The sequence below is a fragment of the Schistocerca serialis genome, chromosome 10, assembly GCF_023864345.2.
Source record: "Schistocerca serialis cubense isolate TAMUIC-IGC-003099 chromosome 10, iqSchSeri2.2, whole genome shotgun sequence".
Classification (NCBI taxonomy): domain Eukaryota; kingdom Metazoa; phylum Arthropoda; class Insecta; order Orthoptera; family Acrididae; genus Schistocerca; species Schistocerca serialis.
In genome coordinates this window covers 42,531,719-42,812,799 of record NC_064647.1, presented here as the reverse complement: position 1 = coordinate 42,812,799, position 281,081 = coordinate 42,531,719, and the positions used below count along the sequence as shown (strand labels likewise).

General features: G+C 46.4%; 2 long non-coding RNA genes, 64 other non-coding genes and 8 pseudogenes across 66 annotated transcripts; all 74 read left to right on the top strand.

The window, feature by feature from the left end:
• Positions 1 to 15,394: 15,394 nt before the first annotated feature.
• On the top strand, positions 15,395 to 15,534 carry LOC126425518 (U4 spliceosomal RNA). Its single transcript, XR_007576368.1, has one exon. It is a non-coding gene; the product is annotated as a U4 spliceosomal RNA (small nuclear RNA).
• A 22,652-nt stretch (positions 15,535 to 38,186) lies between these two features.
• On the top strand, positions 38,187 to 38,310 carry LOC126425530 (U4 spliceosomal RNA; annotated as a pseudogene).
• Positions 38,311 to 40,604: 2,294 nt separating this feature from the next.
• LOC126425517 (U4 spliceosomal RNA) lies at positions 40,605 to 40,744 on the top strand. Its single transcript, XR_007576367.1, has one exon. It is a non-coding gene; the product is annotated as a U4 spliceosomal RNA (small nuclear RNA).
• Positions 40,745 to 60,654: 19,910 nt separating this feature from the next.
• Positions 60,655 to 60,794, top strand: LOC126425511 (U4 spliceosomal RNA). Its single transcript, XR_007576362.1, has one exon. It is a non-coding gene; the product is annotated as a U4 spliceosomal RNA (small nuclear RNA).
• Positions 60,795 to 74,638: 13,844 nt separating this feature from the next.
• On the top strand, positions 74,639 to 74,769 carry LOC126425526 (U4 spliceosomal RNA; annotated as a pseudogene).
• A 2,310-nt stretch (positions 74,770 to 77,079) lies between these two features.
• Positions 77,080 to 77,219, top strand: LOC126425471 (U4 spliceosomal RNA). The gene has a single exon (XR_007576330.1). It is a non-coding gene; the product is annotated as a U4 spliceosomal RNA (small nuclear RNA).
• Positions 77,220 to 79,533: 2,314 nt separating this feature from the next.
• LOC126425508 (U4 spliceosomal RNA) lies at positions 79,534 to 79,673 on the top strand. The gene has a single exon (XR_007576360.1). It is a non-coding gene; the product is annotated as a U4 spliceosomal RNA (small nuclear RNA).
• Positions 79,674 to 81,971: 2,298 nt separating this feature from the next.
• LOC126425470 (U4 spliceosomal RNA) lies at positions 81,972 to 82,111 on the top strand. The gene has a single exon (XR_007576329.1). It is a non-coding gene; the product is annotated as a U4 spliceosomal RNA (small nuclear RNA).
• Positions 82,112 to 84,439: 2,328 nt separating this feature from the next.
• Positions 84,440 to 84,579, top strand: LOC126425469 (U4 spliceosomal RNA). The gene has a single exon (XR_007576328.1). It is a non-coding gene; the product is annotated as a U4 spliceosomal RNA (small nuclear RNA).
• Positions 84,580 to 86,894: 2,315 nt separating this feature from the next.
• On the top strand, positions 86,895 to 87,034 carry LOC126425507 (U4 spliceosomal RNA). The gene has a single exon (XR_007576359.1). It is a non-coding gene; the product is annotated as a U4 spliceosomal RNA (small nuclear RNA).
• Positions 87,035 to 94,743: 7,709 nt separating this feature from the next.
• LOC126425531 (U4 spliceosomal RNA) lies at positions 94,744 to 94,874 on the top strand (annotated as a pseudogene).
• A 3,540-nt stretch (positions 94,875 to 98,414) lies between these two features.
• LOC126425468 (U4 spliceosomal RNA) lies at positions 98,415 to 98,554 on the top strand. The gene has a single exon (XR_007576327.1). It is a non-coding gene; the product is annotated as a U4 spliceosomal RNA (small nuclear RNA).
• A 2,309-nt stretch (positions 98,555 to 100,863) lies between these two features.
• On the top strand, positions 100,864 to 101,003 carry LOC126425467 (U4 spliceosomal RNA). Its single transcript, XR_007576326.1, has one exon. It is a non-coding gene; the product is annotated as a U4 spliceosomal RNA (small nuclear RNA).
• A 2,333-nt stretch (positions 101,004 to 103,336) lies between these two features.
• On the top strand, positions 103,337 to 103,476 carry LOC126425466 (U4 spliceosomal RNA). The gene has a single exon (XR_007576325.1). It is a non-coding gene; the product is annotated as a U4 spliceosomal RNA (small nuclear RNA).
• Positions 103,477 to 107,020: 3,544 nt separating this feature from the next.
• Positions 107,021 to 107,160, top strand: LOC126425504 (U4 spliceosomal RNA). The gene has a single exon (XR_007576357.1). It is a non-coding gene; the product is annotated as a U4 spliceosomal RNA (small nuclear RNA).
• A 3,543-nt stretch (positions 107,161 to 110,703) lies between these two features.
• On the top strand, positions 110,704 to 110,843 carry LOC126425465 (U4 spliceosomal RNA). The gene has a single exon (XR_007576324.1). It is a non-coding gene; the product is annotated as a U4 spliceosomal RNA (small nuclear RNA).
• A 2,324-nt stretch (positions 110,844 to 113,167) lies between these two features.
• On the top strand, positions 113,168 to 113,307 carry LOC126425464 (U4 spliceosomal RNA). Its single transcript, XR_007576323.1, has one exon. It is a non-coding gene; the product is annotated as a U4 spliceosomal RNA (small nuclear RNA).
• Positions 113,308 to 118,299: 4,992 nt separating this feature from the next.
• LOC126425463 (U4 spliceosomal RNA) lies at positions 118,300 to 118,439 on the top strand. Its single transcript, XR_007576322.1, has one exon. It is a non-coding gene; the product is annotated as a U4 spliceosomal RNA (small nuclear RNA).
• A 7,765-nt stretch (positions 118,440 to 126,204) lies between these two features.
• Positions 126,205 to 126,344, top strand: LOC126425519 (U4 spliceosomal RNA). The gene has a single exon (XR_007576369.1). It is a non-coding gene; the product is annotated as a U4 spliceosomal RNA (small nuclear RNA).
• Positions 126,345 to 128,686: 2,342 nt separating this feature from the next.
• Positions 128,687 to 128,826, top strand: LOC126425478 (U4 spliceosomal RNA). Its single transcript, XR_007576335.1, has one exon. It is a non-coding gene; the product is annotated as a U4 spliceosomal RNA (small nuclear RNA).
• A 2,345-nt stretch (positions 128,827 to 131,171) lies between these two features.
• LOC126425462 (U4 spliceosomal RNA) lies at positions 131,172 to 131,311 on the top strand. The gene has a single exon (XR_007576321.1). It is a non-coding gene; the product is annotated as a U4 spliceosomal RNA (small nuclear RNA).
• A 2,309-nt stretch (positions 131,312 to 133,620) lies between these two features.
• On the top strand, positions 133,621 to 133,751 carry LOC126425523 (U4 spliceosomal RNA; annotated as a pseudogene).
• On the top strand, positions 133,703 to 134,570 carry LOC126425117 (uncharacterized). The gene is made up of 3 exons (XR_007576263.1): positions 133,703 to 134,061; positions 134,220 to 134,326; positions 134,491 to 134,570. It is a non-coding gene; the product is annotated as an uncharacterized LOC126425117 (long non-coding RNA).
• Positions 134,571 to 136,762: 2,192 nt separating this feature from the next.
• LOC126425533 (U4 spliceosomal RNA) lies at positions 136,763 to 136,845 on the top strand (annotated as a pseudogene).
• A 2,307-nt stretch (positions 136,846 to 139,152) lies between these two features.
• Positions 139,153 to 139,292, top strand: LOC126425480 (U4 spliceosomal RNA). The gene has a single exon (XR_007576337.1). It is a non-coding gene; the product is annotated as a U4 spliceosomal RNA (small nuclear RNA).
• Positions 139,293 to 141,599: 2,307 nt separating this feature from the next.
• LOC126425477 (U4 spliceosomal RNA) lies at positions 141,600 to 141,739 on the top strand. The gene has a single exon (XR_007576334.1). It is a non-coding gene; the product is annotated as a U4 spliceosomal RNA (small nuclear RNA).
• Positions 141,740 to 144,049: 2,310 nt separating this feature from the next.
• Positions 144,050 to 144,180, top strand: LOC126425522 (U4 spliceosomal RNA; annotated as a pseudogene).
• LOC126425116 (uncharacterized) lies at positions 144,132 to 145,042 on the top strand. Its single transcript, XR_007576262.1, has 3 exons — positions 144,132 to 144,472; positions 144,631 to 144,737; positions 144,902 to 145,042. It is a non-coding gene; the product is annotated as an uncharacterized LOC126425116 (long non-coding RNA).
• A 2,124-nt stretch (positions 145,043 to 147,166) lies between these two features.
• On the top strand, positions 147,167 to 147,249 carry LOC126425532 (U4 spliceosomal RNA; annotated as a pseudogene).
• A 2,305-nt stretch (positions 147,250 to 149,554) lies between these two features.
• Positions 149,555 to 149,694, top strand: LOC126425476 (U4 spliceosomal RNA). The gene has a single exon (XR_007576333.1). It is a non-coding gene; the product is annotated as a U4 spliceosomal RNA (small nuclear RNA).
• Positions 149,695 to 152,003: 2,309 nt separating this feature from the next.
• Positions 152,004 to 152,145, top strand: LOC126425512 (U4 spliceosomal RNA). The gene has a single exon (XR_007576363.1). It is a non-coding gene; the product is annotated as a U4 spliceosomal RNA (small nuclear RNA).
• A 2,307-nt stretch (positions 152,146 to 154,452) lies between these two features.
• LOC126425479 (U4 spliceosomal RNA) lies at positions 154,453 to 154,592 on the top strand. The gene has a single exon (XR_007576336.1). It is a non-coding gene; the product is annotated as a U4 spliceosomal RNA (small nuclear RNA).
• Positions 154,593 to 156,897: 2,305 nt separating this feature from the next.
• On the top strand, positions 156,898 to 157,037 carry LOC126425475 (U4 spliceosomal RNA). Its single transcript, XR_007576332.1, has one exon. It is a non-coding gene; the product is annotated as a U4 spliceosomal RNA (small nuclear RNA).
• A 2,317-nt stretch (positions 157,038 to 159,354) lies between these two features.
• LOC126425459 (U4 spliceosomal RNA) lies at positions 159,355 to 159,494 on the top strand. The gene has a single exon (XR_007576320.1). It is a non-coding gene; the product is annotated as a U4 spliceosomal RNA (small nuclear RNA).
• Positions 159,495 to 161,794: 2,300 nt separating this feature from the next.
• LOC126425458 (U4 spliceosomal RNA) lies at positions 161,795 to 161,934 on the top strand. The gene has a single exon (XR_007576319.1). It is a non-coding gene; the product is annotated as a U4 spliceosomal RNA (small nuclear RNA).
• Positions 161,935 to 164,246: 2,312 nt separating this feature from the next.
• Positions 164,247 to 164,386, top strand: LOC126425457 (U4 spliceosomal RNA). Its single transcript, XR_007576318.1, has one exon. It is a non-coding gene; the product is annotated as a U4 spliceosomal RNA (small nuclear RNA).
• Positions 164,387 to 166,699: 2,313 nt separating this feature from the next.
• LOC126425456 (U4 spliceosomal RNA) lies at positions 166,700 to 166,839 on the top strand. The gene has a single exon (XR_007576317.1). It is a non-coding gene; the product is annotated as a U4 spliceosomal RNA (small nuclear RNA).
• A 2,313-nt stretch (positions 166,840 to 169,152) lies between these two features.
• LOC126425455 (U4 spliceosomal RNA) lies at positions 169,153 to 169,292 on the top strand. The gene has a single exon (XR_007576316.1). It is a non-coding gene; the product is annotated as a U4 spliceosomal RNA (small nuclear RNA).
• A 2,315-nt stretch (positions 169,293 to 171,607) lies between these two features.
• Positions 171,608 to 171,747, top strand: LOC126425454 (U4 spliceosomal RNA). The gene has a single exon (XR_007576315.1). It is a non-coding gene; the product is annotated as a U4 spliceosomal RNA (small nuclear RNA).
• A 2,320-nt stretch (positions 171,748 to 174,067) lies between these two features.
• LOC126425453 (U4 spliceosomal RNA) lies at positions 174,068 to 174,207 on the top strand. The gene has a single exon (XR_007576314.1). It is a non-coding gene; the product is annotated as a U4 spliceosomal RNA (small nuclear RNA).
• Positions 174,208 to 176,523: 2,316 nt separating this feature from the next.
• On the top strand, positions 176,524 to 176,663 carry LOC126425452 (U4 spliceosomal RNA). Its single transcript, XR_007576313.1, has one exon. It is a non-coding gene; the product is annotated as a U4 spliceosomal RNA (small nuclear RNA).
• A 2,313-nt stretch (positions 176,664 to 178,976) lies between these two features.
• LOC126425506 (U4 spliceosomal RNA) lies at positions 178,977 to 179,115 on the top strand. Its single transcript, XR_007576358.1, has one exon. It is a non-coding gene; the product is annotated as a U4 spliceosomal RNA (small nuclear RNA).
• A 2,315-nt stretch (positions 179,116 to 181,430) lies between these two features.
• On the top strand, positions 181,431 to 181,570 carry LOC126425451 (U4 spliceosomal RNA). Its single transcript, XR_007576312.1, has one exon. It is a non-coding gene; the product is annotated as a U4 spliceosomal RNA (small nuclear RNA).
• Positions 181,571 to 183,882: 2,312 nt separating this feature from the next.
• LOC126425482 (U4 spliceosomal RNA) lies at positions 183,883 to 184,022 on the top strand. The gene has a single exon (XR_007576339.1). It is a non-coding gene; the product is annotated as a U4 spliceosomal RNA (small nuclear RNA).
• A 2,320-nt stretch (positions 184,023 to 186,342) lies between these two features.
• On the top strand, positions 186,343 to 186,482 carry LOC126425449 (U4 spliceosomal RNA). The gene has a single exon (XR_007576311.1). It is a non-coding gene; the product is annotated as a U4 spliceosomal RNA (small nuclear RNA).
• Positions 186,483 to 188,796: 2,314 nt separating this feature from the next.
• Positions 188,797 to 188,936, top strand: LOC126425447 (U4 spliceosomal RNA). Its single transcript, XR_007576310.1, has one exon. It is a non-coding gene; the product is annotated as a U4 spliceosomal RNA (small nuclear RNA).
• Positions 188,937 to 196,794: 7,858 nt separating this feature from the next.
• LOC126425446 (U4 spliceosomal RNA) lies at positions 196,795 to 196,934 on the top strand. The gene has a single exon (XR_007576309.1). It is a non-coding gene; the product is annotated as a U4 spliceosomal RNA (small nuclear RNA).
• A 2,316-nt stretch (positions 196,935 to 199,250) lies between these two features.
• LOC126425445 (U4 spliceosomal RNA) lies at positions 199,251 to 199,390 on the top strand. The gene has a single exon (XR_007576308.1). It is a non-coding gene; the product is annotated as a U4 spliceosomal RNA (small nuclear RNA).
• A 2,313-nt stretch (positions 199,391 to 201,703) lies between these two features.
• On the top strand, positions 201,704 to 201,843 carry LOC126425444 (U4 spliceosomal RNA). Its single transcript, XR_007576307.1, has one exon. It is a non-coding gene; the product is annotated as a U4 spliceosomal RNA (small nuclear RNA).
• A 2,315-nt stretch (positions 201,844 to 204,158) lies between these two features.
• Positions 204,159 to 204,298, top strand: LOC126425443 (U4 spliceosomal RNA). The gene has a single exon (XR_007576306.1). It is a non-coding gene; the product is annotated as a U4 spliceosomal RNA (small nuclear RNA).
• Positions 204,299 to 206,618: 2,320 nt separating this feature from the next.
• Positions 206,619 to 206,758, top strand: LOC126425502 (U4 spliceosomal RNA). The gene has a single exon (XR_007576355.1). It is a non-coding gene; the product is annotated as a U4 spliceosomal RNA (small nuclear RNA).
• A 2,315-nt stretch (positions 206,759 to 209,073) lies between these two features.
• On the top strand, positions 209,074 to 209,213 carry LOC126425442 (U4 spliceosomal RNA). Its single transcript, XR_007576305.1, has one exon. It is a non-coding gene; the product is annotated as a U4 spliceosomal RNA (small nuclear RNA).
• A 2,312-nt stretch (positions 209,214 to 211,525) lies between these two features.
• LOC126425441 (U4 spliceosomal RNA) lies at positions 211,526 to 211,665 on the top strand. Its single transcript, XR_007576304.1, has one exon. It is a non-coding gene; the product is annotated as a U4 spliceosomal RNA (small nuclear RNA).
• A 2,318-nt stretch (positions 211,666 to 213,983) lies between these two features.
• Positions 213,984 to 214,123, top strand: LOC126425440 (U4 spliceosomal RNA). The gene has a single exon (XR_007576303.1). It is a non-coding gene; the product is annotated as a U4 spliceosomal RNA (small nuclear RNA).
• A 2,313-nt stretch (positions 214,124 to 216,436) lies between these two features.
• LOC126425438 (U4 spliceosomal RNA) lies at positions 216,437 to 216,576 on the top strand. Its single transcript, XR_007576302.1, has one exon. It is a non-coding gene; the product is annotated as a U4 spliceosomal RNA (small nuclear RNA).
• Positions 216,577 to 218,892: 2,316 nt separating this feature from the next.
• On the top strand, positions 218,893 to 219,032 carry LOC126425437 (U4 spliceosomal RNA). The gene has a single exon (XR_007576301.1). It is a non-coding gene; the product is annotated as a U4 spliceosomal RNA (small nuclear RNA).
• Positions 219,033 to 221,355: 2,323 nt separating this feature from the next.
• Positions 221,356 to 221,494, top strand: LOC126425513 (U4 spliceosomal RNA). Its single transcript, XR_007576364.1, has one exon. It is a non-coding gene; the product is annotated as a U4 spliceosomal RNA (small nuclear RNA).
• A 2,315-nt stretch (positions 221,495 to 223,809) lies between these two features.
• On the top strand, positions 223,810 to 223,949 carry LOC126425435 (U4 spliceosomal RNA). The gene has a single exon (XR_007576300.1). It is a non-coding gene; the product is annotated as a U4 spliceosomal RNA (small nuclear RNA).
• A 2,312-nt stretch (positions 223,950 to 226,261) lies between these two features.
• Positions 226,262 to 226,401, top strand: LOC126425434 (U4 spliceosomal RNA). Its single transcript, XR_007576299.1, has one exon. It is a non-coding gene; the product is annotated as a U4 spliceosomal RNA (small nuclear RNA).
• A 2,314-nt stretch (positions 226,402 to 228,715) lies between these two features.
• LOC126425501 (U4 spliceosomal RNA) lies at positions 228,716 to 228,855 on the top strand. The gene has a single exon (XR_007576354.1). It is a non-coding gene; the product is annotated as a U4 spliceosomal RNA (small nuclear RNA).
• Positions 228,856 to 236,617: 7,762 nt separating this feature from the next.
• On the top strand, positions 236,618 to 236,741 carry LOC126425529 (U4 spliceosomal RNA; annotated as a pseudogene).
• Positions 236,742 to 239,054: 2,313 nt separating this feature from the next.
• LOC126425514 (U4 spliceosomal RNA) lies at positions 239,055 to 239,194 on the top strand. Its single transcript, XR_007576365.1, has one exon. It is a non-coding gene; the product is annotated as a U4 spliceosomal RNA (small nuclear RNA).
• Positions 239,195 to 247,013: 7,819 nt separating this feature from the next.
• Positions 247,014 to 247,153, top strand: LOC126425500 (U4 spliceosomal RNA). The gene has a single exon (XR_007576353.1). It is a non-coding gene; the product is annotated as a U4 spliceosomal RNA (small nuclear RNA).
• Positions 247,154 to 249,464: 2,311 nt separating this feature from the next.
• LOC126425499 (U4 spliceosomal RNA) lies at positions 249,465 to 249,604 on the top strand. The gene has a single exon (XR_007576352.1). It is a non-coding gene; the product is annotated as a U4 spliceosomal RNA (small nuclear RNA).
• Positions 249,605 to 251,921: 2,317 nt separating this feature from the next.
• LOC126425498 (U4 spliceosomal RNA) lies at positions 251,922 to 252,061 on the top strand. Its single transcript, XR_007576351.1, has one exon. It is a non-coding gene; the product is annotated as a U4 spliceosomal RNA (small nuclear RNA).
• A 2,314-nt stretch (positions 252,062 to 254,375) lies between these two features.
• Positions 254,376 to 254,515, top strand: LOC126425496 (U4 spliceosomal RNA). Its single transcript, XR_007576350.1, has one exon. It is a non-coding gene; the product is annotated as a U4 spliceosomal RNA (small nuclear RNA).
• A 2,314-nt stretch (positions 254,516 to 256,829) lies between these two features.
• LOC126425495 (U4 spliceosomal RNA) lies at positions 256,830 to 256,969 on the top strand. Its single transcript, XR_007576349.1, has one exon. It is a non-coding gene; the product is annotated as a U4 spliceosomal RNA (small nuclear RNA).
• A 2,314-nt stretch (positions 256,970 to 259,283) lies between these two features.
• LOC126425493 (U4 spliceosomal RNA) lies at positions 259,284 to 259,423 on the top strand. The gene has a single exon (XR_007576348.1). It is a non-coding gene; the product is annotated as a U4 spliceosomal RNA (small nuclear RNA).
• A 7,872-nt stretch (positions 259,424 to 267,295) lies between these two features.
• LOC126425492 (U4 spliceosomal RNA) lies at positions 267,296 to 267,435 on the top strand. The gene has a single exon (XR_007576347.1). It is a non-coding gene; the product is annotated as a U4 spliceosomal RNA (small nuclear RNA).
• A 2,315-nt stretch (positions 267,436 to 269,750) lies between these two features.
• On the top strand, positions 269,751 to 269,890 carry LOC126425515 (U4 spliceosomal RNA). The gene has a single exon (XR_007576366.1). It is a non-coding gene; the product is annotated as a U4 spliceosomal RNA (small nuclear RNA).
• Positions 269,891 to 272,203: 2,313 nt separating this feature from the next.
• On the top strand, positions 272,204 to 272,343 carry LOC126425491 (U4 spliceosomal RNA). The gene has a single exon (XR_007576346.1). It is a non-coding gene; the product is annotated as a U4 spliceosomal RNA (small nuclear RNA).
• A 2,314-nt stretch (positions 272,344 to 274,657) lies between these two features.
• On the top strand, positions 274,658 to 274,797 carry LOC126425490 (U4 spliceosomal RNA). The gene has a single exon (XR_007576345.1). It is a non-coding gene; the product is annotated as a U4 spliceosomal RNA (small nuclear RNA).
• A 2,315-nt stretch (positions 274,798 to 277,112) lies between these two features.
• Positions 277,113 to 277,252, top strand: LOC126425489 (U4 spliceosomal RNA). Its single transcript, XR_007576344.1, has one exon. It is a non-coding gene; the product is annotated as a U4 spliceosomal RNA (small nuclear RNA).
• Positions 277,253 to 279,568: 2,316 nt separating this feature from the next.
• LOC126425488 (U4 spliceosomal RNA) lies at positions 279,569 to 279,708 on the top strand. The gene has a single exon (XR_007576343.1). It is a non-coding gene; the product is annotated as a U4 spliceosomal RNA (small nuclear RNA).
• The last annotated feature ends 1,373 nt before the right edge of the window (positions 279,709 to 281,081 follow it).

Here is a 281,081-nt window from a genome sequence, read left to right as displayed (position 1 = left end):
TTCTACAGTCTGCTGATGTGGATGTCATTCTCTCTGACGTCTCTCTCGACTCCTCTTCTGAGGCGATGGAGGTAGATGTCAGACTGGGGCAATCGTCTCGCCCCAAAACTGAGCCTCCACCTGTTGTGGGCTCTCCTCCCCGACAGAAAGTGCGACTGAAGGTACTCCCGCCCTTATAGATGGCTCCCATTATTCAGTGGAACATGAATGGATTCCGGGCACATGTGGAGGAACTGCACCTCCTAGCACAGCAACGCCCCCTGTGCTTGTGTTTACAGGAAACACATCTCAAACAATCAGATGCTCCTGTACTCAGGGGCTATAGGTTGTATCGCAAAGATGACCTGACTGGAGACAGGGCCAAAGGCGGAGTCGCCGTGTTTGTCGATAATGACCACCACTCCTCTGCTCTCCCCCTGGATACTGACCTGCAAGCAGTTGCAGTTGCAATTTATTCCGGTCGGAGGCTTACCGTTTGCTCCCTTTATTTACCCCCTCTGGATGCAGTGAACTTAGAGGCTCTCACAAACCTTATCGACCAACTCCCCTGCCCATTTCTCCTCCTGGGAGACTTCAATGCCCATCATGTCCTGTGGGGCTCCACTTCTCTTTGCGCTCGAGGTCGAATTTTGGAGGGCCTCCTAACATCTCAATTGTTGTGCATCCTCAACACAGGTACTCCGACTCATTTCTCTAGTGCTACGGGGTCATTCTCAGCCATTGACCTATCTTTCTGCTCTCCAACCCTCACTGACTCCGTTCACTGGGAGGTCATTGACGACCTACATTCCAGCGATCACTTCCCTATCCGCATTCATCTCCTGGATGGTGTATTGCTGGAGCAGCGGCCACCATCGTGGATGATTGGCCGGGCTAACTGGCCACTGTTCACTCGGTTGTCTGTCTTTGACCGCCACACCAGCGTACAGGAATGGGTGGATCACATCACGCTTGTGATCCACCATGCTGCTGACCTGTCCATACCACAGTCTTCTGGCACTCTTAAGCGGCGCCTTGTGCCTTGGTGGACAGAAGAGTGCCGTTCAGCCATCCGTGACAGGCGTGCGGCTCTTCGCCGATTTAAATGCCGCCCAACAACGGTCAATCTTACCGCCTTTCGTATCGCGAGAGCCAGGGCACGCCGTGTCATTAAAGAGAGCAAGAAAAGGTCATGGCAGGAGTTTCTGGACTCCATCAACCGTTCCACTTGTTCCACAAAGGTATGGGAAGCCATCCGGAGGATTTCCGGTAAACGCAGCCGTTTACCAATAGCTGCAGTCCTGAACCAGGGATGCCTCCAAACGACACCCAGCGCCATAGCTCAGTCGCTGGCAGAGCATTTTGCACAAAGTACTGCCACTGCAACCCAGGATCCAGCGTTTCGTCGCTACCGTGCGACTGTCGAAAGAGCGAATTTGAACTTTCGGTCGAACGGTTCTGAGGCCTACAACTCCCCTTTCTCCATGTGGGAACTTGAGTCGGCTCTTACTGAGACTTCTGACACTGCACCAGGTTACGACCGCATCCGGTACTCCATGCTTAGACATCTTCCAGCGGCGTCAAAGGAAATCCTCCTTGAATGTTTTAATCTCATATGGCACACGGGAGTGTTCCCAACCTCGTGGAGGGAGGCTATCCTCATCCCTCTCCTCAAACCAGGAAAGGACCGCACATGTCCCAGTAGTTATCGTAGTATCGCCTTGACAAGCTGTGTCGGAAAGACCCTGGAACGGATGGTTAACCGTCGTCTGGTCTGGCTGCTAGAGACCAGACAGCTCCTTAGCCGCTTTCAGTGTGGATTCCGAAAATTTCGATCCACAGTCGACAACCTGACCCTCCTCGAGGCGGCTATTCAGCAGGCTTTCCTCCGTCAGCATCACTGTATCGGTATCTTCTTTGATATCAGTAAGGCATATGATACTACTTGGAGACACTGTATTCTTGCACAACTGCATCAATGGGGCTTTCGTGGCCGCCTCCCTATTTTCATTCGGTCTTTCCTGTCTCAGCGGTTTTTTCGGACCCGCGTTGGTAACACACTGTCTGATCGCTTTGAGCAAGAGAACGGTGTCCCCCAGGGCAGTGTTTTAAGCGTTACCCTCTTTGCCATAGCAATCAACAGTATAACGTCTACAGTGCGGAGTCCAGTACAGTGCTCCTTGTTTGTGGACGACTTTGCTGTTTTCTGTTCCTCCTCTAGTGTTGCATCCGCGAGCCGTCAATTGCAACTAACGGTGCGGCGGTTAGAGGAGTGGGCTGCAAAGACGGGTTTTAGGTTTTCTGCCGATAAGTGTGTTTGTGTTCATTTTAATCGTTCTCGTCGTCTTTTTACGTTGCCTGCCTTGCATATGGGGGATACTGTCCTACAGTTTGGAGACACGGTGCGGTTTCTAGGCCTAATTTTTGACTCCAGGTTGTCATGGTTGCCACACCTACGTGACTTGAAAGCCAGAACGCTGAAGGCACTGAACATCCTCAAGTGCCTCAGCCGCAGGTCTTGGGGAGCGGACAGGGCGCGTCTCCTTCAGTTTTATCGAGCTTTCGTGCGCTCACGGCTGGACTATGGCTGCACAGTATATGGGTCAGCGAGGCCGTCTTATTTGCGGATCCTTGACGCTGTTCACCATGCTGGGATTCGACTGGCTACGGGTGCTTATCGGACCAGTCCCGTACCCAGCCTCTGTGCTGAGGCTGGCGAACCGCCACTTACCATCCGGCGGCAGCTCCTGCTGGTGCGCCAAGCTTGTAAGTTTCTTGCAGCTCCCAGCTCGCCTGCTCACCATCTTGTTGTCCATCCACCTCTGGATCGCCTTTTTTCCCGCCGTCCCCGGGCTACGTTGCCGTTTGGGATCAGAGTGCACCGTGTGCTTGAGTCCCTCGGTGTGGAGTCTGTACAACCCCAAATCCTGGGTTTTAACCGCCTGCCACCCTGGTTACTGAAGAGGCCACGTGTGATTTTAGATTTATTGCAGTACAAGAGAGATTGCACTCCTGCCCCCGTTTTTAATGCAGCGTTTTCTGCTATTTTATCTGAGCACCACGACTATGTAGCTGTTTTTACGGATGGGTCGAAACAAGGGGATTCCGTGGGTTGCTCAGTTGTTTTTCCGGATCGTGTCCTCAAGGTCCGCCTGCCTCAGACTTTTACTGTCTTTGATGCAGAATTGTCTGCGATCTTGCGGGCACTGGAGCCGATGAGACTTTCTTCCTCTCTTAAATTTCTTGTCTGTTCCGATTCACTCAGTGCCCTTCAATCCTTGCACCGTTTGTATCCGGCGGATAAAGTAGTCCAGACCATCCAGGATGCCCTCCTCCGACTACAGCGACTAGGGAAGGTTGTAGCTTTCTGCTGGGTTCCGGGGCATGTCGGCATTGCTGGGAATGAACGGGCAGATCTCGCAGCCAAGGAGGCGTGTCTTGATCCACACGTATCTCAGTGTGCTATCCCGTTGCACGCACTCACCTCGCTGTTGAGCTCCAGAGTCATGTGTCGGTGGGAGGATGAGTGGCTGGAAGTGACTGACAATAAGCTCCGTCTAGTCAAGCCCACAACGCGTGTGTGGTGTACTTCCTTTCAGCCCCATCGACGGGACGAGGTTCTCCTCACTCGGCTTCGAATAGGCCACAGCCCTATGACGCATGGCTTCCTGCTCCGGCGGGAAGACCCTCCATTGTGTGGTGCTTGCGGCGTCCAGGTCACTGTGAGCCACATTTTACTGGATTGTGTTTTATTTTCTGACCAGCGGGCCTCGGCTGATTTGCCAGCGGACCTGCCAACTCTTTTAGGCAACACTCGGACGAATGTGGTTAAAGTTTTAAAGTTCTGTGCCTTGTCCAATGTTTTTACAAAGCTTTTAGGGAGCGGATTTTAATTTTCTCACTGTGTGACAAGCTCGCCCATCTTTTCTGTAAGTGGCCAGCCAATGACACATTCCTGTGTCATTCTTGTTGCTCTGTTTTCCCTTCCCTTCGGTTATACTTTCTTATGTAGTAATTTCCCTCTTTTCCTGTTTTCTTTGCATGTGTTTTTCAGTTTTATTAGGTCTGTCCACATTCGTTCCTTTTAATGTGTGTCAGGGCGCTGATGACCTCGATGTTGAGCGCCCATAAACCCCAACACACACACACACACACACACACACACAGTTATGCACTTCTGCAGGCGTCGGACGGTCCACCCCCATCCTGAACTTTACCTCGACGGCCACCTACTTGAAGTGGTGGACACTTGGCACTTCTTAGGTCTCATGTTTGATGCCCGGCTCACATGGGTTCCTCATATTACTCAGCTGAAGCAAAAGTGCTGTTGGCACCTCAACGCCCTCCGCTGCCTCACCCACACTTCTTGGGGTGCGGATCGCTGCACGCTGTTGCGATTGTACAGAGCCCTTGTGCAGTCCAGGCTTCATTATGGGAGCCTGGCCTATGGGTCTGCATCACCCTCAGTGTTGAAGTTGTTAGACCCCATCCATCACTGTGGGGTTCGGCTTGCAACTGGCGCATTTCGTATGAGCCCCATGGATAGTCTACTGGTGGAGGCTGGGGTTCCCCCGCAGCGGATTCGCCGCCGTCGACTGCTCGCCGACTATGCTGTCCACGTTCATTGCTCGCCAGGCCATCCGAATCGTCGCCTGCTTTTCCCTGTCATGGTCCTCCATCTGCCCGAACTGCGACCTCGGTCTGGGCTTTCCATAGCTCTCCGCGTCCAGTCCCTGCTGTCGGAACTGGGGTCATTCCCTCTTCTGCCTCCCTTCCGGGTCCGTACACCTACGCCTCCCTGGTGTTTGTCCCGGCCATCCGTCCGTCTGGATTTGGCACAGGGACCTAAGGACTCGGTTCCGCCTGTGGCCCTCCGTCGCCGTTTTCTTGCGCTCTTCGAATCATTTCCGGGCTGTGAGCCTGTCTACACGGATGGTTCCCTGGTTGATGGTCGCACTGCCTACGCTTTTGCTCACGCTGCCCATGTTGAGCAACGCTCCTTGCCGGCTGGCTGCAGTATTTTTACTGCAGAGCTGGTGGCAATCATGCGCGCTCTTGAGCATCTGCGTTTCTGCTCAGGTGGGTCCATCGTCATCTGCAGTGACTCCCTGAGCAGCCTTCAGGCCATCGACCGCTGCTATCCCTCCTCTCCTCTGGTGTCCTCCATTCAGGAGTCTGTTTCCGCCATTGCCCGTTCTGGTCGTTCGGTGGTCTTGGTTTGGACGCCCGGTCATGTTGGCATCCAGGGAACGAACGTGTAGACAGGCTGGCCAAAGGGGCGATCGACGCCCCGGCTTTGGAGGTCGGCCTTACGGCTCGCGACCAGCAGATGGTGTTGCGCCGTAAGCTGATTGGGATGTGGGCTGCTGAGTGGCGTGGCATGACAGCCCCGAATAAACTGCGGGCTGTCAAGGAGGCGACCGCTGTGTGGCGTTCCTCCCTGCGGGCTTCTCGCAGGGACTCGGTGGTCCTGTGTCAGCTGCGCATCGGCCATACGTACCTGACGCACGGCCATCTCATGCGTCAGGAGGATCCCCCCCTGTGTCAGTGTGGGTCCTGGCTGACGGTCGGCCACATTTTGCTGGAGTGTCCTCGACTGCGCACACTCCGGCAATCTTTTAATCTCCCGGGCACTTTGGCTTTGGTTTTATCTGATGATGCCTCCATGGCTAATGACGTTTTAAATTTTATCCGTGGTAGCCCGTTTTATGGTTCGATTTAGGGAGGTCCTGCACCTTTCCCTTTCTGTGTCTTTTGTCCTTGTGTCTGTTGCTGTTCTGGTGTGCCGTGAGATGGTTGACTCTTTCCCTTTTTTGTTGTCGTGGTCAGTCAACCAGTCTCCGGCCATCTTCTTCTCTTCTATTTCTTTCTGTCTGGTGTTCGTCCGTACTCTTCTTTTCTGTAGTGTTCGTTGCCTCATTTGTGTTCTTTAGCACCTGGGGGGGGGGGGGCAGTCTCCTTCCCCTTGGGGTTTTATCTGCTCTGCGACTTTGTCTCGCTTGTTTTTGGAATGGGGGACTGATGACCTTCGCTGTTTAGTCCCCCTTAAACATCCCAACAACCACCACCACCACCTACGCCTCCCTGGTGTTTGCCCCGGCCGGCCGTCCGTCCGTCTGGACTTGGCACAGGGACCCACGGACTAGGTTCCGCCTGTGGCCCTCCGTCGCCGTTTTCTTGCGCTCCTCGCCTCATTTCCGGGCTGTGAGCCTGTCTACACTGATGGTTCCCTGGTTGATGGTCGCACTGCCTACGCTATTGCTCATGCTGCCCATGTTGAACAGCGCTCCTTGCCAGCTGGCTGTAGTGTTTTTACTGCAGAGCTGGTGGCCATCTTGCGCGCTCTTGAGCATATGTGTTCCTGCTCAGGTGCATCCATCGTCATTTGCAGTGACTCTCTGAGCAGCCTCCAGGCCATCGACCGCTGCTGGTGTCCTCTATTCGGGAGTCTGTTTCCACCATTACCCACTCTGGTTGTTCGGTGGTTTTTGTTTGGACGCCAGGTCACGTTGGCATCCCGGGGAACGAACGTGTTGACAGGCTGGCCAAAGGGGCGATAGACGCCCCGTCTTTGGAGATCGGCCTTACGGCTCGCGACCAGCAGCTGGTGTTGCGCCGTAAGCTGATTGGGATGTGGGCTGCTGAGTGGCGTGGCATAACAGCCCCGAATAAACTACGGGCTGTCAAGGGGACGACCGATGTGTGGCGTTCCTCCCTGCGAGCTTCTCGCAGGGACTCGGTAGTCCTGTGTCGGCTGCGCATCAGCCATACATACCTGACGCACGGCCATCTGTTTCGTCAGGAGGATCCCCCCTTGTGTCAGTGTGGGTCCCGGCTGACGGTCGGCCACATTTTGCTGGAGTGTCCTCGACTGCGCACACTCCGGCAATTTTTTAATCTCCCGGGCACTTTGGCTTTGGTTTTATCCGACGATGCCTCCATGCCTGATGACGTTTTAAATTTTATCCGTGGTAGTCCGTTTTATGGTTCGATTTAGGGAGGTCCTGCGCCTTTCCCTTTCTGTGTCTTTTGTCCTTGTGTCTGTTGCTGTTCTGGTGTGCCGTGAGATGGTTGACTCTTTCCCATTTTTGTTCTCGTAGTCAGTCAACCAGTCTCCGGCCATCTTCCTTTCTTCTGTTTCTTTCTGTCTGGTGTTCCTCTGTCCTGTTCTTGTCTGTAGTGTTTGTTGCTGCATTTGTGTTCTTTTAGCGCCTGGGGGGACGTCTCCTCCCCCTTTGGTTTTTACCTGCTCCGTCGATTTTCGGCTCGCCTGATTTTGGAATGGGGGCCTGATGACCTTCGCTGTTTAGTCCCCCTTAAACATCCCAACAACCACCACCACCACCAACCACCACCACCACCAATGCTTCAAGCTGTGTTTATCTGTGTACTCATTCTGTACTTGTGGAAGTGTTTAGCTGATAGTTGTTAGGGACCATGTACACAGACTAGGCTGTGTTCACTGGTGATTTGTGTACATGTCTTAGGGAGCTGGTGAGAAACATTCTCCTCAGTGAAAGATGTTGTGCAACTGCTATGTGTGAATAAAGATGCCAATGTGGACAATTTAAATGTGGTTCTGTCTAGTGGCAATTCTTGCTCCATAGCATACTTGTGGTACACACATGCAGTGATTACTGATAAATGTCGGATTTGACTAAACTTCTGTCAGAATTTAGTGGAGGAGACTAGGGCAGTACAGTGAAAGTTGGTGAGTGTGTGGGATGCAGGTGTTGTACTTCATTCATTTTCACAGCAATGCCAGTGTTGTAATTTGTGTTTGTGTCCTGATCATTAGATGCATGTTTGATTCTTTTTGGACACTGCTGTGTGTACACCTTGATAATTAGAACTTATGACCATGGAACTGCTGTTTGATAATATTGGGCAATGAGTCTGTTGACTTGAGATGATTGATGTGTTAGGCTGCACAGTGCCTAGTAAGGGCACTCACATTGAGGACAGTGTCCTATCTGGTGGTTGTTACACGAAGCAGGAAGAACTGTAATGCTGTGCAAGGCTTTGCCTCATTTTGAGAATACATACATGTGCTGTAGTGTGCAGAGCAGAGGGATTGAAAGAAAGGTAAGGGCTAGTAGCTATTTGGGTGGTAGCTAGTGCAGTCCCTGATGTTGAGGTTTTGTTGAACCTTTATGTAGCTTACATGTTTCATCTAAAGGCTGCTGGTGGAAAATCTCCTTCATGCAGTAATAACAGTGATTGTGCAGTAGAATTTGGTGGGCTGCAGCCATGGCATTTCCATTTTGAACAGTGTGATTAGTGCATTTCTTGGTGTATTCCTTGAACTGTGGATTTACTGTGCAAATGTGACACATAATACAGTGTGGTAGTTTAAATGGGATGGTGAGCTTAATGATGGTCCAGTGTGCTATGAGAATGTATTACATGTGGAATACTGAAGAGAGGGAACCAGTGCTTGTGGGGTAAATTTTGTGACTGTATCTGTGAATATAAATCATAGAATGCAATGAAAAATACAATGGTAGAGCAATTGTAGGTGAGAATTGTAGCAGGAGTCGTGATTTTTTTTTTTTTTTTTTTTTTTTTTTTTTTGAGAGCAGAACTAGTTGGCCTGTCATGGCTCATTCTTTCTGTCTCTCTTCATTTGAGAATATGACTCTTCCTATATGCAAGGTGAGCAAAATTTGCTGCCTACTATAGCACAAATGGATCCATAGAAAATGTCTTATTGTTTGGATCTGTTATGAATGCTTGGCACTCGAGATACTATTTAGCGCACATTCAGATATTTTCATTTTTGTCAGGCAATATATTAGCTGGGGCCAATGAGACAGCAGGCAGGTTTGGATACTGTTAGCTTTCTATGATTCTTCTTGGACAAGAACATAAACAGTAGAAGAGTCCAAAATATATATTTTTGTGCAGGTTGTTTGGCGCAACGTGGAATAAACGTGTATCTTGTATATTTAAGACTGCAGCACGTGTTCCCAGCGCTATGAAGCAATTTACTGACTGATTTCTAGTTGTACTTTCCTGCATGATAAACTCATTTCAACAACTTAACCCAGCTACATGAGAGGATTTTTTTTTCCTTTATTGTAATTTTCATCACCTCATACAAGGCGGGCTGGCAGCAGCTTAATACGCTGCTCTTCAGCCTTATGGGGTACAATAATATGATATAGGTGACACAGACAATACAAAAAATGGCGGGCAAAGAGAGTAGTTACAGAAAACAAGAAACAAGAAGCCGTTCACGTTGGACGATAAAAACACTAACACTCGTTGACACGGCGACGGCACATTTGAACAGTTGAGTTGTAACTGCACGAAACACAAAACGAAGCACACACACTAGACACTGATGGCGATGATCTCCGGCGCCCGAATGTTCACTATGGGTGTGCGAGTCCGGGGACCTGCCAAGAGAGGAGGAGGAGGAAGGGGAGTGGGAGAGGGGAAAGCAGAGATGCCACGGGCAGGGGAGAAAGTGGGAAGGGAGGAAGGGGGAGGGGAAGCCTGGGGGGAAGAGGGGTGGAGGGAGGGGAGGGGGAAAAGGAAAGAGAAGGGGAGGGAAGGGAAGAGAAGGGAGGGAGGGAGGGTGGGTGCCTAAAGGAAAGGACACCGGAAGTGGGGGGGGCAGTGTCAAAGTTGATAGGAGGGGTAGATGGAGGGGAGGAGGACATCATCAGGGAGGGGGAGCTGGCGGAAGCCACCTTGGGAGAGAGTAAGGAGTGTGGAGAGATGGAGACCGGGCGGGACGTGGGAATACAGGCGCGGCAGCGGGCGGGGATGGGAGAGGATCGGGGATACGAGTGGGTGAGGAGAATCAAGTTTACGGGAGGTGTACAGGATCCGTATCCTTTCAAGGAAAAGGAGGAGGTGGGGGAAGGGGATGAGATCATACAGGATCCGCGTGGGGGAGGGGAGACGGATGCGATAGGCAAGGCGGAGAGCATGGCGTTCAAGGATTTGGAGGGATATATAAAAGGTAGGGGGGGTGGTGATCCAGGCTGGATGGGCATAACAAAGGATTGGGCGGATGAGGGAGTTATAGGTGTGGAGGATTGTGGAAGGGTACAGACCCCACGTACGGCCGGAAAGGAGCTTGAGGAGACGGAGTCGGATCCGTGCCTTGGCTTGGATTGTACGGAGATGGGGAGTCCAGGAGAGGCGACGGTCGAGGGTGACGCCAAGGTACTTCAGGGTGGGAGTGAGGGCGATGGGACGGCCATAGGTGGTGAGATAGAAATAAAGGAGGCGGAAGGAAGGGGTGGTTTTGCCTACAATGATCGCCTGGGTTTTCGAAGGATTGACCTTGAGCAACCACTGGTTACACCAAGTGGTGAATCGGTCAAGATGGGATTGGAGAAGGCGTTGGGAGCGTTGCAGGGTGGGGGCAAGGGCAAGGAAGGCGGTGCCATCGGCAAACTGGAGAAGGTGGACGGGGGGTGACGGCGGCGGCATGTCCGCCGTGTACAAAAGATACAGTAGGGGGGAGAGGACGGAGCCTTGGGGCACACTGGCGGAGGGGAAAAAGGTGTAGGAATCTGTGTTATGGATGGTGACATAGGAAGGACGGCGGGAGAGAAAGGAGCCGATCAGACGGACGTAGTTAATGGGAAGGGCGAAGGTTTGGAGCTTGAAGAGGAGACCGGAATGCCATACGCAGTCATATGCACGTTCGAGGTCCAGGGAGAGGAAGATGGCGGAGCGACTGGAATTAAGCTGTTCAGAAAGGAGATGAGTGAGATGAAGGAGAAGATCGTCGGAAGAGAAGGACGGCCGAAACCCACACTTGGTAACGGGAAGGAGGCGGTGCTGGCGGAGATGCTGGTGGATGCGTCGGGTGAGGATAGATTCCAGGACCTTGCTGAAGACCGAGGTAAGGCAGGTGGGACGGTAGGAGGAGACGGCGGACGGCGGTTTGCCAGGTTTAAGGAACTTGAGGATACGGGAGGTTTTCCACAGGTCGGGGTAGTAACCGGTGGACAGGACTACATTGTAGAGCCTGGCCAGGATGAAGAGGAAAGAGACAGGAGCTTCACGAAGGTGACGGTAGGTGACACGATCGTGACCAGGAGCGGTGTTGCGTTTTGTGCGGAGTGTAGCAATGAGATCCTGTGTAGTGATAGGCCATTGAGTTCCGTATGTGCAATGTTGTCCAAGTACTGGAAACCCGGGGCGAGGGGAGGGATGGAGGTGTCAGTTCGATCGCGGACATCCGGGAAGAGGGAGTAATCGAACTGGGGATCATCGGGAATGGAAAAGACATCGGAGAGGTAGGAGGCAAAGTGATTGGCCTTACTAAGGGTGTCAGGGAAAGGGTGATCATCATGGAGAAGAGGATAATAGGGGGAGGGTTTAGTTCCGGTAAGGCGACGGAGGGCTGACCAGAACTTGGATGAGTTGATTGGCAGGGTAGCATTTAACGGGTGCATGACTGTCGCCAGTCCCGGCGTTTCTTAGCCGCGAGCAAATTACGAATGTGTCGCTAGAGTTGCCGGTGGCGTCGTAGTGTGTCCGGGTCACGCGTGCACAGGAAGGCACGGGATTCACGGAGGAGGAGAACAGCCTGTGGGGGTAAGGTAGGACGGTGGGGGTGGATAGCGACAGTAGGGACGTGGGCCTCCACGGCCTCAGACAAGGGCTGCTGGAGAAAGGAGGCGGCATGGGTGACATCGTCAGGGTGGTGGTAGGGGAAGGGGTGGCTATCGACCTGGGTGGAAAGGGTATCCTGGTAGGCATTCCAGTCGGCACGGGAATAGTGATGGACAAACTTAGGGGGAGGGTCAGTACGAGGGTCGGGGCGAGGGCGACGACCGTCTGAAACGGGGAGGAGGACAGGGAGATGGTCGCTACCAATAGGCTCCAGGACATCCACCGTTATGCGGCCAAGGAGGTTGGGGGAGGAGAGGATAACATCAGGAGTGGAGTTGGATTCGGGACGGGTATGCTGGGGGATGGGGACGAGGTCGCCTTGAAGGGAGGAGAGGAACCGATGCCACTGCTGTAACTGGGCAGCGGAACGACTATGGATGTTGAGGTCGGCGGCGATCACGTAGGAGGAGAAGGTACGGTCGATGTGGGAGAGGAAGTCGAAGGGAAGAGGAGCGGTGGGGCGGACATAGATGTTGGCGCAGGTAACAGTAAGGCCGGGGAAGAAGAGACTAAGGATCAGGTGTTCGGTGGGGTCGGGAAGGAGAGGTTGGAGCCGAACGGGGATCTGGCGGCGGTGACCAATAGCAACTCCGCCACGCGCATTTGGGAGGGGATTATCAGAGCAGTGGAGGAGATAGGGCGAAGCGTGGATGGTGTGGTGGGGTTGGAGGAAGGTTTCATTGAGGAGGAAGGCATCCACACGGTGGGTGGCAAGGGTGTGCAGGAAGAGTTTCTTGTTGGCAGTAAGGGAGCAGTTGTTTTTGAAAAGGATACATTGTTGTCGCGCCATGACAGGGATTTAGACGAGGGTGTCAAGGCGGGAGAAGGTGAAATGGGCCTGGTTGTTGGAGTAGGTGGCGTACATCTTGAGTTGGAATATGGAATGGGCGGCGAGGGAGATCTGCTGGAGGGTGTGGGGGCGCTGAAAGGGATGAACATTTTGAAGGACGATTGTGAGGAACCTGATGATGTCCTCAGCGGTGGGGGGGGGGGGGACGAAGGGAATTGCCAGGAGGAGTGGGGGCGTCCAGAGGGCGGACAGGTACGGTGAGTTCAGGAGTGGTTGGAGGGGTCCGGCTTTACACCTTTGGGAGTAGGTGGGATGGGGGAGATTGCAGGTATTACAGGAGGGAGGGGACTGGAAGTGCGCATGCCGACAATGCGGGCAGGTGGGGGCCTCGCGGCACTCAGCTGTTGGGTGTGGATTATAGCGCAGACACCTCTGGCAGCGCAGGGATTGAGGAGGGGAACGGGAGGGGTCGACCTTTTACCGCTGGTGGAAGAGGAGGGCACCCTCCTTCAGGAGACGATCAATGGAGGGGGCTTCCTCAGAGAAAACCCGAATAAGGCAGGTGGGGCCAGCCGAGTTGAAAATGCGGCGGACCGCCCGCACCTCCAGTGTTGGATGGGCCTTGAGCTCCGCCAACACCTCCTCCTCCGTGATCGACGTACTGAGGCGTGTGATCACGGCGGTGAGGGTCGGTGGGCGACGCGGGGGTTGGGGTTGGTGGGTAGGAGATGGAGAAGGAGCAGGGGTAAGGGAGGCGTTTGGACCAAAACGGGTGATGGGGAGGCGGGAGAGGATGTCAGTATGGAGAGTTGGGCTGGGGGAGGAGATGAGAACAGAATCGCGTCTGGGAGTAAGGAGAGAGATGAGGGCACCAGGGAAATGTTGGCGGAGGAGGAGGGAGAGATTCCGGGCCTCGAGAAAGGAAGGATCGGGATGGGACAGGAGATATTTGTATAAACAGGGGGGGGGAGGAGGAGGAGGAGGAGGAGGAGGAGGAGGAGGAGGAGGAGGAGGAGGAGGAGGAGGAGGAGGATGAGGATGAGGAGGGAGCAGGGCCAGGCGGGGAGACATCCATGGCACCGTAGGGGGGGGGGACGGAGGTCGGGGCGGGGCCTTTTTGGGAGCGGAGGAGGTGGGGGTGCCACTAGGGCGTTTGACGGCGGCAGAAGGGCAGGTGGTGAGAGGAGGGACGGGAGCAATGTGGAGGTGGTGTGAAGGGACAGGTCCTGGTGTGGACGCAGCAGTCGGCGCCGGAGAAGGTGACGGTGACAGCAAAGGCGAAGGCGACGGCGACGATGATGACGGTTGTGGCGGTGGCGGCGATGGCGATGGCGATGGCGATGGGGAGAGCTGGGCGTGGACAGTGGCCCGACGGGCCACCACCCGAGCCGGAGCTGCAGTGGCAGGCTGGGGGAGTGGGGGGAAAGGATCAGAACGAGAGGAGCGAGAGGAAGAAGCGGGAGAGGGGGCGACAAAGATAGAGGGTGAAGGGAGAGTGAGGAGAGGTGGGATGGAAGGAGGCGGGTGTGACTGGGCACACCAAGTGATAGTGGTGGAGGCGGCGGAAGGGCATGTATAGACGATGGCGGTGGTGGTAGTGGTGGCGGTGGTGGTGGGGGCGGACATGACGACAGGGAGGAAAAACGCACAGCACGAAAAGGAAAGGACACAAACTGGGAAAAGACGAAGACGCAGACGGACGAAGACCAGGGTCGGACGACCTGGGTCGGACTGCGACGGCGACGGCGGCGGCGGCGGCGGCGACCAGGCGGTGGTGGCGAGATCCGGCCCGCGACGGCGGCGGCGAGAACCGGCCGGCGGCGGCGGCGGCGGCGGCGGCGAGAACCGGACGGTGACGGCGGCGGCGGTGGCGGCGACCAGGCGGCGAACAGACGGACGGACAGCAGGTAGCAGCGGTAGCGGCGCAGATGGACAGCGAGCAGGCAGACGGATAGACGGATGGACTAACGAACAGCTACAGCTGGCAGCGGCGGGCAGACGGACAGACAGACAGACAGACAGACAGACAGACACAAACTTCGAAAGCGGAGATTCCAGCCTGAGAGTAGCCCAGGCTTTGCAATCAGGCGCCTTCGAATGAGGGGATCCAACCCTCTGATGCCAATGAGACAGCAAGCAGGTTTGGATACTGTTAGCTTTCTATGATTCTTCTTGGACAAGAACATAAACAGTAGAGGAGTCCAAAATATATATTTTTGTGCAGGTTGTTTGGCGCAATGTGGAATAAGCGTGTATCTTGTATATTTAAGACTGCAGCACGTGTTCCCAGCGCTATGAAGCAATTTACTGACTGATTTCTAGTTGTACTTTTCTGCAAGGTAAACTCATTTCAACAACTTAACCCAGCTACATGAGAGGATTTGTAAATCTCATTTCATTGTGTTTCCAGGGTGCCTAATCTGTTACACAAATATTTCACCCATCGACATTAATCAATTTCACGGCATGATTCGAGTAAAACTAACATTTTACTGCTCAGTACGTCAAACGGCTTTTGCTGAGAAGTGTATGGTTTGTTAAGTTAATGTAAATGCAGTTGGCAGTTTTCTTGGTGTCTAGTGCTAACCAGCGGCCACAAAATAACAAAATCTAACGATGAGTCTTAATGGGTGTGCTGGTATTTGCTAAATGAGGTTGTGCTACTTTCGTCTGTGTGGGGCTAGGCGAGTGAGCAGTAGCGCGCCTGACGGTCAAGGGGAGAACTACTGTGGAGTTTTGAGCGTTTAAGATGGCGGTGAGTGGGCGTGTAAGCAAATATTAGACACAAGGAGCAAAGAACAGAAAATCTGCCTCTAATAAAATGTATTTTACTGTTCTTTTTCTGTATATTTCTGTATTTGTTTTCCACAATGGAACTTGAGTAGTGTAAGGTAATACTGATAGGTATCAATGATGCAAGTACTTGTAGGTGTTTGGAACGAACGTCAGGTATAAATAGCATTGCCAGGCGCTAGGTAGTTAATCTTTGCACAGTGGCATTATCGTAACCAGTGAAGTATAACTGAGGTGCGATTATTGCTAGTTGAAAACTTTTACCAATACCCCGCCAGAGAGACGTGAAATACCGTCTCTGTGGCAATCTTTGGCAACCCCTGAGGGGATGTAAGTGTCATAGAAACAGTGCTTCAAACTGTGTTTATCTGTGTACTCATTCTGCACTTGTGGAAGTGTTTAGCTGATGGTTGTTAGGGACCATGTACACAGACTAGTCTGTGTTCACTGATGAATTGTGTACATGTCTTAGGGAGCTGGTGAGAAACATACTCCTCAGTGTAAGATGTTGTGCAACTGCTATGTGTGAATAAAGATGCCAATGTGGACAGTTGAAATGTGGTTCTGTCTAGCGGCAATTCTTGCTCCATAGCATACTTGTGGTACACACATGCAGTGATTACTGATAAATGTAGGATTTGACAAAACTTCTGTCAGAATTTAGTGGGGGGCACTAGGGCAGTACAGTGAGAGTTGGTGAGTGTGTGGGAGGCAGGTGTTGTACTTAATTCATTTTCACAGCACTGCCAGTGTTATAATTTGTGTTTGTGTCCTGATCATTAGATGCATGTTTGATCCTTTTTGGACACTGCTGCCCCCAGGAGCTCAGCATTCATTTGCTGGGTACGGGCTTTTCAACCCGTGGTTCCTGAGCTGGGAACTGGTAAGCGCCGCCAGTCCCCTGTCACCGTACCCCCCTGCGGGTTCGGGGGTTAGAATAGGCCCGCGGTATTCCTGCCTGTCGTAAGAGGCGACTAAAAGGAGTCTCCAACGTTTCGGCCTTATGTGATGGTCCCCTCTCGGGTTTGACCTCCATCTATCTAAATTATTCCGAAGAGCGAGCCAATTGGGGAAGGGCACCTTACGTGGTCCACTGTTTCCTTCGTGCAATTAGACCTATAGCCGTCTTTCTCGTCGTTGCAATGGTGTCCCGCTCGTTTTCGATCTCTTGGGCGATTACCACGCTGCACTCTGCAGTGTTTCTTTTAACTGTGACGACGACCTTGGCCATTTTTGCACCTAAGATCCAGCACGGTAGCCAGTCCGTTGTGGTGGGGTCGCCATGTACCCTCTTGGTTGTAGCCCCCTGACAACACAGGGATCGCTCTACTGATGCCTGCGCCGTTCACTCCCCACGTATGCCAAGGAGTAGATGCCCATCTCCCTGGGGCATCAGGACTCCCGGCAATGGCCATCCTGCCAGGTGGCCTTTGCTGTGGCTGGGTGGCGCCCGTGGGGAGGGCCCTTGGTCGGAGTAGGTGGCATCAGGGCGGATGACCCGCAATGAAGCGTGGTACATCATCTATCGCTGGTGGGCCTCCACCAGCAGTCTCTAAGCGATCGAGGTCTAACCTCAACGTGAAGAAATTGGATCAGAGATCGTTTCCCTCCCTAGCTACTCCATGGGAGGAACGACTTGCTAAAGAAGGCGGTGGAGAATATTCACCCCGGTACCTCGTGTGTACGCGGGTTGATGGAGAATCTTTCATGTCGACCAAGCCCCAGTTTTTTGTGGAGCATTTAGAGGACAAGTTCGGGGAGGTGGAGGGCCTGTCCAAGATGCGCTCTGGTTCTGTGCTCATCAAAACGGCATCCTCTGCCCAGTCACGGAGGTTGCTCAATTGTGACAAGTTGGGGGATGTTTCCGTTAGCATCACGCCGCATAAGAGTCTCAACATGGTCCAGGGTATTATATTCCACAGGGATCTTCTTCTGCAGTCCGACGATGAATTACGCGCCAACCTCGAACGACGAGGTGTTCACTTCGTCCGGCGCGTCCATCGGGGTCCGAGGGATAATCAGGTAGCCACCGGTGCCTTCATCTTCGCCTTTGAGGGTGATGTCTTACCCGAAAAGGTTAAGGTGATGGTTTACCGTTGTGATGTGAAACTATATATCCCTCCTCCGATGCGGTGTTTTAAATGCTGGAAGTTCGGGCACATGTCATCTCGCTGTACTTCCAGCATCACGTGTCGGGATTGCGGACGCCCTTCGCATCCTGATACTCCATGTGCTCCGCCTCCCATTTGTGTTAACTGTGGAGAACACCATTCCCCCTGCTCACCGGACTGTCGGATCTTCCAGAAGGAAAGGAAGATAATGGAATATAAGACCCTGGACCGCCTGACCTACACCGAGGCTAGGCGGAAATATGAGCGGCTACATCCCGTGCCCATGACATCCACCTATGCCGCTGCTGCACAAGCAGTCCGATCCTCTCCCGTGTCGTCACGTACTGCTGCCTCTCAGCTATGTCTCAATGCACCGGCCCCCTTGGTTGTGGGGGGCACTTCGCCCACTGTTGCTCCATCTACTCCAGGAGCAACACCACCCCAACCATCGGGGACAATCGTCCCCGCCTCCCAGCCGGAGAAGCGTCGGGCTTCTTCGGCCACTCCAGCCAGGAAGGGGTCCCTTGGGGCCCTCCCTTCCCAGGCTTTGCCCAGTGTCAAAGCGGACCCACGAAAAGTTTTGAAACAACAACCGGTCGCTGGTCATAGGGCTTCACGGTCGTCGTCCGTCCCTGAGACTGACCCAGTGGGGCCCTCCCAGCCAGACCCTCCCAAGGCACAGCGTGCGAAGCCGTTGAAGAAAAAGGCTCCCAAGCAACCTGACATTGCGGTGGCACCTGTCCCACCGCCACCCTCAAACTCTGCGTCTGAGGACGAGGTGGAGATCCTGGCGTCCGCTGAGGACCTCGATCTCGCCAGTACCTCCGGTGCCATGGAAAGCACTGGCGCAGGTGCTCACTTGGAGGCAGCAGGTGACCCAGCGGCGTAATTTGCCTTCCCAGTCCCGTCACGCCTTTCCCAGCCATGGACAACACCATTCTCCAGTGGAACTACAGCGGTTTCTTCCACCATCTAGCTGAGCTCCACCACCTTATCAGCCTTCACCCTTTTTTCTGCATTGCTCTCCAGGAAACTTGGTTTCCAGCAATGTGAACCCCCGCCCTCCGTGGCTATCGGGGTTATTATAAGAACCGAGCAGCTTATGAAAGGGTGTCTGGTGGCGTCTGCATATATGTCCTTCACACTCTGCACAGCGAGTCTGTCCCTCTCCAGACGCCTTTAGAGGCTGTCGCTGTACGCGTGTGGACGCCACAGGCTGTTACCGTCTGCAGTCTTTACATTCCACCGGATGGTGATGTCTCGCAGCATGTCCTGGCTGCACTGGTCGCCCAATTGCCGCCACCTTTCTTGCTATTGGGCGACTTCAACGCTCATAACCCTTTGTGGGGTGGGTCAGTGGCAACAGGTCGAGGCGCCATCGTTGAGCATTTATTGTCTCAGCTCGATCTCTCGCTGTTAACTGATGGTGCCTTCACACACTTCAGTGTGGCGCATGGCAGCTACTCCACCATTGACCTTTCAATCTGTAGCCATAGCCTCTTACCGTCTGTCCAATGGAGTGTGCATGACGACCTGTGTGGTAGTGACCATTTTCCGATCATTTTGTCCCTACCACAGCGCCACTCTTCTGGGCGCCCTAGCAGATGGGCTATGAATAAGGCTGACTGGGACTTGTTCTCCTCCACTGCCGCTTTTGAGCCTCTCTCTACCGATGACATTGATGCGGTGGTTCAATCGGTCACCACCGGCATCGTTACTGCCGCCGCATCTGCCATTCCCCATTCCTGTGGGTCCCCTCGGCGGAAGGCTGTGCCTTGGTGGTCGCCTGAGATCGCTGAAGCGATTAAAGATCGCCGGCGGGCGCTCCAGCGTCACAAGCGCCACCCCTCCCTCGACCACCTTATCGCCTTCAAACGGCTGCGTGCGCGGGCCCGCCTCCTTATCCGCCAAGGCAAGAAGGAGTGCTGGGAGCGGTATGTGTCCACAATTGGCCTCCATGTCACTCCATCGCAGGTCTGGGCCAAGATTCGACGCGTCTACGGCTATCGGCCACCTGTCAGCGTCTCTGCGCTCTCGCTGAATGGAGCAGTTTGTACTGACTCCGACGTCATTGCAAATCGCTTAGCAGAGCATTTTGCTTTGAGTTCCGCTTCTGCGAATTACCCCCAGGCCTTCCGCTCCATTAAAGAGCGGATGGAACGTCGGAGCCTTTCGTTTCGCACCAACCACCCAGACTCTTACAATGCTCCATTCAGTGAGTGGGAATTTCGCAGTGCCCTCGCTGCTTGCCCTGATACCGCTCCTGGGCCAGATGGCATCCACTGTCAGATGCTGAAACACCTTTCAGTGGACTGCCAGCGGCGCCTTCTCGATCTTTACAACCGTCTTTGGGTCGAGGGGGAGTTTCCGTCGCAATGGCGGGAAGGCATTGTCATCCCCGTTTTGAAACCTGGAAAGAACCCTCTGGATGTGGACAGCTACCGTCCCATTAGCCTCACCAACGTTCTTTGCAAGTTGCTTGAACGGATGGTAAGCCGGCGCTTGCATTGGGTGCTGGAGTCTCGGGGCCTTCTGGCTCCATCTCAGGGTGGGTTCCGTAAAGGCCGCTCCGCCGCCGACAATCTGGTGAGCCTGGAGTCGGCCATCCGTACTGCCTTTTCCCGCCGTCAGCACCTGGTCGCTGTCTTTTTCGACATGCGGAAGGCGTACGATACGACGTGGCGTCATCACATTCTTTCTACGCTTCATGGATGGGGTCTTCGGGGTCCTCTGCCGATTTTTCTCCGCAATTTTCTGTCGTGTCGTACCTTCCGCGTGCAAGTCGCGGCCTCGTATAGTTCCTCCCACGTCCAGGAGAACGGTGTGCCACAGGGTTCCGTTTTAAGTGTCTGTCTGTTTTTAATAGCCATTAACGGTCTTGCTGCGGCCGTGGGAAACTCAGTCTCCACTTCCCTGTATGCTGACGACTTCTGCCTTTATTACAGCTCTCCCGGCATTGCAGCTGTTGAACGTCAGCTACAGGGCGCTATCCGTAGGGCGCAGTCTTGGGCTGTAGCGCATGGGTTTCAGTTTTCGGCAGCCAAGACCTGCGTTATGCATTTCTGCCGGCGACGTACTGTCCACCCGGAGCCGCAGCTTTCTCTTAACGGCGAACTTGTTTCGGTGGTGGAATCGCACAGGTTTTTGGGGGTGGTTTTCGATGCCCGGTTAACTTGGCTGCCTCATATCCGGCAGCTCAAACAGACGTGTTGGCGGCATCTCAATGCACTGCGATGTTCGAGCCACACCCGCTGGGGAGCCGACCGCTCTACCCTGTTACGGCTCTACCAGGCGTTAATCCAGTCCCGTCTGGATTATGGGTGCCTGGCATATGGCTCAGCATCCCCGTCTGCGTTGCGGGTGCTGGACCCAATTCTCCACAGCGGGATACGCCTTGCCACTGGTGCTTTCCGCACCAGCCCTGTGGACAGCTTACTCGTGGAGGCAGGTGTCCCTCCACTGCGGTTCCGACGCCAACGTTTGCTAGCCGCTTATGCTGCCCATGTTCTAAGCTCGCCCGGGCATCCTAACTATCGTCTCCTGTTCCCGCCGTCAGTCGTCCATCTGCCGGAACGTCGGCCCCGGTCGGGTTATCCGATCGCCATACGCGTCAAGGAGCTTCTCTGCGGGCTTGGGTTTTTCCCTGTTCCGCCTCCTTTCCAGGCGCCTCTGCGTACACCCCCGTGGTGTGTTCCTCGCCCTTGCCTTCGGCTCGACTTGGCACAGGGCTCGAAGGACTCGGTCCCTCCAGAGGCCTTCCGCCGCCGCTTTTATTCGATCCTGGCCACGTATCAGGGCTCTGGCATTGTTTACACCGACGGCTCGATGGTTGCTGGTCGAGTCGGTTATGCGCTCACTCTAGGGGACCATTCCGAACAACGTTCCTTGCCGGCTCTCTGCAGCGTTTTCACTGCTGAGCTGGTCGCCATCTTTCGAGCCCTAGAGTATATCCGCTCCTGCTCAGGTGAGTCCTTCGTTATCTGTAGCGATTCCCTGAGCGGTTTACGAGCACTCGACCAGTGTTTTCCTCGTTCCCGTCTGGTGATGGCTATCCATGAGTCCCTGCATACTCTTGCGCGTTGCGGCCGCTCTGCGGTCTTCGTGTGGACCCCAGGCCATGTTGGGATCCCCGGCAACGAGAATGTTGACCGGCTGGCGAAAGAGGCGACTAGTGCACCATCTCTGGACGTTGGCCTCCCGGAGACAGATTTGCGAGCGTTCCTACGCCGCAAAATTCTGGACCTTTGGGACACTGAATGGCGCGCCGTGCCTTCACGCAACAAACTTCGGGCCACTAAGGGGGCTACCGGTGTGTGGCGCTCCTCCTTGCTGGTCTCTCGCAAGGAGTCTGTTGTCCTCTGCCGGCTGCGTATTGGGCACACTCGGTTTACGCACGGCCACTTATTGCGCCGTGAGGACGCGCCTCTATGTCGCTGCGGCTCCGTTTTATCCGTGGTTCATGTTTTATTGGAGTGTCCGTTTTTAGCCACGCTCAGGCAGTCGTTCGCACTGCCTGACTCGCTCCCTGCCCTTTTAACAGATGACTCGGCTATGGCTGACTTAGTTTTACGTTTTATTCGGGCAGGGGGTTTTTATTCTTTAATCTAAGTGTTTCTGTTTTTATCTTATTGTTTTGTGTTGACTCTGGCCTTTGGCCTCCGGTTTTAAACTGATTTTTTAATGTGTTTCTCAGTGGTTGGCTTTTCCTTTTTTATTTCTATGGTCGGCCAACCACCGTCACACTCTGTGTGGTTTTAGTTCGTTTTGTCTTGTCCTTGTCTCAGTTTCTCTCGTTCTGTATCGTCTGTGATCTCTTCTGTTCCTCGTTTTTATTCTCTGTGGGTGTTCTTTGTCTTTGGAAAAAGGGACCGATGACCATGGCAGTCTGGTCCCTTTAATCCCCCAAACCAACCAACCAACCTGTCACCGTAAGCTCTGAGCATACATCAGCGACCACCGTGCGGCGCGGCGGTGGAACGTTGTGTGTCTCAGTGAATGGGGATCTTGGCCCGACCGCCCGGGTCGCGAGGATGGAATACACCTCTATAAAAAACCCCTCAATCTCAAGGTATGCTGCGCGCCGATGAGATGCATGGCTGTTGAGGTGGAACAGTCGTTAGCGGGCGACCTCTGGGGAAACTGCCGCACCTCAGTTGTATAAGGCTTACCTAGGCACGCGGGGCTCTGTCTAGGTGGACTCCTAGTTCCCTAGCTGCTCGTGGGACCGAGATGGAACCCTCGAACTTTTCTTTTTCTCCCCCCAGCGGAAAGGGTGGGCCGCTGGTAGGTTCTAACACCCAATCCCACAAGAGGGCTCGTGTAGCCAGTCCTCCTGATTCAGGTTGTAGTAACAGAATGCATGCTGCTTCGCAGATTGTGTTTCTTATAATTAAAAGAAAAGATGGGAATTTCGAAAAAGTTTCGCCATTTTACATCCAGAAAGGCTTAGAAGGTATTGCTAGTACATTAAAATCTGTAAAGCGCTTGCGAAATGGCACATTGTTGGTTGAAACATCTAGCTTCCAGCAAGTCCAGAACCTTCAGAAGGCACAATTTCTTGGGGAGTTTGCGATTGAGACTGAATTTCACAACACCTTGAACTACAGCAAGGGTGTTGTGACTTGCCGAGATCTCGTTGATATTCCCCTAGACGAACTGAAGGCTGAATGGTCCCGGGAAGGAATTGTCGACGTGCAACACGTTATGAAATGGGTGGATGGTGCTCTCCTGAAATCTGACTCGTTCATCCTTACGTTTAACAGCACCAAATTGCCCGAGCATGTGAAGGCAGGTTTCCTACGTCTCAGTGTACGGCCTTATTACCCCAATCCCATGCGGTGTTTTAAATGCCAACTCTTTGGACACACTACTCTCGGCTGTAAAGGGGAAGCCACTTGCGGGAACTGTGGTAAAGCCGCCCATGAGGGAGTTGGTTGCTCCTCTCCTTCCAAGTGAGTCAACTGCTCTGGGGATCACCCTGTGTGGAGTAGGGAATGTAGAGTTTTCCTTGAGGAACGGAAGATCCAGGAACTTAAAACCACCAAACGCATCCCGTACGGTGAGGCAAAGAAAATTTACAAGTCCCTGCAGCCGCCCACAATCGCTGCTTCCTTTTCTTCCGTTCTGAAACAGCCAGTCTTGAAAACTGATGCCACTACACAAACGGAGGTTGCTACTGTCAGCACTAGCACCTGCGTTTGTCAATGTACGTGTGCTGCTGCTGTTCCTGTGAAGCCTGCTGCTCCCCCCTGGCCTTCTGACCAGGCCGTCGTAGCTGACGTCATGGAACTTCCTGCCCCTTCCCAGGTCCAGTCTTGTGCACTGCCCAGCGCTGCTACACCCCCTACTGCTTCTGAGGTTTTGGCTCCAATGCAACCTCAGGCCAGAAAATCGAAGCCAAAGCCAAAGGTGAAGACTCGCCCGCTAAAGAAGACTGAAGTTCTACAGTCTGCTGCTGTTGATGTCATTCTCTCTGACGTCTCTCTCGACTCCTCTTTCAGAGGCGATGGAGGTTGATGTCAGACTGGGGCAATCATCTCGCCCCAAAACTGAGCCTCCACCTGTTGTGGGCTCTCCTCCCCGACAGAAAGTGAGACTGAAGGTCCTCCCACCCTGATCGATGGCTCCCATTATACAGTGGAACATGAGTGGATTCCGGGCACATGTGGAGGAACTGCACTTCCTAGCACGGCAACGCCCCCTGTGCTTGTGTTTACAGGAAACACATCTAAAACCATCTGATGCTCCTGTACTCAGGGGCTATACGTTGTATCGTAAAGATGACCTGACTGGAGACAGGGCCAAAGGCAGAGTCGCCGTGTTTGTCAATAATGACCACCACTCCTCTGCTCTCCCCCTGGATACTGACCTGCAAGCAGTTGCAGTTGCAATTCATTCCCGTCGAAGGCTTACTGTTTGCTCCCTTTATTTACCCCCTCTGGATGCAATGACCTTAGACGCTCTCACAGATCTTATCGACCAGCTCCCCCGCCCCTTTCTCCTCCTGGGAGACTTCAATGCCCATCATGTCCTGTGGGGCTCCACTTCTCTTTGCACTCGAGGTCGAATTTTGGAGAGCCTCCTAACATCTCAAGTGTTGTGCAGCCTCAACACAGGTACTCCAACTCATTTCTCTGCCGCTACTGGGTCATTCTCAGCCATTGACCTATCTTTCTGCTCTCCCGCCCTCACCGACTCTGTTCACTGGGAGGTCATTGACGACCTTCATTCCAGCGATCACTTCCCCATCCGCATTCATCTCCTGGATGGTGTATTGCTGGAGCAGAGGCCGCCATCGTGGATGATTGGCAGGGCCAACTGGCCTCTGTTCACTCGGTTGGCTGTCTTTGAACGCCACAACAGCGTACAGGAATGGGTGGATCACATCACACTTGTGATCCATCATGCTGCTGACCTGTCCATACCACAGTCTTCTGGCCCTCCTAAGCGGCGCCTTGTGCCTTGGTGGACGGATGAGTGCCGTTCAGCCATCCGGGACAGGCGTGCGGCTCTTTGCCGCTTTAAATGCCGCCCAACAGCGGTCAATCTTACCGCCTTTCGCATCGCGAGAGCCAGGGCACGCCGTGTCATTAAAGAGAGCAAGAAAAGGTCATGGCAGGAGTTCCTGGACTCCATCAACCTTTCCACTTGTTCCACAAAAGTATGGGAAGCCATTCGGAGGATTTCCGGTAAACGCAGCCGTCTACCAATAGCTGCAGTCCTGAACCAGGGAAGCCTCCAACCAACACCCAGAGCCATTGCTCAGACGCTGGCAGAGCATTTTGCACAAAGTACTGCCACTGCAACCCAGGATCCAGCATTTCGTCGCTACCGTGCGACTGTCGAACGAACGAAGTTGGACTTTCGGTCGAACAATTCTGAGGTCTACAACTCCCCTTTCTCCATGTGGGAACTTGAATCGGCACTTACTGCGACTTCTGACACCGCACCAGGTTACGACCGCATCTGGTACTCCATGCTTCGCCATCTGCCAGCGGCGTCAAAGGAAATCCTCCTCGAATGTTTTAATCTCATATGGCGGACAGGAGTGTTCCCCACCTGGTGGAGGGAGGCAATCGTCATCCCTCTCCTCAAACCAGGAAAGTACCGCACATGTCCCAGTAGTTATCGTAGTATTGCCTTGACAAGCTGTGTCGGAAAGACCCTGGAACGGATGGTTAACCGTCGTCTGGTCTGGCTGCTAGAGACCAGGCAGCTCCTTAGCCGCTTTCAGTGTGGCTTCCGAAAATTTCGGTCCACAGTCGACAACCTGACACTCCTCGAGGCGGCTATTCAGCAGGCTTTCCTCCGTCAGCATCACTGTATCGGTATCTTCTTTGATATCAGTAAGGCATATGATACTACTTGGAGACACTGTATTCTTGCACAACTGCATCAATGGGGCTTTCGTAGCCGCCTCCCCATTTTCATTCGGTCTTTCCTGTCTCAGCGGTTTTTTCGGACCCGCGTTGGTAACACACTGTCTGATCGCTTTGAGCAGGAGAACGGTGTCCCCCAGGGCAGTGTTTTAAGCGTTACCCTCTTTGCCATAGCCATCAACAGTATAACGTCTACAGTGAGGAGTCCAGTACAGTGCTCCTTGTTTGTGGACGACTTTGCTGTTTTCTGTTCCTCCCCCAGTGTTGCAACCGTGAGCCGTCAGTTGCAGCTCACAGTGCGGTGGTTAGAGGAGTGGGCTGCAAAGACAGGTTTTCGGTTTTCTGCCGATAAGTGTGTTTGTGTTCATTTTAATCGTTCTCGTCGTCTTTTTACTGTGCCTGCCCTGCATATGGGGGATGCTGTCCTACATTTTAGAGACACAGTGCGGTTTCTGGGACTAATTTTTGACTCCAGGTTGTCATGGCTGCCACACCTACGTGACTTGAAAGCCAGATCCTTGCAAGCACTGAACATCCTCAAGTGCCTCAGCCACAGGTCTTGGGGAGCGGACAGGGCGCGTCTCCTTCAGTTTTATCGGGCTTTTGTGCGTTCGCGGCTGGACTATGGGTGCACAGTATATGGGTCAGCGAGGCAGTCTTATTTGCGGATCCTTGACGCTGTCCACCATGCTGGGATTCAACTGGCCACGGGTGCTTATCGAACCAGTCCCATACCCAGTCTCTGTGCTGAGGCTGGCGAACCGCCACTTACCATCCGGCGGCAGCTCCTTCTGGTGCGCCAGGCTTGTAAGTTTCTTGCGGCTCCCGGCTCTCCTGCTCACCGCCTTGTTGCCCATCCACCTCTGGACCGCCTTTTTTCCCACCGTCCCCAGGCTACGTTGCCATTTGGGATCCGTGTGCAACGTGTTCTAGAGTCGCTCGGTGTAGAGTCTGTACAACCCGAAATCCAGGGTTTTAACCGCCTGCCACCCTGGTTACTGAAGAGGCCCAGAGTGATTTTAGATTTATTGCAGTACAAGAGAGGTTGCACTCCTGCCACGGTTTTTCATGCAGCATTTTCTGCTGTTTTATCTGAGCACCACGACTATGTAGCGGTTTTTACGGATGGGTCGAAACAAGGGGATTCCGTTGGTTGCTCAGTTGTTTTCCCGGATCATGTCCTTAAGGTCCGACTGCCTCAGACTTTTACGGTCTTTGATGCAGAATTGTCTGCAATCTTGCGGGCGCTGGAGCATATGAGACATTCTTCCTCTCCTAAATTTCTTGTCTGTTCCCATTCCCTCAGTGCCCTTCAATCATTGCACCATTTGTATCCGGCAGTTAAAGTAGTCCAGACCATTCAGGATGCCCTCCTCCGACTACAGCGACTGGGGAAGGTTGTAGCTTTCTGCTGGGTTCCGGGGCATGTTGGCATTGCTGAGAATGAAAGGGCAGATCTCGCAGCCAAGGAGGCGTGTCTTGATCCACACGTATCTCAGTGTGCTATCCCCGTGCACGCACTCACCTCGCTGTTGAGCTCCCGAGTCATGTGTCGGTGGGAGGACGAGTGGCTGGAAGTGACTGACAATAAGCTCCGTCTAGTCAAGCCCACAACGCCTGTGTGGTGTACTTCCTTTCAGCCCCATCGACGGGACGAGGTTCTCCTCACTCGGCTTCGAATAGGCCACAGTCCTATGACGCATGGCTTCCTGCTCCGGCGAGAGGACCCTCCAATGTGTGGTGCTTGCGGCGTCCAGGTCACTGTGCGCCACGTTTTATTGGATTGCATTTTATTTTATGACCAGCGGGCCGTGGCTGACTTGCAAGCCGACCTGCCAACTCTTTTAGGCAACACTCGGACGAATGTGGTTAAAGTATTAAAGTTCTGTGCCCTGTCAAATGTTTTTACAAAGATTTTAGGGAGGGGATTTTAACTTGTTTCCTGTGTGACAAGCTCGCCCATATTTTATGTAAGTGGCCAGCCAGTGACGATTTCCTGTGTCATTCTTGTTGCTATGTTATCCCTTACCTTAGGTTTTACTTTCTTAGGTCGTATTTTCCCCCGGTCAAGATGGGATTGGAGAAGGCGTTGAGAGCGTTGCAGGGTGGGGGCAAGGGCAAGGAAGGCGGTGTCATCGGCAAACTGGAGAAGGTGGACGGGGGGTGACGGCGGCGGCATATCCGCCGTGTTCAAAAGGTACAGAAGGGGGGAGAGGACGGAGCCTTGGGGCACACCGGCGGAGGGGAAAAAGGTGTAGGAATCGGTATTATGGATGGTGACATGGGAAGGACGGCGGGAGAGAAAGGAACCGATCAGACGAACGTAGTTAATGGGAAGGGCGAAGGTTTGGAGCTTGAAGAGGAGACCGGAATGCCATACGCGGTCATATACGCGTTCGAGGTCAAGAGAGAGGAAGATTGCGGAGCGACGGGAATTGAGCTGTTCGGAAAGGAGATGAGTGAGGTGAAGGAGAAGATCGTCGGAAGAGAAGGACGGCCGAAAGCCACACTGGGTAACGGGGAGGAGGCGGTGCTGGCGGAGATGCTGGTGAATGCGGCGGGTGAGGATAGATTCCAGGACCTTGCTGAAGACCGAGGTAAGGCTGATGGGACGGTAGGAGGAGACGACGGACGGCGGTTTGCCAGGTTTGAGGAACATGAGGATACGGGAGCTTTTCCACAGGTCGGGGTAGTAACCGGTGGACAGGACTACATTGTAGAGCCTGGCCAGGGTGGAGAGAAAAGAGACAGGAGCTTCACGAAGGTGACGGTAGGTAACACGATCGTGACCAGGAGCGGTGTTGCGTTTGGTGCGGAGTGTATTGATGAGATCCTGTGTGGTGATGGGGGCATTAAGGTCCGTGTGTGGAATGTTGTCCAAGTACTGGAAACCAGGAGCGAGGGGAGGGACAGAGGTGTCAGTTCGATCGCGGATATCTGGGAAGAGGGAGTAATCGAACTGGGGATCATCAGGGATGGAAAACACATCGGACAGGTAGGAGGCAAAGTGATTGGCCTTACTAAGGGCGTCAGGGAAGGGGTGATCATCGTGGAGAAGAGGATAGTAGGGGGAGGGTTTAGTTCCGGTAAGGCGATGGAAGGCGGTCCAGAACTTGGACGAGTTTATAGGGAGGGTAGCATTTAAACGGGTGCATGTCTGTCGCCAGTCCCGGCGTTTCTTGGCCGCGAGGAAATTTCGAATGTGTCGCTGTAGTTGCCGGTGGCGTCGTAGGGTGTCCGGGTCACGCGTGCGGAGGAAGGCACGGTAGAGACGACGGGATTCACGGAGGAGGAGGACGGCCTGTGGTGGTAAGGTAGGACGGTGGGGGTGGATGGCAACAGTAGGGACGTGGGCCTCCACGGCCTCAGACAAGGTCTGCTGGAGAAAGGAGGCGGCATGGGTGACATCATCGGGACGGCGGTAGGCGAGAGGGTGGCTATCGACCTGAGTGGAGAGGGTATCCCGGTAGGCATTCCAGTTGGCACGGGAATAGTCATGGATGTACTTAGGGGGAGGGTCATGACGAGGGTCGGGGAGGGGGCGACGGCCGTCTGAAACGGTGAGGAGGACAGGGAGATGGTCGCTACCAATAGGCTCCAGGACATCCACCGTAATGCGACCAAGGAGGTTGGGGGAGGAGAGGATAACATCGGGAGTGGAGTTGGATTCGGGACGGGTGTGCTGGAGGATGGGGATGAGGTCGCCCTGAAGGGAGGAGAGGAACCGATGCCACCGCCGTAACTGGGCAGCGGAGCGACTATGGATGTTGAGGTCGGCAGCGATCACATAGGAGGAGAAGGTACGGTCGATGTGGGAGAGGAAGTCGAAAGGAAGAGGGGCGTTGGGGCGGACATAGATGGTGGCACAGGTAATGGTAAGGCCGGGGAAGAAGAGACTAAGGATCAGGTGTTCGGTGGGGTCGGGAAGGAGAGGCTGGAGCCGAACGGGGATCTGGCGGTGGTGGCCAATGGCAACTCCGCCACGCGCAACTGGGAGCGGATTATCGGAGCGGTGGAGGAGATAGGGGGAGGTGTGGATGGAGTGGTGGGGTTGGAGGAAGGTTTCATTGAGGAGGAAGGCATCCACACGGTGGGTAGCAAGGGTGTGCAGGAAGAGGTTCTTGTTGGCGGGAAGGGAGCGGATATTGTTGAAAAGGATACGATGCTGTCGCGCCATGATAAGGACTTATACGAGGGTGTCAAGGCGGGAGAAGGTGAAATGGGCCTGGTTATTGGAAAAGGTGGCGTACATTTTAAGGTGGAATATGGAACGGGCGGCGAGGGAGATCTGTTGTAAGGTGTGGGGGCGCTGAAAGGGATGGACGTTTTGGAGGACAATGGTGAGGAACCTGATGATGTCCTCAGCAGTGGGGGGGGGGACGAAGGAATTGCCAGGAGGGGTGGGGGCGTCCAGGGGACGGACAGGTATGGTGAGTTCAGGAGTGGTGGGAGGGGGTCGGGCTTTACACTTTTGGAGTAGGTGGGGTGGGGGAGGCTGCAGGTATTAGAGGAGGGAGGGGATTGGAGGTTGGGGCACTGCCGGAGGAAGTGCGCTTGCCGACAATGCGGGCAGGTGGGGGCCTCGTGGCACTCTGCTGTTGGATGTGCATTGTAGCGCAGACATCTCTGGCAGTGCAGGGATTGAGGGGGGGAACGGGAGGGGTCGACCTTGAACCGCTGATTGAAGAGGAGGGCACCCTCCTTCAGGAGACGGTCAATGGAGGGGGCGTCCTCAGAGAAAACCCGCATAAGGCGGGTGGGGCCGGTTGCGTTGAAAATGCGGCGGACTGCCCGCACCTCCAGGGTGGGATGGGCCTTCAGCTCGCCAGCACCTCCTCCTCCGTGATCGACGGGCTAAGCCGTGATCACGGCGGTGAGGGTCGGCGGGCGACGCGGGGGTTGGGGTTGGCGGGTAGGAGATGGGGAGGGAGCAGGGGTGAGGACGGCGTGAGGACCAAAACGGGTGATGGGAGAGGATGTCAGTATGGAGGGTTGGGCTGGGGGAGGAGATAAGAACAGAATCCCGTCTGGGAGTAAGGAGAGAGATGGGGGCACCAGGGAAATGTTGGCGGAGGAGGAGGGAGAGATTCCGGGCCTCGAGGAAGGAAGGATCGGGACGGGACAGGAGATATTTGTAGAGACCGGGTGGGGAGGAGGAGGAGGAGGAGGAGGAGGGAGCGGGGCCTGGTGGGGAGACGTCCATGGCATTTTCGGGTTGGGATGGGGGGCGGGGTGGAGCCTTTTTAGGAGAAGAGGAAGTGGAGGCGCCACTAGGGCGTTTGACAGCGGCAGATGGGCGGGTGGTGACATAAGGGACGGGAACGATGGGGAGGTGGCGGGAAGGGACAGGTCCCGGCACGGACGCAGCAGTCGGCGCCGGAGATAGTGACTGTGATGGTGCAGGCGAATGTGGCAGTGATGGTGATGGTGACGATGATGACGGTGGTGGCGGTGATGGCGATGGCGATGGCGACGGGGAGAGCTGGGCGTGGGCAGTGGCCCGACGGGCCACCACCCTAGCCGGAGCTGCAGTGACAGGCTGGGGGAGTGGGGGGAAAGGATCAGAACGAGAGGAAGAGGCGGGAGAGGGGGCGACAAAGAGCGAGGGCGAAGGGATAGAGAGGAGGGGAGGGATGGAAGGAGGGGGGTGGGACTGGGCAGACCAAGTGATAGTGGTGGAGGCGGCGGAAGGGGACGTATACACGATGGCGGTGGTGGTAGTAGTGACGGTGGTGGTGGCGGCGGACATGACGACAAGAAGAAGAAAGAAAAACACAGCACTAAAAGGACAGGACACACACTGGGAGACGACGGACGGCGGCGGCGGCGGCGGCGGCGGCGGCGGCTGCTGCTGCTGCTGGCTGGACTGCTGCTGGCTGGACTGCTGCTGGCTGGACTGCTGCTGGCTGGACTGCTGCTGGCTGGACTGCTGGCTGGCTTGGCTGGGCTTGGCTGGGCTGGGCTGGGCTGGGGCTGGGGCTGGGGCTGGGGCTGGGGCTGGGGCTGGGGCTGGGGCTGGGGCTGGGGCTGGGGCTGGGGCTGGGGCTGGGGCTGGGGCTGGGGCTGGGGCTGGGGCTGGGGCTGGGGCTGGGGCTGGGGCTGGGGCTGGGGCTGGGGCTGGGGCTGGGGCTGGGGCTGGGGCTGGGGCTGGGGCTGGGGCTGGGGCCGGGGCCGGGGCCGGGAACTGCTACTGCTGGCTGGCCGGCTGGCACCTGTAACCCCTAGCACTTCGATTAGCGCGAAAATGGCACTATCGAAGGGCGGTAACCTTGCGGTGTACCGCCGGAGATGTAGAGGAGTCCAAAATATATATTTTTGTGCAGGTTGTTTGGCGCAATGTGGAATAAGCGTGTATCTAGTATATTTAAGACTGCAGCACGTGTTCCCAGCGCTATGAAGCAATTTACTGACTGATTTCTAGTTGTACTTTTCTGCAAGGTAAACTCATTTCAACAACTTAACCCAGCTACATGAGAGGATTTGTAAATCTCATTTCATTGTGTTTCCAGGGTGCCTAATCTGTTACACAAATATTTCACCCATCGACATTAATCAATTTCACGGCATGATTCGAGTAAAACTAACATTTTACTGCTCAGTAGGTCAAACAGCTTTTGCTGAGAAGTGTATGGTTTGTTAAGTTAATGTAAATGCAGTTGGCAGTTTTCTTGGTGTCTAGTACTAACCAGCGGCCACAAAATAACAAAATCTAACGATGAGTCTTAATGGGTGCGCCGGTATTTGCTAAATGAGGTTGTGCTACTTTCGTCTGTGTGGGGCTAGGCGAGTGAGCAGTAGCACGCCTGACGGTCAAGGGGAGAACTACTGTGGAGTTTTGAGCGTTTAAGATGGCGGTGAGTGGGCGTGTAAGCAAAAATTAGACACAAGGAGCAAAGAACAGAAAATCTGCCTCTAATAAAATGTATTTTACTGTTCTTTTTCTGTATATTTCTGTATTTGTTTCCCCCAATGGAACTTGAGTAGTGTAAGGTAATACTGATAGGTATCAATGATGCAAGTACTTGTATGTGTTTGGAACGAACGTCAGGTATAAATAGCAGTGCCAGGCGCTAGGTAGTTAATCTTTGCGCAGTGGCATTATCGTTATCGCTTCTCGGCCTTTTGGCTAAGAAGCACCCCGCGGTCGGAGCGGTCCGTTGTGCTCTGTAGCGGGTCGCGAGTCGCGTTTCGTGGTCGTTTCGTTTGTTCTTGGTTTTTCCAGCGTTGATATTTTTGCGGTGAATATGTCGAACCGGTCGAACAGCATTCAATGCGTATTCGACAGAGCAGCGAGACGGCCTACGGCCTTTGTAATACAGGAATGGATATTTGGTGATTTGAAAGTACCGGAAAATGACGTCGACACCTTTCAACTGGATTTTGTCTTATTCTCGTTATTCGTGAAATTTCTCGACCAGGAGAAATACGAAAAGTATGGCCTGGCACTCGCGGGCGAACATCCGTTCCGCTACTTCGATGGAACTGTCGGAACAGTGCATATAGTGCCATCTGGCTTTGGGATACGGACTGTGCGGGTATTTAACGTACCCCCTGAGTGTCCCAATGACGTAATCGGCCGTGTCCTGTAGCGGTATGGCACGGTACTCAGCATCACGAATGAGAGGTGGGGCAGTGCCTACCGTTTCCAGGGCAACAGCGGCGTTCGTAGTGTCCGCATGGACCTGCGCCAGCACATCCCGTCGTATATAAATGTTGCGAGTACCAGGGCCCAGATCACCTATATTGGGCAACCGCAGACTTGCTCCCTTTGTCAACCGACGGAGCATCTCCGCGTGGACTGCCCGCGACGGCGTCCTGTGCAACTACCGCGGGAACGCACTGCTGGTACCGACCTTGTGCCTCTCCTCAGCGAGGTAGTGGCGGGCGCTGCCCACCGTTACGCTGAGCGAACTGACGTGTCGCCCCCGCCAGAAGCAGTGCAACCAGCACCCAGTGCACTGGTTGACGGACCCGTCCCGGACCGGACGCCCATTGTGGCGGTACCGCCGGCTGCGTCTGATGTGCCTGCTATGGCGAGTGATGTGGTCGCTGTAGAACAGATGGAGGTCGTTCTTCCTACCCCGCCCATCCCGGCAGATGACGCTAAGTCCCCCCGCCGTCGTCATCGGCGCAAGAAGGCGAACCCGGACCAGCCGGCGGAGGAGGCGGACGGTTTACGTCCCCCTGAGAGCGGCAGTGAGGCTGACTCTCAGGCCTCCTCAGTTTCCCGCTCTGTTTCCGCTGACCGCTCGGGCGGTATGCGGCAAACTGCTCGGCAACTAGAGGCTCTTATCAGTTCATCGCGAGATCGGGGAGCGATCCCTGCAAAACGGAAACATGATCAGGGTAGCGACCAGCCAATGCAGCGTACTCGTACCCTTTCACATCCTACTGTGTCCGACCCGTCTGCGCCGCTTGGCTCAGACTATCCTGCCGATGGGGGAGGCCTGAACTGGGCTGACGACGAGGGCGATGACATGCGTGATTAAGTGGGCCTTTCCCCACATGAGCTGCTTGGTATTTGTTTCTTACATCCGGGGTGATATCGCTGGGTTCCGGTGTGGATGTTCCCACATCTGCTTCCCTACGGCCGTGACCCTATCTGCCGTTGTCTCCTCTGTGTTGCTCTCCCATGCCTGCGTTTGACCGTCCGCCGGGAGCCCTCTCCCTTTTAACGGTCAATATCAACTCCATCTCCAACCCGGTCAAACTTCGATCTCTGAAGGACTTTCTCCGCCTTGGTGCGTTTGATGTGGTCTTTCTCCAGGAAGTTTGTGCCCCCTTTCTATCTGACCTTGCTGGTTATGAGGCACTGTATAACATCGACCCTGACGCCCGGCGGGGTACTGCTTTGCTCTACCGATCAGAGTTTACTCATCCCACGTTACCACGCTACCCAACGGTCGCGTTCTTGCATGTATCCTTCTAGCTGTCCTTTTTCTCAATGTCTATGCTCCTTCAGGTGCTAACCACAGGCATGACAGAACAACACTTTCTCAGTCTGATCTCCCCCCTTTCTTAGCAGCTCGTCGCCCTATCGTCTTTGGCGGAGATTTCAACTGTGTGGTAGCCAGTTGACCAAGTCCCGACGCCTATGCGGTGTGAAGCGCTCGCTTCACTCCTTCGGTCGGCTGACCTTACTGACACGTGGCGCCACTTTCATCCCGCCTACACGCAATTTACCCACATCAATCCCACTGGAGCCAGCCGTATTGATCGTGTTTATGTCTCGGCTGATTTGACTCCCGCCCTTTGTGCCGTCCAAGTCATACCCGTGGCCTTTAGTGACCACTGTGCGTACTCGTGTTCCTTGCGTATCGCGGGTCCTGCCCCGGTTCCTCGTGGCACCTCTTGGAAGATGAATACCCTTCATCTGTCCCTGCCCGAACTTCGTGCTCTTGTCACGACAACGTGGCAGGATTGTCTCGTGGACACTTCCCGGTACCCTACCACGGTGGTTTGGTGGCTCCGCTGTGCGAAGCCCCGGCTGCGACGTGTTATCCGGCAATACAGTCGCGACGTCGCCCACTGGAAACGCAGCACGTTGGCCTTCTATCAGCAGTGTCTCACTGACGCCCTGACTCTTCCTGCTGACCGGTATGATCAGCTCCGCATGCGCCTCAACAAAATTAAGGCGCAAATCCTTCGCTTCTCTCGGGAGAAAGCCGACGGTATGGTGGTGCGGTGTCGTTCTGCATCCCTGATTGAAGGCGAGGAGCCATCCCTTTATCACCTTGCCTCTGAACGAACTCGTGCCAAGAAGAACACCATTTTGCGCCTTAAGACAGACGATGGTGCGCGTATCACAGACAACCGAGACGTCCTCCAACACCTGACGGACCATTTCACACACCTCTTCCAGGATGTTGAGGTCGATGTTGCCGCCCAACGTGCACTTGTCAGTGGGGTGCCAACTTCTTTGGATCGTCATGACCGCGGCTCCTTAACCGAGCCCCTGACACTCGCTGACCTCACATCTGTCCTCCGTGCCTGTCCGGGACGCAAGTCACCTGGCCCCGACGGTCTCCCTTATGAGTTCTACCAACAATTTTGGGACCTGCTCGGCGACCGTTTCTGCAAAATGTGCGAGGAGATTTTTGCTGGATGCGACTTACCCGCCGACTTTTTATCTGGACGTATTGCCCTTATTCCAAAGGTGACTGGTCACTGCCGAGCTCAAGACCTGCGTCCTATCACTGTCCTTAACACTGACTATAAGTTGGTGGCACGATGCGTGGCCTCTCGTCTCAAACAGGCGATGACTAAGGTACTTTGCCCCACTCAATCCTGTGGCGTTTCGCGTCGGAACATCTTCACCGCCGCTTCCCTGTACCGCGATGTTGTCTTCCTCACCGCTGACACTCGCACCCCGGCTGCCATTCTTTCCTTGGACTTCGCCGGTGCCTTTGACAGGGTCTCGCACCCTTACCTGCTGGGCGTTATGTCGCGGATGGGTTTTGGGGAGCGCTTCATACGCATCATCCGGCACTTCTTGGATGGGGCGAATTCCACTATCGTGGTGAACGGTTGCCGGTCGCGCCCCATTCCCATCAGACGGTCAGTTCGACAGGGGTGTCCCTTGTCGATGTATTTGTTTGCCTTAGCGCTGGACCCCATGCTGCGTGACATTGGCCGGTTGGTCGACGGTGTCGCTCTCCCAGGCGTCACCTTCCGCTGTGCGGCCTACGCCGATGACGTTGGTGTGTTCGTTGCTAACGCCAGGGACATCGATTCCGTTCGCCGCATTCTCGATGTTTATGAACGGGCCTCCGGTGCTCAGTTAAATCCCAACAAGACTGTGTTACTTCCGCTAGGGCCACGATCTTTGACCGTCGAACGCCCCTGGTACCGAGTTGTGGGGGAACAGCGTATCTTGGGTCTTGAGGTGACTGCCTGTCCGCAGCATATGTTAACCCTCACGTGGCGGCGGCTTCTCACACGCATCAGGGGCCTTTGCGTGAGCCACGCTGATCGACGGCTCGACCTCCATCAACGCATCCAGCTTATTAATGGTTATCTCCTCTCACGAGCATGGTATGTCGCCCAACTCCTTACGCTGCCGAAGCAGATCGGCCGAGCCATCTCCCAAGCAGTATATTGGCTCTTGTGGCGGCATGCGCTGTTCAAGGTTGATGCGCTGACCTGTACGCTGCCGAAGGTCGATGGCGGCCTTGGCCTCATTGACTTTTCCCGGAAATGTGCGGCCCTTCTGATTCACCGTGTCGCCGCTTTGCGCGACGCCGACCCCGGTGGGACTACAGCGGTCCTCTTCGACCGTTATCGTCCACACTCGGCGCGTGCACCGGTCTGTTTGATGCATATTCCGTTCCGGCTGACGACGGTCAGAGACTATTACTTCCACCGCAGTTATGTCCTCACAGTGGCCACTGACAAGGCACGCACGTCGAAGAGCCTTTACCAGGCACTCCGAGGCCAGCCCAAGCCCCATAAATTAGAGGACAGACGACCGTCGGTCATCTGGCGCCAAGTTTGGGCTAATATTAACAACTCAGCCCTTCCCACGGCAGTTTCGGCGCTATGGTACCGTGTCGTCAACAATTTAATCCCCACTAACCATCGCCTGGCGGCCATCCGCCTACGGCCCTCGGCTGCTTGCGGCCGCTGTGGTGACGTTGACACCAGGGAGCATCGCCTCCTCTGCCCCCACGTCACAGAAGTGTGGACCCTTGCACGTGTACTCATAGCGCTGATCGGTGGGACGACGCCAGCAATTGTGTCCCCCGACTGGTTCCTTACACCTGATCTTCAAACACAACCCCGACCAAGGCGTAACGCAATGGTGTAGCTCTTGGGCCACACCATTTTCACGATCTACGACCTTTCCCTCGCCGATGCTGTCTCTTACATGGACTACCTGTGGAGCCAGCATCGCGTGGCGGAATCTGCTCACAACTATACGACCACTTTTGCCCGGTATTTGAAAGTTGCAATGATCCATGGATATCAAACGGTGTTCCAGGTTGCCTAGGGCGCCTTGTCCAGGCATTGCCTGGACTTGCCCCTGGTTCTTTGCACCAATCTTTGACTTGACTCACCCCAGATTCGCAATTGGAACAATTATTGCAAAAACTTTATTGGAAAAATAGGAATCACGCAATCAATCTTGGAAGCTTATTCCTTAGTTAATTCTCTGGGCGATGGGACTATCTCGCCAGTTTCATTTTCACTTACGTGTGCTGCCGTCCCTCTTTTTAATTTCCTTTCATTTCTATGTTTCTTCTTTCTTCCTTTTTGGTTCTCAACTCACTATTTCTTCACACCTTCACAGCGAGGTGTCTTTCTGAGTCAAGTGTCGTCGCCCTTTGCGGCATAGCAGAGTATGCCCCTCGCCTTTAATTTCGTTCCTGGCAACAAGTCTTGCTACTCAATGCACCCTGTGCGTGCTGCGTCGACACTCTAGGATGGCGGCATTTTTGGAGAGGACAAGGTAGGGCTGTAGGGGAGGAAGGAGGCCCAAAAAAAAAAAAAAAAAAAAAAAAAAAAAGTGAAGTATAACTGAGGTGCGATTATTGCTAGTTGAAAACTTTTACCAATACCCCGCCAGAGAGACGTGAAATACCGTCTCTGTGGCAATTTTTGGCAACCCCTGAGGGGGTGTAAGTGTCATAGAAACAATGCTTCAAACTGTGTTTATCTGTGTACTCATTCTGCACTTGTGGAAGTGTTTAGCTGATGGTTGTTAGGGACCATGTACACAGACTAGTCTGTGTTCACTGATGAATTGTGTACATGTCTTAGGGAGCTGGTGAGAAACATACTCCTCAGTGTAAGATGTTGTGCAACTGCTATGTGTGAATAAAGATGCCAATGTGGACAGTTGAAATGTGGTTCTGTCTAGTGGCAATTCTTGCTCCATAGCATACTTGTGGTACACACATGCAGTGATTACTGATAAATGTAGGATTTGACAAAACTTCTGTCAGAATTTAGAGGAGGAGACTAGGGCAGTGCAGTGAGAGTTGGTGAGTGTGTGGGAGGCAGGTGTTGTACTTAATTCATTTTCACACCACTGCCAGTGTTATAATTTGTGTTTGTGTCCTGATCATTAGATGCATGTTTGATCCTTTTTGGACACTGCTGTGTGTACACCTTGATAATTAGAACTTATGACCATGGAACTGCTGTTTGATAATATTGGGCAATGAGTCTGTTGGCTTGAGATGATTGATGTGTTAGGCTGCACAGTGCCTAGTAAGGGCACTCACATTGAGGACAGTGTCCTATCTGGTGGGTGTTACATGAAGCAGGAAGAACTGTAATGTTGTGCAAGGCTTTGCCTCAATTTGACAATACATACATGTGCTGTAGTGTACAGAGCAGAGGGATTGAAAGAAAGGTAAGGGCTAGTAGCTATTTGGGTGGTAGCTAATGCAGTCCCTGATGTTGAGGTTTTGTTGAACCTTTATGTAGCTTACATGTTTCATCTAAAGGCTGCTGGTGGAAAATCTCCTTCATGCAGTAATAACAGTGATTGTGCAGTAGAATTTGGTGGGCTGCAGCCATGGCATTTCCATTTTGAACAGTGTGATTAGTGCATTTCTTGGTGTATTCCTTGAACTGTGGATTTACTGTGCAAATGTGACACATAATACAGTGTGATAGTTTAAATGGGATGGTGAGCTTAATGATGGTCCAGTGTGCTATGAGAATGTATTGCATGTGGAATACTGAAGAGAGGGAACCAGTGCTTGTGGGGTAAATTTTGTGACTGTGTCTGTGAATATAAATCATAGAATGCAATGAAAAATACAGTGGTAGAGGAAGTGTAGGTGAGAATTGTAGCCGGAGCTTTGCTTTTTTTTTTTTTTTTTTTTTTTTTAGAGCAGAACTAGTTGGCTTGCCATGGCTCATTCTTTCTGTCTCTCTTCATTTGAGAATATGACTCTTCCTATATGCAAGGTGAGCAAAATTTGCTGCCCACTATAGCACAAATGGATCCATAGAAAATGTCTTATTGTTTGGATCTGTTATGAATGCTTGGCACTCGAGATACTATTTAGCACACATTCAGATATTTTCATTTTTGTCAGGCAATATATTAGCTGGGGCCAATGAGACAGCAGGCAGGTTTGGATACTGTTAGCTTTCTATGATTCTTCTTGGACAAGAACATAAACAGTAGAGGAGTCCAAAATATATATTTTTGTGCAGGTTGTTTGGCGCAATGTGGAATAAGCGTGTATCTTGTATATTTAAGACTGCAGCACGTGTTCCCAGCGCTATGAAGCAATTTACTGACTGATTTCTAGTTGTACTTTTCTGCAAGGTAAACTCATTTCAACAACTTAACCCAGCTACATGAGAGGATTTGTAAATCTCATTTCATTGTGTTTCCAGGGTGCCTAATCTGTTACACAAATATTTCACCCATCGACATTAATCAATTTCACGGCATGATTCGAGTAAAACTAACATTTTACTGCTCAGTAGGTCAAACAGCTTTTGCTGAGAAGTGTATGGTTTGTTAAGTTAATGTAAATGCAGTTGGCAGTTTTCTTGGTGTCTAGTACTAACCAGCGGCCACAAAATAACAAAATCTAACGATGAGTCTTAATGGGTGTGCCGGTATTTGCTAAATGAGGTTGTGCTACTTTCGTCTGTGTGGGGCTAGGCGAGTGAGCAGTAGCGCGCCTGACGGTCAAGGGGAGAACTACTGTGGAGTTTTGAGCGTTTAAGATGGCGGTGAGTGGGCGTGTAAGCAAAAATTAGACACAAGGAGCAAAGAACAGGAAATCTGCCTCTAATAAAATGTATTTTACTGTTCTTTTTCTGTATATTTCTGTATTTGTTTCCCCCAATGGAACTTGAGTAGTGTAAGGTAATACTGATAGGTATCAATGATGCAAGTACTTGTATGTGTTTGGAACGAACGTCAGGTATAAATAGCAGTGCCAGGCGCAGTGGCATTATCGTAACCAGTGAAGTATAACTGAGGTGCGATTATTGCTAGTTGAAAATTTTTACCAATACCCCGCCAGAGAGACGTGAAATACCGTCTCTGTGGCAATTTTTGGCAACCCCTGAGGGGGTGTAAGTGTCATAGAAACAATGCTTCAAACTGTGTTTATCTGTGTACTCATTCTGCACTTGTGGAAGTGTTTAGCTGATGGTTGTTAGGGACCATGTACACAGACTAGTCTGTGTTCACTGATGAATTGTGTACATGTCTTAGGGAGCTGGTGAGAAACATACTCCTCAGTGTAAGATGTTGTGCAACTGCTATGTGTGAATAAAGATGCCAATGTGGACAGTTGAAATGTGGTTCTGTCTAGTGGCAATTCTTGCTCCATAGCATACTTGTGGTACACACATGCAGTGATTACTGATAAATGTAGGATTTGACAAAACTTCTGTCAGAATTTAGAGGAGGAGACTAGGGCAGTACAGTGAGAGTTGGTGAGTGTGTGGGAGGCAGGTGTTGTACTTAATTCATTTTCACAGCACTGCCAGTGTTATAATTTGTGTTTGTGTCCTGATCATTAGATGCATGTTTGATCCTTTTTGGACACTGCTGTGTGTACACCTTGATAATTAGAACTTATGACCATGGAACTGCTGTTTGATAATATTGGGCAATGAGTCTGTTGGCTTGCCCCCTGCGGGTTCGGGGGTTAGAATAGGCCCGCGGTATTCCTGCCTGTCGTAAGAGGCGACTAAAAGGAGTCTCAAACGTTTCGGCCTTATGTGATGGTCCCCTCTCGGGTTTGACCTCCATCTATCTAAATTATTCCGAAGAGCGAGCCAATTGGGGAAGGGCACCTTACATGGTGCACTGTATCCTTCGCGCAATTAGACCTATAGCCGTCTTTCTCGTCGTTGCCATGGTGTCCCGCTCGTTTTCGATCTCTTGGGCGGTTACCACGCTGCACTCTGCAGTGTTTCTTTTAACTGTGACGACGACCTTGGCCATTTTTGCACCTAAGATCCAGCACGGTAGCCAGTCCGTTGTGGTGGGGTCGCCATGTACCCTCTTGGTTGTAGCCCCCTGACAACACAGGGATCGCTCTACTGATGCCTGCGCCGTTCACTCCCCACGTATGCCAAGGAGTAGATGCCCATCTCCCTGGGGCATCAGGACTCCCGGCAATGGCCATCCTGCCAGGTGGCCTTTGCTGTGGCTGGGTGGCGCCCGTGGGGAGGGCCCTTGGTCGGAGTAGGTGGCATCAGGGCGGATGACCCGCAATGAAGCGTGGTACATCATCTCTCGCTGGCGGCCAGCCGCCAGCAGTCTCTAAGCGTTCTCGGGCTCAATTTAATGCTGAAAAGTACAATCCGAAAACGTTCCCCTCTCTGGCCACGCCGTGGGAGGAACGTAAATCTCAGGATGGCAGTAGCACTTATTCGCCCCGATTCTTAGTTTGTACGAGAGCTGATGGGGAGTCTTTTCTCTCAATAAAGCCTCAGTTCTTCGTCGAGCATTTAGAGGACAAGTTTGGGGAGGTGGAGGGCTTGTCAAAAATGCGCTCTGGATCGGTCCTGATCCAAACGGCATCCTCTGCCCAGTCACGACGGTTACTTGCTTGTGACAAGTTGGGGGATGTTGCTGTTACGATCACACCGCATAAGAGTTTAAATATGGTCCAGGGAGTTATTTACCATAAGGACCTTCTTTTGCAGTCTGATGACGAGCTGCGCGCCAACTTAGAGCGCAGAGGTGTACATTTCGTCCGGCGCGTTCATCGGGGTCCGAAGGAAAATCAGATAGCTACCGGTGCCTTCATCTTGGCCTTCGAGGGTGATACGTTACCGGAAAAGGTCAAGGTGATGGTCTACCGATGTGACGTCAGGCCCTATATTCCTCCCCCGATGCGGTGCTTCAAGTGCTGGAAGTTTGGCCATATGTCTTCCCGCTGCACTTCCAGCCTCACATGTCGAGATTGCGGACGCCCGTCTCATCCCGATACTCCATGTGCCCCGCCTCCCATCTGTGTCAACTGCGGGGAGCACCATTCACCTTGCTCGCCAGACTGCAGCATCTTCCAGAAAGAACGCAAAATCATGGAATATAAGACCCTGGACCGACCGACTTATACTGAGGCCAAGCGCAAATACGCCCGATTACATCCCGTGCGAATGACGTCATCCTACGCCGCCGCTACAACACCTGTGCTCGCCCCATCAGTTTCACGACTTCCAGCCAGCTCGATAACCAGTAAGACTCCTCCTGCCCCCTTGCCAGTGGGGGGCTCTACCCACCGGGTTGCTCCTGCGCCACCTACCTCAGGGGCAACACCATCCCCCCCATCAGGGACGTCCGTCCCTGCTTCTAAGCCGGAGAAGTGTCCAACTTCTTCGGCTTCTCACGCTCGCAAGGGGTCCCTCGGGTCCCTCCCTTCCCAGGTTTCCACCAGTGGGAAGGCTGACGACCGCCAGTGGCGTAAGTGCCCGCAATCAGCTGGTCGACGGGCTTCACGATCCTCCTCAGTCCCGGAGACTGAATCGGTGAAGCCCTCCCAGCCAGTTAAACCCAAGGAGCAGTGTGAGAAATCAAAGAAGAAGAGCTCTAAGCCCAAGGAACTCGCGGTGGCAGCCACCCCACCGCCACCTTACCGCTCTGCTTCTGAGGACGAGGTGGAGATCCTGGCGTCCGCTGAGGACCTAGAACTCGCCGGTCCCTCAGACGCCATGGATAACACTAGCACGGGTGCTCAATCGGAGGCAGCAGGTGACCCAGCGGCGTAATCTGCCTTCCCCGTCCCGACACGCCTTTCTCAGCCATGGACACTACCATCCTCCAGTGGAACTGCAGCGGTTTCTTCCACCATCTTGCTGAGCTCCGCCAACTTATCAGCCTTCGCCCTTTCTTCTGCATTGCTCTCCAGGAAACTTGGTTTCCAGCGATGCGAACCCCCGCCCTCCGTGGCTATCGGGGCTATTACAAGAACCGGGCAGCTTATGAAAGGGTGTCTGGTGGCGTCTGCATATATGTCCTTCACACTCTGCACAGCGAGTCTGTCCCTCTCCAGACGCCTTTAGAGGCTGTCGCTGTACGCGTATGGACGCCACAGGCTGTTACCGTCTGCAGTCTTTACATTCCACCGGATGGTGATGTCTCGCAGCATGTCCTGGCTGCACTGGTCGCCCAATTGCCGCCACCTTTCTTGCTATTGGGCGACTTCAACGCTCATAACCCTCTGTGGGGTGGGTCAGTGGCAACAGGTCGAGGCGCCATCGTTGAGCATTTATTGTCGCAGCTCGATCTCTCGCTGTTAAATGATGATGCCTTCACACACTTCAGTGTGGCGCATGGCACCTACTCCGCCATTGACCTTTCCATCTGTAGCCATAGCCTCTTACCGTCTGTCCAATGGAGTGTGCATGACGACCTGTGTGGTAGTGACCATTTTCCGATCTTTTTGTCACTACCACAGCGCCGCTCTTCTGGGCGCCCTAGCAGATGGGCTATGAATAAGGCTGACTGGGACTTGTTCTCCTCCACTGCCGCTTTTGAGCCTCTCTCTACCGATGACATTGATGCGGTGGTTCAATCGGTCACCACCGGCATCGTTACTGCCGCCGTATCTGCCATTCCCCATTCCTGTGGGTCCCCTCGGCGGAAGGCTGTGCCTTGGTGGTCGCCTGAGATCGCTGAAGCGATTAAAGATCGCCGGCGGGCGCTCCAGCGTCACAAGCGACACCCCTCCCTCGACCACCTTATCGCCTTCAAACGGCTGCGTGCGCGGGCCCGCCTCCTTATCCGCCAAGGCAAGAAGGAGTGCTGGGAGCGGTATGTGTCCACCATTGGCCTCTATGTCACTCCCTCGCAGGTCTGGGCCAAGATTCGACGCGTCTCCGGCTATCGGCCACCTGCCAGCGTCCCTGCGCTCTCACTGAATGGAGCAGTTTGTACTGCCTCCGACGTCATTGCCAATCGCTTAGCAGAGCATTTTGCTATGAGTTCCGCTTCTGCAAATTACCCCCAGGCCTTCCGCTCCATTAAAGAGCGGATGGAACGTCGGAGCCTTTCGTTTCGCACCAACCACCCAGAATCTTACAATGCTCCATTTAGTGAGTGGGAATTTCGCAGTGCCCTCGCTGCTTGCCCTGATACCGCTCCTGGGCCAGATGGCATCCACTGTCAGATGCTGAAACACCTTTCAGTGGACTGCCAGCGGCGCCTTCTCGATCTTTACAACCGTCTTTGGGTCGAGGGGGAGTTTCCATCGCAATGGCGGGAAGGCATTGTCATCCCCGTTTTGAAACCTGGAAAGAACCCTCTGGAGGTGGACAGCTACCGTCCCATTAGCCTCACCAACGTTCTTTGCAAGTTGCTTGAACGGATGGTGAGCCGGCGCTTGCATTGGGTACTGGAGTCTCGGGGCCTTCTGGCTCCGTCTCAGGGTGGGTTCCGTAAAGGCCGCTCCGCCGCCGACAATCTGGTGAGCCTGGAGTCGGCCATCCGTACTGCCTTTTCCCGCCGTCAGCACCTGGTCGCTGTCTTTTTCGACATGCGGAAGGCGTACGATACGACGTGGCGTCATCACATTCTTTCTACGCTCCATGGATGGGGTCTTCGGGGTCCTCTGCCGATTTTTATCCGCAATTTTCTGTCGTGTCGTACCTTCCGCGTGCAAGTCGCGGCCTCGTATAGTTCCTCCCACGTCCAGGAGAATGGTGTGCCACAGGGCTCTGTTTTAAGTGTGTGTCTGTTTTTAATAGCCATTAACGGGCTTGCTGCGGCCGTGGGAAATTCTGTCTCCGCTTCCCTGTATGCTGACGACTTCTGCCTTTATTACAGCTCTACTGGCATTGCAGCTGTTGAACGTCAGCTACAGGGCGCTATCTGTAAGGCGCAGTCTTGGGCTGTAGCGCATGGATTTCAGTTTTCGGCAGCCAAGACCTGCGTTATGCATTTCTGCCGGCGCCGAACAGTCCATCCTGAGCCGCGGCTTTATCTTGCCGACGAACTCCTTGCTGTGGTGGAGACCCACAGGTTTTTGGGGGTGGTTTTCGATGCCCGGTTGACTTGGGTGCCTCATATCCGGCAGCTGAAACAGACGTGTTGGCGGCATCTAAACGCTCTGAAATGCTTGAGCAACACCCACTGGGGCGCCGACCGCTCTACACTGTTGCGGCTCTACCAGGCGTTAATCCAGTCCCGTCTGGATTATGGGTGCCTGGCATATGGCTCAGCCTCCCCGTCTGCGTTGCGGGTGCTAGACCCACTTCTCCACAGCGGGATACGCCTTGCCACTGGTGCTTTCCGCACCAGCCCTGTGGACAGCTTACTCGTGGAGGCAGGTGTCCCTCCCCTGCGGTTCCAACGCCAACGTTTGCTGGCCGCTTATGCTGCCCATGTTCTCAGCTCGCCCGGGCATCCAAATTATCGTCTCCTGTTCCCGCGATCGGTCGTCCATCTGCCAGATCGTCGGCCCCGGTCTGGTTGTACCATAGCGGTCCGCGTCAAAGAGCTTCTCTCTGGGCTTCAGGTTTTCACTGTTCCACCTACTTTCCAGGCTACTTTGCATACACCCCCATGGTGTGTTCGTCGCCCTTGCCTTCGGCTGGACCTGGCACAGGGCCCGAAGGACTCAGTCCCTCCAGAGGCCTTCCGCCGCCGCTTTTATTCTATCCTGGCCACGTATCAGGGCTCTGGTGTAGTCTACACTGACGGTTCGATGGTAGCTGGTCGTGTCGGGTATGCGCTCACTCTAGGGGACCGTTCCGAACAACGTTCCTTGCAGGATGGCTGCAGCGTTTACACTGCTGAATTGGTCGCCATCTTTCGTGCCCTAGAGTATATCCGCTCCTGCTCAGGTGAGTCCTTCGTTATCTGTAGCGATTCCCTGAGCGGTTTACGAGCTCTCGACCAGTGTTTCCCTCGTTCTCGTCTGGTGATGGCTATCCACGAGTCTCTGCATACTCTTGCCTGTTGCGGCCGCTCTGTGGTCTTTGTGTGGACCCCCGGTCATGTCGGTATCCCGGGTAACGAACATGTTGACCGCCTGGCGAAAGAGGCCACCAGCAAGCCATCTCTGGACCTTGGCCTCCCAGAAACTGATTTGCGGGCAGTCTTCCGCCGCAAAATCTTGGCGCTATGGGACGATGAATGGCGCGAACTGACAATGTGCAATAAACTCCGTGCTGTCAAGGAGACGACGGCTGTGTGGCGGTCATCCATGCGAGCCAACCGCAGGGACTCCGTCGTCCTTTGTCGGCTCCGCATTGGCCACTCCCGGCTAACACACGGTTATTTACTGCGCCGGGAGGACCCTCCTCTATGTCGCTGTGGGGCAGCTTTGACAGTGGCCCACATTTTGCTGGCCTGCCCCCTTTTAGCTGTGGTCAGGCAGACATTTGCGCTGCCTGCTACGCTCCCTGCCCTTTTAACAGACGACTCCACTATGGCTGACTTGGTTTTACGTTTTATTCGGGCAGGGGGATTTTATCATTTACTCTGAGTGTTTATGTTTTATTTTATTGTTATGTATTGATTCTGGCCTTTGGCCTATGGTTTTACACTGATTTTTTAATGTGTTTCTACGTGGTTGGCCTTTCCTTTTTTCTGTCTATGGTCGGCCAACCACCGTCACACTCTGTGTGGTTTTAGTTTGTTTTGTCTTGTCTTGTCTTTGTCTCAGTATCTCTTGTTCTGTCTCGTCTGTGATCTCTTCTGTTCCTTGTTTTTATTCTCTGTGGGTGTTCTTTGTCTTTGGAAAAAGGGACCGATGACCATGGCAGTCTGGTCCCTTTAATCCCCCAAACCAACCAACCAACCATTCTGTTGGCTTGAGATGATTGATGTGTTAGGCTGCACAGTGCCTAGTAAGGGCACTCACATTGAGGACAGTGTCCTATCTGGTGGGTGTTACATGAAGCAGGAAGAACTGTAATGTTGTGCAAGGCTTTGCCTCAATTTGACAATACATACATGTGCTGTAGTGTGCAGAGCAGAGGGATTGAAAGAAAGGTAAGGGCTAGTAGCTATTTGGGTGGTAGCTAATGCAGTCCCTGATGTTGAGGTTTTGTTGAACCTTTATGTAGCTTACATGTTTCATCTAAAGGCTGCTGGTGGAAAATCTCCTTCATGCAGTAATAACAGTGATTGTGCAGTAGAATTTGGTGGGCTGCAGCCATGGCATTTCCATTTTGAACAGTGTGATTAGTGCATTTCTTGGTGTATTCCTTGAACTGTGGATTTACTGTGCAAATGTGACACATAATACAGTGTGATAGTTTAAATGGGATGGTGAGCTTAATGATGGTCCAGTGTGCTATGAGAATGTATTGCATGTGGAATACTGAAGAGAGGGAACCAGTGCTTGTGGGGTAAATTTTGTGACTGTGTCTGTGAATATAAATCATAGAATGCAATGAAAAATACAGTGGTAGAGGAAGTGTAGGTGAGAATTGTAGCAGGAGTTTTGCCTTTTTTTTTTTTGAGAGCAGAACTAGTTGGCTTGCCATGGCTCATTCTTTCTGTCTCTCTTCATTTGAGAATATGACTCTTCCTATATGCAAGGTGAGCAAAATTTGCTGCCCACTATAGCACAAATGGATCCATAGAAAATGTCTTATTGTTTGGATCTGTTATGAATGCTTGGCACTCGAGATACTATTTAGCACACATTCAGATATTTTCATTTTTGTCAGGCAATATATTAGCTGGGGCCAATGAGACAGCAGGCAGGTTTGGATACTGTTAGCTTTCTATGATTCTTCTTGGACAAGAACATAAACAGTAGAGGAGTCCAAAATATATATTTTTGTGCATGTTGTTTGGCGCAATGTGGAATAAGCGTGTATCTTGTATATTTAAGACTGCAGCACGTGTTCCCAGCGCTATGAAGCAATTTACTGACTGATTTCTAGTTGTACTTTTCTGCAAGGTAAACTCATTTCAACAACTTAACCCAGCTACATGAGAGGATTTGTAAATCTCATTTCATTGTGTTTCCAGGGTGCCTAATCTGTTACACAAATATTTCACCCATCGACATTAATCAATTTCACGGCATGATTCGAGTAAAACTAACATTTTACTGCTCAGTAGGTCAAACAGCTTTTGCTGAGAAGTGTATGGTTTGTTAAGTTAATGTAAATGCAGTTGGCAGTTTTCTTGGTGTCTAGTACTAACCAGCGGCCACAAAATAACAAAATCTGACGATGAGTCTTAATGGGTGTGCCGGTATTTGCTAAATGAGGTTGTGCTACTTTCGTCTGTGTGGGGCTAGGTGAGTGAGCAGTAGCGCGCCTGACGGTCAAGGGGAGAACTACTGTGGAGTTTTGAGCGTTTAAGATGGCGGTGAGTGGGCGTGTAAGCAAAAATTAGACACAAGGAGCAAAGAACAGAAAATCTGCCTCTAATAAAATGTATTTTACTGTTCTTTTTCTGTATATTTCTGTATTTGTTTCCCCCAATGGAACTTGAGTAGTGTAAGGTAATACTGATAGGTATCAATGATGCAAGTACTTGTATGTGTTTGGAACGAACGTCAGGTATAAATAGCAGTGCCAGGCGCTAGGTAGTTCATTCGAGGGTTGGATTCCCTCACTTCCTCATCGAGGACTCGCACTGCCTGGGCTATTCTCAGGGTGTATCTTCGACGTGGAAGAGCCCCCAACGTGCCTGTCGTATTGCTGCCCGTCTGCCCGCCGCCGCCGCCGCCCGCCGCCGGCGCCGCCGCTTGGTCGCCGTCCGTCGGTGCTCGCCGCTTCCTCTTCTGCCGCCGCCGCCGCCGCCGCCGCCGCCGCCGCCGCCTCTTCAGCCGCCGCCGCCGCCGCCGCCGCTGCCGCCGTCTCTCGGTGTTCGCTTCCGCCTGCGATCATGGACGCCCCAACTACCACCATCATCTACACCTCTCCTTCACTTGCCCCCACTGTCACGTCATGGAGTGCTTCCTCTGGGATTCACCCGTCTCATGCACCTTCCCTCCTCACAGTCTCCTCCCCATCTATCTCCTCTCCATCGCTGTATCCCCACCTGTACGTCACTCCTGCTACTGCCCCTGCTGCTTCTCCCACTCCTGCCTCTGTCCCTGCTCCCAACCCCCCTACCCCTCCTGTCGCCCGCCGAGACCCCCCTGCGGGTTCGGGGGTTAGAATAGGCCCGCGGTATTCCTGCCTGTCGTAAGAGGCGACTAAAAGGAGTCTCCAACGTTTCGGCCTTATGTGATGGTCCCCTCTCGGGTTTGACCTCCATCTATCTAAATTATTCCGAAGAGCGAGCCAATTGGGGAAGGGCACCTTACATGGTGCACTGTATCCTTCGTGCATTTAGACCTATAGCCGTCTTTCTCGTCGTTGCAATGGTGTCCCGCTCGTTTTCGATCTCTTGGGCGATTGCCACGCTGCACTCTGCAGTGTTTCTTTTAACTGTGACGACGACCTTGGCCATTTTTGCACCTAAGATCCAGCACGGTAGCCAGTCCGTTGTGGTGGGGTCGCCATGTACCCTCTTGGTTGTAGCCCCCTGACAACACAGGGATCGCTCTACTGATGCCTGCGCCGTTCACTCCCCACGTATGCCAAGGAGTAGATGCCCATCTCCCTGGGGCATCAGGACTCCCGGCAATGGCCATCCTGCCAGGTGGCCTTTGCTGTGGCTGGGTGGCGCCCGTGGGGAGGGCCCTTGGTCGGAGTAGGTGGCATCAGGGCGGATGACCCGCAATGAAGCGTGGTACATCATCTGTCGCTGGCGGCCAGCCGCCAGCAGTCTCTAAGCGTTCTCGGGCTCAATTTAATGCTGAAAAGTACAATCCGAAAACGTTCCCCTCTCTGGCCACGCCGTGGGAGGAACGTAAATCTCAGGATGGCAGTAGCACTTATTCGCCCCGATTCTTAGTTTGTACGAGAGCTGATGGGGAGTCTTTTCTCTCAACAAAGCCTCAGTTCTTCGTCGAGCATTTAGAGGACAAGTTTGGGGAGGTGGAGGGCTTGTTAAAAATGCGCTCTGGATCGGTCCTGATCCAAACGGCATCCTCTGCCTAGTCACGACGGTTACTTGCTTGTGATAAGTTGGGGGATGTTGCTGTTACGATCACACCGCATAAGAGTTTAAATATGGTCCAGGGAGTTATTTACCATAAGGACCTTCTTTTGCAGTCTGATGACGAGCTGCGCGCCAACTTAGAGCGCAGAGGTGTACATTTCGTCCGGCGCGTTCATCGGGGTCCGAAGGAAAATCAGATAGCTACCGGTGCCTTCATCTTGGCCTTCGAGGGTGATACGTTACCGGAAAAGGTCAAGGTGATGGTCTACCGATGTGACGTCAGGCCCTATATTCCTCCCCCGATGCGGTGCTTCAAGTGCTGGAAGTTTGGCCATATGTCTTCCCGCTGCACTTCCAGCCTCACATGTCGAGATTGCGGACGCCCGTCTCATCCCGATACTCCATGTGCCCCGCCTCCCATCTGTGTCAACTGCGGGGAGCACCATTCACCTTGCTCGCCAGACTGCAGAATCTTCCAGAAAGAACGCAAAATCATGGAATATAAGACCCTGGACCGACTGACTTATACTGAAGCCAAGCGGAAATACGACCGATTACATCCCGTGCGAATGACGTCATCCTACGCCGCCGCTACGACACCTGTGCCCGCCCCATCAGTTTCACGACTTCCAGCCAGCTCGATAACCGGTAAGACTCCTCCTGCCCCCTTGCCAGTGGGGGGCTCTACCCACCGGGTTGCTCCTGCGCCACCTACCTCAGGGGCAACACCATCCCCCCCATCAGGGACGTCCGTCCCTGCTTCTAAGCCGGAGAAGTGTCCAACTTCTTCGGCTTCTCACGCTCGCAAGGGGTCCCTCGGGTCCCTCCCTTCCCAGGTTTCCACCAGTGGGAAGGCTGACGACCGCCAGTGGCGTCAGTGCCCGCAATCAGCAGGTCGACGGGCTTCACGATCCTCCTCAGTCCCGGAGACTGAATCGGTGAAGCCCTCCCAGCCAGTTAAACCCAAGGAGCAGCGTGAGAAATCAAAGAAGAAGAGCTCTAAGCCCAAGGAACTCGCGGTGGCAGCCACCCCACCGCCACCTTACAGCTCTGCGTCTGAGGACGAGGTGGAGATCCTGGCGTCCGCTGAGGACCTAGAACTCGCCGGTCCCTCAGACGCCATGGATAACACTAGCACGGGTGCTCAATCGGAGGCAGCAGGTGACCCAGCGGCGTAATCTGCCTTCCCCGTCCTGTCACGCCTTTCTCAGCCATGGACAATACCATCCTCCAGTGGAACTGCAGCGGTTTCTTCCACCATTTAGCTGAGCTCCGCCAACTTCTCAGCCTTCGCCCTTTCTTCTGCATTGCTCTCCAGGAAACTTGGTTTCCGGCGATGCGAACCCCCGCCCTCCGTGGCTATCGGGGTTATTACAAGAACCGAGCAGCTTATGAAAGGGTGTCTGGTGGCGTCTGCATTTATGTCCTTCACACTCTGCACAGCGAATCTGTCCCTCTCCAGACGCCTTTAGAGGCTGTCGCTGTACGCGTGTGGACGCCACAGGCTGTTACCGTCTGCAGTCTTTACATTCCACCGGATGGTGATGTCTCGCAGCATGTCCTGGCTGCACTGGTCGCCCAATTGCCGCCACCTTTCTTGCTATTGGGCGACTTTAACGCTCATAACCCTCTGTGGGGTGGGTCAGTGGCAACAGGTCGAGGCGCCATCATTGAGCATTTATTGTCGCAGCTCGATCTCTCGCTGTTAAATGATGGTGCCTTCACACACTTTAGTGTGGCGCATGGCACCTACTCCGCCATTGACCTTTCAATCTGTAGCCATAGCCTCTTACCGTCTGTCCAATGGAGTGTGCATGACGACCTGTGTGGTAGTGACCATTTTCCGATCTTTTTGTCACTACCACAGCGCCACTCTTCTGGGCGCCCTAGCAGATGGGCTATGAATAAGGCTGACTGGGACTTGTTCTCCTCCACTGCCGCTTTTGAGCCTCTCTCTACCGATGACATTGATGCGGTGGTTCAATCGGTCACCACCGGCATCGTTACTGCCGCCGAATCTGCCATTCCCCATTCCTGTGGGTCCCCTCGGCGGAAGGCTGTGCCTTGGTGGTCGCCTGAGATCGCTGAAGCGATTAAAGATCGCCGGCGGGCGCTCCAGCGTCACAAGCGACACCCCTCCCTCGACCACCTTATCGCCTTCAAACGGCTGCGTGCGCGGGCCCGCCTCCTTATCCGCCAAGGCAAGAAGGAGTGCTGGGAGCGGTATGTGTCCACCATTGGCCTCCATGTCACTCCCTCGCAGGTCTGGGCCAAGATTCGACGCGTCTACGGCTATCGGCCACCTGCCAGCGTCCCTGCGCTCTCACTGAATGGAGCAGTTTGTACTGACTCCGACGTCATTGCCAATCGCTTAGCAGAGCATTTTGGTATGAGTTCCGCTTCTGCGAATTACCCCCAGGCCTTCCGCTCCATTAAAGAGCGGATGGAACGTCGGAGCCTTTCGTTTCGCACCAACCATCCAGAATCTTACAATGCTCCATTTAGTGAGTGGGAATTTCGCAGTGCCCTCGCTGCTTGCCCTGATACCGCTCCTGGGCCAGATGGCATCCACTGTCAGATGCTGAACCACCTTTCAGTGGACTGCCAGCGGCGCCTTCTCGATCTTTACAACCGTCTTTGGGTCGAGGGGGAGTTACCGTCGCAGTGGCGGGAAGGCATTGTCATCCCCGTTTTGAAGCCTGGAAAGAACCCTCTGGAGGTGGACAGCTACCGTCCCATTAGCCTCACCAACGTTCTTTGCAAGTTGCTTGAACGGATGGTGAGCCGGCGCTTGCATTGGGTACTGGAGTCTCGGGGCCTTCTGGCTCCATCTCAGGGTGGGTTCCGTAAAGGCCGCTCCGCCGCCGACAATCTGGTGAGCCTGGAGTCGGCCATCCGTACTGCCTTTTCCCGCCGTCAGCACCTGGTCGCTGTCTTTTTCGACATGCGGAAGGCGTACGATACGACATGGCGTCATCACATTCTTTCTACGCTTCATGGATGGGGTCTTCGGGGTCCTCTGCCGATTTTTATCCGCAATTTTCTGTCGTGTCGTACCTTCCGCGTGCAAGTCGCGGCCTCGTATAGTTCCTCCCACGCCCAGGAGAACGGTGTGCCACAGGGCTCTGTTTTAAGTGTCTGTCTGTTTTTAATAGCCATTAACGGGCTTGCTGCGGCCGTGGGACATTCTGTCTCCGCTTCCCTGTATGCTGACGACTTCTGCCTTTATTACAGCTCTACTGGCATTGCAGCTGTTGAACGTCAGCTACAGGGCGCTATCCGTAAGGCGCAGTCTTGGGCTGTAGCGCATGGGTTTCAGTTTTCGGCAGCCAAGACCTGCGTTATGCATTTCTGCCGGCGCCGAACAGTCCATCCTGAGCCGCGGCTTTATCTTGCCGACGAACTCCTTGCTGTGGTGGAGACCCACAGGTTTTTGGGGGTGGTTTTCGATGCCCGGTTGACTTGGCTGCCTCATATCCGGCAGCTTAAACAGACGTGTTGGCGGCATCTAAACGCTCTGAGATGCTTGAGCAACACCTGCTGGGGCGCCGACCGCTCTACACTGTTGCGGCTCTACCAGGCGTTAATCCAGTCCCGTCTGGATTATGGGAGCCTGGCTTATGGCTCAGCATCCCCATCTGCGTTACGGGTGCTGGACCCGATTCTCCACAGCGGGATACGCCTTGCCACTGGTGCTTTCCGCACCAGCCCTGTGGACAGCGTACTAGTGGAGGCAGGTGTACCTCCACTGCGGTTCCGACGCCAACGTTTGCTGGCCGCTTATGCTGCCCATGTACTAAGCTCGCCCGGGCATCCAAACTATCGCCTCCTGTTCCCGCGGTCGGTCGTCCGTATGCCAGAACGTCGGCCGCGGTCTGGTTGTACAATAGCGGTCCGCGTCAAAGAGCTTCTCTCTGGGCTCCAGGGTTTCACTGTTCCACCTCCTTTCCGGGCTACTTTGCATACACCCCCATGGTGTGTTCGTCGCCCTAGCCTTCGGCTCGACTTGGCACAGGGCCCTAAGGACCCAGTCCCTCCTGAGGCCTTCCGCCGCCGCTTTTATTCCATCCTGGCCACGTATCAGGGCTCTGGTGTTGTTTACACTGACGGTTCGATGGTTGCTGGTCGTGTCGGATATGCGCTCACTCTAGGGGACCATTCCGAACAACGTTCCTTGCCGGATGGCTGCAGCGTTTACACTGCTGAACTGGTCGCCATCCTTCGTGCCCTAGAGTATATCCGCTCCTGCTCAGGTGAGTCCTTCGTTATCTGTAGCGATTCCCTGAGCGGTTTACGAGCTCTCGACCAGTGTTTCCCTCGTTCTCGTCTGGTGATGGCTATCCACGAGTCTCTGCATACTCTCGCCTGTTGCGGCCGCTCTGTGGTCTTTGTGTGGACCCCCGGTCATGTCGGTATCCCGGGTAACGAACATGTTGACCGCCTGGCGAAAGAGGCCACCAGCAAGCCCTCTCTGGACGTTGGCCTCCCAGAGACTGATTTGCGGGCAGTCTTCCGCCGCAAAATCTTGGCGCTATGGGACGCTGAATGGCGGGAACTGACAATGCGCAATAAACTCCGTGCTGTCAAGGAGACGACGGCTGTGTGGCGGTCATCCCTGCGAGCCACTCGCAGGGACTCAGTAGTTCTTTGCCGGCTCCGCATTGGCCACTCCCGGCTGACACACAGTTATCTACTGCACCGGGAGGACCCTCCTCTATGTCGCTGTGGGGCAGCTTTGACAGTGGCCCACATTTTGCTGGCCTGCCCCCTTTTAGCTGTGGTCAGGCAGACATTTGCGCTGCCTGCTACGCTCCCTGCCCTTTTAACAGACGACTCCACTATGGCTGACTCAGTTTTACGTTTTATTCGGGCAGGGGGATTTTATCATTTACTCTGAGTGTTTCTGTTTTCTTTTAATGATTTGTGTTGGTTCTGGCCTTTGGCCTATGGTTTTACACTGATTTTTTAATGTGTTTCTCAGTGGTTGGCCTTTCCTTTTTATGTCTATGGTCGGCCAACCACCGTCACACTCTGTGTGGTTTTAGTTTGTTTTGTCTTGTCTTTGTCTCAGTATCTCTTGTTCTGTGTCGTCTGTGATCTCTTCTGTTCCTTGTTTTTATTCTCTGTGGGTGTTCTTTGTCTTTGGAAAAAGGGACCGATGACCATGGCAGTCTGGTCCCTTTAATCCCCCAAACCAACCAACCAACCCCTGCCAGAGTCTCCGCCCGCCGGGCCACAGTCGCCGCCACAGAGCGCCCTACCCTCTCATCCGGTGCTACTGCCTCACAGGAGGGCCCTGCCTCCCACCACCTCCCCATCCATCCCGTCCCTCATCCCTCCTCCCAGGCAACGCCCGCCCAAAAATCTTCCAAACGGCCCAGTGGCGACCTCTCCTCTACTCCTTCCTCCAAAAAGCCACTGCCCGCCCCACCTCCCACTGACCCCGCTATGGATACCACCCCACCTCCCTCCTCTCCAGCCCCCTCCCTGTATACCTTTGTCCTAGCCAACCCTGATCCGAAATTCCTGGATGCCCGCACCCTCACCCTTGAAATCCGGAAGTACATCCCCAGTGCACCCATCATCCAACTTATCCCTCGCAGAGACTCTGTCCCCATCAAGTCTCCCTCTCCGTCCTTCCATACTGATCTCCTCCGGCGCCTTCCCCGCATCACCTTTGGGCCCCACGCATCCCTCACCCCATTCCTTACATCCTCCTCTCCTCGTCAACCCCAACCACCTCGTCGTCCGCCGACCCTCACTGCCGTCATCACAAAACTCAGCCCTGTGGTCACGGAGGCTGAGGTGTTGGCGGAACTGAATGCCCACCCCTCCCTGGAAGTCCGCTCTGCCCGCCGTATTTACAACTCCTCTGGCCCTACTTTCCTCATGCGTATCTTTACAGAGTCCGCTTCCTCCATCGACCACCTCCTCACGCAGGGTGCCCTGATTTTCAACCGCCGCCACCCTGTTGACCCATCCCGTTCCCCTCCTCAATCCTACCACTGCCAGCGTTGTCTTCTGTACAATGACCACCTCACCCAACACTGCAAGAACCCACCCACCTGCCCCCATTGTAAAGCCTCCCACTTCCTCAAACAGTGTCCCAACCTCGCCTCCCCCCCATCCTGCAACACCTGCAATGAACCTCACCCCACCTATTCCTCCAAATGCAAAGCCAAGCCCCCTCCCACCAACCCTGAACTCACTGTCCCCGTTCGCCCCATTGACCCACCTATCCACCCTAACAATTCCCTCTGCCCTCCTCCTACAGCAGAAGACATCATCCGGTTCCTCACCGTCGTCCTGCAGAACATCCACCCCTTCCAGCGCCCCCACACTCTCCAGCAGATTTCCCTCGCTGCCCGCTCTATTTTCCACTTAAACACCTACGCCACATACTCCCACAACCAGGCCCACTTTACCTTCACCCGCCTAGACACCCTCGTTTAAGCCCCTGTCTCCCCTTCCCACACCCTTCCCCCACCCAACGCCATGGCTCGTCAACAGTATCGTCTCCTCTACCTCAACATTCGCTCCCTCCCTGCAAACAAATACCTCTTCATGCATACCCTCTCCCAGCACCAGGTTGACTCCTTCATCCTTAATGAAACCTTCCTCCAACCCCACCATGTAGTCCGCATCTCCCCTTATCTCCTTCACCGCACCAACAATCTCCTTCCCCTAGCTCGAGGCGGGGTCGCTATCGGCCTCCTCCGGCATCTCCCTGTCCGGCCACAACCCCTCCTCAATGACCCAACCGAACACCTCCTCCTCAGCCTCTTTTTTCCCTCCCTCACCGTCACCTGTGCCACTATCTATGTTCGCCCTGCAGCTCCTCTCCCCTTTGACTTCATTTCCCATGTTGACCGTACCTTCTCCACCTATGTGATCGCCGCTGACCTCAACATCCACAGCCGTGACCCTGCCACTCTTCGGCGGTGGCATCAGTTCCTTGCCACCCTCCATGGTGACCTTGTTCCTCTCCCGCAGCACACCCGTCCTGAAAGTAACTCTACCCCCGATGTTATCCTCGCTTCCCCCAACCTCCTTTGTCGCATTGCCGTTGATGTCCTCGATCCTGTCGGTAGTGACCATCTCCCTGTCCTTCTCACCATCTCCTCTACCCGTCCTGCCACTGCAGCCACCCGCCCACCTGCCCCTCCAAAATCTGTCCATGACTACCACCGTGCCAATTGGGATGCCTACCGGGAATCCATTGCCTTACAGGTTGAAAGCCACCCCCTCACTTTCCACCACCCTGATGACATCACCCATGCCTCTTCCTTCCTTCAGAAGACCATCACTGACGCTGTGGAGGCTCACGTCCCTACCAAACTCATCCACCCTCACCGCCCTACGCTTCCTCCACAGGCCGTCCTTCTTCTCCGTGAATCCCGCCGGCTCTACCGCTCCTTCCTCCGCACTCGTGACCGGGATACTCTCACCCGCCACCGGCAATTACAGCGACATATCCGGAACCTCCTTACAGCAAAGAAACGCCGGGACTGGCGACAGACATGCACACGCCTCAACTCCACCCTCCCTGTCAACTCCTCCAAGTACTGGTCAGCCTTCCACCGCCTTACTGGTAGCCATCCCACCCCGCATTACCCCATCCTCCATGACGATCGACCCTTTCCTGACAACCTCAGTAAGGCTAACCATTTTGCTTCTCACCTGTCCGAGGTCTTCTCCATTCCTGACGATCCCCATTTTGATTACTCCCTCTTCCCCACTGTCCTTGACCGCACTGACACCTCTGTCCCCCCGCTCGCCCCTAGCTTCCAGTACTTGGATCGGCTACCCCCCTCTGACATCAACGCTCCCATCACCATGCAAGACATCACACTCGTCCTCCGCTCCAAACGCAACACCGCCCCTGGTCATGATGGCGTCACCTACCGTCACCTCAAGGAATCCCCTCCATCCTTCCTGTCTGTCCTTGCCACGCTGTACAATGTCCTCCTCTCCACTGGATTTTACCCTGACCTGTGGAAGACTTCCCGTGTCCTGCTGTTCCCTAAGCCTAACAAACCCCCCTCTGCTACCTCTTCCTATCGTCCCATCTGCCTCACCTCCGTGTTCAGTAAGGTCTTTGAGGCCATCCTCTCTCGCCGTATCCACCGCCACCTTCACCAGCACCACCTCCTTCCTCTTACCCAATGTGGCTTCCGGCCTTCCTTCTCTGCTGACGACCAGCTCCTTAACCTTACCCATCTTCTTTCCCTCCAACTTAACTCCCGTCGCTCTGCTATCTTTGTTTCCCTTGATCTCCAGAACGCCTATGACCGTGTCTGGCATCCCGGGCTCCTTTTCAAACTCCAGACCTATGCTCTCCCCATCAACTTCGTCCGTCTCGTTGCTTCCTTCCTCTCCCATCGTCCCACCTATGTGACTATCCACAATTCCAACTCCCGTACTTTCTACCCCTCTGCCGGCGTGCCCCAATGTTCTGTCCTTTCCCCTCTCCTCTATCTCCTGTACACTGCTGATATGCCCAAACCTCCCCCTCCTGTTCATCTTCTCCAGTTCGGTGATGACACCGCCTTCCTAGCCCTTTATCCTACCCTTCAACGGTCCCAACGTACCCTCCAAACCCACCTTGACCAATTCACCGCTTGGTGCAACCAGTGGTTCCTCCGTGTTAATCCCTCCAAGACCCAGGCGATCATCATAGGCCGCACCACCCGCTCCTTCCGCCTCCATGATTTCTACCTCACCATTTATGGCCGTTCTATCCACCTCACTCCTACCCTCAAATACCTTGGCCTCACACTCGACCGCCACCTCACCTGGACTCCCCATCTCCTTACCATCCAAAACAAAGCTCACAACCGCCTCCGCCTCCTGAAACTCCTGTCCGGCCGGACGTGGGGTCTGCATCCTTCCACCATCCTTCACACCTACAAATCCATGATCCGCCCCATCCTTTGTTATGCCAGCATCGCTTGGATTTCCGCCCCTCCCCGGTTCTATAAAGCCCTCCAAATCCTCGAACGCCATGCACTCCGCCTCGCCTTCCGCATCTGCCTTCCGTCCCCCACGCGCATCCTCTATGACCTCATCCCCTTCCCCCACCTTCTCCTTTTCCTTGAACACATCCGCACACTATATATTGTCCGCCGCCTTGATCCCCCTCACCCCCTGGTGTCTCCCTTCCTCTCCACTCCCAACCAGTTGCCGCGCATTTACCGTTGTGTCCCTCCCTCTCTCCATCTCCACACCCTCCATCTCCTTTCCCAACACAACTTCCACCATCTACCACTCCCGGATGATGAGCTTCGCCCTGACATCTACCCTTCCTACCAACTCTAGCCCCCTCTTCCTGCCTCCTCCTCAGGGCTCCCTCTCCTCCCCCTCCCTCCTTCTGAGCGGATTTCCCCTCCTACTCCCCGTCCATCTCTTGTGCCTTCTTTCAGTGTCTCTGCGCTCCCTCCTGCCCTGTCTTCCCTTTCCCTCTCCCGCCCCATGTTTCTCCTGCCTCTTCGTGCACCCACGGTTGCCCCTCCTCTCTTCATCCCGCCGCTTCCTCAGCTGCCCCATGCTCTCCCCTCCTTTTCCATCCTCTCTGCCCTCTCCCTCGGCAGGTCCCGCCTGGTAGTTTTCCTCTTCGTCGTGTGTGCTCCGAGTGGGTTTTAAGTATGTTGTTTTCGGAGTGTTTTTAATACTGTGGCCAACTTTTAAACTGTGCATGCGCATCCAGTGTCTACTCTGTGTTTTAAGAATCGCAGACTGTTTTCTTAAACTTTCTGTTGACTATTTTAACTGTCCCCCATGAACTTCTACATGTCAGTGATTTTTACCTCCATTTTCTCCCCTTACTCTGTTTTATGTTCCCCTTTTTTTACCTCCTTATGTATGTATTATTTTATTCTTGTTTTAGTTGCCATGTCACTCGGCTGAAGAGCGGCGGATTGTGCTGCTGACAGCCCTCCCCTGCCCATATGGGGCAGGGGCATGAAATCACAATAAAGAAAAAAAAAAAAAAAAAAAGCTAGGTAGTTAATCTTTGCGCAGTGGCATTATCGTAACCAGTGAAGTATAACTGAGGTGCGATTATTGCTAGTTGAAAACTTTTACCAATACCCCGCCAGAAAGACGTGAAATACCGTCTCTGTGGCAATTTTTTGCAACCCCTGAGGGGGTGTAAGTGTCATAGAAACAATGCTTCAAACTGTGTTTATCTGTGTACTCATTCTGCACTTGTGGAAGTGTTTAGCTGATGGTTGTTAGGGACCATGTACACAGACTAGTCTGTGTTCACTGATGAATTGTGTACATGTCTTAGGGAGCTGGTGAGAAACATACTCCTCAGTGTAAGATGTTGTGCAACTGCTATGTGTGAATAAAGATGCCAATGTGGACAGTTGAAATGTGGTTCTGTCTAGTGGCAATTCTTGCTCCATAGCATACTTGTGGTACACACATGCAGTGATTACTGATAAATGTAGGATTTGACAAAACTTCTGTCAGAATTTAGAGGAGGAGACTAGGGCAGTACAGTGAGAGTTGGTGAGTGTGTGGGAGGCAGGTGTTGTACTTAATTCATTTTCACAGCACTGCCAGTGTTATAATTTGTGTTTGTGTCCTGATCATTAGATGCATGTTTGATCCTTTTTGGACACTGCTGTGTGTACACCTTGATAATTAGAACTTATGACCATGGAACTGCTGTTTGATAATATTGGGCAATGAGTCTGTTGGCTTGAGATGATTGATGTGTTAGGCTGCACAGTGCCTAGTAAGGGCACTCACATTGAGGACAGTGTCCTATCTGGTGGGTGTTACATGAAGCAGGAAGAACTGTAATGTTGTGCAAGGCTTTGCCTCAATTTGACAATACATACATGTGCTGTAGTGTGCAGGGCAGAGGGATTGAAAGAAAGGTAAGGGCTAGTAGCTATTTGGGTGGTAGCTAATGCAGTCCCTGATGTTGAGGTTTTGTTGAACCTTTATGTAGCTTACATGTTTCATCTAAAGGCTGCTGGTGGAAAATCTCCTTCATGCAGTAATAACAGTGATTGTGCAGTAGAATTTGGTGGGCTGCAGCCATGGCATTTCCATTTTGAACAGTGTGATTAGTGCATTTCTTGGTGTATTCCTTGAACTGTGGATTTACTGTGCAAATGTGACACATAATACAGTGTGATAGTTTAAATGGGATGGTGAGCTTAATGATGGTCCAGTGTGCTATGAGAATGTATTGCATGTGGAATACTGAAGAGAGGGAACCAGTGCTTGTGGGGTAAATTTTGTGACTGTGTCTGTGAATATAAATCATAGAATGCAATGAAAAATACAGTGGTAGAGGAAGTGTAGGTGAGAATTGTAGCAGGAGTTTTGCTTTTTTTTTTTTTTCTTTTTTTTTTCGAGAGCAGAACTAGTTGGCTTGCCATGGCTCATTCTTTCTGTCTCTCTTCATTTGAGAATGACTCTTCCTATATGCAAGGTGAGCAAAATTTGCTGCCTACTATAGCACAAATGGAACCATAGAAAATGTCTTATTGTTTGGATCTGTTATGAATGCTTGGCACTCGAGATACTATTTAGCACACATTCAGATATTTTCATTTTTGTCAGGCAATATATTTGCTGGGGCCAATGAGACAGCAGGCAGGTTTGGATACTGTTAGCTTTCTATGATTCTTCTTGGACAAGAACATAAACAGTAGAGGAGTCCAAAATATATATTTTTGTGCAGGTTGTTTGGCGCAATGTGGAATAAGCGTGTATCTTGTGTATTTAAGACTGCAGCACGTGTTCCCAGCGCTATGAAGCAATTTACTGACTGATTTCTAGTTGTACTTTTCTGCAAGGTAAACTCATTTCAACAACTTAACCCAGCTACATGAGAGGATTTGTAAATCTCATTTCATTGTGTTTCCAGGGTGCCTAATCTGTTACACAAATATTTCACCCATCGACATTAATCAATTTCACGGCATGATTCGAGTAAAACTAACATTTTACTGCTCAGTAGGTCAAACAGCTTTTGCTGAGAAGTGTATGGTTTGTTAAGTTAATGTAAATGCAGTTGGCAGTTTTCTTGGTGTCTAGTACTAACCAGCGGCCACAAAATAACAAAATCTAACGATGAGTCTTAATGGGTGTGCCGGTATTTGCTAAATGAGGTTGTGCTACTTTCGTCTGTGTGGGGCTAGGCGAGTGAGAAGTAGCGCGCCTGACGGTCAAGGGGAGAACTACTGTGGAGTTTTGAGCGTTTAAGATGGCGGTGAGTGGGCGTGTAAGCAAAAATTAGACACAAGGAGCAAAGAACAGAAAATCTGCCTCTAATAAAATGTATTTTACTGTTCTTTTTCTGTATATTTCTGTATTTGTTTCCCCCAATGGAACTTGAGTAGTGTAAGGTAATACTGATAGGTATCAATGATGCAAGTACTTGTATGTGTTTGGAACGAACGTCAGGTATAAATAGCAGTGCCAGGCGCTAGGTAGTTAATCTTTGCGCAGTGGCATTATCGTTATCGCTTCTCGGCCTTTTGGCTAAGAAGCACCCCGCGGTCGGAGCGGTCCGTTGTGCTCTGTAGCGGGTCGCGAGTCGCGTTTCGTGGTCGTTTCGTTTGTTCTTGGTTTTTCCAGCGTTGATATTTTTGCGGTGAATATGTCGAACCGGTCGAACAGTATTCAATGCGTATTCGACAGAGCAGCGAGACGGCCTACGGCCTTTGAAATACAGGAATGGCTATTTGGTGATCTGAAAGTACCGGAAAATGACGTCGACACCTTTCAACTGGATTTTGTCTTATTCTCGTTATTCGTGAAATTTCTCGACCAGGAGATACGAAAAGTATGGCCTGGCACTCGCGGGCGAACATCCGTTCCGCTACTTCGATGGAACTGTCGGAACAGTGCATATAGTGCCATCTGGCTTTGGGATACGGACTGTGCGGGTATTTAACGTACCCCCTGAGTGTCCCAATGACGTAATCGGCCGTGTCCTGTCGCGGTATGGCACGGTGCTCAGCATCACGAATGAGAAGTGGGGAAGTGCCTACCGTTTCCAGGGCAACAGCGGCGTTCGTAGTGTCCGCATGGACCTCCGCCAGCACATCCCGTCGTATATAAATGTTGCGAGCACCAGGGCCCAGGTCACCTATATTGGGCAACCGCAAACTTGCTCCCTTTGTCAATCGACGGAGCATCTCCGCGTGGACTGCCCGCGCCGGCGTCCTGTGCAACTGCCGCGGGAACGCACTGCTGGTGCCGACCTTGTGCCTCTCCTCAGCGAGGTAGTGGCGGGCGCTGCCCACCGTCCCGCTGAGCGAACTGACGTGTCGCCCCCGCCAGAAGCAGTGCAACCGGCACCCAGTGCACCGGTTGACGGACCCGTCCCGGATCAGACGCCCGTTGTGGCGGTACCGCCGGCGGCGTCTGATGTGCCTGCTATGGCGAGTGATGTGGTCGCTGTCGAACAGATGGAGGTCGTTCTTCCTACCCCGCCCATCCCGGCAGATGACGCTAAGTCCCCCCGCCGTCGTCATCGGCGCAAGAAGGCGAACCCGGACCAGCCGACGGAGGAAGCGGACGGTTTACGTCCCCCTGAGAGCGGCAGTGAAGCTGACTCTCAGGCCTCCTCAGTTTCCCGCTCTGTTTCCGCTGACCGCTCGGGCGGTATGCGGCAAACTGCACGGCAACTAGAGGCTCTTATCAGTTCCTCGCGAGATCGGGGAGCGATCCCTGCAAAACGAAAACATGACCAGGGTAGCGACCAGCCAATGCAGCGTACTCGTACCCTTTCACATCCTACTGTGTCCGACGCGTCTGCGCCGCCTGGCTTAGACTATCCTGCCGATGGGGGAGGCCTGAACTGGGCTGATGACGAGGGCGATGACATGCGTGATTGAGTGGGCCTTTCCCCACATGAGCTGCTTGGTATTTGTTTCTCACATCCGGGGTGATATCGCTGGGTTCTGGTGTGGATGTTTCCACACCTGCTTCCCTACGGCCATGACCCTATCTGCCGTTGTCTCCTCTGTGTTGCTCTCCCATGCCTGCCTTTGACCGTCCGCCGGGAGCCCTCTCCCTTTTAACGATCAATATCAACTCCATCTCCAACCCGGTCAAACTTCGATCTCTGAAGGACTTTCTCCGCCTTGGTGCGTTTGATGTGGTCTTTCTCCAGGAAGTTTGTGCCCCCTTTCTATCTGACCTGGCTGGTTATGAGGCACTGTATAACATCGACCCTGACGCCCGGCGGGGTACTGCTTTGCTCTACCGATCAGAGTTTACTCATCCCACGTTACCACGCTACCCAACGGTCGCGTTCTTGCATGTATCCTTCTAGCTGTCCTTTTTCTAAATATCTATGCTCCTTCCGGTGCTAACCACAGGCATGACAGAACAACACTTTTTCAGTCTGATCTCCCCCCTTTCTTAGCAGCTCGTCGCCCTATCGTCTTTGGCGGAGACTTCAACTGTGTGGTAGCCGAAGTTGACCAGGTCCCGACGCCTATGCGGTGTGAAGCGCTCGCTTCACTCCTTCGGGCGGCTGAACTTACTGACACGTGGCGCCACTTCCATCCCGCCTACACGCAATTTACCCACATCTATCCCACTGGAGCCAGCCGTATTGATCGTGTTTATGTCTCGGCTGATTTGACTCCCGCCCTTTGTGCCGTCCAAGTCATACCCGTGGCCTTTAGTGACCACTGTGCGTACTCGTGTTCCTTGCGTATCGCGGGTCCTGCCCCGGTTCCTCGTGGCACCTCTTGGAAGATGAATACCCTTCATCTGTCCCTGCCCGAACTTCGTGCTCTTGTCACGAAAACGTGGCAGGATTGTCTCGTGGACGCTTCCCGGTACCCTACCACGGTGGTTTGGTGGCTCCGCTGTGCGAAGCCCCGGCTGCGACGTGTTATCCGGCAATACAGTCGCGACGTCGCCCACTGGAAACGTAGCACGTTGGCCTTCTATCAGCAGTGTCTCACTGACGCCCTGACTCTTCCTGCTGACCGGTATGATCAGCTCCGCATGCGCCTCAACAAAATTAAGGCGCAAATCCTTCGCTTCTCTCGGGAGAAAGCCGACGGTATGGTGGTGCGGTGTCGTTCTGCATCCCTGATTGAAGGCGAGGAGCCATCCCTTTATCACCTTGCCTCTGAACGAACTCGTGCCAAGAAGAACACCATTTTGCGCCTTAAGACAGACGATGGTGCGCGTATCACAGACAACTGAGACGTCCTCCAACACCTGACGGACCATTTCACACACCTCTTCCAGGATGTTGAGGTCGACGTTGCCGCCCAACGTGCACTTGTCAGTGGGGTGCCAACTTCTTTGGATCGTCATGACCGCGGCTCCTTAACCGAGCCCCTGACACTCGCTGACCTCACATCTGTCCTCCGTGCCTGTCCGGGACGCAAGTCACCTGGCCCCGACGGTCTCCCTTATGAGTTCTACCAACAATTTTGGGACCTGCTCGGCGACCGTTTCTGCAAAATGTGCGAGGAGATTTTTGCTGGATGCGACTTACCCGCCGACTTTTTATCTGGACGTATTGCCCTTATTCCAAAGGTGACTGGTCACTGCCGAGCTCAAGACCTGCGTCCCATCACTGTCCTTAACACTGACTATAAGTTGGTGGCACGATGCGTGGCCTCTCGTCTCAAACAGGCGATGACTAAGGTACTTTGCCCCACTCAATCCTGTGGCGTTTCGCGTAGGAACATCTTCACCGCCGCTTCCCTGTACCGCGATATTGTCTTCCTCACCGCTGACACTCGCACCCCGGCTGCCATTCTTTCCTTGGACTTCGCCGGTGCCTTTGACAGGGTCTCGCACCCTTACCTGCTGGGCGTTATGTCGCGGATGGGTTTTGGGGAGCGCTTCATACGCATCATCCGGCACTTCTTGGATGGGGCGAATTCCACTATCGTGGTGAACGGTTGCCGGTCGCGCCCCATTCCCATCAGACGGTCAGTTCGACAGGGGTGTCCCTTGTCGATGTATTTGTTTGCCTTAGCGCTGGACCCCATGCTGCGTGACATTGGCCGGTTCGTCGACGGTGTCGCTCTCCCAGGCGTCACCTTCCGCTGTGCGGCCTACGCCGATGACGTTGGTGTGTTCGTTGCTAACGCCAGGGACATCGATTCCGTTCGCCGCATTCTCGATGTTTATGAACGGGCCTCCGGTGCTCAGTTAAATCCCAACAAGACTGTGTTACTTCCGCTAGGGCCACGATCTTTGACCGTCGAACGCCCCTGGTACCGAGTTGTGGGGGAACAGCGTATCTTGGGTCTTGAGGTGACTGCCTGTCCGCAGCGTATGTTAACCCTCACGTGGCGGCGGCTTCTCTCACGCATCAGGGGCCTTTGCGTGAGCCACGCTGATCGACGGCTCGACCTCCATCAACGCATCCAGCTTATTAATGGTTATCTCCTATCACGAGCATGGTATGTCGCCCAACTCCTTACGCTGCCGAAGCAGATCGGCCGAGCCATCTCCCAAGCAGTATATTGGCTCTTGTGGCGGCATGCGCTGTTCAAGGTTGATGCGCTGACTTGTACGCTGCCGAAGGTCGATGGCGGCCTTGGCCTCATTGACTTTTCCCGGAAATGTGCGGCCCTTCTGATTCACCGTGTCGCCGCTTTGCGCGACGCCGACCCCGGTGGGACTACAGCGGTCCTCTTCGACCGTTATCGTCCACACTCGGCGCGTGCACCGGTCTGTTTGATGCATATTCCGTTCCGGCTGACGACGGTCAGAGACTATTACTTCCACCGCAGTTATGTCCTCACAGTGGCCACTGACAAGGCACGCACGTCGAAGCGCCTTTACCAGGCACTCCGAGGCCAGCCCAAGCCCCATAAATTAGAGGACAGACGACCGTCGGTCATCTGGCGCCAAGTTTGGGCTAATATTAACAACTCAGCCCTTCCCACGGCAGTTTCAGCGCTATGGTACCGTGTCGTCAACAATTTAATCCCCACTAACCATCGCCTGGCGGCCATCCGCCTACGGCCCTCGGCTGCTTGCGGCCGCTGTGGTGACGTTGACACCAGGGAGCATCACCCCCTGCGGGTTCGGGGGTAAGAATAGGCCCGCGGTATTCCTGCCTGTCGTAAGAGGCGACTAAAAGGAGTCTCCAACGTTTCGGCCTTATGTGATGGTCCCCTCTCGGGTTTGACCTCCATCTATCTAAATTATTCCGAAGAGCGAGCCAATTGGGGAAGGGCACCTTACATGGTGCACTGTATCCTTCGTGCAATTAGACCTATAGCCGTCTTTCTCGTCGTTGCCATGGTGTCCCGCTCGTTTTCAATCTCTTGGGCGATTACCACGCTGCACTCTGCAGTGTTTCTTTTAACTGTGACGACGACCTTGGCAATTTTTGCACCTAAGATCCAGCACGGTAGCCAGTCCGTTGTGGTGGGGTCGCCATGTACCCTCTTGGTTGTAGCCCCCTGACAACACAGGGATCGCTCTACTGATGCCTGCGCCGTTCACTCCCCACGTATGCCAAGGAGTAGATGCCCATCTCCCTGGGGCATCGGGACTCCCGGCAATGGCCATCCTGCCAGGTGGCCTTTGCTGCGGCTGGGTGGCGCCCGTGGGGAGGGCCCTTGGTCGGAGTAGGTGGCATCAGGGCGGATGACCCGCAATGAAGCGTGGTACATCATCTGTCGCTGGCGGCCAGCCGTCAGCAGTCTCTAAGCGTTCGAGAGCCCATTTTAAAGGTAACGTTTATGACCCCAAATCGTTCCCCTCCCTCGCCACACCATGGGAGGAACGACAGGCATTGCGTGACACTGAGACGTATTCGCCCAGATATCTTGTCTGTACCAGAGCTGATGGGGAATCTTTTCTATCCGTGAAGCCTCAGTTCTTTGTCGAACATTTAGAGGACAAGTTCGGTGAGGTGGAGGGCTTGTCTAAGATGCGGTCTGGATCGGTGTTGATAAAAACGGCATCCTCTGCCCAGTCACGGAGGTTGCTCAATTGTGACAAGTTGGGGGATGTTTCCGTTAGCATCACGCCGCATAAGAGTCTGAACATGGTCCAGGGTATTATATTCCACCGGGATCTTCTTCTGCAGTCCGACGATGAATTACGCGCCAACCTCGAACGACGAGGTGTTCACTTCGTCCGGCGCGTCCATCGGGGTCCGAGGGATAATCAGGTCGCCACCGGTGCCTTCATCTTGGCCTTTGAGGGTGATGTCTTACCCGAAAAGGTTAAGGTGATGGTTTACCGTTGTGATGTGAAACCATATATCCCTCCTCCGATGCGGTGTTTTAAATGCTGGAAGTTCGGGCACATGTCATCGCGCTGTACTTCCAGCATGACGTGTCGGGATTGCGGACGTCCTTCGCATCCCGATACTCCATGTGCCCCGCCTCCTATCTGTGTTAACTGCGGAGAACACCATTCCCCCTGCTCGCCGGACTGTAGGATATTGCAGAAAGAACGGAAGATAATGGAATATAAGACCTTGGACCGGCTGACCTACCCCGAGGCTAGACGGAAATATGAGAGGCTCCATCCTGTGGCAATGCCGTCGACCTACGCCGCTGCTGCAACGACGGTTCTCCCGTCATCACGAATCGGCTCTAAGATCGGTCAGCATCCACCGGCCCCCTTGCTTGTGGGGGGCACTTCACACCCTGTTGCTCCTGCTCCATCTTCTTCAGGAGCAACACCCTCCCAACCTTCGGGGACATCAGCTCCCCCTTCCCAGCCGGAGAAGCGTAAGACTTCTTCGGCTGCTCTCGCCAGGAAGGGATCCCTTGGGGACCTCCCTTCGCAAGTTCCGACCAGTGGCAAAGCGGACGCCCGCAAGTGGTTGAAACAACCGCCAGTCCCTGGTCGTCGGGCCTCGCGGTCGTCGTCTGTCCCTGAGACTGACCCAGTGAAGCCCATGCAGCCTGAAGAGCCGAAGGCACAGCGCGATAAGCAGAAAAGGAAGAAAGTCCCCAAGACCAACGGTAATACGGTGGCACCGATCCCGCCGCTCCCTACAAGCTCTGCCTCTGAGGACGAGGTGGAGATTCTGGCGTCCGCTGAGGACCTCGCTCTTGCCGGTCCCGCGGACGCAATGGATGGCATTTGCACGGATGCTCCATCGGAGGCAGCAGGTGCCCCAGTGGCGTAATCTGCCTTCCCAGTCCCGTCACGCCTTTCTCAGCCATGGACAATACCATCCTCCAGTGGAACTGCAGCGGTTTCTTCCACCATTTAGCTGAGCTCCGCCAACTTCTCAGCCTTCGCCCTTTCTTCTGCATTGCTCTCCAGGAAACTTGGTTTCCGGCGATGCGAACCCCCGCCCTCCGTGGCTATCGGGGTTATTACAAGAACCGAGCAGCTTATGAAAGGGTGTCTGGTGGCGTCTGCATTTATGTCCTTCACACTCTGCACAGCGAATCTGTCCCTCTCCAGACGCCTTTAGAGGCTGTCGCTGTACGCGTGTGGACGCCACAGGCTGTTACCGTCTGCAGTCTTTACATTCCACCGGATGGTGATGTCTCGCAGCATGTCCTGGCTGCGCTGGTCGCCCAATTGCCGCCACCTTTCTTGCTATTGGGCGACTTCAACGCTCATAACCCTCTGTGGGGTGGGTCAGTGGCAACAGGTCGAGGCGCCATCATTGAGCATTTATTGTCGCAGCTCGATCTCTCGCTGTTAAATGATGGTGCCTTCACGCACTTCAGTGTGGCGCATGGCACCTACTCCGCCATTGACCTTTCAATCTGTAGCCATAGCCTCTTACCGACTGTCCAATGGAGTGTGCATGACGACCTGTGTGGTAGTGACCATTTTCCGATCTTTTTGTCACTACCACAGCGCCACTCTTCTGGGCGCCCTAGCAGATGGGCTATGAATAAGGCTGACTGGGACTTGTTCTCCTCCACTGCCGCTTTTGAGCCTCTCTCTACCGATGACGTTGATGCGGTGGTTCAATCGGTCACCACCGGCATCGTTACTGCCGCCGAATCTGCCATTCCCCATTCCTGTGGGTCCCCTCGGCGGAAGGCTGTGCCTTGGTGGTCGCCTGAGATCGCTGAAGCGATTAAAGATCGCCGGCGGGCGCTCCAGCGTCACAAGCGACACCCCTCCCTCGACCACCTTATCGCCTTCAAACGGCTGCGTGCGCGGGCCCGCCTCCTTATCCGCCAAGGCAAGAAGGAGTGCTGGGAGCGGTATGTGTCCACCATTGGCCTCCATGTCACTCCCTCGCAGGTCTGGGCCAAGATTCGACGCGTCTACGGCTATCGGCCACCTGCCAGCGTCCCTGCGCTCTCACTGAATGGAGCAGTTTGTACTGACTCCGACGTCATTGCCAATCGCTTAGCAGAGCATTTTGCTATGAGTTCCGCTTCTGCGAATTACCCCCAGGCCTTCCGCTCCATTAAAGAGCGGATGGAACGTCGGAGCCTTTCGTTTCGCACCAACCACCCAGAATCTTACAATGCTCCATTTAGTGAGTGGGAATTTCGCAGTGCCCTCGCTGCTTGCCCTGATACCGCTCCTGGGCCAGATGGCATCCACTGTCAGATGCTGAAACACCTTTCAGTGGACTGCCAGCAGCGCCTTCTTGATCTTTACAACCGTCTTTGGGTCGAGGGGGAGTTTCCGTCGCAATGGCGGGAAGGCATTGTCATCCCCGTTTTGAAACCTGGAAAGACCCCTCTGGAGGTGGACAGCTACCGTCCCATTAGCCTCACCAACGTTCTTTGCAAGTTGCTTGAACGGATGGTGAGCCGGCGCTTGCATTGGGTACTGGAATCTCGGGGCCTTCTGGCTCCATCTCAGGGTGGGTTCCGTAAAGGCCGCTCCGCCGCCGACAATCTGGTGAGCCTGGAGTCGGCCATCCGTACTGCCTTTTCCCGCCGTCAGCACCTGGTCGCTGTCTTTTTCGACATGCGGAAGGCGTACGATACGACGTGGCGTCATCACATTCTTTCTACGCTCCATGGATGGGGTCTTCGGGGTCCTCTGCCGATTTTTATCCGCAATTTTCTGTCGTGTCGTACCTTCCGCGTGCAAGTCGCGGCCTCGTATAGTTCCTCCCACGTCCAGGAGAACGGTGTGCCACAGGGTTCCGTTTTAAGTGTCTGTCTGTTTTTAATAGCCATTAACGGTCTTGCTGCGGCCGTGGGAAACTCTGTCTCCGCTTCCCTGTATGCTGACGACTTCTGCCTTTATTACAGCTCTCCCAGCATTGCAGCTGTTGAACGTCAGCTACAGGGCGCTATCCGTAAGGCGCAGTCTTGGGCTGTAGCCCATGGGTTTCAGTTTTCGGCAGCCAAGACCTGCGTTATGCATTTCTGCCGGCGACGTACTGTCCACCCGGAGCCGCAGCTTTCTCTTAACGGCGAACTTCTTTCGGTGGTGGAATCACACAGGTTTTTGGGGGTTGTTTTCGATGCCCGGTTGACTTGGCTGCCTCATATCCGGCAGCTCAAACAGACGTGTTGGCGGCATCTCAATGCACTGCGATGTTTGAGCCACACCCGCTGGGGAGCCGACCGCTCTACCCTGTTACGGCTCTACCAGGCGTTAATCCAGTCCCGTCTGGATTATGGGTGCCTGGCATATGGCTCAGCATCCCCGTCTGCGTTGCGGGTGCTGGACCCAATCCTCCACAGCGGGATACGCCTTGCCACTGGTGCTTTCCGCACCAGCCCTGTGGACAGCTTACTCGTGGAGGCAGGTGTCCCTCCACTGCGGTTCCGGCGCCAACGTTTGCTGGCCGCTTATGCTGCCCATGTTCTAAGCTCGCCCGGACATCCTAACTATCGTCTCCTGTTCCCGCAGTCAGTCGTCCGTCTGCCGGAACGTCGGCCCCGGGCGGGTTGTCCGATCGCCATACGCGTCAAGGAGCTTCTCTCCGGGCTTGGGCTTCTCCCTGTTCCACCTCCTTTCCGGGCACCTCTGCGTACACCCCCGTGGTGCGTTCCTCGCCCTTGCCTTCGGCTAGACTTGGCACAGGGCTCGAAGGACTCAGTCCCTCCAGAGGCCTTCCGCCGCCGCTTTTATTCCATCTTGGCCACGTATCAGGGCTCTGGCATTGTTTACACCGACGGCTCGATGGTTGCTGGTCGAGTCGGGTATGCGCTCACTCTAGGGGACCATTCCGAACAACGTTCCTTGCCGGCTGGCTGCAGCGTTTACACTGCTGAGCTGGTCGCCATCTTTCGAGCCCTAGAGTATATCCGCTCCTGCTCAGGTGAGTCCTTCGTTATCTGTAGCGATTCCCTGAGCAGTTTACGAGCACTCGACCAGTGTTTTCCTCGTTCCCGTCTGGTGATGGCTATCCATGAGTCCCTGCATACTCTTGCGCGTTGCGGCCGCTCTGCGGTCTTCGTGTGGACCCCAGGCCATGTTGGGATCCCCGGCAACGAGTATGTTGACCGGCTGGCGAAAGAGGCGACTAGTGCACCATCTCTGGACGTTGGCCTCCCGGAGACAGATTTGCGGGCGTTCCTACGCCGCAAAATTCTGGACCTTTGGGACACTGAATGGCGCGCCCTGCCTTCATGCAACAAACTTCGGGCCATCAAGGGGGCTACCGGTGTGTGGCGCTCCTCCTTGCGGGTTTCTCGCAAGGAGTCTGTTGTCCTCTGCCGGCTGCGCATTGGGCACACTCGGCTTACCCACGGCCACTTATTGCGCCGTGAGGATGCGCCTCTATGTCGCTGCGGCTCCGTTTTATCCGTGGTTCATGTTTTATTGGAGTGTCCGTTTTTAGCTGCGCTCAGGCAGTCGTTCGCACTGCCTGACTCGCTCCCTGCCCTTTTAACAGATGACCCGGCTATGGCTGACTTAGTTTTACGTTTTATTCGGGCAGGGGGTTTTTATTCTTTACTCTGAGTGTTTCTGTTTTTATCTTATTGTTTTGTGTTGATTCTGGCCTTTGGCCTCCGGTTTTAAACTGATTTTTTTTTAATGTGTTTCCAGTGGTTGGCTTTTCCTTTTTTATTTTTCTGGTCGGCCAACCACCGTCACCCTCTGTGTGTTTTTAGTTCGTTTTGTCTTGTCTTTGTCTCAGTTTCTCTTGTCCTGTATCGTCTGTGATCTCTTTTGTTCCTCGTTTTTATTCTCTGTGGGTGTTCTTTGTCTTTGGAAAAAGGGACCGATGACCATAGCAGTCTGGTCCCTTTAATCCCCCAAACCAACCAACCAACCAGGGAGCATCGCCTCCTCTGCCCCCACGTCACAGAAGTGTGGGCCCTTGCACGTGTGCTCATAGCGTTGATCGGTGGGACGACGCCAGCAAATGTGTCCACCGACTGGTTCCTTACACCTGATCTTCAAACGCAACCCCGACCAAGACGTAACGCAATGGTGTGGCTCTTGGGCCACACCATTTTCACGATCTACGACCTTTCCCTCGCCGATGCTGTCTCTTTCATGGACTACCTGTGGAGCCAGCATCGCGTGGCGGAATCTGCTCGAAACTATACGACCACTTTTGCCCGGTATTTGAAGGTTGCAATGATCCATGGATATCAAACGGTGTTCCAGGTTGCCTAGGGCGCCTTGTCCAGGCATTGCCTGGGCTTGCCCCTGGTTCTTTGCACCAATCTTTGACTTGACTCACCCCAGATTCGCAATTGGAACAATTATTGCACAAACTTTATTGGAAAAATAGGAATCACGCAATCAATCTTAGAAGCTTATTCCTTAGTAAATTCTCTGGGCGATGGGATTATCTCGCCAGTTTCATTTTCACTTGTGTGTGCTGCCGCCCCTGTTTTTAATTTCCTTTCATTTCTATCTTTCTTTCTTTCTTCCCTTTTGGTTCTCAACTCACTATTTCTTCACACCTGCAGAGCGAGGTGTCTTTCTGAATCAAGTGTCGTCTTCCATTGCGGCATAGCAGAGTATGCCCCTCGCTTTTAATTTCGTTCCTGGCAACAAGTCTTGCTACTCAATGCACCATGTTGTGCGTGCTGCGTCGACACTCTAGGATGGCGGCATATTTGGAGAGGACAAGGTAGGGCTGTAGGGGAGGAAGGAGGCCCATTAAAAAAAAAAACAAAAAAAAAAGTGAAGTATAACTGAGGTGCGATTATTGCTAGTTGAAAACTTTTACCAATACCCCGCCAGAGAGACGTGAAATACCGTCTCTGTGGCAATTTTTGGCAACCCCTGAGGGGGTGTAAGTGTCATAGAAACAATGCTTCAAACTGTGTTTATCTGTGTACTCATTCTGCACTTGTGGAAGTGTTTAGCTGATGGTTGTTAGGGACCATGTACACAGACTAGTCTGTGTTCACTGATGAATTGTGTACATGTCTTAGGGAGCTGGTGAGAAACATACTCCTCAGTGTAAGATGTTGTGCAACTGCTATGTGTGAATAAAGATGCCAATGTGGACAGTTGAAATGTGGTTCTGTCTAGTGGCAATTCTTGCTCCATAGCATACTTGTGGTACACACATGCAGTGATTACTGATAAATGTAGGATTTGACAAAACTTGTGTCAGAATTTAGAGGAGGAGACTAGGGCAGTACAGTGAGAGTTGGTGAGTGTGTGGGAGGCAGGTGTTGTACTTAATTCATTTTCACAGCACTGCCAGTGTTATAATTTGTGTTTGTGTCCTGATCATTAGATGCATGTTTGATCCTTTTTGGACACTGCTGTGTGTACACCTTGATAATTAGAACTGATGATCATGGAACTGCTGTTTGATAATATTGGGCAATGAGTCTGTTGGCTTGAGATGATTGATGTGTTAGGCTGCACAGTGCCTAGTAAGGGCACTCACATTGAGGACAGTGTCCTATCTGGTGGGTGTTACATGAAGCAGGAAGAACTGTAATGTTGTGCAAGGCTTTGCCTCAATTTGACAATACATACATGTGCTGTAGTGTGCAGAGCAGAGGGATTGAAAGAAAGGTAAGGGCTAGTAGCTATTTGGGTGGTAGCTAATGCAGTCCCTGATGTTGAGGTTTTGTTGAACCTTTATGTAGCTTACATGTTTCATCTAAAGGCTGCTGGTGGAAAATCTCCTTCATGCAGTAATAACAGTGATTGTGCAGTAGAATTTGGTGGGCTGCAGCCATGGCATTTCCATTTTGAACAGTGTGATTAGTGCATTTCTTGGTGTATTCCTTGAACTGTGGATTTACTGTGCAAATGTGACACATAATACAGTGTGATAGTTTAAATGGGATGGTGAGCTTAATGATGGTCCAGTGTGCTATGAGAATGTATTGCATGTGGAATACTGAAGAGAGGGAACCAGTGCTTGTGGGGTAAATTTTGTGACTGTGTCTGTCAATATAAATCATAGAATGCAATGAAAAATACAGTGGTAGAGGAAGTGTAGGTGAGAATTGTAGCAGGAGTTTTGCTTTTTTTTTTTTTTTTTTTTTTGAGAGCAGAACTAGTTGGCTTGCCATGGCTCATTCTTTCTGTCTCTCTTCATTTGAGAATGACTCTTCCTATATGCAAGGTGAGCAAAATTTGCTGCCTACTATAGCACAAATGGATCCATAGAAAATGTCTTATTGTTTGGATCTGTTATGAATGCTTGGCACTCGAGATACTATTTAGCACACATTCAGATATTTTCATTTTTGTCAGGCAATATATTAGCTGGGGCCAATGAGACAGCAGGCAGGTTTGGATACTGTTAGCTTTCTATGATTCTTCTTGGACAAGAACATAAACAGTAGAGGAGTCCAAAATATATATTTTTGTGCATGTTGTTTGGCGCAATGTGGAATAAGCGTGTATCTTGTATATTTAAGACTGCAGCACGTGTTCCCAGCGCTATGAAGCAATTTACTGACTGATTTCTAGTTGTACTTTTCTGCAAGGTAAACTCATTTCAACAACTTAACCCAGCTACATGAGAGGATTTGTAAATCTCATTTCATTGTGTTTCCAGGGTGCCTAATCTGTTACACAAATATTTCACCCATCGACATTAATCAATTTCACGGCATGATTCGAGTAAAACTAACATTTTACTGCTCAGTAGGTCAAACAGCTTTTGCTGAGAAGTGTATGGTTTGTTAAGTTGATGTAAATGCAGTTGGCAGTTTTCTTGGTGTCTAGTACTAACCAGCGGCCACAAAATAACAAAATCTAACGATGAGTCTTAATGGGTGTGCCGGTATTTGCTAAATGAGGTTGTGCTACTTTCGTCTGTGTGGGGCTAGGCGAGTGAGCAGTAGCGCGCCTGACGGTCAAGGGGAGAACTACTGTGGAGTTTTGAGCGTTTAAGATGGCGGTGAGTGGGCGTGTAAGCAAAAATTAGACACAAGGAGCAAAGAACAGAAAATCTGCCTCTAATAAAATGTATTTTACTGTTCTTTTTCTGTATATTTCTGTATTTGTTTCCCCCAATGGAACTTGAGTAGTGTAAGGTAATACTGATAGGTATCAATGATGCAAGTACTTGTATGTGTTTGGAACGAACGTCAGGTATAAATAGCAGTGCCAGGCGCTAGGTAGTTAATCTTTGCGCAGTGGCATTATCGTAACCAGTGAAGTATAACTGAGGTGCGATTATTGCTAGTTGAAAACTTTTACCAATACCCCGCCAGAGAGACGTGAAATACCGTCTCTGTGGCAATTTTTGGCAACCCCTGAGGGGGTGTAAGTGTCATAGAAACAATGCTTCAAACTGTGTTTATCTGTGTACTCATTCTGCACTTGTGGAAGTGTTTAGCTGATGGTTGTTAGGGACCATGTACACAGACTAGTCTGTGTTCACTGATGAATTGTGTACATGTCTTAGGGAGCTGGTGAGAAACATACTCCTCAGTGTAAGATGTTGTGCAACTGCTATGTGTGAATAAAGATGCCAATGTGGACAGTTGAAATGTGGTTCTGTCTAGTGGCAATTCTTGCTCCATAGCATACTTGTGGTACACACATGCAGTGATTACTGATAAATGTAGGATTTGACAAAACTTGTGTCAGAATTTAGAGGAGGAGACTAGGGCAGTACAGTGAGAGTTGGTGAGTGTGTGGGAGGCAGGTGTTGTACTTAATTCATTTTCACAGCACTGCCAGTGTTATAATTTGTGTTTGTGTCCTGATCATTAGATGCATGTTTGATCCTTTTTGGACACTGCTGTGTGTACACCTTGATAATTAGAACTTATGACCATGGAACTGCTGTTTGATAATATTGGGCAATGAGTCTGTTGGCTTGAGATGATTGATGTGTTAGGCTGCACAGTGCCTAGTAAGGGCACTCACATTGAGGACAGTGTCCTATCTGGTGGGTGTTACATGAAGCAGGAAGAACTGTAATGTTGTGCAAGGCTTTGCCTCAATTTGACAATACATACATGTGCTGTAGTGTGCAGAGCAGAGGGATTGAAAGAAAGGTAAGGGCTAGTAGCTATTTGGGTGGTAGCTAATGCAGTCCCTGATGTTGAGGTTTTGTTGAACCTTTATGTAGCTTACATGTTTCATCTAAAGGCTGCTGGTGGAAAATCTCCTTCATGCAGTAATAACAGTGATTGTGCAGTAGAATTTGGTGGGCTGCAGCCATGGCATTTCCATTTTGAACAGTGTGATTAGTGCATTTCTTGGTGTATTCCTTGAACTGTGGATTTACTGTGCAAATGTGACACACAATACAGTGTGATAGTTTAAATGGGATGGTGAGCTTAATGATGGTCCAGTGTGCTATGAGAATGTATTGCATGTGGAATACTGAAGAGAGGGAACCAGTGCTTGTGGGGTAAATTTTGTGACTGTGTCTGTGAATATAAATCATAGAATGCAATGAAAAATACAGTGGTAGAGGAAGTGTAGGTGAGAATTGTAGCAGGAGTTTTGCTTTTTTTTTTTTTTCTTTTTTTTTTCGAGAGCAGAACTAGTTGGCTTGCCATGGCTCATTCTTTCTGTCTCTCTTCATTTGAGAATGACTCTTCCTATATGCAAGGTGAGCAAAATTTGCTGCCTACTATAGCACAAATGGATCCATAGAAAATGTCTTATTGTTTGGATCTGTTATGAATGCTTGGCACTCGAGATACTATTTAGCACACATTCAGATATTTTCATTTTTGTCAGGCAATATATTAGCTGGGGCCAATGAGACAGCAGGCAGGTTTGGATACTGTTAGCTTTCTATGATTCTTCTTGGACAAGAACATAAACAGTAGAGGAGTCCAAAATATATATTTTTGTGCAGGTTGTTTGGCGCAATGTGGAATAAGCGTGTATCTTGTATATTTAAGACTGCAGCACGTGTTCCCAGCGCTATGAAGCAATTTACTGACTGATTTCTAGTTGTACTTTTCTGCAAGGTAAACTTATTTCAACAACTTAACCCAGCTACATGAGAGGATTTGTAAATCTCATTTCATTGTGTTTCCAGGGTGCCTAATCTGTTACACAAATATTTCACCCATCGACATTAATCAATTTCACGGCATGATTCGAGTAAAACTAACATTTTACTGCTCAGTAGGTCAAACAGCTTTTGCTGAGAAGTGTATGGTTTGTTAAGTTAATGTAAATGCAGTTGGCAGTTTTCTTGGTGTCTAGTACTAACCAGCGGCCACAAAATAACAAAATCTAACGATGAGTCTTAATGGGTGTGCCGGTATTTGCTAAATGAGGTTGTGCTACTTTCGTCTGTGTGGGGCTAGGCGAGTGAGCAGTAGCGCGCCTGACGGTCAAGGGGAGAACTACTGTGGAGTTTTGAGCGTTTAAGATGGCGGTGAGTGGGCGTGTAAGCAAAAATTAGACACAAGGAGCAAAGAACAGAAAATCTGCCTCTAATAAAATGTATTTTACTGTTCTTTTTCTGTATATTTCTGTATTTGTTTCCCCCAATGGAACTTGAGTAGTGTAAGGTAATACTGATAGGTATCAATGATGCAAGTACTTGTATGTGTTTGGAACGAACGTCAGGTATAAATAGCAGTGCCAGGCGCTAGGTAGTTAATCTTTGCGCAGTGGCATTATCATAACCAGTGAAGTATAACTGAGGTGCGATTATTGCTAGTTGAAAACTTTTACCAATACCCCGCCAGAGAGACGTGAAATACCGTCTCTGTGGCAATTTTTGGCAACCCCTGAGGGGGTGTAAGTGTCATAGAAACAATGCTTCAAACTGTGTTTATCTGTGTACTCATTCTGCACTTGTGGAAGTGTTTAGCTGATGGTTGTTAGGGACCATGTACACAGACTAGTCTGTGTTCACTGATGAATTGTGTACATGTCTTAGGGAGCTGGTGAGAAACATACTCCTCAGTGTAAGATGTTGTGCAACTGCTATGTGTGAATAAAGATGCCAATGTGGACAGTTGAAATGTGGTTCTGTCTAGTGGCAATTCTTGCTCCATAGCATACTTGTGGTACACACATGCAGTGATTACTGATAAATGTAGGATTTGACAAAACTTGTGTCAGAATTTAGAGGAGGAGACTAGGGCAGTACAGTGAGAGTTGGTGAGTGTGTGGGAGGCAGGTGTTGTACTTAATTCATTTTCACAGCACTGCCAGTGTTATAATTTGTGTTTGTGTCCTGATCATTAGATGCATGTTTGATCCTTTTTGGACACTGCTGTGTGTACACCTTGATAATTAGAACTTATGACCATGGAACTGCTGTTTGATAATATTGGGCAATGAGTCTGTTGGCTTGAGATGATTGATGTGTTAGGCTGCACAGTGCCTAGTAAGGGCACTCACATTGAGGACAGTGTCCTATCTGGTGGGTGTTACATGAAGCAGGAAGAACTGTAATGTTGTGCAAGGCTTTGCCTCAATTTGACAATACATACATGTGCTGTAGTGTGCAGAGCAGAGGGATTGAAAGAAAGGTAAGGGCTAGTAGCTATTTGGGTGGTAGCTAATGCAGTCCCTGATGTTGAGGTTTTGTTGAACCTTTATGTAGCTTACATGTTTCATCTAAAGGCTGCTGGTGGAAAATCTCCTTCATGCAGTAATAACAGTGATTGTGCAGTAGAATTTGGTGGGCTGCAGCCATGGCATTTCCATTTTGAACAGTGTGATTAGTGCATTTCTTGGTGTATTCCTTGAACTGTGGATTTACTGTGCAAATGTGACACATAATACAGTGTGATAGTTTAAATGGGATGGTGAGCTTAATGATGGTCCAGTGTGCTATGAGAATGTATTGCATGTGGAATACTGAAGAGAGGGAACCAGTGCTTGTGGGGTAAATTTTGTGACTGTGTCTGTGAATATAAATCATAGAATGCAATGAAAAATACAGTGGTAGAGGAAGTGTAGGTGAGAATTGTAGCAGGAGTTTTGCTTTTTTTTTTGAGAGCAGAACTAGTTGGCTTGCCATGGCTCATTCTTTCTGTCTCTCTTCATTTGAGAATGACTCTTCCTATATGCAAGGTGAGCAAAATTTGCTGCCTACTATAGCACAAATGGATCCATAGAAAATGTCTTATTGTTTGGATCTGTTATGAATGCTTGGCACTCGAGATACTATTTAGCACACATTCAGATATTTTCATTTTTGTCAGGCAATATATTAGCTGGGGCCAATGAGACAGCAGGCAGGTTTGGATACTGTTAGCTTTCTATGATTCTTCTTGGACAAGAACATAAACAGTAGAGGAGTCCAAAATATATATTTTTGTGCAGGTTGTTTGGCGCAATGTGGAATAAGCGTGTATCTTGTATATTTAAGACTGCAGCACGTGTTCCCAGCGCTATGAAGCAATTTACTGACTGATTTCTAGTTGTACTTTTCTGCAAGGTAAACTTATTTCAACAACTTAACCCAGCTACATGAGAGGATTTGTAAATCTCATTTCATTGTGTTTCCAGGGTGCCTAATCTGTTACACAAATATTTCACCCATCGACATTAATCAATTTCACGGCATGATTCGAGTAAAACTAACATTTTACTGCTCAGTAGGTCAAACAGCTTTTGCTGAGAAGTGTATGGTTTGTTAAGTTAATGTAAATGCAGTTGGCAGTTTTCTTGGTGTCTAGTACTAACCAGCGGCCACAAAATAACAAAATCTAACGATGAGTCTTAATGGGTGTGCCGGTATTTGCTAAATGAGGTTGTGCTACTTTCGTCTGTGTGGGGCTAGGCGAGTGAGCAGTAGCGCGCCTGACGGTCAAGGGGAGAACTACTGTGGAGTTTTGAGCGTTTAAGATGGCGGTGAGTGGGCGTGTAAGCAAAAATTAGACACAAGGAGCAAAGAACAGAAAATCTGCCTCTAATAAAATGTATTTTACTGTTCTTTTTCTGTATATTTCTGTATTTGTTTCCCCCAATGGAACTTGAGTAGTGTAAGGTAATACTGATAGGTATCAATGATGCAAGTACTTGTATGTGTTTGGAACGAACGTCAGGTATAAATAGCAGTGCCAGGCGCTAGGTAGTTAATCTTTGCGCAGTGGCATTATCGTAACCAGTGAAGTATAACTGAGGTGCGATTATTGCTAGTTGAAAACTTTTACCAATACCCCGCCAGAGAGACGTGAAATACCGTCTCTGTGGCAATTTTTGGCAACCCCTGAGGGGGTGTAAGTGTCATAGAAACAATGCTTCAAATTGTGTTTATCTGTGTACTCATTCTGCACTTGTGGAAGTGTTTAGCTGATGGTTGTTAGGGACCATGTACACAGACTAGTCTGTGTTCACTGATGAATTGTGTACATGTCTTAGGGAGCTGGTGAGAAACATACTCCTCAGTGTAAGATGTTGTGCAACTGCTATGTGTGAATAAAGATGCCAATGTGGACAGTTGAAATGTGGTTCTGTCTAGTGGCAATTCTTGCTCCATAGCATACTTGTGGTACACACATGCAGTGATTACTGATAAATGTAGGATTTGACAAAACTTGTGTCAGAATTTAGAGGAGGAGACTAGGGCAGTACAGTGAGAGTTGGTGAGTGTGTGGGAGGCAGGTGTTGTACTTAATTCATTTTCACAGCACTGCCAGTGTTATAATTTGTGTTTGTGTCCTGATCATTAGATGCATGTTTGATCCTTTTTGGACACTGCTGTGTGTACACCTTGATAATTAGAACTTATGACCATGGAACTGCTGTTTGATAATATTGGGCAATGAGTCTGTTGGCTTGAGATGATTGATGTGTTAGGCTGCACAGTGCCTAGTAAGGGCACTCACATTGAGGACAGTGTCCTATCTGGTGGGTGTTACATGAAGCAGGAAGAACTGTAATGTTGTGCAAGGCTTTGCCTCAATTTGACAATACATACATGTGCTGTAGTGTGCAGAGCAGAGGGATTGAAAGAAAGGTAAGGGCTAGTAGCTATTTGGGTGGTAGCTAATGCAGTCCCTGATGTTGAGGTTTTGTTGAACCTTTATGTAGCTTACATGTTTCATCTAAAGGCTGCTGGTGGAAAATCTCCTTCATGCAGTAATAACAGTGATTGTGCAGTAGAATTTGGTGGGCTGCAGCCATGGCATTTCCATTTTGAACAGTGTGATTAGTGCATTTCTTGGTGTATTCCTTGAACTGTGGATTTACTGTGCAAATGTGACACATAATACAGTGTGATAGTTTAAATGGGATGGTGAGCTTAATGATGGTCCAGTGTGCTATGAGAATGTATTGCATGTGGAATACTGAAGAGAGGGAACCAGTGCTTGTGGGGTAAATTTTGTGACTGTGTCTGTGAATATAAATCATAGAATGCAATGAAAAATACAGTGGTAGAGGAAGTGTAGGTGAGAATTGTAGCAGGAGTTTTGCTTTTTTTTTTTTTTTTTTTTTTTTTTTTTTTTTTTTTTTTGAGAGCAGAACTAGTTGGCTTGCCATGGCTCATTCTTTCTGTCTCTCTTCATTTGAGAATGACTCTTCCTATATGCAAGGTGAGCAAAATTTGCTGCCTACTATAGCACAAATGGATCCATAGAAAATGTCTTATTGTTTGGATCTGTTGTGAATGCTTGGCACTCGAGATACTATTTAGCACACATTCAGATATTTTCATTTTTGTCAGGCAATATATTAGCTGGGGCCAATGAGACAGCAGGCAGGTTTGGATACTGTTAGCTTTCTATGATTCTTCTTGGACAAGAACATAAACAGTAGAGGAGTCCAAAATATATATTTTTGTGCAGGTTGTTTGGCGCAATGTGGAATAAGCGTGTATCTTGTATATTTAAGACTGCAGCACGTGTTCCCAGCGCTATGAAGCAATTTACTGACTGATTTCTAGTTGTACTTTTCTGCAAGGTAAACTTATTTCAACAACTTAACCCAGCTACATGAGAGGATTTGTAAATCTCATTTCATTGTGTTTCCAGGGTGCCTAATCTGTTACACAAATATTTCACCCATCGACATTAATCAATTTCACGGCATGATTCGAGTAAAACTAACATTTTACTGCTCAGTAGGTCAAACAGCTTTTGCTGAGAAGTGTATGGTTTGTTAAGTTAATGTAAATGCAGTTGGCAGTTTTCTTGGTGTCTAGTACTAACCAGCGGCCACAAAATAACAAAATCTAACGATGAGTCTTAATGGGTGTGCCGGTATTTGCTAAATGAGGTTGTGCTACTTTCGTCTGTGTGGGGCTAGGCGAGTGAGCAGTAGCGCGCCTGACGGTCAAGGGGAGAACTACTGTGGAGTTTTGAGCGTTTAAGATGGCGGTGAGTGGGCGTGTAAGTAAAAATTAGACACAAGGAGCAAAGAACAGAAAATCTGCCTCTAATAAAATGTATTTTACTGTTCTTTTTCTGTATATTTCTGTATTTGTTTCCCCCAATGGAACTTGAGTAGTGTAAGGTAATACTGATAGGTATCAATGATGCAAGTACTTGTATGTGTTTGGAACGAACGTCAGGTATAAATAGCAGTGCCAGGCGCTAGGTAGTTAATCTTTGCGCAGTGGCATTATCGTAACCAGTGAAGTATAACTGAGGTGCGATTATTGCTAGTTGAAAACTTTTACCAATACCCCGCCAGAGAGACGTGAAATACCGTCTCTGTGGCAATTTTTGGCAACCCCTGAGGGGGTGTAAGTGTCATAGAAACAATGCTTCAAACTGTGTTTATCTGTGTACTCATTCTGCACTTGTGGAAGTGTTTAGCTGATGGTTGTTAGGGACCATGTACACAGACTAGTCTGTGTTCACTGATGAATTGTGTACATGTCTTAGGGAGCTGGTGAGAAACATACTCCTCAGTGTAAGATGTTGTGCAACTGCTATGTGTGAATAAAGATGCCAATGTGGACAGTTGAAATGTGGTTCTGTCTAGTGGCAATTCTTGCTCCATAGCATACTTGTGGTACACACATGCAGTGATTACTGATAAATGTAGGATTTGACAAAACTTGTGTCAGAATTTAGAGGAGGAGACTAGGGCAGTACAGTGAGAGTTGGTGAGTGTGTGGGAGGCAGGTGTTGTACTTAATTCATTTTCACAGCACTGCCAGTGTTATAATTTGTGTTTGTGTCCTGATCATTAGATGCATGTTTGATCCTTTTTGGACACTGCTGTGTGTACACCTTGATAATTAGAACTTATGACCATGGAACTGCTGTTTGATAATATTGGGCAATGAGTCTGTTGGCTTGAGATGATTGATGTGTTAGGCTGCACAGTGCCTAGTAAGGGCACTCACATTGAGGACAGTGTCCTATCTGGTGGGTGTTACATGAAGCAGGAAGAACTGTAATGTTGTGCAAGGCTTTGCCTCAATTTGACAATACATACATGTGCTGTAGTGTGCAGAGCAGAGGGATTGAAAGAAAGGTAAGGGCTAGTAGCTATTTGGGTGGTAGCTAATGCAGTCCCTGATGTTGAGGTTTTGTTGAACCTTTATGTAGCTTACATGTTTCATCTAAAGGCTGCTGGTGGAAAATCTCCTTCATGCAGTAATAACAGTGATTGTGCAGTAGAATTTGGTGGGCTGCAGCCATGGCATTTCCATTTTGAACAGTGTGATTAGTGCATTTCTTGGTGTATTCCTTGAACTGTGGATTTACTGTGCAAATGTGACACATAATACAGTGTGATAGTTTAAATGGGATGGTGAGCTTAATGATGGTCCAGTGTGCTATGAGAATGTATTGCATGTGGAATACTGAAGAGAGGGAACCAGTGCTTGTGGGGTAAATTTTGTGACTGTGTCTGTGAATATAAATCATAGAATGCAATGAAAAATACAGTGGTAGAGGAAGTGTAGGTGAGAATTGTAGCAGGAGTTTTGCTTTTTTTTTTTTTTTTTTTTTTTTTTTGAGAGCAGAACTAGTTGGCTTGCCATGGCTCATTCTTTCTGTCTCTCTTCATTTGAGAATGACTCTTCCTATATGCAAGGTGAGCAAAATTTGCTGCCTACTATAGCACAAATGGATCCATAGAAAATGTCTTATTGTTTGGATCTGTTGTGAATGCTTGGCACTCGAGATACTATTTAGCACACATTCAGATATTTTCATTTTTGTCAGGCAATATATTAGCTGGGGCCAATGAGACAGCAGGCAGGTTTGGATACTGTTAGCTTTCTATGATTCTTCTTGGACAAGAACATAAACAGTAGAGGAGTCCAAAATATATATTTTTGTGCAGGTTGTTTGGCGCAATGTGGAATAAGCGTGTATCTTGTATATTTAAGACTGCAGCACGTGTTCCCAGCGCTATGAAGCAATTTACTGACTGATTTCTAGTTGTACTTTTCTGCAAGGTAAACTTATTTCAACAACTTAACCCAGCTACATGAGAGGATTTGTAAATCTCATTTCATTGTGTTTCCAGGGTGCCTAATCTGTTACACAAATATTTCACCCATCGACATTAATCAATTTCACGGCATGATTCGAGTAAAACTAACATTTTACTGCTCAGTAGGTCAAACAGCTTTTGCTGAGAAGTGTATGGTTTGTTAAGTTAATGTAAATGCAGTTGGCAGTTTTCTTGGTGTCTAGTACTAACCAGCGGCCACAAAATAACAAAATCTAACGATGAGTCTTAATGGGTGTGCCGGTATTTGCTAAATGAGGTTGTGCTACTTTCGTCTGTGTGGGGCTAGGCGAGTGAGCAGTAGCGCGCCTGACGGTCAAGGGGAGAACTACTGTGGAGTTTTGAGCGTTTAAGATGGCGGTGAGTGGGCGTGTAAGTAAAAATTAGACACAAGGAGCAAAGAACAGAAAATCTGCCTCTAATAAAATGTATTTTACTGTTCTTTTTCTGTATATTTCTGTATTTGTTTCCCCCAATGGAACTTGAGTAGTGTAAGGTAATACTGATAGGTATCAATGATGCAAGTACTTGTATGTGTTTGGAACGAACGTCAGGTATAAATAGCAGTGCCAGGCGCTAGGTAGTTAATCTTTGCGCAGTGGCATTATCGTAACCAGTGAAGTATAACTGAGGTGCGATTATTGCTAGTTGAAAACTTTTACCAATACCCCGCCAGAGAGACGTGAAATACCGTCTCTGTGGCAATTTTTCGCAACCCCTGAGGGGGTGTAAGTGTCATAGAAACAATGCTTCAAACTGTGTTTATCTGTGTACTCATTCTGCACTTGTGGAAGTGTTTAGCTGATGGTTGTTAGGGACCATGTACACAGACTAGTCTGTGTTCACTGATGAATTGTGTACATGTCTTAGGGAGCTGGTGAGAAACATACTCCTCAGTGTAAGATGTTGTGCAACTGCTATGTGTGAATAAAGATGCCAATGTGGACAGTTGAAATGTGGTTCTGTCTAGTGGCAATTCTTGCTCCATAGCATACTTGTGGTACACACATGCAGTGATTACTGATAAATGTAGGATTTGACAAAACTTGTGTCAGAATTTAGAGGAGGAGACTAGGGCAGTACAGTGAGAGTTGGTGAGTGTGTGGGAGGCAGGTGTTGTACTTAATTCATTTTCACAGCACTGCCAGTGTTATAATTTGTGTTTGTGTCCTGATCATTAGATGCATGTTTGATCCTTTTTGGACACTGCTGTGTGTACACCTTGATAATTAGAACTTATGACCATGGAACTGCTGTTTGATAATATTGGGCAATGAGTCTGTTGGCTTGAGATGATTGATGTGTTAGGCTGCACAGTGCCTAGTAAGGGCACTCACATTGAGGACAGTGTCCTATCTGGTGGGTGTTACATGAAGCAGGAAGAACTGTAATGTTGTGCAAGGCTTTGCCTCAATTTGACAATACATACATGTGCTGTAGTGTGCAGAGCAGAGGGATTGAAAGAAAGGTAAGGGCTAGTAGCTATTTGGGTGGTAGCTAATGCAGTCCCTGATGTTGAGGTTTTGTTGAACCTTTATGTAGCTTACATGTTTCATCTAAAGGCTGCTGGTGGAAAATCTCCTTCATGCAGTAATAACAGTGATTGTGCAGTAGAATTTGGTGGGCTGCAGCCATGGCATTTCCATTTTGAACAGTGTGATTAGTGCATTTCTTGGTGTATTCCTTGAACTGTGGATTTACTGTGCAAATGTGACACATAATACAGTGTGATAGTTTAAATGGGATGGTGAGCTTAATGATGGTCCAGTGTGCTATGAGAATGTATTGCATGTGGAATACTGAAGAGAGGGAACCAGTGCTTGTGGGGTAAATTTTGTGACTGTGTCTGTGAATATAAATCATAGAATGCAATGAAAAATACAGTGGTAGAGGAAGTGTAGGTGAGAATTGTAGCAGGAGTTTTGCTTTTTTTTTTTTTTTTTTTTTTTTTTGAGAGCAGAACTAGTTGGCTTGCCATGGCTCATTCTTTCTGTCTCTCTTCATTTGAGAATGACTCTTCCTATATGCAAGGTGAGCAAAATTTGCTGCCTACTATAGCACAAATGGATCCATAGAAAATGTCTTATTGTTTGGATCTGTTATGAATGCTTGGCACTCGAGATACTATTTAGCACACATTCAGATATTTTCATTTTTGTCAGGCAATATATTAGCTGGGGCCAATGAGACAGCAGGCAGGTTTGGATACTGTTAGCTTTCTATGATTCTTCTTGGACAAGAACATAAACAGTAGAGGAGTCCAAAATATATATTTTTGTGCAGGTTGTTTGGCGCAATGTGGAATAAGCGTGTATCTTGTATATTTAAGACTGCAGCACGTGTTCCCAGCGCTATGAAGCAATTTACTGACTGATTTCTAGTTGTACTTTTCTGCAAGGTAAACTTATTTCAACAACTTAACCCAGCTACATGAGAGGATTTGTAAATCTCATTTCATTGTGTTTCCAGGGTGCCTAATCTGTTACACAAATATTTCACCCATCGACATTAATCAATTTCACGGCATGATTCGAGTAAAACTAACATTTTACTGCTCAGTAGGTCAAACAGCTTTTGCTGAGAAGTGTATGGTTTGTTAAGTTAATGTAAATGCAGTTGGCAGTTTTCTTGGTGTCTAGTACTAACCAGCGGCCACAAAATAACAAAATCTAACGATGAGTCTTAATGGGTGTGCCGGTATTTGCTAAATGAGGTTGTGCTACTTTCGTCTGTGTGGGGCTAGGCGAGTGAGCAGTAGCGCGCCTGACGGTCAAGGGGAGAACTACTGTGGAGTTTTGAGCGTTTAAGATGGCGGTGAGTGGGCGTGTAAACAAAAATTAGACACAAGGAGCAAAGAACAGAAAATCTGCCTCTAATAAAATGTATTTTACTGTTCTTTTTCTGTATATTTCTGTATTTGTTTCCCCCAATGGAACTTGAGTAGTGTAAGGTAATACTGATAGGTATCAATGATGCAAGTACTTGTATGTGTTTGGAACGAACGTCAGGTATAAATAGCAGTGCCAGGCGCTAGGTAGTTAATCTTTGCGCAGTGGCAGTATCGTTATCGCTTCTCGGCCTTTTGGCTAAGAAGCACCCCGCGGTCGGAGCGGTCCGTTGTGCTCTGTAGCGGGTCGCGAGTCGCGTTTCGTGGTCGCTTCGTTTGTTCTTGGTTTTTCCAGCGTTGATATTTTTGCGGTGAATATGTCGAACCGGTCGAACAGTATTCAATGCGTATTCGACAGAGCAGCGAGACGGCCTACGGCCTTTGAAATACAGGAATGGATATTTGGTGATCTGAAAGTACCGGAAAATGACGTCGACACCTTTCAACTGGATTTTGTCTTATTCTCGTTATTCGTGAAATTTCTCGACCAGGAGAAATACGAAAAGTATGGCCTGGCACTCGCGGGCGAACATCCGTTCCGCTACTTCGATGGAACTGTCGGAACAGTGCATATAGTGCCATCTGGCTTTGGGATACGGACTGTGCGGGTATTTATCGTACCCCCTGAGTGTCCCAATGACGTAATCGGCCGTGTCCTGTCGCGGTATGGCACGGTGCTCAGCATCACGAATGAGAAGTGGGGAAGTGCCTACCGTTTCCAGGGCAACAGCGGCGTTCGTAGTGTCCGCATGGACCTCCGCCAGCACATCCCGTCGTATATAAATGTTGCGAGTACCAGGGCCCAGGTCACCTATATTGGGCAACCGCAAACTTGCTCCCTTTGTCAATCGACGGAGCATCTCCGCGTGGACTGCCCGCGCCGGCGTCCTGTGCAACTGCCGCGGGAACGCACTGCTGGTACCGACCTTGTGCCTCTCCTCAGCGAGGTAGTGGCGGGCGCTGCCCACCGTCCCGCTGAGCGAACTGAGGTGTCGTCCCCGCCAGAAGCAGTGCAACCGGCACCCAGTGCACCGGCTGACGGACCCGTCCCGGACCAGACGCCCGTTGTGGCGGTACCGCCGGTGGCGTCTGATGTGCCTGCTATGGCGAGTGATGTGGTCGCTGTCGAACAGATGGAGGTCGTTCTTCCTACCCCGCCCATCCCGGCAGATGACGCTAAGTCCCCCCGCCGTCGTCATCGGCGCAAGAAGGCGAACCCGGACCAGCCGGCGGAGGAAGCGGACGGTTTACGTCCCCCTGAGAGCGGCAGTGAGGCTGACTCTCAGGCCTCCTCAGTTTCCTGCTCTGTTTCCGCTGACCGCTCGGGCGGTATGCGGCAAACTGCTCGGCAACTAGAGGCTCTTATCAGTTCCTCGCGAGATCGGGGAGCGATCCCTGCAAAACGGAAACATGACCAGGGTAGCGACCAGCCAATGCAGCGTACTCGTACCCTTTCACATCCTACTGTGTCCGACGCGTCTGCGCCGCCTGGCTTAGACTATCCTGCCGATGGGGGAGGCCTGAACTGGGCTGACGACGAGGGCGATGACATGCGTGATTAAGTGGGCCTTTCCCCACATGAGCTGCTTGGTATTTGTTTCTCACATCCGGGGTGATATCGCTGGGTTCTGGTGTGGATGTTTCCACACCTGCTTCCCTACGGCCGTGACCCTATCTGCCGTTGTCTACTCTGTGTTGCTCACCCATGCCTGCCTTTGACCGTCCGCCGGGAGCCCTCTCCCTTTTAACGATCAATATCAACTCCATCTCCAACCCGGTCAAACTTCGATCTCTGAAGGACTTTCTCCGCCTTGGTGCGTTTGATGTGGTCTTTCTCCAGGAAGTTTGTGCCCCTTTTCTATCTGACCTTGCTGGTTATGAGGCACTGTATAACATCGACCCTGACGCCCGGCGGGGTACTGCTTTGCTCTACCGATCAGAGTTTACTCCATCCCACGTTACCACGCTACCCAACGGTCGCGTTCTTGCATGTATCCTTCAAGATGTCCTTTTTCTAAATGTCTATGCTCCTTCCGGTGCTAACCACAGGCATGACAGAACAACACTTTTTCAGTCTGATCTCCCCCCTTTCTTAGCAGCTCGTCGCCCTATCGTCTTTGGCGGAGACTTCAACTGTGTGGTAGCCGAAGTTGACCAGGTCCCGACGCCTATGCGGTGTGAAGCGCTCGCTTCACTCCTTCGGGAGGCTGACCTTACTGACACGTGGCGCCACTTCCATCCCGCCTACACGCAATTTACCCACATCTATCCCACTGGAGCCAGCCGTATTGATCGTGTTTATGTCTCGGCTGATTTGACTCCCGCCCTTTGTGCCGTCCAAGTCATACCCGTGGCCTTTAGTGACCACTGTGCGTACTCGTGTTCCTTGCGTATCGCGGGTCCTGCCCCGGTTCCTCGTGGCACCTCTTGGAAGATGAATACCCTTCATCTGTCCCTGCCCGAACTTCGTGCTCTTGTCACGAAAACGTGGCAGGATTGTCTCGTGGACACTTCCCGGTACCCTACCACGGTGGTTTGGTGGCTCCGCTGTGCGAAGCCCCGGCTGCGACGTGTTATCCGGCAATACAGTCGCGACGTCGCCCACTGGAAACGTAGCACGTTGGCCTTCTATCAGCAGTGTCTCACTGACGCCCTGACTCTTCCTGCTGACCGGTATGATCAGCTCCGCATGCGCCTCAACAAAATTAAGGCGCAAATCCTTCGCTTCTCTCGGGAGAAAGCCGACGGTATGGTGGTGCGGTGTCGTTCTGCATCCCTGATTGAAGGCGAGGAGCCATCCCTTTATCACCTTGCCTCTGAACGAACTCGTGCCAAGAAGAACACCATTTTGCGCCTTAAGACAGACGATGGTGCGCGTATCACAGACAACCGAGACGTCCTCCAACACCTGACGGACCATTTCACACACCTCTTCCAGGATGTTGAGGTCGACGTTGCCGCCCAACGTGCACTTGTCAGTGGGGTGCCAACTTCTTTGGATCGTCATGACCGCGGCTCCTTAACCGAGCCCCTGACACTCGCTGACCTCACATCTGTCCTCCGTGCCTGTCCGGGACGCAAGTCACCTGGCCCCGACGGTCTCCCTTATGAGTTCTACCAACAATTTTGGGACCTGCTCGGCGACCGTTTCTGCAAAATGTGCGAGGAGATTTTTGCTGGATGCGACTTACCCGCCGACTTTTTATCTGGACGTATTGCCCTTATTCCAAAGGTGACTGGTCACTGCCGAGCTCAAGACCTGCGTCCTATCACTGTCCTTAACACTGACTATAAGTTGGTGGCACGATGCGTGGCCTCTCGTCTCAAACAGGCGATGACTAAGGTACTTTGCCCCACTCAATCCTGTGGCGTTTCGCGTCGGAACATCTTCACCGCCGCTTCCCTGTACCGCGATGTTGTCTTCCTCACCGCTGACACTCGCACCCCGGCTGCCATTCTTTCCTTGGACTTCGCCGGTGCCTTTGACAGGGTCTCGCACCCTTACCTGCTGGGCGTTATGTCGCGGATGGGTTTTGGGGAGCGCTTCATACGCATCATCCGGCACTTCTTGGATGGGGCGAATTCCACTATCGTGGTGAACGGTTGCCGGTCGCGCCCCATTCCCATCAGACGGTCAGTTCGACAGGGGTGTCCCTTGTCGATGTATTTGTTTGCCTTAGCGCTGGACCCCATGCTGCGTGACATTGGCCGGTTGGTCGACGGTGTCGCTCTCCCAGGCGTCACCTTCCGCTGTGCGGCCTACGCCGATGACGTTGGTGTGTTCGTTGATAACGCCAGGGACATCGATTCCGTTCGCCGCATTCTCGATGTTTATGAACGGGCCTCCGGTGCTCAGTTAAATCCCAACAAGACTGTGTTACTTCCACTAGGGCCACGATCTTTGACCGTCGAACGCCCCTGGTACCGAGTTGTGGGGGAACAGCGTATCTTGGGTCTTGAGGTGACTGCCTGTCCGCAGCGTATGTTAACCCTCACGTGGCGGCGGCTTCTCACACGCATCAGGGGCCTTTGCGTGAGCCACGCTGATCGACGGCTCGACCTCCATCAACGCATCCAGCTTATTAATGGTTATCTCCTCTCACGAGCATGGTATGTCGCCCAACTCCTTACGCTGCCGAAGCAGATCGGCCGAGCCATCTCCCAAGCAGTATATTGGCTCTTGTGGCGGCATGCGCTGTTCAAGGTTGATGCGCTGACCTGTACGCTGCCGAAGGTCGATGGCGGCCTTGGCCTCATTGACTTTTCCCGGAAATGTGCGGCCCTTCTGATTCACCGTGTCGCCGCTTTGCGCGACGCCGACCCCGGTAGGACTACAGCGGTCCTCTTCGACCGTTATCGTCCACACTCGGCGCGTGCACCGGTCTGTTTGATGCATATTCCGTTCCGGCTGACGACGGTCAGAGACTATTACTTCCACCGCAGTTATATCCTCACAGTGGCCACTGACAAGGCACGCACGTCGAAGCGCCTTTACCAGGCACTCCGAGGCCAGCCCAAGCCCCATAAATTAGAGGACAGACGACCGTCGGTCATCTGGCGCCAAGTTTGGGCTAATATTCACAACTCAGCCCTTCCCACGGCAGTTTCGGCGCTATGGTACCGTGTCGTCAACAATTTAATCCCCACTAACCATCGCCTGGCGGCCATCCGCCTACGGCCCTCGGCTGCTTGCGGCCGCTGTGGTGACGTTGACACCAGGGAGCATCGCCTCCTCTGCCCCCACGTCACAGAAGTGTGGACCCTTGCACGTGTACTCATAGCGCTGATCGGTGGGACGACGCCAGCAAATGTGTCCACCGACTGGTTCCTTACACCTGATCTTCAAACACAACCCCGACCAAGGCGTAACGCAATGGTGTGGCTCTTGGGCCACACCATTTTCACGATCTACGACCTTTCCCTCGCCGATGCTGTCTCTTACATGGACTACCTGTGGAGCCAGCATCGCGTGGCGGAATCTGCTCGAAACTATACTACCACTTTTGCCCGGTATTTGAAAGTTGCAATGATCCATGGATATCAAACGGTGTTCCAGGTTGCCTAGGGCGCCTTGTCCAGGCATTGCCTGGGCTTGCCCCTGGTTTTTTTGCACCAATCTTTGACTTGACTCACCCCAGATTCGCAATTGGAACAATTATTGCAAAAACTTTATTGGAAAAATAGGAATCACGCAATCAATCTTAGTAGCTTATCCCTTAGTTACTTCTCTAGGCGATGGGATTATCTCGCCAGTTTCATTTTCACTTGTGTGTGCTGCCGTCCCTGTTTTTACTTTCCTTTCATTTCTATCTTTCTATCTTTCTTCCTTTTTGGTTCTCAACTCACTATTTCTTCACACCTGCAGAACGAGGTGTCTTTCTGAGTCAAGTGTCGTCGCCCACTGCGGCATAGCAGAGTATGCCCCTCGCTTTTAATTTCGTTCCTGGCAACAAGTCTTGCTACTCAATGCACCCTGTGCGTGCTGCGTCGACACTCTAGGATGGCGGCATTTTTGGAGAGGACAAGGTAGGGCTGTAGGGGAGGAAGGAGGCCCAAAAAAAAAAAAAAAGTGAAGTATAACTGAGGTGCGATTATTGCTAGTTGAAAACTTTTACCAATACCCCGCCAGAGAGACGTGAAATACCGTCTCTGTGGCAATTTTTCGCAACCCCTGAGGGGGTGTAAGTGTCATAGAAACAATGCTTCAAACTGTGTTTATCTGTGTACTCATTCTGCACTTGTGGAAGTGTTTAGCTGATGGTTGTTAGGGACCATGTACACAGACTAGTCTGTGTTCACTGATGAATTGTGTACATGTCTTAGGGAGCTGGTGAGAAACATACTCCTCAGTGTAAGATGTTGTGCAACTGCTATGTGTGAATAAAGATGCCAATGTGGACAGTTGAAATGTGGTTCTGTCTAGTGGCAATTCTTGCTCCATAGCATACTTGTGGTACACACATGCAGTGATTACTGATAAATGTAGGATTTGACAAAACTTGTGTCAGAATTTAGAGGAGGAGACTAGGGCAGTACAGTGAGAGTTGGTGAGTGTGTGGGAGGCAGGTGTTGTACTTAATTCATTTTCACAGCACTGCCAGTGTTATAATTTGTGTTTGTGTCCTGATCATTAGATGCATGTTTGATCCTTTTTGGACACTGCTGTGTGTACACCTTGATAATTAGAACTTATGACCATGGAACTGCTGTTTGATAATATTGGGCAATGAGTCTGTTGGCTTGAGATGATTGATGTGTTAGGCTGCACAGTGCCTAGTAAGGGCACTCACATTGAGGACAGTGTCCTATCTGGTGGGTGTTACATGAAGCAGGAAGAACTGTAATGTTGTGCAAGGCTTTGCCTCAATTTGACAATACATACATGTGCTGTAGTGTGCAGAGCAGAGGGATTGAAAGAAAGGTAAGGGCTAGTAGCTATTTGGGTGGTAGCTAATGCAGTCCCTGATGTTGAGGTTTTGTTGAACCTTTATGTAGCTTACATGTTTCATCTAAAGGCTGCTGGTGGAAAATCTCCTTCATGCAGTAATAACAGTGATTGTGCAGTAGAATTTGGTGGGCTGCAGCCATGGCATTTCCATTTTGAACAGTGTGATTAGTGCATTTCTTGGTGTATTCCTTGAACTGTGGATTTACTGTGCAAATGTGACACATAATACAGTGTGATAGTTTAAATGGGATGGTGAGCTTAATGATGGTCCAGTGTGCTATGAGAATGTATTGCATGTGGAATACTGAAGAGAGGGAACCAGTGCTTGTGGGGTAAATTTTGTGACTGTGTCTGTGAATATAAATCATAGAATGCAATGAAAAATACAGTGGTAGAGGAAGTGTAGGTGAGAATTGTAGCAGGAGTTTTGCTTTTTTTTTTTTTTTTTTTGAGAGCAGAACTAGTTGGCTTGCCATGGCTCATTCTTTCTGTCTCTCTTCATTTGAGAATGACTCTTCCTATATGCAAGGTGAGCAAAATTTGCTGCCTACTATAGCACAAATGGATCCATAGAAAATGTCTTATTGTTTGGATCTGTTATGAATGCTTGGCACTCGAGATACTATTTAGCACACATTCAGATATTTTCATTTTTGTCAGGCAATATATTAGCTGGGGCCAATGAGACAGCAGGCAGGTTTGGATACTGTTAGCGTTCTATGATTCTTCTTGGACAAGAACATAAACAGTAGAGGAGTCCAAAATATATATTTTTGTGCAGGTTGTTTGGCGCAATGTGGAATAAGCGTGTATCTTGTATATTTAAGACTGCAGCACGTGTTCCCAGCGCTATGAAGCAATTTACTGACTGATTTCTAGTTGTACTTTTCTGCAAGGTAAACTTATTTCAACAACTTAACCCAGCTACATGAGAGGATTTGTAAATCTCATTTCATTGTGTTTCCAGGGTGCCTAATCTGTTACACAAATATTTCACCCATCGACATTAATCAATTTCACGGCATGATTCGAGTAATTTTTTTTTTTTTTTTACTTTATTGTTATTTTAAAACCTGTACAATTCAGGTAGGCTGGCAGCGGCACACTACGCCGCTCTTCAGCCATAGCGTTTTACAAGAGTATAAAACATGGTGAATGACAATGAACAAAGTGACGGGCAAAAGAGAGAGGTCACAGAGACATAAAAAACACGGAGTCGTTCACATGTGACGATAACAACACTGAAAACACGTTGGCACGGCGCACAAAACACTGGTGAGTCCGACGGCACAAGGGAACGTAGGAGTGGGACGGCGGACACCAAAAACACTATATGACGTCACACACACGAAGCACAAAAGGCGACGATCTCCGGCGCGCGAATGTTCACTATACGTGTGCGAGTCCGGGGACCTGCCAAGAGAGGAGGAGGAGGAAGGGGAGTGGGAGAGCGAGAGGGGAGAGCAGAGATGCAACGGGCAGGGGAGATAGGGGGGAGGGAGGAAGGGGGAGAGGAAGCCCAGGGGAAGAGGGGGAAGGGAGGGGACAGGGAGATGGAAAAAGAAGGGAAGAGAAGAGAAGGGAGGGAGGGTGCTGAAAGGAAAGGACACGGGAAGTGGGGGGTGGGGCAGGGTCAAAGTTGATAGGAGGGGTAGATGGAGGGGACGAGGACATCATCAGGGAGAGGGAGCTGGCGGAAGCCACCTTGGGAGAGTGTACGGAGGGTGGAGAGATGGAGACCGGGTGGGACGTGCGAATACAGGCACGGCAGCGGGCGGGGGTGGGAGAGGAGCGGGGAAACGAGCGGGTGAGGAGGATCAAGTTTACGTGAGGTGTACAGGATACGTAACTTTTCAAGGAAAAGGAGGAGGTGGGGGAAGGGGATGAGATCATACAGGATCCGCGTGGGGGAGGGGAGACGGATGCGATAGGCAAGGCGGAGAGCATGGCGTTCAAGGATTTGGAGGGATTTATAGAAGGTAGGGGGGGCGGAGATCCAGGCTGGATGGGCGTAACAAAGGATAGGGCGGATGAGGGATTTATAGGTGTGGAGGATTGTGGAAGGGTCCAGACCCCACGTGCGGCCGGAAAGGAGCTTGAGGAGACGGAGTCGGGAACGTGCCTTGGCTTGGATTGTCTGGAGATGGGGAGTCCAGGAGAGGCGACGGTCGAGGGTGACGCCAAGGTACTTAAGGGTGGGGGTGAGGGCGATAGGACGGCCATAGACGGTGAGATAGAAATCAAGGAGGCGGAAGGAAGATTCGAGTAAAACTAACATTTTACTGCTCAGTAGGTCAAACAGCTTTTGCTGAGAAGTGTATGGTTTGTTAAGTTAATGTAAATGCAGTTGGCAGTTTTCTTGGTGTCTAGTACTAACCAGCGGCCACAAAATAACAAAATCTAACGATGAGTCTTAATGGGTGTGCCGGTATTTGCTAAATGAGGTTGTGCTACTTTCGTCTGTGTGGGGCTAGGCGAGTGAGCAGTAGCGCGCCTGACGGTCAAGGGGAGAACTACTGTGGAGTTTTGAGCGTTTAAGATGGCGGTGAGTGGGCGTGTAAACAAAAATTAGACACAAGGAGCAAAGAACAGAAAATCTGCCTCTAATAAAATGTATTTTACTGTTCTTTTTCTGTATATTTCTGTATTTGTTTCCCCCAATGGAACTTGAGTAGTGTAAGGTAATACTGATAGGTATCAATGATGCAAGTACTTGTATGTGTTTGGAACGAACGTCAGGTATAAATAGCAGTGCCAGGCGCTAGGTAGTTAATCTTTGCGCAGTGGCATTATCGTAACCAGTGAAGTATAACTGAGGTGCGATTATTGCTAGTTGAAAACTTTTACCAATACCCCGCCAGAGAGACGTGAAATACCGTCTCTGTGGCAATTTTTGGCAACCCCTGAGGGGGTGTAAGTGTCATAGAAACAATGCTTCAAACTGTGTTTATCTGTGTACTCATTCTGCACTTGTGGAAGTGTTTAGCTGATGGTTGTTAGGGACCATGTACACAGACTAGTCTGTGTTCACTGATGAATTGTGTACATGTCTTAGGGAGCTGGTGAGAAACATACTCCTCAGTGTAAGATGTTGTGCAACTGCTATGTGTGAATAAAGATGCCAATGTGGACAGTTGAAATGTGGTTCTGTCTAGTGGCAATTCTTGCTCCATAGCATACTTGTGGTACACACATGCAGTGATTACTGATAAATGTAGGATTTGACAAAACTTGTGTCAGAATTTAGAGGAGGAGACTAGGGCAGTACAGTGAGAGTTGGTGAGTGTGTGGGAGGCAGGTGTTGTACTTAATTCATTTTCACAGCACTGCCAGTGTTATAATTTGTGTTTGTGTCCTGATCATTAGATGCATGTTTGATCCTTTTTGGACACTGCTGTGTGTACACCTTGATAATTAGAACTTATGACCATGGAACTGCTGTTTGATAATATTGGGCAATGAGTCTGTTGGCTTGAGATGATTGATGTGTTAGGCTGCACAGTGCCTAGTAAGGGCACTCACATTGAGGACAGTGTCCTATCTGGTGGGTGTTACATGAAGCAGGAAGAACTGTAATGTTGTGCAAGGCTTTGCCTCAATTTGACAATACATACATGTGCTGTAGTGTACAGAGCAGAGGGATTGAAAGAAAGGTAAGGGCTAGTAGCTATTTGGGTGGTAGCTAATGCAGTCCCTGATGTTGAGGTTTTGTTGAACCTTTATGTAGCTTACATGTTTCATCTAAAGGCTGCTGGTGGAAAATCTCCTTCATGCAGTAATAACAGTGATTGTGCAGTAGAATTTGGTGGGCTGCAGCCATGGCATTTCCATTTTGAACAGTGTGATTAGTGCATTTCTTGGTGTATTCCTTGAACTGTGGATTTACTGTGCAAATGTGACACATAATACAGTGTGATAGTTTAAATGGGATGGTGAGCTTAATGATGGTCCAGTGTGCTATGAGAATGTATTGCATGTGGAATACTGAAGAGAGGGAACCAGTGCTTGTGGGGTAAATTTTGTGACTGTGTCTGTGAATATAAATCATAGAATGCAATGAAAAATACAGTGGTAGAGGAAGTGTAGGTGAGAATTGTAGCAGGAGTTTTGCTTTTTTTTTTTTTTTTTTTTTGAGAGCAGAACTAGTTGGCTTGCCATGGCTCATTCTTTCTGTCTCTCTTCATTTGAGAATGACTCTTCCTATATGCAAGGTGAGCAAAATTTGCTGCCTACTATAGCACAAATGGATCCATAGAAAATGTCTTATTGTTTGGATCTGTTATGAATGCTTGGCACTCGAGATACTATTTAGCACACATTCAGATATTTTCATTTTTGTCAGGCAATATATTAGCTGGGGCCAATGAGACAGCAGGCAGGTTTGGATACTGTTAGCTTTCTATGATTCTTCTTGGACAAGAACATAAACAGTAGAGGAGTCCAAAATATATATTTTTGTGCAGGTTGTTTGGCGCAATGTGGAATAAGCGTGTATCTTGTATATTTAAGACTGCAGCACGTGTTCCCAGCGCTATGAAGCAATTTACTGACTGATTTCTAGTTGTACTTTTCTGCAAGGTAAACTTATTTCAACAACTTAACCCAGCTACATGAGAGGATTTGTAAATCTCATTTCATTGTGTTTCCAGGGTGCCTAATCTGTTACACAAATATTTCACCCATCGACATTAATCAATTTCACGGCATGATTCGAGTAAAACTAACATTTTACTGCTCAGTAGGTCAAACAGCTTTTGCTGAGAAGTGTATGGTTTGTTAAGTTAATGTAAATGCAGTTGGCAGTTTTCTTGGTGTCTAGTACTAACCAGCGGCCACAAAATAACAAAATCTAACGATGAGTCTTAATGGGTGTGCCGGTATTTGCTAAATGAGGTTGTGCTACTTTCGTCTGTGTTAGGCTAGGCGAGTGAGCAGTAGCGCGCCTGACGGTCAAGGGGAGAACTACTGTGGAGTTTTGAGCGTTTAAGATGGCGGTGAGTGGGCGTGTAAACAAAAATTAGACACAAGGAGCAAAGAACAGAAAATCTGCCTCTAATAAAATGTATTTTACTGTTCTTTTTCTGTATATTTCTGTATTTGTTTCCCCCAATGGAACTTGAGTAGTGTAAGGTAATACTGATAGGTATCAATGATGCAAGTACTTGTATGTGTTTGGAACGAACGTCAGGTATAAATAGCAGTGCCAGGCGCTAGGTAGTTAATCTTTGCGCAGTGGCATTATCGTAACCAGTGAAGTATAACTGAGGTGCGATTATTGCTAGTTGAAAACTTTTACCAATACCCCGCCAGAGAGACGTGAAATACCGTCTCTGTGGCAATTTTTGGCAACCCCTGAGGGGGTGTAAGTGTCATAGAAACAATGCTTCAAACTGTGTTTATCTGTGTACTCATTCTGCACTTGTGGAAGTGTTTAGCTGATGGTTGTTAGGGACCATGTACACAGACTAGTCTGTGTTCACTGATGAATTGTGTACATGTCTTAGGGAGCTGGTGAGAAACATACTCCTCAGTGTAAGATGTTGTGCAACTGCTATGTGTGAATAAAGATGCCAATGTGGACAGTTGAAATGTGGTTCTGTCTAGTGGCAATTCTTGCTCCATAGCATACTTGTGGTACACACATGCAGTGATTACTGATAAATGTAGGATTTGACAAAACTTGTGTCAGAATTTAGAGGAGGAGACTAGGGCAGTACAGTGAGAGTTGGTGAGTGTGTGGGAGGCAGGTGTTGTACTTAATTCATTTTCACAGCACTGCCAGTGTTATAATTTGTGTTTGTGTCCTGATCATTAGATGCATGTTTGATCCTTTTTGGACACTGCTGTGTGTACACCTTGATAATTAGAACTTATGACCATGGAACTGCTGTTTGATAATATTGGGCAATGAGTCTGTTGGCTTGAGATGATTGATGTGTTAGGCTGCACAGTGCCTAGTAAGGGCACTCACATTGAGGACAGTGTCCTATCTGGTGGGTGTTACATGAAGCAGGAAGAACTGTAATGTTGTGCAAGGCTTTGCCTCAATTTGACAATACATACACGTGCTGTAGTGTGCAGAGCAGAGGGATTGAAAGAAAGGTAAGGGCTAGTAGCTATTTGGGTGGTAGCTAATGCAGTCCCTGATGTTGAGGTTTTGTTGAACCTTTATGTAGCTTACATGTTTCATCTAAAGGCTGCTGGTGGAAAATCTCCTTCATGCAGTAATAACAGTGATTGTGCAGTAGAATTTGGTGGGCTGCAGCCATGGCATTTCCATTTTGAACAGTGTGATTAGTGCATTTCTTGGTGTATTCCTTGAACTGTGGATTTACTGTGCAAATGTGACACATAATACAGTGTGATAGTTTAAATGGGATGGTGAGCTTAATGATGGTCCAGTGTGCTATGAGAATGTATTGCATGTGGAATACTGAAGAGAGGGAACCAGTGCTTGTGGGGTAAATTTTGTGACTGTGTCTGTGAATATAAATCATAGAATGCAATGAAAAATACAGTGGTAGAGGAAGTGTAGGTGAGAATTGTAGCAGGAGTTTTGCTTTTTTTTTTTTTTTTTTTTTTTTTTTTTTTTTTTTTTTTTTTTTGAGAGCAGAACTAGTTGGCTTGCCATGGCTCATTCTTTCTGTCTCTCTTCATTTGAGAATGACTCTTCCTATATGCAAGGTGAGCAAAATTTGCTGCCTACTATAGCACAAATGGATCCATAGAAAATGTCTTATTGTTTGGATCTGTTATGAATGCTTGGCACTCGAGATACTATTTAGCACACATTCAGATATTTTCATTTTTGTCAGGCAATATATTAGCTGGGGCCAATGAGACAGCAGGCAGGTTTGGATACTGTTAGCGTTCTATGATTCTTCTTGGACAAGAACATAAACAGTAGAGGAGTCCAAAATATATATTTTTGTGCAGGTTGTTTGGCGCAATGTGGAATAAGCGTGTATCTTGTATATTTAAGACTGCAGCACGTGTTCCCAGCGCTATGAAGCAATTTACTGACTGATTTCTAGTTGTACTTTTCTGCAAGGTAAACTTATTTCAACAACTTAACCCAGCTACATGAGAGGATTTGTAAATCTCATTTCATTGTGTTTCCAGGGTGCCTAATCTGTTACACAAATATTTCACCCATCGACATTAATCAATTTCACGGCATGATTCGAGTAAAACTAACATTTTACTGCTCAGTAGGTCAAACAGCTTTTGCTGAGAAGTGTATGGTTTGTTAAGTTAATGTAAATGCAGTTGGCAGTTTTCTTGGTGTCTAGTACTAACCAGCGGCCACAAAATAACAAAATCTAACGATGAGTCTTAATGGGTGTGCCGGTATTTGCTAAATGAGGTTGTGCTACTTTCGTCTGTGTGGGGCTAGGCGAGTGAGCAGTAGCGCGCCTGACGGTCAAGGGGAGAACTACTGTGGAGTTTTGAGCGTTTAAGATGGCGGTGAGTGGGCGTGTAAACAAAAATTAGACACAAGGAGCAAAGAACAGAAAATCTGCCTCTAATAAAATGTATTTTACTGTTCTTTTTCTGTATATTTCTGTATTTGTTTCCCCCAATGGAACTTGAGTAGTGTAAGGTAATACTGATAGGTATCAATGATGCAAGTACTTGTATGTGTTTGGAACGAACGTCAGGTATAAATAGCAGTGCCAGGCGCTAGGTAGTTAATCTTTGCGCAGTGGCATTATCGTAACCAGTGAAGTATAACTGAGGTGCGATTATTGCTAGTTGAAAACTTTTACCAATACCCCGCCAGAGAGACGTGAAATACCGTCTCTGTGGCAATTTTTGGCAACCCCTGAGGGGGTGTAAGTGTCATAGAAACAATGCTTCAAACTGTGTTTATCTGTGTACTCATTCTGCACTTGTGGAAGTGTTTAGCTGATGGTTGTTAGGGACCATGTACACAGACTAGTCTGTGTTCACTGATGAATTGTGTACATGTCTTAGGGAGCTGGTGAGAAACATACTCCTCAGTGTAAGATGTTGTGCAACTGCTATGTGTGAATAAAGATGCCAATGTGGACAGTTGAAATGTGGTTCTGTCTAGTGGCAATTCTTGCTCCATAGCATACTTGTGGTACACACATGCAGTGATTACTGATAAATGCAGGATTTGACAAAACTTGTGTCAGAATTTAGAGGAGGAGACTAGGGCAGTACAGTGAGAGTTGGTGAGTGTGTGGGAGGCAGGTGTTGTACTTAATTCATTTTCACAGCACTGCCAGTGTTATAATTTGTGTTTGTGTCCTGATCATTAGATGCATGTTTGATCCTTTTTGGACACTGCTGTGTGTACACCTTGATAATTAGAACTTATGACCATGGAACTGCTGTTTGATAATATTGGGCAATGAGTCTGTTGGCTTGAGATGATTGATGTGTTAGGCTGCACAGTGCCTAGTAAGGGCACTCACATTGAGGACAGTGTCCTATCTGGTGGGTGTTACATGAAGCAGGAAGAACTGTAATGTTGTGCAAGGCTTTGCCTCAATTTGACAATACATACATGTGCTGTAGTGTACAGAGCAGAGGGATTGAAAGAAAGGTAAGGGCTAGTAGCTATTTGGGTGGTAGCTAATGCAGTCCCTGATGTTGAGGTTTTGTTGAACCTTTATGTAGCTTACATGTTTCATCTAAAGGCTGCTGGTGGAAAATCTCCTTCATGCAGTAATAACAGTGATTGTGCAGTAGAATTTGGTGGGCTGCAGCCATGGCATTTCCATTTTGAACAGTGTGATTAGTGCATTTCTTGGTGTATTCCTTGAACTGTGGATTTACTGTGCAAATGTGACACATAATACAGTGTGATAGTTTAAATGGGATGGTGAGCTTAATGATGGTCCAGTGTGCTATGAGAATGTATTGCATGTGGAATACTGAAGAGAGGGAACCAGTGCTTGTGGGGTAAATTTTGTGACTGTGTCTGTGAATATAAATCATAGAATGCAATGAAAAATACAGTGGTAGAGGAAGTGTAGGTGAGAATTGTAGCAGGAGTTTTGCTTTTTTTTTTTTTTTTTTTTTTGAGAGCAGAACTGGTTGGCTTGCCATGGCTCATTCTTTCTGTCTCTCTTCATTTGAGAATGACTCTTCCTATATGCAAGGTGAGCAAAATTTGCTGCCTACTATAGCACAAATGGATCCATAGAAAATGTCTTATTGTTTGGATCTGTTATGAATGCGTGGCACTCGAGATACTATTTAGCACACATTCAGATATTTTCATTTTTGTCAGGCAATATATTAGCTGGGGCCAATGAGACAGCAGGCAGGTTTGGATACTGTTAGCTTTCTATGATTCTTCTTGGACAAGAACATAAACAGTAGAGGAGTCCAAAATATATATTTTTGTGCAGGTTGTTTGGCGCAATGTGGAATAAGCGTGTATCTTGTATATTTAAGACTGCAGCACGTGTTCCCAGCGCTATGAAGCAATTTACTGACTGATTTCTAGTTGTACTTTTCTGCAAGGTAAACTTATTTCAACAACTTAACCCAGCTACATGAGAGGATTTGTAAATCTCATTTCATTGTGTTTCCAGGGTGCCTAATCTGTTACACAAATATTTCACCCATCGACATTAATCAATTTCACGGCATGATTCGAGTAATTTTTTTTTTTTTTTTTACTTTATTGTTATTTTAAAACCTGTACAATTCAGGTAGGCTGGCAGCGGCACACTACGCCGCTCTTCAGCCATAGCGTTTTACAAGAGTATAAAACATGGTGAATGACAATGAACAAAGTGACGGGCAAAAGAGAGAGGTCACAGAGACATAAAAAACACGGAGTCGTTCACATGTGACGATAACAACACTGAAAACACGTTGGCACGGCGCACAAAACACTGGTGAGTCCGACGGCACAAGGGAACGTAGGAGTGGGACGGCGGACACCAAAAACACTATATGACGTCACACACACGAAGCACAAAAGGCGACGATCTCCGGCGCGCGAATGTTCACTATACGTGTGCGAGTCCGGGGACCTGCCAAGAGAGGAGGAGGAGGAAGGGGAGTGGGAGAGCGAGAGGGGAGAGCAGGGATGCAACGGGCAGGGGAGATAGGGGGGAGGGAGGAAGGGGGAGAGGAAGCCCAGGGGAAGAGGGGGAAGGGAGGGGACAGGGAGATGGAAAAAGAAGGGAAGAGAAGAGAAGGGAGGGAGGGTGCCGAAAGGAAAGGACACGGGAAGTGGGGGGTGGGGCAGGGTCAAAGTTGATAGGAGGGGTAGATGGAGGGGACGAGGACATCATCAGGGAGAGGGAGCTGGCGGAAGCCACCTTGGGAGAGTGTACGGAGGGTGGAGAGATGGAGACCGGGTGGGACGTGCGAATACAGGCACGGCAGCGGGCGGGGGTGGGAGAGGAGCGGAGAAACGAGCGGGTGAGGAGGATCAAGTTTACGTGAGGTGTACAGGATACGTAACTTTTCAAGGAAAAGGAGGAGGTGGGGGAAGGGGATGAGATCATACAGGATCCGCGTGGGGGAGGGGAGACGGATGCGATAGGCAAGGCGGAGAGCATGGCGTTCAAGGATTTGGAGGGATTTATAGAAGGTAGGGGGGGCGGAGATCCAGGCTGGATGGGCGTAACAAAGGATAGGGCGGATGAGGGATTTATAGGTGTGGAGGATTGTGGAAGGGTCCAGACCCCACGTGCGGCCGGAAAGGAGCTTGAGGAGACGGAGTCGGGAACGTGCCTTGGCTTGGATTGTCTGGAGATGGGGAGTCCAGGAGAGGCGACGGTCGAGGGTGACGCCAAGGTACTTAAGGGTGGGGGTGAGGGCGATAGGACGGCCATAGACGGTGAGATAGAAATCAAGGAGGCGGAAGGAAGATTCGAGTAAAACTAACATTTTACTGCTCAGTAGGTCAAACAGCTTTTGCTGAGAAGTGTATGGTTTGTTAAGTTAATGTAAATGCAGTTGGCAGTTTTCTTGGTGTCTAGTACTAACCAGCGGCCACAAAATAACAAGATCTAACGATGAGTCTTAATGGGTGTGCCGGTATTTGCTAAATGAGGTTGTGCTACTTTCGTCTGTGTGGGGCTAGGCGAGTGAGCAGTAGCGCGCCTGACGGTCAAGGGGAGAACTACTGTGGAGTTTTGAGCGTTTAAGATGGCGGTGAGTGGGCGTGTAAACAAAAATTAGACACAAGGAGCAAAGAACAGAAAATCTGCCTCTAATAAAATGTATTTTACTGTTCTTTTTCTGTATATTTCTGTATTTGTTTCCCCCAATGGAACTTGAGTAGTGTAAGGTAATACTGATAGGTATCAATGATGCAAGTACTTGTATGTGTTTGGAACGAACGTCAGGTATAAATAGCAGTGCCAGGCGCTAGGTAGTTAATCTTTGCGCAGTGGCATTATCGTAACCAGTGAAGTATAACTGAGGTGCGATTATTACTAGTTGAAAACTTTTACCAATACCCCGCCAGAGAGACGTGAAATACCGTCTCTGTGGCAATTTTTGGCAACCCCTGAGGGGGTGTAAGTGTCATAGAAACAATGCTTCAAACTGTGTTTATCTGTGTACTCATTCTGCACTTGTGGAAGTGTTTAGCTGATGGTTGTTAGGGACCATGTACACAGACTAGTCTGTGTTCACTGATGAATTGTGTACATGTCTTAGGGAGCTGGTGAGAAACATACTCCTCAGTGTAAGATGTTGTGCAACTGCTATGTGTGAATAAAGATGCCAATGTGGACAGTTGAAATGTGGTTCTGTCTAGTGGCAATTCTTGCTCCATAGCATACTTGTGGTACACACATGCAGTGATTACTGATAAATGTAGGATTTGACAAAACTTGTGTCAGAATTTAGAGGAGGAGACTAGGGCAGTACAGTGAGAGTTGGTGAGTGTGTGGGAGGCAGGTGTTGTACTTAATTCATTTTCACAGCACTGCCAGTGTTATAATTTGTGTTTGTGTCCTGATCATTAGATGCATGTTTGATCCTTTTTGGACACTGCTGTGTGTACACCTTGATAATTAGAACTTATGACCATGGAACTGCTGTTTGATAATATTGGGCAATGAGTCTGTTGGCTTGAGATGATTGATGTGTTAGGCTGCACAGTGCCTAGTAAGGGCACTCACATTGAGGACAGTGTCCTATCTGGTGGGTGTTACATGAAGCAGGAAGAACTGTAATGTTGTGCAAGGCTTTGCCTCAATTTGACAATACATACATGTGCTGTAGTGTACAGAGCAGAGGGATTGAAAGAAAGGTAAGGGCTAGTAGCTATTTGGGTGGTAGCTAATGCAGTCCCTGATGTTGAGGTTTTGTTGAACCTTTATGTAGCTTACATGTTTCATCTAAAGGCTGCTGGTGGAAAATCTCCTTCATGCAGTAATAACAGTGATTGTGCAGTAGAATTTGGTGGGCTGCAGCCATGGCATTTCCATTTTGAACAGTGTGATTAGTGCATTTCTTGGTGTATTCCTTGAACTGTGGATTTACTGTGCAAATGTGACACATAATACAGTGTGATAGTTTAAATGGGATGGTGAGCTTAATGATGGTCCAGTGTGCTATGAGAATGTATTGCATGTGGAATACTGAAGAGAGGGAACCAGTGCTTGTGGGGTAAATTTTGTGACTGTGTCTGTGAATATAAATCATAGAATGCAATGAAAAATACAGTGGTAGAGGAAGTGTAGGTGAGAATTGTAGCAGGAGTTTTGCTTTTTTTTTTTTTTTTTTTGAGAGCAGAACTAGTTGGCTTGCCATGGCTCATTCTTTCTGTCTCTCTTCATTTGAGAATGACTCTTCCTATATGCAAGGTGAGCAAAATTTGCTGCCTACTATAGCACAAATGGATCCATAGAAAATGTCTTATTGTTTGGATCTGTTATGAATGCGTGGCACTCGAGATACTATTTAGCACACATTCAGATATTTTCATTTTTGTCAGGCAATATATTAGCTGGGGCCAATGAGACAGCAGGCAGGTTTGGATACTGTTAGCTTTCTATGATTCTTCTTGGACAAGAACATAAACAGTAGAGGAGTCCAAAATATATATTTTTGTGCAGGTTGTTTGGCGCAATGTGGAATAAGCGTGTATCTTGTATATTTAAGACTGCAGCACGTGTTCCCAGCGCTATGAAGCAATTTACTGACTGATTTCTAGTTGTACTTTTCTGCAAGGTAAACTTATTTCAACAACTTAACCCAGCTACATGAGAGGATTTGTAAATCTCATTTCATTGTGTTTCCAGGGTGCCTAATCTGTTACACAAATATTTCACCCATCGACATTAATCAATTTCACGGCATGATTCAAGTAATTTTTTTTTTTTTTTTTTTACTTTATTGTTATTTTAAAACCTGTACAATTCAGGTAGGCTGGCAGCGGCACACTACGCCGCTCTTCAGCCATAGCGTTTTACAAGAGTATAAAACATGGTGAATGACAATGAACAAAGTGACGGGCAAAAGAGAGAGGTCACAGAGACATAAAAAACATGGAGTCGTTCACATGTGACGATAACAACACTGAAAACACGTTGGCACGGCGCACAAAACACTGGTGAGTCCGACGGCACAAGGGAACGTAGGAGTGGGACGGCGGACACCAAAAACACTATATGACGTCACACACACGAAGCACAAAAGGCGACGATCTCCGGCGCGCGGATGTTCACTATACGTGTGCGAGTCCGGGGACCTGCCAAGAGAGGAGGAGGAGGAAGGGGAGTGGGAGAGCGAGAGGGGAGAGCAGAGATGCAACGGGCAGGGGAGATAGGGGGGAGGGAGGAAGGGGGAGAGGAAGCCCAGGGGAAGAGGGGGAAGGGAGGGGACAGGGAGATGGAAAAAGAAGGGAAGAGAAGAGAAGGGAGGGAGGGTGCCGAAAGGAAAGGACACGGGAAGTGGGGGGTGGGGCAGGGTCAAAGTTGATAGGAGGGGTAGATGGAGGGGACGAGGACATCATCAGGGAGAGGGAGCTGGCGGAAGCCACCTTGGGAGAGTGTACGGAGGGTGGAGAGATGGAGACCGGGTGGGACGTGCGAATACAGGCACGGCAGCGGGCGGGGGTGGGAGAGGAGCGGGGAAACGAGCGGGTGAGGAGGATCAAGTTTACGTGAGGTGTACAGGATACGTAACTTTTCAAGGAAAAGGAGGAGGTGGGGGAAGGGGATGAGATCATACAGGATCCGCGTGGGGGAGGGGAGACGGATGCGATAGGCAAGGCGGAGAGCATGGCGTTCAAGGATTTGGAGGGATTTATAGAAGGTAGGGGGGGCGGAGATCCAGGCTGGATGGGCGTAACAAAGGATAGGGCGGATGAGGGATTAATAGGTGTGGAGGATTGTGGAAGGGTCCAGACCCCACGTGCGGCCGGAAAGGAGCTTGAGGAGACGGAGTCGGGAACGTGCCTTGGCTTGGATTGTCTGGAGATGGGGAGTCCAGGAGAGGCGACGGTCGAGGGTGACGCCAAGGTACTTAAGGGTGGGGGTGAGGGCGATAGGACGGCCATAGACGGTGAGATAGAAATCAAGGAGGCGGAAGGAAGATTCGAGTAAAACTAACATTTTACTGCTCAGTAGGTCAAACAGCTTTTGCTGAGAAGTGTATGGTTTGTTAAGTTAATGTAAATGCAGTTGGCAGTTTTCTTGGTGTCTAGTACTAACCAGCGGCCACAAAATAACAAAATCTAACGATGAGTCTTAATGGGTGTGCCGGTATTTGCTAAATGAGGTTGTGCTACTTTCGTCTGTGTGGGGCTAGGCGAGTGAGCAGTAGCGCGCCTGACGGTCAAGGGGAGAACTACTGTGGAGTTTTGAGCGTTTAAGATGGCGGTGAGTGAGCGTGTAAACAAAAATTAGACACAAGGAGCAAAGAACAGAAAATCTGCCTCTAATAAAATGTATATTACTGTTCTTTTTCTGTATATTTCTGTATTCGTTTCCCCCAATGGAACTTGAGTAGTGTAAGGTAATACTGATAGGTATCAATGATGCAAGTACTTGTATGTGTTTGGAACGAACGTCAGGTATAAATAGCAGTGCCAGGCGCTAGGTAGTTAATCTTTGCGCAGTGGCATTATCGTAACCAGTGAAGTATAACTGAGGTGCGATTATTGCTAGTTGAAAACTTTTACCAATACCCCGCCAGAGAGACGTGAAATACCGTCTCTGTGGCAATTTTTGGCAACCCCTGAGGGGGTGTAAGTGTCATAGAAACAATGCTTCAAACTGTGTTTATCTGTGTACTCATTCTGCACTTGTGGAAGTGTTTAGCTGATGGTTGTTAGGGACCATGTACACAGACTAGTCTGTGTTCACTGATGAATTGTGTACATGTCTTAGGGAGCTGGTGAGAAACATACTCCTCAGTGTAAGATGTTGTGCAACTGCTATGTGTGAATAAAGATGCCAATGTGGACAGTTGAAATGTGGTTCTGTCTAGTGGCAATTCTTGCTCCATAGCATACTTGTGGTACACACATGCAGTGATTACTGATAAATGTAGGATTTGACAAAACTTGTGTCAGAATTTAGAGGAGGAGACTAGGGCAGTACAGTGAGAGTTGGTGAGTGTGTGGGCGGCAGGTGTTGTACTTAATTCATTTTCACAGCACTGCCAGTGTTATAATTTGTGTTTGTGTCCTGATCATTAGATGCATGTTTGATCCTTTTTGGACACTGCTGTGTGTACACCTTGATAATTAGAACTTATGACCATGGAACTGCTGTTTGATAATATTGGGCAATGAGTCTGTTGGCTTGAGATGATTGATGTGTTAGGCTGCACAGTGCCTAGTAAGGGCACTCACATTGAGGACAGTGTCCTATCTGGTGGGTGTTACATGAAGCAGGAAGAACTGTAATGTTGTGCAAGGCTTTGCCTCAATTTGACAATACATACATGTGCTGTAGTGTGCAGAGCAGAGGGATTGAAAGAAAGGTAAGGGCTAGTAGCTATTTGGGTGGTAGCTAATGCAGTCCCTGATGTTGAGGTTTTGTTGAACCTTTATGTAGCTTACATGTTTCATCTAAAGGCTGCTGGTGGAAAATCTCCTTCATGCAGTAATAACAGTGATTGTGCAGTAGAATTTGGTGGGCTGCAGCCATGGCATTTCCATTTTGAACAGTGTGATTAGTGCATTTCTTGGTGTATTCCTTGAACTGTGGATTTACTGTGCAAATGTGACACATAATACAGTGTGATAGTTTAAATGGGATGGTGAGCTTAATGATGGTCCAGTGTGCTATGAGAATGTATTGCATGTGGAATACTGAAGAGAGGGAACCAGTGCTTGTGGGGTAAATTTTGTGACTGTGTCTGTGAATATAAATCATAGAATGCAATGAAAAATACAGTGGTAGAGGAAGTGTAGGTGAGAATTGTAGCAGGAGTTTTGCTTTTTTTTTTTTTTTTTTTTTTTTTTTTTTTTTTTTGAGAGCAGAACTAGTTGGCTTGCCATGGCTCATTCTCTCTGTCTCTCTTCATTTGAGAATGACTCTTCCTATATGCAAGGTGAGCAAAATTTGCTGCCTACTATAGCACAAATGGATCCATAGAAAATGTCTTATTGTTTGGATCTGTTATGAATGCTTGGCACTCGAGATACTATTTAGCACACATTCAGATATTTTCATTTTTGTCAGGCAATATATTAGCTGGGGCCAATGAGACAGCAGGCAGGTTTGGATACTGTTAGCTTTCTATGATTCTTCTTGGACAAGAACATAAACAGTAGAGGAGTCCAAAATATATATTTTTGTGCAGGTTGTTTGGCGCAATGTGGAATAAGCGTGTATCTTGTATATTTAAGACTGCAGCACGTGTTCCCAGCGCTATGAAGCAATTTACTGACTGATTTCTAGTTGTACTTTTCTGCAAGGTAAACTTATTTCAACAACTTAACCCAGCTACATGAGAGGATTTGTAAATCTCATTTCATTGTGTTTCCAGGGTGCCTAATCTGTTACACAAATATTTCACCCATCGACATTAATCAATTTCACGGCATGATTCGAGTAAAACTAACATTTTACTGCTCAGTAGGTCAAACAGCTTTTGCTGAGAAGTGTATGGTTTGTTAAGTTAATGTAAATGCAGTTGGCAGTTTTCTTGGTGTCTAGTACTAACCAGCGGCCACAAAATAACAAAATCTAACGATGAGTCTTAATGGGTGTGCCGGTATTTGCTAAATGAGGTTGTGCTACTTTCGTCTGTGTGGGGCTAGGCGAGTGAGCAGTAGCGCGCCTGACGGTCAAGGGGAGAACTACTGTGGAGTTTTGAGCGTTTAAGATGGCGGTGAGTGGGCGTGTAAACAAAAATTAGACACAAGGAGCAAAGAACAGAAAATCTGCCTCTAATAAAATGTATTTTACTGTTCTTTTTCTGTATATTTCTGTATTTGTTTCCCCCAATGGAACTTGAGTAGTGTAAGGTAATACTGATAGGTATCAATGATGCAAGTACTTGTATGTGTTTGGAACGAACGTCAGGTATAAATAGCAGTGCCAGGCGCTAGGTAGTTAATCTTTGCGCAGTGGCATTATCGTAACCAGTGAAGTATAACTGAGGTGCGATTATTGCTAGTTGAAAACTTTTACCAATACCCCGCCAGAGAGACGTGAAATACCGTCTCTGTGGCAATTTTTGGCAACCCCTGAGGGGGTGTAAGTGTCATAGAAACAATGCTTCAAACTGTGTTTATCTGTGTACTCATTCTGCACTTGTGGAAGTGTTTAGCTGATGGTTGTTAGGGACCATGTACACAGACTAGTCTGTGTTCACTGATGAATTGTGTACATGTCTTAGGGAGCTGGTGAGAAACATACTCCTCAGTGTAAGATGTTGTGCAACTGCTATGTGTGAATAAAGATGCCAATGTGGACAGTTGAAATGTGGTTCTGTCTAGTGGCAATTCTTGCTCCATAGCATACTTGTGGTACACACATGCAGTGATTACTGATAAATGTAGGATTTGACAAAACTTGTGTCAGAATTTAGAGGAGGAGACTAGGGCAGTACAGTGAGAGTTGGTGAGTGTGTGGGAGGCAGGTGTTGTACTTAATTCATTTTCACAGCACTGCCAGTGTTATAATTTGTGTTTGTGTCCTGATCATTAGATGCATGTTTGATCCTTTTTGGACACTGCTGTGTGTACACCTTGATAATTAGAACTTATGACCATGGAACTGCTGTTTGATAATATTGGGCAATGAGTCTGTTGGCTTGAGATGATTGATGTGTTAGGCTGCACAGTGCCTAGTAAGGGCACTCACATTGAGGACAGTGTCCTATCTGGTGGGTGTTACATGAAGCAGGAAGAACTGTAATGTTGTGCAAGGCTTTGCCTCAATTTGACAATACATACATGTGCTGTAGTGTACAGAGCAGAGGGATTGAAAGAAAGGTAAGGGCTAGTAGCTATTTGGGTGGTAGCTAATGCAGTCCCTGATGTTGAGGTTTTGTTGAACCTTTATGTAGCTTACATGTTTCATCTAAAGGCTGCTGGTGGAAAATCTCCTTCATGCAGTAATAACAGTGATTGTGCAGTAGAATTTGGTGGGCTGCAGCCATGGCATTTCCATTTTGAACAGTGTGATTAGTGCATTTCTTGGTGTATTCCTTGAACTGTGGATTTACTGTGCAAATGTGACACATAATACAGTGTGATAGTTTAAATGGGATGGTGAGCTTAATGATGGTCCAGTGTGCTATGAGAATGTATTGCATGTGGAATACTGAAGAGAGGGAACCAGTGCTTGTGGGGTAAATTTTGTGACTGTGTCTGTGAATATAAATCATAGAATGCAATGAAAAATACAGTGGTAGAGGAAGTGTAGGTGAGAATTGTAGCAGGAGTTTTGCTTTTTTTTTTTTTTTTTTTTTTTTTTTTGAGAGCAGAACTAGTTGGCTTGCCATGGCTCATTCTTTCTGTCTCTCTTCATTTGAGAATGACTCTTCCTATATGCAAGGTGAGCAAAATTTGCTGCCTACTATAGCACAAATGGATCCATAGAAAATGTCTTATTGTTTGGATCTGTTATGAATGCTTGGCACTCGAGATACTATTTAGCACACATTCAGATATTTTCATTTTTGTCAGGCAATATATTAGCTGGGGCCAATGAGACAGCAGGCAGGTTTGGATACTGTTAGCTTTCTATGATTCTTCTTGGACAAGAACATAAACAGTAGAGGAGTCCAAAATATATATTTTTGTGCAGGTTGTTTGGCGCAATGTGGAATAAGCGTGTATCTTGTATATTTAAGACTGCAGCACGTGTTCCCAGCGCTATGAAGCAATTTACTGACTGATTTCTAGTTGTACTTTTCTGCAAGGTAAACTTATTTCAACAACTTAACCCAGCTACATGAGAGGATTTGTAAATCTCATTTCATTGTGTTTCCAGGGTGCCTAATCTGTTACACAAATATTTCACCCATCGACATTAATCAATTTCACGGCATGATTCTTTTTTTTTTTTTTTACTTTATTGTCATTTTAATGCCTATACAATAAGCAGGCTGGCAGCAGCACAGTACGCTGCTCTTCAGCCAAATGAGACAGAAGCACAAAAAACAGGAGAAAAACAGAAAAGTCACAAAATGGTGGGCGATAAAATAGGAGACACAGAGAGACAAACACGGAGCCGTTCACACTTGACGATAAACCACACTGCAAACTGTTGAGACGACGCACAGATACTGAAGAAGACGATGGCACTGGTGAACAACGGAGCATGACGGGAAACACTGACACGAAACATGACGGCACACACAAGACACTGATGGCGGCGATCTCCGGCGCGCGAAAGTCCACGTAGCGTGTGCGAGTCCGGGGACCTGCCAAGAGTGGAACATGGGGGAGGTGGGGGGAGAGGGGAGAAAAGGATGCCAACGGCGGGGGAGACGGGGGCAAGAGGGAGAGGGACAGGGGAGGGGAGGCCCGGGGGAGAAGGGGAGAGAAAAGGAGGAGGGAGGGAAAAAGGGAGAGAAGGGAGGGAGGGTGCCCGGAGGAGCAAGCACGGGAGGAGGGCGGGAGGATCAAAGTTGGTAGGAGGGGTAGATGGAGGGGAGGAGGGCATCATCAGGTAGGGGGAGCTGGCGGAAGCCACCTTGGGAGAGGGTAAGGAGGGTGGAGAGATGGAGACCGGGTGGGACATGAGAGTACAGGCGCGGCAGCGGGCGGGGGCGGGAGAGGATCGGGGAGACGAGCGGGTGGGGAGGATCGAGTTTACGGGAGGTGTAGAGGATTCGTATCCTTTCGAGGAAGAGGAGGAGGTGAGGGAAGGAGATAAGATCATACAGGATCCGCGTGGGGGAGGGGAGACGGATGCGATAGGCAAGGCGGAGAGCATGGCGTTCAAGGATTTGGAGGGATTTATAAAAGGAAGGGGGGGCGGAGATCCAGGCGGGATGGGCGTAACAGAGGATAGGGCGGATGAGGGACTTATAGGTGTGTAGGATGGTGGAGGGGTCCAGACCCCACGTACGGCCGGAAAGGAGCTTGAGGAGACGGAGTCGGGAACGTGCCTTGGCTTGGATTGTCTGGAGATGGGGAGTCCAGGAGAGGCGACGGTCGAGGGTGACGCCAAGGTACTTAAGGGTGGGGGTGAGAGCGATAGGACGGCCATAAACGGTGAGATAGAAATCAAGGAGGCGGAAGGAAGGGGTGGTTTTGCCTACAATGATCGCCTGGGTTTTGGAGGGATTGACCTTAAGCAACCACTGGTTGCACCAAGCAGTGAAGCGGTCAAGATGGGATTGGAGAAGGCGTTGGGAGCGTTGTAGGGTGGGGGCAAGAGCAAGGAAGGCAGTGTCATCGGCAAACTGGAGAAGGTGGACGGGGGGTGACGGCGGCGGCATGTCCGCCGTGTACAAAAGGTACAGAAGGGGGGAGAGGACGGAGCCTTGGGGCACACCGGCGGAGGGAAAAAAAGTGTAGGAATCTGTGTTATGGATGGTGACATAGGAAGGACGGCGGGAGAGAAAGGAACCGATCAGACGGACGTAGTTAATGGGAAGGGCAAAGGTTTGGAGCTTGAAGAGGAGACCGGAATGCCAGACACGGTCATAAGCGCGTTCGAGGTCAAGGGAGAGGAAGATGGCGGAGCGACGGGAATTAAGCTGTTCGGAGAGGAGATGAGTGAGGTGAAGGAGAAGATCGTCGGAAGAGAAGGATGGCCGAAAGCCACACTGGGTGACGGGAAGGAGGCGGTGCTGGCGGAGATGCTGATGGATGCGGCGGGTGAGGATAGATTCCAGGACCTTGCTGAAGACCGAGGTAAGGCTGATAGGACGGTAAGAGGAGACGGCGGACGGCGGTTTGCTAGGTTTAAGGAACATGAGGATGCGGGAGGTTTTCCACAGGTCGGGGTAGTAACCGGTGGACAGGACTACATTGTAGAGCCTGGCCAGGGTGGAGAGGAAAGAGACAGGAGCTTCACGAAGGTGACGGTAGGTGGCACGATCGTGACCAGGAGCGGTGTTGCGTTTTGTGCGGAGTGTATCAATGAGATCTTGTGTAGTGATAGGGGTATTGAGTTCCGTGTGTGTAATGTTGTCCAAGTACTGGAAACCAGGAGCGAGGGGAGGGACAGAGGTGTCAGTTCGATCGCGGATATCCGGGAAGAGGGAGTAATCGAACTGAGGATCATCGGGGATGGAGAAAACATCGGAGAGGTAGGAGGCAAAGTGATTGGCCTTACTAAGGGCGTCAGGGAAGGGGTGGTCATCGTGGAGAAGAGGATAGTAGGGGGAGGGTTTAGTTCCGGTAAGGCGACGGAAGGCCGACCAGAACTTGGACGAGTTGATTGGTAGGGTTTCATTCAAACGGGTGCATGTCTGTCGCCAGTCCCGGCGTTTCTTAGCCGCGAGCAAATTACGAACGTGTCGCTGGAGTTGCCGGTGGCGTCGTAGTGTGTCCGGGTCACGCGTGCGGAGGAAGGCACGGTAGAGACGACGGGATTCACGGAGGAGGAGAACGGCCTGCGGGGGTAAGGTAGGACTGGGCTGGGCTGGGCTGGCTGGCTGGCTGGCTGGCTGGCTGGCTGGCACCTGTAAACCCTAACACTTCGATTAGCGCGAAAGATTGCACCATCGAAGGGCGGTAACCTTGCGGTGTACCGCCGGAGATGTCGGCATGATTCGAGTAAAACTAACATTTTACTGCTCAGTAGGTCAAACAGCTTTTGCTGAGAAGTGTATGGTTTGTTAAGTTAATGTAAATGCAGTTGGCAGTTTTGTTGGTGTCTAGTACTAACCAGCGGCCACAAAATAACAAAATCTAACGATGAGTCTTAATGGGTGTGCCGGTATTTGCTAAATGAGGTTGTGCTACTTTCGTCTGTGTGGGGCTAGGCGAGTGAGCAGTAGCGCGCCTGACGGTCAAGGGGAGAACTACTGTGGAGTTTTGAGCGTTTAAGATGGCGGTGAGTGGGCGTGTAAACAAAAATTAGACACAAGGAGCAAAGAACAGAAAATCTGCCTCTAATAAAATGTATTTTACTGTTCTTTTTCTGTATATTTCTGTATTTGTTTCCCCCAATGGAACTTGAGTAGTGTAAGGTAATACTGATAGGTATCAATGATGCAAGTACTTGTATGTGTTTGGAACGAACGTCAGGTATAAATAGCAGTGCCAGGCGCTAGGTAGTTAATCTTTGCGCAGTGGCATTATCGTAACCAGTGAAGTATAACTGAGGTGCGATTATTGCTAGTTGAAAACTTTTACCAATACCCCGCCAGAGAGACGTGAAATACCGTCTCTGTGGCAATTTTTGGCAACCCCTGAGGGGGTGTAAGTGTCATAGAAACAATGCTTCAAACTGTGTTTATCTGTGTACTCATTCTGCACTTGTGGAAGTGTTTAGCTGATGGTTGTTAGGGACCATGTACACAGACTAGTCTGTGTTCACTGATGAATTGTGTACATGTCTTAGGGAGCTGGCGAGAAACATACTCCTCAGTGTAAGATGTTGTGCAACTGCTATGTGTGAATAAAGATGCCAATGTGGACAGTTGAAATGTGGTTCTGTCTAGTGGCAATTCTTGCTCCATAGCATACTTGTGGTACACACATGCAGTGATTACTGATAAATGTAGGATTTGACAAAACTTGTGTCAGAATTTAGAGGAGGAGACTAGGGCAGTACAGTGAGAGTTGGTGAGTGTGTGGGAGGCAGGTGTTGTACTTAATTCATTTTCACAGCACTGCCAGTGTTATAATTTGTGTTTGTGTCCTGATCATTAGATGCATGTTTGATCCTTTTTGGACACTGCTGTGTGTACACCTTGATAATTAGAACTTATGACCATGGAACTGCTGTTTGATAATATTGGGCAATGAGTCTGTTGGCTTGAGATGATTGATGTGTTAGGCTGCACAGTGCCTAGTAAGGGCACTCACATTGAGGACAGTGTCCTATCTGGTGGGTGTTACATGAAGCAGGAAGAACTGTAATGTTGTGCAAGGCTTTGCCTCAATTTGACAATACATACATGTGCTGTAGTGTACCGAGCAGAGGGATTGAAAGAAAGGTAAGGGCTAGTAGCTATTTGGGTGGTAGCTAATGCAGTCCCTGATGTTGAGGTTTTGTTGAACCTTTATGTAGCTTACATGTTTCATCTAAAGGCTGCTGGTGGAAAATCTCCTTCATGCAGTAATAACAGTGATTGTGCAGTAGAATTTGGTGGGCTGCAGCCATGGCATTTCCATTTTGAACAGTGTGATTAGTGCATTTCTTGGTGTATTCCTTGAACTGTGGATTTACTGTGCAAATGTGACACATAATACAGTGTGATAGTTTAAATGGGATGGTGAGCTTAATGATGGTCCAGTGTGCTATGAGAATGTATTGCATGTGGAATACTGAAGAGAGGGAACCAGTGCTTGTGGGGTAAATTTTGTGACTGTGTCTGTGAATATAAATCATAGAATGCAATGAAAAATACAGTGGTAGAGGAAGTGTAGGTGAGAATTGTAGCAGGAGTTTTGCTTTTTTTTTTTTTTTTTTTTTTTTTTTTTTTTTGAGAGCAGAACTAGTTGGCTTGCCATGGCTCATTCTTTCTGTTTCTCTTCATTTGAGAATGACTCTTCCTATATGCAAGGTGAGCAAAATTTGCTGCCTACTATAGCACAAATGGATCCATAGAAAATGTCTTATTGTTTGGATCTGTTATGAATGCTTGGCACTCGAGATACTATTTAGCACACATTCAGATATTTTCATTTTTGTCAGGCAATATATTAGCTGGGGCCAATGAGACAGCAGGCAGGTTTGGATACTGTTAGCTTTCTATGATTCTTCTTGGACAAGAACATAAACAGTAGAGGAGTCCAAAATATATATTTTTGTGCAGGTTGTTTGGCGCAATGTGGAATAAGCGTGTATCTTGTATATTTAAGACTGCAGCACGTGTTCCCAGCGCTATGAAGCAATTTACTGACTGATTTCTAGTTGTACTTTTCTGCAAGGTAAACTTATTTCAACAACTTAACCCAGCTACATGAGAGGATTTGTAAATCTCATTTCATTGTGTTTCCAGGGTGCCTAATCTGTTACACAAATATTTCACCCATCGACATTAATCAATTTCACGGCATGATTCGAGTAAAACTAACATTTTACTGCTCAGTAGGTCAAACAGCTTTTGCTGAGAAGTGTATGGTTTGTTAAGTTAATGTAAATGCAGTTGGCAGTTTTCTTGGTGTCTAGTACTAACCAGCGGCCACAAAATAACAAAATCTAACGATGAGTCTTAATGGGTGTGCCGGTATTTGCTAAATGAGGTTGTGCTACTTTCGTCTGTGTGGGGCTAGGCGAGTGAGCAGTAGCGCGCCTGACGGTCAAGGGGAGAACTACTGTGGAGTTTTGAGCGTTTAAGATGGCGGTGAGTGGGCGTGTAAACAAAAATTAGACACAAGGAGCAAAGAACAGAAAATCTGCCTCTAATAAAATGTATTTTACTGTTCTTTTTCTGTATATTTCTGTATTTGTTTCCCCCAATGGAACTTGAGTAGTGTAAGGTAATACTGATAGGTATCAATGATGCTAGTACTTGTATGTGTTTGGAACGAACGTCAGGTATAAATAGCAGTGCCAGGCGCTAGGTAGTCATTCGAGGGTTGGATTCCCTCACTTCTTCATCGAAGAGTTTCACTGCCTGGGCTACTCTCAGGGTGCGCCTTCGACGTAGAAGATCTCTGCCGTGTCGTCTGTTTGCCGCCGCCGCCGCCGCCGCCGCCGCCGCCGCTGCCGCTTGGTCGCCGCCTTCCGGTCCTTGCAGCCGCCGCCCCCGCCGTCGCCGCCTGCCGGGGCTCGCCGCCCCCGCCTGGTCGCCGCCTGCCGGTGCTCGCCGCCGCCGCCGCCGCCGCCGCCTGCCGGTGCTCGCCGCCGCCGCCGCCGCCGCCGCCGCCGGTGCCCGCCGCCGCAGCCGCCATCCGGTGCCGCCTGGTCGCCACCATCGCCGCCGTCCTGACCCTGGTCTACGGCCGTCTTCGTCTTCATCCGTCTTCGTCTTTGTCTGTCCCCAGTTTCTGTCCTCTCCTCTTCGTTCTGTTCGTTCTTGTTTCTCTCTCCCGTCATGTCCGCCCCCACCACCTCTGTCACTACTACCACCACCGCCATTGTCTATACCTCCCCTTCCGCCGCCTCCACCACTATAACTTGGTGTGCCCAGTCCCACCTCCCTCCTTCCATTCCACCTCTCCTCACTGTCCCTTCACCCTCTATTTTTGTCGCCCCCTCTCCCGCTTCTTCCTCCCGCTCCTCTCGTTCTGATCCCTTCCCCCCACTCCCCCAGCCTGTCACTGCAGCTCCAGCTCGGGTGGTGGCCCGTCGGGCCACTGCCCACGCCCAGCTCTCCCCGTCACCTTCGCCATCACCGCCGCCACTGCCGCCGTCATCGTCATCGTCGCCTTCACCGTCACCGTCACCATCTCCGGCGCCGACTCCGGCCCCGGGACCTGCCCCTCCCCGCCACATTCCCGTTGTTCCCATCCCCCACCCCTCCTCCACCGCCGTCAAGCGCCCCGGTGGCACCCCTGCTTCCTCTGCTTCCAAAAAGGCTGCACCTCGTCCTCCTTCCCCCACCCATGATGCCATGGAAGTCTCCCCGCCTGTCCCTGCCCCCTCATCCTCCTCCTCTCCCCCTTCCTCCTACCGCTACCTCCTCTCCCGTCCTGATCCCTCTCTCCTTGAAGCCCGGAACCTCACCCTCTTCCTTCGCCAGCATTGTCCTGGTGCCCCCATCTCCCTCCTCACTCCTCGCCGAGATTCTGTTCTCATCTCCTCCCCCAGCCCAACCCTCCATACTGACATCCTCTCCCGTCTCCCCATCACCCGTTTTGGTCCCAACGCCTCCCTTACCCCTGCTCCTTCTCCATCTCCTACCCGCCAACCCCAACCCCCGCGTCGCCCGCCGACCCTCACCGCCGTGATCACACGGCTCAGTCCGTCGATCACGGAGGAGGAGGTGTTGGCGGAGCTCCAGGCCCATCCCACGCTGGAGGTGCGGGCGGTCCGCCGCATTTTCAACTCGGCCGGCCCCACCCGCCTTATGCGGGTTTTCTCTGAGGACGCCCCCTCCATTGACCGTCTCCTGAAGGAGGGTGCCCTCCTCTTCCACCAGCGGTACAAGGTAGACCCTTCCCGTTCCCCTCCTCAATCCCTGCGCTGCCAGAGGTGTCTGCGCTATAATGCGCACCCCACAGCTGAGTGCCGCGAGGCCCCCACCTGCCCGCATTGTCGGCAGGCGCACTTCCTCCGGCAGTGCCCTAACCTCCAACCGCTCCCTCCTGTAATACCTGCAATTTCCCTCATCCCACCTACTCCCAAAAGTGTAAAGCCCGACCCCCTCCGACCACTCCTGAACTCACCGTACCTGTCCGTCCTCTGGACGCCCCCACCCCTCCTGGCAATTCCCTTCGTCCCCCACCCACCGCTGAGGACATCATCAGGTTCCTCACCATCGTCCTCCAGAATGTTCATCCCTTTCAGCGCCCTCACACCCTCCAGCAGATCTCCCTTGCTGCCCGTTCCATCTTCCAACTCAAGATGTACGCCACCTACTCCAACAACCAGGCCCATTTCACCTTCTCCCGTCTTGACACCCTCGTTTAAATCCCAGTCATGGCGCGACAGCAACGTATCCTTTTCAACAACATACGCTCCCTTCCTGCCAACAAAAACCTGTTCCTGCACACCCTTGCCACCCACCGCGTGGATGCCTTCCTCCTCAATGAAACCTTCCTGCAACCCCAACACACAGTCCACACTTCGCCCTACCTCCTCCACCGCTCCGATAATCCCCTCCCGATTGCGCGTGGCGGAGTTGCCATTGGTCACCACCGCCAGATCCCCGTTCGGCTCCAACCTCTCCTTCCCGACCCCACCGAACACCTGATCCTTAGTCTCTTCTTCCCCGGCCTTACCGTTACCTGCGCCACCATCTATGTCCGCCCCAACGCTCCTATTCCCTTCGACTTCCTCTCCCACGTCGATCGTACCTTTTCCTCCTACGTGATCGCCGCCGACCTCAACATCCATAGTCGTTCCGCTGCCCAGTTATGGCGATGGCATCGGTTCCTCTCCACCCTTCAAGGTGACCTCGTCCCCATCCCCCAGCATACCCGTCCTGAATCCAACTCCAGTCCTGATGTTATCCTCTCCTCCCCCAACCTCCTTGGCCGTATCACGGTGGATGTCCTGGAGCCTATTGGTAGCGACCATCTCCCTGTCCTCCTCACCGTTTCAGACGGTCGTCGCCCTCGCCCCGACCCTCGTACTGACCCTCCCCCTAAGTATGTCCACGACTATTCCCGAGCCGACTGGAATGCCTACCGGGATACCCTTTCCACCCAGGTCGATAGCCACCCTCTCACCTACCACCACCCTGACGATGTCACCCATGCCGCCTCCTTTCTCCAGCGGACCTTGTCTGAGGCCGTGGAGGCCCACGTTCCTACTGTCGCCATCCACCCCCACCGTCCTCCCTTGCCCCCACAGGCCGTTCTCCTCCTCCGTGAATCCCTTCGTCTCTACCGTGCCTTCCTCCGCACGCGTGACCCGGACACACTACGACGCCACCGGCAACTCCAGCGACACGTTCGTAATTTGCTCGCGGCTAAGAAACGCCGGGACTGGCGACAGACATGCACCCGTTTAAATGCCACCCTACCAATCAACTCATCCAAGTTCTGGTCGGCCTTCCGTCGCCTTACCGGAACTAAACCCTCCCCCTATTATCCTCTTCTCCATGATGATCACCCTTTCCCTGACTCAATTAGTAAGGCCAATCACTTTGCCTCCTACCTCTCCGATGTATTTTCCGTCCCTGATGATCCACAGTTCGATTACTCCCTCTTCCCAGATATCCGCGATCGAACTGACACCTCTTCCCCTCCCCTCGCTCCTGGCTTCCAGTACTTGGACAACATTACACACACGGAACTCAATGCCCCTATCACTACACAGGATCTCATTGATACACTCCGCACAAAACGCAACACCGCTCCTGGACACGATCGTGCCACCTACCGTCACCTTCGTGAAGCTCCTGTCTCTTTCCTCTCCACCCTGGCCAGGCTCTACAATGTAGTCCTGTCCACCGGTTACTACCCCGACCTGTGGAAAACCTCCCGTATCCTCATGTTCCTTAAACCTGGCAAACCGCCGTCCGCCGTCTCCTCCTACCGTCCCATCAGCCTTACCTCGGTCTTCAGCAAGGTCCTCGAATCTATCCTCACCCGCCGCATCCACCAGCATCTCCGCCAGCACCGCCTCCTTCCCGTCACCCAGTGTGGCTTTCGGCCATCCTTCTCTTCCGACGATCTTCTCCTTCACCTCACTCATCTCCTTTCCGAACAGCTTAATTCCCGTCGCTCCGCCATCTTCCTCTCCCTTGACCTCGAACGCGCTTATGACCGCGTCTGGCATTCCGGTCTCCTCTTCAAGCTCCAAACCTTTGCCCTTCCCATTAACTACGTCCGTCTGATCGGTTCCTTTCTCTCCCGCCGTCCTTCCTATGTCACCATCCATAACACCGATTCCTACACCTTTTTCCCCTCCGCCGGTGTGCCCCAAGGCTCCGTCCTCTCCCCCCTTCTGTACCTTTTGTACACGGCGGACATGCCGCCGCCGTCGCCCCCCGTCCACCTCCTCCAGTTTGCCGATGACACCGCCTTCCTCGCCCTTGCCCCCACCTTGCAACGCTCCCAACGCCTTCTCCAATCCCATCTTGACCGGTTCACCGCTTGGTGCAACCAGTGGTTGCTCAAGGCCAATCCCTCCAAAACCCAGGCGATCATTGTAGGCAAAACCACCCCTTCCTTCCGCCTCCTTGATTTCTATCTCACCATCTATGGCCGTCCTATCGCCCTCACTCCCACCCTTAAGTACCTTGGCGTCACCCTCGACCGTCGCCTCTCCTGGACTCCCCATCTCCAGACGATCCAAGCCAAGGCACGTTCCCGACTCCGTCTCCTCAAGCTCCTTTCCGGCCGCACGTGGGGCCTGGACCCCTCCACAATCCTCCACACCTATAAATCCCTCATCCGTCCTATCCTTTGTTACGCCCATCCAGCCTGGATCTCCGCCCCCCCTACCTTCTATAAATCCCTCCAAATCCTTGAACGCCATGCTCTCCGCCTTGCCTATCGCATCCGTCTCCCCTCCCCCACGCGGATCCTGTATGACCTCATCCCCTTCCCCCACCTCCTCCTTTTCCTTGAAAGGATTCGTATCCTGTACACCTCACGTAAACTTGATCCTCCTCACCCGCTCGTTTCCCCACTCCTCTCCCACCCCCGCCCGCTGCCGCGCCTGTATTCGCACGTCCCACCCGGTCTCCATCTCTCCACCCTCCATGCCCTCTCCCAAGGTGGCTTCCGCCGGCTCCCTCTCCCTGATGATGTCCTCGTCCCCTCCATCTACCCCTCCTATCAACTTTGACCCTGCCCCACCCCCCACTTCCCGTGTCCTTTCCTTTCGGCACCCTCCCTCTCTTCTCTTCTCTTCCCTTCTTTTTCCATTTCCCTGTCCCCTCCCTTCCCCCTCTTCCCCCGGGCTTCCTCTCCCCCTTCCTCCCTCCCCCTATCTCCCCTGCCCGTGGCGTCTCTGCTCTCCCCTCTCGCTCTCCCACTCCCCTTCCTCCTCCTCCTCTCTTGGCAGGTCCCCGGACTCGCACACGTATAGTGAACATTCGCGCGCCGGAGATCGTCGCCTTTTGTGCCTCGTGTGTGTGACGTCATATAGTGTTTTTGGTGTCCGCCGTCCCACTCCTACGTTCACTTGTGCCGTCGGATTCACCAGTGTTTTGTGCGCCGTGCCAACGTGTTTTCAGTGTTGTTATCGTCACATGTGAACGACTCCGTGTTTTTTTATGTCTCTGTGTCCTCTCTCTTTTGCCCGTCACTTTGTTCATTGTCATTCACCATGTTTTACACTCTTGTAAAACGCTATGGCTGAAGAGCGGCGTAGTGTGCCGCTGCCAGCCTACCTGACTTGTCCAGGTTTTAAAATAACAATAAAGTAAAAAAAAAAAAAAAAAAGCTAGGTAGTTAATCTTTGCGCAGTGCCATTATCGTAACCAGTGAAGTATAACTGAGGTGCGATTATTGCTAGTTGAAAACTTTTACCAATACCCCGCCAGAGAGACGTGAAATACCGTCTCTGTGACAATTTTTGGCAACCCCTGAGGAGGTGTAAGTGTCATAGAAACAATGCTTCAAACTGTGTTTATCTGTGTACTCATTCTGCACTTGTGGAAGTGTTTAGCTGATGGTTGTTAGGGACCATGTACACAGACTAGTCTGTGTTCACTGATGAATTGTGTACATGTCTTAGGGAGCTGGTGAGAAACATACTCCTCAGTGTAAGATGTTGTGCAACTGCTATGTGTGAATAAAGATGCCAATGTGGACAGTTGAAATGTGGTTCTGTCTAGTGGCAATTCTTGCTCCATAGCATACTTGTGGTACACACATGCAGTGATTACTGATAAATGTAGGATTTGACAAAACTTGTGTCAGAATTTAGAGGAGGAGACTAGGGCAGTACAGTGAGAGTTGGTGAGTGTGTGGGAGGCAGGTGTTGTACTTAATTCATTTTCACAGCACTGCCAGTGTTATAATTTGTGTTTGTGTCCTGATCATTAGATGCATGTTTGATCCTTTTTGGACACTGCTGTGTGTACACCTTGATAATTAGAACTTATGACCATGGAACTGCTGTTTGATAATATTGGGCAATGAGTCTGTTGGCTTGAGATGATTGATGTGTTAGGCTGCACAGTGCCTAGTAAGGGCACTCACATTGAGGACAGTGTCCTATCTGGTGGGTGTTACATGAAGCAGGAAGAACTGTAATGTTGTGCAAGGCTTTGCCTCAATTTGACAATACATACATGTGCTGTAGTGTACAGAGCAGAGGGATTGAAAGAAAGGTAAGGGCTAGTAGCTATTTGGGTGGTAGCTAATGCAGTCCCTGATGTTGAGGTTTTGTTGAACCTTTATGTAGCTTACATGTTTCATCTAAAGGCTGCTGGTGGAAAATCTCCTTCATGCAGTAATAACAGTGATTGTGCAGTAGAATTTGGTGGGCTGCAGCCATGGCATTTCCATTTTGAACAGTGTGATTAGTGCATTTCTTGGTGTATTCCTTGAACTGTGGATTTACTGTGCAAATGTGACACATAATACAGTGTGATAGTTTAAATGGGATGGTGAGCTTAATGATGGTCCAGTGTGCTATGAGAATGTATTGCATGTGGAATACTGAAGAGAGGGAACCAGTGCTTGTGGGGTAAATTTTGTGACTGTGTCTGTGAATATAAATCATAGAATGCAATGAAAAATACAGTGGTAGAGGAAGTGTAGGTGAGAATTGTAGCAGGAGTTTTGCTTGTTTTTTTTTTTTTTTTTTTTTTTTTTTTTTTTTTTTTTTTTTTTTTTTTTTGAGAGCAGAACTAGTTGGCTTGCCATGGCTCATTCTTTCTGTCTCTCTTCATTTGAGAATGACTCTTCCTATATGCAAGGTGAGCAAAATTTGCTGCCTACTATAGCACAAATGGATCCATAGAAAATGTCTTATTGTTTGGATCTGTTATGAATGCTTGGCACTCGAGATACTATTTAGCACACATTCAGATATTTTCATTTTTGTCAGGCAATATATTAGCTGGGGCCAATGAGACAGCAGGCAGGTTTGGATACTGTTAGCTTTCTATGATTCTTCTTGGACAAGAACATAAACAGTAGAGGAGTCCAAAATATATATTTTTGTGCAGGTTGTTTGGCGCAATGTGGAATAAGCGTGTATCTTGTATATTTAAGACTGCAGCACGTGTTCCCAGCGCTATGAAGCAATTTACTGACTGATTTCTAGTTGTACTTTTCTGCAAGGTAAACTTATTTCAACAACTTAACCCAGCTACATGAGAGGATTTGTAAATCTCATTTCATTGTGTTTCCAGGGTGCCTAATCTGTTACACAAATATTTCACCCATCGACATTAATCAATTTCACGGCATGATTCGAGTAAAACTAACATTTTACTGCTCAGTAGGTCAAACAGCTTTTGCTGAGAAGTGTATGGTTTGTTAAGTTAATGTAAATGCAGTTGGCAGTTTTCTTGGTGTCTAGTACTAACCAGCGGCCACAAAATAACAAAATCTAACGATGAGTCTTAATGGGTGTGCCGGTATTTGCTAAATGAGGTTGTGCTACTTTCGTCTGTGTGGGGCTAGGCGAGTGAGCAGTAGCGCGCCTGACGGTCAAGGGGAGAACTACTGTGGAGTTTTGAGCGTTTAAGATGGCGGTGAGTGGGCGTGTAAACAAAAATTAGACACAAGGAGCAAAGAACAGAAAATCTGCCTCTAATAAAATGTATTTTACTGTTCTTTTTCTGTATATTTCTGTATTTGTTTCCCCCAATGGAACTTGAGTAGTGTAAGGTAATACTGATATGTATCAATGATGCAAGTACTTGTATGTGTTTGGAACGAACGTCAGGTGTAAATAGCAGTGCCAGGCGCTAGGTAGTTAATCTTTGCGCAGTGGCACTATCGTAACCAGTGAAGTATAACTGAGGTGCGATTATTGCTAGTTGAAAACTTTTACCAATACCCCGCCAGAGAGACGTGAAATACCGTCTCTGTGGCAATTTTTGGCAACCCCTGAGGGGGTGTAAGTGTCATAGAAACAATGCTTCAAACTGTGTTTATCTGTGTACTCATTCTGCACTTGTGGAAGTGTTTAGCTGATGGTTGTTAGGGACCATGTACACAGACTAGTCTGTGTTCACTGATGAATTGTGTACATGTCTTAGGGAGCTGGTGAGAAACATACTCCTCAGTGTAAGATGTTGTGCAACTGCTATGTGTGAATAAAGATGCCAATGTGGACAGTTGAAATGTGGTTCTGTCTAGTGGCAATTCTTGCTCCATAGCATACTTGTGGTACACACATGCAGTGATTACTGATAAATGTAGGATTTGACAAAACTTGTGTCAGAATTTAGAGGAGGAGACTAGGGCAGTACAGTGAGAGTTGGTGAGTGTGTGGGAGGCAGGTGTTGTACTTAATTCATTTTCACAGCACTGCCAGTGTTATAATTTGTGTTTGTGTCCTGATCATTAGATGCATGTTTGATCCTTTTTGGACACTGCTGTGTGTACACCTTGATAATTAGAGCTTATGACCATGGAACTGCTGTTTGATAATATTGGGCAATGAGTCTGTTGGCTTGAGATGATTGATGTGTTAGGCTGCACAGTGCCTAGTAAGGGCACTCACATTGAGGACAGTGTCCTATCTGGTGGGTGTTACATGAAGCAGGAAGAACTGTAATGTTGTGCAAGGCTTTGCCTCAATTTGACAATACATACATGTGCTGTAGTGTACAGAGCAGAGGGATTGAAAGAAAGGTAAGGGCTAGTAGCTATTTGGGTGGTAGCTAATGCAGTCCCTGATGTTGAGGTTTTGTTGAACCTTTATGTAGCTTACATGTTTCATCTAAAGGCTGCTGGTGGAAAATCTCCTTCATGCAGTAATAACAGTGATTGTGCAGTAGAATTTGGTGGGCTGCAGCCATGGCATTTCCATTTTGAACAGTGTGATTAGTGCATTTCTTGGTGTATTCCTTGAACTGTAGATTTACTGTGCAAATGTGACACATAATACAGTGTGATAGTTTAAATGGGATGGTGAGCTTAATGATGGTCCAGTGTGCTATGAGAATGTATTGCATGTGGAATACTGAAGAGAGGGAACCAGTGCTTGTGGGGTAAATTTTGTGACTGTGTCTGTGAATATAAATCATAGAATGCAATGAAAAATACAGTGGTAGAGGAAGTGTAGGTGAGAATTGTAGCAGGAGTTTTGCTTTTTTTTTTTTTTTTTTTTTTTTTTTTTTTTTTTTTTTTTTTTTTTTTTTTTTTTTGAGAGCAGAACTAGTTGGCTTGCCATGGCTCATTCTTTCTGTCTCTCTTCATTTGAGAATGACTCTTCCTATATGCAAGGTGAGCAAAATTTGCTGCCTACTATAGCACAAATGGATCCATAGAAAATGTCTTATTGTTTGGATCTGTTATGAATGCTTGGCACTCGAGATACTATTTAGCACACATTCAGATATTTTCATTTTTGTCAGGCAATATATTAGCTGGGGCCAATGAGACAGCAGGCAGGTTTGGATACTGTTAGCTTTCTATGATTCTTCTTGGACAAGAACATAAACAGTAGAGGAGTCCAAAATATATATTTTTGTGCAGGTTGTTTGGCGCAATGTGGAATAAGCGTGTATCTTGTATATTTAAGACTGCAGCACGTGTTCCCAGCGCTATGAAGCAATTTACTGACTGATTTCTAGTTGTACTTTTCTGCAAGGTAAACTTATTTCAACAACTTAACCCAGCTACATGAGAGGATTTGTAAATCTCATTTCATTGTGTTTCCAGGGTGCCTAATCTGTTACACAAATATTTCACCCATCGACATTAATCAATTTCACGGCATGATTCGAGTAAAACTAACATTTTACTGCTCAGTAGGTCAAACAGCTTTTGCTGAGAAGTGTATGGTTTGTTAAGTTAATGTAAATGCAGTTGGCAGTTTTCTTGGTGTCTAGTACTAACCAGCGGCCACAAAATAACAAAATCTAACGATGAGTCTTAATGGGTGTGCCGGTATTTGCTAAATGAGGTTGTGCTACTTTCGTCTGTGTGGGGCTAGGCGAGTGAGCAGTAGCGCGCCTGACGGTCAAGGGGAGAACTACTGTGGAGTTTTGAGCGTTTAAGATGGCGGTGAGTGGGCGTGTAAACAAAAATTAGACACAAGGAGCAAAGAACAGAAAATCTGCCTCTAATAAAATGTATTTTACTGTTCTTTTTCTGTATATTTCTGTATTTGTTTCCCCCAATGGAACTTGAGTAGTGTAAGGTAATACTGATAGGTATCAATGATGCAAGTACTTGTATGTGTTTGGAACGAACGTCAGGTATAAATAGCAGTGCCAGGCGCTAGGTAGTTAATCTTTGCGCAGTGGCATTATCGTAACCAGTGAAGTATAACTGAGGTGCGATTATTGCTAGTTGAAAACTTTTACCAATACCCCGCCAGAGAGACGTGAAATACCGTCTCTGTGGCAATTTTTGGCAACCCCTGAGGGGGTGTAAGTGTCATAGAAACAATGCTTCAAACTGTGTTTATCTGTGTACTCATTCTGCACTTGTGGAAGTGTTTAGCTGATGGTTGTTAGGGACCATGTACACAGACTAGTCTGTGTTCACTGATGAATTGTGTACATGTCTTAGGGAGCTGGTGAGAAACATACTCCTCAGTGTAAGATGTTGTGCAACTGCTATGTGTGAATAAAGATGCCAATGTGGACAGTTGAAATGTGGTTCTGTCTAGTGGCAATTCTTGCTCCATAGCATACTTGTGGTACACACATGCAGTGATTACTGATAAATGTAGGATTTGACAAAACTTGTGTCAGAATTTAGAGGAGGAGACTAGGGCAGTACAGTGAGAGTTGGTGAGTGTGTGGGAGGCAGGTGTTGTACTTAATTCATTTTCACAGCACTGCCAGTGTTATAATTTGTGTTTGTGTCCTGATCATTAGATGCATGTTTGATCCTTTTTGGACACTGCTGTGTGTACACCTTGATAATTAGAACTTATGACCATGGAACTGCTGTTTGATAATATTGGGCAATGAGTCTGTTGGCTTGAGATGATTGATGTGTTAGGCTGCACAGTGCCTAGTAAGGGCACTCACATTGAGGACAGTGTCCTATCTGGTGGGTGTTACATGAAGCAGGAAGAACTGTAATGTTGTGCAAGGCTTTGCCTCAATTTGACAATACATACATGTGCTGTAGTGTACAGAGCAGAGGGATTGAAAGAAAGGTAAGGGCTAGTAGCTATTTGGGTGGTAGCTAATGCAGTCCCTGATGTTGAGGTTTTGTTGAACCTTTATGTAGCTTACATGTTTCATCTAAAGGCTGCTGGTGGAAAATCTCCTTCATGCAGTAATAACAGTGATTGTGCAGTAGAATTTGGTGGGCTGCAGCCATGGCATTTCCATTTTGAACAGTGTGATTAGTGCATTTCTTGGTGTATTCCTTGAACTGTGGATTTACTGTGCAAATGTGACACATAATACAGTGTGATAGTTTAAATGGGATGGTGAGCTTAATGATGGTCCAGTGTGCTATGAGAATGTATTGCATGTGGAATACTGAAGAGAGGGAACCAGTGCTTGTGGGGTAAATTTTGTGACTGTGTCTGTGAATATAAATCATAGAATGCAATGAAAAATACAGTGGTAGAGGAAGTGTAGGTGAGAATTGTAGCAGGAGTTTTGCTTTTTTTTTTTTTTTTTTTTTGAGAGCAGAACTAGTTGGCTTGCCATGGCTCATTCTTTCTGTCTCTCTTCATTTGAGAATGACTCTTCCTATATGCAAGGTGAGCAAAATTTGCTGCCTACTATAGCACAAATGGATCCATAGAAAATGTCTTATTGTTTGGATCTGTTATGAATGCTTGGCACTCGAGATACTATTTAGCACACATTCAGATATTTTCATTTTTGTCAGGCAATATATTAGCTGGGGCCAATGAGACAGCAGGCAGGTTTGGATACTGTTAGCTTTCTATGATTCTTCTTGGACAAGAACATAAACAGTAGAGGAGTCCAAAATATATATTTTTGTGCAGGTTGTTTGGCGCAATGTGGAATAAGCGTGTATCTTGTATATTTAAGACTGCAGCACGTGTTCCCAGCGCTATGAAGCAATTTACTGACTGATTTCTAGTTGTACTTTTCTGCAAGGTAAACTTATTTCAACAACTTAACCCAGCTACATGAGAGGATTTGTAAATCTCATTTCATTGTGTTTCCAGGGTGCCTAATCTGTTACACAAATATTTCACCCATCGACATTAATCAATTTCACGGCATGATTCGAGTAAAACTAACATTTTACTGCTCAGTAGGTCAAACAGCTTTTGCTGAGAAGTGTATGGTTTGTTAAGTTAATGTAAATGCAGTTGGCAGTTTTCTTGGTGTCTAGTACTAACCAGCGGCCACAAAATAACAAAATCTAACGATGAGTCTTAATGGGTGTGGCGGTATTTGCTAAATGAGGTTGTGCTACTTTCGTCTGTGTGGGGCTAGGCGAGTGAGCAGTAGCGCGCCTGACGGTCAAGGGGAGAACTACTGTGGAGTTTTGAGCGTTTAAGATGGCGGTGAGTGGGCGTGTAAACAAAAATTAGACACAAGGAGCAAAGAACAGAAAATCTGCCTCTAATAAAATGTATTTTACTGTTCTTTTTCTGTATATTTCTGTATTTGTTTCCCCCAATGGAACTTGAGTAGTGTAAGGTAATACTGATAGGTATCAATGATGCAAGTACTTGTATGTGTTTGGAACGAACGTCAGGTATAAATAGCAGTGCCAGGCGCTAGGTAGTTAATCTTTGCGCAGTGGCATTATCGTAACCAGTGAAGTATAACTGAGGTGCGATTATTGCTAGTTGAAAATAGTGATGGGCTAAACTGCGATTTTCCGATATCAGTGATTTCTGTGAATGCTACTTTTCAGTATCTGTTATTCTTAACTGTGATTTGTCGCAGTTAAGAGTCGCAGTTAAGGAACCTAAGTCGCGTATCCCTCCGCCACTGCTACTTCTGCTACTTCCGCGATTTCTGCGACTTCTGCTACTTCTGCGATTTCTGCTACTTCTGCGATTTCTGCTACTTCTGCGATTTCTGTGACTTCTGCTACTTCTGCGATTTCTGTGACTTCTGCTACTTCTGCGATTTCTGTGACTCCTGCGATTGCTGCGACGTACCACCGTATGAAAAAGTTACATCTGTCCACACAGAAAATTGCATCTCAACAAACCTGTCATTGGTAAGTATGTTTTACGTTTATTCTTCCGTTGGCTTTAATTTTGTATTAAAGAAACAACTGTGAAAATATTAATAGTGTAATTAATATGTAAGTAGCCGCACAGTACCGTAATAGTTCGTGTTTAGAAAATGAATTCTAACATATTGTTATGTTCATAGGTACCTGAACTACATTTCAGTCACTCAGTAAAGTGATAATTCAAAATATCATTGTCAACAGATCTGAAGAAATTGCCAGTCTTTAGACCGTTTTCGTCAGACGACAGGTTAGTTTCTAAGCGTTTTGATGGACTTAATTACATTCTTGCGAATGTGATATAGCAAATATTAGCAAATGTGATATAGCAAATATTAGCAATCTACTCTGTCAATTATATTGCTAGTAATTAGTGACAGCAAAAATTGTTTAATAATCCTTGTGTTTTTGCAGACGCAGTTCTGACTGATTACTGGTTGCTGTACATATCTATCCACATCAAGGCTGTTGAGAGAGACTCGTGAAGATTCAAGACAGCTCTTAGAGGATTTGCAGTTTAAAAGTGAAATAATTATGAAATAAGTGTATGACTGATTAAAGTGTTTTATTGAAGTTGTTGTGCGATTTTAAAGGAATAATAAATGTTAAATACATTGAGTGAATAATAAAAATCTCATTTTCCACATGTTAAGCCGTCCTATACCCGTAATTTTCCGCCACTTATTTATTGGTAAACACTTGTTGGAGAGTGACATGCCACCCCCCCCCCCCCCCCCCCCCCTTTCTCCACAATCTTGGTGTGACACTGACCTGTAACATATCCCGAAGTCTACAATATGCATTTTGAGGCTGTTGATATGAAAGTGGGAAGTACAGATCTTCCAGTTAAATCAGGAATAGCTTAAGTGCATTACTTGAAAGTGACACAGGAAAAGCTTACTTATGTAGGTGGTAGTAGTGTCGGCAAAAAGTTCTTGTGTGTGAAGTTGCCATGTAGAACACCAGGTGTAAAACTTTTCTACCGAGTCTTGATCTGTGAGGCATTCATATGACTGTTTTCATTTCTCTACACTTATACAGATGTCTGAGTTCTGCTGTGTTAACATTGCAAAGTCCTGTAGGCATGTGGAGTATTAACCAAAACTGTCATATTGGAAGCAGAATCAAACACATTTGTTACGTTACTCGATATTTTCAGGAGAAAAAGGCAATGTCGCTTCTTATTAATATAATACATTCAGAGTCACAGCAGTATTTGACCAACCATAACTGATGCTGAATGTGCATGTCGTCATATAATATGAAGAGCTTATTTCAATAGTGGTACAAGTCCATTATCTACATTTTTCTGTCTATAATGCTTCTGAAATTAGTGATCCAAACAAACATAAATAAAGCCTCATCTCTAGCAAGAAGCCATATGGTGAATATTTCTGGTATCTTAACTGCAGATTTTTCAGCACTTATTTAACTTTACGACTCTATATCTCAAAATTAACAAAAATGGACTTGTACCACTATTGAAATAAACCCTTCACATGCACACACAGCACATCGATCTCGTGAGGCACAAGGCTCTCATAACGTACATACGTCGGTCAACAGATGACACTAGGAGAAGTATGTTAACTGCGCTTTTTAGTTGCTACTTGCGACTCTTAGTTGCGATTTGTCACAGAAATCGCAGTTTGACTCGGTAGCGAATAGCGTAGTATGAACTTTGCTCAACAGATGGCAGTGCTAACTGCGCTTTTTAGTTGCTACTTGTGACTCTTAGTTGCGACTTGTCACGGAAATCGCAGTTAGACTCCATAGCGTATCGCAGAGATGGACGTAGTACGAACTTTGACCCACAGATGGCACTGTTAACCGCGCTTTTTAGTTGCTACTTGTGACTCTTAGTTGCGACTTGTCACGGAAATCGCAGTTAGACTCCATAGCGTACCGCAGAGATGGACGTAGTACGAACTTTGACCCACAGATGGCACTGTTAACCGCGCTTTCTAGTTGCTACTTGCGACTCTTAGTTGCGACTTGTCACGGAAATCGCAGTTAGACTCCATAGCGTATCGCAGAGATGTACGTAGTACGAACGTTGGCCCACAGATGGCACTGTTAACCGCGCTTTTTAGTTGCTACTTGCGACTCTTAGTTGCGACTTGTCACGGAAATCGCAGTTAGACTCCATAGCGTACCGCAGAGATGGACGTAGTACGAACTTTGACCCACAGATGGCACTGTTAACCGCGCTTTCTAGTTGCTACTTGCGACTCTTAGTTGCGACTTGTCACGGAAATCGCAGTTAGACTCCATAGCGTACCGCAGAGATGGACGTAGTACGAACTTTGACCCACAGATGGCACTGTTAACCGCGCTTTCTAGTTGCTACTTGCGACTCTTAGTTGCGACTTGTCACGGAAATCGCAGTTAGACTCCATAGCGTACCGCAGAGATGGACGTAGTACGAACTTCGGCCAACAGATGCCACTGTTAACCGCGCTTTTTAGTTGCTACTTGCGACTCTTAGTTGCGACTTGTCACTGAAATCGCAGAAAGCAGTGCTAAATTCGACCAATAGATGGCTCACGTCTTTCAATGTGAAATACTACTTGCGACTGCTAACTGTGACTGAAATCGCAGTTAGATTCTGTAAAGTTGCTACTGTGATATCTGTGACTTCTCAGTCACTGTGATTTCTAACAGATACGCGATTTCCTGCCCACCACTAGTTGAAAACTTTTACCAATACCCCGCCAGAGAGACGTGAAATACCGTCTCTGTGGCAATTTTTGGCAACCCCTGAGGGGGTGTAAGTGTCATAGAAACAATGCTTCAAACTGTGTTTATCTGTGTACTCATTCTGCACTTGTGGAAGTGTTTAGCTGATGGTTGTTAGGGACCATGTACACAGACTAGTCTGTGTTCACTGATGAATTGTGTACATGTCTTAGGGAGCTGGTGAGAAACATACTCCTCAGTGTAAGATGTTGTGCAACTGCTATGTGTGAATAAAGATGCCAATGTGGACAGTTGAAATGTGGTTCTGTCTAGTGGCAATTCTTGCTCCATAGCATACTTGTGTTACACACATGCAGTGATTACTGATAAATGTAGGATTTGACAAAACTTGTGTCAGAATTTAGAGGAGGAGACTAGGGCAGTACAGTGAGAGTTGGTGAGTGTGTGGGAGGCAGGTGTTGTACTTAATTCATTTTCACAGCACTGCCAGTGTTATAATTTGTGTTTGTGTCCTGATCATTAGATGCATGTTTGATCCTTTTTGGACACTGCTGTGTGTACACCTTGATAATTAGAACTTATGACCATGGAACTGCTGTTTGATAATATTGGGCAATGAGTCTGTTGGCTTGAGATGATTGATGTGTTAGGCTGCACAGTGCCTAGTAAGGGCACTCACATTGAGGACAGTGTCCTATCTGGTGGGTGTTACATGAAGCAGGAAGAACTGTAATGTTGTGCAAGGCTTTGCCTCAATTTGACAATACATACATGTGCTGTAGTGTACAGAGCAGAGGGATTGAAAGAAAGGTAAGGGCTAGTAGCTATTTGGGTGGTAGCTAATGCAGTCCCTGATGTTGAGGTTTTGTTGAACCTTTATGTAGCTTACATGTTTCATCTAAAGGCTGCTGGTGGAAAATCTCCTTCATGCAGTAATAACAGTGATTGTGCAGTAGAATTTGGTGGGCTGCAGCCATGGCATTTCCATTTTGAACAGTGTGATTAGTGCATTTCTTGGTGTATTCCTTGAACTGTGGATTTACTGTGCAAATGTGACACATAATACAGTGTGATAGTTTAAATGGGATGGTGAGCTTAATGATGGTCCAGTGTGCTATGAGAATGTATTGCATGTGGAATACTGAAGAGAGGGAACCAGTGCTTGTGGGGTAAATTTTGTGACTGTGTCTGTGAATATAAATCATAGAATGCAATGAAAAATACAGTGGTAGAGGAAGTGTAGGTGAGAATTGTAGCAGGAGTTTTGCTTTTTTTTTTTTTTTTTTTGAGAGCAGAACTAGTTGGCTTGCCATGGCTCATTCTTTCTGTCTCTCTTCATTTGAGAATGACTCTTCCTATATGCAAGGTGAGCAAAATTTGCTGCCTACTATAGCACAAATGGATCCATAGAAAATGTCTTATTGTTTGGATCTGTTATGAATGCTTGGCACTCGAGATACTATTTAGCACACATTCAGATATTTTCATTTTTGTCAGGCAATATATTAGCTGGGGCCAATGAGACAGCAGGCAGGTTTGGATACTGTTAGCTTTCTATGATTCATCTTGGACAAGAACATAAACAGTAGAGGAGTCCAAAATATATATTTTTGTGCAGGTTGTTTGGCGCAATGTGGAATAAGCGTGTATCTTGTATATTTAAGACTGCAGCACGTGTTCCCAGCGCTATGAAGCAATTTACTGACTGATTTCTAGTTGTACTTTTCTGCAAGGTAAACTTATTTCAACAACTTAACCCAGCTACATGAGAGGATTTGTAAATCTCATTTCATTGTGTTTCCAGGGTGCCTAATCTGTTACACAAATATTTCACCCATCGACATTAATCAATTTCACGGCATGATTCGAGTAAAACTAACATTTTACTGCTCAGTAGGTCAAACAGCTTTTGCTGAGAAGTGTATGGTTTGTTAAGTTAATGTAAATGCAGTTGGCAGTTTTCTTGGTGTCTAGTACTAACCAGCGGCCACAAAATAACAAAATCTAACGATGAGTCTTAATGGGTGTGCCGGTATTTGCTAAATGAGGTTGTGCTACTTTCGTCTGTGTGGGGCTAGGCGAGTGAGCAGTAGCGCGCCTGACGGTCAAGGGGAGAACTACTGTGGAGTTTTGAGCGTTTAAGATGGCGGTGAGTGGGCGTGTAAACAAAAATTAGACACAAGGAGCAAAGAACAGAAAATCTGCCTCTAATAAAATGTATTTTACTGTTCTTTTTCTGTATATTTCTGTATTTGTTTCCCCCAATGGAACTTGAGTAGTGTAAGGTAATACTGATAGGTATCAATGATGCAAGTACTTGTATGTGTTTGGAACGAACGTCAGGTATAAATAGCAGTGCCAGGCGCTAGGTAGTTAATCTTTGCGCAGTGGCATTATCGTGACCAGTGAAGTATAACTGAGGTGCGATTATTGCTAGTTGAAAACTTTTACCAATACCCCGCCAGAGAGACGTGAAATACCGTCTCTGTGGCAATTTTTGGCAACCCCTGAGGGGGTGTAAGTGTCATAGAAACAATGCTTCAAACTGTGTTTATCTGTGTACTCATTCTGCACTTGTGGAAGTGTTTAGCTGATGGTTGTTAGGGACCATGTACACAGACTAGTCTGTGTTCACTGATGAATTGTGTACATGTCTTAGGGAGCTGGTGAGAAACATACTCCTCAGTGTAAGATGTTGTGCAACTGCTATGTGTGAATAAAGATGCCAATGTGGACAGTTGAAATGTGGTTCCGTCTAGTGGCAATTCTTGCTCCATAGCATACTTGTGGTACACACATGCAGTGATTACTGATAAATGTAGGATTTGACAAAACTTGTGTCAGAATTTAGAGGAGGAGACTAGGGCAGTACAGTGAGAGTTGCTGAGTGTGTGGGAGGCAGGTGTTGTACTTAATTCATTTTCACAGCACTGCCAGTGTTATAATTTGTGTTTGTGTCCTGATCATTAGATGCATGTTTGATCCTTTTTGGACACTGCTGTGTGTACACCTTGATAATTAGAACTTATGACCATGGAACTGCTGTTTGATAATATTGGGCAATGAGTCTGTTGGCTTGAGATGATTGATGTGTTAGGCTGCACAGTGCCTAGTAAGGGCACTCACATTGAGGACAGTGTCCTATCTGGTGGGTGTTACATGAAGCAGGAAGAACTGTAATGTTGTGCAAGGCTTTGCCTCAATTTGACAATACATACATGTGCTGTAGTGTACAGAGCAGAGGGATTGAAAGAAAGGTAAGGGCTAGTAGCTATTTGGGTGGTAGCTAATGCAGTCCCTGATGTTGAGGTTTTGTTGAACCTTTATGTAGCTTACATGTTTCATCTAAAGGCTGCTGGTGGAAAATCTCCTTCATGCAGTAATAACAGTGATTGTGCAGTAGAATTTGGTGGGCTGCAGCCATGGCATTTCCATTTTGAACAGTGTGATTAGTGCATTTCTTGGTGTATTCCTTGAACTGTGGATTTACTGTGCAAATGTGACACATAATACAGTGTGATAGTTTAAATGGGATGGTGAGCTTAATGATGGTCCAGTGTGCTATGAGAATGTATTGCATGTGGAATACTGAAGAGAGGGAACCAGTGCTTGTGGGGTAAATTTTGTGACTGTGTCTGTGAATATAAATCATAGAATGCAATGAAAAATACAGTGGTAGAGGAAGTGTAGGTGAGAATTGTAGCAGGAGTTTTGCTTTTTTTTTTTTTTTTTTTGAGAGCAGAACTAGTTGGCTTGCCATGGCTCATTCTTTCTGTCTCTCTTCATTTGAGAATGACTCTTCCTATATGCAAGGTGAGCAAAATTTGCTGCCTACTATAGCACAAATGGATCCATAGAAAATGTCTTATTGTTTGGATCTGTTATGAATGCGTGGCACTCGAGATACTATTTAGCACACATTCAGATATTTTCATTTTTGTCAGGCAATATATTAGCTGGGGCCAATGAGACAGCAGGCAGGTTTGGATACTGTTAGCTTTCTATGATTCTTCTTGGACAAGAACATAAACAGTAGAGGAGTCCAAAATATATATTTTTGTGCAGGTTGTTTGGCGCAATGTGGAATAAGCGTGTATCTTGTATATTTAAGACTGCAGCACGTGTTCCCAGCGCTATGAAGCAATTTACTGACTGATTTCTAGTTGTACTTTTCTGCAAGGTAAACTTATTTCAACAACTTAACCCAGCTACATGAGAGGATTTGTAAATCTCATTTCATTGTGTTTCCAGGGTGCCTAATCTGTTACACAAATATTTCACCCATCGACATTAATCAATTTCACGGCATTATTCGAGTAAAACTAACATTTTACTGCTCAGTAGGTCAAACAGCTTTTGCTGAGAAGTGTATGGTTTGTTAAGTTAATGTAAATGCAGTTGGCAGTTTTCTTGGTGTCTAGTACTAACCAGTGGCCACAAAATAACAAAATCTAACGATGAGTCTTAATGGGTGTGCCGGTATTTGCTAAATGAGGTTGTGCTACTTTCGTCTGTGTGGGGCTAGGCGAGTGAGCAGTAGCGCGCCTGACGGTCAAGGGGAGAACTACTGTGGAGTTTTGAGCGTTTAAGATGGCGGTGAGTGGGCGTGTAAACAAAAATTAGACACAAGGAGCAAAGAACAGAAAATCTGCCTCTAATAAAATGTATTTTACTGTTCTTTTTCTGTATATTTCTGTATTTGTTTCCCCCAATGGAACTTGAGTAGTGTAAGGTAATACTGATAGGTATCAATGATGCAAGTACTTGTATGTGTTTGGAACGAACGTCAGGTATAAATAGCAGTGCCAGGCGCTAGGTAGTTAATCTTTGCGCAGTGGCATTATCGTAACCAGTGAAGTATAACTGAGGTGCGATTATTGCTAGTTGAAAACTTTTACCAATACCGCGCCAGAGAGACGTGAAATACCGTCTCTGTGGCAATTTTTGGCAACCCCTGAGGGGGTGTAAGTGTCATAGAAACAATGCTTCAAACTGTGTTTATCTGTGTACTCATTCTGCACTTGTGGAAGTGTTTAGCTGATGGTTGTTAGGGACCATGTACACAGACTAGTCTGTGTTCACTGATGAATTGTGTACATGTCTTAGGGAGCTGGTGAGAAACATACTCCTCAGTGTAAGATGTTGTGCAACTGCTATGTGTGAATAAAGATGCCAATGTGGACAGTTGAAATGTGGTTCTGTCTAGTGGCAATTCTTGCTCCATAGCATACTTGTGGTACACACATGCAGTGATTACTGATAAATGTAGGATTTGACAAAACTTGTGTCAGAATTTAGAGGAGGAGACTAGGGCAGTACAGTGAGAGTTGGTGAGTGTGTGGGAGGCAGGTGTTGTACTTAATTCATTTTCACAGCACTGCCAGTGTTATAATTTGTGTTTGTGTCCTGATCATTAGATGCATGTTTGATCCTTTTTGGACACTGCTGTGTGTACACCTTGATAATTAGAACTTATGACCATGGAACTGCTGTTTGATAATATTGGGCAATGAGTCTGTTGGCTTGAGATGATTGATGTGTTAGGCTGCACAGTGCCTAGTAAGGGCACTCACATTGAGGACAGTGTCCTATCTGGTGGGTGTTACATGAAGCAGGAAGAACTGTAATGTTGTGCAAGGCTTTGCCTCAATTTGACAATACATACATGTGCTGTAGTGTACAGAGCAGAGGGATTGAAAGAAAGGTAAGGGCTAGTAGCTATTTGGGTGGTAGCTAATGCAGTCCCTGATGTTGAGGTTTTGTTGAACCTTTATGTAGCTTACATGTTTCATCTAAAGGCTGCTGGTGGAAAATCTCCTTCATGCAGTAATAACAGTGATTGTGCAGTAGAATTTGGTGGGCTGCAGCCATGGCATTTCCATTTTGAACAGTGTGATTAGTGCATTTCTTGGTGTATTCCTTGAACTGTGGATTTACTGTGCAAATGTGACACATAATACAGTGTGATAGTTTAAATGGGATGGTGAGCTTAATGATGGTCCAGTGTGCTATGAGAATGTATTGCATGTGGAATACTGAAGAGAGGGAACCAGTGCTTGTGGGGTAAATTTTGTGACTGTGTCTGTGAATATAAATCATAGAATGCAATGAAAAATACAGTGGTAGAGGAAGTGTAGGTGAGAATTGTAGCAGGAGTTTTGCTTTTTTTTTTTTTTTTTTTTTTGAGAGCAGAACTAGTTGGCTTGCCATGGCTCATTCTTTCTGTCTCTCTTCATTTGAGAATGACTCTTCCTATATGCAAGGTGAGCAAAATTTGCTGCCTACTATAGCACAAATGGATCCATAGAAAATGTCTTATTGTTTGGATCTGTTATGAATGCTTGGCACTCGAGATACTATTTAGCACACATTCAGATATTTTCATTTTTGTCAGGCAATATATTAGCTGGGGCCAATGAGACAGCAGGCAGGTTTGGATACTGTTAGCTTTCTATGATTCTTCTTGGACAAGAACATAAACAGTAGAGGAGTCCAAAATATATATTTTTGTGCAGGTTGTTTGGCGCAATGTGGAATAAGCGTGTATCTTGTATATTTAAGACTGCAGCACGTGTTCCCAGCGCTATGAAGCAATTTACTGACTGATTTCTAGTTGTACTTTTCTGCAAGGTAAACTTATTTCAACAACTTAACCCAGCTACATGAGAGGATTTGTAAATCTCATTTCATTGTGTTTCCAGGGTGCCTAATCTGTTACACAAATATTTCACCCATCGACATTAATCAATTTCACGGCATGATTCGAGTAAAACTAACATTTTACTGCTCAGTAGGTCAAACAGCTTTTGCTGAGAAGTGTATGGTTTGTTAAGTTAATGTAAATGCAGTTGGCAGTTTTCTTGGTGTCTAGTACTAACCAGCGGCCACAAAATAACAAAATCTAACGATGAGTCTTAATGGGTGTGCCGGTATTTGCTAAATGAGGTTGTGCTACTTTCGTCTGTGTGGGGCTAGGCGAGTGAGCAGTAGCGCGCCTGACGGTCAAGGGGAGAACTACTGTGGAGTTTTGAGCGTTTAAGATGGCGGTGAGTGGGCGTGTAAACAAAAATTAGACACAAGGAGCAAAGAACAGAAAATCTGCCTCTAATAAAATGTATTTTACTGTTCTTTTTCTGTATATTTCTGTATTTGTTTCCCCCAATGGAACTTGAGTAGTGTAAGGTAATACTGATAGGTATCAATGATGCAAGTACTTGTATGTGTTTGGAACGAACGTCAGGTATAAATAGCAGTGCCAGGCGCTAGGTAGTTAATCTTTGCGCAGTGGCATTATCGTAACCAGTGAAGTATAACTGAGGTGCGATTATTGCTAGTTGAAAATAGTGATGGGCTAAACTGCGATTTTCCGATATCAGTGATTTCTGTGAATGCTACTTTTCAGTATCTGTTATTCTTAACTGTGATTTGTCGCAGTTAAGAGTCGCAGTTAAGGAACCTAAGTCGCGTATCCCTCCGCCACTGCTACTTCTGCTACTTCCGCGATTTCTGCGACTTCTGCTACTTCTGCGATTTCTGCTACTTCTGCGATTTCTGTGACTTCTGCTACTTCTGCGATTTCTGTGACTTCTGCTACTTCTGCGATTTCTGTGACTCCTGCGATTGCTGCGACGTACCACCGTATGAAAAAGTTACATCTGTCCACACAGAAAATTGCATCTCAACAAACCTGTCATTGGTAAGTATGTTTTACGTTTATTCTTCCGTTGGCTTTAATTTTGTATTAAAGAAACAACTGTGAAAATATTAATAGTGTAATTAATATGTAAGTAGCCGCACAGTACCGTAATAGTTCGTGTTTAGAAAATGAATTCTAACATATTGTTATGTTCATAGGTACCTGAACTACATTTCAGTCACTCAGTAAAGTGATAATTCAAAATATCATTGTCAACAGATCTGAAGAAATTGCCAGTCTTTAGACCGTTTTCGTCAGACGACAGGTTAGTTTCTAAGCGTTTTGATGGACTTAATTACATTCTTGCGAATGTGATATAGCAAATATTAGCAAATGTGATATAGCAAATATTAGCAATCTACTCTGTCAATTATATTGCTAGTAATTAGTGACAGCAAAAATTGTTTAATAATCCTTGTGTTTTTGCAGACGCAGTTCTGACTGATTACTGGTTGCTGTACATATCTATCCACATCAAGGCTGTTGAGAGAGACTCGTGAAGATTCAAGACAGCTCTTAGAGGATTTGCAGTTTAAAAGTGAAATAATTATGAAATAAGTGTATGACTGATTAAAGTGTTTTATTGAAGTTGTTGTGCGATTTTAAAGGAATAATAAATGTTAAATACATTGAGTGAATAATAAAAATCTCATTTTCCACATGTTAAGCCGTCCTATACCCGTAATTTTCCGCCACTTATTTATTGGTAAACACTTGTTGGAGAGTGACATGCCACCCCCCCCCCCCCCCTTTCTCCACAATCTTGGTGTGACACTGACCTGTAACATATCCCGAAGTCTACAATATGCATTTTGAGGCTGTTGATATGAAAGTGGGAAGTACAGATCTTCCAGTTAAATCAGGAATAGCTTAAGTGCATTACTTGAAAGTGACACAGGAAAAGCTTACTTATGTAGGTGGTAGTAGTGTCGGCAAAAAGTTCTTGTGTGTGAAGTTGCCATGTAGAACACCAGGTGTAAAACTTTTCTACCGAGTCTTGATCTGTGAGGCATTCATATGACTGTTTTCATTTCTCTACACTTATACAGATGTCTGAGTTCTGCTGTGTTAACATTGCAAAGTCCTGTAGGCATGTGGAGTATTAACCAAAACTGTCATATTGGAAGCAGAATCAAACACATTTGTTACGTTACTCGATATTTTCAGGAGAAAAAGGCAATGTCGCTTCTTATTAATATAATACATTCAGAGTCACAGCAGTATTTGACCAACCATAACTGATGCTGAATGTGCATGTCGTCATATAATATGAAGAGCTTATTTCAATAGTGGTACAAGTCCATTATCTACATTTTTCTGTCTATAATGCTTCTGAAATTAGTGATCCAAACAAACATAAATAAAGCCTCATCTCTAGCAAGAAGCCATATGGTGAATATTTCTGGTATCTTAACTGCAGATTTTTCAGCACTTATTTAACTTTACGACTCTATATCTCAAAATTAACAAAAATGGACTTGTACCACTATTGAAATAAACCCTTCACATGCACACACAGCACATCGATCTCGTGAGGCACAAGGCTCTCATAACGTACATACGTCGGTCAACAGATGACACTAGGAGAAGTATGTTAACTGCGCTTTTTAGTTGCTACTTGCGACTCTTAGTTGCGATTTGTCACAGAAATCGCAGTTTGACTCGGTAGCGAATAGCGTAGTATGAACTTTGCTCAACAGATGGCAGTGCTAACTGCGCTTTTTAGTTGCTACTTGTGACTCTTAGTTGCGACTTGTCACGGAAATCGCAGTTAGACTCCATAGCGTATCGCAGAGATGGACGTAGTACGAACTTTGACCCACAGATGGCACTGTTAACCGCGCTTTTTAGTTGCTACTTGTGACTCTTAGTTGCGACTTGTCACGGAAATCGCAGTTAGACTCCATAGCGTACCGCAGAGATGGACGTAGTACGAACTTTGACCCACAGATGGCACTGTTAACCGCGCTTTCTAGTTGCTACTTGCGACTCTTAGTTGCGACTTGTCACGGAAATCGCAGTTAGACTCCATAGCGTATCGCAGAGATGTACGTAGTACGAACGTTGGCCCACAGATGGCACTGTTAACCGCGCTTTTTAGTTGCTACTTGCGACTCTTAGTTGCGACTTGTCACGGAAATCGCAGTTAGACTCCATAGCGTACCGCAGAGATGGACGTAGTACGAACTTTGACCCACAGATGGCACTGTTAACCGCGCTTTCTAGTTGCTACTTGCGACTCTTAGTTGCGACTTGTCACGGAAATCGCAGTTAGACTCCATAGCGTACCGCAGAGATGGACGTAGTACGAACTTTGACCCACAGATGGCACTGTTAACCGCGCTTTCTAGTTGCTACTTGCGACTCTTAGTTGCGACTTGTCACGGAAATCGCAGTTAGACTCCATAGCGTACCGCAGAGATGGACGTAGTACGAACTTCGGCCAACAGATGCCACTGTTAACCGCGCTTTTTAGTTGCTACTTGCGACTCTTAGTTGCGACTTGTCACTGAAATCGCAGAAAGCAGTGCTAAATTCGACCAATAGATGGCTCACGTCTTTCAATGTGAAATACTACTTGCGACTGCTAACTGTGACTGAAATCGCAGTTAGATTCTGTAAAGTTGCTACTGTGATATCTGTGACTTCTCAGTCACTGTGATTTCTAACAGATACGCGATTTCCTGCCCACCACTAGTTGAAAACTTTTACCAATACCCCGCCAGAGAGACGTGAAATACCGTCTCTGTGGCAATTTTTGGCAACCCCTGAGGGGGTGTAAGTGTCATAGAAACAATGCTTCAAACTGTGTTTATCTGTGTACTCATTCTGCACTTGTGGAAGTGTTTAGCTGATGGTTGTTAGGGACCATGTACACAGACTAGTCTGTGTTCACTGATGAATTGTGTACATGTCTTAGGGAGCTGGTGAGAAACATACTCCTCAGTGTAAGATGTTGTGCAACTGCTATGTGTGAATAAAGATGCCAATGTGGACAGTTGAAATGTGGTTCCGTCTAGTGGCAATTCTTGCTCCATAGCATACTTGTGGTACACACATGCAGTGATTACTGATAAATGTAGGATTTGACAAAACTTGTGTCAGAATTTAGAGGAGGAGACTAGGGCAGTACAGTGAGAGTTGCTGAGTGTGTGGGAGGCAGGTGTTGTACTTAATTCATTTTCACAGCACTGCCAGTGTTATAATTTGTGTTTGTGTCCTGATCATTAGATGCATGTTTGATCCTTTTTGGACACTGCTGTGTGTACACCTTGATAATTAGAACTTATGACCATGGAACTGCTGTTTGATAATATTGGGCAATGAGTCTGTTGGCTTGAGATGATTGATGTGTTAGGCTGCACAGTGCCTAGTAAGGGCACTCACATTGAGGACAGTGTCCTATCTGGTGGGTGTTACATGAAGCAGGAAGAACTGTAATGTTGTGCAAGGCTTTGCCTCAATTTGACAATACATACATGTGCTGTAGTGTACAGAGCAGAGGGATTGAAAGAAAGGTAAGGGCTAGTAGCTATTTGGGTGGTAGCTAATGCAGTCCCTGATGTTGAGGTTTTGTTGAACCTTTATGTAGCTTACATGTTTCATCTAAAGGCTGCTGGTGGAAAATCTCCTTCATGCAGTAATAACAGTGATTGTGCAGTAGAATTTGGTGGGCTGCAGCCATGGCATTTCCATTTTGAACAGTGTGATTAGTGCATTTCTTGGTGTATTCCTTGAACTGTGGATTTACTGTGCAAATGTGACACATAATACAGTGTGATAGTTTAAATGGGATGGTGAGCTTAATGATGGTCCAGTGTGCTATGAGAATGTATTGCATGTGGAATACTGAAGAGAGGGAACCAGTGCTTGTGGGGTAAATTTTGTGACTGTGTCTGTGAATATAAATCATAGAATGCAATGAAAAATACAGTGGTAGAGGAAGTGTAGGTGAGAATTGTAGCAGGAGTTTTGCTTTTTTTTTTTTTTTTTGAGAGCAGAACTAGTTGGCTTGCCATGGCTCATTCTTTCTGTCTCTCTTCATTTGAGAATGACTCTTCCTATATGCAAGGTGAGCAAAATTTGCTGCCTACTATAGCACAAATGGATCCATAGAAAATGTCTTATTGTTTGGATCTGTTATGAATGCTTGGCACTCGAGATACTATTTAGCACACATTCAGATATTTTCATTTTTGTCAGGCAATATATTAGCTGGGGCCAATGAGACAGCAGGCAGGTTTGGATACTGTTAGCTTTCTATGATTCTTCTTGGACAAGAACATAAACAGTAGAGGAGTCCAAAATATATATTTTTGTGCAGGTTGTTTGGCGCAATGTGGAATAAGCGTGTATCTTGTATATTTAAGACTGCAGCACGTGTTCCCAGCGCTATGAAGCAATTTACTGACTGATTTCTAGTTGTACTTTTCTGCAAGGTAAACTTATTTCAACAACTTAACCCAGCTACATGAGAGGATTTGTAAATCTCATTTCATTGTGTTTCCAGGGTGCCTAATCTGTTACACAAATATTTCACCCATCGACATTAATCAATTTCACGGCATTATTCGAGTAAAACTAACATTTTACTGCTCAGTAGGTCAAACAGCTTTTGCTGAGAAGTGTATGGTTTGTTAAGTTAATGTAAATGCAGTTGGCAGTTTTCTTGGTGTCTAGTACTAACCAGTGGCCACAAAATAACAAAATCTAACGATGAGTCTTAATGGGTGTGCCGGTATTTGCTAAATGAGGTTGTGCTACTTTCGTCTGTGTGGGGCTAGGCGAGTGAGCAGTAGCGCGCCTGACGGTCAAGGGGAGAACTACTGTGGAGTTTTGAGCGTTTAAGATGGCGGTGAGTGGGCGTGTAAACAAAAATTAGACACAAGGAGCAAAGAACAGAAAATCTGCCTCTAATAAAATGTATTTTACTGTTCTTTTTCTGTATATTTCTGTATTTGTTTCCCCCAATGGAACTTGAGTAGTGTAAGGTAATACTGATAGGTATCAATGATGCAAGTACTTGTATGTGTTTGGAACGAACGTCAGGTATAAATAGCAGTGCCAGGCGCTAGGTAGTTAATCTTTGCGCAGTGGCATTATCGTAACCAGTGAAGTATAACTGAGGTGCGATTATTGCTAGTTGAAAACTTTTACCAATACCGCGCCAGAGAGACGTGAAATACCGTCTCTGTGGCAATTTTTGGCAACCCCTGAGGGGGTGTAAGTGTCATAGAAACAATGCTTCAAACTGTGTTTATCTGTGTACTCATTCTGCACTTGTGGAAGTGTTTAGCTGATGGTTGTTAGGGACCATGTACACAGACTAGTCTGTGTTCACTGATGAATTGTGTACATGTCTTAGGGAGCTGGTGAGAAACATACTCCTCAGTGTAAGATGTTGTGCAACTGCTATGTGTGAATAAAGATGCCAATGTGGACAGTTGAAATGTGGTTCTGTCTAGTGGCAATTCTTGCTCCATAGCATACTTGTGGTACACACATGCAGTGATTACTGATAAATGTAGGATTTGACAAAACTTGTGTCAGAATTTAGAGGAGGAGACTAGGGCAGTACAGTGAGAGTTGGTGAGTGTGTGGGAGGCAGGTGTTGTACTTAATTCATTTTCACAGCACTGCCAGTGTTATAATTTGTGTTTGTGTCCTGATCATTAGATGCATGTTTGATCCTTTTTGGACACTGCTGTGTGTACACCTTGATAATTAGAACTTATGACCATGGAACTGCTGTTTGATAATATTGGGCAATGAGTCTGTTGGCTTGAGATGATTGATGTGTTAGGCTGCACAGTGCCTAGTAAGGGCACTCACATTGAGGACAGTGTCCTATCTGGTGGGTGTTACATGAAGCAGGAAGAACTGTAATGTTGTGCAAGGCTTTGCCTCAATTTGACAATACATACATGTGCTGTAGTGTACAGAGCAGAGGGATTGAAAGAAAGGTAAGGGCTAGTAGCTATTTGGGTGGTAGCTAATGCAGTCCCTGATGTTGAGGTTTTGTTGAACCTTTATGTAGCTTACATGTTTCATCTAAAGGCTGCTGGTGGAAAATCTCCTTCATGCAGTAATAACAGTGATTGTGCAGTAGAATTTGGTGGGCTGCAGCCATGGCATTTCCATTTTGAACAGTGTGATTAGTGCATTTCTTGGTGTATTCCTTGAACTGTGGATTTACTGTGCAAATGTGACACATAATACAGTGTGATAGTTTAAATGGGATGGTGAGCTTAATGATGGTCCAGTGTGCTATGAGAATGTATTGCATGTGGAATACTGAAGAGAGGGAACCAGTGCTTGTGGGGTAAATTTTGTGACTGTGTCTGTGAATATAAATCATAGAATGCAATGAAAAATACAGTGGTAGAGGAAGTGTAGGTGAGAATTGTAGCAGGAGTTTTGCTTTTTTTTTTTTTTTTTTTTTGAGAGCAGAACTAGTTGGCTTGCCATGGCTCATTCTTTCTGTCTCTCTTCATTTGAGAATGACTCTTCCTATATGCAAGGTGAGCAAAATTTGCTGCCTACTATAGCACAAATGGATCCATAGAAAATGTCTTATTGTTTGGATCTGTTATGAATGCTTGGCACTCGAGATACTATTTAGCACACATTCAGATATTTTCATTTTTGTCAGGCAATATATTAGCTGGGGCCAATGAGACAGCAGGCAGGTTTGGATACTGTTAGCTTTCTATGATTCTTCTTGGACAAGAACATAAACAGTAGAGGAGTCCAAAATATATATTTTTGTGCAGGTTGTTTGGCGCAATGTGGAATAAGCGTGTATCTTGTATATTTAAGACTGCAGCACGTGTTCCCAGCGCTATGAAGCAATTTACTGACTGATTTCTAGTTGTACTTTTCTGCAAGGTAAACTTATTTCAACAACTTAACCCAGCTACATGAGAGGATTTGTAAATCTCATTTCATTGTGTTTCCAGGGTGCCTAATCTGTTACACAAATATTTCACCCATCGACATTAATCAATTTCACGGCATGATTCGAGTAAAACTAACATTTTACTGCTCAGTAGGTCAAACAGCTTTTGCTGAGAAGTGTATGGTTTGTTAAGTTAATGTAAATGCAGTTGGCAGTTTTCTTGGTGTCTAGTACTAACCAGCGGCCACAAAATAACAAAATCTAACGATGAGTCTTAATGGGTGTGCCGGTATTTGCTAAATGAGGTTGTGCTACTTTCGTCTGTGTGGGGCTAGGCGAGTGAGCAGTAGCGCGCCTGACGGTCAAGGGGAGAACTACTGTGGAGTTTTGAGCGTTTAAGATGGCGGTGAGTGGGCGTGTAAACAAAAATTAGACACAAGGAGCAAAGAACAGAAAATCTGCCTCTAATAAAATGTATTTTACTGTTCTTTTTCTGTATATTTCTGTATTTGTTTCCCCCAATGGAACTTGAGTAGTGTAAGGTAATACTGATAGGTATCAATGATGCAAGTACTTGTATGTGTTTGGAACGAACGTCAGGTATAAATAGCAGTGCCAGGCGCTAGGTAGTTAATCTTTGCGCAGTGGCATTATCGTAACCAGTGAAGTATAACTGAGGTGCGATTATTGCTAGACTTGAAAACTTTTACCAATACCCCGCCAGAGAGACGTGAAATACCGTCTCTGTGGCAATTTTTGGCAACCCCTGAGGGGGTGTAAGTGTCATAGAAACAATGCTTCAAACTGTGTTTATCTGTGTACTCATTCTGCACTTGTGGAAGTGTTTAGCTGATGGTTGTTAGGGACCATGTACACAGACTAGTCTGTGTTCACTGATGAATTGTGTACATGTCTTAGGGAGCTGGTGAGAAACATACTCCTCAGTGTAAGATGTTGTGCAACTGCTATGTGTGAATAAAGATGCCAATGTGGACAGTTGAAATGTGGTTCTGTCTAGTGGCAATTCTTGCTCCATAGCATACTTGTGTTACACACATGCAGTGATTACTGATAAATGTAGGATTTGACAAAACTTGTGTCAGAATTTAGAGGAGGAGACTAGGGCAGTACAGTGAGAGTTGGTGAGTGTGTGGGAGGCAGGTGTTGTACTTAATTCATTTTCACAGCACTGCCAGTGTTATAATTTGTGTTTGTGTCCTGATCATTAGATGCATGTTTGATCCTTTTTGGACACTGCTGTGTGTACACCTTGATAATTAGAACTTATGACCATGGAACTGCTGTTTGATAATATTGGGCAATGAGTCTGTTGGCTTGAGATGATTGATGTGTTAGGCTGCACAGTGCCTAGTAAGGGCACTCACATTGAGGACAGTGTCCTATCTGGTGGGTGTTACATGAAGCAGGAAGAACTGTAATGTTGTGCAAGGCTTTGCCTCAATTTGACAATACATACATGTGCTGTAGTGTACAGAGCAGAGGGATTGAAAGAAAGGTAAGGGCTAGTAGCTATTTGGGTGGTAGCTAATGCAGTCCCTGATGTTGAGGTTTTGTTGAACCTTTATGTAGCTTACATGTTTCATCTAAAGGCTGCTGGTGGAAAATCTCCTTCATGCAGTAATAACAGTGATTGTGCAGTAGAATTTGGTGGGCTGCAGCCATGGCATTTCCATTTTGAACAGTGTGATTAGTGCATTTCTTGGTGTATTCCTTGAACTGTGGATTTACTGTGCAAATGTGACACATAATACAGTGTGATAGTTTAAATGGGATGGTGAGCTTAATGATGGTCCAGTGTGCTATGAGAATGTATTGCATGTGGAATACTGAAGAGAGGGAACCAGTGCTTGTGGGGTAAATTTTGTGACTGTGTCTGTGAATATAAATCATAGAATGCAATGAAAAATACAGTGGTAGAGGAAGTGTAGGTGAGAATTGTAGCAGGAGTTTTGCTTTTTTTTTTTTTTTTTTTGAGAGCAGAACTAGTTGGCTTGCCATGGCTCATTCTTTCTGTCTCTCTTCATTTGAGAATGACTCTTCCTATATGCAAGGTGAGCAAAATTTGCTGCCTACTATAGCACAAATGGATCCATAGAAAATGTCTTATTGTTTGGATCTGTTATGAATGCTTGGCACTCGAGATACTATTTAGCACACATTCAGATATTTTCATTTTTGTCAGGCAATATATTAGCTGGGGCCAATGAGACAGCAGGCAGGTTTGGATACTGTTAGCTTTCTATGATTCATCTTGGACAAGAACATAAACAGTAGAGGAGTCCAAAATATATATTTTTGTGCAGGTTGTTTGGCGCAATGTGGAATAAGCGTGTATCTTGTATATTTAAGACTGCAGCACGTGTTCCCAGCGCTATGAAGCAATTTACTGACTGATTTCTAGTTGTACTTTTCTGCAAGGTAAACTTATTTCAACAACTTAACCCAGCTACATGAGAGGATTTGTAAATCTCATTTCATTGTGTTTCCAGGGTGCCTAATCTGTTACACAAATATTTCACCCATCGACATTAATCAATTTCACGGCATGATTCGAGTAAAACTAACATTTTACTGCTCAGTAGGTCAAACAGCTTTTGCTGAGAAGTGTATGGTTTGTTAAGTTAATGTAAATGCAGTTGGCAGTTTTCTTGGTGTCTAGTACTAACCAGCGGCCACAAAATAACAAAATCTAACGATGAGTCTTAATGGGTGTGCCGGTATTTGCTAAATGAGGTTGTGCTACTTTCGTCTGTGTGGGGCTAGGCGAGTGAGCAGTAGCGCGCCTGACGGTCAAGGGGAGAACTACTGTGGAGTTTTGAGCGTTTAAGATGGCGGTGAGTGGGCGTGTAAACAAAAATTAGACACAAGGAGCAAAGAACAGAAAATCTGCCTCTAATAAAATGTATTTTACTGTTCTTTTTCTGTATATTTCTGTATTTGTTTCCCCCAATGGAACTTGAGTAGTGTAAGGTAATACTGATAGGTATCAATGATGCAAGTACTTGTATGTGTTTGGAACGAACGTCAGGTATAAATAGCAGTGCCAGGCGCTAGGTAGTTAATCTTTGCGCAGTGGCATTATCGTGACCAGTGAAGTATAACTGAGGTGCGATTATTGCTAGTTGAAAACTTTTACCAATACCCCGCCAGAGAGACGTGAAATACCGTCTCTGTGGCAATTTTTGGCAACCCCTGAGGGGGTGTAAGTGTCATAGAAACAATGCTTCAAACTGTGTTTATCTGTGTACTCATTCTGCACTTGTGGAAGTGTTTAGCTGATGGTTGTTAGGGACCATGTACACAGACTAGTCTGTGTTCACTGATGAATTGTGTACATGTCTTAGGGAGCTGGTGAGAAACATACTCCTCAGTGTAAGATGTTGTGCAACTGCTATGTGTGAATAAAGATGCCAATGTGGACAGTTGAAATGTGGTTCCGTCTAGTGGCAATTCTTGCTCCATAGCATACTTGTGGTACACACATGCAGTGATTACTGATAAATGTAGGATTTGACAAAACTTGTGTCAGAATTTAGAGGAGGAGACTAGGGCAGTACAGTGAGAGTTGCTGAGTGTGTGGGAGGCAGGTGTTGTACTTAATTCATTTTCACAGCACTGCCAGTGTTATAATTTGTGTTTGTGTCCTGATCATTAGATGCATGTTTGATCCTTTTTGGACACTGCTGTGTGTACACCTTGATAATTAGAACTTATGACCATGGAACTGCTGTTTGATAATATTGGGCAATGAGTCTGTTGGCTTGAGATGATTGATGTGTTAGGCTGCACAGTGCCTAGTAAGGGCACTCACATTGAGGACAGTGTCCTATCTGGTGGGTGTTACATGAAGCAGGAAGAACTGTAATGTTGTGCAAGGCTTTGCCTCAATTTGACAATACATACATGTGCTGTAGTGTACAGAGCAGAGGGATTGAAAGAAAGGTAAGGGCTAGTAGCTATTTGGGTGGTAGCTAATGCAGTCCCTGATGTTGAGGTTTTGTTGAACCTTTATGTAGCTTACATGTTTCATCTAAAGGCTGCTGGTGGAAAATCTCCTTCATGCAGTAATAACAGTGATTGTGCAGTAGAATTTGGTGGGCTGCAGCCATGGCATTTCCATTTTGAACAGTGTGATTAGTGCATTTCTTGGTGTATTCCTTGAACTGTGGATTTACTGTGCAAATGTGACACATAATACAGTGTGATAGTTTAAATGGGATGGTGAGCTTAATGATGGTCCAGTGTGCTATGAGAATGTATTGCATGTGGAATACTGAAGAGAGGGAACCAGTGCTTGTGGGGTAAATTTTGTGACTGTGTCTGTGAATATAAATCATAGAATGCAATGAAAAATACAGTGGTAGAGGAAGTGTAGGTGAGAATTGTAGCAGGAGTTTTGCTTTTTTTTTTTTTTTTTGAGAGCAGAACTAGTTGGCTTGCCATGGCTCATTCTTTCTGTCTCTCTTCATTTGAGAATGACTCTTCCTATATGCAAGGTGAGCAAAATTTGCTGCCTACTATAGCACAAATGGATCCATAGAAAATGTCTTATTGTTTGGATCTGTTATGAATGCTTGGCACTCGAGATACTATTTAGCACACATTCAGATATTTTCATTTTTGTCAGGCAATATATTAGCTGGGGCCAATGAGACAGCAGGCAGGTTTGGATACTGTTAGCTTTCTATGATTCTTCTTGGACAAGAACATAAACAGTAGAGGAGTCCAAAATATATATTTTTGTGCAGGTTGTTTGGCGCAATGTGGAATAAGCGTGTATCTTGTATATTTAAGACTGCAGCACGTGTTCCCAGCGCTATGAAGCAATTTACTGACTGATTTCTAGTTGTACTTTTCTGCAAGGTAAACTTATTTCAACAACTTAACCCAGCTACATGAGAGGATTTGTAAATCTCATTTCATTGTGTTTCCAGGGTGCCTAATCTGTTACACAAATATTTCACCCATCGACATTAATCAATTTCACGGCATTATTCGAGTAAAACTAACATTTTACTGCTCAGTAGGTCAAACAGCTTTTGCTGAGAAGTGTATGGTTTGTTAAGTTAATGTAAATGCAGTTGGCAGTTTTCTTGGTGTCTAGTACTAACCAGTGGCCACAAAATAACAAAATCTAACGATGAGTCTTAATGGGTGTGCCGGTATTTGCTAAATGAGGTTGTGCTACTTTCGTCTGTGTGGGGCTAGGCGAGTGAGCAGTAGCGCGCCTGACGGTCAAGGGGAGAACTACTGTGGAGTTTTGAGCGTTTAAGATGGCGGTGAGTGGGCGTGTAAACAAAAATTAGACACAAGGAGCAAAGAACAGAAAATCTGCCTCTAATAAAATGTATTTTACTGTTCTTTTTCTGTATATTTCTGTATTTGTTTCCCCCAATGGAACTTGAGTAGTGTAAGGTAATACTGATAGGTATCAATGATGCAAGTACTTGTATGTGTTTGGAACGAACGTCAGGTATAAATAGCAGTGCCAGGCGCTAGGTAGTTAATCTTTGCGCAGTGGCATTATCGTAACCAGTGAAGTATAACTGAGGTGCGATTATTGCTAGTTGAAAACTTTTACCAATACCGCGCCAGAGAGACGTGAAATACCGTCTCTGTGGCAATTTTTGGCAACCCCTGAGGGGGTGTAAGTGTCATAGAAACAATGCTTCAAACTGTGTTTATCTGTGTACTCATTCTGCACTTGTGGAAGTGTTTAGCTGATGGTTGTTAGGGACCATGTACACAGACTAGTCTGTGTTCACTGATGAATTGTGTACATGTCTTAGGGAGCTGGTGAGAAACATACTCCTCAGTGTAAGATGTTGTGCAACTGCTATGTGTGAATAAAGATGCCAATGTGGACAGTTGAAATGTGGTTCTGTCTAGTGGCAATTCTTGCTCCATAGCATACTTGTGGTACACACATGCAGTGATTACTGATAAATGTAGGATTTGACAAAACTTGTGTCAGAATTTAGAGGAGGAGACTAGGGCAGTACAGTGAGAGTTGGTGAGTGTGTGGGAGGCAGGTGTTGTACTTAATTCATTTTCACAGCACTGCCAGTGTTATAATTTGTGTTTGTGTCCTGATCATTAGATGCATGTTTGATCCTTTTTGGACACTGCTGTGTGTACACCTTGATAATTAGAACTTATGACCATGGAACTGCTGTTTGATAATATTGGGCAATGAGTCTGTTGGCTTGAGATGATTGATGTGTTAGGCTGCACAGTGCCTAGTAAGGGCACTCACATTGAGGACAGTGTCCTATCTGGTGGGTGTTACATGAAGCAGGAAGAACTGTAATGTTGTGCAAGGCTTTGCCTCAATTTGACAATACATACATGTGCTGTAGTGTACAGAGCAGAGGGATTGAAAGAAAGGTAAGGGCTAGTAGCTATTTGGGTGGTAGCTAATGCAGTCCCTGATGTTGAGGTTTTGTTGAACCTTTATGTAGCTTACATGTTTCATCTAAAGGCTGCTGGTGGAAAATCTCCTTCATGCAGTAATAACAGTGATTGTGCAGTAGAATTTGGTGGGCTGCAGCCATGGCATTTCCATTTTGAACAGTGTGATTAGTGCATTTCTTGGTGTATTCCTTGAACTGTGGATTTACTGTGCAAATGTGACACATAATACAGTGTGATAGTTTAAATGGGATGGTGAGCTTAATGATGGTCCAGTGTGCTATGAGAATGTATTGCATGTGGAATACTGAAGAGAGGGAACCAGTGCTTGTGGGGTAAATTTTGTGACTGTGTCTGTGAATATAAATCATAGAATGCAATGAAAAATACAGTGGTAGAGGAAGTGTAGGTGAGAATTGTAGCAGGAGTTTTGCTTTTCTTTTTTTTTTTTTTTTTTTTTTTTGAGAGCAGAACTAGTTGGCTTGCCATGGCTCATTCTTTCTGTCTCTCTTCATTTGAGAATGACTCTTCCTATATGCAAGGTGAGCAAAATTTGCTTTCTACTATAGCACAAATGGATCCATAGAAAATGTCTTATTGTTTGGATCTGTTATGAATGCTTGGCACTCGAGATACTATTTAGCACACATTCAGATATTTTCATTTTTGTCAGGCAATATATTAGCTGGGGCCAATGAGACAGCAGGCAGGTTTGGATACTGTTAGCTTTCTATGATTCATCTTGGACAAGAACATAAACAGTAGAGGAGTCCAAAATATATATTTTTGTGCAGGTTGTTTGGCGCAATGTGGAATAAGCGTGTATCTTGTATATTTAAGACTGCAGCACGTGTTCCCAGCGCTATGAAGCAATTTACTGACTGATTTCTAGTTGTACTTTTCTGCAAGGTAAACTTATTTCAACAACTTAACCCAGCTACATGAGAGGATTTGTAAATCTCATTTCATTGTGTTTCCAGGGTGCCTAATCTGTTACACAAATATTTCACCCATCGACATTAATCAATTTCACGGCATGATTCGAGTAAAACTAACATTTTACTGCTCAGTAGGTCAAACAGCTTTTGCTGAGAAGTGTATGGTTTGTTAAGTTAATGTAAATGCAGTTGGCAGTTTTCTTGGTGTCTAGTACTAACCAGCGGCCACAAAATAACAAAATCTAACGATGAGTCTTAATGGGTGTGCCGGTATTTGCTAAATGAGGTTGTGCTACTTTCGTCTGTGTGGGGCTAGGCGAGTGAGCAGTAGCGCGCCTGACGGTCAAGGGGAGAACTACTGTGGAGTTTTGAGCGTTTAAGATGGCGGTGAGTGGGCGTGTAAACAAAAATTAGACACAAGGAGCAAAGAACAGAAAATCTGCCTCTAATAAAATGTATTTTACTGTTCTTTTTCTGTATATTTCTGTATTTGTTTCCCCCAATGGAACTTGAGTAGTGTAAGGTAATACTGATAGGTATCAATGATGCAAGTACTTGTATGTGTTTGGAACGAACGTCAGGTATAAATAGCAGTGCCAGGCGCTAGGTAGTTAATCTTTGCGCAGTGGCATTATCGTAACCAGTGAAGTATAACTGAGGTGCGATTATTGCTAGTTGAAAACTTTTACCAATACCCCGCCAGAGAGACGTGAAATACCGTCTCTGTGGCAATTTTTGGCAACCCCTGAGGGGGTGTAAGTGTCATAGAAACAATGCTTCAAACTGTGTTTATCTGTGTACTCATTCTGCACTTGTGGAAGTGTTTAGCTGATGGTTGTTAGGGACCATGTACACAGACTAGTCTGTGTTCACTGATGAATTGTGTACATGTCTTAGGGAGCTGGTGAGAAACATACTCCTCAGTGTAAGATGTTGTGCAACTGCTATGTGTGAATAAAGATGCCAATGTGGACAGTTGAAATGTGGTTCTGTCTAGTGGCAATTCTTGCTCCATAGCATACTTGTGGTACACACATGCAGTGATTACTGATAAATGTAGGATTTGACAAAACTTGTGTCAGAATTTAGAGGAGGAGACTAGGGCAGTACAGTGAGAGTTGCTGAGTGTGTGGGAGGCAGGTGTTGTACTTAATTCATTTTCACAGCACTGCCAGTGTTATAATTTGTGTTTGTGTCCTGATCATTAGATGCATGTTTGATCCTTTTTGGACACTGCTGTGTGTACACCTTGATAATTAGAACTTATGACCATGGAACTGCTGTTTGATAATATTGGGCAATGAGTCTGTTGGCTTGAGATGATTGATGTGTTAGGCTGCACAGTGCCTAGTAAGGGCACTCACATTGAGGACAGTGTCCTATCTGGTGGGTGTTACATGAAGCAGGAAGAACTGTAATGTTGTGCAAGGCTTTGCCTCAATTTGACAATACATACATGTGCTGTAGTGTACAGAGCAGAGGGATTGAAAGAAAGGTAAGGGCTAGTAGCTATTTGGGTGGTAGCTAATGCAGTCCCTGATGTTGAGGTTTTGTTGAACCTTTATGTAGCTTACATGTTTCATCTAAAGGCTGCTGGTGGAAAATCTCCTTCATGCAGTAATAACAGTGATTGTGCAGTAGAATTTGGTGGGCTGCAGCCATGGCATTTCCATTTTGAACAGTGTGATTAGTGCATTTCTTGGTGTATTCCTTGAACTGTGGATTTACTGTGCAAATGTGACACATAATACAGTGTGATAGTTTAAATGGGATGGTGAGCTTAATGATGGTCCAGTGTGCTATGAGAATGTATTGCATGTGGAATACTGAAGAGAGGGAACCAGTGCTTGTGGGGTAAATTTTGTGACTGTGTCTGTGAATATAAATCATAGAATGCAATGAAAAATACAGTGGTAGAGGAAGTGTAGGTGAGAATTGTAGCAGGAGTTTTGCTTTTCTTTTTTTTTTTTTTTTTTTTTGAGAGCAGAACTAGTTGGCTTGCCATGGCTCATTCTTTCTGTCTCTCTTCATTTGAGAATGACTCTTCCTATATGCAAGGTGAGCAAAATTTGCTGCCTACTATAGCACAAATGGATCCATAGAAAATGTCTTATTGTTTGGATCTGTTATGAATGCTTGGCACTCGAGATACTATTTAGCACACATTCAGATATTTTCATTTTTGTCAGGCAATATATTAGCTGGGGCCAATGAGACAGCAGGCAGGTTTGGATACTGTTAGCTTTCTATGATTCATCTTGGACAAGAACATAAACAGTAGAGGAGTCCAAAATATATATTTTTGTGCAGGTTGTTTGGCGCAATGTGGAATAAGCGTGTATCTTGTATATTTAAGACTGCAGCACGTGTTCCCAGCGCTATGAAGCAATTTACTGACTGATTTCTAGTTGTACTTTTCTGCAAGGTAAACTTATTTCAACAACTTAACCCAGCTACATGAGAGGATTTGTAAATCTCATTTCATTGTGTTTCCAGGGTGCCTAATCTGTTACACAAATATTTCACCCATCGACATTAATCAATTTCACGGCATGATTCGAGTAAAACTAACATTTTACTGCTCAGTAGGTCAAACAGCTTTTGCTGAGAAGTGTATGGTTTGTTAAGTTAATGTAAATGCAGTTGGCAGTTTTCTTGGTGTCTAGTACTAACCAGCGGCCACAAAATAACAAAATCTAACGATGAGTCTTAATGGGTGTGCCGGTATTTGCTAAATGAGGTTGTGCTACTTTCGTCTGTGTGGGGCTAGGCGAGTGAGCAGTAGCGCGCCTGACGGTCTGTGGAGTTTTGAGCGTTTAAGATGGCGGTGAGTGCTCGTGTAAACAAAAATTAGACACAAGGAGCAAAGAACAGAAAATCTGCCTCTAATAAAATGTATTTTACTGTTCTTTTTCTGTATATTTCTGTATTTGTTTCCCCCAATGGAACTTGAGTAGTGTAAGGTAATACTGATAGGTATCAATGATGCAAGTACTTGTATGTGTTTGGAACGAACGTCAGGTATAAATAGCAGTGCCAGGCGCTAGGTAGTTAATCTTTGCGCAGTGGCATTATCGTAACCAGTGAAGTATAACTGAGGTGCGATTATTGCTAGTTGAAAACTTTTACCAATACCCCGCCAGAGAGACGTGAAATACCGTCTCTGTGGCAATTTTTGGCAACCCCTGAGGGGGTGTAAGTGTCATAGAAACAATGCTTCAAACTGTGTTTATCTGTGTACTCATTCTGCACTTGTGGAAGTGTTTAGCTGATGGTTGTTAGGGACCATGTACACAGACTAGTCTGTGTTCACTGATGAATTGTGTACATGTCTTAGGGAGCTGGTGAGAAACATACTCCTCAGTGTAAGATGTTGTGCAACTGCTATGTGTGAATAAAGATGCCAATGTGGACAGTTGAAATGTGGTTCTGTCTAGTGGCAATTCTTGCTCCATAGCATACTTGTGGTACACACATGCAGTGATTACTGATAAATGTAGGATTTGACAAAACTTGTGTCAGAATTTAGAGGAGGAGACTAGGGCAGTACAGTGAGAGTTGGTGAGTGTGTGGGAGGCAGGTGTTGTACTTAATTCATTTTCACAGCACTGCCAGTGTTATAATTTGTGTTTGTGTCCTGATCATTAGATGCATGTTTGATCCTTTTTGGACACTGCTGTGTGTACACCTTGATAATTAGAACTTATGACCATGGAACTGCTGTTTGATAATATTGGGCAATGAGTCTGTTGGCTTGAGATGATTGATGTGTTAGGCTGCACAGTGCCTAGTAAGGGCACTCACATTGAGGACAGTGTCCTATCTGGTGGGTGTTACATGAAGCAGGAAGAACTGTAATGTTGTGCAAGGCTTTGCCTCAATTTGACAATACATACATGTGCTGTAGTGTGCAGAGCAGAGGGATTGAAAGAAAGGTAAGGGCTAGTAGCTATTTGGGTGGTAGCTAATGCAGTCCCTGATGTTGAGGTTTTGTTGAACCTTTATGTAGCTTACATGTTTCATCTAAAGGCTGCTGGTGGAAAATCTCCTTCATGCAGTAATAACAGTGATTGTGCAGTAGAATTTGGTGGGCTGCAGCCATGGCATTTCCATTTTGAACAGTGTGATTAGTGCATTTCTTGGTGTATTCCTTGAACTGTGGATTTACTGTGCAAATGTGACACATAATACAGTGTGATAGTTTAAATGGGATGGTGAGCTTAATGATGGTCCAGTGTGCTATGAGAATGTATTGCATGTGGAATACTGAAGAGAGGGAACCAGTGCTTGTGGGGTAAATTTTGTGACTGTGTCTGTGAATATAAATCATAGAATGCAATGAAAAATACAGTGGTAGAGGAAGTGTAGGTGAGAATTGTAGCAGGAGTTTTGCTTCTCTTTTTTTTTTTTTTTTTTTGAGAGCAGAACTAGTTGGCTTGCCATGGCTCATTCTTTCTGTCTCTCTTCATTTGAGAATGACTCTTCCTATATGCAAGGTGAGCAAAATTTGCTGCCTACTATAGCACAAATGGATCCATAGAAAATGTCTTATTGTTTGGATCTGTTATGAATGCTTGGCACTCGAGATACTATTTAGCACACATTCAGATATTTTCATTTTTGTCAGGCAATATATTAGCTGGGGCCAATGAGACAGCAGGCAGGTTTGGATACTGTTAGCTTTCTATGATTCATCTTGGACAAGAACATAAACAGTAGAGGAGTCCAAAATATATATTTTTGTGCAGGTTGTTTGGCGCAATGTGGAATAAGCGTGTATCTTGTATATTTAAGACTGCAGCACGTGTTCCCAGCGCTATGAAGCAATTTACTGACTGATTTCTAGTTGTACTTTTCTGCAAGGTAAACTTATTTCAACAACTTAACCCAGCTACATGAGAGGATTTGTAAATCTCATTTCATTGTGTTTCCAGGGTGCCTAATCTGTTACACAAATATTTCACCCATCGACATTAATCAATTTCACGGCATGATTCGAGTAAAACTAACATTTTACTGCTCAGTAGGTCAAACAGCTTTTGCTGAGAAGTGTATGGTTTGTTAAGTTAATGTAAATGCAGTTGGCAGTTTTCTTGGTGTCTAGTACTAACCAGCGGCCACAAAATAACAAAATCTAACGATGAGTCTTAATGGGTGTGCCGGTATTTGCTAAATGAGGTTGTGCTACTTTCGTCTGTGTGGGGCTAGGCGAGTGAGCAGTAGCGCGCCTGACGGTCAAGGGGAGAACTACTGTGGAGTTTTGAGCGTTTAAGATGGCGGTGAGTGGGCGTGTAAACAAAAATTAGACACAAGGAGCAAAGAACAGAAAATCTGCCTCTAATAAAATGTATTTTACTGTTCTATTTCTGTATATTTCTGTATTTGTTTCCCCCAATGGAACTTGAGTAGTGTAAGGTAATACTGATAGGTATCAATGATGCAAGTACTTGTATGTGTTTGGAACGAACGTCAGGTATAAATAGCAGTGCCAGGCGCTAGGTAGTTAATCTTTGCGCAGTGGCATTATCGTAACCAGTGAAGTATAACTGAGGTGCGATTATTGCTAGTTGAAAACTTTTACCAATACCCCGCCAGAGAGACGTGAAATACCGTCTCTGTGGCAATTTTTGGCAACCCCTGAGGGGGTGTAAGTGTCATAGAAACAATGCTTCAAACTGTGTTTATCTGTGTACTCATTCTGCACTTGTGGAAGTGTTTAGCTGATGGTTGTTAGGGACCATGTACACAGACTAGTCTGTGTTCACTGATGAATTGTGTACATGTCTTAGGGAGCTGGTGAGAAACATACTCCTCAGTGTAAGATGTTGTGCAACTGCTATGTGTGAATAAAGATGCCAATGTGGACAGTTGAAATGTGGTTCTGTCTAGTGGCAATTCTTGCTCCATAGCATACTTGTGGTACACACATGCAGTGATTACTGATAAATGTAGGATTTGACAAAACTTGTGTCAGAATTTAGAGGAGGAGACTAGGGCAGTACAGTGAGAGTTGCTGAGTGTGTGGGAGGCAGGTGTTGTACTTAATTCATTTTCACAGCACTGCCAGTGTTATAATTTGTGTTTGTGTCCTGATCATTAGATGCATGTTTGATCCTTTTTGGACACTGCTGTGTGTACACCTTGATAATTAGAACTTATGACCATGGAACTGCTGTTTGATAATATTGGGCAATGAGTCTGTTGGCTTGAGATGATTGATGTGTTAGGCTGCACAGTGCCTAGTAAGGGCACTCACATTGAGGACAGTGTCCTATCTGGTGGGTGTTACATGAAGCAGGAAGAACTGTAATGTTGTGCAAGGCTTTGCCTCAATTTGACAATACATACATGTGCTGTAGTGTGCAGAGCAGAGGGATTGAAAGAAAGGTAAGGGCTAGTAGCTATTTGGGTGGTAGCTAATGCAGTCCCTGATGTTGAGGTTTTGTTGAACCTTTATGTAGCTTACATGTTTCATCTAAAGGCTGCTGGTGGAAAATCTCCTTCATGCAGTAATAACAGTGATTGTGCAGTAGAATTTGGTGGGCTGCAGCCATGGCATTTCCATTTTGAACAGTGTGATTAGTGCATTTCTTGGTGTATTCCTTGAACTGTGGATTTACTGTGCAAATGTGACACATAATACAGTGTGATAGTTTAAATGGGATGGTGAGCTTAATGATGGTCCAGTGTGCTATGAGAATGTATTGCATGTGGAATACTGAAGAGAGGGAACCAGTGCTTGTGGGGTAAATTTTGTGACTGTGTCTGTGAATATAAATCATAGAATGCAATGAAAAATACAGTGGTAGAGGAAGTGTAGGTGAGAATTGTAGCAGGAGTTTTGCTTTTCTTTTTTTTTTTTTTTTTTTTGAGAGCAGAACTAGTTGGCTTGCCATGGCTCATTCTTTCTGTCTCTCTTCATTTGAGAATGACTCTTCCTATATGCAAGGTGAGCAAAATTTGCTGCCTACTATAGCACAAATGGATCCATAGAAAATGTCTTATTGTTTGGATCTGTTATGAATGCTTGGCACTCGAGATACTATTTAGCACACATTCAGATATTTTCATTTTTGTCAGGCAATATATTAGCTGGGGCCAATGAGACAGCAGGCAGGTTTGGATACTGTTAGCTTTCTATGATTCATCTTGGACAAGAACATAAACAGTAGAGGAGTCCAAAATATATATTTTTGTGCAGGTTGTTTGGCGCAATGTGGAATAAGCGTGTATCTTGTATATTTAAGACTGCAGCACGTGTTCCCAGCGCTATGAAGCAATTTACTGACTGATTTCTAGTTGTACTTTTCTGCAAGGTAAACTTATTTCAACAACTTAACCCAGCTACATGAGAGGATTTGTAAATCTCATTTCATTGTGTTTCCAGGGTGCCTAATCTGTTACACAAATATTTCACCCATCGACATTAATCAATTTCACGGCATGATTCGAGTAAAACTAACATTTTACTGCTCAGTAGGTCAAACAGCTTTTGCTGAGAAGTGTATGGTTTGTTAAGTTAATGTAAATGCAGTTGGCAGTTTTCTTGGTGTCTAGTACTAACCAGCGGCCACAAAATAACAAAATCTAACGATGAGTCTTAATGGGTGTGCCGGTATTTGCTAAATGAGGTTGTGCTACTTTCGTCTGTGTGGGGCTAGGCGAGTGAGCAGTAGCGCGCCTGACGGTCAAGGGGAGAACTACTGTGGAGTTTTGAGCGTTTAAGATGGCGGTGAGTGGGCGTGTAAACAAAAATTAGACACAAGGAGCAAAGAACAGAAAATCTGCCTCTAATAAAATGTATTTTACTGTTCTTTTTCTGTATATTTCTGTATTTGTTTCCCCCAATGGAACTTGAGTAGTGTAAGGTAATACTGATAGGTATCAATGATGCAAGTACTTGTATGTGTTTGGAACGAACGTCAGGTATAAATAGCAGTGCCAGGCGCTAGGTAGTTAATCTTTGCGCAGTGGCATTATCGTAACCAGTGAAGTATAACTGAGGTGCGATTATTGCTAGTTGAAAACTTTTACCAATACCCCGCCAGAGAGACGTGAAATACCGTCTCTGTGGCAATTTTTGGCAACCCCTGAGGGGGTGTAAGTGTCATAGAAACAATGCTTCAAACTGTGTTTATCTGTGTACTCATTCTGCACTTGTGGAAGTGTTTAGCTGATGGTTGTTAGGGACCATGTACACAGACTAGTCTGTGTTCACTGATGAATTGTGTACATGTCTTAGGGAGCTGGTGAGAAACATACTCCTCAGTGTAAGATGTTGTGCAACTGCTATGTGTGAATAAAGATGCCAATGTGGACAGTTGAAATGTGGTTCTGTCTAGTGGCAATTCTTGCTCCATAGCATACTTGTGGTACACACATGCAGTGATTACTGATAAATGTAGGATTTGACAAAACTTGTGTCAGAATTTAGAGGAGGAGACTAGGGCAGTACAGTGAGAGTTGGTGAGTGTGTGGGAGGCAGGTGTTGTACTTAATTCATTTTCACAGCACTGCCAGTGTTATAATTTGTGTTTGTGTCCTGATCATTAGATGCATGTTTGATCCTTTTTGGACACTGCTGTGTGTACACCTTGATAATTAGAACTTATGACCATGGAACTGCTGTTTGATAATATTGGGCAATGAGTCTGTTGGCTTGAGATGATTGATGTGTTAGGCTGCACAGTGCCTAGTAAGGGCACTCACATTGAGGACAGTGTCCTATCTGGTGGGTGTTACATGAAGCAGGAAGAACTGTAATGTTGTGCAAGGCTTTGCCTCAATTTGACAATACATACATGTGCTGTAGTGTACAGAGCAGAGGGATTGAAAGAAAGGTAAGGGCTAGTAGCTATTTGGGTGGTAGCTAATGCAGTCCCTGATGTTGAGGTTTTGTTGAACCTTTATGTAGCTTACATGTTTCATCTAAAGGCTGCTGGTGGAAAATCTCCTTCATGCAGTAATAACAGTGATTGTGCAGTAGAATTTTGTGGGTTGCAGCCATGGCATTTCCATTTTGAACAGTGTGATTAGTGCATTTCTTGGTGTATTCCTTGAACTGTGGATTTACTGTGCAAATGTGACACATAATACAGTGTGATAGTTTAAATGGGATGGTGAGCTTAATGATGGTCCAGTGTGCTATGAGAATGTATTGCATGTGGAATACTGAAGAGAGGGAACCAGTGCTTGTGGGGTAAATTTTGTGACTGTGTCTGTGAATATAAATCATAGAATGCAATGAAAAATACAGTGGTAGAGGAAGTGTAGGTGAGAATTGTAGCAGGAGTTTTGCTTTTCTTTTTTTTTTTTTTTTTTTTGAGAGCAGAACTAGTTGGCTTGCCATGGCTCATTCTTTCTGTCTCTCTTCATTTGAGAATGACTCTTCCTATATGCAAGGTGAGCAAAATTTGCTGCCTACTATAGCACAAATGGATCCATAGAAAATGTCTTATTGTTTGGATCTGTTATGAATGCTTGGCACTCGAGATACTATTTAGCACACATTCAGATATTTTCATTTTTGTCAGGCAATATATTAGCTGGGGCCAATGAGACAGCAGGCAGGTTTGGATACTGTTAGCTTTCTATGATTCATCTTGGACAAGAACATAAACAGTAGAGGAGTCCAAAATATATATTTTTGTGCAGGTTGTTTGGCGCAATGTGGAATAAGCGTGTATCTTGTATATTTAAGACTGCAGCACGTGTTCCCAGCGCTATGAAGCAATTTACTGACTGATTTCTAGTTGTACTTTTCTGCAAGGTAAACTTATTTCAACAACTTAACCCAGCTACATGAGAGGATTTGTAAATCTCATTTCATTGTGTTTCCAGGGTGCCTAATCTGTTACACAAATATTTCACCCATCGACATTAATCAATTTCACGGCATGATTCGAGTAAAACTAACATTTTACTGCTCAGTAGGTCAAACAGCTTTTGCTGAGAAGTGTATGGTTTGTTAAGTTAATGTAAATGCAGTTGGCAGTTTTCTTGGTGTCTAGTACTAACCAGCGGCCACAAAATAACAAAATCTAACGATGAGTCTTAATGGGTGTGCCGGTATTTGCTAAATGAGGTTGTGCTACTTTCGTCTGTGTGGGGCTAGGCGAGTGAGCAGTAGCGCGCCTGACGGTCAAGGGGAGAACTACTGTGGAGTTTTGAGCGTTTAAGATGGCGGTGAGTGGGCGTGTAAACAAAAATTAGACACAAGGAGCAAAGAACAGAAAATCTGCCTCTAATAAAATGTATTTTACTGTTCTTTTTCTGTATATTTCTGTATTTGTTTCCCCCAATGGAACTTGAGTAGTGTAAGGTAATACTGATAGGTATCAATGATGCAAGTACTTGTATGTGTTTGGAACGAACGTCAGGTATAAATAGCAGTGCCAGGCGCTAGGTAGTTAATCTTTGCGCAGTGGCATTATCGTAACCAGTGAAGTATAACTGAGGTGCGATTATTGCTAGTTGAAAACTTTTACCAATACCCCGCCAGAGAGACGTGAAATACCGTCTCTGTGGCAATTTTTGGCAACCCCTGAGGGGGTGTAAGTGTCATAGAAACAATGCTTCAAACTGTGTTTATCTGTGTACTCATTCTGCACTTGTGGAAGTGTTTAGCTGATGGTTGTTAGGGACCATGTACACAGACTAGTCTGTGTTCACTGATGAATTGTGTACATGTCTTAGGGAGCTGGTGAGAAACATACTCCTCAGTGTAAGATGTTGTGCAACTGCTATGTGTGAATAAAGATGCCAATGTGGACAGTTGAAATGTGGTTCTGTCTAGTGGCAATTCTTGCTCCATAGCATACTTGTGGTACACACATGCAGTGATTACTGATAAATGTAGGATTTGACAAAACTTGTGTCAGAATTTAGAGGAGGAGACTAGGGCAGTACAGTGAGAGTTGGTGAGTGTGTGGGAGGCAGGTGTTGTACTTAATTCATTTTCACAGCACTGCCAGTGTTATAATTTGTGTTTGTGTCCTGATCATTAGATGCATGTTTGATCCTTTTTGGACACTGCTGTGTGTACACCTTGATAATTAGAACTTATGACCATGGAACTGCTGTTTGATAATATTGGGCAATGAGTCTGTTGGCTTGAGATGATTGATGTGTTAGGCTGCACAGTGCCTAGTAAGGGCACTCACATTGAGGACAGTGTCCTATCTGGTGGGTGTTACATGAAGCAGGAAGAACTGTAATGTTGTGCAAGGCTTTGCCTCAATTTGACAATACATACATGTGCTGTAGTGTACAGAGCAGAGGGATTGAAAGAAAGGTAAGGGCTAGTAGCTATTTGGGTGGTAGCTAATGCAGTCCCTGATGTTGAGGTTTTGTTGAACCTTTATGTAGCTTACATGTTTCATCTAAAGGCTGCTGGTGGAAAATCTCCTTCATGCAGTAATAACAGTGATTGTGCAGTAGAATTTGGTGGGCTGCAGCCATGGCATTTCCATTTTGAACAGTGTGATTAGTGCATTTCTTGGTGTATTCCTTGAACTGTGGATTTACTGTGCAAATGTGACACATAATACAGTGTGATAGTTTAAATGGGATGGTGAGCTTAATGATGGTCCAGTGTGCTATGAGAATGTATTGCATGTGGAATACTGAAGAGAGGGAACCAGTGCTTGTGGGGTAAATTTTGTGACTGTGTCTGTGAATATAAATCATAGAATGCAATGAAAAATACAGTGGTAGAGGAAGTGTAGGTGAGAATTGTAGCAGGAGTTTTGCTTTTCTTTTTTTTTTTTTTTTTTTTTTGAGAGCAGAACTAGTTGGCTTGCCATGGCTCATTCTTTCTGTCTCTCTTCATTTGAGAATGACTCTTCCTATATGCAAGGTGAGCAAAATTTGCTGCCTACTATAGCACAAATGGATCCATAGAAAATGTCTTATTGTTTGGATCTGTTATGAATGCTTGGCACTCGAGATACTATTTAGCACACATTCAGATATTTTCATTTTTGTCAGGCAATATATTAGCTGGGGCCAATGAGACAGCAGGCAGGTTTGGATACTGTTAGCTTTCTATGATTCATCTTGGACAAGAACATAAACAGTAGAGGAGTCCAAAATATATATTTTTGTGCAGGTTGTTTGGCGCAATGTGGAATAAGCGTGTATCTTGTATATTTAAGACTGCAGCACGTGTTCCCAGCGCTATGAAGCAATTTACTGACTGATTTCTAGTTGTACTTTTCTGCAAGGTAAACTTATTTCAACAACTTAACCCAGCTACATGAGAGGATTTGTAAATCTCATTTCATTGTGTTTCCAGGGTGCCTAATCTGTTACACAAATATTTCACCCATCGACATTAATCAATTTCACGGCATGATTCGAGTAAAACTAACATTTTACTGCTCAGTAGGTCAAACAGCTTTTGCTGAGAAGTGTATGGTTTGTTAAGTTAATGTAAATGCAGTTGGCAGTTTTCTTGGTGTCTAGTACTAACCAGCGGCCACAAAATAACAAAATCTAACGATGAGTCTTAATGGGTGTGCCGGTATTTGCTAAATGAGGTTGTGCTACTTTCGTCTGTGTGGGGCTAGGCGAGTGAGCAGTAGCGCGCCTGACGGTCAAGGGGAGAACTACTGTGGAGTTTTGAGCGTTTAAGATGGCGGTGAGTGGGCGTGTAAACAAAAATTAGACACAAGGAGCAAAGAACAGAAAATCTGCCTCTAATAAAATGTATTTTACTGTTCTTTTTCTGTATATTTCTGTATTTGTTTCCCCCAATGGAACTTGAGTAGTGTAAGGTAATACTGATAGGTATCAATGATGCAAGTACTTGTATGTGTTTGGAACGAACGTCAGGTATAAATAGCAGTGCCAGGCGCTAGGTAGTTAATCTTTGCGCAGTGGCATTATCGTAACCAGTGAAGTATAACTGAGGTGCGATTATTGCTAGTTGAAAACTTTTACCAATACCCCGCCAGAGAGACGTGAAATACCGTCTCTGTGGCAATTTTTGGCAACCCCTGAGGGGGTGTAAGTGTCATAGAAACAATGCTTCAAACTGTGTTTATCTGTGTACTCATTCTGCACTTGTGGAAGTGTTTAGCTGATGGTTGTTAGGGACCATGTACACAGACACAGACTAGTCTGTGTTCACTGATGAATTGTGTACATGTCTTAGGGAGCTGGTGAGAAACATACTCCTCAGTGTAAGATGTTGTGCAACTGCTATGTGTGAATAAAGATGCCAATGTGGACAGTTGAAATGTGGTTCTGTCTAGTGGCAATTCTTGCTCCATAGCATACTTGTGGTACACACATGCAGTGATTACTGATAAATGTAGGATTTGACAAAACTTGTGTCAGAATTTAGAGGAGGAGACTAGGGCAGTACAGTGAGAGTTGGTGAGTGTGTGGGAGGCAGGTGTTGTACTTAATTCATTTTCACAGCACTGCCAGTGTTATAATTTGTGTTTGTGTCCTGATCATTAGATGCATGTTTGATCCTTTTTGGACACTGCTGTGTGTACACCTTGATAATTAGAACTTATGACCATGGAACTGCTGTTTGATAATATTGGGCAATGAGTCTGTTGGCTTGAGATGATTGATGTGTTAGGCTGCACAGTGCCTAGTAAGGGCACTCACATTGAGGACAGTGTCCTATCTGGTGGGTGTTACATGAAGCAGGAAGAACTGTAATGTTGTGCAAGGCTTTGCCTCAATTTGACAATACATACATGTGCTGTAGTGTACAGAGCAGAGGGATTGAAAGAAAGGTAAGGGCTAGTAGCTATTTGGGTGGTAGCTAATGCAGTCCCTGATGTTGAGGTTTTGTTGAACCTTTATGTAGCTTACATGTTTCATCTAAAGGCTGCTGGTGGAAAATCTCCTTCATGCAGTAATAACAGTGATTGTGCAGTAGAATTTGGTGGGCTGCAGCCATGGCATTTCCATTTTGAACAGTGTGATTAGTGCATTTCTTGGTGTATTCCTTGAACTGTGGATTTACTGTGCAAATGTGACACATAATACAGTGTGATAGTTTAAATGGGATGGTGAGCTTAATGATGGTCCAGTGTGCTATGAGAATGTATTGCATGTGGAATACTGAAGAGAGGGAACCAGTGCTTGTGGGGTAAATTTTGTGACTGTGTCTGTGAATATAAATCATAGAATGCAATGAAAAATACAGTGGTAGAGGAAGTGTAGGTGAGAATTGTAGCAGGAGTTTTGCTTTTCTTTTTTTTTTTTTTTTTTTTTGAGAGCAGAACTAGTTGGCTTGCCATGGCTCATTCTTTCTGTCTCTCTTCATTTGAGAATGACTCTTCCTATATGCAAGGTGAGCAAAATTTGCTGCCTACTATAGCACAAATGGATCCATAGAAAATGTCTTATTGTTTGGATCTGTTATGAATGCTTGGCACTCGAGATACTATTTAGCACACATTCAGATATTTTCATTTTTGTCAGGCAATATATTAGCTGGGGCCAATGAGACAGCAGGCAGGTTTGGATACTGTTAGCTTTCTATGATTCATCTTGGACAAGAACATAAACAGTAGAGGAGTCCAAAATATATATTTTTGTGCAGGTTGTTTGGCGCAATGTGGAATAAGCGTGTATCTTGTATATTTAAGACTGCAGCACGTGTTCCCAGCGCTATGAAGCAATTTACTGACTGATTTCTAGTTGTACTTTTCTGCAAGGTAAACTTATTTCAACAACTTAACCCAGCTACATGAGAGGATTTGTAAATCTCATTTCATTGTGTTTCCAGGGTGCCTAATCTGTTACACAAATATTTCACCCATCGACATTAATCAATTTCACGGCATGATTCGAGTAAAACTAACATTTTACTGCTCAGTAGGTCAAACAGCTTTTGCTGAGAAGTGTATGGTTTGTTAAGTTAATGTAAATGCAGTTGGCAGTTTTCTTGGTGTCTAGTACTAACCAGCGGCCACAAAATAACAAAATCTAACGATGAGTCTTAATGGGTGTGCCGGTATTTGCTAAATGAGGTTGTGCTACTTTCGTCTGTGTGGGGCTAGGCGAGTGAGCAGTAGCGCGCCTGACGGTCAAGGGGAGAACTACTGTGGAGTTTTGAGCGTTTAAGATGGCGGTGAGTGGGCGTGTAAACAAAAATTAGACACAAGGAGCAAAGAACAGAAAATCTGCCTCTAATAAAATGTATTTTACTGTTCTTTTTCTGTATATTTCTGTATTTGTTTCCCCCAATGGAACTTGAGTAGTGTAAGGTAATACTGATAGGTATCAATGATGCAAGTACTTGTATGTGTTTGGAACGAACGTCAGGTATAAATAGCAGTGCCAGGCGCTAGGTAGTTAATCTTTGCGCAGTGGCATTATCGTAACCAGTGAAGTATAACTGAGGTGCGATTATTGCTAGTTGAAAACTTTTACCAATACCCCGCCAGAGAGACGTGAAATACCGTCTCTGTGGCAATTTTTGGCAACCCCTGAGGGGGTGTAAGTGTCATAGAAACAATGCTTCAAACTGTGTTTATCTGTGTACTCATTCTGCACTTGTGGAAGTGTTTAGCTGATGGTTGTTAGGGACCATGTACACAGACTAGTCTGTGTTCACTGATGAATTGTGTACATGTCTTAGGGAGCTGGTGAGAAACATACTCCTCAGTGTAAGATGTTGTGCAACTGCTATGTGTGAATAAAGATGCCAATGTGGACAGTTGAAATGTGGTTCTGTCTAGTGGCAATTCTTGCTCCATAGCATACTTGTGGTACACACATGCAGTGATTACTGATAAATGTAGGATTTGACAAAACTTGTGTCAGAATTTAGAGGAGGAGACTAGGGCAGTACAGTGAGAGTTGGTGAGTGTGTGGGAGGCAGGTGTTGTACTTAATTCATTTTCACAGCACTGCCAGTGTTATAATTTGTGTTTGTGTCCTGATCATTAGATGCATGTTTGATCCTTTTTGGACACTGCTGTGTGTACACCTTGATAATTAGAACTTATGACCATGGAACTGCTGTTTGATAATATTGGGCAATGAGTCTGTTGGCTTGAGATGATTGATGTGTTAGGCTGCACAGTGCCTAGTAAGGGCACTCACATTGAGGACAGTGTCCTATCTGGTGGGTGTTACATGAAGCAGGAAGAACTGTAATGTTGTGCAAGGCTTTGCCTCAATTTGACAATACATACATGTGCTGTAGTGTACAGAGCAGAGGGATTGAAAGAAAGGTAAGGGCTAGTAGCTATTTGGGTGGTAGCTAATGCAGTCCCTGATGTTGAGGTTTTGTTGAACCTTTATGTAGCTTACATGTTTCATCTAAAGGCTGCTGGTGGAAAATCTCCTTCATGCAGTAATAACAGTGATTGTGCAGTAGAATTTGGTGGGCTGCAGCCATGGCATTTCCATTTTGAACAGTGTGATTAGTGCATTTCTTGGTGTATTCCTTGAACTGTGGATTTACTGTGCAAATGTGACACATAATACAGTGTGATAGTTTAAATGGGATGGTGAGCTTAATGATGGTCCAGTGTGCTATGAGAATGTATTGCATGTGGAATACTGAAGAGAGGGAACCAGTGCTTGTGGGGTAAATTTTGTGACTGTGTCTGTGAATATAAATCATAGAATGCAATGAAAAATACAGTGGTAGAGGAAGTGTAGGTGAGAATTGTAGCAGGAGTTTTGCTTTTCTTTTTTTTTTTTTTTTTTTTTTTGAGAGCAGAACTAGTTGGCTTGCCATGGCTCATTCTTTCTGTCTCTCTTCATTTGAGAATGACTCTTCCTATATGCAAGGTGAGCAAAATTTGCTGCCTACTATAGCACAAATGGATCCATAGAAAATGTCTTATTGTTTGGATCTGTTATGAATGCTTGGCACTCGAGATACTATTTAGCACACATTCAGATATTTTCATTTTTGTCAGGCAATATATTAGCTGGGGCCAATGAGACAGCAGGCAGGTTTGGATACTGTTAGCTTTCTATGATTCATCTTGGACAAGAACATAAACAGTAGAGGAGTCCAAAATATATATTTTTGTGCAGGTTGTTTGGCGCAATGTGGAATAAGCGTGTATCTTGTATATTTAAGACTGCAGCACGTGTTCCCAGCGCTATGAAGCAATTTACTGACTGATTTCTAGTTGTACTTTTCTGCAAGGTAAACTTATTTCAACAACTTAACCCAGCTACATGAGAGGATTTGTAAATCTCATTTCATTGTGTTTCCAGGGTGCCTAATCTGTTACACAAATATTTCACCCATCGACATTAATCAATTTCACGGCATGATTCGAGTAAAACTAACATTTTACTGCTCAGTAGGTCAAACAGCTTTTGCTGAGAAGTGTATGGTTTGTTAAGTTAATGTAAATGCAGTTGGCAGTTTTCTTGGTGTCTAGTACTAACCAGCGGCCACAAAATAACAAAATCTAACGATGAGTCTTAATGGGTGTGCCGGTATTTGCTAAATGAGGTTGTGCTACTTTCGTCTGTGTGGGGCTAGGCGAGTGAGCAGTAGCGCGCCTGACGGTCAAGGGGAGAACTACTGTGGAGTTTTGAGCGTTTAAGATGGCGGTGAGTGGGCGTGTAAACAAAAATTAGACACAAGGAGCAAAGAACAGAAAATCTGCCTCTAATAAAATGTATTTTACTGTTCTTTTTCTGTATATTTCTGTATTTGTTTCCCCCAATGGAACTTGAGTAGTGTAAGGTAATACTGATAGGTATCAATGATGCAAGTACTTGTATGTGTTTGGAACGAACGTCAGGTATAAATAGCAGTGCCAGGCGCTAGGTAGTTAATCTTTGCGCAGTGGCATTATCGTAACCAGTGAAGTATAACTGAGGTGCGATTATTGCTAGTTGAAAACTTTTACCAATACCCCGCCAGAGAGACGTGAAATACCGTCTCTGTGGCAATTTTTGGCAACCCCTGAGGGGGTGTAAGTGTCATAGAAACAATGCTTCAAACTGTGTTTATCTGTGTACTCATTCTGCACTTGTGGAAGTGTTTAGCTGATGGTTGTTAGGGACCATGTACACAGACTAGTCTGTGTTCACTGATGAATTGTGTACATGTCTTAGGGAGCTGGTGAGAAACATACTCCTCAGTGTAAGATGTTGTGCAACTGCTATGTGTGAATAAAGATGCCAATGTGGACAGTTGAAATGTGGTTCTGTCTAGTGGCAATTCTTGCTCCATAGCATACTTGTGGTACACACATGCAGTGATTACTGATAAATGTAGGATTTGACAAAACTTGTGTCAGAATTTAGAGGAGGAGACTAGGGCAGTACAGTGAGAGTTGGTGAGTGTGTGGGAGGCAGGTGTTGTACTTAATTCATTTTCACAGCACTGCCAGTGTTATAATTTGTGTTTGTGTCCTGATCATTAGATGCATGTTTGATCCTTTTTGGACACTGCTGTGTGTACACCTTGATAATTAGAACTTATGACCATGGAACTGCTGTTTGATAATATTGGGCAATGAGTCTGTTGGCTTGAGATGATTGATGTGTTAGGCTGCACAGTGCCTAGTAAGGGCACTCACATTGAGGACAGTGTCCTATCTGGTGGGTGTTACATGAAGCAGGAAGAACTGTAATGTTGTGCAAGGCTTTGCCTCAATTTGACAATACATACATGTGCTGTAGTGTACAGAGCAGAGGGATTGAAAGAAAGGTAAGGGCTAGTAGCTATTTGGGTGGTAGCTAATGCAGTCCCTGATGTTGAGGTTTTGTTGAACCTTTATGTAGCTTACATGTTTCATCTAAAGGCTGCTGGTGGAAAATCTCCTTCATGCAGTAATAACAGTGATTGTGCAGTAGAATTTGGTGGGCTGCAGCCATGGCATTTCCATTTTGAACAGTGTGATTAGTGCATTTCTTGGTGTATTCCTTGAACTGTGGATTTACTGTGCAAATGTGACACATAATACAGTGTGATAGTTTAAATGGGATGGTGAGCTTAATGATGGTCCAGTGTGCTATGAGAATGTATTGCATGTGGAATACTGAAGAGAGGGAACCAGTGCTTGTGGGGTAAATTTTGTGACTGTGTCTGTGAATATAAATCATAGAATGCAATGAAAAATACAGTGGTAGAGGAAGTGTAGGTGAGAATTGTAGCAGGAGTTTTGCTTTTCTTTTTTTTTTTTTTTTTTTTGAGAGCAGAACTAGTTGGCTTGCCATGGCTCATTCTTTCTGTCTCTCTTCATTTGAGAATGACTCTTCCTATATGCAAGGTGAGCAAAATTTGCTGCCTACTATAGCACAAATGGATCCATAGAAAATGTCTTATTGTTTGGATCTGTTATGAATGCTTGGCACTCGAGATACTATTTAGCACACATTCAGATATTTTCATTTTTGTCAGGCAATATATTAGCTGGGGCCAATGAGACAGCAGGCAGGTTTGGATACTGTTAGCTTTCTATGATTCATCTTGGACAAGAACATAAACAGTAGAGGAGTCCAAAATATATATTTTTGTGCAGGTTGTTTGGCGCAATGTGGAATAAGCGTGTATCTTGTATATTTAAGACTGCAGCACGTGTTCCCAGCGCTATGAAGCAATTTACTGACTGATTTCTAGTTGTACTTTTCTGCAAGGTAAACTTATTTCAACAACTTAACCCAGCTACATGAGAGGATTTGTAAATCTCATTTCATTGTGTTTCCAGGGTGCCTAATCTGTTACACAAATATTTCACCCATCGACATTAATCAATTTCACGGCATGATTCGAGTAAAACTAACATTTTACTGCTCAGTAGGTCAAACAGCTTTTGCTGAGAAGTGTATGGTTTGTTAAGTTAATGTAAATGCAGTTGGCAGTTTTCTTGGTGTCTAGTACTAACCAGCGGCCACAAAATAACAAAATCTAACGATGAGTCTTAATGGGTGTGCCGGTATTTGCTAAATGAGGTTGTGCTACTTTCGTCTGTGTGGGGCTAGGCGAGTGAGCAGTAGCGCGCCTGACGGTCAAGGGGAGAACTACTGTGGAGTTTTGAGCGTTTAAGATGGCGGTGAGTGGGCGTGTAAACAAAAATTAGACACAAGGAGCAAAGAACAGAAAATCTGCCTCTAATAAAATGTATTTTACTGTTCTTTTTCTGTATATTTCTGTATTTGTTTCCCCCAATGGAACTTGAGTAGTGTAAGGTAATACTGATAGGTATCAATGATGCAAGTACTTGTATGTGTTTGGAACGAACGTCAGGTATAAATAGCAGTGCCAGGCGCTAGGTAGTTAATCTTTGCGCAGTGGCATTATCGTAACCAGTGAAGTATAACTGAGGTGCGATTATTGCTAGTTGAAAACTTTTGCCAATACCCCGCCAGAGAGACGTGAAATACCGTCTCTGTGGCAATTTTTGGCAACCCCTGAGGGGTGTAAGTGTCATAGAAACAATGCTTCAAACTGTGTTTATCTGTGTACTCATTCTGCACTTGTGGAAGTGTTTAGCTGATGGTTGTTAGGGACCATGTACACAGACTAGTCTGTGTTCACTGATGAATTGTGTACATGTCTTAGGGAGCTGGTGAGAAACATACTCCTCAGTGTAAGATGTTGTGCAACTGCTATGTGTGAATAAAGATGCCAATGTGGACAGTTGAAATGTGGTTCTGTCTAGTGGCAATTCTTGCTCCATAGCATACTTGTGGTACACACATGCAGTGATTACTGATAAATGTAGGATTTGACAAAACTTGTGTCAGAATTTAGAGGAGGAGACTAGGGCAGTACAGTGAGAGTTGGTGAGTGTGTGGGAGGCAGGTGTTGTACTTAATTCATTTTCACAGCACTGCCAGTGTTATAATTTGTGTTTGTGTCCTGATCATTAGATGCATGTTTGATCCTTTTTGGACACTGCTGTGTGTACACCTTGATAATTAGAACTTATGACCATGGAACTGCTGTTTGATAATATTGGGCAATGAGTCTGTTGGCTTGAGATGATTGATGTGTTAGGCTGCACAGTGCCTAGTAAGGGCACTCACATTGAGGACAGTGTCCTATCTGGTGGGTGTTACATGAAGCAGGAAGAACTGTAATGTTGTGCAAGGCTTTGCCTCAATTTGACAATACATACATGTGCTGTAGTGTACAGAGCAGAGGGATTGAAAGAAAGGTAAGGGCTAGTAGCTATTTGGGTGGTAGCTAATGCAGTCCCTGATGTTGAGGTTTTGTTGAACCTTTATGTAGCTTACATGTTTCATCTAAAGGCTGCTGGTGGAAAATCTCCTTCATGCAGTAATAACAGTGATTGTGCAGTAGAATTTGGTGGGCTGCAGCCATGGCATTTCCATTTTGAACAGTGTGATTAGTGCATTTCTTGGTGTATTCCTTGAACTGTGGATTTACTGTGCAAATGTGACACATAATACAGTGTGATAGTTTAAATGGGATGGTGAGCTTAATGATGGTCCAGTGTGCTATGAGAATGTATTGCATGTGGAATACTGAAGAGAGGGAACCAGTGCTTGTGGGGTAAATTTTGTGACTGTGTCTGTGAATATAAATCATAGAATGCAATGAAAAATACAGTGGTAGAGGAAGTGTAGGTGAGAATTGTAGCAGGAGTTTTGCTTTTCTTTTTTTTTTTTTTTTTTTTTTGAGAGCAGAACTAGTTGGCTTGCCATGGCTCATTCTTTCTGTCTCTCTTCATTTGAGAATGACTCTTCCTATATGCAAGGTGAGCAAAATTTGCTGCCTACTATAGCACAAATTAATCCATAGAAAATGTCTTATTGTTTGGATCTGTTATGAATGCTTGGCACTCGAGATACTATTTAGCACACATTCAGATATTTTCATTTTTGTCAGGCAATATATTAGCTGGGGCCAATGAGACAGCAGGCAGGTTTGGATACTGTTAGCTTTCTATGATTCATCTTGGACAAGAACATAAACAGTAGAGGAGTCCAAAATATATATTTTTGTGCAGGTTGTTTGGCGCAATGTGGAATAAGCGTGTATCTTGTATATTTAAGACTGCAGCACGTGTTCCCAGCGCTATGAAGCAATTTACTGACTGATTTCTAGTTGTACTTTTCTGCAAGGTAAACTTATTTCAACAACTTAACCCAGCTACATGAGAGGATTTGTAAATCTCATTTCATTGTGTTTCCAGGGTGCCTAATCTGTTACACAAATATTTCACCCATCGACATTAATCAATTTCACGGCATGATTCGAGTAAAACTAACATTTTACTGCTCAGTAGGTCAAACAGCTTTTGCTGAGAAGTGTATGGTTTGTTAAGTTAATGTAAATGCAGTTGGCAGTTTTCTTGGTGTCTAGTACTAACCAGCGGCCACAAAATAACAAAATCTAACGATGAGTCTTAATGGGTGTGCCGGTATTTGCTAAATGAGGTTGTGCTACTTTCGTCTGTGTGGGGCTAGGCGAGTGAGCAGTAGCGCGCCTGACGGTCAAGGGGAGAACTACTGTGGAGTTTTGAGCGTTTAAGATGGCGGTGAGTGGGCGTGTAAACAAAAATTAGACACAAGGAGCAAAGAACAGAAAATCTGCCTCTAATAAAATGTATTTTACTGTTCTTTTTCTGTATATTTCTGTATTTGTTTCCCCCAATGGAACTTGAGTAGTGTAAGGTAATACTGATAGGTATCAATGATGCAAGTACTTGTATGTGTTTGGAACGAACGTCAGGTATAAATAGCAGTGCCAGGCGCTAGGTAGTTAATCTTTGCGCAGTGGCATTATCGTAACCAGTGAAGTATAACTGAGGTGCGATTATTGCTAGTTGAAAACTTTTACCAATACCCCGCCAGAGAGACGTGAAATACCGTCTCTGTGGCAATTTTTGGCAACCCCTGAGGGGGTGTAAGTGTCATAGAAACAATGCTTCAAACTGTGTTTATCTGTGTACTCATTCTGCACTTGTGGAAGTGTTTAGCTGATGGTTGTTAGGGACCATGTACACAGACTAGTCTGTGTTCACTGATGAATTGTGTACATGTCTTAGGGAGCTGGTGAGAAACATACTCCTCAGTGTAAGATGTTGTGCAACTGCTATGTGTGAATAAAGATGCCAATGTGGACAGTTGAAATGTGGTTCTGTCTAGTGGCAATTCTTGCTCCATAGCATACTTGTGGTACACACATGCAGTGATTACTGATAAATGTAGGATTTGACAAAACTTGTGTCAGAATTTAGAGGAGGAGACTAGGGCAGTACAGTGAGAGTTGGTGAGTGTGTGGGAGGCAGGTGTTGTACTTAATTCATTTTCACAGCACTGCCAGTGTTATAATTTGTGTTTGTGTCCTGATCATTAGATGCATGTTTGATCCTTTTTGGACACTGCTGTGTGTACACCTTGATAATTAGAACTTATGACCATGGAACTGCTGTTTGATAATATTGGGCAATGAGTCTGTTGGCTTGAGATGATTGATGTGTTAGGCTGCACAGTGCCTAGTAAGGGCACTCACATTGAGGACAGTGTCCTATCTGGTGGGTGTTACATGAAGCAGGAAGAACTGTAATGTTGTGCAAGGCTTTGCCTCAATTTGACAATACATACATGTGCTGTAGTGTACAGAGCAGAGGGATTGAAAGAAAGGTAAGGGCTAGTAGCTATTTGGGTGGTAGCTAATGCAGTCCCTGATGTTGAGGTTTTGTTGAACCTTTATGTAGCTTACATGTTTCATCTAAAGGCTGCTGGTGGAAAATCTCCTTCATGCAGTAATAACAGTGATTGTGCAGTAGAATTTGGTGGGCTGCAGCCATGGCATTTCCATTTTGAACAGTGTGATTAGTGCATTTCTTGGTGTATTCCTTGAACTGTGGATTTACTGTGCAAATGTGACACATAATACAGTGTGATAGTTTAAATGGGATGGTGAGCTTAATGATGGTCCAGTGTGCTATGAGAATGTATTGCATGTGGAATACTGAAGAGAGGGAACCAGTGCTTGTGGGGTAAATTTTGTGACTGTGTCTGTGAATATAAATCATAGAATGCAATGAAAAATACAGTGGTAGAGGAAGTGTAGGTGAGAATTGTAGCAGGAGTTTTGCTTTTCTTTTTTTTTTTTTTTTTTTGAGAGCAGAACTAGTTGGCTTGCCATGGCTCATTCTTTCTGTCTCTCTTCATTTGAGAATGACTCTTCCTATATGCAAGGTGAGCAAAATTTGCTGCCTACTATAGCACAAATTAATCCATAGAAAATGTCTTATTGTTTGGATCTGTTATGAATGCTTGGCACTCGAGATACTATTTAGCACACATTCAGATATTTTCATTTTTGTCAGGCAATATATTAGCTGGGGCCAATGAGACAGCAGGCAGGTTTGGATACTGTTAGCTTTCTATGATTCATCTTGGACAAGAACATAAACAGTAGAGGAGTCCAAAATATATATTTTTGTGCAGGTTGTTTGGCGCAATGTGGAATAAGCGTGTATCTTGTATATTTAAGACTGCAGCACGTGTTCCCAGCGCTATGAAGCAATTTACTGACTGATTTCTAGTTGTACTTTTCTGCAAGGTAAACTTATTTCAACAACTTAACCCAGCTACATGAGAGGATTTGTAAATCTCATTTCATTGTGTTTCCAGGGTGCCTAATCTGTTACACAAATATTTCACCCATCGACATTAATCAATTTCACGGCATGATTCGAGTAAAACTAACATTTTACTGCTCAGTAGGTCAAACAGCTTTTGCTGAGAAGTGTATGGTTTGTTAAGTTAATGTAAATGCAGTTGGCAGTTTTCTTGGTGTCTAGTACTAACCAGCGGCCACAAAATAACAAAATCTAACGATGAGTCTTAATGGGTGTGCCGGTATTTGCTAAATGAGGTTGTGCTACTTTCGTCTGTGTGGGGCTAGGCGAGTGAGCAGTAGCGCGCCTGACGGTCAAGGGGAGAACTACTGTGGAGTTTTGAGCGTTTAAGATGGCGGTGAGTGGGCGTGTAAACAAAAATTAGACACAAGGAGCAAAGAACAGAAAATCTGCCTCTAATAAAATGTATTTTACTGTTCTTTTTCTGTATATTTCTGTATTTGTTTCCCCCAATGGAACTTGAGTAGTGTAAGGTAATACTGATAGGTATCAATGATGCAAGTACTTGTATGTGTTTGGAACGAACGTCAGGTATAAATAGCAGTGCCAGGCGCTAGGTAGTTAATCTTTGCGCAGTGGCATTATCGTAACCAGTGAAGTATAACTGAGGTGCGATTATTGCTAGTTGAAAACTTTTACCAATACCCTGCCAGAGAGACGTGAAATACCGTCTCTGTGGCAATTTTTGGCAACCCCTGAGGGGGTGTAAGTGTCATAGAAACAATGCTTCAAACTGTGTTTATCTGTGTACTCATTCTGCACTTGTGGAAGTGTTTAGCTGATGGTTGTTAGGAACCATGTACACAGACTAGTCTGTGTTCACTGATGAATTGTGTACATGTCTTAGGGAGCTGGTGAGAAACATACTCCTCAGTGTAAGATGTTGTGCAACTGCTATGTGTGAATAAAGATGCCAATGTGGACAGTTGAAATGTGGTTCTGTCTAGTGGCAATTCTTGCTCCATAGCATACTTGTGGTACACACATGCAGTGATTACTGATAAATGTAGGATTTGACAAAACTTGTGTCAGAATTTAGAGGAGGAGACTAGGGCAGTACAGTGAGAGTTGGTGAGTGTGTGGGAGGCAGGTGTTGTACTTAATTCATTTTCACAGCACTGCCAGTGTTATAATTTGTGTTTGTGTCCTGATCATTAGATGCATGTTTGATCCTTTTTGGACACTGCTGTGTGTACACCTTGATAATTAGAACTTATGACCATGGAACTGCTGTTTGATAATATTGGGCAATGAGTCTGTTGGCTTGAGATGATTGATGTGTTAGGCTGCACAGTGCCTAGTAAGGGCACTCACATTGAGGACAGTGTCCTATCTGGTGGGTGTTACATGAAGCAGGAAGAACTGTAATGTTGTGCAAGGCTTTGCCTCAATTTGACAATACATACATGTGCTGTAGTGTACAGAGCAGAGGGATTGAAAGAAAGGTAAGGGCTAGTAGCTATTTGGGTGGTAGCTAATGCAGTCCCTGATGTTGAGGTTTTGTTGAACCTTTATGTAGCTTACATGTTTCATCTAAAGGCTGCTGGTGGAAAATCTCCTTCATGCAGTAATAACAGTGATTGTGCAGTAGAATTTGGTGGGCTGCAGCCATGGCATTTCCATTTTGAACAGTGTGATTAGTGCATTTCTTGGTGTATTCCTTGAACTGTGGATTTACTGTGCAAATGTGACACATAATACAGTGTGATAGTTTAAATGGGATGGTGAGCTTAATGATGGTCCAGTGTGCTATGAGAATGTATTGCATGTGGAATACTGAAGAGAGGGAACCAGTGCTTGTGGGGTAAATTTTGTGACTGTGTCTGTGAATATAAATCATAGAATGCAATGAAAAATACAGTGGTAGAGGAAGTGTAGGTGAGAATTGTAGCAGGAGTTTTGCTTTTCTTTTTTTTTTTTTTTTTTTTTTTTTTTTGAGAGCAGAACTAGTTGGCTTGCCATGGCTCATTCTTTCTGTCTCTCTTCATTTGAGAATGACTCTTCCTATATGCAAGGTGAGCAAAATTTGCTGCCTACTATAGCACAAATTAATCCATAGAAAATGTCTTATTGTTTGGATCTGTTATGAATGCTTGGCACTCGAGATACTATTTAGCACACATTCAGATATTTTCATTTTTGTCAGGCAATATATTAGCTGGGGCCAATGAGACAGCAGGCAGGTTTGGATACTGTTAGCTTTCTATGATTCATCTTGGACAAGAACATAAACAGTAGAGGAGTCCAAAATATATATTTTTGTGCAGGTTGTTTGGCGCAATGTGGAATAAGCGTGTATCTTGTATATTTAAGACTGCAGCACGTGTTCCCAGCGCTATGAAGCAATTTACTGACTATTTCTAGTTGTACTTTTCTGCAAGGTAAACTTATTTCAACAACTTAACCCAGCTACATGAGAGGATTTGTAAATCTCATTTCATTGTGTTTCCAGGGTGCCTAATCTGTTACACAAATATTTCACCCATCGACATTAATCAATTTCACGGCATGATTCGAGTAAAACTAACATTTTACTGCTCAGTAGGTCAAACAGCTTTTGCTGAGAAGTGTATGGTTTGTTAAGTTAATGTAAATGCAGTTGGCAGTTTTCTTGGTGTCTAGTACTAACCAGCGGCCACAAAATAACAAAATCTAACGATGAGTCTTAATGGGTGTGCCGGTATTTGCTAAATGAGGTTGTGCTACTTTCGTCTGTGTGGGGCTAGGCGAGTGAGCAGTAGCGCGCCTGACGGTCAAGGGGAGAACTACTGTGGAGTTTTGAGCGTTTAAGATGGCGGTGAGTGGGCGTGTAAACAAAAATTAGACACAAGGAGCAATGAACAGAAAATCTGCCTCTAATAAAATGTATTTTACTGTTCTTTTTCTGTATATTTCTGTATTTGTTTCCCCCAATGGAACTTGAGTAGTGTAAGGTAATACTGATAGGTATCAATGATGCAAGTACTTGTATGTGTTTGGAACGAACGTCAGGTATAAATAGCAGTGCCAGGCGCTAGGTAGTTAATCTTTGCGCAGTGGCATTATCGTAACCAGTGAAGTATAACTGAGGTGCGATTATTGCTAGTTGAAAACTTTTACCAATACCCCGCCAGAGAGACGTGAAATACCGTCTCTGTGGCAATTTTTGGCAACCCCTGAGGGGGTGTAAGTGTCATAGAAACAATGCTTCAAACTGTGTTTATCTGTGTACTCATTCTGCACTTGTGGAAGTGTTTAGCTGATGGTTGTTAGGGACCATGTACACAGACTAGTCTGTGTTCACTGATGAATTGTGTACATGTCTTAGGGAGCTGGTGAGAAACATACTCCTCAGTGTAAGATGTTGTGCAACTGCTATGTGTGAATAAAGATGCCAATGTGGACAGTTGAAATGTGGTTCGTTCTAGTGGCAATTCTTGCTCCATAGCATACTTGTGGTACACACATGCAGTGATTACTGATAAATGTAGGATTTGACAAAACTTGTGTCAGAATTTAGAGGAGGAGACTAGGGCAGTACAGTGAGAGTTGGTGAGTGTGTGGGAGGCAGGTGTTGTACTTAATTCATTTTCACAGCACTGCCAGTGTTATAATTTGTGTTTGTGTCCTGATCATTAGATGCATGTTTGATCCTTTTTGGACACTGCTGTGTGTACACCTTGATAATTAGAACTTATGACCATGGAACTGCTGTTTGATAATATTGGGCAATGAGTCTGTTGGCTTGAGATGATTGATGTGTTAGGCTGCACAGTGCCTAGTAAGGGCACTCACATTGAGGACAGTGTCCTATCTGGTGGGTGTTACATGAAGCAGGAAGAACTGTAATGTTGTGCAAGGCTTTGCCTCAATTTGACAATACATACATGTGCTGTAGTGTGCAGAGCAGAGGGATTGAAAGAAAGGTAAGGGCTAGTAGCTATTTGGGAGGTAGCTAATGCAGTCCCTGATGTTGAGGTTTTGTTGAACCTTTATGTAGCTTACATGTTTCATCTAAAGGCTGCTGGTGGAAAATCTCCTTCATGCAGTAATAACAGTGATTGTGCAGTAGAATTTGGTGGGCTGCAGCCATGGCATTTCCATTTTGAACAGTGTGATTAGTGCATTTCTTGGTGTATTCCTTGAACTGTGGATTTACTGTGCAAATGTGACACATAATACAGTGTGATAGTTTAAATGGGATGGTGAGCTTAATGATGGTCCAGTGTGCTATGAGAATGTATTGCATGTGGAATACTGAAGAGAGGGAACCAGTGCTTGTGGGGTAAATTTTGTGACTGTGTCTGTGAATATAAATCATAGAATGCAATGAAAAATACAGTGGTAGAGGAAGTGTAGGTGAGAATTGTAGCAGGAGTTTTGCTTTTCTTTTTTTTTTTTTTTTTTTTTGAGAGCAGAACTAGTTGGCTTGCCATGGCTCATTCTTTCTGTCTCTCTTCATTTGAGAATGACTCTTCCTATATGCAAGGTGAGCAAAATTTGCTGCCTACTATAGCACAAATTAATCCATAGAAAATGTCTTATTGTTTGGATCTGTTATGAATGCTTGGCACTCGAGATACTATTTAGCACACATTCAGATATTTTCATTTTTGTCAGGCAATATATTAGCTGGGGCCAATGAGACAGCAGGCAGGTTTGGATACTGTTAGCTTTCTATGATTCATCTTGGACAAGAACATAAACAGTAGAGGAGTCCAAAATATATATTTTTGTGCAGGTTGTTTGGCGCAATGTGGAATAAGCGTGTATCTTGTATATTTAAGACTGCAGCACGTGTTCCCAGCGCTATGAAGCAATTTACTGACTGATTTCTAGTTGTACTTTTCTGCAAGGTAAACTTATTTCAACAACTTAACCCAGCTACATGAGAGGATTTGTAAATCTCATTTCATTGTGTTTCCAGGGTGCCTAATCTGTTACACAAATATTTCACCCATCGACATTAATCAATTTCACGGCATGATTCGAGTAAAACTAACATTTTACTGCTCAGTAGGTCAAACAGCTTTTGCTGAGAAGTGTATGGTTTGTTAAGTTAATGTAAATGCAGTTGGCAGTTTTCTTGGTGTCTAGTACTAACCAGCGGCCACAAAATAACAAAATCTAACGATGAGTCTTAATGGGTGTGCCGGTATTTGCTAAATGAGGTTGTGCTACTTTCGTCTGTGTGGGGCTAGGCGAGTGAGCAGTAGCGCGCCTGACGGTCAAGGGGAGAACTACTGTGGAGTTTTGAGCGTTTAAGATGGCGGTGAGTGGGCGTGTAAACAAAAATTAGACACAAGGAGCAAAGAACAGAAAATCTGCCTCTAATAAAATGTATTTTACTGTTCTTTTTCTGTATATTTCTGTATTTGTTTCCCCCAATGGAACTTGAGTAGTGTAAGGTAATACTGATAGGTATCAATGATGCAAGTACTTGTATGTGTTTGGAACGAACGTCAGGTATAAATAGCAGTGCCAGGCGCTAGGTAGTTAATCTTTGCGCAGTGGCATTATCGTAACCAGTGAAGTATAACTGAGGTGCGATTATTGCTAGTTGAAAACTTTTACCAATACCCCGCCAGAGAGACGTGAAATACCGTCTCTGTGGCAATTTTTGGCAACCCCTGAGGGGGTGTAAGTGTCATAGAAACAATGCTTCAAACTGTGTTTATCTGTGTACTCATTCTGCACTTGTGGAAGTGTTTAGCTGATGGTTGTTGGGGACCATGTACACAGACTAGTCTGTGTTCACTGATGAATTGTGTACATGTCTTAGGGAGCTGGTGAGAAACATACTCCTCAGTGTAAGATGTTGTGCAACTGCTATGTGTGAATAAAGATGCCAATGTGGACAGTTGAAATGTGGTTCTGTCTAGTGGCAATTCTTGCTCCATAGCATACTTGTGGTACACACATGCAGTGATTACTGATAAATGTAGGATTTGACAAAACTTGTGTCAGAATTTAGAGGAGGAGACTAGGGCAGTACAGTGAGAGTTGGTGAGTGTGTGGGAGGCAGGTGTTGTACTTAATTCATTTTCACAGCACTGCCAGTGTTATAATTTGTGTTTGTGTCCTGATCATTAGATGCATGTTTGATCCTTTTTGGACACTGCTGTGTGTACACCTTGATAATTAGAACTTATGACCATGGAACTGCTGTTTGATAATATTGGGCAATGAGTCTGTTGGCTTGAGATGATTGATGTGTTAGGCTGCACAGTGCCTAGTAAGGGCACTCACATTGAGGACAGTGTCCTATCTGGTGGGTGTTACATGAAGCAGGAAGAACTGTAATGTTGTGCAAGGCTTTGCCTCAATTTGACAATACATACATGTGCTGTAGTGTACAGAGCAGAGGGATTGAAAGAAAGGTAAGGGCTAGTAGCTATTTGGGTGGTAGCTAATGCAGTCCCTGATGTTGAGGTTTTGTTGAACCTTTATGTAGCTTACATGTTTCATCTAAAGGCTGCTGGTGGAAAATCTCCTTCATGCAGTAATAACAGTGATTGTGCAGTAGAATTTGGTGGGCTGCAGCCATGGCATTTCCATTTTGAACAGTGTGATTAGTGCATTTCTTGGTGTATTCCTTGAACTGTGGATTTACTGTGCAAATGTGACACATAATACAGTGTGATAGTTTAAATGGGATGGTGAGCTTAATGATGGTCCAGTGTGCTATGAGAATGTATTGCATGTGGAATACTGAAGAGAGGGAACCAGTGCTTGTGGGGTAAATTTTGTGACTGTGTCTGTGAATATAAATCATAGAATGCAATGAAAAATACAGTGGTAGAGGAAGTGTAGGTGAGAATTGTAGCAGGAGTTTTGCTTTTCTTTTTTTTTTTTTTTTTTTTGAGAGCAGAACTAGTTGGCTTGCCATGGCTCATTCTTTCTGTCTCTCTTCATTTGAGAATGACTCTTCCTATATGCAAGGTGAGCAAAATTTGCTGCCTACTATAGCACAAATTAATCCATAGAAAATGTCTTATTGTTTGGATCTGTTATGAATGCTTGGCACTCGAGATACTATTTAGCACACATTCAGATATTTTCATTTTTGTCAGGCAATATATTAGCTGGGGCCAATGAGACAGCAGGCAGGTTTGGATACTGTTAGCTTTCTATGATTCATCTTGGACAAGAACATAAACAGTAGAGGAGTCCAAAATATATATTTTTGTGCAGGTTGTTTGGCGCAATGTGGAATAAGCGTGTATCTTGTATATTTAAGACTGCAGCACGTGTTCCCAGCGCTATGAAGCAATTTACTGACTGATTTCTAGTTGTACTTTTCTGCAAGGTAAACTTATTTCAACAACTTAACCCAGCTACATGAGAGGATTTGTAAATCTCATTTCATTGTGTTTCCAGGGTGCCTAATCTGTTACACAAATATTTCACCCATCGACATTAATCAATTTCACGGCATGATTCGAGTAAAACTAACATTTTACTGCTCAGTAGGTCAAACAGCTTTTGCTGAGAAGTGTATGGTTTGTTAAGTTAATGTAAATGCAGTTGGCAGTTTTCTTGGTGTCTAGTACTAACCAGCGGCCACAAAATAACAAAATCTAACGATGAGTCTTAATGGGTGTGCCGGTATTTGCTAAATGAGGTTGTGCTACTTTCGTCTGTGTGGGGCTAGGCGGGTGAGCAGTAGCGCGCCTGACGGTCAAGGGGAGAACTACTGTGGAGTTTTGAGCGTTTAAGATGGCGGTGAGTGGGCGTGTAAACAAAAATTAGACACAAGGAGCAAAGAACAGAAAATCTGCCTCTAATAAAATGTATTTTACTGTTCTTTTTCTGTATATTTCTGTATTTGTTTCCCCCAATGGAACTTGAGTAGTGTAAGGTAATACTGATAGGTATCAATGATGCAAGTACTTGTATGTGTTTGGAACGAACGTCAGGTATAAATAGCAGTGCCAGGCGCTAGGTAGTCATTCGAGGGTTGGATTCCCTCTCTTCTTCATCGAAGAGTTTCACTGCCTGGGCTACTCTCAGGGTGCGCCTTCGACGTGGAAGATCCCAGCCGTGTCGTCTGTTTGCCGCCGCCGCCGCCGCCGCCGCCGCCGCCGCTTGGTCGCCGCCTTCCGGTCCTTGCAGCCGCCGCCGCCGTCGCCGCCTGCCGGGGCTCGCCGCCCCCGCCTGGTCGCCGCCTGCCGGGGCTCGCCGCCCCCGCCTGGTCGCCGCCTGCCGGGGCTCGCCGCCCCCGCCTGGTCGCCGCCTGCCGGTGCTCGCCGCCGCCGCCGCCGCCTGCCGGTGCTCGCCGCCGCCTGCCGGTGCTCGCCGCCGCCGCCGCCGCCGCCGCCGGTGCCCGCCGCCTGCCGGTGCTCGCCGCCGCCGCCGTCGCCGCCGCCGCCGCCATCCGGTGCCGCCTGGTCGCCACCATCGCCGCCGTCCTGACCCTGGTCTACGGCCGTCTTCGTCTACATCCGTCTTCGTCTTTGTCTGTCCCCAGTTTCTGTCCTCTCCTCTTCGTTCTGTTCGTTCTTGTTTCTCTCTCCCGTCATGTCCGCCCCCACCACCACTGTCACTACTGCCACCACCGCCATTGTCTATACCTCCCCTTCCGCCGCCTCCACCACTATAACTTGGTGTGCCCAGTCCCACCTCCCTCCTTCCATTCCCCCTCTCCTCACTCTCCCTTCACCCTCTATCTTTGTCGCCCCCTCTCCTACTTCTTCCTCCCGCTCCTCTCGTTCTGATCCCTTCCCCCCACTCCCCCAGCCTGTCACTGCAGCTCCAGCTCGGGTGGTGGCCCGTCGGGCCACTGCCCACGCCCAGCTCTCCCCGTCACCTTCGCCATCACCGCCGCCACTGCCACCGTCATCGTCCTCGTCGCCTTCACCGTCACCATCTCCGGCGCCGACTCCGGCCCCGGGACCTGCCCCTCCCCGCCACATTCCCGTTGTTCCCATCCCCCACGCCTCCTCCACCGCCGTCAAGCGCCCCGGTGGCACCCCTGCTTCCTCTGCTTCCAAAAAGGCTGCGCCTCGTCCTCCTTCCCCCACCCATGATGCCATGGAAGTCTCCCCGCCTGTCCCTGCCCCCTCATCCTCATCCTCTACCCCTTCCTCCTACCGCTACCTCCTCTCCCGTCCTGATCCCTCTCTCCTTGAAGCCCGGAACCTCACCCTCTTCCTTCGCCAGCATTGTCCTGGTGCCCCCATCTCCCTCCTCACTCCTCGCCGAGATTCTGTTCTCATCTCCTCCCCCAGCCCAACCCTCCATACTGACATCCTCTCCCGTCTCCCCATCACCCGTTTTGGTCCCAACGCCTCCCTTACCCCTGCTCCTTCTCCATCTCTTACCCGCCAACCCCAACCCCCGCGTCGCCCGCCGACCCTCACCGCCGTGATCACGCGGCTCAGTCCGTCGATCACGGAGGAGGAGGTGTTGGCGGAGCTCCAGGCCCATCCCACGCTGGAGGTGCGGGCGGTCCGCCGCATTTTCAACTCGGCCGGCCCCACCCGCCTTATGCGGGTTTTCTCTGAGGACGCCCCCTCCATTGACCGTCTCCTGAAGGAGGGTGCCCTCCTCTTCCACCAGCGGTACAAGGTCGACCCTTCCCGTTCCCCTCCTCAATCCCTGCGCTGCCAGAGGTGTCTGCGCTATAATGCGCACCCCACAGCTGAGTGCCGCGAGGCCCCCACCTGCCCGCATTGTCGGCAGGCGCACTTCCTCCGGCAGTGCCCTAACCTCCAATCCCCTCCCTCCTGTAATACCTGCAATCTCCCTCATCCCACCTACTCCCAAAAGTGTAAAGCCCGACCCCCTCCAACCACTCCTGAACTTACCGTACCTGTCCGTCCTCTGGACGCCCCCACCCCTCCTGGCAATTCCCTTCGTCCCCCACCCACCGCTGAGGACATCATCAGGTTCCTCACCATCGTCCTCCAGAATGTTCATCCCTTTCAGCGCCCTCACACCCTCCAGCAGATCTCCCTTGCTGCCCGTTCCATCTTCCAACTCAAGATGTACGCCACCTACTCCAACAACCAGGCCCATTTCACCTTCTCCCGTCTTGACACCCTCGTTTAAATCCCAGTCATGGCGCGACAGCAACGTATCCTTTTCAACAACATACGCTCCCTTCCCGCCAACAAAAACCTGTTCCTGCACACCCTTGCCACCCACCGCGTGGATGCCTTCCTCCTCAATGAAACCTTCCTGCAACCCCAACACACAGTCCACACTTCGCCCTACCTCCTCCACCGCTCCGATAATCCCCTCCCGATTGCACGTGGCGGAGTTGCCATTGGTCACCACCGCCAGATCCCCGTTCGGCTCCAACCTCTCCTTCCCGATCCCACCGAACACCTGATCCTTAGTCTCTTCTTCCCCGGCCTCACCGTTACCTGCGCCACAATCTATGTCCGCCCCAACGCTCCTATTCCCTTCGACTTCCTCTCCCACGTCGATCGTACTTTTTCCTCCTACGTGATCGCCGCCGACCTCAACATCCATAGTCGTTCCGCTGCCCAGTTACGGCGATGGCATCGGTTCCTCTCCACCCTTCAAGGTGACCTCGTCCCCATCCCCCGGCATACCCGTCCTGAATCCAACTCCACTCCTGATGTTATCCTCTCCTCCCCCAACCTCCTTGGCCGCATCACGGTGGATGTCCTGGAGCCTATTGGTAGCGACCATCTCCCTGTCCTCCTCACCGTTTCAGACGGTCGTCGCCCTCGCCCCGACCCTCGTACTGACCCTCCCCCTAAGTATGTCCACGACTATTCCCGAGCCGACTGGAATGCCTACCGGGATTCCCTTTCCACCCAGGTCGATAGCAACCCTCTCACCTACCACCACCCTGACGATGTCACCCATGCCGCCTCCTTTCTCCAGCGGACCTTGTCTGAGGCCGTGGAGGCCCACGTTCCTACTGTCGCCATCCACCCCCACCGTCCTACCTTACCCCCACAGGCCGTTCTCCTCCTCCGTGAATCCCGTCGTCTCTACCGTGCCTTCCTCCGCACGCGTGACCCGGACACACTCCGACGCCACCGGCAACTCCAGCGACACGTTCGTAATTTGCTCGCGGCTAAGAAACGCCGGGACTGGCGACAGACATGCACCCGTTTAAATGCAACCCTACCAATCAACTCGTCCAAGTTCTGGTCGGCCTTCCGTCGCCTTACCGGAACTAAACCCTCCCCCTATTATCCTCTTCTCCATGATGATCACCCTTTCCCTGACTCCCTTAGTAAGGCCAATCACTTTGCCTCCTACCTCTCCGATGTATTTTCCGTCCCCGATGATCCCCAGTTCGATTACTCCCTCTTCCCGGATATCCGCGATCGAACTGACACCTCTTCCCCTCCCCTCGCTCCTGGCTTCCAGTACTTGGACAACATTACACACACGGAACTCAATGCCCCTATCACTACACAGGATCTCATTGCTACCCTCCGCACAAAACGCAACACCGCTCCTGGTCACGATCGTGCCACCTACCGTCACCTTCGTGAAGCTCCTGTCTCTTTCCTCTCCACCCTGGCCAGGCTCTACAATGTAGTCCTGTCCACCGGTTACTACCCCGACCTGTGGAAAACCTCCCGTATCCTCATGTTCCTTAAACCTGACAAACCGCCGTCCGCCGTCTCCTCCTACCGTCCCATCAGCCTTACCTCGGTCTTCAGCAAGGTCCTCGAATCTATCCTCACCCGCCGCATCCACCAACATCTCCGGCAGCACCGCCTCCTTCCCGTCACCCAGTGTGGCTTTCGGCCATCCTTCTCTTCCGATGATCTTCTCCTTCACCTCACTCATCTCCTTTCCGAACAGCTTAATTCCCGTCGCTCCGCCATCTTCCTCTCACTTGACCTCGAACGCGCTTATGACCGCGTCTGGCATTCCGGTCTCCTCTTCAAGCTCCAAACCTTTGCGCTTCCCATTAACTACGTCCGTCTGATCGGTTCCTTTCTCTCCCGCCGTCCTTCCTATGTCACCATCCATAACACCAATTCCTACACCTTTTTCCCCTCCGCCGGTGTGCCCCAAGGCTCCGTCCTCTCCCCCCTTCTGTACCTTTTGTACACGGCGGACATGCCGCCGCCGTCGCCCCCCGTCCACCTCCTCCAGTTTGCCGATGACACCGCCTTCCTCGCCCTTGCCCCCACCCTGCAGCGCTCCCAACGCCTTCTCCAATCCCATCTTGACCGGTTCACCGCTTGGTGCAACCAGTGGTTGCTCAAGGTCAATCCTTCGAAAACCCAGGCGATCATTGTAGGCAAAACCACCCCTTCCTTCCGCCTCCTTGATTTCTATCTCACCGTCTATGGCCGTCCTATCGCCCTCACTCCCACCCTTAAGTACCTTGGCGTCACCCTCGACCGTCGCCTCACCTGGACTCCCCATCTCCAGACAATCCAAGCCAAGGCACGTTCCCGACTCTGTCTCCTCAAGCTCCTTTCCAGCCGCACGTGGGGTCTGGACCCCTCCACAATCCTCCACACCTATCAATCCCTCATCCGCCCTATCCTTTGTTACGCCCATCCAGCCTGGATCTCCGCCCCCCCTACCTTCTATAAATCCCTCCAAATCCTTGAACGCCATGCTCTCCGCCTTGCCTATCGCATCCGTCTCCCCTCCCCCACGCGGATCCTGTATGATCTCATCCCCTTCCCCCACCTCCTCCTTTTCCTTGAAAGGATACGTATCCTGTACACCTCACGTAAACTTGATCCTCCTCACCCGCTCGTTTCCCCGCTCCTCTCCCACCCCCGCCCGCAGCCGCGCCTGTATTCGCACGTCCCACCCGGTCTCCATCTCTCCACCCTCCATACCCTCTCCCAAGGTGGCTTCCGCCAGCTCCCTCTCCCTGATGATGTCCTCGTCCCCTCCATCTACCCCTCCTATCAACTTTGACCCTGCCCCACCCCCCACTTCCCGTGTCCTTTCCTTTCGGCACCCTCCCTCCCTTCTCTTCTCTTCCCTTCTTTTTCCATCTCCCTGTCCCCTCCCTTCCCCCTCTTCCCCCGGGCTTCCTCTCCCCCTTCCTCCCTCCACCCTATCTCCCCTGCCCGTGGCATCTCTGCTCTCCCCTCTCGCTCTCCCACTCCCCTTCCTCCTCCTCCTCTCTTGGCAGGTCCCCGGACTCGCACACGTATAGTGAACATTCGCGCGCCGGAGATCGTCGCCTTTTGTGCTTCATGTGTGTGACGTCATATAGTGTTTTTGGTGTCCGCCGTCCCACTCCTCCGTTCACTTGTGCCGTCGGACTCACCAGTGTTTTGTGCGCCGTGCCAACGTGTTTTCAGTGTTGTTATCGTCACATGTGAACGACTCCGTGTTTTTTCTGTCTCTGTGACCTCTCTCTTTTGCCCGTCACTTTGTTCATTGTCATTCACCATGTTTTATACTCTTGTAAAACGCTATGGCTGAAGAGCGGCGTAGTGTGCCGCTGCCAGCCTACCTGAATTGTACAGGTTTTAAAATAACAATAAAGTAAAAAAAAAAAAAAAAAAAAAAGCTAGGTAGTTAATCTTTGCGCAGTGGCATTATCGTAACCAGTGAAGTATAACTGAGGTGCGATTATTGCTAGTTGAAAACTTTTACCAATACCCCGCCAGAGAGACGTGAAATACCGTCTCTGTGGCAATTTTTGGCAACCCCTGAGGGGGTGTAAGTGTCATAGAAACAATGCTTCAAACTGTGTTTATCTGTGTACTCATTCTGCACTTGTGGAAGTGTTTAGCTGATGGTTGTTAGGGACCATGTACACAGACTAGTCTGTGTTCACTGATGAATTGTGTACATGTCTTAGGGAGCTGGTGAGAAACATACTCCTCAGTGTAAGATGTTGTGCAACTGCTATGTGTGAATAAAGATGCCAATGTGGACAGTTGAAATGTGGTTCTGTCTAGTGGCAATTCTTGCTCCATAGCATACTTGTGGTACACACATGCAGTGATTACTGATAAATGTAGGATTTGACAAAACTTGTGTCAGAATTTAGAGGAGGAGACTAGGGCAGTACAGTGAGAGTTGGTGAGTGTGTGGGAGGCAGGTGTTGTACTTAATTCATTTTCACAGCACTGCCAGTGTTATAATTTGTGTTTGTGTCCTGATCATTAGATGCATGTTTGATCCTTTTTGGACACTGCTGTGTGTACACCTTGATAATTAGAACTTATGACCATGGAACTGCTGTTTGATAATATTGGGCAATGAGTCTGTTGGCTTGAGATGATTGATGTGTTAGGCTGCACAGTGCCTAGTAAGGGCACTCACATTGAGGACAGTGTCCTATCTGGTGGGTGTTACATGAAGCAGGAAGAACTGTAATGTTGTGCAAGGCTTTGCCTCAATTTGACAATACATACATGTGCTGTAGTGTACAGAGCAGAGGGATTGAAAGAAAGGTAAGGGCTAGTAGCTATTTGGGTGGTAGCTAATGCAGTCCCTGATGTTGAGGTTTTGTTGAACCTTTATGTAGCTTACATGTTTCATCTAAAGGCTGCTGGTGGAAAATCTCCTTCATGCAGTAATAACAGTGATTGTGCAGTAGAATTTGGTGGGCTGCAGCCATGGCATTTCCATTTTGAACAGTGTGATTAGTGCATATCTTGGTGTATTCCTTGAACTGTGGATTTACTGTGCAAATGTGACACATAATACAGTGTGATAGTTTAAATGGGATGGTGAGCTTAATGATGGTCCAGTGTGCTATGAGAATGTATTGCATGTGGAATACTGAAGAGAGGGAACCAGTGCTTGTGGGGTAAATTTTGTGACTGTGTCTGTGAATATAAATCATAGAATGCAATGAAAAATACAGTGGTAGAGGAAGTGTAGGTGAGAATTGTAGCAGGAGTTTTGCTTTTCTTTTTTTTTTTTTTTTTTTTTTTTGAGAGCAGAACTAGTTGGCTTGCCATGGCTCATTCTTTCTGTCTCTCTTCATTTGAGAATGACTCTTCCTATATGCAAGGTGAGCAAAATTTGCTGCCTACTATAGCACAAATTAATCCATAGAAAATGTCTTATTGTTTGGATCTGTTATGAATGCTTGGCACTCGAGATACTATTTAGCACACATTCAGATATTTTCATTTTTGTCAGGCAATATATTAGCTGGGGCCAATGAGACAGCAGGCAGGTTTGGATACTGTTAGCTTTCTATGATTCATCTTGGACAAGAACATAAACAGTAGAGGAGTCCAAAATATATATTTTTGTGCAGGTTGTTTGGCGCAATGTGGAATAAGCGTGTATCTTGTATATTTAAGACTGCAGCACGTGTTCCCAGCGCTATGAAGCAATTTACTGACTGATTTCTAGTTGTACTTTTCTGCAAGGTAAACTTATTTCAACAACTTAACCCAGCTACATGAGAGGATTTGTAAATCTCATTTCATTGTGTTTCCAGGGTGCCTAATCTGTTACACAAATATTTCACCCATCGACATTAATCAATTTCACGGCATGATTCGAGTAAAACTAACATTTTACTGCTCAGTAGGTCAAACAGCTTTTGCTGAGAAGTGTATGGTTTGTTAAGTTAATGTAAATGCAGTTGGCAGTTTTCTTGGTGTCTAGTACTAACCAGCGGCCACAAAATAACAAAATCTAACGATGAGTCTTAATGGGTGTGCCGGTATTTGCTAAATGAGGTTGTGCTACTTTCGTCTGTGTGGGGCTAGGCGAGTGAGCAGTAGCGCGCCTGACGGTCAAGGGGAGAACTACTGTGGAGTTTGAGCGTTTAAGATGGCGGTGAGTGGGCGTGTAAACAAAAATTAGACACAAGGAGCAAAGAACAGAAAATCTGCCTCTAATAAAATGTATTTTACTGTTCTTTTTCTGTATATTTCTGTATTTGTTTCCCCCAATGGAACTTGAGTAGTGTAAGGTAATACTGATAGGTATCAATGATGCAAGTACTTGTATGTGTTTGGAACGAACGTCAGGTATAAATAGCAGTGCCAGGCGCTAGGTAGTTAATCTTTGCGCAGTGGCATTATCGTAACCAGTGAAGTATAACTGAGGTGCGATTATTGCTAGTTGAAAACTTTTACCAATACCCCGCCAGAGAGACGTGAAATACCGTCTCTGTGGCAATTTTTGGCAACCCCTGAGGGGGTGTAAGTGTCATAGAAACAATGCTTCAAACTGTGTTTATCTGTGTACTCATTCTGCACTTGTGGAAGTGTTTAGCTGATGGTTGTTAGGGACCATGTACACAGACTAGTCTGTGTTCACTGATGAATTGTGTACATGTCTTAGGGAGCTGGTGAGAAACATACTCCTCAGTGTAAGATGTTGTGCAACTGCTATGTGTGAATAAAGATGCCAATGTGGACAGTTGAAATGTGGTTCTGTCTAGTGGCAATTCTTGCTCCATAGCATACTTGTGGTACACACATGCAGTGATTACTGATAAATGTAGGATTTGACAAAACTTGTGTCAGAATTTAGAGGAGGAGACTAGGGCAGTACAGTGAGAGTTGGTGAGTGTGTGGGAGGCAGGTGTTGTACTTAATTCATTTTCACAGCACTGCCAGTGTTATAATTTGTGTTTGTGTCCTGATCATTAGATGCATGTTTGATCCTTTTTGGACACTGCTGTGTGTACACCTTGATAATTAGAACTTATGACCATGGAACTGCTGTTTGATAATATTGGGCAATGAGTCTGTTGGCTTGAGATGATTGATGTGTTAGGCTGCACAGTGCCTAGTAAGGGCACTCACATTGAGGACAGTGTCCTATCTGGTGGGTGTTACATGAAGCAGGAAGAACTGTAATGTTGTGCAAGGCTTTGCCTCAATTTGACAATACATACATGTGCTGTAGTGTACAGAGCAGAGGGATTGAAAGAAAGGTAAGGGCTAGTAGCTATTTGGGTGGTAGCTAATGCAGTCCCTGATGTTGAGGTTTTGTTGAACCTTTATGTAGCTTACATGTTTCATCTAAAGGCTGCTGGTGGAAAATCTCCTTCATGCAGTAATAACAGTGATTGTGCAGTAGAATTTGGTGGGCTGCAGCCATGGCATTTCCATTTTGAACAGTGTGATTAGTGCATTTCTTGGTGTATTCCTTGAACTGTGGATTTACTGTGCAAATGTGACACATAATACAGTGTGATAGTTTAAATGGGATGGTGAGCTTAATGATGGTCCAGTGTGCTATGAGAATGTATTGCATGTGGAATACTGAAGAGAGGGAACCAGTGCTTGTGGGGTAAATTTTGTGACTGTGTCTGTGAATATAAATCATAGAATGCAATGAAAAATACAGTGGTAGAGGAAGTGTAGGTGAGAATTGTAGCAGGAGTTTTGCTTTTCTTTTTTTTTTTTTTTTTTTTGAGAGCAGAACTAGTTGGCTTGCCATGGCTCATTCTTTCTGTCTCTCTTCATTTGAGAATGACTCTTCCTATATGCAAGGTGAGCAAAATTTGCTGCCTACTATAGCACAAATTAATCCATAGAAAATGTCTTATTGTTTGGATCTGTTATGAATGCTTGGCACTCGAGATACTATTTAGCACACATTCAGATATTTTCATTTTTGTCAGGCAATATATTAGCTGGGGCCAATGAGACAGCAGGCAGGTTTGGATACTGTTAGCTTTCTATGATTCATCTTGGACAAGAACATAAACAGTAGAGGAGTCCAAAATATATATTTTTGTGCAGGTTGTTTGGCGCAATGTGGAATAAGCGTGTATCTTGTATATTTAAGACTGCAGCACGTGTTCCCAGCGCTATGAAGCAATTTACTGACTGATTTCTAGTTGTACTTTTCTGCAAGGTAAACTTATTTCAACAACTTAACCCAGCTACATGAGAGGATTTGTAAATCTCATTTCATTGTGTTTCCAGGGTGCCTAATCTGTTACACAAATATTTCACCCATCGACATTAATCAATTTCACGGCATGATTCGAGTAAAACTAACATTTTACTGCTCAGTAGGTCAAACAGCTTTTGCTGAGAAGTGTATGGTTTGTTAAGTTAATGTAAATGCAGTTGGCAGTTTTCTTGGTGTCTAGTACTAACCAGCGGCCACAAAATAACAAAATCTAACGATGAGTCTTAATGGGTGTGCCGGTATTTGCTAAATGAGGTTGTGCTACTTTCGTCTGTGTGGGGCTAGGCGAGTGAGCAGTAGCGCGCCTGACGGTCAAGGGGAGAACTACTGTGGAGTTTTGAGCGTTTAAGATGGCGGTGAGTGGGCGTGTAAACAAAAATTAGACACAAGGAGCAAAGAACAGAAAATCTGCCTCTAATAAAATGTATTTTACTGTTCTTTTTCTGTATATTTCTGTATTTGTTTCCCCCAATGGAACTTGAGTAGTGTAAGGTAATACTGATAGGTATCAATGATGCAAGTACTTGTATGTGTTTGGAACGAACGTCAGGTATAAATAGCAGTGCCAGGCGCTAGGTAGTTAATCTTTGCGCAGTGGCATTATCGTAACCAGTGAAGTATAACTGAGGTGCGATTATTGCTAGTTGAAAACTTTTACCAATACCCCGCCAGAGAGACGTGAAATACCGTCTCTGTGGCAATTTTTGGCAACCCCTGAGGGGGTGTAAGTGTCATAGAAACAATGCTTCAAACTGTGTTTATCTGTGTACTCATTCTGCACTTGTGGAAGTGTTTAGCTGATGGTTGTTAGGGACCATGTACACAGACTAGTCTGTGTTCACTGATGAATTGTGTACATGTCTTAGGGAGCTGGTGAGAAACATACTCCTCAGTGTAAGATGTTGTGCAACTGCTATGTGTGAATAAAGATGCCAATGTGGACAGTTGAAATGTGGTTCTGTCTAGTGGCAATTCTTGCTCCATAGCATACTTGTGGTACACACATGCAGTGATTACTGATAAATGTAGGATTTGACAAAACTTGTGTCAGAATTTAGAGGAGGAGACTAGGGCAGTACAGTGAGAGTTGGTGAGTGTGTGGGAGGCAGGTGTTGTACTTAATTCATTTTCACAGCACTGCCAGTGTTATAATTTGTGTTTGTGTCCTGATCATTGGATGCATGTTTGATCCTTTTTGGACACTGCTGTGTGTACACCTTGATAATTAGAACTTATGACCATGGAACTGCTGTTTGATAATATTGGGCAATGAGTCTGTTGGCTTGAGATGATTGATGTGTTAGGCTGCACAGTGCCTAGTAAGGGCACTCACATTGAGGACAGTGTCCTATCTGGTGGGTGTTACATGAAGCAGGAAGAACTGTAATGTTGTGCAAGGCTTTGCCTCAATTTGACAATACATACATGTGCTGTAGTGTACAGAGCAGAGGGATTGAAAGAAAGGTAAGGGCTAGTAGCTATTTGGGTGGTAGCTAATGCAGTCCCTGATGTTGAGGTTTTGTTGAACCTTTATGTAGCTTACATGTTTCATCTAAAGGCTGCTGGTGGAAAATCTCCTTCATGCAGTAATAACAGTGATTGTGCAGTAGAATTTGGTGGGCTGCAGCCATGGCATTTCCATTTTGAACAGTGTGATTAGTGCATTTCTTGGTGTATTCCTTGAACTGTGGATTTACTGTGCAAATGTGACACATAATACAGTGTGATAGTTTAAATGGGATGGTGAGCTTAATGATGGTCCAGTGTGCTATGAGAATGTATTGCATGTGGAATACTGAAGAGAGGGAACCAGTGCTTGTGGGGTAAATTTTGTGACTGTGTCTGTGAATATAAATCATAGAATGCAATGAAAAATACAGTGGTAGAGGAAGTGTAGGTGAGAATTGTAGCAGGAGTTTTGCTTTTCTTTTTTTTTTTTTTTTTTTTTTGAGAGCAGAACTAGTTGGCTTGCCATGGCTCATTCTTTCTGTCTCTCTTCATTTGAGAATGACTCTTCCTATATGCAAGGTGAGCAAAATTTGCTGCCTACTATAGCACAAATTAATCCATAGAAAATGTCTTATTGTTTGGATCTGTTATGAATGCTTGGCACTCGAGATACTATTTAGCACACATTCAGATATTTTCATTTTTGTCAGGCAATATATTAGCTGGGGCCAATGAGACAGCAGGCAGGTTTGGATACTGTTAGCTTTCTATGATTCATCTTGGACAAGAACATAAACAGTAGAGGAGTCCAAAATATATATTTTTGTGCAGGTTGTTTGGCGCAATGTGGAATAAGCGTGTATCTTGTATATTTAAGACTGCAGCACGTGATCCCAGCGCTATGAAGCAATTTACTGACTGATTTCTAGTTGTACTTTTCTGCAAGGTAAACTTATTTCAACAACTTAACCCAGCTACATGAGAGGATTTGTAAATCTCATTTCATTGTGTTTCCAGGGTGCCTAATCTGTTACACAAATATTTCACCCATCGACATTAATCAATTTCACGGCATGATTCGAGTAAAACTAACATTTTACTGCTCAGTAGGTCAAACAGCTTTTGCTGAGAAGTGTATGGTTTGTTAAGTTAATGTAAATGCAGTTGGCAGTTTTCTTGGTGTCTAGTACTAACCAGCGGCCACAAAATAACAAAATCTAACGATGAGTCTTAATGGGTGTGCCGGTATTTGCTAAATGAGGTTGTGCTACTTTCGTCTGTGTGGGGCTAGGCGAGTGAGCAGTAGCGCGCCTGACGGTCAAGGGGAGAACTACTGTGGAGTTTTGAGCGTTTAAGATGGCGGTGAGTGGGCGTGTAAACAAAAATTAGACACAAGGAGCAAAGAACAGAAAATCTGCCTCTAATAAAATGTATTTTACTGTTCTTTTACTGTATATTTCTGTATTTGTTTCCCCCAATGGAACTTGAGTAGTGTAAGGTAATACTGATAGGTATCAATGATGCAAGTACTTGTATGTGTTTGGAACGAACGTCAGGTATAAATAGCAGTGCCAGGCGCTAGGTAGTTAATCTTTGCGCAGTGGCATTATCGTAACCAGTGAAGTATAACTGAGGTGCGATTATTGCTAGTTGAAAACTTTTACCAATACCCCGCCAGAGAGACGTGAAATACCGTCTCTGTGGCAATTTTTGGCAACCCCTGAGGGGGTGTAAGTGTCATAGAAACAATGCTTCAAACTGTGTTTATCTGTGTACTCATTCTGCACTTGTGGAGGTGTTTAGCTGATGGTTGTTAGGGACCATGTACACAGACTAGTCTGTGTTCACTGATGAATTGTGTACATGTCTTAGGGAGCTGGTGAGAAACATACTCCTCAGTGTAAGATGTTGTGCAACTGCTATGTGTGAATAAAGATGCCAATGTGGACAGTTGAAATGTGGTTCTGTCTAGTGGCAATTCTTGCTCCATAGCATACTTGTGGTACACACATGCAGTGATTACTGATAAATGTAGGATTTGACAAAACTTGTGTCAGAATTTAGAGGAGGAGACTAGGGCAGTACAGTGAGAGTTGGTGAGTGTGTGGGAGGCAGGTGTTGTACTTAATTCATTTTCACAGCACTGCCAGTGTTATAATTTGTGTTTGTGTCCTGATCATTAGATGCATGTTTGATCCTTTTTGGACACTGCTGTGTGTACACCTTGATAATTAGAACTTATGACCATGGAACTGCTGTTTGATAATATTGGGCAATGAGTCTGTTGGCTTGAGATGATTGATGTGTTAGGCTGCACAGTGCCTAGTAAGGGCACTCACATTGAGGACAGTGTCCTATCTGGTGGGTGTTACATGAAGCAGGAAGAACTGTAATGTTGTGCAAGGCTTTGCCTCAATTTGACAATACATACATGTGCTGTAGTGTACAGAGCAGAGGGATTGAAAGAAAGGTAAGGGCTAGTAGCTATTTGGGTGGTAGCTAATGCAGTCCCTGATGTTGAGGTTTTGTTGAACCTTTATGTAGCTTACATGTTTCATCTAAAGGCTGCTGGTGGAAAATCTCCTTCATGCAGTAATAACAGTGATTGTGCAGTAGAATTTGGTGGGCTGCAGCCATGGCATTTCCATTTTGAACAGTGTGATTAGTGCATTTCTTGGTGTATTCCTTGAACTGTGGATTTACTGTGCAAATGTGACACATAATACAGTGTGATAGTTTAAATGGGATGGTGAGCTTAATGATGGTCCAGTGTGCTATGAGAATGTATTGCATGTGGAATACTGAAGAGAGGGAACCAGTGCTTGTGGGGTAAATTTTGTGACTGTGTCTGTGAATATAAATCATAGAATGCAATGAAAAATACAGTGGTAGAGGAAGTGTAGGTGAGAATTGTAGCAGGAGTTTTGCTTTTCTTTTTTTTTTTTTTTTTTTTTTTTTTTGAGAGCAGAACTAGTTGGCTTGCCATGGCTCATTCTTTCTGTCTCTCTTCATTTGAGAATGACTCTTCCTATATGCAAGGTGAGCAAAATTTGCTGCCTACTATAGCACAAATTAATCCATAGAAAATGTCTTATTGTTTGGATCTGTTATGAATGCTTGGCACTCGAGATACTATTTAGCACACATTCAGATATTTTCATTTTTGTCAGGCAATATATTAGCTGGGGCCAATGAGACAGCAGGCAGGTTTGGATACTGTTAGCTTTCTATGATTCATCTTGGACAAGAACATAAACAGTAGAGGAGTCCAAAATATATATTTTTGTGCAGGTTGTTTGGCGCAATGTGGAATAAGCGTGTATCTTGTATATTTAAGACTGCAGCACGTGTTCCCAGCGCTATGAAGCAATTTACTGACTGATTTCTAGTTGTACTTTTCTGCAAGGTAAACTTATTTCAACAACTTAACCCAGCTACATGAGAGGATTTGTAAATCTCATTTCATTGTGTTTCCAGGGTGCCTAATCTGTTACACAAATATTTCACCCATCGACATTAATCAATTTCACGGCATGATTCGAGTAAAACTAACATTTTACTGCTCAGTAGGTCAAACAGCTTTTGCTGAGAAGTGTATGGTTTGTTAAGTTAATGTAAATGCAGTTGGCAGTTTTCTTGGTGTCTAGTACTAACCAGCGGCCACAAAATAACAAAATCTAACGATGAGTCTTAATGGGTGTGCCGGTATTTGCTAAATGAGGTTGTGCTACTTTCGTCTGTGTGGGGCTAGGCGAGTGAGCAGTAGCGCGCCTGACGGTCAAGGGGAGAACTACTGTGGAGTTTTGAGCGTTTAAGATGGCGGTGAGTGGGCGTGTAAACAAAAATTAGACACAAGGAGCAAAGAACAGAAAATCTGCCTCTAATAAAATGTATTTTACTGTTCTTTTTCTGTATATTTCTGTATTTGTTTCCCCCAATGGAACTTGAGTAGTGTAAGGTAATACTGATAGGTATCAATGATGCAAGTACTTGTATGTGTTTGGAACGAACGTCAGGTATAAATAGCAGTGCCAGGCGCTAGGTAGTTAATCTTTGCGCAGTGGCATTATCGTAACCAGTGAAGTATAACTGAGGTGCGATTATTGCTAGTTGAAAACTTTTACCAATACCCCGCCAGAGAGACGTGAAATACCGTCCCTGTGGCAATTTTTGGCAACCCCTGAGGGGGTGTAAGTGTCATAGAAACAATGCTTCAAACTGTGTTTATCTGTGTACTCATTCTGCACTTGTGGAAGTGTTTAGCTGATGGTTGTTAGGGACCATGTACACAGACTAGTCTGTGTTCACTGATGAATTGTGTACATGTCTTAGGGAGCTGGTGAGAAACATACTCCTCAGTGTAAGATGTTGTGCAACTGCTATGTGTGAATAAAGATGCCAATGTGGACAGTTGAAATGTGGTTCTGTCTAGTGGCAATTCTTGCTCCATAGCATACTTGTGGTACACACATGCAGTGATTACTGATAAATGTAGGATTTGACAAAACTTGTGTCAGAATTTAGAGGAGGAGACTAGGGCAGTACAGTGAGAGTTGGTGAGTGTGTGGGAGGCAGGTGTTGTACTTAATTCATTTTCACAGCACTGCCAGTGTTATAATTTGTGTTTGTGTCCTGATCATTAGATGCATGTTTGATCCTTTTTGGACACTGCTGTGTGTACACCTTGATAATTAGAACTTATGACCATGGAACTGCTGTTTGATAATATTGGGCAATGAGTCTGTTGGCTTGAGATGATTGATGTGTTAGGCTGCACAGTGCCTAGTAAGGGCACTCACATTGAGGACAGTGTCCTATCTGGTGGGTGTTACATGAAGCAGGAAGAACTGTAATGTTGTGCAAGGCTTTGCCTCAATTTGACAATACATACATGTGCTGTAGTGTACAGAGCAGAGGGATTGAAAGAAAGGTAAGGGCTAGTAGCTATTTGGGTGGTAGCTAATGCAGTCCCTGATGTTGAGGTTTTGTTGAACCTTTATGTAGCTTACATGTTTCATCTAAAGGCTGCTGGTGGAAAATCTCCTTCATGCAGTAATAACAGTGATTGTGCAGTAGAATTTGGTGGGCTGCAGCCATGGCATTTCCATTTTGAACAGTGTGATTAGTGCATTTCTTGGTGTATTCCTTGAACTGTGGATTTACTGTGCAAATGTGACACATAATACAGTGTGATAGTTTAAATGGGATGGTGAGCTTAATGATGGTCCAGTGTGCTATGAGAATGTATTGCATGTGGAATACTGAAGAGAGGGAACCAGTGCTTGTGGGGTAAATTTTGTGACTGTGTCTGTGAATATAAATCATAGAATGCAATGAAAAATACAGTGGTAGAGGAAGTGTAGGTGAGAATTGTAGCAGGAGTTTTGCTTTTCTTTTTTTTTTTTTTTTTTTTTTGAGAGCAGAACTAGTTGGCTTGCCATGGCTCATTCTTTCTGTCTCTCTTCATTTGAGAATGACTCTTCCTATATGCAAGGTGAGCAAAATTTGCTGCCTACTATAGCACAAATTAATCCATAGAAAATGTCTTATTGTTTGGATCTGTTATGAATGCTTGGCACTCGAGATACTATTTAGCACACATTCAGATATTTTCATTTTTGTCAGGCAATATATTAGCTGGGGCCAATGAGACAGCAGGCAGGTTTGGATACTGTTAGCTTTCTATGATTCATCTTGGACAAGAACATAAACAGTAGAGGAGTCCAAAATATATATTTTTGTGCAGGTTGTTTGGCGCAATGTGGAATAAGCGTGTATCTTGTATATTTAAGACTGCAGCACGTGTTCCCAGCGCTATGAAGCAATTTACTGACTGATTTCTAGTTGTACTTTTCTGCAAGGTAAACTTATTTCAACAACTTAACCCAGCTACATGAGAGGATTTGTAAATCCCATTTCATTGTGTTTCCAGGGTGCCTAATCTGTTACACAAATATTTCACCCATCGACATTAATCAATTTCACGGCATGATTCGAGTAAAACTAACATTTTACTGCTCAGTAGGTCAAACAGCTTTTGCTGAGAAGTGTATGGTTTGTTAAGTTAATGTAAATGCAGTTGGCAGTTTTCTTGGTGTCTAGTACTAACCAGCGGCCACAAAATAACAAAATCTAACGATGAGTCTTAATGGGTGTGCCGGTATTTGCTAAATGAGGTTGTGCTACTTTCGTCTGTGTGGGGCTAGGCGAGTGAGCAGTAGCGCGCCTGACGGTCAAGGGGAGAACTACTGTGGAGTTTTGAGCGTTTAAGATGGCGGTGAGTGGGCGTGTAAACAAAAATTAGACACAAGGAGCAAAGAACAGAAAATCTGCCTCTAATAAAATGTATTTTACTGTTCTTTTTCTGTATATTTCTGTATTTGTTTCCCCCAATGGAACTTGAGTAGTGTAAGGTAATACTGATAGGTATCAATGATGCAAGTACTTGTATGTGTTTGGAACGAACGTCAGGTATAAATAGCAGTGCCAGGCGCTAGGTAGTTAATCTTTGCGCAGTGGCATTATCGTAACCAGTGAAGTATAACTGAGGTGCGATTATTGCTAGTTGAAAACTTTTACCAATACCCCGCCAGAGAGACGTGAAATACCGTCTCTGTGGCAATTTTTGGCAACCCCTGAGGGGGTGTAAGTGTCATAGAAACAATGCTTCAAACTGTGTTTATCTGTGTACTCATTCTGCACTTGTGGAAGTGTTTAGCTGATGGTTGTTAGGGACCATGTACACAGACTAGTCTGTGTTCACTGATGAATTGTGTACATGTCTTAGGGAGCTGGTGAGAAACATACTCCTCAGTGTAAGATGTTGTGCAACTGCTATGTGTGAATAAAGATGCCAATGTGGACAGTTGAAATGTGGTTCTGTCTAGTGGCAATTCTTGCTCCATAGCATACTTGTGGTACACACATGCAGTGATTACTGATAAATGTAGGATTTGACAAAACTTGTGTCAGAATTTAGAGGAGGAGACTAGGGCAGTACAGTGAGAGTTGGTGAGTGTGTGGGAGGCAGGTGTTGTACTTAATTCATTTTCACAGCACTGCCAGTGTTATAATTTGTGTTTGTGTCCTGATCATTAGATGCATGTTTGATCCTTTTTGGACACTGCTGTGTGTACACCTTGATAATTAGAACTTATGACCATGGAACTGCTGTTTGATAATATTGGGCAATGAGTCTGTTGGCTTGAGATGATTGATGTGTTAGGCTGCACAGTGCCTAGTAAGGGCACTCACATTGAGGACAGTGTCCTATCTGGTGGGTGTTACATGAAGCAGGAAGAACTGTAATGTTGTGCAAGGCTTTGCCTCAATTTGACAATACATACATGTGCTGTAGTGTACAGAGCAGAGGGATTGAAAGAAAGGTAAGGGCTAGTAGCTATTTGGGTGGTAGCTAATGCAGTCCCTGATGTTGAGGTTTTGTTGAACCTTTATGTAGCTTACATGTTTCATCTAAAGGCTGCTGGTGGAAAATCTCCTTCATGCAGTAATAACAGTGATTGTGCAGTAGAATTTGGTGGGCTGCAGCCATGGCATTTCCATTTTGAACAGTGTGATTAGTGCATTTCTTGGTGTATTCCTTGAACTGTGGATTTACTGTGCAAATGTGACACATAATACAGTGTGATAGTTTAAATGGGATGGTGAGCTTAATGATGGTCCAGTGTGCTATGAGAATGTATTGCATGTGGAATACTGAAGAGAGGGAACCAGTGCTTGTGGGGTAAATTTTGTGACTGTGTCTGTGAATATAAATCATAGAATGCAATGAAAAATACAGTGGTAGAGGAAGTGTAGGTGAGAATTGTAGCAGGAGTTTTGCTTTTCTTTTTTTTTTTTTTTTTTTGAGAGCAGAACTAGTTGGCTTGCCATGGCTCATTCTTTCTGTCTCTCTTCATTTGAGAATGACTCTTCCTATATGCAAGGTGAGCAAAATTTGCTGCCTACTATAGCACAAATTAATCCATAGAAAATGTCTTATTGTTTGGATCTGTTATGAATGCTTGGCACTCGAGATACTATTTAGCACACATTCAGATATTTTCATTTTTGTCAGGCAATATATTAGCTGGGGCCAATGAGACAGCAGGCAGGTTTGGATACTGTTAGCTTTCTATGATTCATCTTGGACAAGAACATAAACAGTAGAGGAGTCCAAAATATATATTTTTGTGCAGGTTGTTTGGCGCAATGTGGAATAAGCGTGTATCTTGTATATTTAAGACTGCAGCACGTGTTCCCAGCGCTATGAAGCAATTTACTGACTGATTTCTAGTTGTACTTTTCTGCAAGGTAAACTTATTTCAACAACTTAACCCAGCTACATGAGAGGATTTGTAAATCTCATTTCATTGTGTTTCCAGGGTGCCTAATCTGTTACACAAATATTTCACCCATCGACATTAATCAATTTCACGGCATGATTCGAGTAAAACTAACATTTTACTGCTCAGTAGGTCAAACAGCTTTTGCTGAGAAGTGTATGGTTTGTTAAGTTAATGTAAATGCAGTTGGCAGTTTTCTTGGTGTCTAGTACTAACCAGCGGCCACAAAATAACAAAATCTAACGATGAGTCTTAATGGGTGTGCCGGTATTTGCTAAATGAGGTTGTGCTACTTTCGTCTGTGTGGGGCTAGGCGAGTGAGCAGTAGCGCGCCTGACGGTCAAGGGGAGAACTACTGTGGAGTTTTGAGCGTTTAAGATGGCGGTGAGTGGGCGTGTAAACAAAAATTAGACACAAGGAGCAAAGAACAGAAAATCTGCCTCTAATAAAATGTATTTTACTGTTCTTTTTCTGTATATTTCTGTATTTGTTTCCCCCAATGGAACTTGAGTAGTGTAAGGTAATACTGATAGGTATCAATGATGCAAGTACTTGTATGTGTTTGGAACGAACGTCAGGTATAAATAGCAGTGCCAGGCGCTAGGTAGTTAATCTTTGCGCAGTGGCATTATCGTAACCAGTGAAGTATAACTGAGGTGCGATTATTGCTAGTTGAAAACTTTTACCAATACCCCGCCAGAGAGACGTGAAATACCGTCTCTGTGGCAATTTTTGGCAACCCCTGAGGGGGTGTAAGTGTCATAGAAACAATGCTTCAAACTGTGTTTATCTGTGTACTCATTCTGCACTTGTGGAAGTGTTTAGCTGATGGTTGTTAGGGGCCATGTACACAGACTAGTCTGTGTTCACTGATGAATTGTGTACATGTCTTAGGGAGCTGGTGAGAAACATACTCCTCAGTGTAAGATGTTGTGCAACTGCTATGTGTGAATAAAGATGCCAATGTGGACAGTTGAAATGTGGTTCTGTCTAGTGGCAATTCTTGCTCCATAGCATACTTGTGGTACACACATGCAGTGATTACTGATAAATGTAGGATTTGACAAAACTTGTGTCAGAATTTAGAGGAGGAGACTAGGGCAGTACAGTGAGAGTTGGTGAGTGTGTGGGAGGCAGGTGTTGTACTTAATTCATTTTCACAGCACTGCCAGTGTTATAATTTGTGTTTGTGTCCTGATCATTAGATGCATGTTTGATCCTTTTTGGACACTGCTGTGTGTACACCTTGATAATTAGAACTTATGACCATGGAACTGCTGTTTGATAATATTGGGCAATGAGTCTGTTGGCTTGAGATGATTGATGTGTTAGGCTGCACAGTGCCTAGTAAGGGCACTCACATTGAGGACAGTGTCCTATCTGGTGGGTGTTACATGAAGCAGGAAGAACTGTAATGTTGTGCAAGGCTTTGCCTCAATTTGACAATACATACATGTGCTGTAGTGTACAGAGCAGAGGGATTGAAAGAAAGGTAAGGGCTAGTAGCTATTTGGGTGGTAGCTAATGCAGTCCCTGATGTTGAGGTTTTGTTGAACCTTTATGTAGCTTACATGTTTCATCTAAAGGCTGCTGGTGGAAAATCTCCTTCATGCAGTAATAACAGTGATTGTGCAGTAGAATTTGGTGGGCTGCAGCCATGGCATTTCCATTTTGAACAGTGTGATTAGTGCATTTCTTGGTGTATTCCTTGAACTGTGGATTTACTGTGCAAATGTGACACATAATACAGTGTGATAGTTTAAATGGGATGGTGAGCTTAATGATGGTCCAGTGTGCTATGAGAATGTATTGCATGTGGAATACTGAAGAGAGGGAACCAGTGCTTGTGGGGTAAATTTTGTGACTGTGTCTGTGAATATAAATCATAGAATGCAATGAAAAATACAGTGGTAGAGGAAGTGTAGGTGAGAATTGTAGCAGGAGTTTTGCTTTTCTTTTTTTTTTTTTTTTTTTTTTTTTGAGAGCAGAACTAGTTGGCTTGCCATGGCTCATTCTTTCTGTCTCTCTTCATTTGAGAATGACTCTTCCTATATGGAAGGTGAGCAAAATTTGCTGCCTACTATAGCACAAATTAATCCATAGAAAATGTCTTATTGTTTGGATCTGTTATGAATGCATGGCACTCGAGATACTATTTAGCACACATTCAGATATTTTCATTTTTGTCAGGCAATATATTAGCTGGGGCCAATGAGACAGCAGGCAGGTTTGGATACTGTTAGCTTTCTATGATTCATCTTGGACAAGAACATAAACAGTAGAGGAGTCCAAAATATATATTTTTGTGCAGGTTGTTTGGCGCAATGTGGAATAAGCGTGTATCTTGTATATTTAAGACTGCAGCACGTGTTCCCAGCGCTATGAAGCAATTTACTGACTGATTTCTAGTTGTACTTTTCTGCAAGGTAAACTTATTTCAACAACTTAACCCAGCTACATGAGAGGATTTGTAAATCTCATTTCATTGTGTTTCCAGGGTGCCTAATCTGTTACACAAATATTTCACCCATCGACATTAATCAATTTCACGGCATGATTCGAGTAAAACTAACATTTTACTGCTCAGTAGGTCAAACAGCTTTTGCTGAGAAGTGTATGGTTTGTTAAGTTAATGTAAATGCAGTTGGCAGTTTTCTTGGTGTCTAGTACTAACCAGCGGCCACAAAATAACAAAATCTAACGATGAGTCTTAATGGGTGTGCCGGTATTTGCTAAATGAGGTTGTGCTACTTTCGTCTGTGTGGGGCTAGGCGAGTGAGCAGTAGCGCGCCTGACGGTCAAGGGGAGAACTACTGTGGAGTTTTGAGCGTTTAAGATGGCGGTGAGTGGGCGTGTAAACAAAAATTAGACACAAGGAGCAAAGAACAGAAAATCTGCCTCTAATAAAATGTATTTTACTGTTCTTTTTCTGTATATTTCTGTATTTGTTTCCCCCAATGGAACTTGAGTAGTGTAAGGTAATACTGATAGGTATCAATGATGCAAGTACTTGTATGTGTTTGGAACGAACGTCAGGTATAAATAGCAGTGCCAGGCGCTAGGTAGTTAATCTTTGCGCAGTGGCATTATCGTAACCAGTGAAGTATAACTGAGGTGCGATTATTGCTAGTTGAAAACTTTTACCAATACCCCGCCAGAGAGACGTGAAATACCGTCTCTGTGGCAATTTTTGGCAACCCCTGAGGGGGTGTAAGTGTCATAGAAACAATGCTTCAAACTGTGTTTATCTGTGTACTCATTCTGCACTTGTGGAAGTGTTTAGCTGATGGTTGTTAGGGACCATGTACACAGACTAGTCTGTGTTCACTGATGAATTGTGTACATGTCTTAGGGAGCTGGTGAGAAACATACTCCTCAGTGTAAGATGTTGTGCAACTGCTATGTGTGAATAAAGATGCCAATGTGGACAGTTGAAATGTGGTTCTGTCTAGTGGCAATTCTTGCTCCATAGCATACTTGTGGTACACACATGCAGTGATTACTGATAAATGTAGGATTTGACAAAACTTGTGTCAGAATTTAGAGGAGGAGACTAGGGCAGTACAGTGAGAGTTGGTGAGTGTGTGGGAGGCAGGTGTTGTACTTAATTCATTTTCACAGCACTGCCAGTGTTATAATTTGTGTTTGTGTCCTGATCATTAGATGCATGTTTGATCCTTTTTGGACACTGCTGTGTGTACACCTTGATAATTAGAACTTATGACCATGGAACTGCTGTTTGATAATATTGGGCAATGAGTCTGTTGGCTTGAGATGATTGATGTGTTAGGCTGCACAGTGCCTAGTAAGGGCACTCACATTGAGGACAGTGTCCTATCTGGTGGGTGTTACATGAAGCAGGAAGAACTGTAATGTTGTGCAAGGCTTTGCCTCAATTTGACAATACATACATGTGCTGTAGTGTACAGAGCAGAGGGATTGAAAGAAAGGTAAGGGCTAGTAGCTATTTGGGTGGTAGCTAATGCAGTCCCTGATGTTGAGGTTTTGTTGAACCTTTATGTAGCTTACATGTTTCATCTAAAGGCTGCTGGTGGAAAATCTCCTTCATGCAGTAATAACAGTGATTGTGCAGTAGAATTTGGTGGGCTGCAGCCATGGCATTTCCATTTTGAACAGTGTGATTAGTGCATTTCTTGGTGTATTCCTTGAACTGTGGATTTACTGTGCAAATGTGACACATAATACAGTGTGATAGTTTAAATGGGATGGTGAGCTTAATGATGGTCCAGTGTGCTATGAGAATGTATTGCATGTGGAATACTGAAGAGAGGGAACCAGTGCTTGCGGGGTAAATTTTGTGACTGTGTCTGTGAATATAAATCATAGAATGCAATGAAAAATACAGTGGTAGAGGAAGTGTAGGTGAGAATTGTAGCAGGAGTTTTGCTTTTCTTTTTTTTTTTTTTTTTTTTTTTGAGAGCAGAACTAGTTGGCTTGCCATGGCTCATTCTTTCTGTCTCTCTTCATTTGAGAATGACTCTTCCTATATGCAAGGTGAGCAAAATTTGCTGCCTACTATAGCACAAATTAATCCATAGAAAATGTCTTATTGTTTGGATCTGTTATGAATGCTTGGCACTCGAGATACTATTTAGCACACATTCAGATATTTTCATTTTTGTCAGGCAATATAGCTGGGGCCAATGAGACAGCAGGCAGGTTTGGATACTGTTAGCTTTCTATGATTCATCTTGGACAAGAACATAAACAGTAGAGGAGTCCAAAATATATATTTTTGTGCAGGTTGTTTGGCGCAATGTGGAATAAGCGTGTATCTTGTATATTTAAGACTGCAGCACGTGTTCCCAGCGCTATGAAGCAATTTACTGACTGATTTCTAGTTGTACTTTTCTGCAAGGTAAACTTATTTCAACAACTTAACCCAGCTACATGAGAGGATTTGTAAATCTCATTTCATTGTGTTTCCAGGGTGCCTAATCTGTTACACAAATATTTCACCCATCGACATTAATCAATTTCACGGCATGATTCGAGTAAAACTAACATTTTACTGCTCAGTAGGTCAAACAGCTTTTGCTGAGAAGTGTATGGTTTGTTAAGTTAATGTAAATGCAGTTGGCAGTTTTCTTGGTGTCTAGTACTAACCAGCGGCCACAAAATAACAAAATCTAACGATGAGTCTTAATGGGTGTGCCGGTATTTGCTAAATGAGGTTGTGCTACTTTCGTCTGTGTGGGGCTAGGCGAGTGAGCAGTAGCGCGCCTGACGGTCAAGGGGAGAACTACTGTGGAGTTTTGAGCGTTTAAGATGGCGGTGAGTGGGCGTGTAAACAAAAATTAGACACAAGGAGCAAAGAACAGAAAATCTGCCTCTAATAAAATGTATTTTACTGTTCTTTTTCTGTATATTTCTGTATTTGTTTCCCCCAATGGAACTTGAGTAGTGTAAGGTAATACTGATAGGTATCAATGATGCAAGTACTTGTATGTGTTTGGAACGAACGTCAGGTATAAATAGCAGTGCCAGGCGCTAGGTAGTTAATCTTTGCGCAGTGGCATTATCGTAACCAGTGAAGTATAACTGAGGTGCGATTATTGCTAGTTGAAAACTTTTACCAATACCCCGCCAGAGAGACGTGAAATACCGTCTCTGTGGCAATTTTTGGCAACCCCTGAGGGGGTGTAAGTGTCATAGAAACAATGCTTCAAACTGTGTTTATCTGTGTACTCATTCTGCACTTGTGGAAGTGTTTAGCTGATGGTTGTTAGGGACCATGTACACAGACTAGTCTGTGTTCACTGATGAATTGTGTACATGTCTTAGGGAGCTGGTGAGAAACATACTCCTCAGTGTAAGATGTTGTGCAACTGCTATGTGTGAATAAAGATGCCAATGTGGACAGTTGAAATGTGGTTCTGTCTAGTGGCAATTCTTGCTCCATAGCATACTTGTGGTACACACATGCAGTGATTACTGATAAATGTAGGATTTGACAAAACTTGTGTCAGAATTTAGAGGAGGAGACTAGGGCAGTACAGTGAGAGTTGGTGAGTGTGTGGGAGGCAGGTGTTGTACTTAATTCATTTTCACAGCACTGCCAGTGTTATAATTTGTGTTTGTGTCCTGATCATTAGATGCATGTTTGATCCTTTTTGGACACTGCTGTGTGTACACCTTGATAATTAGAACTTATGACCATGGAACTGCTGTTTGATAATATTGGGCAATGAGTCTGTTGGCTTGAGATGATTGATGTGTTAGGCTGCACAGTGCCTAGTAAGGGCACTCACATTGAGGACAGTGTCCTATCTGGTGGGTGTTACATGAAGCAGGAAGAACTGTAATGTTGTGCAAGGCTTTGCCTCAATTTGACAATACATACATGTGCTGTAGTGTACAGAGCAGAGGGATTGAAAGAAAGGTAAGGGCTAGTAGCTATTTGGGTGGTAGCTAATGCAGTCCCTGATGTTGAGGTTTTGTTGAACCTTTATGTAGCTTACATGTTTCATCTAAAGGCTGCTGGTGGAAAATCTCCTTCATGCAGTAATAACAGTGATTGTGCAGTAGAATTTGGTGGGCTGCAGCCATGGCATTTCCATTTTGAACAGTGTGATTAGTGCATTTCTTGGTGTATTCCTTGAACTGTGGATTTACTGTGCAAATGTGACACATAATACAGTGTGATAGTTTAAATGGGATGGTGAGCTTAATGATGGTCCAGTGTGCTATGAGAATGTATTGCATGTGGAATACTGAAGAGAGGGAACCAGTGCTTGTGGGGTAAATTTTGTGACTGTGTCTGTGAATATAAATCATAGAATGCAATGAAAAATACAGTGGTAGAGGAAGTGTAGGTGAGAATTGTAGCAGGAGTTTTGCTTTTCTTTTTTTTTTTTTTTTTTTTTTTGAGAGCAGAACTAGTTGGCTTGCCATGGCTCATTCTTTCTGTCTCTCTTCATTTGAGAATGACTCTTCCTATATGCAAGGTGAGCAAAATTTGCTGCCTACTATAGCACAAATTAATCCATAGAAAATGTCTTATTGTTTGGATCTGTTATGAATGCTTGGCACTCGAGATACTATTTAGCACACATTCAGATATTTTCATTTTTGTCAGGCAATATATTAGCTGGGGCCAATGAGACAGCAGGCAGGTTTGGATACTGTTAGCTTTCTATGATTCATCTTGGACAAGAACATAAACAGTAGAGGAGTCCAAAATATATATTTTTGTGCAGGTTGTTTGGCGCAATGTGGAATAAGCGTGTATCTTGTATATTTAAGACTGCAGCACGTGTTCCCAGCGCTATGAAGCAATTTACTGACTGATTTCTAGTTGTACTTTTCTGCAAGGTAAACTTATTTCAACAACTTAACCCAGCTACATGAGAGGATTTGTAAATCTCATTTCATTGTGTTTCCAGGGTGCCTAATCTGTTACACAAATATTTCACCCATCGACATTAATCAATTTCACGGCATGATTCGAGTAAAACTAACATTTTACTGCTCAGTAGGTCAAACAGCTTTTGCTGAGAAGTGTATGGTTTGTTAAGTTAATGTAAATGCAGTTGGCAGTTTTCTTGGTGTCTAGTACTAACCAGCGGCCACAAAATAACAAAATCTAACGATGAGTCTTAATGGGTGTGCCGGTATTTGCTAAATGAGGTTGTGCTACTTTCGTCTGTGTGGGGCTAGGCGAGTGAGCAGTAGCGCGCCTGACGGTCAAGGGGAGAACTACTGTGGAGTTTTGAGCGTTTAAGATGGCGGTGAGTGGGCGTGTAAACAAAAATTAGACACAAGGAGCAAAGAACAGAAAATCTGCCTCTAATAAAATGTATTTTACTGTTCTTTTTCTGTATATTTCTGTATTTGTTTCCCCCAATGGAACTTGAGTAGTGTAAGGTAATACTGATAGGTATCAATGATGCAAGTACTTGTATGTGTTTGGAACGAACGTCAGGTATAAATAGCAGTGCCAGGCGCTAGGTAGTTAATCTTTGCGCAGTGGCATTATCGTAACCAGTGAAGTATAACTGAGGTGCGATTATTGCTAGTTGAAAACTTTTACCAATACCCCGCCAGAGAGACGTGAAATACCGTCTCTGTGGCAATTTTTGGCAACCCCTGAGGGGGTGTAAGTGTCATAGAAACAATGCTTCAAACTGTGTTTATCTGTGTACTCATTCTGCACTTGTGGAAGTGTTTAGCTGATGGTTGTTAGTGACCATGTACACAGACTAGTCTGTGTTCACTGATGAATTGTGTACATGTCTTAGGGAGCTGGTGAGAAACATACTCCTCAGTGTAAGATGTTGTGCAACTGCTATGTGTGAATAAAGATGCCAATGTGGACAGTTGAAATGTGGTTCTGTCTAGTGGCAATTCTTGCTCCATAGCATACTTGTGGTACACACATGCAGTGATTACTGATAAATGTAGGATTTGACAAAACTTGTGTCAGAATTTAGAGGAGGAGAATAGGGCAGTACAGTGAGAGTTGGTGAGTGTGTGGGAGGCAGGTGTTGTACTTAATTCATTTTCACAGCACTGCCAGTGTTATAATTTGTGTTTGTGTCCTGATCATTAGATGCATGTTTGATCCTTTTTGGACACTGCTGTGTGTACACCTTGATAATTAGAACTTATGACCATGGAACTGCTGTTTGATAATATTGGGCAATGAGTCTGTTGGCTTGAGATGATTGATGTGTTAGGCTGCACAGTGCCTAGTAAGGGCACTCACATTGAGGACAGTGTCCTATCTGGTGGGCGTTACATGAAGCAGGAAGAACTGTAATGTTGTGCAAGGCTTTGCCTCAATTTGACAATACATACATGTGCTGTAGTGTACAGAGCAGAGGGATTGAAAGAAAGGTAAGGGCTAGTAGCTATTTGGGTGGTAGCTAATGCAGTCCCTGATGTTGAGGTTTTGTTGAACCTTTATGTAGCTTACATGTTTCATCTAAAGGCTGCTGGTGGAAAATCTCCTTCATGCAGTAATAACAGTGATTGTGCAGTAGAATTTGGTGGGCTGCAGCCATGGCATTTCCATTTTGAACAGTGTGATTAGTGCATTTCTTGGTGTATTCCTTGAACTGTGGATTTACTGTGCAAATGTGACACATAATACAGTGTGATAGTTTAAATGGGATGGTGAGCTTAATGATGGTCCAGTGTGCTATGAGAATGTATTGCATGTGGAATACTGAAGAGAGGGAACCAGTGCTTGTGGGGTAAATTTTGTGACTGTGTCTGTGAATATAAATCATAGAATGCAATGAAAAATACAGTGGTAGAGGAAGTGTAGGTGAGAATTGTAGCAGGAGTTTTGCTTTTCTTTTTTTTTTTTTTTTTTTTTTTTTTTTTTGAGAGCAGAACTAGTTGGCTTGCCATGGCTCATTCTTTCTGTCTCTCTTCATTTGAGAATGACTCTTCCTATATGCAAGGTGAGCAAAATTTGCTGCCTACTATAGCACAAATTAATCCATAGAAAATGTCTTATTGTTTGGATCTGTTATGAATGCTTGGCACTCGAGATACTATTTAGCACACATTCAGATATTTTCATTTTTGTCAGGCAATATATTAGCTGGGGCCAATGAGACAGCAGGCAGGTTTGGATACTGTTAGCTTTCTATGATTCATCTTGGACAAGAACATAAACAGTAGAGGAGTCCAAAATATATATTTTTGTGCAGGTTGTTTGGCGCAATGTGGAATAAGCGTGTATCTTGTATATTTAAGACTGCAGCACGTGTTCCCAGCGCTATGAAGCAATTTACTGACTGATTTCTAGTTGTACTTTTCTGAAAGGTAAACTTATTTCAACAACTTAACCCAGCTACATGAGAGGATTTGTAAATCTCATTTCATTGTGTTTCCAGGGTGCCTAATCTGTTACACAAATATTTCACCCATCGACATTAATCAATTTCACGGCATGATTCGAGTAAAACTAACATTTTACTGCTCAGTAGGTCAAACAGCTTTTGCTGAGAAGTGTATGGTTTGTTAAGTTAATGTAAATGCAGTTGGCAGTTTTCTTGGTGTCTAGTACTAACCAGCGGCCACAAAATAACAAAATCTAACGATGAGTCTTAATGGGTGTGCCGGTATTTGCTAAATGAGGTTGTGCTACTTTCGTCTGTGTGGGGCTAGGCGAGTGAGCAGTAGCGCGCCTGACGGTCAAGGGGAGAACTACTGTGGAGTTTTGAGCGTTTAAGATGGCGGTGAGTGGGCGTGTAAACAAAAATTAGACACAAGGAGCAAAGAACAGAAAATCTGCCTCTAATAAAATGTATTTTACTGTTCTTTTTCTGTATATTTCTGTATTTGTTTCCCCCAATGGAACTTGAGTAGTGTAAGGTAATACTGATAGGTATCAATGATGCAAGTACTTGTATGTGTTTGGAACGAACGTCAGGTATAAATAGCAGTGCCAGGCGCTAGGTAGTTAATCTTTGCGCAGTGGCATTATCGTAACCAGTGAAGTATAACTGAGGTGCGATTATTGCTAGTTGAAAACTTTTACCAATACCCCGCCAGAGAGACGTGAAATACCGTCTCTGTGGCAATTTTGGCAACCCCTGAGGGGGTGTAAGTGTCATAGAAACAATGCTTCAAACTGTGTTTATCTGTGTACTCATTCTGCACTTGTGGAAGTGTTTAGCTGATGGTTGTTAGGGACCATGTACACAGACTAGTCTGTGTTCACTGATGAATTGTGTACATGTCTTAGGGAGCTGGTGAGAAACATACTCCTCAGTGTAAGATGTTGTGCAACTGCTATGTGTGAATAAAGATGCCAATGTGGACAGTTGAAATGTGGTTCTGTCTAGTGGCAATTCTTGCTCCATAGCATACTTGTGGTACACACATGCAGTGATTACTGATAAATGTAGGATTTGACAAAACTTGTGTCAGAATTTAGAGGAGGAGACTAGGGCAGTACAGTGAGAGTTGGTGAGTGTGTGGGAGGCAGGTGTTGTACTTAATTCATTTTCACAGCACTGCCAGTGTTATAATTTGTGTTTGTGTCCTGATCATTAGATGCATGTTTGATCCTTTTTGGACACTGCTGTGTGTACACCTTGATAATTAGAACTTATGACCATGGAACTGCTGTTTGATAATATTGGGCAATGAGTCTGTTGGCTTGAGATGATTGATGTGTTAGGCTGCACAGTGCCTAGTAAGGGCACTCACATTGAGGACAGTGTCCTATCTGGTGGGTGTTACATGAAGCAGGAAGAACTGTAATGTTGTGCAAGGCTTTGCCTCAATTTGACAATACATACATGTGCTGTAGTGTACAGAGCAGAGGGATTGAAAGAAAGGTAAGGGCTAGTAGCTATTTGGGTGGTAGCTAATGCAGTCCCTGATGTTGAGGTTTTGTTGAACCTTTATGTAGCTTACATGTTTCATCTAAAGGCTGCTGGTGGAAAATCTCCTTCATGCAGTAATAACAGTGATTGTGCAGTAGAATTTGGTGGGCTGCAGCCATGGCATTTCCATTTTGAACAGTGTGATTAGTGCATTTCTTGGTGTATTCCTTGAACTGTGGATTTACTGTGCAAATGTGACACATAATACAGTGTGATAGTTTAAATGGGATGGTGAGCTTAATGATGGTCCAGTGTGCTATGAGAATGTATTGCATGTGGAATACTGAAGAGAGGGAACCAGTGCTTGTGGGGTAAATTTTGTGACTGTGTCTGTGAATATAAATCATAGAATGCAATGAAAAATACAGTGGTAGAGGAAGTGTAGGTGAGAATTGTAGCAGGAGTTTTGCTTTTCTTTTTTTTTTTTTTTTTTTTTTGAGAGCAGAACTAGTGGGCTTGCCATGGCTCATTCTTTCTGTCTCTCTTCATTTGAGAATGACTCTTCCTATATGCAAGGTGAGCAAAATTTGCTGCCTACTATAGCACAAATTAATCCATAGAAAATGTCTTATTGTTTGGATCTGTTATGAATGCTTGGCACTCGAGATACTATTTAGCACACATTCAGATATTTTCATTTTTGTCAGGCAATATATTAGCTGGGGCCAATGAGACAGCAGGCAGGTTTGGATACTGTTAGCTTTCTATGATTCATCTTGGACAAGAACATAAACAGTAGAGGAGTCCAAAATATATATTTTTGTGCAGGTTGTTTGGCGCAATGTGGAATAAGCGTGTATCTTGTATATTTAAGACTGCAGCACGTGTTCCCAGCGCTATGAAGCAATTTACTGACTGATTTCTAGTTGTACTTTTCTGCAAGGTAAACTTATTTCAACAACTTAACCCAGCTACATGAGAGGATTTGTAAATCTCATTTCATTGTGTTTCCAGGGTGCCTAATCTGTTACACAAATATTTCACCCATCGACATTAATCAATTTCACGGCATGATTCGAGTAAAACTAACATTTTACTGCTCAGTAGGTCAAACAGCTTTTGCTGAGAAGTGTATGGTTTGTTAAGTTAATGTAAATGCAGTTGGCAGTTTTCTTGGTGTCTAGTACTAACCAGCGGCCACAAAATAACAAAATCTAACGATGAGTCTTAATGGGTGTGCCGGTATTTGCTAAATGAGGTTGTGCTACTTTCGTCTGTGTGGGGCTAGGCGAGTGAGCAGTAGCGCGCCTGACGGTCAAGGGGAGAACTACTGTGGAGTTTTGAGCGTTTAAGATGGCGGTGAGTGGGCGTGTAAACAAAAATTAGACACAAGGAGCAAAGAACAGAAAATCTGCCTCTAATAAAATGTATTTTACTGTTCTTTTTCTGTATATTTCTGTATTTGTTTCCCCCAATGGAACTTGAGTAGTGTAAGGTAATACTGATAGGTATCAATGATGCAAGTACTTGTATGTGTTTGGAACGAACGTCAGGTATAAATAGCAGTGCCAGGCGCTAGGTAGTTAATCTTTGCGCAGTGGCATTATCGTAACCAGTGAAGTATAACTGAGGTGCGATTATTGCTAGTTGAAAACTTTTACCAATACCCCGCCAGAGAGACGTGAAATACCGTCTCTGTGGCAATTTTTGGCAACCCCTGAGGGGGTGTAAGTGTCATAGAAACAATGCTTCAAACTGTGTTTATCTGTGTACTCATTCTGCACTTGTGGAAGTGTTTAGCTGATGGTTGTTAGGGACCATGTACACAGACTAGTCTGTGTTCACTGATGAATTGTGTACATGTCTTAGGGAGCTGGTGAGAAACATACTCCTCAGTGTAAGATGTTGTGCAACTGCTATGTGTGAATAAAGATGCCAATGTGGACAGTTGAAATGTGGTTCTGTCTAGTGGCAATTCTTGCTCCATAGCATACTTGTGGTACACACATGCAGTGATTACTGATAAATGTAGGATTTGACAAAACTTGTGTCAGAATTTAGAGGAGGAGACTAGGGCAGTACAGTGAGAGTTGGTGAGTGTGTGGGAGGCAGGTGTTGTACTTAATTCATTTTCACAGCACTGCCAGTGTTATAATTTGTGTTTGTGTCCTGATCATTAGATGCATGTTTGATCCTTTTTGGACACTGCTGTGTGTACACCTTGATAATTAGAACTTATGACCATGGAACTGCTGTTTGATAATATTGGGCAATGAGTCTGTTGGCTTGAGATGATTGATGTGTTAGGCTGCACAGTGCCTAGTAAGGGCACTCACATTGAGGACAGTGTCCTATCTGGTGGGTGTTACATGAAGCAGGAAGAACTGTAATGTTGTGCAAGGCTTTGCCTCAATTTGACAATACATACATGTGCTGTAGTGTACAGAGCAGAGGGATTGAAAGAAAGGTAAGGGCTAGTAGCTATTTGGGTGGTAGCTAATGCAGTCCCTGATGTTGAGGTTTTGTTGAACCTTTATGTAGCTTACATGTTTCATCTAAAGGCTGCTGGTGGAAAATCTCCTTCATGCAGTAATAACAGTGATTGTGCAGTAGAATTTGGTGGGCTGCAGCCATGGCATTTCCATTTTGAACAGTGTGATTAGTGCATTTCTTGGTGTATTCCTTGAACTGTGGATTTACTGTGCAAATGTGACACATAATACAGTGTGATAGTTTAAATGGGATGGTGAGCTTAATGATGGTCCAGTGTGCTATGAGAATGTATTGCATGTGGAATACTGAAGAGAGGGAACCAGTGCTTGTGGGGTAAATTTTGTGACTGTGTCTGTGAATATAAATCATAGAATGCAATGAAAAATACAGTGGTAGAGGAAGTGTAGGTGAGAATTGTAGCAGGAGTTTTGCTTTTCTTTTTTTTTTTTTTTTTTTGAGAGCAGAACTAGTTGGCTTGCCATGGCTCATTCTTTCTGTCTCTCTTCATTTGAGAATGACTCTTCCTATATGCAAGGTGAGCAAAATTTGCTGCCTACTATAGCACAAATTAATCCATAGAAAATGTCTTATTGTTTGGATCTGTTATGAATGCTTGGCACTCGAGATACTATTTAGCACACATTCAGATATTTTCATTTTTGTCAGGCAATATATTAGCTGGGGCCAATGAGACAGCAGGCAGGTTTGGATACTGTTAGCTTTCTATGATTCATCTTGGACAAGAACATAAACAGTAGAGGAGTCCAAAATATATATTTTTGTGCAGGTTGTTTGGCGCAATGTGGAATAAGCGTGTATCTTGTATATTTAAGACTGCAGCACGTGTTCCCAGCGCTATGAAGCAATTTACTGACTGATTTCTAGTTGTACTTTTCTGCAAGGTAAACTTATTTCAACAACTTAACCCAGCTACATGAGAGGATTTGTAAATCTCATTTCATTGTGTTTCCAGGGTGCCTAATCTGTTACACAAATATTTCACCCATCGACATTAATCAATTTCACGGCATGATTCGAGTAAAACTAACATTTTACTGCTCAGTAGGTCAAACAGCTTTTGCTGAGAAGTGTATGGTTTGTTAAGTTAATGTAAATGCAGTTGGCAGTTTTCTTGGTGTCTAGTACTAACCAGCGGCCACAAAATAACAAAATCTAACGATGAGTCTTAATGGGTGTGCCGGTATTTGCTAAATGAGGTTGTGCTACTTTCGTCTGTGTGGGGCTAGGCGAGTGAGCAGTAGCGCGCCTGACGGTCAAGGGGAGAACTACTGTGGAGTTTTGAGCGTTTAAGATGGCGGTGAGTGGGCGTGTAAACAAAAATTAGACACAAGGAGCAAAGAACAGAAAATCTGCCTCTAATAAAATGTATTTTACTGTTCTTTTTCTGTATATTTCTGTATTTGTTTCCCCCAATGGAACTTGAGTAGTGTAAGGTAATACTGATAGGTATCAATGATGCAAGTACTTGTATGTGTTTGGAACGAACGTCAGGTATAAATAGCAGTGCCAGGCGCTAGGTAGTTAATCTTTGCGCAGTGGCATTATCGTAACCAGTGAAGTATAACTGAGGTGCGATTATTGCTAGTTGAAAACTTTTACCAATACCCCGCCAGAGAGACGTGAAATACCGTCTCTGTGGCAATTTTTGGCAACCCCTGAGGGGGTGTAAGTGTCATAGAAACAATGCTTCAAACTGTGTTTATCTGTGTACTCATTCTGCACTTGTGGAAGTGTTTAGCTGATGGTTGTTAGGGACCATGTACACAGACTAGTCTGTGTTCACTGATGAATTGTGTACATGTCTTAGGGAGCTGGTGAGAAACATACTCCTCAGTGTAAGATGTTGTGCAACTGCTATGTGTGAATAAAGATGCCAATGTGGACAGTTGAAATGTGGTTCTGTCTAGTGGCAATTCTTGCTCCATAGCATACTTGTGGTACACACATGCAGTGATTACTGATAAATGTAGGATTTGACAAAACTTGTGTCAGAATTTAGAGGAGGAGACTAGGGCAGTACAGTGAGAGTTGGTGAGTGTGTGGGAGGCAGGTGTTGTACTTAATTCATTTTCACAGCACTGCCAGTGTTATAATTTGTGTTTGTGTCCTGATCATTAGATGCATGTTTGATCCTTTTTGGACACTGCTGTGTGTACACCTTGATAATTAGAACTTATGACCATGGAACTGCTGTTTGATAATATTGGGCAATGAGTCTGTTGGCTTGAGATGATTGATGTGTTAGGCTGCACAGTGCCTAGTAAGGGCACTCACATTGAGGACAGTGTCCTATCTGGTGGGTGTTACATGAAGCAGGAAGAACTGTAATGTTGTGCAAGGCTTTGCCTCAATTTGACAATACATACATGTGCTGTAGTGTACAGAGCAGAGGGATTGAAAGAAAGGTAAGGGCTAGTAGCTATTTGGGTGGTAGCTAATGCAGTCCCTGATGTTGAGGTTTTGTTGAACCTTTATGTAGCTTACATGTTTCATCTAAAGGCTGCTGGTGGAAAATCTCCTTCATGCAGTAATAACAGTGATTGTGCAGTAGAATTTGGTGGGCTGCAGCCATGGCATTTCCATTTTGAACAGTGTGATTAGTGCATTTCTTGGTGTATTCCTTGAACTGTGGATTTACTGTGCAAATGTGACACATAATACAGTGTGATAGTTTAAATGGGATGGTGAGCTTAATGATGGTCCAGTGTGCTATGAGAATGTATTGCATGTGGAATACTGAAGAGAGGGAACCAGTGCTTGTGGGGTAAATTTTGTGACTGTGTCTGTGAATATAAATCATAGAATGCAATGAAAAATACAGTGGTAGAGGAAGTGTAGGTGAGAATTGTAGCAGGAGTTTTGCTTTTCTTTTTTTTTTTTTTTTTTTTTGAGAGCAGAACTAGTTGGCTTGCCATGGCTCATTCTTTCTGTCTCTCTTCATTTGAGAATGACTCTTCCTATATGCAAGGTGAGCAAAATTTGCTGCCTACTATAGCACAAATTAATCCATAGAAAATGTCTTATTGTTTGGATCTGTTATGAATGCTTGGCACTCGAGATACTATTTAGCACACATTCAGATATTTTCATTTTTGTCAGGCAATATATTAGCTGGGGCCAATGAGACAGCAGGCAGGTTTGGATACTGTTAGCTTTCTATGATTCATCTTGGACAAGAACATAAACAGTAGAGGAGTCCAAAATATATATTTTTGTGCAGGTTGTTTGGCGCAATGTGGAATAAGCGTGTATCTTGTATATTTAAGACTGCAGCACGTGTTCCCAGCGCTATGAAGCAATTTACTGACTGATTTCTAGTTGTACTTTTCTGCAAGGTAAACTTATTTCAACAACTTAACCCAGCTACATGAGAGGATTTGTAAATCTCATTTCATTGTGTTTCCAGGGTGCCTAATCTGTTACACAAATATTTCACCCATCGACATTAATCAATTTCACGGCATGATTCGAGTAAAACTAACATTTTACTGCTCAGTAGGTCAAACAGCTTTTGCTGAGAAGTGTATGGTTTGTTAAGTTAATGTAAATGCAGTTGGCAGTTTTCTTGGTGTCTAGTACTAACCAGCGGCCACAAAATAACAAAATCTAACGATGAGTCTTAATGGGTGTGCCGGTATTTGCTAAATGAGGTTGTGCTACTTTCGTCTGTGTGGGGCTAGGCGAGTGAGCAGTAGCGCGCCTGACGGTCAAGGGGAGAACTACTGTGGAGTTTTGAGCGTTTAAGATGGCGGTGAGTGGGCGTGTAAACAAAAATTAGACACAAGGAGCAAAGAACAGAAAATCTGCCTCTAATAAAATGTATTTTACTGTTCTTTTTCTGTATATTTCTGTATTTGTTTCCCCCAATGGAACTTGAGTAGTGTAAGGTAATACTGATAGGTATCAATGATGCAAGTACTTGTATGTGTTTGGAACGAACGTCAGGTATAAATAGCAGTGCCAGGCGCTAGGTAGTTAATCTTTGCGCAGTGGCATTATCGTAACCAGTGAAGTATAACTGAGGTGCGATTATTGCTAGTTGAAAACTTTTACCAATACCCCGCCAGAGAGACGTGAAATACCGTCCCTGTGGCAATTTTTGGCAACCCCTGAGGGGGTGTAAGTGTCATAGAAACAATGCTTCAAACTGTGTTTATCTGTGTACTCATTCTGCACTTGTGGAAGTGTTTAGCTGATGGTTGTTAGGGACCATGTACACAGACTAGTCTGTGTTCACTGATGAATTGTGTACATGTCTTAGGGAGCTGGTGAGAAACATACTCCTCAGTGTAAGATGTTGTGCAACTGCTATGTGTGAATAAAGATGCCAATGTGGACAGTTGAAATGTGGTTCTGTCTAGTGGCAATTCTTGCTCCATAGCATACTTGTGGTACACACATGCAGTGATTACTGATAAATGTAGGATTTGACAAAACTTGTGTCAGAATTTAGAGGAGGAGACTAGGGCAGTACAGTGAGAGTTGGTGAGTGTGTGGGAGGCAGGTGTTGTACTTAATTCATTTTCACAGCACTGCCAGTGTTATAATTTGTGTTTGTGTCCTGATCATTAGATGCATGTTTGATCCTTTTTGGACACTGCTGTGTGTACACCTTGATAATTAGAACTTATGACCATGGAACTGCTGTTTGATAATATTGGGCAATGAGTCTGTTGGCTTGAGATGATTGATGTGTTAGGCTGCACAGTGCCTAGTAAGGGCACTCACATTGAGGACAGTGTCCTATCTGGTGGGTGTTACATGAAGCAGGAAGAACTGTAATGTTGTGCAAGGCTTTGCCTCAATTTGACAATACATACATGTGCTGTAGTGTACAGAGCAGAGGGATTGAAAGAAAGGTAAGGGCTAGTAGCTATTTGGGTGGTAGCTAATGCAGTCCCTGATGTTGAGGTTTTGTTGAACCTTTATGTAGCTTACATGTTTCATCTAAAGGCTGCTGGTGGAAAATCTCCTTCATGCAGTAATAACAGTGATTGTGCAGTAGAATTTGGTGGGCTGCAGCCATGGCATTTCCATTTTGAACAGTGTGATTAGTGCATTTCTTGGTGTATTCCTTGAACTGTGGATTTACTGTGCAAATGTGACACATAATACAGTGTGATAGTTTAAATGGGATGGTGAGCTTAATGATGGTCCAGTGTGCTATGAGAATGTATTGCATGTGGAATACTGAAGAGAGGGAACCAGTGCTTGTGGGGTAAATTTTGTGACTGTGTCTGTGAATATAAATCATAGAATGCAATGAAAAATACAGTGGTAGAGGAAGTGTAGGTGAGAATTGTAGCAGGAGTTTTGCTTTTCTTTTTTTTTTTTTTTTTTTTTTTGAGAGCAGAACTAGTTGGCTTGCCATGGCTCATTCTTTCTGTCTCTCTTCATTTGAGAATGACTCTTCCTATATGCAAGGTGAGCAAAATTTGCTGCCTACTATAGCACAAATTAATCCATAGAAAATGTCTTATTGTTTGGATCTGTTATGAATGCTTGGCACTCGAGATACTATTTAGCACACATTCAGATATTTTCATTTTTGTCAGGCAATATATTAGCTGGGGCCAATGAGACAGCAGGCAGGTTTGGATACTGTTAGCTTTCTATGATTCATCTTGGACAAGAACATAAACAGTAGAGGAGTCCAAAATATATATTTTTGTGCAGGTTGTTTGGCGCAATGTGGAATAAGCGTGTATCTTGTATATTTAAGACTGCAGCACGTGTTCCCAGCGCTATGAAGCAATTTACTGACTGATTTCTAGTTGTACTTTTCTGCAAGGTAAACTTATTTCAACAACTTAACCCAGCTACATGAGAGGATTTGTAAATCTCATTTCATTGTGTTTCCAGGGTGCCTAATCTGTTACACAAATATTTCACCCATCGACATTAATCAATTTCACGGCATGATTCGAGTAAAACTAACATTTTACTGCTCAGTAGGTCAAACAGCTTTTGCTGAGAAGTGTATGGTTTGTTAAGTTAATGTAAATGCAGTTGGCAGTTTTCTTGGTGTCTAGTACTAACCAGCGGCCACAAAATAACAAAATCTAACGATGAGTCTTAATGGGTGTGCCGGTATTTGCTAAATGAGGTTGTGCTACTTTCGTCTGTGTGGGGCTAGGCGAGTGAGCAGTAGCGCGCCTGACGGTCAAGGGGAGAACTACTGTGGAGTTTTGAGCGTTTAAGATGGCGGTGAGTGGGCGTGTAAACAAAAATTAGACACAAGGAGCAAAGAACAGAAAATCTGCCTCTAATAAAATGTATTTTACTGTTCTTTTTCTGTATATTTCTGTATTTGTTTCCCCCAATGGAACTTGAGTAGTGTAAGGTAATACTGATAGGTATCAATGATGCAAGTACTTGTATGTGTTTGGAACGAACGTCAGGTATAAATAGCAGTGCCAGGCGCTAGGTAGTTAATCTTTGCGCAGTGGCATTATCGTTATCGCTTCTCGGCCTTTTGGCTAAGAAGCACCCCGCGGTCGGAGCGGTCCGTTGTGCTCTGTAGCGGGTCGCGAGTCGCGTTTCGTGGTCGTTTCGTTTGTTCTTGGTTTTTCCAGCGTTGATATTTTTGCGGTGAATATGTCGAACCGGTCGAACAGTATTCAATGCGTATTCGACAGAGCAGCGAGACGGCCCACGGCCTTTGAAATACAGGAATGGATATTTGGTGATCTGAAAGTACCGGAAAATGACGTCGACACCTTTCAACTGGATTTTGTCTTATTCTCGTTATTCGTGAAATTTCTCGACCAGGAGAAATACGAAAAGTATGGCCTGGCACTCGCGGGCGAACATCCGTTCCGCTACTTCGATGGAACTGTCGGAACAGTGCATATAGTGCCATCTGGCTTTGGGATACGGACTGTGCGGGTATTTAACGTACCCCCTGAGTGTCCCAATGACGTAATCGGCCGTGTCCTGTCGCGATATGGCACGGTGCTCAGCATCACGAATGAGAAGTGGGGAAGTGCCTACCGTTTCCAGGGCAACAGCGGCGTTCGTAGTGTCCGCATGGACCTCCGCCAGCACATCCCGTCGTATATAAATGTTGCGAGTACCAGGGCCCAGGTCACCTATATTGGGCAACCGCAGACTTGCTCCCTTTGTCAATCGACGGAGCATCTCCGCGTGGACTGCCCGCGCCGGCGTCCTGTGCAACTGCCGCGGGAACGCGCTGCTGGTACCGACCTTGTGCCTCTCCTCAGCGAGGTAGTGGCGGGCGCTGCCCACCGTCCCGCTGAGCGACCTGACGTGTCGCCCCCGCCAGAAGCAGTGCAACCGGCACCCAGTGCACCGGCTGACGGACCCGTCCCGGACCAGACGCCCGTTGTGGCGGTACTGCCGGCGGCGTCTGATGTGCCTGCTATGGCGAGTGATGTGGTCGCTGTCGAACAGATGGAGGTCGTTCTTCCTACCCCGCCCATCCCGGCAGATGACGCTAAGTCCCCCCGCCGTCGTCATCGGCGCAAGAAGGCGAACCCGGACCAGCCGGCGGAGGAAGCGAACGGTTTACGTCCTCCTGAGAGCGGCAGTGAGGCTGACTCTCAGGCCCCATCAGTTTCCCGCTCTGTTTCCGCTGACCGCTCGGGCGGTATGCGGCAAACTGCTCGGCAACTAGAGGCTCTTATCAGTTCCTCGCGAGATCGGGGAGCGATCCCTGCAAAACGGAAACATGACCAGGGTAGCGACCAGCCTATGCAGCGTACTCGCACCCTTTCACATCCTACTGTGTCCGACGCGTCTGCGCCGCCTGGCTTAGACTATCCTGCCGATGGGGGAGGCCTGAACTGGGCTGACGACGAGGGCGATGACATGCGTGATTGAGTGGGTCTTTCCCCACATGAGCTGCTTGGTATTTGTTTCTCACATCCGGGGTGATATCGCTGGGTTCTGGTGTGGATATTTCCACACCTGCTTCCCTACGGCCGTGACCCTATCTGCCGTTGTCTACTCTGTGTTGCTCTCCCATGCCTGCCTTTGACCATCCGCCGGGAGCCCTCTCCCTTTTAACGATCAATATCAACTCCATCTCCAACCCGGTCAAACTTCGATCTCTGAAGGACTTTCTCCGCCTTGGTGCGTTTGATGTGGTCTTTCTCCAGGAAGTTTGTGCCCCTTTTCTATCTGACCTTGCTGGTTATGAGGCACTGTATAACATCGACCCTGACGCCCGGCGGGGTACTGCTTTGCTCTACCGATCAGAGTTTATTCCATCCCACGTTACCACGCTACCCAACGGTCGCGTTCTTGCATGTATCCTTCAAGATGTCCTTTTTCTAAATGTCTATGCTCCTTCCGGTGCTAACCACAGGCATGGCAGAACAACACTTTTTCAGTCTGATCTCCCCCCTTTCTTAGCAGCTCGTCGCCCTATCGTCTTTGGCGGAGACTTCAACTGTGTGGTGGCCGAAGTTGACCAGGTCCCGACGCCTATGCGGTGTGAAGCGCTCGCTTCACTCCTTCGGGCGGCTGACCTTACTGACACATGGCGCCACTTCCATCCCGCCTACACGCAATTTACCCACATCTATCCCACTGGAGCCAGCCGTATTGATCGTGTTTATGTCTCGACTGATTTGACTCCCGCCCTTTGTGCCGTCCAAGTCATACCCGTGGCCTTTAGTGACCACTGTGCGTACTCGTGTTCCTTGCGTATCGCGGGTCCTGCCCCGGTTCCTCGTGGCACCTCTTGGAAGATGAATACCCTTCATCTGTCCCAGCCCGAACTTCGTGCTCTTGTCACGAAAACGTGGCAGGATTGTCTCGTGGACACTTCCCGGTACCCTACCACGGTGGTTTGGTGGCTCCGCTGTGCGAAGCCCCGGCTGCGACGTGTTATCCGGCAATACAGTCGCGACGTCGCCCACTGGAAACGTAGCACGTTGGCCTTCTATCAGCAGTGTCTCACTGACGCCCTGACTCTTCCTGCTGACCGGTATGATCAGCTCCGCATGCGCCTCACCAAAATTAAGGCGCAAATCCTTCGCTTCTCTCGGGAGAAAGCCGACGGTATGGTGGTGCGGTGTCGTTCTGCATCCCTGATTGAAGGCGAGGAGCCATCCCTTTATCACCTAGCCTCTGAACGAACTCGTGCCAAGAAGAACACCATTTTGCGCCTTAAGACAGACGATGGTGCGCGTATCACAGACAACCGCGACGTCCTCCAACACCTGACGGACCATTTCACGCACCTCTTCCAGGATGTTGAGGTCGACGTTGCCGCCCAACGTGCACTTGTCAGTGGGGTGCCCACTTCTTTGGATCGTCATGACCGCGACTCCTTAACCGAGCCCCTGACACTCGCTGACCTCACATCTGTCCTCCGTGCCTGTCCGGGACGCAAGTCACCTGGCCCCGACGGTCTCCCTTATGAGTTCTACCAACAATTTTGGGACCTGCTCGGCGACCGTTTCTGCACAATGTGCGAGGAGATTTTTGCTGGATGCGACTTACCCGCCGACTTTTTATCTGGACGTATTGCCCTTATTCCAAAGGTGACTGGTCACTGCCGAGCTCAAGACCTGCGTCCTATCACTGTCCTTAACACTGACTATAAGTTGGTGGCACGATGCGTGGCCTCTCGTCTCAAACAGGCGATGACTAAGGTACTTTGCCCCACTCAATCCTGTGGCGTTTCGCGTCGGAACATCTTCACCGCCGCTTCCCTGTACCGCGATGTTGTCTTCCTCACCGCTGACACTCGCACCCCGGCTGCCATTCTTTCCTTGGACTTCGCCGGTGCCTTTGACAGGGTCTCGCACCCTTACCTGCTGGGCGTTATGTCGCGGATGGGTTTTGGGGAGCGCTTCATACGCATCATCCGGAACTTCTTGGATGGGGCGAATTCCACTATCGTGGTGAACGGTTGCCGGTCGCGCCCCATTCCCATCAGACGGTCAGTTCGACAGGGGTGTCCCTTGTCGATGTATTTGTTTGCCTTAGCGCTGGACCCCATGCTGCGTGACATTGGCCGGTTGGTCGACGGTGTCGTTCTCCCAGGCGTCACCTTCCGCTGTGCGGCCTACGCCGATGACGTTGGTGTGTTCGTTGCTAACGCAAGGGACATCGATTCCGTTCGCCGCATTCTCGATGTTTCTGAACGGGCCTCCGGTGCTCAGTTAAATCCCAACAAGACTGTGTTACTTCCGCTAGGGCCACGATCTTTGACCGTCGAACGCCCCTGGTACCGAGTTGTAGGGGAACAGCGTATCTTGGGTCTTGAGGTGACTGCCTGTCCGCAGCGTATGTTAACCCTCACGTGGCGGCGGCTTCTCACACGCATCAGGGGCCTTTGCGTGAGCCACGCTGATCGACGGCTCGACCTCCATCAACGCATCCGGCTTATTAATGGTTATCTCCTCTCACGAGCATGGTATGTCGCCCAACTCCTTACGCTGCCGAAGCAGATCGGCCGAGCCATATCCCAAGCAGTATATTGGCTCTTGTGGCGGCATGCGCTGTTCAAGGTTGATGCGCTGACCTGTACGCTGCCGAAGGTCGATGGCGGCCTTGGCCTCATTGACTTTTCTCGGAAATGTGCGGCCCTTCTGATTCACCGTGTCGCCGCTTTGCGCGACGCCGACCCCGGTGGGACTACAGCGGTCCTCTTCGACCGTTATCGTCCACACTCGGCGCGTGCACCGGTCTGTTTGATGCATATTCCGATCCGGCTGACGACGGTCAGAGACTATTACTTCCACCGCAGTTATGTCCTCGCAGTGGCCACTGACAAGGCACGCACGTCGAAGCGCCTTTACCAGGCACTCCGAGGCCAGCCCAAGCCCCATAAATTAGAGGACAGACGACCATCGGTCATCTGGCGCCAAGTTTGGGCTAATATTAACAACGCAGCCCTTCCCACGGCGGTTTCAGCGCTATGGTACCGTGTCGTCAACAATTTAATCCCCACTAACCATCGCCTGGCGGCCATCCGCCTACGGCCCTCGGCTGCTTGCGGCCGCTGTGGTGACGTTGACACCAGGGAGCATCGCCTCCTCTGCCCCCACGTCACAGAAGTGTGGACCCTTGCACGTGTACTCATAGCGCTGATCGGTGGGACGACGCCAGCAAATGTATCCACCGACTGGTTCCTGACTCCTGATCTTCAAACACAACCCCGACCACGGCGAAACGCAATGGTGTGGCTCTTGGGCCACACCATTTTCACGATCTACGACCTTTCCCTCGCCGATGCTGTCTCTTACATGGACTACCTGTGGAGCCAGCATCGCGTGGCGGAATCTGCTCGAAACTATACGACCACTTTTGCCCGGTATTTGAAAGTTGCAATGATCCATGGATACCAAACGGTGTTCCAGGTTGCCTAGGGCACCTTGTCCAGGCATTGCCTGGGCTTGCCCCTGGTTTTTTTTTTGCACCAATCTTTGACTTGACTCACCCCAGATTCGCAATTGGAACAACTATTGCCATAACTTTATTGGAAAAATTGGAATCACGCAATCAATCTTAGAAGCTTATTCCTTCGTTAATTCTCTGGGCGATGGGATTATCTCGCCAGTTTTATTTTCATTTGTGTGTGCTGCCGTCCCTCTTTTTAAATTTCCTTTCATTTCCTTTCATTTCTATCTTTCTTTCTTTCTTCCTTTGGTTCTCAACTCACTATTTCTTCACACCTGCAGAGTGAGGTGTCTTTCTGAGTCCAGTGTCGTCGCCCATTGCGGCATAGCAGAGTATGCCCCTCGCTTTTAATTTCGTTCCTGGCAACAAGTCTTGCTACTCGATGCACCATGTTGTGCGTGCTGCGGCGACACTCTAGGATGGCGGCAATTTTTGGAGAGGACAAGGTAGGGCTGTAGGGGAGGAAGGAGGCCCAAAAAAAAAAAAAAAAAAAAAAAAAAAAAAAAAAAAAAAAAAAGTGAAGTATAACTGAGGTGCGATTATTGCTAGTTGAAAACTTTTACCAATACCCCGCCAGAGAGACGTGAAATACCGTCTCTGTGGCAATTTTTGGCAACCCCTGAGGGGGTGTAAGTGTCATAGAAACAATGCTTCAAACTGTGTTTATCTGTGTACTCATTCTGCACTTGTGGAAGTGTTTAGCTGATGGTTGTTAGGGACCATGTACACAGACTAGTCTGTGTTCACTGATGAATTGTGTACATGTCTTAGGGAGCTGGTGAGAAACATACTCCTCAGTGTAAGATGTTGTGCAACTGCTATGTGTGAATAAAGATGCCAATGTGGACAGTTGAAATGTGGTTCTGTCTAGTGGCAATTCTTGCTCCATAGCATACTTGTGGTACACACATGCAGTGATTACTGATAAATGTAGGATTTGACAAAACTTGTGTCAGAATTTAGAGGAGGAGACTAGGGCAGTACAGTGAGAGTTGGTGAGTGTGTGGGAGGCAGGTGTTGTACTTAATTCATTTTCACAGCACTGCCAGTGTTATAATTTGTGTTTGTGTCCTGATCATTAGATGCATGTTTGATCCTTTTTGGACACTGCTGTGTGTACACCTTGATAATTAGAACTTATGACCATGGAACTGCTGTTTGATAATATTGGGCAATGAGTCTGTTGGCTTGAGATGATTGATGTGTTAGGCTGCACAGTGCCTAGTAAGGGCACTCACATTGAGGACAGTGTCCTATCTGGTGGGTGTTACATGAAGCAGGAAGAACTGTAATGTTGTGCAAGGCTTTGCCTCAATTTGACAATACATACATGTGCTGTAGTGTACAGAGCAGAGGGATTGAAAGAAAGGTAAGGGCTAGTAGCTATTTGGGTGGTAGCTAATGCAGTCCCTGATGTTGAGGTTTTGTTGAACCTTTATGTAGCTTACATGTTTCATCTAAAGGCTGCTGGTGGAAAATCTCCTTCATGCAGTAATAACAGTGATTGTGCAGTAGAATTTGGTGGGCTGCAGCCATGGCATTTCCATTTTGAACAGTGTGATTAGTGCATTTCTTGGTGTATTCCTTGAACTGTGGATTTACTGTGCAAATGTGACACATAATACAGTGTGATAGTTTAAATGGGATGGTGAGCTTAATGATGGTCCAGTGTGCTATGAGAATGTATTGCATGTGGAATACTGAAGAGAGGGAACCAGTGCTTGTGGGGTAAATTTTGTGACTGTGTCTGTGAATATAAATCATAGAATGCAATGAAAAATACAGTGGTAGAGGAAGTGTAGGTGAGAATTGTAGCAGGAGTTTTGCTTTTCTTTTTTTTTTTTTTTTTTTTGAGAGCAGAACTAGTTGGCTTGCCATGGCTCATTCTTTCTGTCTCTCTTCATTTGAGAATGACTCTTCCTATATGCAAGGTGAGCAAAATTTGCTGCCTACTATAGCACAAATGGATCCATAGAAAATGTCTTATTGTTTGGATCTGTTATGAATGCTTGGCACTCGAGATACTATTTAGCACACATTCAGATATTTTCATTTTTGTCAGGCAATATATTAGCTGGGGCCAATGAGACAGCAGGCAGGTTTGGATACTGTTAGCTTTCTATGATTCATCTTGGACAAGAACATAAACAGTAGAGGAGTCCAAAATATATATTTTTGTGCAGGTTGTTTGGCGCAATGTGGAATAAGCGTGTATCTTGTATATTTAAGACTGCAGCACGTGTTCCCAGCGCTATGAAGCAATTTACTGACTGATTTCTAGTTGTACTTTTCTGCAAGGTAAACTTATTTCAACAACTTAACCCAGCTACATGAGAGGATTTGTAAATCTCATTTCATTGTGTTTCCAGGGTGCCTAATCTGTTACACAAATATTTCACCCATCGACATTAATCAATTTCACGGCATGATTCGAGTAAAACTAACATTTTACTGCTCAGTAGGTCAAACAGCTTTTGCTGAGAAGTGTATGGTTTGTTAAGTTAATGTAAATGCAGTTGGCAGTTTTCTTGGTGTCTAGTACTAACCAGCGGCCACAAAATAACAAAATCTAACGATGAGTCTTAATGGGTGTGCCGGTATTTGCTAAATGAGGTTGTGCTACTTTCGTCTGTGTGGGGCTAGGCGAGTGAGCAGTAGCGCGCCTGACGGTCAAGGGGAGAACTACTGTGGAGTTTTGAGCGTTTAAGATGGCGGTGAGTGGGCGTGTAAACAAAAATTAGACACAAGGAGCAAAGAACAGAAAATCTGCCTCTAATAAAATGTATTTTACTGTTCTTTTTCTGTATATTTCTGTATTTGTTTCCCCCAATGGAACTTGAGTAGTGTAAGGTAATACTGATAGGTATCAATGATGCAAGTACTTGTATGTGTTTGGAACGAACGTCAGGTATAAATAGCAGTGCCAGGCGCTAGGTAGTTAATCTTTGCGCAGTGGCATTATCGTAACCAGTGAACTATAACTGAGGTGCGATTATTGCTAGTTGAAAACTTTTACCAATACCCCGCCAGAGAGACGTGAAATACCGTCTCTGTGGCAATTTTTGGCAACCCCTGAGGGGGTGTAAGTGTCATAGAAACAATGCTTCAAACTGTGTTTATCTGTGTACTCATTCTGCACTTGTGGAAGTGTTTAGCTGATGGTTGTTAGGGACCATGTACACAGACTAGTCTGTGTTCACTGATGAATTGTGTACATGTCTTAGGGAGCTGGTGAGAAACATACTCCTCAGTGTAAGATGTTGTGCAACTGCTATGTGTGAATAAAGATGCCAATGTGGACAGTTGAAATGTGGTTCTGTCTAGTGGCAATTCTTGCTCCATAGCATACTTGTGGTACACACATGCAGTGATTACTGATAAATGTAGGATTTGACAAAACTTGTGTCAGAATTTAGAGGAGGAGACTAGGGCAGTACAGTGAGAGTTGGTGAGTGTGTGGGAGGCAGGTGTTGTACTTAATTCATTTTCACAGCACTGCCAGTGTTATAATTTGTGTTTGTGTCCTGATCATTAGATGCATGTTTGATCCTTTTTGGACACTGCTGTGTGTACACCTTGATAATTAGAACTTATGACCATGGAACTGCTGTTTGATAATATTGGGCAATGAGTCTGTTGGCTTGAGATGATTGATGTGTTAGGCTGCACAGTGCCTAGTAAGGGCACTCACATTGAGGACAGTGTCCTATCTGGTGGGTGTTACATGAAGCAGGAAGAACTGTAATGTTGTGCAAGGCTTTGCCTCAATTTGACAATACATACATGTGCTGTAGTGTACAGAGCAGAGGGATTGAAAGAAAGGTAAGGGCTAGTAGCTATTTGGGTGGTAGCTAATGCAGTCCCTGATGTTGAGGTTTTGTTGAACCTTTATGTAGCTTACATGTTTCATCTAAAGGCTGCTGGTGGAAAATCTCCTTCATGCAGTAATAACAGTGATTGTGCAGTAGAATTTGGTGGGCTGCAGCCATGGCATTTCCATTTTGAACAGTGTGATTAGTGCATTTCTTGGTGTATTCCTTGAACTGTGGATTTACTGTGCAAATGTGACACATAATACAGTGTGATAGTTTAAATGGGATGGTGAGCTTAATGATGGTCCAGTGTGCTATGAGAATGTATTGCATGTGGAATACTGAAGAGAGGGAACCAGTGCTTGTGGGGTAAATTTTGTGACTGTGTCTGTGAATATAAATCATAGAATGCAATGAAAAATACAGTGGTAGAGGAAGTGTAGGTGAGAATTGTAGCAGGAGTTTTGCTTTTCTTTTTTTTTTTTTTTTTTTTTGAGAGCAGAACTAGTTGGCTTGCCATGGCTCATTCTTTCTGTCTCTCTTCATTTGAGAATGACTCTTCCTATATGCAAGGTGAGCAAAATTTGCTGCCTACTATAGCACAAATGGATCCATAGAAAATGTCTTATTTTTTGGATCTGTTATGAATGCTTGGCACTCGAGATACTATTTAGCACACATTCAGATATTTTCATTTTTGTCAGGCAATATATTAGCTGGGGCCAATGAGACAGCAGGCAGGTTTGGATACTGTTAGCTTTCTATGATTCTTCTTGGACAAGAACATAAACAGTAGAGGAGTCCAAAATATATATTTTTGTGCAGGTTGTTTGGCGCAATGTGGAATAAGCGTGTATCTTGTATATTTAAGACTGCAGCACGTGTTCCCAGCGCTATGAAGCAATTTACTGACTGATTTCTAGTTGTACTTTTCTGCAAGGTAAACTTATTTCAACAACTTAACCCAGCTACATGAGAGGATTTGTAAATCTCATTTCATTGTGTTTCCAGGGTGCCTAATCTGTTACACAAATATTTCACCCATCGACATTAATCAATTTCACGGCATGATTCGAGTAAAACTAACATTTTACTGCTCAGTAGGTCAAACAGCTTTTGCTGAGAAGTGTATGGTTTGTTAAGTTAATGTAAATGCAGTTGGCAGTTTTCTTGGTGTCTAGTACTAACCAGCGGCCACAAAATAACAAAATCTAACGATGAGTCTTAATGGGTGTGCCGGTATTTGCTAAATGAGGTTGTGCTACTTTCGTCTGTGTGGGGCTAGGCGAGTGAGCAGTAGCGCGCCTGACGGTCAAGGGGAGAACTACTGTGGAGTTTTGAGCGTTTAAGATGGCGGTGAGTGGGCGTGTAAACAAAAATTAGACACAAGGAGCAAAGAACAGAAAATCTGCCTCTAATAAAATGTATTTTACTGTTCTTTTTCTGTATATTTCTGTATTTGTTTCCCCCAATGGAACTTGAGTAGTGTAAGGTAATACTGATAGGTATCAATGATGCAAGTACTTGTATGTGTTTGGAACGAACGTCAGGTATAAATAGCAGTGCCAGGCGCTAGGTAGTTGGCACATCTAGAGGGTTGGATCCCCTCCTTCGAAAGCGTCAGATTGCAAAGCCTGGGCTACTCTCAGGGTGGAATCTCCGTCTTCGAAGATTGTGTGTGTCTGTCTGTCTGCCCGCTGCTGTCGCTGTTCGTTCGTTCGTCCGTCCGTCCGTCCGTCCGTCCGTCCGTCCGCCTGCTGGCTGTCCATCGCCGTCGTCGTAACCGCTGTCGCTGCCGCCGCCGCCGCTGCCGCCGCCGCCTGCTGTTCGTCCGCCTGTTCGCCGCCGACGCCGACGCCGACGCCGACGCCGACGCCGCCTGCTGTTCGCCGCTGCCCATCGCCGACGCCGACGCCGACGCCGACGCCGCCTGCTGCACGTCCGTCTGTCCGTCGCCGTTCGTCTGCAATGAGTACTCCCACCTCCACCGTCATCTACACCTCCCCCTCCCCCTCTCCCACAGTCACTTCCTGGAGTGCCGCCTCTGGCCTCCCTCCTTCCACCTCCCCTTCCCTTCCTCCACTTACCCACCCCCCTATCTCCTCCCCTGCTGTATACCCACACCTCTACACCCTTCCTCCAGCCTCCACACCCTCAACAGCTCCCACTACTACCCCCGCCCTCACGTACGCCTCTGTTGCCGCCTCTGCTGCCGCCCCTCAGGTGGTTGGCTTCCCCTCTCTCACCGACCCCGTCGCTTCGTCTTCTGCATCTCCCGCACGCATCACGTTGCGCCGAGCCACCATCGCCACCACTGAACCAGCTGCTTCTCCCGGTGCCTCCACTACGCCACAGGGATCTGCCACCCGCCACCTCCCTCTCCTCCCCGTCCCTCTCCCCTCCTCCCAGCCTCCAGTCTCCAAAAAACCCCAAAAGCGCGTCCTTACCGACTCTGCTCCCGCCACTTCCCACAAAAAATCAACGCCACCTCCCCCTCCCCCTCCCCCTGCCGTCACCATGGACACCACCCCTCCTCCTGCCACCCCTACCTTGGCCCCCACCCTCCACACCTTTGTCCTGTCCACTCCCGATCCTAAGTTCCTCGACGCTCGTACCCTCACCAAGGCAATACGAAAGTACTTACCTGGTGCTCCCATCTCCCAACTCATTCCCCGCAGGGACTCAGTCCTTATCAAGTCCCCATCCCCATCATTTCACACAGACCTCCTGCGAAAACTCCCACGAGTTATGTTTGGCCCCCACGCCTCTCTGACACCCTTCCTTTCCGCTTCCACTCCTCGTCAGCCCCAGCCTCCCCGTCGCCCCCCCACCTACACCGCTGTGATCACCAAGCTCAGCCCGGTGATCACAGAGGATGAAGTGTTGGTAGAATTGAACTCCCACCCGGACTTGGACATCCGCTCTGCTCGCCGTATCCACAATGCCTCTGGTCCCACCTACCTCATGCGGGTATTCTCAGAGTCCGCCCCGTCCATAGACCATCTCCTCACCCAGGGTGCCCTGATATACCACCGTCGCCACCCTGTTGAATCCTCCAAATCCCCTCCCCAATCCTACCGTTGCCAACGGTGCCTGATGTACAATGACCACCTGACTCCCAACTGCAAAAACCCCCCCACCTGTCCCCATTGCAAGGCCTCCCACTTTCTCAAGAACTGCCCCAACCTCGCTGCTCCTCCTTCCTGTAATACCTGCAATGGCCCCCATCCCACATACTCCTACAAGTGTAAAGCTAAACCCCCTCCAGCCACCCCTGAACTTACAGTCCCAGTTCGTCCCGTCGATCCTCCTGTCCATCCTAACAATTCCCTCCGTCCACCCCCCACGGCCGAGGACATCATCCGGTTCATTACCGTTGTACTCCAAAACATTCACCCTTTTCAGCGCCCGCACACCTTCCAACAAATATCCCTTGCTGCTCGCTCTGTGTTCCACCTGAACACCTTCGCCACTTACTCCCACAACCAAGCCCACTTCACCTTCACCCGCCTCGACACCCTAGTTTAAGTCTCTTCCCTTCCCTCTCTTCCCCCCCTCCTTCCCGTCATGGCGCGGCACGAGTCTCGCATCCTCTTCCAGAACATTCGCTCCTTCCGCTCCAACAAATACCTCCTCATGCACACCCTCTCCCACCACCAGGTCGACGCCTTCCTCCTGAATGAAACCTTTCTCCAGCCCCACCATTCTGTCCGCTCCTCCCCCTATATCCTCCACCGCACTGATGCTCCTGGTCCTCGTGCGCAGGGTGGAGTCGCGATTGGCCACCTTAAGCATATCCCCGTCCGGCCACAACCTCTCCTCAATGACCCCACTGAACACCTTATCCTTAGCGTCTTCTTCCCCTCCCTCACCATTACCTGTGCCACCATCTATGTCCGCTCCACTGCTCCTCTTCCTTATGACTTCATCTCACACATTGATCACACCTTCTCCACCTATGTGATTGCCGCCGACCTCAACGTCCATAGCCGCACTCCTGCTGCCCTTCGGCGGTGGCATCAGTTCCTCTCCACAATCCGGGGTGACCTTGTTCCCATTCCCCAGCACACCCGACCCGAAAGTAACACCACCCCCGATGTTGTCATTGCCTCCGCCAACCTCCTTGGGCGTATCACTGTCGCCGTCCTTGACCCCACAGGTAGCGATCACCTCCCTGTCCTTCTCACCATAACGTCTGCAAACCGCCCCCCTCCAGCTCCGCAACCTGCACCCCCTCCCAAGGTCGTCCATGACTATCGCCGTGCCAACTGGGCTGCCTACCGGGACTCCATCTCCACCCAGGTCGAAAGCCACCCTCTTACCTATCGCCATCCTGACGACATCATCCGCGCCTCGTCCTTCCTTCAGATGGTAATTACTGACGCCGTGGAGGCCCATGTTCCTACTAAAACCATCCACCCACACCGTCCCACTCTCCCTCCGCGGGCTGTCCTCCTCCTCCGTGAATCCCGCCGCCTCTATCGCTCCTTCCTCCGCACTCGTGACAGGGATACACTCCAACGCCACCGGCAAATACAGCGACACGTACGGAACCTTATTACAGCAACGAAACGCCGGGACTGGCGCCAGACCTGCACACGACTCAATGCCACCCTCCCTATCAACTCCTCCAAGTACTGGTCTGCCTTCCATCGTCTTACTGGTTCCCTTTCCGCTCCCCACTACCCCCTTCTCCATAACGATCGCCCCCTTCCAGACAACCTCAGTAAGGCCAACCACTTCGCTTCCCACCTTTCCGAGGTCTTCTCCATCCCCGATGATCCCCACTTTGATTATTCTCTTTTCCCCACCGTCATGGAACGTGCTGATACCTCAGTCGCTCCACTTGCTCCTAGTCTCCAGTACTTGGGGCAGTTGCCCCCCTCGGACGTCAACACTCCCATCACAGCACAAGACATTAAACTTCTCCTCCAGTCCAAACGCAACACGGCCCCTGGTCACGACTGTGTCACCTACCGTCACCTTCGAGAAAGCCCCTATTCCTTCCTAACTGTCCTCGCCCATCTCTATAATGTCATCCTCTCTACTGGCTTCTACCCTGACCTGTGGAAGACCTCCCGCGTCCTCCTCTTCCTCAAACCCCCCTTCTGCCGCCTCTTCCTATCGTCCCATCTGCCTCACCTCCGTCTTCAGTAAGGTCCTTGAATCCATCCTCTCCCACCGTATCCATCGGCACCTTGCTCAACACCACCTCCTCCCCCTTACCCAGTGTGGCTTCCGACCCTCCTTCTCTGCTGATGACCAACTCCTCAACCTTGTTCACCTTCTGTCCCTCCAGCTCAACTCCCATCGCTCCGCCATTTTTGTTTCCCTTGACCTCCAAAATGCCTATGACCGTGTATGGCATCCCGGTCTCCTCTTTAAACTCCAAACCTACGCCCTGCCTATCAATTTTGTCCGTCTGGTCGCTTCCTTCCTCTCGCACCGTCCTTCCTATGTCGCCCTCCACAACACCAACTCCCGTATCTTTTATCCCACGGCTGGCGTCCCCCAGGGTTCTGTCCTCTCCCCTCTCCTTTATCTCTTGTATACAGCTGATATGCCCAAGCCACCCCCACCAGTTCACCTTCTCCAATATGCTGATGACACCGCCTTCCTGGCTCTCTATCCTACCCTTCAAAGGTCTCAACGTACCCTCCAAACCCACCTTAACCAGTTCACCACTTGGTGTAACCAGTGGCTCCTCCGTCTCAACCCCTCCAAAACCCAGGCAATCATCATAGGCCGTACCACTCGCTCCTTTCGCCTCCAAGATTTCTACCTCACCCTTTATGGTCGTCCTATCCAACTCACCCCCACCCTGAAATACCTTGGCCTCACCCTTGACCGACACCTCACCTGGACCCCTCATCTCCTGACCATCCAGCAGAAAGCCCATTCCCGCCTCCGCCTGCTGAAACTCCTGTCCGGCCGGACATGGGGATTGCATCCTTCTACCATCCTCCACACCTACAAATCCCTCATCCGTCCTATCCTCTGTTATGCCAGCGTCGCCTGGATCTCCGCCCCCACCCGCTTTTACAAGGCCCTCCAAATCCTTGAACGCCATGCGCTCCGCCTTGCCTTCCGTATCCGCCTTCCTTCCCCCACACGGCTCCTGTATGAACTGATCCCCTTCCCCCACCTCCTCTTGTTCCTCCAACATCTCCGCATCCTTTACATTGTTCGCAGGGTTGATCCCCCCCACCCTCTGGTTTCCTCCTTCCTCTCCACCCCCCGCCCGTTGCCGCGCCTCTATCGCTGTATCCCTCCCTCTCTCCACCTCCACACCCTCCATCTCCTTCATCAGGGCAATTTCCAACGCCTCCCCCTCCCGGATGACGAACTTCGCCGTGACATATACCCTTCCTTCCAACTATAACCCGGCCTTGTTCCCCCCCCCCTCCCCAGGGCCCCCTTCTCCTCTTTCCTCCTTCTCCCAGAGCGGATTTTCCTCCATCCCCCCCTCCCCTGAGACCCTGCACCCCATACTTGCCTCTCTCCTTCCCACATCCCTCCCTACCTGGCCCTCTTCCGAGCGCCCCCCATTTCCCCTCCCCCATCTCTTCCCCTCCCTCCCTTCTTCAGGTCTCCCTCATCTCCTTGAACCTGGCAGATCCTCTGTATTGATCAACATCAGTGTGCCACGTCAGTGTTGTGTTTCGTGCTTTTCTCGTGTGCGTCAAGAGGTGTGATTTTAATTGTGTGCTGCCTTGAGGTTCGCCGTCAGTGCTACGCTGTGTGCTATGCCAGCCATCAACACCTTTATGCTCCAGTCATACTGTGCCTTGTGTTTCTTTTAATCGTCGCAGTGTGTGGCTTTTTGTGTGTGCTACTTTTAAACAGTTTTTTATCTCCATTTTACAGTCACCCCGTTTTTTGTATATTGCCTTCCATGATGTTCTCCCTTTTTATATCTATGTTCGCCTTCTTCTCTCCTTTGCTGTTTTTAAATGTCTTCTATTGTTTTGTTCTATGTCTTTCGGCTGAAGAGCAGCGCATATGCTGCTGCCAGCCCGCCCCGATAGGGGAATTGAAATACAATAAAGAAAAAAAAAAAAAAAAAAAAAAAAAAAGCTAGGTAGTTAATCTTTGCGCAGTGGCATTATCGTAACCAGTGAAGTATAACTGAGGTGCGATTATTGCTAGTTGAAAACTTTTACCAATACCCCGCCAGAGAGACGTGAAATACCGTCCCTGTGGCAATTTTTGGCAACCCCTGAGGGGGTGTAAGTGTCATAGAAACAATGCTTCAAACTGTGTTTATCTGTGTACTCATTCTGCACTTGTGGAAGTGTTTAGCTGATGGTTGTTAGGGACCATGTACACAGACTAGTCTGTGTTCACTGATGAATTGTGTACATGTCTTAGGGAGCTGGTGAGAAACATACTCCTCAGTGTAAGATGTTGTGCAACTGCTATGTGTGAATAAAGATGCCAATGTGGACAGTTGAAATGTGGTTCTGTCTAGTGGCAATTCTTGCTCCATAGCATACTTGTGGTACACACATGCAGTGATTACTGATAAATGTAGGATTTGACAAAACTTGTGTCAGAATTTAGAGGAGGAGACTAGGGCAGTACAGTGAGAGTTGGTGAGTGTGTGGGAGGCAGGTGTTGTACTTAATTCATTTTCACAGCACTGCCAGTGTTATAATTTGTGTTTGTGTCCTGATCATTAGATGCATGTTTGATCCTTTTTGGACACTGCTGTGTGTACACCTTGATAATTAGAACTTATGACCATGGAACTGCTGTTTGATAATATTGGGCAATGAGTCTGTTGGCTTGAGATGATTGATGTGTTAGGCTGCACAGTGCCTAGTAAGGGCACTCACATTGAGGACAGTGTCCTATCTGGTGGGTGTTACATGAAGCAGGAAGAACTGTAATGTTGTGCAAGGCTTTGCCTCAATTTGACAATACATACATGTGCTGTAGTGTACAGAGCAGAGGGATTGAAAGAAAGGTAAGGGCTAGTAGCTATTTGGGTGGTAGCTAATGCAGTCCCTGATGTTGAGGTTTTGTTGAACCTTTATGTAGCTTACATGTTTCATCTAAAGGCTGCTGGTGGAAAATCTCCTTCATGCAGTAATAACAGTGATTGTGCAGTAGAATTTGGTGGGCTGCAGCCATGGCATTTCCATTTTGAACAGTGTGATTAGTGCATTTCTTGGTGTATTCCTTGAACTGTGGATTTACTGTGCAAATGTGACACATAATACAGTGTGATAGTTTAAATGGGATGGTGAGCTTAATGATGGTCCAGTGTGCTATGAGAATGTATTGCATGTGGAATACTGAAGAGAGGGAACCAGTGCTTGTGGGGTAAATTTTGTGACTGTGTCTGTGAATATAAATCATAGAATGCAATGAAAAATACAGTGGTAGAGGAAGTGTAGGTGAGAATTGTAGCAGGAGTTTTGCTTTTCTTTTTTTTTTTTTTTTTTGAGAGCAGAACTAGTTGGCTTGCCATGGCTCATTCTTTCTGTCTCTCTTCATTTGAGAATGACTCTTCCTATATGCAAGGTGAGCAAAATTTGCTGCCTACTATAGCACAAATTAATCCATAGAAAATGTCTTATTGTTTGGATCTGTTATGAATGCTTGGCACTCGAGATACTATTTAGCACACATTCAGATATTTTCATTTTTGTCAGGCAATATATTAGCTGGGGCCAATGAGACAGCAGGCAGGTTTGGATACTGTTAGCTTTCTATGATTCATCTTGGACAAGAACATAAACAGTAGAGGAGTCCAAAATATATATTTTTGTGCAGGTTGTTTGGCGCAATGTGGAATAAGCGTGTATCTTGTATATTTAAGACTGCAGCACGTGTTCCCAGCGCTATGAAGCAATTTACTGACTGATTTCTAGTTGTACTTTTCTGCAAGGTAAACTTATTTCAACAACTTAACCCAGCTACATGAGAGGATTTGTAAATCTCATTTCATTGTGTTTCCAGGGTGCCTAATCTGTTACACAAATATTTCACCCATCGACATTAATCAATTTCACGGCATGATTCGAGTAAAACTAACATTTTACTGCTCAGTAGGTCAAACAGCTTTTGCTGAGAAGTGTATGGTTTGTTAAGTTAATGTAAATGCAGTTGGCAGTTTTCTTGGTGTCTAGTACTAACCAGCGGCCACAAAATAACAAAATCTAACGATGAGTCTTAATGGGTGTGCCGGTATTTGCTAAATGAGGTTGTGCTACTTTCGTCTGTGTGGGGCTAGGCGAGTGAGCAGTAGCGCGCCTGACGGTCAAGGGGAGAACTACTGTGGAGTTTTGAGCGTTTAAGATGGCGGTGAGTGGGCGTGTAAACAAAAATTAGACACAAGGAGCAAAGAACAGAAAATCTGCCTCTAATAAAATGTATTTTACTGTTCTTTTTCTGTATATTTCTGTATTTGTTTCCCCCAATGGAACTTGAGTAGTGTAAGGTAATACTGATAGGTATCAATGATGCAAGTACTTGTATGTGTTTGGAACGAACGTCAGGTATAAATAGCAGTGCCAGGCGCTAGGTAGTTAATCTTTGCGCAGTGGCATTATCGTAACCAGTGAAGTATAACTGAGGTGCGATTATTGCTAGTTGAAAACTTTTACCAATACCCCGCCAGAGAGACGTGAAATACCGTCCCTGTGGCAATTTTTGGCAACCCCTGAGGGGGTGTAAGTGTCATAGAAACAATGCTTCAAACTGTGTTTATCTGTGTACTCATTCTGCACTTGTGGAAGTGTTTAGCTGATGGTTGTTAGGGACCATGTACACAGACTAGTCTGTGTTCACTGATGAATTGTGTACATGTCTTAGGGAGCTGGTGAGAAACATACTCCTCAGTGTAAGATGTTGTGCAACTGCTATGTGTGAATAAAGATGCCAATGTGGACAGTTGAAATGTGGTTCTGTCTAGTGGCAATTCTTGCTCCATAGCATACTTGTGGTACACACATGCAGTGATTACTGATAAATGTAGGATTTGACAAAACTTGTGTCAGAATTTAGAGGAGGAGACTAGGGCAGTACAGTGAGAGTTGGTGAGTGTGTGGGAGGCAGGTGTTGTACTTAATTCATTTTCACAGCACTGCCAGTGTTATAATTTGTGTTTGTGTCCTGATCATTAGATGCATGTTTGATCCTTTTTGGACACTGCTGTGTGTACACCTTGATAATTAGAACTTATGACCATGGAACTGCTGTTTGATAATATTGGGCAATGAGTCTGTTGGCTTGAGATGATTGATGTGTTAGGCTGCACAGTGCCTAGTAAGGGCACTCACATTGAGGACAGTGTCCTATCTGGTGGGTGTTACATGAAGCAGGAAGAACTGTAATGTTGTGCAAGGCTTTGCCTCAATTTGACAATACATACATGTGCTGTAGTGTACAGAGCAGAGGGATTGAAAGAAAGGTAAGGGCTAGTAGCTATTTGGGTGGTAGCTAATGCAGTCCCTGATGTTGAGGTTTTGTTGAACCTTTATGTAGCTTACATGTTTCATCTAAAGGCTGCTGGTGGAAAATCTCCTTCATGCAGTAATAACAGTGATTGTGCAGTAGAATTTGGTGGGCTGCAGCCATGGCATTTCCATTTTGAACAGTGTGATTAGTGCATTTCTTGGTGTATTCCTTGAACTGTGGATTTACTGTGCAAATGTGACACATAATACAGTGTGATAGTTTAAATGGGATGGTGAGCTTAATGATGGTCCAGTGTGCTATGAGAATGTATTGCATGTGGAATACTGAAGAGAGGGAACCAGTGCTTGTGGGGTAAATTTTGTGACTGTGTCTGTGAATATAAATCATAGAATGCAATGAAAAATACAGTGGTAGAGGAAGTGTAGGTGAGAATTGTAGCAGGAGTTTTGCTTTTCTTTTTTTTTTTTTTTTTTTTTTTTGAGAGCAGAACTAGTTGGCTTGCCATGGCTCATTCTTTCTGTCTCTCTTCATTTGAGAATGACTCTTCCTATATGCAAGGTGAGCAAAATTTGCTGCCTACTATAGCACAAATGGATCCATAGAAAATGTCTTATTTTTTGGATCTGTTATGAATGCTTGGCACTCGAGATACTATTTAGCACACATTCAGATATTTTCATTTTTGTCAGGCAATATATTAGCTGGGGCCAATGAGACAGCAGGCAGGTTTGGATACTGTTAGCTTTCTATGATTCTTCTTGGACAAGAACATAAACAGTAGAGGAGTCCAAAATATATATTTTTGTGCAGGTTGTTTGGCGCAATGTGGAATAAGCGTGTATCTTGTATATTTAAGACTGCAGCACGTGTTCCCAGCGCTATGAAGCAATTTACTGACTGATTTCTAGTTGTACTTTTCTGCAAGGTAAACTTATTTCAACAACTTAACCCAGCTACATGAGAGGATTTGTAAATCTCATTTCATTGTGTTTCCAGGGTGCCTAATCTGTTACACAAATATTTCACCCATCGACATTAATCAATTTCACGGCATGATTCGAGTAAAACTAACATTTTACTGCTCAGTAGGTCAAACAGCTTTTGCTGAGAAGTGTATGGTTTGTTAAGTTAATGTAAATGCAGTTGGCAGTTTTCTTGGTGTCTAGTACTAACCAGCGGCCACAAAATAACAAAATCTAACGATGAGTCTTAATGGGTGTGCCGGTATTTGCTAAATGAGGTTGTGCTACTTTCGTCTGTGTGGGGCTAGGCGAGTGAGCAGTAGCGCGCCTGACGGTCAAGGGGAGAACTACTGTGGAGTTTTGAGCGTTTAAGATGGCGGTGAGTGGGCGTGTAAACAAAAATTAGACACAAGGAGCAAAGAACAGAAAATCTGCCTCTAATAAAATGTATTTTACTGTTCTTTTTCTGTATATTTCTGTATTTGTTTCCCCCAATGGAACTTGAGTAGTGTAAGGTAATACTGATAGGTATCAATGATGCAAGTACTTGTATGTGTTTGGAACGAACGTCAGGTATAAATAGCAGTGCCAGGCGCTAGGTAGTTAATCTTTGCGCAGTGGCATTATCGTAACCAGTGAAGTATAACTGAGGTGCGATTATTGCTAGTTGAAAACTTTTACCAATACCCCGCCAGAGAGACGTGAAATACCGTCCCTGTGGCAATTTTTGGCAACCCCTGAGGGGGTGTAAGTGTCATAGAAACAATGCTTCAAACTGTGTTTATCTGTGTACTCATTCTGCACTTGTGGAAGTGTTTAGCTGATGGTTGTTAGGGACCATGTACACAGACTAGTCTGTGTTCACTGATGAATTGTGTACATGTCTTAGGGAGCTGGTGAGAAACATACTCCTCAGTGTAAGATGTTGTGCAACTGCTATGTGTGAATAAAGATGCCAATGTGGACAGTTGAAATGTGGTTCTGTCTAGTGGCAATTCTTGCTCCATAGCATACTTGTGGTACACACATGCAGTGATTACTGATAAATGTAGGATTTGACAAAACTTGTGTCAGAATTTAGAGGAGGAGACTAGGGCAGTACAGTGAGAGTTGGTGAGTGTGTGGCAGGCAGGTGTTGTACTTAATTCATTTTCACAGCACTGCCAGTGTTATAATTTGTGTTTGTGTCCTGATCATTAGATGCATGTTTGATCCTTTTTGGACACTGCTGTGTGTACACCTTGATAATTAGAACTTATGACCATGGAACTGCTGTTTGATAATATTGGGCAATGAGTCTGTTGGCTTGAGATGATTGATGTGTTAGGCTGCACAGTGCCTAGTAAGGGCACTCACATTGAGGACAGTGTCCTATCTGGTGGGTGTTACATGAAGCAGGAAGAACTGTAATGTTGTGCAAGGCTTTGCCTCAATTTGACAATACATACATGTGCTGTAGTGTACAGAGCAGAGGGATTGAAAGAAAGGTAAGGGCTAGTAGCTATTTGGGTGGTAGCTAATGCAGTCCCTGATGTTGAGGTTTTGTTGAACCTTTATGTAGCTTACATGTTTCATCTAAAGGCTGCTGGTGGAAAATCTCCTTCATGCAGTAATAACAGTGATTGTGCAGTAGAATTTGGTGGGCTGCAGCCATGGCATTTCCATTTTGAACAGTGTGATTAGTGCATTTCTTGGTGTATTCCTTGAACTGTGGATTTACTGTGCAAATGTGACACATAATACAGTGTGATAGTTTAAATGGGATGGTGAGCTTAATGATGGTCCAGTGTGCTATGAGAATGTATTGCATGTGGAATACTGAAGAGAGGGAACCAGTGCTTGTGGGGTAAATTTTGTGACTGTGTCTGTGAATATAAATCGTAGAATGCAATGAAAAATACAGTGGTAGAGGAAGTGTAGGTGAGAATTGTAGCAGGAGTTTTGCTTTTCTTTTTTTTTTTTTTTTTTTTTGAGAGCAGAACTAGTTGGCTTGCCATGGCTCATTCTTTCTGTCTCTCTTCATTTGAGAATGACTCTTCCTATATGCAAGGTGAGCAAAATTTGCTGCCTACTATAGCACAAATTAATCCATAGAAAATGTCTTATTGTTTGGATCTGTTATGAATGCTTGGCACTCGAGATACTATTTAGCACACATTCAGATATTTTCATTTTTGTCAGGCAATATATTAGCTGGGGCCAATGAGACAGCAGGCAGGTTTGGATACTGTTAGCTTTCTATGATTCATCTTGGACAAGAACATAAACAGTAGAGGAGTCCAAAATATATATTTTTGTGCAGGTTGTTTGGCGCAATGTGGAATAAGCGTGTATCTTGTATATTTAAGACTGCAGCACGTGTTCCCAGCGCTATGAAGCAATTTACTGACTGATTTCTAGTTGTACTTTTCTGCAAGGTAAACTTATTTCAACAACTTAACCCAGCTACATGAGAGGATTTGTAAATCTCATTTCATTGTGTTTCCAGGGTGCCTAATCTGTTACACAAATATTTCACCCATCGACATTAATCAATTTCACGGCATGATTCGAGTAAAACTAACATTTTACTGCTCAGTAGGTCAAACAGCTTTTGCTGAGAAGTGTATGGTTTGTTAAGTTAATGTAAATGCAGTTGGCAGTTTTCTTGGTGTCTAGTACTAACCAGCGGCCACAAAATAACAAAATCTAACGATGAGTCTTAATGGGTGTGCCGGTATTTGCTAAATGAGGTTGTGCTACTTTCGTCTGTGTGGGGCTAGGCGAGTGAGCAGTAGCGCGCCTGACGGTCAAGGGGAGAACTACTGTGGAGTTTTGAGCGTTTAAGATGGCGGTGAGTGGGCGTGTAAACAAAAATTAGACACAAGGAGCAAAGAACAGAAAATCTGCCTCTAATAAAATGTATTTTACTGTTCTTTTTCTGTATATTTCTGTATTTGTTTCCCCCAATGGAACTTGAGTAGTGTAAGGTAATACTGATAGGTATCAATGATGCAAGTACTTGTATGTGTTTGGAACGAACGTCAGGTATAAATAGCAGTGCCAGGCGCTAGGTAGTTAATCTTTGCGCAGTGGCATTATCGTAACCAGTGAAGTATAACTGAGGTGCGATTATTGCTAGTTGAAAACTTTTACCAATACCCCGCCAGAGAGACGTGAAATACCGTCCCTGTGGCAATTTTTGGCAACCCCTGAGGGGGTGTAAGTGTCATAGAAACAATGCTTCAAACTGTGTTTATCTGTGTACTCATTCTGCACTTGTGGAAGTGTTTAGCTGATGGTTGTTAGGGACCATGTACACAGACTAGTCTGTGTTCACTGATGAATTGTGTACATGTCTTAGGGAGCTGGTGAGAAACATACTCCTCAGTGTAAGATGTTGTGCAACTGCTATGTGTGAATAAAGATGCCAATGTGGACAGTTGAAATGTGGTTCTGTCTAGTGGCAATTCTTGCTCCATAGCATACTTGTGGTACACACATGCAGTGATTACTGATAAATGTAGGATTTGACAAAACTTGTGTCAGAATTTAGAGGAGGAGACTAGGGCAGTACAGTGAGAGTTGGTGAGTGTGTGGGAGGCAGGTGTTGTACTTAATTCATTTTCACAGCACTGCCAGTGTTATAATTTGTGTTTGTGTCCTGATCATTAGATGCATGTTTGATCCTTTTTGGACACTGCTGTGTGTACACCTTGATAATTAGAACTTATGACCATGGAACTGCTGTTTGATAATATTGGGCAATGAGTCTGTTGGCTTGAGATGATTGATGTGTTAGGCTGCACAGTGCCTAGTAAGGGCACTCACATTGAGGACAGTGTCCTATCTGGTGGGTGTTACATGAAGCAGGAAGAACTGTAATGTTGTGCAAGGCTTTGCCTCAATTTGACAATACATACATGTGCTGTAGTGTACAGAGCAGAGGGATTGAAAGAAAGGTAAGGGCTAGTAGCTATTTGGGTGGTAGCTAATGCAGTCCCTGATGTTGAGGTTTTGTTGAACCTTTATGTAGCTTACATGTTTCATCTAAAGGCTGCTGGTGGAAAATCTCCTTCATGCAGTAATAACAGTGATTGTGCAGTAGAATTTGGTGGGCTGCAGCCATGGCATTTCCATTTTGAACAGTGTGATTAGTGCATTTCTTGGTGTATTCCTTGAACTGTGGATTTACTGTGCAAATGTGACACATAATACAGTGTGATAGTTTAAATGGGATGGTGAGCTTAATGATGGTCCAGTGTGCTATGAGAATGTATTGCATGTGGAATACTGAAGAGAGGGAACCAGTGCTTGTGGGGTAAATTTTGTGACTGTGTCTGTGAATATAAATCGTAGAATGCAATGAAAAATACAGTGGTAGAGGAAGTGTAGGTGAGAATTGTAGCAGGAGTTTTGCTTTTCTTTTTTTTTTTTTTTTTTTTTGAGAGCAGAACTAGTTGGCTTGCCATGGCTCATTCTTTCTGTCTCTCTTCATTTGAGAATGACTCTTCCTATATGCAAGGTGAGCAAAATTTGCTGCCTACTATAGCACAAATTAATCCATAGAAAATGTCTTATTGTTTGGATCTGTTATGAATGCTTGGCACTCGAGATACTATTTAGCACACATTCAGATATTTTCATTTTTGTCAGGCAATATATTAGCTGGGGCCAATGAGACAGCAGGCAGGTTTGGATACTGTTAGCTTTCTATGATTCATCTTGGACAAGAACATAAACAGTAGAGGAGTCCAAAATATATATTTTTGTGCAGGTTGTTTGGCGCAATGTGGAATAAGCGTGTATCTTGTATATTTAAGACTGCAGCACGTGTTCCCAGCGCTATGAAGCAATTTACTGACTGATTTCTAGTTGTACTTTTCTGCAAGGTAAACTTATTTCAACAACTTAACCCAGCTACATGAGAGGATTTGTAAATCTCATTTCATTGTGTTTCCAGGGTGCCTAATCTGTTACACAAATATTTCACCCATCGACATTAATCAATTTCACGGCATGATTCGAGTAAAACTAACATTTTACTGCTCAGTAGGTCAAACAGCTTTTGCTGAGAAGTGTATGGTTTGTTAAGTTAATGTAAATGCAGTTGGCAGTTTTCTTGGTGTCTAGTACTAACCAGCGGCCACAAAATAACAAAATCTAACGATGAGTCTTAATGGGTGTGCCGGTATTTGCTAAATGAGGTTGTGCTACTTTCGTCTGTGTGGGGCTAGGCGAGTGAGCAGTAGCGCGCCTGACGGTCAAGGGGAGAACTACTGTGGAGTTTTGAGCGTTTAAGATGGCGGTGAGTGGGCGTGTAAACAAAAATTAGACACAAGGAGCAAAGAACAGAAAATCTGCCTCTAATAAAATGTATTTTACTGTTCTTTTTCTGTATATTTCTGTATTTGTTTCCCCCAATGGAACTTGAGTAGTGTAAGGTAATACTGATAGGTATCAATGATGCAAGTACTTGTATGTGTTTGGAACGAACGTCAGGTATAAATAGCAGTGCCAGGCGCTAGGTAGTTAATCTTTGCGCAGTGGCATTATCGTAACCAGTGAAGTATAACTGAGGTGCGATTATTGCTAGTTGAAAACTTTTACCAATACCCCGCCAGAGAGACGTGAAATACCGTCCCTGTGGCAATTTTTGGCAACCCCTGAGGGGGTGTAAGTGTCATAGAAACAATGCTTCAAACTGTGTTTATCTGTGTACTCATTCTGCACTTGTGGAAGTGTTTAGCTGATGGTTGTTAGGGACCATGTACACAGACTAGTCTGTGTTCACTGATGAATTGTGTACATGTCTTAGGGAGCTGGTGAGAAACATACTCCTCAGTGTAAGATGTTGTGCAACTGCTATGTGTGAATAAAGATGCCAATGTGGACAGTTGAAATGTGGTTCTGTCTAGTGGCAATTCTTGCTCCATAGCATACTTGTGGTACACACATGCAGTGATTACTGATAAATGTAGGATTTGACAAAACTTGTGTCAGAATTTAGAGGAGGAGACTAGGGCAGTACAGTGAGAGTTGGTGAGTGTGTGGGAGGCAGGTGTTGTACTTAATTCATTTTCACAGCACTGCCAGTGTTATAATTTGTGTTTGTGTCCTGATCATTAGATGCATGTTTGATCCTTTTTGGACACTGCTGTGTGTACACCTTGATAATTAGAACTTATGACCATGGAACTGCTGTTTGATAATATTGGGCAATGAGTCTGTTGGCTTGAGATGATTGATGTGTTAGGCTGCACAGTGCCTAGTAAGGGCACTCACATTGAGGACAGTGTCCTATCTGGTGGGTGTTACATGAAGCAGGAAGAACTGTAATGTTGTGCAAGGCTTTGCCTCAATTTGACAATACATACATGTGCTGTAGTGTACAGAGCAGAGGGATTGAAAGAAAGGTAAGGGCTAGTAGCTATTTGGGTGGTAGCTAATGCAGTCCCTGATGTTGAGGTTTTGTTGAACCTTTATGTAGCTTACATGTTTCATCTAAAGGCTGCTGGTGGAAAATCTCCTTCATGCAGTAATAACAGTGATTGTGCAGTAGAATTTGGTGGGCTGCAGCCATGGCATTTCCATTTTGAACAGTGTGATTAGTGCATTTCTTGGTGTATTCCTTGAACTGTGGATTTACTGTGCAAATGTGACACATAATACAGTGTGATAGTTTAAATGGGATGGTGAGCTTAATGATGGTCCAGTGTGCTATGAGAATGTATTGCATGTGGAATACTGAAGAGAGGGAACCAGTGCTTGTGGGGTAAATTTTGTGACTGTGTCTGTGAATATAAATCGTAGAATGCAATGAAAAATACAGTGGTAGAGGAAGTGTAGGTGAGAATTGTAGCAGGAGTTTTGCTTTTCTTTTTTTTTTTTTTTTTTTTTGAGAGCAGAACTAGTTGGCTTGCCATGGCTCATTCTTTCTGTCTCTCTTCATTTGAGAATGACTCTTCCTATATGCAAGGTGAGCAAAATTTGCTGCCTACTATAGCACAAATTAATCCATAGAAAATGTCTTATTGTTTGGATCTGTTATGAATGCTTGGCACTCGAGATACTATTTAGCACACATTCAGATATTTTCATTTTTGTCAGGCAATATATTAGCTGGGGCCAATGAGACAGCAGGCAGGTTTGGATACTGTTAGCTTTCTATGATTCATCTTGGACAAGAACATAAACAGTAGAGGAGTCCAAAATATATATTTTTGTGCAGGTTGTTTGGCGCAATGTGGAATAAGCGTGTATCTTGTATATTTAAGACTGCAGCACGTGTTCCCAGCGCTATGAAGCAATTTACTGACTGATTTCTAGTTGTACTTTTCTGCAAGGTAAACTTATTTCAACAACTTAACCCAGCTACATGAGAGGATTTGTAAATCTCATTTCATTGTGTTTCCAGGGTGCCTAATCTGTTACACAAATATTTCACCCATCGACATTAATCAATTTCACGGCATGATTCGAGTAAAACTAACATTTTACTGCTCAGTAGGTCAAACAGCTTTTGCTGAGAAGTGTATGGTTTGTTAAGTTAATGTAAATGCAGTTGGCAGTTTTCTTGGTGTCTAGTACTAACCAGCGGCCACAAAATAACAAAATCTAACGATGAGTCTTAATGGGTGTGCCGGTATTTGCTAAATGAGGTTGTGCTACTTTCGTCTGTGTGGGGCTAGGCGAGTGAGCAGTAGCGCGCCTGACGGTCAAGGGGAGAACTACTGTGGAGTTTTGAGCGTTTAAGATGGCGGTGAGTGGGCGTGTAAACAAAAATTAGACACAAGGAGCAAAGAACAGAAAATCTGCCTCTAATAAAATGTATTTTACTGTTCTTTTTCTGTATATTTCTGTATTTGTTTCCCCCAATGGAACTTGAGTAGTGTAAGGTAATACTGATAGGTATCAATGATGCAAGTACTTGTATGTGTTTGGAACGAACGTCAGGTATAAATAGCAGTGCCAGGCGCTAGGTAGTTAATCTTTGCGCAGTGGCATTATCGTAACCAGTGAAGTATAACTGAGGTGCGATTATTGCTAGTTGAAAACTTTTACCAATACCCCGCCAGAGAGACGTGAAATACCGTCCCTGTGGCAATTTTTGGCAACCCCTGAGGGGGTGTAAGTGTCATAGAAACAATGCTTCAAACTGTGTTTATCTGTGTACTCATTCTGCACTTGTGGAAGTGTTTAGCTGATGGTTGTTAGGGACCATGTACACAGACTAGTCTGTGTTCACTGATGAATTGTGTACATGTCTTAGGGAGCTGGTGAGAAACATACTCCTCAGTGTAAGATGTTGTGCAACTGCTATGTGTGAATAAAGATGCCAATGTGGACAGTTGAAATGTGGTTCTGTCTAGTGGCAATTCTTGCTCCATAGCATACTTGTGGTACACACATGCAGTGATTACTGATAAATGTAGGATTTGACAAAACTTGTGTCAGAATTTAGAGGAGGAGACTAGGGCAGTACAGTGAGAGTTGGTGAGTGTGTGGGAGGCAGGTGTTGTACTTAATTCATTTTCACAGCACTGCCAGTGTTATAATTTGTGTTTGTGTCCTGATCATTAGATGCATGTTTGATCCTTTTTGGACACTGCTGTGTGTACACCTTGATAATTAGAACTTATGACCATGGAACTGCTGTTTGATAATATTGGGCAATGAGTCTGTTGGCTTGAGATGATTGATGTGTTAGGCTGCACAGTGCCTAGTAAGGGCACTCACATTGAGGACAGTGTCCTATCTGGTGGGTGTTACATGAAGCAGGAAGAACTGTAATGTTGTGCAAGGCTTTGCCTCAATTTGACAATACATACATGTGCTGTAGTGTACAGAGCAGAGGGATTGAAAGAAAGGTAAGGGCTAGTAGCTATTTGGGTGGTAGCTAATGCAGTCCCTGATGTTGAGGTTTTGTTGAACCTTTATGTAGCTTACATGTTTCATCTAAAGGCTGCTGGTGGAAAATCTCCTTCATGCAGTAATAACAGTGATTGTGCAGTAGAATTTGGTGGGCTGCAGCCATGGCATTTCCATTTTGAACAGTGTGATTAGTGCATTTCTTGGTGTATTCCTTGAACTGTGGATTTACTGTGCAAATGTGACACATAATACAGTGTGATAGTTTAAATGGGATGGTGAGCTTAATGATGGTCCAGTGTGCTATGAGAATGTATTGCATGTGGAATACTGAAGAGAGGGAACCAGTGCTTGTGGGGTAAATTTTGTGACTGTGTCTGTGAATATAAATCATAGAATGCAATGAAAAATACAGTGGTAGAGGAAGTGTAGGTGAGAATTGTAGCAGGAGTTTTGCTTTTCTTTTTTTTTTTTTTTTTTTTTGAGAGCAGAACTAGTTGGCTTGCCATGGCTCATTCTTTCTGTCTCTCTTCATTTGAGAATGACTCTTCCTATATGCAAGGTGAGCAAAATTTGCTGCCTACTATAGCACAAATTAATCCATAGAAAATGTCTTATTGTTTGGATCTGTTATGAATGCTTGGCACTCGAGATACTATTTAGCACACATTCAGATATTTTCATTTTTGTCAGGCAATATATTAGCTGGGGCCAATGAGACAGCTTTTTTTTTTTTTTTTTTTTTTTACTTTATTGTTATTTTAAAACCTGTACAATTCAGGTAGGCTGGCAGCGGCACACTACGCCGCTCTTCAGCCATAGCGTTTTACAAGAGTATAAAACATGGTGAATGACAATGAACAAAGTGACGGGCAAAAGAGAGAGGTCACAGAGACATAAAAAAAAAAAAAAAAAAAAAAACACGGAGTCGTTCACATGTGACGATAACAACACGGAAAACACGTCGGCACGGCGCACAAAACACTGGTGAGTCCGACGGCACAAGTGAACGTAGGAGTGGGATGGCGGACACCAAAAACACTATATGACGTCACACACACGAAGCACAAAAGGCGACGATCTCCGGCGCGCGAATGTTCACTATACGTGTGCGAGTCCGGGGACCTGCCAAGAGAGGAGGAGGAGGAAGGGGAGTGGGAGAGCGAGAGGGGAGAGCAGAGATGCCACGGGCAGGGGAGATAGGGGGGAGGGAGGAAGGGGGAGAGGAAGCCCGGGGGAAGAGGGGGAAGGGAGGGGACAGGGAGATGGAAAAAGAAGGGAAGAGAAGAGAAGGGAGGGAGGGTGCCGAAAGGAAAGGACACGGGAAGTGGGGGGTGGGGCAGGGTCAAAGTTGATAGGAGGGGTAGATGGAGGGGACGAGGACATCATCAGGGAGAGGGAGCTGGCGGAAGCCACCTTGGGAGAGGGTATGGAGGGTGGAGAGATGGAGACCGGGTGGGACGTGCGAATACAGGCGCGGCAGCGGGCGGGGGTGGGAGAGGAGCGAGGAAACGAGCGGGTGAGGAGGATCAAGTTTACGTGAGGTGTACAGGATACGTATCCTTTCAAGGAAAAGGAGGAGGTGGGGGAAGGGGATGAGATCATACAGGATCCGTGTGGGGGAGGGGAGACGGATGCGATAGGCAAGGCGGAGAGCATGGCGTTCAAGGATTTGGAGGGATTTATAGAAGGTAGGGGGGGCGGAGATCCAGGCTGGATGGGCGTAACAAAGGATAGGGCGGATGATGGATTTATAGGTGTGGAGGATTGTGGAGGGGTCCAGACCCCACGTGCGGCCGGAAAGGAGCTTGAGGAGACGGAGTCGGGAACGTGCCTTGGCTTGGATTGTCTGGAGATGGGGAATCCAGGAGAGGCGACGGTCGAGGGTGACGCCAAGGTACTTAAGGGTGGGAGTGAGGGCGATAGGACGGCCATAGACGGTGAGATAGAAATCAAGGAGGCGGAAGGAAGGGGTGGTTTTGCCGACAATGATCGCCTGGGTTTTGGAGGGATTAACCTTGAGCAACCACTGGTTGCACCAAGCGGTGAACCGGTCAAGATGGGATTGGAGAAGGCGTTGGGAGCGTTGCAGGGTGGGGGCAAGGGCGAGGAAGGCGGTGTCATCGGCAAACTGGAGAAGGTGGACGGGGGGCGACGGCGGCGGCATGTCCGCCGTGTACAAAAGGTACAGAAGGGGGGAGAGGACGGAGCCTTGGGGCACACCGGCGGAGGGGAAAAAGGTGTGGGAATCGGTGTTATGGATGGTGACATAGGAAGGACGGCGGGAGAGAAAGGAACCGATCAGACGGACATAGTTAATGGGAAGGGCAAAGGTTTGGAGCTTGAAGAGGAGACCGGAATGCCAGACGCGGTCATAAGCGCGTTCGAGGTCAAGTGAGAGGAAGATGGCGGAGCGACGGGAATTAAGCTGTTCGGAAAGGAGATGAGTGAGGTGAAGGAGAAGATCGTCGGAAGAGAAGGATGGCCGAAAGCCACACTGGGTGACGGGAAGGAGGCGGTGCTGGCGGAGATGCTGGTGGATACGGCGGGTGAGGATAGATTCTAGGACCTTGCTGAAGACCGAGGTAAGGCTGATGGGACGGTAGGAGGAGACGGCGGACGGCGGTTTGCCAGGTTTAAGGAACATGAGGATACGGGAGGTTTTCCACAGGTCGGGGTAGTAACCGGTGGACAGGACTACATTGTAGAGCCTGGCCAGGGTGGAGAGGAAAGAGACAGGAGCTTCACGAAGGTGACGGTAGGTGGCACGATCGTGACCAGGAGCGGTGTTGCGTTTTGTGCGGAGTGTAGCAATGAGATCCTGTGTAGTGATAGGGGCATTGAGTTCCGTGTGTGTAATGTTGTCCAAGTACTGGAAGCCAGGAGCGAGGGGAGGGGAAGAGGTGTCAGTTCGATCGCGGATATCTGGGAAGAGGGAGTAATCGAACTGGGGATCATCGGGGACGGAAAATACATCGGAGAGGTAGGAAGCAAAGTGATTGGCCTTACTAAGGGAGTCATGGAAAGGGTGATCATCATGGAGAAGAGGATAATAGGGGGAGGGTTTAGTTCCGGTAAGGCGATGGAAGGCCGACCAGAACTTGGACGAGTTGATTGGTAGGGTTGCATTTAAACGGGTGCATGTCTGTCGCCAGTCCCGGCGTTTCTTAGCCGCGAGCAAATTACGAACGTGTCGCTGGAGTTGCCGGTGGCGTCGTAGTGTGTCCGGGTCACGCGTGCGGAGGAAGGCACGGTAGAGACGACGGGATTCACGGAGGAGGAGAACGGCCTGTGGGGGTAAGGTAGGACGGTGGGGGTGGATGGCGACAGTAGGAACGTGGGCCTCCACGGCCTCAGACAAGGTCCGCTGGAGAAAGGAGGCGGCATGGGTGACATCGTCAGGGTGGTGGTAGGTGAGAGGGTGGCTATCGACCTGGGTGGAAAGGGTATCCCGGTAGGCATTCCAGTCGGCTCGGGAATAGTCGTGGACATACTTAGGGGGAGGGTCAGTACGAGGGTCGGGGCGAGGGCGACGACCGTCTGAAACGGTGAGGAGGACAGGGAGATGGTCGCTACCAATAGGCTCCAGGACATCCACCGTGATGCGGCCAAGGAGGTTGGGGGAGGAGAGGATAACATCAGGAGTGGAGTTGGATTCAGGACGGGTATGCCGGGGGATGGGGACGAGGTCACCTTGAAGGGTGGAGAGGAACCGATGCCATCGCCGTAACTGGGCAGCGGAACGACTATGGATGTTGAGGTCGGCGGCGATCACGTAGGAGGAAAAGGTACGATCGACGTGGGAGAGGAAGTCGAAGGGAATAGGAGCGTTGGGGCGGACATAGATGGTGGCGCAGGTAACGGTAAGGCCGGGGAAGAAGAGACTAAGGATCAGGTGTTCGGTGGGGTCGGGAAGGAGAGGTTGGAGCCGAACGGGGATCTGGCGGTGGTGACCAATGGCAACTCCGCCACGCGCAATCGGGAGGGGATTATCGGAGCGGTGGAGGAGGTAAGGCGAAGTGTGGACTGTGTGGTGGGGTTGCAGGAAGGTTTCATTGAGGAGGAAGGCATCCACGCGGTGGGTGGCAAGGGTGTGCAGGAACAGGTTTTTGTTGGCGGGAAGGGAGCGTATGTTGTTGAAAAGGATACGTTGCTGTCGCGCCATGACTGGGAGTTAAACGAGGGTGTCAAGACGGGAGAAGGTGAAATGGGCCTGGTTGTTGGAGTAGGTGGCGTACATCTTGAGTTGGAAGATGGAACGGGCAGCAAGGGAGATCTGCTGGAGGGTGTGAGGGCGCTGAAAGGGATGAACATTCTGGAGGACGATGGTGAGGAACCTGATGATGTCCTCAGCGGTGGGTGGGGGACGAAGGGAATTGCCAGGAGGGGTGGGGGCGTCCAGAGGACGGACAGGTACGGTGAGTTCAGGAGTGGTTGGAGGGGGTCGGGCTTTACACTTTTGGGAGTAGGTGGGATGAGGGAGATTGCAGGTATTACAGGAGGGAGGGGATTGGAGGTTAGGGCACTGCCGGAGGAAGTGCGCCTGCCGACAATGCGGGCAGGTGGGGGCCTCGCGGCACTCAGCTGTGGGGTGCGCATTATAGCGCAGACACCTCTGGCAGCGCAGGGATTGAGGAGGGGAACGGGAAGGGTCGACCTTGTACCGCTGGTGGAAGAGGAGGGCACCCTCCTTCAGGAGACGGTCAATGGAGGGGGCGTCCTCAGAGAAAACCCGCATAAGGCGGGTGGGGCCGGCCGAGTTGAAAATGCGGCGGACCGCCCGCACCTCCAGCGTGGGATGGGCCTGGAGCTCCGCCAACACCTCCTCCTCCGTGATCGACGGACTGAGCCGCGTGATCACGGCGGTGAGGGTCGGCGGGCGACGCGGGGGTTGGGGTTGGCGGGTAAGAGATGGAGAAGGAGCAGGGGTAAGGGAGGCGTTGGGACCAAAACGGGCGATGGGGAGACGGGAGAGGATGTCAGTATGGAGGGTTGGGCTGGGGGAGGAGATGAGAACAGAATCTCGGCGAGGAGTGAGGAGGGAGATGGGGGCACCAGGACAATGCTGGCGAAGGAAGAGGGTGAGGTTCCGGGCTTCAAGGAGAGAGGGATCAGGACGGGAGAGGAGGTAGCGGTAGGAGGAAGGGAGAGAGGAGGAGGATGAGGGGGCAGGGACAGGCGGGGAGACTTCCATGGCATCAAGGGTGGGGGAAGGAGGACGAGGTGCAGCCTTTTTGGAAGCAGAGGAAGCAGGGGTGCCACCGGGGCGCTTGACGGCGGTGGAGGAGGTGTGGGGGATGGGAACAACGGGAATGTGGCGGGGAGGGGCAGGTCCCGGGGCCGGAGTCGGCGCCGGAGATGGTGACGGTGACGGTGAAGGCGACGATGACGATGACGGCGGCAGAGGCGGCGGTGATGGCGAAGGTGACGGGGAGAGCTGGGCGTGGGCAGTGGCCCGACGGGCCACCACCCGAGCTGGAGCTGCAGTGACAGGCTGGGGGAGTGGGGGGAAGGGATCAGAACGAGAGGAGCGGGAGGAAGAAGCGGGAGAGGGGGCGACAAAGATAGAGGGTGAAGGGACAGTGAGGAGAGGTGGAATGGAAGGAGGGAGGTGGGACTGGGCACACCAAGTTATAGTGGTGGAGGCGGCGGAAGGGGAGGTATAGACAATGGCGGTGGTGGTAGTAGTGACAGTGGTGGTGGGGGCGGACATGACGGGAGAGAGAAACAAGAACGAACAGAACGAAGAGGAGAGGACAGAAACCGGGGACAGACAAAGACGAAGACGGATGAAGATGAAGACGAAGACGGCCGTAGACCAGGGTCAGGACGGCGGCGATGGTGGCGACCAGGCGGCACCGGATGGCGGCGGCGGCGGCGGCGGCGGGCACCGGCGGCGGCGGCGGCGGCGGCGAGCACCGGCAGGCGGCGGGCACCGGCGGCGGCGGCGGCGAGCACCGGCAGGCGGCGGCGGCGGCGGGCACCGGCAGGCGGCGACCAGGCGGGGGCGGCGGGCACCGGCAGGCGGCGACCAGGCGGGGGCGGCGAGCCCCGGCAGGCGGCGACCAGGCGGGGGCGACGGGCGACGAGCCCCGGCAGGCGGCGGCGGCGGCGGCGGCGGCGGCGGCAAAGACCGGAAGGCGGCGACCAAGCGGCGGCGGCGGCAAACAGACGACACGGCAAGGATCTTCCACGTCGAAGGCACACCCTGAGAGTAGCCCAGGCAGTGAAACTCTTCGATGAAGAAGAGAGGGAATCCAACCCTCGAATGAATGAGACAGCAGGCAGGTTTGGATACTGTTAGCTTTCTATGATTCATCTTGGACAAGAACATAAACAGTAGAGGAGTCCAAAATATATATTTTTGTGCAGGTTGTTTGGCGCAATGTGGAATAAGCGTGTATCTTGTATATTTAAGACTGCAGCACGTGTTCCCAGCGCTATGAAGCAATTTACTGACTGATTTCTAGTTGTACTTTTCTGCAAGGTAAACTTATTTCAACAACTTAACCCAGCTACATGAGAGGATTTGTAAATCTCATTTCATTGTGTTTCCAGGGTGCCTAATCTGTTACACAAATATTTCACCCATCGACATTAATCAATTTCACGGCATGATTCGAGTAAAACTAACATTTTACTGCTCAGTAGGTCAAACAGCTTTTGCTGAGAAGTGTATGGTTTGTTAAGTTAATGTAAATGCAGTTGGCAGTTTTCTTGGTGTCTAGTACTAACCAGCGGCCACAAAATAACAAAATCTAACGATGAGTCTTAATGGGTGTGCCGGTATTTGCTAAATGAGGTTGTGCTACTTTCGTCTGTGTGGGGCTAGGCGAGTGAGCAGTAGCGCGCCTGACGGTCAAGGGGAGAACTACTGTGGAGTTTTGAGCGTTTAAGATGGCGGTGAGTGGGCGTGTAAACAAAAATTAGACACAAGGAGCAAAGAACAGAAAATCTGCCTCTAATAAAATGTATTTTACTGTTCTTTTTCTGTATATTTCTGTATTTGTTTCCCCCAATGGAACTTGAGTAGTGTAAGGTAATACTGATAGGTATCAATGATGCAAGTACTTGTATGTGTTTGGAACGAACGTCAGGTATAAATAGCAGTGCCAGGCGCTAGGTAGTTAATCTTTGCGCAGTGGCATTATCGTAACCAGTGAAGTATAACTGAGGTGCGATTATTGCTAGTTGAAAACTTTTACCAATACCCCGCCAGAGAGACGTGAAATACCGTCCCTGTGGCAATTTTTGGCAACCCCTGAGGGGGTGTAAGTGTCATAGAAACAATGCTTCAAACTGTGTTTATCTGTGTACTCATTCTGCACTTGTGGAAGTGTTTAGCTGATGGTTGTTAGGGACCATGTACACAGACTAGTCTGTGTTCACTGATGAATTGTGTACATGTCTTAGGGAGCTGGTGAGAAACATACTCCTCAGTGTAAGATGTTGTGCAACTGCTATGTGTGAATAAAGATGCCAATGTGGACAGTTGAAATGTGGTTCTGTCTAGTGGCAATTCTTGCTCCATAGCATACTTGTGGTACACACATGCAGTGATTACTGATAAATGTAGGATTTGACAAAACTTGTGTCAGAATTTAGAGGAGGAGACTAGGGCAGTACAGTGAGAGTTGGTGAGTGTGTGGCAGGCAGGTGTTGTACTTAATTCATTTTCACAGCACTGCCAGTGTTATAATTTGTGTTTGTGTCCTGATCATTAGATGCATGTTTGATCCTTTTTGGACACTGCTGTGTGTACACCTTGATAATTAGAACTTATGACCATGGAACTGCTGTTTGATAATATTGGGCAATGAGTCTGTTGGCTTGAGATGATTGATGTGTTAGGCTGCACAGTGCCTAGTAAGGGCACTCACATTGAGGACAGTGTCCTATCTGGTGGGTGTTACATGAAGCAGGAAGAACTGTAATGTTGTGCAAGGCTTTGCCTCAATTTGACAATACATACATGTGCTGTAGTGTACAGAGCAGAGGGATTGAAAGAAAGGTAAGGGCTAGTAGCTATTTGGGTGGTAGCTAATGCAGTCCCTGATGTTGAGGTTTTGTTGAACCTTTATGTAGCTTACATGTTTCATCTAAAGGCTGCTGGTGGAAAATCTCCTTCATGCAGTAATAACAGTGATTGTGCAGTAGAATTTGGTGGGCTGCAGCCATGGCATTTCCATTTTGAAGAGTGTGATTAGTGCATTTCTTGGTGTATTCCTTGAACTGTGGATTTACTGTGCAAATGTGACACATAATACAGTGTGATAGTTTAAATGGGATGGTGAGCTTAATGATGGTCCAGTGTGCTATGAGAATGTATTGCATGTGGAATACTGAAGAGAGGGAACCAGTGCTTGTGGGGTAAATTTTGTGACTGTGTCTGTGAATATAAATCATAGAATGCAATGAAAAATACAGTGGTAGAGGAAGTGTAGGTGAGAATTGTAGCAGGAGTTTTGCTTTTCTTTTTTTTTTTTTTTTTTTTTTGAGAGCAGAACTAGTTGGCTTGCCATGGCTCATTCTTTCTGTCTCTCTTCATTTGAGAATGACTCTTCCTATATGCAAGGTGAGCAAAATTTGCTGCCTACTATAGCACAAATTAATCCATAGAAAATGTCTTATTGTTTGGATCTGTTATGAATGCTTGGCACTCGAGATACTATTTAGCACACATTCAGATATTTTCATTTTTGTCAGGCAATATATTAGCTGGGGCCAATGAGACAGCAGGCAGGTTTGGATACTGTTAGCTTTCTATGATTCATCTTGGACAAGAACATAAACAGTAGAGGAGTCCAAAATATATATTTTTGTGCAGGTTGTTTGGCGCAATGTGGAATAAGCGTGTATCTTGTATATTTAAGACTGCAGCACGTGTTCCCAGCGCTATGAAGCAATTTACTGACTGATTTCTAGTTGTACTTTTCTGCAAGGTAAACTTATTTCAACAACTTAACCCAGCTACATGAGAGGATTTGTAAATCTCATTTCATTGTGTTTCCAGGGTGCCTAATCTGTTACACAAATATTTCACCCATCGACATTAATCAATTTCACGGCATGATTCGAGTAAAACTAACATTTTACTGCTCAGTAGGTCAAACAGCTTTTGCTGAGAAGTGTATGGTTTGTTAAGTTAATGTAAATGCAGTTGGCAGTTTTCTTGGTGTCTAGTACTAACCAGCGGCCACAAAATAACAAAATCTAACGATGAGTCTTAATGGGTGTGCCGGTATTTGCTAAATGAGGTTGTGCTACTTTCGTCTGTGTGGGGCTAGGCGAGTGAGCAGTAGCGCGCCTGACGGTCAAGGGGAGAACTACTGTGGAGTTTTGAGCGTTTAAGATGGCGGTGAGTGGGCGTGTAAACAAAAATTAGACACAAGGAGCAAAGAACAGAAAATCTGCCTCTAATAAAATGTATTTTACTGTTCTTTTTCTGTATATTTCTGTATTTGTTTCCCCCAATGGAACTTGAGTAGTGTAAGGTAATACTGATAGGTATCAATGATGCAAGTACTTGTATGTGTTTGGAACGAACGTCAGGTATAAATAGCAGTGCCAGGCGCTAGGTAGTTAATCTTTGCGCAGTGGCATTATCGTAACCAGTGAAGTATAACTGATGTGCGATTATTGCTAGTTGAAAACTTTTACCAATACCCCGCCAGAGAGACGTGAAATACCGTCCCTGTGGCAATTTTTGGCAACCCCTGAGGGGGTGTAAGTGTCATAGAAACAATGCTTCAAACTGTGTTTATCTGTGTACTCATTCTGCACTTGTGGAAGTGTTTAGCTGATAGTTGTTAGGGACCATGTACACAGACTAGTCTGTGTTCACTGATGAATTGTGTACATGTCTTAGGGAGCTGGTGAGAAACATACTCCTCAGTGTAAGATGTTGTGCAACTGCTATGTGTGAATAAAGATGCCAATGTGGACAGTTGAAATGTGGTTCTGTCTAGTGGCAATTCTTGCTCCATAGCATACTTGTGGTACACACATGCAGTGATTACTGATAAATGTAGGATTTGACAAAACTTGTGTCAGAATTTAGAGGAGGAGACTAGGGCAGTACAGTGAGAGTTGGTGAGTGTGTGGGAGGCAGGTGTTGTACTTAATTCATTTTCACAGCACTGCCAGTGTTATAATTTGTGTTTGTGTCCTGATCATTAGATGCATGTTTGATCCTTTTTGGACACTGCTGTGTGTACACCTTGATAATTAGAACTTATGACCATGGAACTGCTGTTTGATAATATTGGGCAATGAGTCTGTTGGCTTGAGATGATTGATGTGTTAGGCTGCACAGTGCCTAGTAAGGGCACTCACATTGAGGACAGTGTCCTATCTGGTGGGTGTTACATGAAGCAGGAAGAACTGTAATGTTGTGCAAGGCTTTGCCTCAATTTGACAATACATACATGTGCTGTAGTGTACAGAGCAGAGGGATTGAAAGAAAGGTAAGGGCTAGTAGCTATTTGGGTGGTAGCTAATGCAGTCCCTGATGTTGAGGTTTTGTTGAACCTTTATGTAGCTTACATGTTTCATCTAAAGGCTGCTGGTGGAAAATCTCCTTCATGCAGTAATAACAGTGATTGTGCAGTAGAATTTGGTGGGCTGCAGCCATGGCATTTCCATTTTGAACAGTGTGATTAGTGCATTTCTTGGTGTATTCCTTGAACTGTGGATTTACTGTGCAAATGTGACACATAATACAGTGTGATAGTTTAAATGGGATGGTGAGCTTAATGATGGTCCAGTGTGCTATGAGAATGTATTGCATGTGGAATACTGAAGAGAGGGAACCAGTGCTTGTGGGGTAAATTTTGTGACTGTGTCTGTGAATATAAATCATAGAATGCAATGAAAAATACAGTGGTAGAGGAAGTGTAGGTGAGAATTGTAGCAGGAGTTTTGCTATTCTTTTTTTTTTTTTTTTTTTTGAGAGCAGAACTAGTTGGCTTGCCATGGCTCATTCTTTCTGTCTCTCTTCATTTGAGAATGACTCTTCCTATATGCAAGGTGAGCAAAATTTGCTGCCTACTATAGCACAAATTAATCCATAGAAAATGTCTTATTGTTTGGATCTGTTATGAATGCTTGGCACTCGAGATACTATTTAGCACACATTCAGATATTTTCATTTTTGTCAGGCAATATATTAGCTGGGGCCAATGAGACAGCAGGCAGGTTTGGATACTGTTAGCTTTCTATGATTCATCTTGGACAAGAACATAAACAGTAGAGGAGTCCAAAATATATATTTTTGTGCAGGTTGTTTGGCGCAATGTGGAATAAGCGTGTATCTTGTATATTTAAGACTGCAGCACGTGTTCCCAGCGCTATGAAGCAATTTACTGACTGATTTCTAGTTGTACTTTTCTGCAAGGTAAACTTATTTCAACAACTTAACCCAGCTACATGAGAGGATTTGTAAATCTCATTTCATTGTGTTTCCAGGGTGCCTAATCTGTTACACAAATATTTCACCCATCGACATTAATCAATTTCACGGCATGATTCGAGTAAAACTAACATTTTACTGCTCAGTAGGTCAAACAGCTTTTGCTGAGAAGTGTATGGTTTGTTAAGTTAATGTAAATGCAGTTGGCAGTTTTCTTGGTGTCTAGTACTAACCAGCGGCCACAAAATAACAAAATCTAACGATGAGTCTTAATGGGTGTGCCGGTATTTGCTAAATGAGGTTGTGCTACTTTCGTCTGTGTGGGGCTAGGCGAGTGAGCAGTAGCGCGCCTGACGGTCAAGGGGAGAACTACTGTGGAGTTTTGAGCGTTTAAGATGGCGGTGAGTGGGCGTGTAAACAAAAATTAGACACAAGGAGCAAAGAACAGAAAATCTGCCTCTAATAAAATGTATTTTACTGTTCTTTTTCTGTATATTTCTGTATTTGTTTCCCCCAATGGAACTTGAGTAGAGTAAGGTAATACTGATAGGTATCAATGATGCAAGTACTTGTATGTGTTTGGAACGAACGTCAGGTATAAATAGCAGTGCCAGGCGCTAGATAGTTAATCTTTGCGCAGTGGCATTATCGTAACCAGTGAAGTATAACTGAGGTGCGATTATTGCTAGTTGAAAACTTTTACCAATACCCCGCCAGAGAGACGTGAAATACCGTCCCTGTGGCAATTTTTGGCAACCCCTGAGGGGGTGTAAGTGTCATAGAAACAATGCTTCAAACTGTGTTTATCTGTGTACTCATTCTGCACTTGTGGAAGTGTTTAGCTGATGGTTGTTAGGGACCATGTACACAGACTAGTCTGTGTTCACTGATGAATTGTGTACATGTCTTAGGGAGCTGGTGAGAAACATACTCCTCAGTGTAAGATGTTGTGCAACTGCTATGTGTGAATAAAGATGCCAATGTGGACAGTTGAAATGTGGTTCTGTCTAGTGGCAATTCTTGCTCCATAGCATACTTGTGGTACACACATGCAGTGATTACTGATAAATGTAGGATTTGACAAAACTTGTGTCAGAATTTAGAGGAGGAGACTAGGGCAGTACAGTGAGAGTTGGTGAGTGTGTGGGAGGCAGGTGTTGTACTTAATTCATTTTCACAGCACTGCCAGTGTTATAATTTGTGTTTGTGTCCTGATCATTAGATGCATGTTTGATCCTTTTTGGACACTGCTGTGTGTACACCTTGATAATTAGAACTTATGACCATGGAACTGCTGTTTGATAATATTGGGCAATGAGTCTGTTGGCTTGAGATGATTGATGTGTTAGGCTGCACAGTGCCTAGTAAGGGCACTCACATTGAGGACAGTGTCCTATCTGGTGGGTGTTACATGAAGCAGGAAGAACTGTAATGTTGTGCAAGGCTTTGCCTCAATTTGACAATACATACATGTGCTGTAGTGTACAGAGCAGAGGGATTGAAAGAAAGGTAAGGGCTAGTAGCTATTTGGGTGGTAGCTAATGCAGTCCCTGATGTTGAGGTTTTGTTGAACCTTTATGTAGCTTACATGTTTCATCTAAAGGCTGCTGGTGGAAAATCTCCTTCATGCAGTAATAACAGTGATTGTGCAGTAGAATTTGGTGGGCTGCAGCCATGGCATTTCCATTTTGAACAGTGTGATTAGTGCATTTCTTGGTGTATTCCTTGAACTGTGGATTTACTGTGCAAATGTGACACATAATACAGTGTGATAGTTTAAATGGGATGGTGAGCTTAATGATGGTCCAGTGTGCTATGAGAATGTATTGCATGTGGAATACTGAAGAGAGGGAACCAGTGCTTGTGGGGTAAATTTTGTGACTGTGTCTGTGAATATAAATCATAGAATGCAATGAAAAATACAGTGGTAGAGGAAGTGTAGGTGAGAATTGTAGCAGGAGTTTTGCTTTTCTTTTTTTTTTTTTTTTTTTTTGAGAGCAGAACTAGTTGGCTTGCCATGGCTCATTCTTTCTGTCTCTCTTCATTTGAGAATGACTCTTCCTATATGCAAGGTGAGCAAAATTTGCTGCCTACTATAGCACAAATTAATCCATAGAAAATGTCTTATTGTTTGGATCTGTTATGAATGCTTGGCACTCGAGATACTATTTAGCACACATTCAGATATTTTCATTTTTGTCAGGCAATATATTAGCTGGGGCCAATGAGACAGCAGGCAGGTTTGGATACTGTTAGCTTTCTATGATTCATCTTGGACAAGAACATAAACAGTAGAGGAGTCCAAAATATATATTTTTGTGCAGGTTGTTTGGCGCAATGTGGAATAAGCGTGTATCTTGTATATTTAAGACTGCAGCACGTGTTCCCAGCGCTATGAAGCAATTTACTGACTGATTTCTAGTTGTACTTTTCTGCAAGGTAAACTTATCTCAACAACTTAACCCAGCTACATGAGAGGATTTGTAAATCTCATTTCATTGTGTTTCCAGGGTGCCTAATCTGTTACACAAATATTTCACCCATCGACATTAATCAATTTCACGGCATGATTCGAGTAAAACTAACATTTTACTGCTCAGTAGGTCAAACAGCTTTTGCTGAGAAGTGTATGGTTTGTTAAGTTAATGTAAATGCAGTTGGCAGTTTTCTTGGTGTCTAGTACTAACCAGCGGCCACAAAATAACAAAATCTAACGATGAGTCTTAATGGGTGTGCCGGTATTTGCTAAATGAGGTTGTGCTACTTTCGTCTGTGTGGGGCTAGGCGAGTGAGCAGTAGCGCGCCTGACGGTCAAGGGGAGAACTACTGTGGAGTTTTGAGCGTTTAAGATGGCGGTGAGTGGGCGTGTAAACAAAAATTAGACACAAGGAGCAAAGAACAGAAAATCTGCCTCTAATAAAATGTATTTTACTGTTCTTTTTCTGTATATTTCTGTATTTGTTTCCCCCAATGGAACTTGAGTAGTGTAAGGTAATACTGATAGGTATCAATGATGCAAGTACTTGTATGTGTTTGGAACGAACGTCAGGTATAAATAGCAGTGCCAGGCGCTAGGTAGTTAATCTTTGCGCAGTGGCATTATCGTAACCAGTGAAGTATAACTGAGGTGCGATTATTGCTAGTTGAAAACTTTTACCAATACCCCGCCAGAGAGACGTGAAATACCGTCCCTGTGGCAATTTTTGGCAACCCCTGAGGGGGTGTAAGTGTCATAGAAACAATGCTTCAAACTGTGTTTATCTGTGTACTCATTCTGCACTTGTGGAAGTGTTTAGCTGATGGTTGTTAGGGACCATGTACACAGACTAGTCTGTGTTCACTGATGAATTGTGTACATGTCTTAGGGAGCTGGTGAGAAACATACTCCTCAGTGTAAGATGTTGTGCAACTGCTATGTGTGAATAAAGATGCCAATGTGGACAGTTGAAATGTGGTTCTGTCTAGTGGCAATTCTTGCTCCATAGCATACTTGTGGTACACACATGCAGTGATTACTGATAAATGTAGGATTTGACAAAACTTGTGTCAGAATTTAGAGGAGGAGACTAGGGCAGTACAGTGAGAGTTGGTGAGTGTGTGGGAGGCAGGTGTTGTACTTAATTCATTTTCACAGCACTGCCAGTGTTATAATTTGTGTTTGTGTCCTGATCATTAGATGCATGTTTGATCCTTTTTGGACACTGCTGTGTGTACACCTTGATAATTAGAACTTATGACCATGGAACTGCTGTTTGATAATATTGGGCAATGAGTCTGTTGGCTTGAGATGATTGATGTGTTAGGCTGCACAGTGCCTAGTAAGGGCACTCACATTGAGGACAGTGTCCTATCTGGTGGGTGTTACATGAAGCAGGAAGAACTGTAATGTTGTGCAAGGCTTTGCCTCAATTTGACAATACATACATGTGCTGTAGTGTACAGAGCAGAGGGATTGAAAGAAAGGTAAGGGCTAGTAGCTATTTGGGTGGTAGCTAATGCAGTCCCTGATGTTGAGGTTTTGTTGAACCTTTATGTAGCTTACATGTTTCATCTAAAGGCTGCTGGTGGAAAATCTCCTTCATGCAGTAATAACAGTGATTGTGCAGTAGAATTTGGTGGGCTGCAGCCATGGCATTTCCATTTTGAAGAGTGTGATTAGTGCATTTCTTGGTGTATTCCTTGAACTGTGGATTTACTGTGCAAATGTGACACATAATACAGTGTGATAGTTTAAATGGGATGGTGAGCTTAATGATGGTCCAGTGTGCTATGAGAATGTATTGCATGTGGAATACTGAAGAGAGGGAACCAGTGCTTGTGGGGTAAATTTTGTGACTGTGTCTGTGAATATAAATCATAGAATGCAATGAAAAATACAGTGGTAGAGGAAGTGTAGGTGAGAATTGTAGCAGGAGTTTTGCTTTTCTTTTTTTTTTTTTTTTTTTTTTGAGAGCAGAACTAGTTGGCTTGCCATGGCTCATTCTTTCTGTCTCTCTTCATTTGAGAATGACTCTTCCTATATGCAAGGTGAGCAAAATTTGCTGCCTACTATAGCACAAATTAATCCATAGAAAATGTCTTATTGTTTGGATCTGTTATGAATGCTTGGCACTCGAGATACTATTTAGCACACATTCAGATATTTTCATTTTTGTCAGGCAATATATTAGCTGGGGCCAATGAGACAGCAGGCAGGTTTGGATACTGTTAGCTTTCTATGATTCATCTTGGACAAGAACATAAACAGTAGAGGAGTCCAAAATATATATTTTTGTGCAGGTTGTTTGGCGCAATGTGGAATAAGCGTGTATCTTGTATATTTAAGACTGCAGCACGTGTTCCCAGCGCTATGAAGCAATTTACTGACTGATTTCTAGTTGTACTTTTCTGCAAGGTAAACTTATTTCAACAACTTAACCCAGCTACATGAGAGGATTTGTAAATCTCATTTCATTGTGTTTCCAGGGTGCCTAATCTGTTACACAAATATTTCACCCATCGACATTAATCAATTTCACGGCATGATTCGAGTAAAACTAACATTTTACTGCTCAGTAGGTCAAACAGCTTTTGCTGAGAAGTGTATGGTTTGTTAAGTTAATGTAAATGCAGTTGGCAGTTTTCTTGGTGTCTAGTACTAACCAGCGGCCACAAAATAACAAAATCTAACGATGAGTCTTAATGGGTGTGCCGGTATTTGCTAAATGAGGTTGTGCTACTTTCGTCTGTGTGGGGCTAGGCGAGTGAGCAGTAGCGCGCCTGACGGTCAAGGGGAGAACTACTGTGGAGTTTTGAGCGTTTAAGATGGCGGTGAGTGGGCGTGTAAACAAAAATTAGACACAAGGAGCAAAGAACAGAAAATCTGCCTCTAATAAAATGTATTTTACTGTTCTTTTTCTGTATATTTCTGTATTTGTTTCCCCCAATGGAACTTGAGTAGTGTAAGGTAATACTGATAGGTATCAATGATGCAAGTACTTGTATGTGTTTGGAACGAACGTCAGGTATAAATAGCAGTGCCAGGCGCTAGGTAGTTAATCTTTGCGCAGTGGCATTATCGTAACCAGTGAAGTATAACTGAGGTGCGATTATTGCTAGTTGAAAACTTTTACCAATACCCCGCCAGAGAGACGTGAAATACCGTCCCTGTGGCAATTTTTGGCAACCCCTGAGGGGGTGTAAGTGTCATAGAAACAATGCTTCAAACTGTGTTTATCTGTGTACTCATTCTGCACTTGTGGAAGTGTTTAGCTGATGGTTGTTAGGGACCATGTACACAGACTAGTCTGTGTTCACTGATGAATTGTGTACATGTCTTAGGGAGCTGGTGAGAAACATACTCCTCAGTGTAAGATGTTGTGCAACTGCTATGTGTGAATAAAGATGCCAATGTGGACAGTTGAAATGTGGTTCTGTCTAGTGGCAATTCTTGCTCCATAGCATACTTGTGGTACACACATGCAGTGATTACTGATAAATGTAGGATTTGACAAAACTTGTGTCAGAATTTAGAGGAGGAGACTAGGGCAGTACAGTGAGAGTTGGTGAGTGTGTGGGAGGCAGGTGTTGTACTTAATTCATTTTCACAGCACTGCCAGTGTTATAATTTGTGTTTGTGTCCTGATCATTAGATGCATGTTTGATCCTTTTTGGACACTGCTGTGTGTACACCTTGATAATTAGAACTTATGACCATGGAACTGCTGTTTGATAATATTGGGCAATGAGTCTGTTGGCTTGAGATGATTGATGTGTTAGGCTGCACAGTGCCTAGTAAGGGCACTCACATTGAGGACAGTGTCCTATCTGGTGGGTGTTACATGAAGCAGGAAGAACTGTAATGTTGTGCAAGGCTTTGCCTCAATTTGACAATACATACATGTGCTGTAGTGTACAGAGCAGAGGGATTGAAAGAAAGGTAAGGGCTAGTAGCTATTTGGGTGGTAGCTAATGCAGTCCCTGATGTTGAGGTTTTGTTGAACCTTTATGTAGCTTACATGTTTCATCTAAAGGCTGCTGGTGGAAAATCTCCTTCATGCAGTAATAACAGTGATTGTGCAGTAGAATTTGGTGGGCTGCAGCCATGGCATTTCCATTTTGAACAGTGTGATTAGTGCATTTCTTGGTGTATTCCTTGAACTGTGGATTTACTGTGCAAATGTGACACATAATACAGTGTGATAGTTTAAATGGGATGGTGAGCTTAATGATGGTCCAGTGTGCTATGAGAATGTATTGCATGTGGAATACTGAAGAGAGGGAACCAGTGCTTGTGGGGTAAATTTTGTGACTGTGTCTGTGAATATAAATCATAGAATGCAATGAAAAATACAGTGGTAGAGGAAGTGTAGGTGAGAATTGTAGCAGGAGTTTTGCTTTTCTTTTTTTTTTTTTTTTTTTTTTTGAGAGCAGAACTAGTTGGCTTGCCATGGCTCATTCTTTCTGTCTCTCTTCATTTGAGAATGACTCTTCCTATATGCAAGGTGAGCAAAATTTGCTGCCTACTATAGCACAAATTAATCCATAGAAAATGTCTTATTGTTTGGATCTGTTATGAATGCTTGGCACTCGAGATACTATTTAGCACACATTCAGATATTTTCATTTTTGTCAGGCAATATATTAGCTGGGGCCAATGAGACAGCAGGCAGGTTTGGATACTGTTAGCTTTCTATGATTCATCTTGGACAAGAACATAAACAGTAGAGGAGTCCAAAATATATATTTTTGTGCAGGTTGTTTGGCGCAATGTGGAATAAGCGTGTATCTTGTATATTTAAGACTGCAGCACGTGTTCCCAGCGCTATGAAGCAATTTACTGACTGATTTCTAGTTGTACTTTTCTGCAAGGTAAACTTATTTCAACAACTTAACCCAGCTACATGAGAGGATTTGTAAATCTCATTTCATTGTGTTTCCAGGGTGCCTAATCTGTTACACAAATATTTCACCCATCGACATTAATCAATTTCACGGCATGATTCGAGTAAAACTAACATTTTACTGCTCAGTAGGTCAAACAGCTTTTGCTGAGAAGTGTATGGTTTGTTAAGTTAATGTAAATGCAGTTGGCAGTTTTCTTGGTGTCTAGTACTAACCAGCGGCCACAAAATAACAAAATCTAACGATGAGTCTTAATGGGTGTGCCGGTATTTGCTAAATGAGGTTGTGCTACTTTCGTCTGTGTGGGGCTAGGCGAGTGAGCAGTAGCGCGCCTGACGGTCAAGGGGAGAACTACTGTGGAGTTTTGAGCGTTTAAGATGGCGGTGAGTGGGCGTGTAAACAAAAATTAGACACAAGGAGCAAAGAACAGAAAATCTGCCTCTAATAAAATGTATTTTACTGTTCTTTTTCTGTATATTTCTGTATTTGTTTCCCCCAATGGAACTTGAGTAGTGTAAGGTAATACTGATAGGTATCAATGATGCAAGTACTTGTATGTGTTTGGAACGAACGTCAGGTATAAATAGCAGTGCCAGGCGCTAGGTAGTTAATCTTTGCGCAGTGGCATTATCGTAACCAGTGAAGTATAACTGAGGTGCGATTATTGCTAGTTGAAAACTTTTACCAATACCCCGCCAGAGAGACGTGAAATACCGTCCCTGTGGCAATTTTTGGCAACCCCTGAGGGGGTGTAAGTGTCATAGAAACAATGCTTCAAACTGTGTTTATCTGTGTACTCATTCTGCACTTGTGGAAGTGTTTAGCTGATGGTTGTTAGGGACCATGTACACAGACTAGTCTGTGTTCACTGATGAATTGTGTACATGTCTTAGGGAGCTGGTGAGAAACATACTCCTCAGTGTAAGATGTTGTGCAACTGCTATGTGTGAATAAAGATGCCAATGTGGACAGTTGAAATGTGGTTCTGTCTAGTGGCAATTCTTGCTCCATAGCATACTTGTGGTACACACATGCAGTGATTACTGATAAATGTAGGATTTGACAAAACTTGTGTCAGAATTTAGAGGAGGAGACTAGGGCAGTACAGTGAGAGTTGGTGAGTGTGTGGGAGGCAGGTGTTGTACTTAATTCATTTTCACAGCACTGCCAGTGTTATAATTTGTGTTTGTGTCCTGATCATTAGATGCATGTTTGATCCTTTTTGGACACTGCTGTGTGTACACCTTGATAATTAGAACTTATGACCATGGAACTGCTGTTTGATAATATTGGGCAATGAGTCTGTTGGCTTGAGATGATTGATGTGTTAGGCTGCACAGTGCCTAGTAAGGGCACTCACATTGAGGACAGTGTCCTATCTGGTGGGTGTTACATGAAGCAGGAAGAACTGTAATGTTGTGCAAGGCTTTGCCTCAATTTGACAATACATACATGTGCTGTAGTGTACAGAGCAGAGGGATTGAAAGAAAGGTAAGGGCTAGTAGCTATTTGGGTGGTAGCTAATGCAGTCCCTGATGTTGAGGTTTTGTTGAACCTTTATGTAGCTTACATGTTTCATCTAAAGGCTGCTGGTGGAAAATCTCCTTCATGCAGTAATAACAGTGATTGTGCAGTAGAATTTGGTGGGCTGCAGCCATGGCATTTCCATTTTGAACAGTGTGATTAGTGCATTTCTTGGTGTATTCCTTGAACTGTGGATTTACTGTGCAAATGTGACACATAATACAGTGTGATAGTTTAAATGGGATGGTGAGCTTAATGATGGTCCAGTGTGCTATGAGAATGTATTGCATGTGGAATACTGAAGAGAGGGAACCAGTGCTTGTGGGGTAAATTTTGTGACTGTGTCTGTGAATATAAATCATAGAATGCAATGAAAAATACAGTGGTAGAGGAAGTGTAGGTGAGAATTGTAGCAGGAGTTTTGCTTTTCTTTTTTTTTTTTTTTTTTTTTTTGAGAGCAGAACTAGTTGGCTTGCCATGGCTCATTCTTTCTGTCTCTCTTCATTTGAGAATGACTCTTCCTATATGCAAGGTGAGCAAAATTTGCTGCCTACTATAGCACAAATTAATCCATAGAAAATGTCTTATTGTTTGGATCT